This window comes from Thermobia domestica, chromosome 10 (assembly GCF_964235325.1).
Source record: "Thermobia domestica chromosome 10, izTheDome1.hap1.1, whole genome shotgun sequence".
In the NCBI taxonomy this organism is placed as follows: Eukaryota; Metazoa; Arthropoda; class Insecta; order Zygentoma; family Lepismatidae; genus Thermobia; species Thermobia domestica.
Genome location: NC_137463.1, coordinates 168,956,277 through 169,231,579, shown reverse-complemented (window position 1 = coordinate 169,231,579; position 275,303 = coordinate 168,956,277). Strand labels below are relative to the sequence as shown.

Genomic DNA, 275,303 nt, shown 5'->3' with positions numbered 1-275,303 from the left:
AACTAACAAAGGATTTGTACGTTATGGACACTTGAATGGTCAATTATCTCAAGACACTGGTAATTAAAAATTAAAGTGATATGATAAAAACCATCTAGGGTCCAAATCCTAATAACCCCCCAAAAATGAAAGAAATTGGTTCAGCCGTATTAGCGTGATGAGGGAACAAAGGATTTGTACGTTCTCTTTTATATATAAGATAGAATAGGGCCTAAGATGGAACCTTGAAGCACTTGGAAGCGCATCAACAAACGGTTCCGGTTCCAGTTCCGACTCAAGTTCCAGTACCATAACCGGTTCCCCCGGAGCAGACTACCAAACGAATAGGCTGTTACGACCCCTTTTTTTAACCATTATAAAAGACTATGGCCTACTTTTTATTCACACATACACACACTTGGTTACGCATGCGCAGTTCCATTTTAGTAGAAAATACAATTCCAACTCCCACACTCGGTTCCGTTTGAACACAGCAGCAGGAACAACATACTACAAAGCCTACAACATATTCCAACTCCTTACGAACACATATTCCAGCTCCTATTGAGCATAGTAGAGCAGTGGTTTGCTCACCGCTTGCGTGTGGTTTCCTTTCCAGCTCACACACACACACACACACCTGGTTTACTGAGCATTTTGTGGCGCATGAGCAAACTGTTCCGACTCAAGTTGGAGTACAAGTTTCGGTTACGAATACACAACAGAGGGGAAGCTGTATCCGACTACGAACATAACAGACTTTTTTAGGTTTCGCAAGAAAGGCTACGGCACAGCAGGAACAGACTACGCAACTCCCAGTGTAGAAAGGTTATAACCACATGCAGAAATGCAGAAGCGGCACCTAAATAACATACAAAGTCCATCAGTTTTATTCGTTTACTCTTGTACGACGAAAACAGTGAAGCAGAGATTAAAACACACACACAACCACATGGTTTACGGAGCGCTTTATAGCGCAAGCCCAATAAAATTACAGTTCCAAATTAGTAGAAATAACAGGCATGCGTAGAAACATTACTGTTCCGATTCCGACTACTGTTCCAGGTTCGGTTTCGATAACACACAGGAGCAGCACCAGTATGACATTGGCGTCGGTGTTTTCGCAGCCTTTTATGACTATGACGTATAGTTGCAGATATTACCTTATAGTTTATGTGGGGTATGCCCTTTTATAATAATATTAACCGATTTAGATAAACTCGGCATATAGGGGTTTTCGAACATGCTGATTACGAATATCATATTTATTTTACCTAGGTCTTATAGTTTATTTGAGATACGCCCTTTTTATGACAGTTTTAACCGATTTGGATGAAACTCGGCATATAGAGGTTTTCGTACAATCTGATTACGAATGGCATATTTATTTTTACCTAGGTCTAATAGTTTATGTGGGATACGCCCTTCTTATGACAATTTTAGCCGATTTGGATGAAACTCGGTATATAGGGGTTTTCGAACATGCTGATTACGAATATCATATTTAATTTCACCTAGGTCATGTAGTTTATGTGGGATACGTCCTTTTTATTACAATTTTAATCGATTTCGATAAAACTCGGCATATAGGGATTTTCGAACATGCTGATTACGAATACCATATTTATTTTTACCTAGGTCTTATAGTTTATGTGGGATACGCTTTTTTTGACGATTTTAACCAATTTGGATAAATTTCGGTATATCGGGATTTTCGTACATGCTAATTATGAATAACATATTTGTTTTTACCTAGGTCTGACAGTTTATGTGGAATACGCCCTTCTTATGACAATTTTAACCGATTTGGATGAAACTCGGCGTATAGCGGTTTTCGGACATGCTGATTACGAATAACATATTTATTTTTACCTAGGTCTTATAGCTCCTGTGGGGCACGCCCCTTTTGTGACAATTTTAACCGATTTGGATGCATCTCGGTATATGGGGTGTTCTGACTTGCTGATTACGAATACCATATTTATTTTTACCTACGTCTTATAGTTTATGTGGGATACGTCCTTTTTATGACAATTTTAGTTTTTATAGACTTTTACGGCCACTTTTTTATTCCCTAAATTACATACAATGGCTACCCGTATTACTCGTTTTTGGTGTGGAAAAAGACTATGGCAACATAATAGAGCAGAGATTTAAAAAATAACCGCTGCGGTTTCTCAGTGGTTCGCTCTCACTTCGAGTGTCGTCTTATTTAGCTTATCCGGCATATTCGTGGGACGTAAAAATTGCATTTCGGTTTACTCACACACACACACTGGCACACTGTTTACAGAGCAGTTCTGGTGGATGGCCAGTTCCAATTTAGTAGAAATTGTACGCTTGCGCAGAAAAAATTGTAGTTCCAATTCCCATTTCCGATTCCAGTTGAACATAGTAGCAGCAGCCGCTATGACAACATGCAGAAACCTATGGCATATTTTCCAACCCTAGAAGAGGGATACAATGAACACATATTCCAACTCACAGTCTAGAAAGGCTGTGACAGCATACAGAAATGCAGAATCGGCGCCTAAATAACATACAAAGTCCATCCGTTTTACTCGTTCACTCTTTTACGACGAAAATAATGAAGCAGAGATTAACACACACACACACAAACACGTACAGACACACACACACACAGTTTACGGAACACTTGATGGCGCAAGCGCAGTAAAAATGTTCCAATTTAGTAGAGAAAGTACAGTTCCAATTTCGACTCATGTTCCAGTTCCGGTTCCGATAACACAGGAGCAGCAGCAGACTACGAACATAGAAGAACGAGTAAGCCATCAGCGGCCGAGTTTTTTAGTTTTTATAAAATACTATGACCCCAAATAATATACAATGTCGTTTACTCTTTCACAATAACTTGTTTTTGCGTTCCAAAAGAGACTATGGCACCCTTATTTAACATAAGGAAGCAGAAATTAAATAATAAAAACGGCGAAGTCTGGCTCAGTGGTTCACTCCCAATTCCGGTTCCGGTACCAATTCCGACTCCAGTTCCAGTGCCAGATCTGGTTTCAACTACACCTCAACTCGCTGTAGGTGTGCGTGGGTTTCATTTCTACTTTTTCATTATTACCGCTTTATTTATCCTATTCGGCATATTTGTGGGACGTAAAACTTAGAACTTGCACACACACACACACACACATATATATATATATATATATATATATATATATTGTTTATGGAGCACTTGGAGGCGTATGTGCAGTTTACAATTTCAGTTCCAGTGACAGTTTCGGTTCCAATTACACATGAACAGACTGCGAACATATATTACTAAAAGCTAAAAGCACACTTTTTTAACCCGTTGTAACATTGCAGAACTAATGAAAGAGAATGACTTAATTTTACACCTTTGAACCCCTATGTAACATAGCAAAAATTTCAACCTTTTACCCTCTTACATGTAGAGATTTTTAAAAGATAATGGCATATTTTTGCAATTCCTATTTAACATAACAGAAATTACATACCCGTGGCCGCAAGCTTTTTTTTTTCAGCTAGAGGCATTTTTTCTGCTACAACAGGAGAACTGCAATTTGTATTCTGCACGTAAAGACCAAAGACATTCATAATTTCGATTTAATCAATTTCGTAGAGCTAAAAAAATTGTGACTCTTATGCGTAGTTTTAGAGGTGTAGCGCGGAACATACCTTCATTCTGCAATTTAAGACTACCTCCTTTTGTTGCTAAACCGACGAATAGCTTCATGACTCGCAATATTTATTTAAGATATAATTCTAGTAATGCTAGGAATGCCGTCATCGGTATACTGAAGAATATGGATATTATGAAGTAGTGACGGCAGTCAGTGACAGAGCAGATATAAAAGCGGGGACAAGACAGAGCCTCGAAGGACACCATTATGAAGAAATATAGAACAAGAGACATTGGAATTTTATGTAGACAAGCCAAACAGTTTGTAACGAAATTACAGATGAACCGGATGTGTGTGTGATAGGGAGAAAGAAAGAAAGAATTTTGAATAGAAATGCCATGTACCATACTTTATCAAATGTCTTTTCAAAATTCAATAAAACTAAGATTTTGAAAAATTATAATGATTGGTGATCATGTTGGTAAGACGAAACAACTATTTTATAGTCCATATTTGTATTGGGTAAGATTTCATTACGCAGTAATTAAGAGAATTAACTAAAATCTGTACTGACTTCCGGATGGTGATCCACCTTAATTACCTTTTAATTTATTCCATTAGAACTGCTAAAAGCTAGGGTCTGTTTCATTCTGCTGTAGCCATCTTCTAATTTGTAATTTCACGCTTTATGAGCCTAAGTCTTCAATTAATTATAACATGTTTCAAAGTTTGTTATTAACTATTTCTTAAAATCTCTTGTAAATTTTATAAATATATGAGAAGGATGAGTCACAATATTACTATTACGTTGGTGAAACATATTTTCTATACCTTACAAAAACACACAGGGCGAACTTCATTTACTAAAAAAATCGAGTTCTACAAGTAAAGACAAGAGGTGTTTCCTCACGATTAACAGCTCTCCTTGGTCCCTAATCGTCTCGAAACAGTAGAGTTCGTTTTATGTGGGATAATTTATTGTATCATTTGGATGCCTACATGTTTGTTCAACACTCTTGAGCCATATTGAGTAAATGAGAGCTGGAGCAAATGCTTACTCAAATGTGAACGCGAAGCTCAATAAATAAGAAATCACATTGATTATTATTCCCGATAAAAGTGTGTTTTAAAATGTTTTGAGAAATATTTCCAATTCAGACCTTTCTCATCAAATAAAATAGATGGTTTTAAAATGTTTTAAGAAATATTTTTTTTTCCGGTTCAGAGCTTTCTCTCATCAAATATGGTCATTTACATGAGTAAATGTTAAAAAAGATTCATAAATGTAAATCTACTCCAGTATATGGATTCAATCTTTTCACTCCCATACTTTAAGTACATTAGGCCTTAAACTAGAAATAAGCAAGTACAAAGTAACTCATACTTTTCATGTAATGCGTAGTGAATTACTACCATCCAATGTAGACGGAATAATAGGCAGAGATTTTCTTCTCTAACACAATTGTGTAATTTCTTACGACGGACAAGCCGAATTGATATTAGATGTAGGCACCGACTTGAACTTTAGTTCCTCGAGTTGAAGTTTAGTTGAACTTTAGTAGAATACACGTCCCTGCACGTAGTTGAACTAAAGAATGAGAATAATGGAATAGGTTTTTTGCCCAAACGTACTTTGGCAGATTATGTTCCTGCCTGATTCAATAGTAAAAACATCTAATAATAAATGTGTTGCTATCATTCCGAATTTGATCGAGAATGAAGTAAATGTACAAATTCCTCCAGTTTCATTAGATTTTGTAACAATAACTGATATGATTTCTCGTGCTGTTTATGTACTAAATAAGTCTAATTAAAGGACTAAAATCAAATTAAAAGACTAAAATTGCGTTTAGCATTGCTTAGGAAAACTTCAAACTAGATCATTTGAATCGTGAAGAGAAAGCTTAAATATTAGCAGATTGTGAAGAATATTATGGTATATTTTATTTGGAGGGTGATAAGCTCGCGTACACTGATGTGATCGAACATAGCATCACTATTCATCCAAATAAAATAGGTAGCATTGTAACTAAGAAACCGTTGGTATAATTTCCTCAAGAATCCTTGGAATTTTTCCATACTGATAGTGACGACAAAGATGGATGCATCCGAGAAACCGAAGATTCATATACGTTTAGGTTTTCGTAGGCTAAACATGATTACAATTGGAGATAGTTTTATTTTGACAAAAATTTCCAAGATTCTAGATCAATTGGGACAATCTAGGTACTTCACAACCCTAGACTCAGCCAGTTCGTACCAACAAATAAGAATCAAACCAAGACTGTCTGTAGTACACCATATAGTCATTATGAGCATAATCGATGAGTTTTGAATTATGCGGTACCCCTGCAACTTTTCAGAAAATGATGAATATTGTTCTATCCGGGTAACAAGGATTGAAATGCTTTAATTACTTAGATGATTGTTGTATTTATAGTAGAGATTTAAAGGAACGCATGTCACGAATGAAAGTCGTGTTTCATGGTTTCGAGCTTACAATCTTAAACTTCAGCCCGACAAATGTGAATTCCTCAGAAAGGAAGTCACACCATCAGATTACAGGTAAAGTTCTTAAACCATACCTCCGTAATTCGGAAAGCGTTGTATTTTCCTCAGCCCAAAAATGTGAAGCAATTACATGGAAATTAATGATTAAGTTCTTACTATCATAGATTTCTTAAAGGCTACAGCAATATAGCCAACTACCCACTTCTTTCCTTAAGAAAGACGTTTCATTCAATTGGGGAAACAAGCAAGAATTACCTTTTCAAAATTTCAAGGAAAATTGACATTTGTTGTCCTTCAATATCCTGACATGAATCGTCCATTCATCACTTATGACGCCTCAAAGCGATTGTTGCTATCTTATCTCAGGGCCAAATTTGTTAGAACAAGCCAGTCGGCTACGCTAGCCGTACTCTCAATAGTGCTGAACGAAATTATTCTACAACCGAGCGACAATTACTTGCGATAGTTTGGGCAGCCAAACTATTCCGTCCATATATCCTGGGAAAAGAAATTACCTTTGTGATCACAACCTTTACTTTGAGAATTTAGTGTCAAAGACCTAGTAATCGACTTTTAAGATGGAGAATCAAATTAGAGGAATATAATTATAATATTGTTTACAAAGCTGGCGTCCGTAACACCAATGCTGATACATTACGTCGTATTCTTTATCTAGATCCAGAAGGACAATCTTCTCCCCTTTGACGAAGAAACGAGTCAATTTTACAGACTTCCTACTGGTGGATACCAGGGTGTCCATCGAACTATAGCCAAAATTAAAGTTTTTAAATTGTACAATATCCACCCCAAACCATGGAAAAGAATAAACGCCTACATTGAAGAATACATCAAGAAATGTGAGTCTTATCAAAAGAATAAATTTACCTAGCATAATGCCAAACTTCCCATGGTTATCAACCACTTCTGACGTAGTTTCTGAGAAACGAGCTTTATATATCGTAGGGGCGTCTCCAGAGTTCTCTTGGAAACAAATATATCTTAACATGTCAAGATGAACCATCCAAATATCTAGTGGCCATTCCCCTACAAAAACAAGATGCGAAACAGCATCCGGTATTTGTTACAAAATTCGTTTGAATATTCGGTGTACCCAAACCATTTAAGCGATCAAGGTACTAATTTCATGAGCGATACCTTTAAGAAAATGTGCCGCATTTTCCAAATTAAGAAACTACATTCTACTGCATTCCACCCTCAAACCAACTTTGTGGAAGTAGTTCATATATATATCTTGGTAAGTGTGTGAGCCATTATGTGTCCGAAAACCAACTGGACTGGGATGTCTCGTTACCATACGTAGCTGTTGTTTACAATACAACACCGCATTCAGTAACTAATTATACATCACACGAGTTAATGTTTGGCCGGATGGCTAACATCCCTGGTATATTACAGAAACAAGCAACCGACATGAATTACGCATATGATGATTATCTCAAAACACTCAGGTAGAACTTCAGAACAGTTGCGAGTTAATTAAAACAACATTCAAACAAGCTAAGGTTAAGAACAAAGAACAAAATGGTAAGACTGCTTCTCATAGTGAAGAGTTGTTTAGTATTGCTTAAAGATGAGTGCTAGAAAAGGACAATCCAAGAAATTAGAATCACAGTGGATCGGTCGATACAAAGTTAAAGTTGTTAATTGTATTATTGTACGTAAAAGAAAATTATTTGTCTTTCATGCTAATAGGTTAAAATTATTTTATTAGTAGGTAGTTCTCATTTTTGTTCACAGCCAACATAAGGCATCCTCTCTCTGCTTGCTTGCTAGGTGATATTTCTATCGATTGTTCAAACAAATGTCACTGGCTCTCAAATTCAGCCATTAACTAACACTGTTGGCATATATTGACTTCTTAGGAGAACCAATGTTATATAATAGACAATGGAAGATTGTGATCTTTTATAATCTGCTCGAATAGGAAAGTACCCTTCACCGTATTTCAAACTACGTAGGGACAACAAATGAACTATATAAGGGGAAAGTTACATGAGCTGATCGTTTTCGTAGAAACCTTGATTACACGTAATCAAACGAAAACTCCAAAAGATTGAGCACAGTCAATAATCAACCAAATTATAAAAACTAAGGTGAGAATTTTGTTGGTGAGACTTCAAAAATTTTATTTGTTACTTTAGATTCTCAATATGCTAATCATTATACAGAGCAAATTAGTAAATTGGAAAATGATCAGTGTTTTTTAAAATTAACTAAGGAATCAATTACTCCTGTTAAAGCAACCTTGAAAACTATTAATAATATTGTTATCTATTGAACATAATTAACATATTTTAGAAAAAAGTTTGGAAATAAGAGAGAAATAAATGCTCGCAGTCAAACATTATGAAGTCGATAAATGAACTTGAAGTGAAGGTCAAATGGGATAACTATTTACATTCCGTTTCGCTCATGTTAGGCGAATTGGATATTGCGTTTGAAATTTTGTGACAATTCATTTTAAATGCTCAGACAGATATTTTATCATCTCATATCATTACTCCCAAAGATTTTAGAACATTTTACACTCAATGCCTCTGAATCCACAAGGCATGACATTACCTTGCTACATACCTGGCTCTTCAATAGGTTACATTGTTAAAAATCATTGATCTTCATGTTTTTATTAACCATAAATTCTTGATTACGTAATTAGTTTACCATTATCTGATGAATTTAGATTTAATATGTATAGACTAATTCCATTTCCTACAGTGTTTAAAGATAGTAAGTATTTCTTCATACAGCTTCAAAACCCGTATTTTATTCTTGAAGTGTTTAAGCAGTACTGCGGAAAAATTGGTGATAATATGTTTAATGCTTCTAAAGAATTAACTAGTTTTTCAAATGTTTGTAAACAGACTTTTCCATTAAAGCCTACAGATAGTAACGAAGACTGTGAAGCTAACAGATTTTGTCGAATCAATTCCTACAGACTGCAACAGAGGTATTGTAAAATTAAGAAGTTTTTATGGATTTCTTTAGATAATAATGAATGGCTATTTGCTTTGCCATTCCCTGGAAAAATAATTTATGGAAATGATGTGTCAGAAACTGTTTTGATTCATAAGATTGGTAAATTGAAATTAGATAAAAATTGTAAAGCTTATAGCCCAAATTTTTTATCAGTTTCCAAGAAATATATGAAATTAATAATACAAGTAAAGATTTGCTGCCGCTACTAAATGCTACTCGAGATTGTATATTTTCAAATCCACATCAAAGATATGGAATTCACTTTTCCATTAAATCATATCATACATAAAATCATAAATTTGCAATATGACAGCCATCGAGTACAGGATGTTGAAAGATTGTTAGTCAATGAGCAGAAATAGAAGATAAAGCAAACTATTCATGTATTTTCAAATTCAATGTTTGTGTCGTTTAAATATAAAACACATATATAATTAGTTCTCTATAATATATATAGTTGATAATATATTACATATATACTTTCAAGTGAAAATTTCGCTCCTTCCCGGTCTCATCCAGGGAAAAAAGAATTTAAAAAATCCCAACGGTTTCCTTGAATAGAGCTACACGATTAACAGGAAAAATATAGAGACTATTCAATAACTTGTGAATAAATTTTTGTATTTGCGAAACTTAAACAAAAAAAAAATAATTATCTTGGTTTTAATTCTTTAATGAGTTCCCTTAAATTCTTTACAATTTTTGTACAATTTTTATACAATATTAATATTCTTGATCGTATCAAATTATATTCTTCGACCTACTATCTTTTAGGCCGTCAGTTCATTCAGCCGAGCGGCCAATATCCATTCCGGAAGAGGACTCATTCGATTCCCGACCGAAGCAAACCTAGTATTATCTTTGTCGCCAGCTTACTCGACTAGACGACTGTTTAAAAATGAAACCTAAAAAGACTCACTCGATCTTCTACAGGTTAAAAACGAAATTACTCTTCCAGCTTTAATTCAGCTGTTCCTACTTAAAATTTCTTAAATAATAGAAAAAATCCGCAGCTATTCATCACTAAGATAGCTGGGTTTAAAAAAATCAATCAGAAATGCCCCCTCATTCAAGAGACAATCAAAAATGTTTATCTAAATGCCCCCTCATTCAAGAGACAATTAAAAAAATAAAACTCGAAATGCCTCCTCATTCCAAAGGCAATAACAACACAGTGAATGCCCCCTCATTCAAGAGACAACCACAATATTTAAAAAAAAAATCTCCGCAGCCGACATCATTCAGGCGACTGGGTACTAAAAACAAAAAAGAACAGCTCCTCCTCATTCCGAAAGCGGTTCGAAAAAAAAAAACTGTATCTGGTTCGTCGTATAACGACCGCCATCACCTATTAAAAATATAGTTAAAGTTTATCTCTATCAAACCCCCTTCCAGGCTCACTTATCCCGAAAGAAGAGTTATCATTATTAAATTAAAATAAACAGTCTCTATCATTCAAGAGAGCTGCCCAAATAAAATTTAGCAAAATATTTTAATAATACTACTTCAAAAATAAAAGATAGACTCCCTTATAATAGGAATCTAACAAAAAATCCTTAATCCATCCTGTCTAAAAATATCCTAATTTCCTAAGATTTAAAATGAAATGATAGGGTATATCTCAGAGCCGACTACTCATTGTGTAAGTCCGGTTGAGTGGTAGAAAACTTCATCCCTGCGTCCCTTCACTATTGGAGGCGCAGAGGGGTAAGGATCTCTGGGAGAAGTGAAGAAGTTAGTGGTTGAAAAGAGAGTGCCTCCGCACACAACATGGACCGTATTTATACGATCAGCCTCCCAGCTCACCAAGCATCTATATGTTTAAAAAAAATCTTTTCCCACGGCTACTTCTTCTAAGGAGAACAGTAACTAAAGCGCAAAATACTGTATGTGAAAAATCTTTAAAAACAATTAAAAAATTCACAACAATTAATAAAATCAATATACTATAATTATTTATGTAAATTATACAAAAATTAATGTGTAGATTTTTAAATCAACACATAATAACCTTTCCTAAAAGAAAAAAGAAAAAACTTTTAAAAAAAGAAAAAAAGACTGTTTTACCCTCTGAATTTTTGAAAAAAGTCCTTTAAGCAAAAGTTTTCATTTGGTGCTGTGCAGTTAAAAAAGTCACAGTTTATATATATTCTTATACCACTATATACACTCTGTCATTCACAAAACACTTCACTTTGAAAAGTTCACTTACTCTCCACTGAGTTTGGATTCTATTAGTTCTTCCCAGTCAATATCTCTTCCTGGGGTTGGGAGTGTCCCGATGCTCTCCGTGTAGATGAATATATAGTCATCCTCTTCTTCTATATATTCTTTGCTCTGTCCACCTGGAACAAGAGCTCGACATTCAGACTCGGAAAGGCTTTCGGTCTGGCCGATACATATACGTTTCGGTGATTCACTGGTAGTTTAAAAGACATGTTGACAAACTAAGCGAACCAACAACAACAAAAAGAAAAAACTGCGGTCTTCTCAACTCCAGAATTAGTACTGAATGAGGAATTTTAGAATTCTTGTTCTTATAACCACATGGATCTGCCTAGTTCCCATAGAAAGATATTCAATAAATCCATCTTAATACGTTTCTAAACTGTTTCCACTAAAAATATACGAGATAAGCCTGTGAGTAGTCTCCAATTTCATTTTCACAGTTCACTTGTCGAAGGGTAAGAAACCACCTCTTCGTCTCTTATTTCCATGACCTCTGGTTCTGTCTTCAGAGAAGGTTTCCCTCTAAAATTTATTAGGATTAAAAGTTATTTTTCTCTGGTCAGAAGTCTCACATTTGTTCCCTCAATTCTTCGGCTATTTCTCTGTTTCCATAATTCAGATTAACTCTCTTCTACTCAGAAAATAGGGGTCACAGAGGATTTGGGAAGGAAAGAAAAAAAAGTAAGAAAGTCTGTATCAAAAAAAAATATATATATATCTTAAAGTACACTAACTTGTACATTTATACTCTTACTTGTATCGAAAATTGTACGACATTCTAGGAAAACGTTTAGGAGTAGCAATTTCTTTTTCTGTTTCCTTATTTACAAAGTCTGGTTTGTCATAATACTTTTTAAGCTGATCACAGTTAACCTTTAACACTGTTTTTCGAACTAAGTCTTCAATTTCATAACTATTATGAGCGATCTTGTTCTTAATAACATAAGGCCCCGTCTACTTTGCTAATAAACCTGCTGTCTCCCTCTTTGCGGCGCACGACACTCTTACAGCTTTTAACCAAACTTTATCCCCGACATTATACGGATTCTCTTTCCTTTTAACATTATATTTTCTTTCTTGTTCTTTGTGAGTCCTTTCTTGTACTTTTAACGCTAATTCTCTGGCTTCAGCTATTCGTTTAGCCGTGTCTCTCACATAATTCAGTACATTATTTTCGTTCTCCTTTACTCGCATCTCATTAGATACTAATTCAAAAGGATCCCTCATTTCTCTACCAAAATGTAAAAAACTCGGCGAGAATGAGGTGCTAGAACAAATCTGATTGTTTATAGCGAATTCAATTTCTTTAATATTATTAGGCCACTGCGGATGTGATTTACAGTACATAGCTAAAAGCTGTTTAACTTTCTTGCAATATACTTCGCTTTTATTACCACAGGGTCTATATCTAACAGTGTGCACCTCTTTAGCTTTCAATAGCTTCAGGGTATCAGACCAAAGCTTATTTTTAAATATAGAATGATTATCAGAAACCAGAACTTCATAAAATTCGCTTTGACAAAATACTGTCATTATGCAGCACTGGCGGATCCACGTGGAGGCGGAGGGGGCGACCGCCCCCCCCAAAGGTCTTCTACATCCAGCATATATCGTTCGGAAATACAAATATTGTCTTTTCCCGGCCGATCCAATCTGTGTAGCAAGCCTAGTAGAGTCTAATCAAAATGTGTGGTACTTAATGGTACTTAATACAATACAAACATATTTGAATTGTGAATACTTCTGTCCCTAGTTCCTTGGGACGGTTACCATAAGCCGCAAACGAGAGAGAATGATTCATACGTTGAACGAACAGCTGTAGGAATAAGGAAAGACGGCTCACTCTATGAACTAAAAATTATATTTTAAAATTATGTCCTAGAAAAAAAAATGTGGGGATGGAATTCAAAACCTGAAACTTCAATTACCTTTACCTTGAATAAAGAGAAATATAGAATATTCAGCGCTCATTAATGTAAAGCTCTCTAAATCTGAGATGGGACTTTTAGGTTGGTTGATTGACTGATATGTATTTACGTCGTTCGTCAAAAGTGAAGCTTCACAGAACGAGAACCAGAGTTTAAAGTTGGATCTGAACCACTGTAGTGCGTTCGATGTTCACTCACCGGGTATCAAACCACAGAACCTCATGCATGAGAGATCAAAGGTACTCTCGCTAGATACTACATCAACAAAGAACTGTGACTTTTGAGGTTCAACACGGAAACATTCATTGTGACTTTTAATGGCATTTCATCTTTTCTTGGGAAATAATACAAGCTACAAGCTGTTGTGGTTCTGATCTTCGCATAGGCCCAACCACTTAAGCTAGAAACTTGAAATTCGGATAGTAGATAGGATTTGTGATCTAGGATACCACTAAGGAAGGATTTTTGGGAAATTCAAAGAAAGGAATGGGGAAAGGTGTGGAAATTATTTTAATAAGATGGTCATCTCTCCAAATCCCTTAAGGTTAGAGACTTGAAATTTGAATTTGGATTTCTCATTTAAAGTAATTTGACACGTGTTTCATCATTTTTTGATACTTTAGTAAAATGGGGAAGAGAGGTGGAAAGAAAAAGGGGGCGGTGCTTGCAATTATTATAATAAGATATCTAAGAATCTTTGAAGGTTAGAAACATGGAATTTGGTATATGGACTTCTCACTTAAAACAATTCAATACATATTTCAGCGTTTTTGTCTTCTTCTTCTTCTTCTTCTTCTTATAATAATAATAATAATAATAATAATAATAATAATAATTATTATTATTATTATTATTATTATTATTATTATTATTATTATTATTATTATTATTATTATTATTATTATTATTATTATTATTATTATTATAAGATGCCTATATCTCGGGATCACTTACGGCTAGATATACGAAAGTTGCTAGTTTGATTATTCATTTAAAATAATGAAACATGGATTTGAGCATTTTTTGCCACTTAACGTAGAAGGGCAAAAACAGAGGTGAGGGTTCACTAAAATGTTTGTGAGGTGTTTGAATTTCGTGACAGCGTTTTAGCTCAATCCAATTCTATATGAAAGACACAGAAGGGAGAACGCGAAATATTGTGTCACAGTACCACGTAGAAGCATTTGCTATATTGTGCGAAGCCGTATTCCGAATAAATTGCGGGTCTGGGAGCGAAATCTCACCTAAGCGAAGGCTACTATAATATACTTTTATTGTTGTTGTAAGCATGACTATAATTATACATGTTTCTAAATGCTGCTTTTAAGAAATTACCTAATAAAGCCAATTTCCAACCTCCTGTCCCTAATCTGGTCTAATGCGTTTTTTTTTCTTTACATACTCAATTATACCACTGCAAAAGCGAAGCATTCGGACAAAATACCCTATACGGTGCTCATGGTCCCGGGTTCGATTCCCGGTAAGGGTACATTTTAACGAAAAATGTGGTTCGAATTTCACTATAATCAGTAAGTGCACGTCTTCTTTAGCCGTCATGTAATTACCGTGGAACGTTAAACTCAAGCAACAAATCAAAATACCCTATATACAGAGGTCTGTACTTTTGTAATAATGTCCTATATTTGTCTTCTTGCTCTCTCCTGTTTAAGTGGAAAATTCCTGGATGTACCAGAAATTGAATTCCTTACACATTCATCTTTAAATACATAAATTGAGTACATTTGGGAGCTTTTCTTGAGAAATGAACAATTCCATGGGTGTCAAAGTTTATCAGTCAGTGACACTCCAACTCCTCGCGAATCCTGGGTTCTATACCAATCATAGAAATGTTTTCTTCACCTTTGATACATCAGAAGATTTTTGTACGATTTATATAGCCGCAATATTAAAACGCGCACTTAAGAAAATGTCAACAATGTTGACAAATTGAAATCATGGTGAAAAACGAAACTTAACGGAAATTCAACACCTTGCCCTCAGGAAATGTTATTTGCATAGCGCCAGAGATCAAAGATGATGTCTCTCTCAGAGAGACACTGAAAAAAAAGTCATGGATACGGATCGACGACCGGAACATACCCTCTCATTCTATTGGATAATGAAATTGATAGATTTATGTCAAGCTTCATGTTTCCTTGCGATCACTTTAGTGAAACAAAGGGAAGCTATATTTATATACACAGAGGAGAAATGGGACAGGCTTCGTGGCAGGTAACAGATGACAGGATAAATACCATCGTCAATATAGCACTTTCTGTTGTGTAAGTACTGTCTAATACAGCGCATCTGATAAATCGCGATGACTAAATGTGAAGTGAATCATGATACCGCCACGCCTCCGAAACGGAAGTGCGTATTTAATTTAAATCTAGAGAAAGAATATAATTTCATTTTTAAAAACTTACAAATTCGGGTCATAAAATATAATCTGGGAATCAAGTTTACATACCCCCCTCCAGCCCCGGATTCATGTGTGTCCCATTTTTCCAAATTGAAATTCTGGTCACTTTGAAGCTATGCTCATCTTCCAGGAAGCGAACCGCCCCCTCCAAATGATTCTTCTGGATCCGCTAGTGTTATGCAGTTGCACACAGCTCTGGCGGAAATCTTTCTCAATGGAAATATTCTAGTAAACCTAGAGAACGCATCCGTTGCTATAAAAGAATACATAAAACCTCCTGTCCCCTTGACTATTTGACCCAGTATATCTACATATAGCGTATGTCCAGGTTTGGTTACTAGAGTACTGCTCATAAACCCCGTATTCTTACTTGTAGACGATTTAAATTTCGCACATGTCTCACAAGCTAAACAATAGCGTGTTATGTCTTGACTCATTCCTATCCAACTAAACTTCGTCTGAGTTTTCAAAATGGTTCCTTTTATTCCAGGGTGTCCGGAATAAACAGAACTATGCAAAGCTTTCAATACAAGATCCCTTAATTTACTAGGAACCCATATAACAAATCTAGCATCATTGGTTACCTTATCCGTAACTATTCTCTTTAGTAGGCCATCGACATCAATAATTGATATTTCAGCTAATCGTTTAATCCGGCTATACTGCTTTCCCTCTGAAACTACTTCTTTCCCACCAAAAAGCTTTATTATTTTTCCCAGTTCGTCATCTTCTCTCTGAGCTTTCTTAAATTCTTCAACGTTAACAATTTTGTCCACGGTTTTTTCTTCTCCGTGTGAATCTTCATCTTTTTCAAGGAAAGGTAATTCTTCAAATCCTCTTTTTATTTCCTCCAAACCAAAGTTATGTAAAATACATCTCGGTATACTACTAATACCTTTCTTCTTTTTTCTTTCTTCTTTCAAACTGCCGCTATTATAAAAAGCAGTTATATTGACTTCTTCTCTAGGTAACTCCTGAAAATCAATCAATTTTCCATCACTCATTTCGAGTTTCAAGAACTCGTTGTCTCCGACGTCCTCTAAGGGATAATATTCATTCATTAAGAGCCCTCACTACTTCTCGAGCATGTCAGATTTCAGTGTTCTGGGAGCGGGGAGAAGGGTAGTGTAGGTGTGGCCATTCGTCTGTCAGTCGAACTCGTCCTGTAGTGTTTCCACTTAGCATTAAATATCGTTATCGGTACTTAAACATTTTCCTCTTGTTTTGTCATTTGTTAGGAAAATTCTACCACATTCTCATAGGTGACGTATTCACACAAAAGATACTACAAATTCCTTACTGTTCTTCTTGCAGATTTCGTACAGAACGTTAACTTTCTTGTCGAATTATTTTTTTCCTTTAGACAATTCTTTCATATCAGATATGGTAACCTTGAAATTAGTTCTCATCAATAAAACGTGTAAATTTCGGTTATAAGTTTTCTTTAAAACTTTTCACTGCTTGAAAACAATCATAGTGAACCTTCCTGACATCCCTACAGACACTGATCTCAGCATAAACGATGAATCCTATACTTCTGGGACAGTTTACTGCAATACTTCCGCGATGCTTGAATGTCAATGAAGTTGCATTGTAGTCGACTTCGAAACTACCCTGTACTCTGCAACAGCGCTAGAGATATGAATAAGCGACATACCACACACACACAAATACACACACACACACACACTCACAACGTGTGAACACAGGTTCTTCTTAGAAACGCGCGCGCAGACTTTTGATACCTGCCGGACAGATAGTAAAATTATTCCCGCACTCCACAGTCCATTGACACGGTTTCCAGCTGTGGAGGAGACCTTTCAGTTTGTCAAAAAGATGAAGGGACTTCATAATGAGAACTGCTATGTTGCGTTTCCTGAAGATTTGTTTTTTAGTCTCCCATTGTAAGAAAGCATATGCCCTATGCAATTTCAGAAACGTATATCACAATACTTCACACGCAAAAAATGCTAATACAGTGGCGTCACTAAAATATTTTGTTTGGGGGGCTGAAGATCTTTTGGGAGGCATACTCTCCAACAACCCAAAAACTCTGTTTAGTATTTTAGAATCATCTTCAATCAAGGACACAATGAAATTCGCTTTTGGGCGAGGGAAGGGGGGGGGAGAATATTGTTGCTGCTCTACACTTTCATATTTTTGTTATCATAGTCATGTTTATTTGTTTCACTTTTATCGTTGCGGAAATGCAAATTCTTGTGCTTCATCGATTCATTCAGATACGAGGGTCACTACGAAAGTTTTGAGATACACATTGTTGTGGCACAGTATTTGAATTCCAACAATTGCGTTCGGTAGTGGTATCCAGAGCGAAGAAGCGAAGCAAGTTTCAACTCGCCTCGCTTATCGGCATGGCCGTATCGCCTTCACTTGTTTGTTGATGTGAGCAGTATTCGGCTGTCTAGAATGAAGCTCGAAAGGGATCATTTTCGGGCAATGATCCTTTACGATTTTAAAAGTGGTTTGAACGAAACACAAAGCCTTGCCCGTTTGCAGGGGGAATTTGGGTACCTTGCTCCTTCCCGTGCTACAATTTTTCGGTGGTTTGGTGAATTCAGAAGAGGCCAGACATTGTTTAAAGATAAGGAGAGAGCTGGACGTCCGGCAGCAGCTGTGTCAGATGAAAACATTGCCGCTGTGGAACAAATGTTTCGAGAAAATCCTCGAACAACTTTCAAGAACATCGAATCTACAGTGAACACTGGATCGCCAGCAGTAACAAAAATTCTTCATGATCATCTTCGGCTCAGGAAGGTTTCATCTCGTTGGGTGCCTCACACTTTGACTGAACACCAGAAGCGCATGCGTGTGGAATGGTGTGAAGAAATGCTTGCAAGATTTGATGGAGGCAATTCTCGACGCGTCTCTGACATTGTTACTGGTGATGAGACTTGGATCTATCAATTGACCCTGAAAATAAACGCCAGTCTACAGTTTGGATCTTTCCAGACAAAAATTCACCCACGAAAGTGAAGCGACCGCGAAGTGTGGGAAAGAAGATGGTCGCAACTTTCTTTTCCAAATCTGGCCATGTTGCAACTGTTCCACTTGAAGATCAAATGACTGTTAATGCTCAGTGGTACACCACTGTTTGCTTAACAAAAGTGTTCCAGAAGCTTCGGGAACGGCATCCAAGAACTGGATTTCGTGGGATCCTGCTTCATCATGACAACGCGTCCGCACACACGGCCAACATCACAATTCAGTTTTTAGAATCTACGGAGGTCAAACTTATGACTCATCCGGGGCCGCGGTGGCTCAGTGGTAGAGCGTTCACCTCTGGTGCTTGGGGTCCCGGGTTCGATCCCAGCTCCCGCCAAGTGAACTTTGTGGTGGACAAACACCGTGTGCGTGGGTTTTCTCGGGGTTCTCCCGTTTCCTCCCACTTTCTTCATTCCACCATTTCATACATTACTCATCATCACCGTCTCCTTTAGCCTAACCGGCATAACCGTGGGACGTAAAACTCAAAGATTTATGACTCATCCACCGTATAGCCCTGACCTGACCCCGTGTGATTTTTTTTCTATTCCCCAGGATCAAAGATCGCATGCGTGGGAAGAGATTTTGCAGCCCTGAAGAAGCTGTAGTGGCTTACGGGAATGAACTTTCAACATTTGAAGAAAAAGACTGGCAACACTGCTTCCAAAAGTGGTTTTCGAGAATGCAAAAGTAGCTGCAAGCACGTGTAATGCTAGATGCGTGGTATTCGCAAAAAAAAAAAAAAAAAAGTTTTTAGTATTTGTTGCCAGGGTAACTCTATTATCACTGGCATGGTACTATAACTTATCATTTAATATTAGCAATGTCCGTTGACAAATACTAGCCCGGTTTCTGAAATGATGTTCGGGAAGAGAAACCGAAGTCAAATAGCAGTAATAGGTGAAACAATACCAAGAATGTATCTGCAGCACACCAACAAAATGTACTCAAAATTATAGCCTATTTGTGAGGTCCTAGAAAGGATAATGACTCCAGCTTTCTGAATTTCTCGTAACCTTCTTTAGACCACCTGATTTTCTAGTCAGTAAAGTGTTTTTCCTTTGATTTTCCCTCAGTGATTTCGGTTGCTACTTTGCCACAGAACCGAGAATATTCAGGGCCGGCGAGAGGGGAGGGCAGGAGGGGCCCGAGGCCCCAAAGGGGGCCCGGCGGCCGAGGATAAAGAATTACTAAATGTTGTATATTTTTACTCAGTTCGCTTCCAATCAGTGCGCTCTTTGTGTAACAATTTTTGTGTACTGTGGTCTTGCAAAGAAATGACAGATGACAGAGCCAAGAACAAGCAGCTTCACTAGTCCAACGATACCCAAAAGATTTAGGAGATGATCTTTCTGATGAACTGCATAGCCTGAAATTGATATATTCGGCCAATTTTGGTGAGAAAACGCTTTCACCATGGGATCTCCTAAATAACATCAAAACTTTGAATCTAGAAACTTTATTTCCAAATCTGACAGTGGCCCTTCGTAAATTCGCCACAATCCCTGCTACCATTGCTAGTGCAGAGCGCTCTTTCTCTCCGTTAAATAGAGTAAAAAATGTTTTACTCCCTACAATGTGTCAAGACAGATTATCAAGCTAAGGCTTGTTGGCAGTGGAGACAGAACTTATCAAGTGTACCAAACTGGATGCTCTCATTGATGAATTCGCCCTGAAAAAGGCCAAAAAGGGAATTTTGTTGTAACTATACGTAGAAAAGGATAAATTGTAACTGTAACAGTTGTCTAGTAGTAATACATATAATAAATTTCTCCTACAGACAATTACTATTAATATCATATTATTAATCACACTATAATTAACTTGAGCAATATTTCATTGAAGTAACTAAATTAGGCCTAATGCCTCATGTCTCTAGTTAAGGAAGACTAACTGCATAGCTTACTTCTATATAATTATTTATAGCAACAATTTGTGCAAAGATTTCATAGTACAGGGTAGGTTGGATGGTTGAGAACATTTACTTTCTCAGCTTTTATTAACTATTTAATATGTTCTTTTTGTATTTCCTTCACAAATTAGTGTGTTTGAGCATTAGGGGAGAACTTTTGCTATTACAAATAGATAAGTTACTTTTTTCTATATTTTGATACCATTATATTTAAATATATAATTTTTTTATTCATTTTAGTTTTGAAGCCCTCAAAAATCTTAGAACCAACAAGTATAGGGTCTAACCAAAATCATAAATAGTGAATTAATTAGGTTTTTTTTTTTTTTTTTTTTTTTTTTTTTTAAAGCGAACAGTGAACATAGGCTAGGTTCAGAGTTCTTATTATTCACTTATTTGGAGATATAGCAATACTGTTTAACATGTAAATTAAACGCATTAATGGCCTAATAAAGAGTTCAAAATAAGTCTTAATGTTCATTTTAGTTTACCTCCGTCCAAAGTGGTAAGTACGTAAAAAGTCATTTAAGGGGCCCGGGATTGCTCAACCTCTGGGCCCGCGACCGCTCTCGCCGGCCCTCAGAATATTTATAAAACAAGAATGCCCTAGTAGTAGGCCCCCCGTTATGGCCGAATGACTCATCCTCACTCTTGTGACGTCATAGGTCAAAGGTCAATGACCTTGGCCCGGGGTCAATGACCTAGGGGTACCTAGGACCACCCCCTCTAAATTTTGGCAGGGGTACCTTGGCCCACCCCCTAAATTTTGGCAGGGGTACATAGGACCACCCCCCTTAAATTTTGGAAATTGCCAAATCTAAAAATTTGGTATGGTAGCCTAGGACCATAGTATGTACCTCTATCAGTATTGGGTGTCTATGTCGTTCCCTTTCATGGGTAAAAAATTGCCAAAAATTCAAATTTCGGAGGTTTTTGACCTAATTTATCCCCTTGGATGAGGTATTATTACCTTATATAGTTATATGGGCGTATACAGGGGTCCATTACCTTTCATAAGACATGGGTACATTAATGCACCCCTTGAAATTTTTGGGAGGGGTACCTTGGCCCACCCCTTAAATTTTGGAAATTGCCCAATTTAAACATTGGGTATTATAGTACAGGACCCTAATATGTATTATGATAAATTTGGGTGGTCCACCTCGTTTCCTTCTAGGGGTACACAATTGCCAAAATATAAACGTAAGCAATACGTTATACCACGTGTTTGGTTTTTGGTCGATTTTATCCCCTTTGATGAGGTGTTATTACCCTATATGGTTATATGGGCGTATACAGGAGTCCATTACCTTTCATAAGACATGGGAATATTAATGCACCCCTTTAAAAATTTGGGAGGGGTACCTTGGCCCACCCCTTCAATTTTGGAAATTGCCCAATTTCAACATTGGGTATTATAGTATAGGACGCTAATATGGATCACTATAAATTTGGGTGGTCCACCTCGTTCCCTTTTAGGGGTACAAAATTGCCAAAATATAAACGTAAGCAATACGTTATACCACGTGTTTTGTTTCGACCTAAGTTATCCTTTTGATGAGGTGTTATTACCCTATATGGTTATATGGGAGTATACAGGGGTCCATTACCTTTCATAAGACATGGGTATATTAATGCACCCCGGGAGGGGTACCTTGGCCCACCCCTTCATTTTTAAAAATTGCCCAATTTAAACATTTGGTATTATAGTATAGGACGCTAATATGGATCACTATAAATTTGGGTGGTCCACCTCGTTCCCTTTCATGGGTACGAAATTGCCAAATTTAGGTACAACCACGTGTTTGGTTTTTGATTTAATTTATTCCCTTGGATGAGGTCCTATTACCTTATATGGTTATATGGTCATGTATAGGGGATCCATTATCTATTATAAGACATGGGTACATTGGTGCACCCCGGGAGGGGGTACCTTGGCCCACCCCTTAAATTTTGGAAATTGCCCAATTTCAACATTTGGTATTATAGTACAGGACCTGATAAATTTGGATGGTCCACATCGTTCCCTTTTAGGGGTACAAAAATTGCCAAAATATAAACGTTGTACCACGTGTTTGTTTTTTTGGTCCATTTTATCCCCTTTGATGAGATTCTATGATTACAGGGGTTCATTTCTTATCATAAGACATGGGCACCCTTCTTAAATTTTGGCAATGGGGGGTCCACTGAAATTGTCCAATTGAAGCATAGTACAGGACCTCAATATGTTTCGGTGGTCCTATTACCAAATTTGTTTAGTACAACCACGTGTTCGGTTACTGACTCAATTAAGGTTATAAGGTATGGATGGGTATCCCCTTTCAATTTGGTAGGACCCTTCGGGTGTAGTACAGTCACGTGATCGATGATTTGGTTTTAATGCGCGACGAGGTCCCTGGTCAATGTTCTCTAGGAAAGATTCTTGGCATTTAAAACTATTTTTTTTCAACTTTTCAAACTAAAAAAATGAAAACAAAAATTGAAACGAAAAAATTTCGAAACAAAAATGTTCAAACAAAAAATTTTAAACAAAAAATTCGAACATTTTTTAAACTTAAATTTCAAACAAAAAGTTTTTTAGTTTGAAACAAAAAAATTTTAAACAAAAAAAATTGGAAACGAAAAATTTCAAAACAAAAATTTCGAACAAAAAAATTTAAACAAAAAATTTTGCAACAAAAAAAATTAAAAATTTTCAAACGAAAAAAATTTCAAACAAAATTTTGAAAACAAAAATTTCAAAACAAAAATTTTCAACAAAAAAAAATTTCAAACGAAAAAATTTTTAAACAAAATTTGAAACAAAAATTTTGAAACAAAAAAATTTAAACAAAATTTTTGAAACAAAAATTTCAAAACAAATTTCAAACGAAAAATTTTCAAATAGAATTTAAATCAAACAGTGATCAGCTTTCACGGTTAACCGTTAAACTTTATCCGGTTTTTAACTATTCGATTAACAAATAAACGGTTTTCAACTATTCGATTAACAAATAAACGGTTTTCAACTACTCGATAAACAGATGAACGGTTTTAACCTTTTCACACCAGTGAGTGCAAGAATTGTTGTACTCGCTTTAAATACGCATCATTTTTGAAACAAGGTGTTAGTGTTCATCATGGATACACAGTGGAAACATCCATTTACCTGTATTCTCGCAGGGCCTAGTGGGTGTGGAAAAACGTATTTTGTGAAGCGATTACTGTCACATCTCCCAACCATGATCAATGCAAAATTTCGTAAGATATACTGGTATTATGCAGAATGGCAAGACGTGTATGCAACAATGCCAGTTCCAGTAGAATTTCACGAAGGACTTCCACGAATGAAAGATTTTCAGCCTCAAGATGGACCACATTTGATTATTATTGATGACCATATGCGAGAAGTGAATAGTGATATTGTTGATATGTTCACAAAAGGATCACATCATCGAAATATTAGTGTGATTTTTATAACACAAAATGTATTTCATCAAAGTAAAGCAAATAGAAATATGAGTTTAAATTGTTCGTATTTGGTGTTGTTTAAAAATCCACGTGACAAGTCACAAATCAAGCATATGAGTTATCAAATCATGCCTGAGCATCCACTGTTTCTACAAGAAAGTTATGCAGACGCAACAAGAAATCCACATGGTTATTTACTGATGGATCTTAAACAAGATACACCCGAAGAAATGCGATTTCGTACAAATATTTTTCCCGACGATTTGCATCATTATGTTTACGTACCAACAAAACATGTTTAAATTATTGTGCATGTGAAAAGAATGACTTAGTCTGTCACGATGTCTCCTACAGTGAAACACGCTGATCTGCTACGTGCTCTGCACAAAGCTAAACCAAGATTGCGTAAAGCTATTATTGCCAATGCAGACGCTTCATTAATTCATAGTATTTGTGAATGTTGTTATAATGTCTTAAAAGGCAATGTTCCACTGACAAGTGCGCAGAAGTCAAGATTAAAGCGTTACAAGAACACGCTCCGGTATCTTGTAGACAATACAAAATCATTGGATAAAAAGAAGAAACATTTAGCCGTACAACAAGGAGGATTCTTACCTGCATTACTTGCACCTATTGTAGGAAGTGTGTTATCCAGTATTTTGTTTAAACAATAAACATCATGGAACATAGCAAGAAGATGGTTTTAGTGCCACCAGAAATGCTTCAACGAATGCATGCATCATCATCCCGTGTGAGTGAAAATCGAGAATCTAATCTCGATCGTGAAATGCAATCTATATTGAATACATCGTATCCAAGTGATGAAGAAAAATGGAATCAGTACAATAGAATATTACAGAAATATCTTTATGTGATACGTAAACAAGAAGAACCAATACCACTTACAATTACATCAATGAAACCTGATGGTGACGTCCCGAATGTTGACGATAGCACGAAACAAGAAATTTTAGCCGCAATACCACAAATGTATCGTAAGAAAGCCGAACTACTATTCCGTCGTTTAAAACAAGATGACGCAATTACGTGGGATCATAAAGGAACAGTGTACATCAACGATAATAAACTACAAGGATCCAATATTGTAGATTTAATGTGCGATGTGACTCGACCGAGGAAACATTCTAATCCTCAAGGCTGGGAATTGTTTTGCAACTACCTTGCATCGTCAAACACACCTCAAGAATTGATTGGTAATCCACGGAGATTAAACTATATTGTCAAGCATAATAGTACAACAGCATCTGAAGGATCTGCACCACCAAAACCGGCACCTGAATTATTTTCTTCCGGAGAAGAAGAAGAAGAAGATGATGATGATGATGTTTTAGAAGTCCGACCAAAAAGAAAACGTATCATTCCACAATGGTCAACGTACAAACCATGAACAAAAAGTTGAAATCCATTTATTACAATCCAGCACATCCTGCATCATTTTCTACTGCAAAGAAATTATGGCAAGCCACAGGAAAATCTATACCTCTAGCCAAAATAAAACTTTGGTTAAACAAACAACCTACCTACACGTTACATCGTCCTGTACGTCGTCGTTTCCGTAGAGATTTTTATCTTGTCAACAATATTGATGATCAATGGGAATGTGATTTAAATGATTTACAATCACTTCAAAACTATAATGACAATTACCGCTATATTCTTACAGTGATTGATGTGTTTAGTCGGTACGGATGGGCTGTACCACTAAAATCAAAAAGTGCCGAGGATATAGTGAATGCATTTGAAATGATTTTCCAGGACAGGAAACCAATTGTGCTACGTAGTGATCAAGGAACTGAATTTACCAACAAGACAGTACAAAAGTTTTTCAGGAAACACAACGTGCAACATGTTACAACAAAGGATCCAGATATTAAAGCCAGCATCGCAGAAAGATTTAATCAGACATTGAAACATCGTATGTGGAAATACTTTACCAAATATCAAACATACAATTACATCAAAGTGTTGCCTTTACTTGTAAAAGCATACAATGAAAGTCGGCATTCCAGTATTAAAATGGCACCTGCAAACGTTTCTCAGGACAATTTACTGGAGGTGTGGCACAACTTATACGACAAAAAGCTACAACGTTCAAAACAAGATACGGATTTATCTGTTGGTGATACTGTTCGTATAAGTAAAACAAAACGTATCTTTGACAAGGGTTACCTCGAGAACTGGACTTGGGAAATATTCAGAGTAAAAGCCATTGTACCAAGAAACCCACCAGTGTATCGACTAGAGGATTTAAATCATCAACTTATCGATGGTGTTTTCTACAGAGAAGAATTACAACCAGTACCGCTCCCTTCGACGTTCCTCATCGATAAAATATTACGTACAAGAACAAAAGGTCGCAGAAAGGAGTATCTCGTCCAGTGGAAAGGATATCCTTCCTCATTCAATTCGTGGATCCCTGCAACTTCATTGAAGAAGAAGAAGAAGAATGGAACCTGATCAAGATTTTTACGTTACACTTCCCAGTAATAGTTCCATGGATTATTTTCCAGAAAATACATTGACTTCATATATTACGAAATTACAACGACGTGTAGAGTTTCGCCAGAAATGGGATGTGGCAATTGTAGAGATTCATTATCCACATTCTTTGCTGAACATTAACAGTAAAAACAATAAAATATATTACAAATCATCAAGTAGTAATGATCAGGAACCGTGGAAGGTTGTAACGATCCCTGTACGCTATTATAACAATATACGGGATCTTATTCATGCAATTAATATACATCATAAAGAAACCAATTTATTTATATCTCATGACGCAACTAATAATATATGCCTCATAAGACATCCCAAAAAGGAAATCCATACTTCTGTACAATTGTCACCAAGTGTTAGTTTAATGCTTGGATTTGACCCGAAAAGTGATTTAAAAGATATGGAAAAGGGACAATATACACCGGATGTACGATTAGGCTTACCATCACAAATGTACGTCTATTGTGACATTATTGAATCTGTCATTGTTGGAGATACAATGGTACCCTTGCTACGAATTGTCAACATGGATCCTGTGAATCATACTTTTGGAAGTCATGCAGTACAAATCTTTAATCCTGCACATTATGTTCCGGTGGAAAAAATGAATTTTGAGCAAATACAAATCGATATAAGGGATAGCACAGGTCATCCTATGCCATTCACCTTTGGAACGGTGTCTACAAAACTACATTTCCGTCGTCGTCGTCATGACTGATCCGTATTTGCAATACTACCAAAAACAAGCGTTGTCTGGTATCGGTAACGTCTATGTGGGAAGTCCCTATCAAGCAGGACATGGCATTGGAAGTTTCCTTGGTGGCTTATTTCGTTCAGTGTTACCACTTGTGAAGCAAGGCGCTAAAACTGTGGGAAAAGAATTATTAAAATCAGGTGCCAATATGATTAATGATGTTGTGATCTCGAATCAACCGCTGGAAGAATCGTTTCATCAACGTATGCAAGAGGCAAAATCAAATTTACAAGAAAAAGCTAAAAACAAGTTGAAAACTATGCTGGGAAGTGGATATCATAAACGAAAATGGGATGACTGCTGTCAGTTTGAGGTTGACCTTCCAACGATCAACAACACCATCAATCCTACAAAGAGACGTAAATTATCACATAAGAAGAAGAAGAAATCATTGGCATCGTCACCAGATATTTTTGATTAATTCAACGATGGCTTTCTTACATCATCAATCCTGTGAATGTGTAAAAAGTGAATTGGACATTTTTTCAACGTTGCCCACGCAAACCAGTGTTCTGGACAATCGTATTATTGGCTACAAACCAATTAGTTCAATAGCTGAAAATTCACCAATAGAATTTGTAGTGAGTGGTAGCAGTGATGAATATATTGATTTGCCACAAACCTTATTATACATCCAAGCACAAATTGTGAAACCAGATGGTTCCTCCTTCATCAATACGGATAAAGCAATTGCACCTGTCAATGATTTTCTAAATGCTATGTTTAGTGAAGTACAAATCTACTTGAACAATAAACTAATTTCATTTCCGTCACATAATCATCCATATCGTTCGTACCTGGAAAAACTACTCAATTATAGTGATGGAGCTAAAAATACACATTTACAAACAGCAATGTGGTTTCAAGATACGGCTGGTCATATGAACGCAACCACAAGTGAGAACAAAGGATTTCAACAACGCTATGAACTGACAAAACAAAGTATGAAATTCGATATGATTGGACATCTTCATTGTGACATTTTTAATCAAGATAAATTTTTAATTCATGGAGTGGAATTACGTGTGAAACTTATTCCTGCAAAGCCAAACTTTTGTCTCATGGCCGGTGAAAGTGGTGTCAATGCAAAAATCAATATTCTAGATGCATCGTTGCAGGTGAAAAAAGTCAACATTAGCCCTAGTGTCAAATTGGCACACAATAAAATTTTACAATCTACACCGGCAAAGTATCCTCTGACAAGGGTTCAAATGAAATCATTTACCATCCCGAAGGATATACAATCCAAAACTATTGATAACCTGTTTATGGGAACATTGCCAAATCGTATTATTGTAGGATTTACATCGAATGAAGCATCCAGTGGAACTATTACCACCAATCCATTTGAATTTCAACATCTAAACATTAATTTCTTTACACTGTACGTTGATGGAAAAGCTGTACCTTCAAAACCGTTGCAACCCAACTTTGAAGAAAATCTCTACATTTCATCGTACCACACATTGTTCTCAGGCTCTGGCATACATTTTACCAATACTGGAAATACAATTTCAAGAGCCGACTACAAGAATGGATATACACTGTTTGTATTTGACCTAACTCCCGATTCTTCTGCTGGAGATTGTCACTATTGGAATTTACAACGACATGGAGCCATCCGATTGGAAGTTCATTTCCAAGAGAAATTAGCAGCACCTGCAAACTGTATTGTGTATGGAGAGTTTTCCTCACTCCTAGAGATAGACCACCAGCGCAACATTATCCTGGACTTTTAAATTACAAGGTACGTATACGTTATGTATCATTTCCATTCACGATGTTGAATACATTACAATTAGCTAGTGCTTTAAACGGTAGTCCATTATTCAGAAATCATTTTACCGGGGTATTTGCAAGCGATGAGTTGCCCTCACGGATTTCTCTTCCTCTGGCAATGATTGTAAATACAGATCCATCCACAAAACTAGGAAGTCATTGGATTGCAATTTATATTGATCATCGCGGTGTTGGAGAATATTTTGACAGCTATGGCCTTCCTCCTTATGTACCACAACATGTTGCATTCTTAAAACTTCATTGTATATACTATAAATATAATAATAGCCAAATGCAAAGTCTTGGTTCATCCGTATGTGGCTATTATGCTTATTTTTATTTGTGCTGTAAAGCCCAAGGAAAATCTCTGCGTGAAATTCAATATTTGTTCACAACAGTACCCACGGTTAATGATCGTAGACTGTTGCAATATACCTTCCAGGTAATTTTATCATATTTATCATTGTAAGTGTATTTGTTTAATCATCATCTATTTCTATACTAATCATCTTTTTCCTCGTTCTTTTTTACAGAATTCACAATACGAAGCTTTGCAAACGGGTGCTATGCTGCAAAACATGGAAACAAATCATTACAATCAAGAAGAGGAGGCAGTCTAATGAAGAAACCCAGCTCAATATACAAACATTGTCAATAAGAAAGAAAAAGAAGAAACCAGAAATATGAATAAAATACAATTTATACTTATTTATGTGTTTTTATTGTCCATTCCACATACAACGTTATCAGATTCTCCTAAAGAACTGTGCGATATAAGACGAGAACCCTGTGCAAAGTTTCCACCTAATTCCTAGAGAACATTGACCAGGGACCTCGTCGCGCATTAAAACCAAATCATCGATCACGTGACTGTACTACACCCGAAGGGTCCTACCAAATTGAAAGGGGATACCCATCCATACCTTATAACCTTAATTGAGTCAGTAACCGAACACGTGGTTGTACTAAACAAATTTGGTAATAGGACCACCGAAACATATTGAGGTCCTGTACTATGCTTCAATTGGACAATTTCAGTGGACCCCCCATTGCCAAAATTTAAGAAGGGTGCCCATGTCTTATGATAAGAAATGAACCCCTGTAATCATAGAATCTCATCAAAGGGGATAAAATGGACCAAAAAAACAAACACGTGGTACAACGTTTATATTTTGGCAATTTTTGTACCCCTAAAAGGGAACGATGTGGACCATCCAAATTTATCAGGTCCTGTACTATAATACCAAATGTTGAAATTGGGCAATTTCCAAAATTTAAGGGGTGGGCCAAGGTACCCCCTCCCGGGGTGCACCAATGTACCCATGTCTTATAATAGATAATGGATCCCCTATACATGACCATATAACCATATAAGGTAATAGGACCTCATCCAAGGGAATAAATTAAATCAAAAACCAAACACGTGGTTGTACCTAAATTTGGCAATTTCGTACCCATGAAAGGGAACGAGGTGGACCACCCAAATTTATAGTGATCCATATTAGCGTCCTATACTATAATACCAAATGTTTAAATTGGGCAATTTTTAAAAATGAAGGGGTGGGCCAAGGTACCCCTCCCGGGGTGCATTAATATACCCATGTCTTATGAAAGGTAATGGACCCCTGTATACGCCCATATAACCATATAGGGTAATAACACCTCATCAAAGGGGATAAAATCGACCAAAAACCAAACACGTGGTACTACGTATTGCTTACGTTTATATTTTGGCAATTGTGTACCCCTAGAAGGAAACGAGGTGGACCACCCAAATTTATCATAATACATATTAGGGTCCTGTACTATAATACCCAATGTTTAAATTGGGCAATTTCCAAAATTTAAGGGGTGGGCCAAGGTACCCCTCCCAAAAATTTCAAGGGGTGCATTAATGTACCCATGTCTTATGAAAGGTAATGGACCCCTGTATACGCCCATATAACTATATAAGGTAATAATACCTCATCCAAGGGGATAAATTAGGTCAAAAACCTCCGAAATTTGAATTTTTGGCAATTTTTTACCCATGAAAGGGAACGACATAGACACCCAATACTGATAGAGGTACATACTATGGTCCTAGGCTACCATACCAAATTTTTAGATTTGGCAATTTCCAAAATTTAAGGGGGGTGGTCCTATGTACCCCTGCCAAAATTTAGGGGGTGGGCCAAGGTACCCCTGCCAAAATTTAGAGGGGGTGGTCCTAGGTACCCCTCGGTCATTGACCCCGGGCCAAGGTCATTGACCTTTGACCTATGACGTCACAAGAGTGAGGATGAGTCATTCGGCCATAACGGGGGGCCTACTACTGCCCTTCTGATAAGGATTGTGAACAGGGACGTACTCAGGGGGTGGGTCCTGGGGGTCCGGATCCCCCTGAAATTTCGACTTTTGTATAAATTTAGCCTAAGTTTAGGGGCAATTTTAGGAATTTTGATATAAAATACTCTCATTTTGAGTTTGGACCCCCCCCCCCGAAATAAATTCCTACGTACGGTACGCTACTGATTGTGAATTATGCCACCACCCCCGCCTACTTTACAATTTGCTTTCAAGCTCTTTACTTCTTTCGCATAGGCAAAGTATCAAAATACTTATAGTCTTTACTGATGAGTGATAAACATAACAGTGATATACTTGATAAAAGAAAGACAGAATTTTTATGCTGAAGACGTCCAGTTGATAGAAAAGCCATCAACATTTAGGGTATTCAGTGCACTAAATTACAAATTAAAATCTTAAACTAACAACTTATCTAAAAATTTAATTAAAAATCTACCCAAGTAATGAATGAAAAATTAAGAAGAAAATTTTGTCAATAGTTTCAAAATTTACAAATGACATTTAACTTTGTTCGTTCCCTCCAGGCAGCTAAATTTTCGCCTCGATTTTTCTTCCTTCTTGCAGAAAGATAACGGCCGCTCTTCTTCCTTTTCTGAGATGGCATTTTCCTAACGATTACTTTCTTCAAAGCTGCACAAACACAGTGCGGAAGCAAAACAAAAACACACTATGCGTTCGCCCTGGAATTCGGAGATTACAAACCTACCAACAGAGGAAAGGATTCCCGAACGTGACATAAGCAAGCAGCCGATTTCGAACGAACTGAACTCGTATTTCGCGCCTCCAAGAAGTTGAGTGAGGCAGACTGCAAGGAATAGTATCACTCCGCGCTGACGTCAGAAAGTGGGTGGGTCTATGCTTGCAGCAAACGCCGCCTATGCTGGCTAGATTTTTTTTAACGTACCATTTTCTTTTTTACGTAATAGTTTTGCTAATATGCATTCAAAATAGATTTTGATTTCAGGAACGTTTAGCAAAAGGTACAATCTACAAATCCCTGTTTTTACTTTTTCTTTTACGCAACAATTTGTTTCTCTGTTGAAGAGTAATTGATAGACAAGCTGTCAATTCGATATTTTATTAATACTTTTATTAATTAAAGTTATTTTACCATGCTTATTGGAGGAAAGAACTACAGACAACTGTTACATACAATTTAATCTATCTAACAAAAAAAATAGCACAACGATATCTCACATGATAAGAGAATTAGAGCGAAAATAGATTACCATGGATTTAAATGGCAATAGCGAACTTGGACAGAATGCAATAACTCCTCTCCTCCGGGATTGTGTATCATCCTGTATGCGACTCAAATAGTCTACATAGAGGGTCTTTCCCTTTAAATGCCTCAAAACAACAGGATATTTACTAATTCTATTTATCCATCTAGAAACAACAGCAGGTACTTTGCTAGCTTTCAAAAGAGGTAATAAAGAAATGTGATCAGTATATATAAAGACTGTGGGTGCGTTCAGCAAATATTTCTCAAATCTCTCTATAGAGATTAATATTCCAAGAAGTTCCTTCATTGTAGTATTGTATTTCCGCTGAGAATCTGTCAGTTTCTTAGATCCATACGCGATTACTCTTAACTTCTTTCCATCTATCTTTTGAGAAATCACAAACCCCGTCGCTATATCCGATGTATCCACGAATAGGTAAAATTCCTTATTTAAATCTGGCAAAAGCAACTTCGGATCGCTTTCAAGGATTTGTTGCAGTTTCTGAATAGCATCTTCACATTCAATTGTCCATTTGAACTTCTCATTTCTACGCAAAAGTTGGGAAAGAGGAGCAGTAATTTTCGCCATGTTCGGTATAGTTGATCTGAAATAATTATAAAATCCCAGGACTCTTTGTAGATCTTTGATACCCCTAGGTCTATTTATCTGTCTGGCCATCCTAATCTTTTCTCGATCACACGATAAACTCCCGTTTTCTGTATGAAAACCAAGAAAATCGAAAGATTTCACAAATAACTGTACTTTGTTAAAATTGAGCGCTATATTCGCTTTTCTCAATTTCTCAAATACTATTTGCAAATCTTCTAAGTGCTGTTCTTCACTCTCACTTGCGACCACTACATCATCATAGTACACAATTGCGGTCTTAAAATAACATTCTGCAAGTACTATTTGCATCATTCTATTCAACGTATAGGGTAATGTACATAACCCATAGCACCCTCGGGCGTATTGATATATCCCTTGACATGTAAGCATGCCTGTGTATTTTTGAGAATCTTCTGCTATAGGTATATGTCCATAAGCATTACAAATGTCAAAAATTGAGTATATCTTCTTTCCCCCAAGGTGAGCTATAGCTTCCTGTATGTCAGGTAATTGATTCTTTTCAGTTTTCGTAACCCTATTAATATTTCTCGCATCCAATATAATTTTGATCCCGATTTCTTTTTGTGTAATAATGGGCTACTGAGATATTTAGTAGGCTTTTTAACTATGATTCCTTGAGACTCCATCTCATCTAGTAACTGGCACATAATTCTTCTTTTTTCTTCTGACAAGGGTCTTAATTTAGTTGTAATTGGCTTATCTTCCTTTAGCTCTATATAATGTTCTATAACATTAGTTACCTTAGGTTCTTCTGAGAAAACTTCTCTATTTTCTATGAGCATTTCAATAACTCGCTGTCTAAATTCTCCACCTATGTCTAATTTATCTATTATCGGTTGTAAATTACCCTCTATTTTTCTATCAAAATCTAAAATTAAATTCTCTGGGAAATCGCTATCAAATAAACAAATCGGCTGTTCTATGTCCTCGCAATACCATCCTCCTCTAGAAAGATTTATTACAATCCCCACCTTCGAAATGAAATCTCTTCCTGCCAGAATTTCTCGCAAAAGTTTTTCGAGAATGATGAATTTGTGTTTAACAGTGAAATCATAAAATTTTACTGTCGCTGTAATTTCTCCACACGCAACAGTGGTTCCATCGGCTACTCTTAGGGTCAAGGAATTTTCTTTTACTTATCCCCCATTTTGTACCCATTTATCTGCGAGTTCTTTAGAACAAACCGAAACAGAAGCCCCAGTATCCAGCAACATTTTTGACTTCACGCCAAAGACAGTACAGTTGATAACAGGTGCTCTAGTCTTGCTAAAGACACTATTTTTCTTCTTCCCCCGGCTATCCTCGCCGGCATCGAAAATCCGTTTTTTGGGATCACGGAATTAATGTTTCCTATTTCTCTATGTTGGGATAAGTGTCTTACTCTGTATCCCTTAAAATGTTTTCTCTCTCTCAAATTTTCTGTCATTTTTTCCACTTGGAAATTTCTATCCGCTACGCTATTTCTATCTTCTTTTCTCTGTACTCGATCCACACTTTTTCTATCAACCGGTCGTATCATTCCGGTGAACTTCAGTGGCTCTGTTGATTTCTCAAAAGGAAATTTTCGCTTTTCGTCTTTCAAATGTCCACGAATTCTGCGAAATTAATAAAATCAATTTCATTTCACTTATTAAATCTCTACCGCCGGTCAAGTCATGAGCGAGGTCTCTTAAAACATGCAATTTTACACGGGCTTTCCTTCCTTTCATGTAAATGTTAACATACGGTTTCTGTTTCTCCCTCAGCCAACTGTAATTTTATTTTTTCTTTCTTCATCTTTGCCCCTTTCGTTACAAGTTTCTCCGCTAGTGATAAATTCATTAATGAAATTTCACTTCCACTGTCAGCATATAATTCAATACTTTCGCCCCAAATCTTACAGAGAATAAGCGGTTCTTTTACTAGATTATTCTCTTTCTGGGCTTTATTTTTAGAAGGATGTGTTTTCGTATGAACCACAGAGCTCTCCTTCTTATTTTCTTTTTTCTTTCTACAAAACTTACTAACATGCCCCCGTTTGTAACAAAAATCACAAGAAAAAGTCTTGTTTTCACAGCGAGAATTCGACACGATTTCCTTGCGGTCATTCTGTCCACGCTTAAAATAAGCAGGATCAAGGGCCGAGGGTAATAAATTACTTCCCCGCCTCATTTCTGCTCTTTCTAGCGCTGCAATAGGATTGCATGCCTTGGGTGCCTCTCGTTCGGGTAGATATAATAATTCACTCAAAAGAAGATACTGGATCTTCAAACTTTCGCTTTCTAGCTGTTTCAGAGTTACAATTTCCTTGTTATATAACAGCTGTCTGAATCTTGGGTGAGAACGCTCCATAATGAAATCAACCTGAGATTTCTCATCCGGGGGATCTTCTAATCTGCTGAACATAAGCGCAACATGTCTCGTGTACGAAGCTAAAGATTCGTCAGCCTTTTGAAAACTAGTTTGCAATTGCTGCTTAATCTCTTTTTCGTAATTGAAACTAAAACATTCTTTCAAGAAAGAATTTTTGAATTCCTTGTAACTTGAAAAGGGTTGTTTAAAAGCAAACCAAACTTTCCCGCTTTTTTTCAATGTCCGAGGGACAACTAATTCCAATAGCTGTTCATCGTTTAGCTTCTTCGCTTGCTTAAATTCTTCTAATTCGTCTAGATACGCAAATGGATCCTCCCTAGGAATGTCTCCTGTAAATTCAGGTAGGTTTAGCCTAATTTCTTCCACCCATTTACTTTGACTAATATTTGACTCCATTTCTTCATCATCTCCAGCAGAATTACTTCCTTCTTCGCGCCTGTTCTCTTCCCTTCTTAATTCCTGCATCTTAGAAATTATTTCTTCTTAGCTAACTCCCTCTCTATATTCTAGTCCAAGTGCTTCGCAAATAGTTCTTTTATCTAGTCCCGTTGCCATGTTTAAAAACTTTCCCGAACGTAATTTCATAAATTGATGCTTCCCTTAAAAATTAGAAACTTCCTCTCACTTAGTCTCTATACAAAAATAATTTTCACTGTCTCTGGTTTCGGGCGCCAATAATGTGTGTCGTTTAAATATAAAACACATATAATTAGTTCTCTATAATATATATAGTTGATAATATATTACATATATACTTTCAAGTGAAAATTTCGCTCCTTCCCGGTCTCATCCAGGGAAAAAAGAATTAAAAAAAATCCTAACGGTTTCCTTGAATAGAGCTACACGAGTAACAGGAAAAATATAGAGACTATTCAATAACTTGTGAATAAATTTTTGTATTTGCGAAACTTAAACAAAAAAAAATAATTATCTTGGTTTTAATTCTTTAATGAGTTCCCTTAAATTCTTTACAATTTTTGTACAATTTTTATACAATATTAATATTCTTGATCTATCAAATTATATTCTTCGACCTACTATCTTTTAGGCCGTCAGTTCATTCAGCCGAGCGGCCAATATCCATTCCGGAAGAGGACTCATTCGATTCCCGACCGAAGCAAACCTAGTATTATCTTTGTCGCCAGCTTACTCGACTAGACGACTGTTTTAAAATGAAACCTAAAAAGAAGACTCACTCGATCTTCTACAGGTTAAAAACGAAATTACTCTTCCAGCTTTAATTCAGCTGTTCCTACTTAAAATTTCTTAAATAATAGAAAAAATCCGCAGCTATTCATCACTCAGATAGCTGGGTTTAAAAAAAATCAATCAGAAATGCCCCTTCATTCAAGAGACAATCAAAAATGTTTATCTAAATGCTCCCTCATTCAAGAGACAATTAAAAAATTAAAACTCGAAATGCCTCCTCATTCCAAAGGCAATAACAACACAGTGAATGCCCCCTCATTCAAGAAACAACCACAATATTTAAAAAAAAAAATCTCCGCAGCCGACATCATTCAGGCGACTGGGTACTAAAAACAAAAAAGAACAGCTCCTCCTCATTCCGAAAGCGGTTCGAAAAAAAAAAACTTTATCTGGTTCATCGTATAACGACCGCCATCACCTATTAAAAATATAGTTAAAGTTTATCTCTATCAAACCCCCTTCCAGGCTCACTTATCACGAAAGAAGAGTTATCATTATTAAATTAAAATAAACAGTCTCTATCATTCAAGAGAGCTGCCCAAATAAAATTTAGCAAAATATTTTAATAATACTACTTCAAAAATAAAAGATAGACTCCCTTATAATAGGAATCTAACAAAAAATCCTTAATCCATCCTATCTAAAAATATCCTAATTTCCTAAGATTTAAAATGAAATGATAGGGTATATCTCAGAGCCGACTACTCATTGTGTAAGTCCGGTTGAGTGGTAGAAAACTTCATCCCTGCGTCCCTTCACTATTGGAGGCGCAGAGGGGTAAGGATCTCTGGGAGATGTGAAGAAGTTAGTGGTTGAAAAGAGAGTGCCTCCCCCACACAACATGGACCGTATTTATACGATCAGCCTCCCAGCTCACCAAGCATCCATATGTTTAAAAAAAAAAAAATCTTTTCCCACGGCTACTTCTTCTAAGGAGAACAGTAACTAAAGCGCAAAATACTGTATGTGAAAAATCTTTAAAAACAATTAAAAAATTCACGACAATTAATAAAATCAATATACTATAATTATTTATGTAAATTATACAAAAATTAATGTGTAGATTTTTAAATCAACACATGTTATAGAATTATTATTTTGGAATTTCTTTGTGTATATTTTGGTTTGATTTTTCATTTACTTGCTGTAAACGTGGAAACAAATGGTGTATTTCCGATTGCATTAGAACTATATGTCAACCGACAATAATTACAGGTATACAATCAAATAACCCAGCTCTCAGAGTTGACATATAGTTCTAATGTAGGCACCCGAGTACTACTTATAGAGCTGCTATTAATTATATAACATTCAATGATATGACACAGGAAGATAACCCATCAACTAATCATAATCAAAGAGTTACTAGATCTATGAAGTCCCGTTAAAATTATTTGTAGATAGATCAATATGAAAAATGTTCCTTTACAGTTTCATATTATTCTTTACCTATGAGGAAGGACTGTAGCGACCCCAAATCCATCTTAGTTTTTCTTTTTTCCTTTTTTGTAATCTTTTCTGCAAGCGAATTAGTATTTTTATTTATTCATTTTAAATAGAAATTCTTGTTGAATATTTTTGTCTTCTGTTTAGAGTGAATGTGTTGTCTAGACTTTCCTTCCTTCTTCAATCTATTTATCTCCCTTCGTTGACCAGGAGTTCAAATCCTGATAAAGATCCCCCTGTTGATAAAGATCCCCCTCCTTTCAATTAACAAATAGAATGTCTGTATTCCTAACAAACAAATATATATAACAGTGTTATTATTATTATTATTATTAGTGGTAGAATCTTAAGAAGAAGCCTGTGTAATTATTATATTTTAAAATAAGGGTGAGCACAAAAACAGTCCCAGGTTTCAAATTAGTGTAAATTTAATATGCGAAGGAATATTTTGCTGAAATTTTGAACAGTGATACATAAACTCAAAAAGTTTTTGTAGCAATAATTGAAATCACAAACAATCGATGTGCGTGCCACCTGTAACGCGGGAAATATCGAGGCGGTAATCTAGCTCCAACCACACGTTGTGAAGCATATCCGGTGTGATGGAGTTGACAGAATCACTGATGCGTTCTTGGAGATCGTTCAGAGTTGCGGGTAGTGAAGGTACATACACTTTGTCCTTCACAAATCCCCACAGAAAAAAGTCACAAACAGTGAGGTCAGGTGATCTTGGAAGCCACTTGCCAAGAACTTGATCATTGACTCCAGAGCGCCCTATCAATCGGTTTGGGAGGTTCTCGTTTAGAAAACTGCGTACAGCACGATGCCAGTGTGGCGGCGCTCCATCTTGTTGTAGAACGAAGTCGTCTATCTCTGCATTACTAAGTTGCGGAATCAACCAGTTACGTAGCAATGCTAAGTAACTTTCACCTGTAATTGTTTGTTCCTGAAAGAAGAACGGACCGTGCACCCGACGCTCTGATACTGCACAAAAAAACATTGATTTTCGGTGAGTCACGTTCCACATTTACAGTTGCATGAGGATTCTGGGTTCCCCATATCCTTACATTGTGTCTATTCACCTTTCCACTTAAGTGAAATGTCGCCTCATCGCTGAAAATGATCTTCGTCAGAAAGTTTTCCTCGTCCTCCATGAAATTTTGCATAGTCTCTCAGAACTCACGGCGCTTTACCTTGTCTTGTGGGTATAACTTCTGAACCAACTGCAGTCGGTACGGGTAACACCGCAAACGCTTGCGTAAGATCTTGCTTACTGTTGTTTATGGCATCTGCGACTCTCTGCTAGCTTTACGTGTAGACTTCTGTGGGCTTTGTACGAAGGCTGCTTTTACGCGCTCCACAGTTTCCTCGGAGATTGGACGTCGCCCTGAATGTCCTTTTCTTTGATCACAAATGCACCCCGTCTCAATAAACGTTCTAAGCCACTTCACAATGGATTTGTGTGTGGGTGGATCAGCATTAAATTGTCGTTTGAAATCGCGCTGCACTCTCACAAAACTGCTTGTTTTTGCAAATTGTAAAACGCACCAGCTTCGTTGCTGTGGGGTGAACGCCATTTTCGGTGTTACTGCCCTGGTCAGAACTAGGACTCTGAAAAGATAGATGGGAAAATACTTTGAGTTTACTGAGCTCTGTACAAAACTTCATTTAAATATTCAATTAAATGTTAATTATATGGCACTTTAAAATCAGGTACTGATTCTGTGCTCTTCAAGCTAGGTAAAGAAGTATATTATAAATTCCTCTCTTTCTTCTATAGGGTAGAGCAAAATACGGTACACGGGAGATTGGACTTTCCCATCACCTTTTATTATAAAAAAGTCTCTCCTAGAATAAAATACGTTACAATTATGAGGTTAAATGACAGGAACCCAATCACCAGGCGTCTTAGGATGTGTTGGTTATGTTATTCTCAATGGCCTCTGTCTTAGAGAGGGAATGAGATTTCGGTGATTAGGTACACCTTGTCTCAAAAAGGTTGAGCGCATTCTTTACTGGTGTTTTGAGGCAATAATTTTCTAAGTCCAGCTTCGGGTATCTTCGGGAAAAAGTAAGCCAGGTTCGAACCTCCAAGCCAGCCTTTGCAATCGGGAAAAAAGTTTCCAGATGTGTTTTTCTTCTTTTAAATATAATAAGACTTGTTACCAAGTGTATAAAACAGCAACATTGATTGAAATACTTAATGATACAATATTTCGAAACCTTTTTTTTTTTTAATGTCAGCACATGCTTGTTTGTCATTTAGCTCTCCATACGTAATGGAACATTTAAATACGTTAAAGAATCTTTCCATATGTAAAAGAATGCTCAAAGTTCAGAAATAGAACATAATTATCGCCTGAGCACTAAAATAAAAGTCAAAGTAGAACAGAAACAGCGTTTGTAATGGATATGAATGTCATAATTATCTTGAGATCCGTTATACATCGCTAGAAGCATAGTTCTAGAAGTCCTTGTGTTAGCTCACTGGTAAGCTGTCGGATTTCAAATCATAAGGTTGAGAGTTCGAATCCCGTTTAAGTTAATCCTTTTTTTTTAAATTATATTTTCCGCAATGCATGAAAAATTATATAAAATAATTACATTAGAATACATAAGTTCTGTATATATAACATAATCATTGCAGAACATAGTAATTACTATGTTTAAAATATAACATCTGAGATAATTTTCACAGTAGGTCGGTATTATATATGAGGATGTAAATACAAGTTAAGAAACTCGTTCAATAGCAATAAATAAGTTATGTAGTGTATTTATTTGCAGCTATTTGTCATATAGAGGGTAATTCTCAACATTCATAATACAGAATGTCATTTATGTTCTTGAAAAGTTATTCGATGCATAAACAGAAGGTATAAACAGAGAATCCAAAGTCGGAACGCTCGCAAAAAAATTCATGAACCCCAAAGGTCACGTGAGCAGACTGGAATTGTCCTTATGAAGCATGCCACAGCAGAAAGTCTTTACATAGATTTTCAATTCAATTCCTGATATATGCTTTTGCAATGTGGAAGTGGTGGTGCCTTGAGTCGCCCTCTCTCGCTCGCTCGCTCGCTCACTCTCTATTTATACAGAATATAAAAGTGGATTTATGTGTGTATTTCAACATAATTCTGATATATCTAGAGCAATTTTAACTATATTTCTTACAGTCTGGAAAAAGAGTACTGTCGGGATACATATCAAAAATGCTAGAAACAGGTCGATATTAGTATCGAATCCATAGTTTCGTCGTCGCTTAGGTAAATAGTTCTACTTTCAATTCAAGTCCAATTAAGCTCCCATTAGCACCCAGGGTGGTTACGTAGCGACATAAAGATACCGAAATCATTCGATATTAGAATCGGATCGTAAGTTTTCAGCGCCGCTAACAGTGCAGCATTTCCCATTAGTCCACATTAGTCCACATTTCACATTAGTCCCATTGCCTAGAGGGCAACATATTTGCAGAGTGCAAAGTTTAAAACTTGAATAATATTTTAATTTTTTCCGTATGAAAAAGTTATAAATCAAGAGCAAATATACTATTTCACGAACAATCCTCTTTTACTATTCTAATATGTTTAATAATAGCGTAAGAAATCTAATAGTAATTCAGAACATGTTTCACAGTTGTTATTTTTTGTTACATAGTTGTAGCTGTAGCATGTAGTGAGTGGAATTTAACTGTAATAAATTCACTAATTTACCATATTCGAATTAAGTTTTATTTTTAAGTTCGGGATGAAGGGGCGGAGAAATATATAGTTATTGGGGGCACCGAGCTTTTCTACATTTTACTTTCAAGCTCTCCATTTTTCTTTTGTCATTTGTTCCTAATAAAAAAAGTTCAGTAACTTTTGGATTGTCATAGGATAATAGGAGTTGGATTTTGGGATGCAGCCTGTGAGATTCTAGAGGAGCTAACTGCTTGAAAAAATATTTTTGAATCATCTGTAACATATGAAATAAGGATATGTATCATAAAAAATTGAAAGTAACTATGTCTGCGTAATCATCACGGTCAAATTGAAAAGTCAAATGAATTGACGTTTGGTATATAATCAGGCTCCAATCCCAACTGGGAAGTTATCATACGCGTGTCACTTTCATTATAATACATATCCTTAGGGGGAGTAGAAGTCCGAATTTTTGCGAAAAATTTAGTATTTCACAAGCCGTTCAACTGAGAGCTGAAATTCAGCATATAACTCTTTATTAAAAATAAAGAGAATATGTCCTGGCATTTTTTTAAATTATCTTTTATGAGCGGGGGGACGGGGGTGCATTTTCTATATATTGGAAATTGGTAGAGGGTTGATTTGTAAAAATAATCGAAAACGATTGATATTAGTAGAGAAACAAATTGAGTAATGCAAACTAAAGTTCTTTTTGAATTTTATACCCACTGCTTTCTATTTATAATTGCTGAAGCTGGTGTTTAATATATGGAGCTTTCCGAGCATAAGGCAATCAAGCCATAAAGTTAGAGAAAAATGGCCATAAAATTTGTATTCTAAACTTAATTACATGGGCATTTTCAATTAGTACGGCAATTAGTTTCTCTCTCTCTCTCTCTCTCTCTCTCTCTCTTTTTTTTTTTTTTTTTTTTTTTTTTACGTTGGTCTACTTTTCCTTGATTTGAAACTTTCAAATTTCACCCTATTTTCTACTGAAATGTGTCTATAAGGCAACAAAGAAATAATTATATATGATAAATTTAAATTCATTTTAATTTGGAAGATGAGAAACACTTTGCCATTATATATCGTAAAGGTCAGACCCACCAGTATTGTAACAGAGAGGTGCTTGAGCCATTAACGGTAGAAATTCAAACTCCGGTAAGTGATAATTTCACAGTCTTGTTTTATGACAAGTGTAACCTCTTTAGCCAATAGAGAGGAGGACGTGGGCCATCGGTCAGAGTTGATGTCGATGGGTTTTGGTGGGTCGGAGTTGGTCATAATGGCTCAGAGTGGTTCATAGTTGGTGGTGAGTCAGAGTGGATCACGATGGTTGATGGGTCAGAGTGGGCCAATGGAGCATTTGGGTGGTGGGTGATAGTGGGTCATGGTGAGTCGTGGATCAAATTTTCATTGACCCACACCATCTCTGGTTAAAATTGTACTAATGATAAGAGGCACCGAAGATGCATGTCGGCTATTATGCTCAAATTTTGCTCATGGATAGTACTCCACCAGGAAGCAATAAATCTGAAACGGTTCACGGTATCACCTTCTAGAACTCGAGATGTAGGGGTTTGTCTGATTGGCTAAATTAAGACGTCAATGATTTATCCTTCAACAACCAAGCTTTTTATGATCGTTTCCGTGGGGAAGTCAGAAGAACACGTGCCTAGTAATCGTAATATTGATAGTTTGCGTCCACCCCGGGTATTTGTTTTGTGTTTCTTTGATTCACCTAAATATAAACAAATCACACATATAGGCATTTTGACATATTTTTGGAGAGTAGTTTTGTGGTTCGTTGGCGTTTCATCGCGTCTCTGCTGCTGGTAGTAAAGTTTTCAAAATGGAACTTGGGCCACCACGGATCGTCGCTGCGGGGCCACCAATTTCTGGCGAGAGGTCAATAGTTGACCATCTGTAGTTCACCGACGCTTACAGCTTAGAGTAATGAACGATGTCTTTGTCTTGTAGAGTTCATGACTACCGACGTCGGCAGTCAACTAGCTTTTAGTATTCCTTTACTAACCATCTATTGTTCATGTTTCTACACGGTGTTGTCATAATAATAATAATAATAATAATAATAATAATAATAATAATAATAATAATAATAATAATAATTATTATTATTATTATTATTATTATTATTATTATTATTATTATTTGTAGTAATAGTAGTATAATTGATGATAGAATAATTATTGTCTATGTATTGTCTAGGTAGGACTACACACAGGATTTTGCTCGTTTTGGTTCGACTTGACTCTAATCCGAGTCGAGTTGGAAGATATTTTTCGCGCCGAGTCCAAGAGTAGACCTCAAAGATGTCTGTTTCGAGTCGAGTCGAGTTTCAAAGAAAAGTCGTTCGTGCCCATCCCTACTAATGAGAGCTTAATCGGAGTTAAGCGAAATTGAAAGTCTCACTATTTATCTAAGCGACCCCGAAAACTATGAATCTAATATCGATCATTTTCTAGCAATCTTTTATATGTATCCCCCTCCCATTCACCATAGGTAACCCGACAGCACTCTTTTCGAAACTATAAGAAATGTGGTTAAAATTACTCTAGGCCAGTGGTTCTCAATCTAATTCCTATCACGATCCCCTTTTATCACACGCTCTTGCCAGCGACCCTTTTCTAATTTGTTTTATAATAAGCTTGTGTGGGATTTTTAACATACCTATTTCTATAATAGTAGAATCCATTTTTTTGTTTATAGTGAACAGTGCCATGGAAAATCAGCGCCCGGGGCGAGAGTATAGTACGATGTCACCGTATATATGAGTGACGTCGACAGACTAGCTACGAAGCGCCACCATGGTTGGCACGAAGCTCAATAACATTTTCAAAATAAACCCTACCTTTCCTTAATTTTGAGCTTATTTTATTATGTTTTTCCTTCTATTTTACACATGTGCACATGCACTTTCCTAACATGAGTAACACACTTCCTCCGAAATGTGTGGCCCCTTTTTTCGGCTCCCGGCACTGACAGTGGATACAGTAACTGTAATATCTATATTCCCAACGACGAAGGTGCTGGTTCAAGATGGATGTTAAACTCCTTCATTGAAGAGGCCACTAACGTATCCGATCTAAGCCCACAACTTCTTGACCAAATAATAGAATGATTATGCGACAAGTCTTTGCAACTGGATTTTTGTAACGAAGACTTGGACAAGTTCTGCCTGATGAGGAGAGAAGAATATCCTGGTCTGGGGATTGCTGCTTTAAAAGTAATAATTCCATTTGCTATATCGTACTTGTGCGAAAGTGTGTTTTTTTATGGTAAACATTAAAACAAAGATAAGAAATCGCTTATCAGTTGAAAATGGTTTGATAATGTTCGTCATGAAGACTGAACCGGACATTGCTGAACTAGTGAAATTACACCATGCTTAGGTGTCTCATTAGGTTTTAATTTTAATTGTATTTCAATGTGCAGGTTTTGTTGCATGTGTATTTTTCTAGTATTTCTATATACAGTTCTCATTAGTTTTATATCATACCTCTTTGATTTAAATTCATTTTTAAACAACTCTACTAACTAACTAACTCTATGGCCTATGGAACCCGGAGGTTCAATGCCGCGTTCACAAAAGCTCTACACTGACTTCTATACTTAGCCAATTGGATCCAGTTTCTACTTTGTATATTCGTATCTCAGCGAGATCCATCTTAATATTGTCCTCCCATCTGCGCATAGGCCTTCCTAATGGTCGTTTTCCGATTGGTCTTCCAGTCAAGATTTTGAAAGCGTTTCTACTTTCTTCCATTCTAGCTACATGACCTGCCCACCTAAGCCTTCTAGACTTGACGACCCTAAGAATGTTGGGTAAACCGTATAAATTATGTAGTTCCTCGTTATGAAGTTTCCGCCATTCCCCATTCCCGTTCCTCTTGGGTCCGAATATTCGTCTAAGGATCTTGTTCTCAAATACTTTCAGTCTATGTTCTTTCCTCAAAGTAAGCGACCATGTTTCGCAACCATACAGAACAACAGGCATGATTATCGTTTTGTATATTTTAAGCTTCAAATTTCTCGACAGAATTCGCGACGACAAGAGACTTTGAACCGAATAGTAACACGAATTCTACACCCTTTGAAAATGTTCAGTAGACTCATTTTTTATTGTTCTTTACAGTGTGTATAAAAAATAAAAGTATGCCTATCAGAACAAAATTAAACATAATATTTAAAAATAATTTCTGGTATTAGATTCTAACTATATTTATCTCTTCCGCCTATCTTCACGATTCCCTAGGGGCCGCGACTCCCAGGTTGAGAAACCCTGCTCTAGGCATACATGAGTTATGTTGGAACATACATACATACACTTTTATGTCTATAAATGCAGATAAGAGAGAGTTGAGAGAGAGCGATTAAGGAATTACCGCTCTCAATCTCTTCACTTTACTTTTGCGATTCGCGAATTTCTTACGTGACAGTTTGGGGCTAGCTAGTTTTTTGTCTTGGACCACGATCCGATTTTCGATATGCTCTACCTAAATGCTGTAATGCGAATATTGAGAAGTTATCTGCGATGAAAGTAGCTGCAAATAAATACATTACATAACTTATTTATTGCTATTACACGATTTTTTAAATTTGTATTCAATATTCACACATAACACACCGACGTTCTGTGAATACCTCAGATGTTATATTTTAAAGATAAGAATTACTTATGTCGTGAAATGATATGAATATATATATTCAACTGATATATACAACTGATGATATGAATATATATATTCAACTGATATATACAACTGATGATATGAATATATATATTCAACTGATATATACAACTGATGATATGAATATATATATTCAACTGATATATACAACTGATGAATTGTAATGTAACTATTTTACATAATTTTCATGCATTGAGGAAAGTAGAATATCATAAAAGAATTTCACCTGAACGGGTATCGAACTCACGATTTAAACGCTTGGTGGTGTACCACTGAGCTAACATGACCGCTTTTCGGAAGCTGCTTCTGAAATATAACTGAGCTCATATGTAAATGCTCTTTTCCGTATGGAAATCACAATGACGAAACGAGAGTGTGAATACATAGTCTCGAAATATTGTATCATTAAGTATTTCAATGTTACTTTTTTCTACACTTAATACCATTTCAACATGTCTTATTATATTTAACAGAAGGAAAAACATATCTGTACATCGTTTCCCGATTACTAAGGTTGGCTTTGGTGGTTCGAACCAGCAGCTTTAGTTTACTGTTTTCCGAAGATACCCGAAGTTGGACTTCGAAAGAGTTTGTCTCAAAACAGCTATCATCATATCGCTCAATCTGTTTGGTATATGGTATGTTTTTATACGTGTAAAGTCAGTATAACAATTCATTCTTTAAACAGCTTTTCGTATGTATTAATATTCCTTTATAAAAACTGTTTTTGATATTATTATTACGGCGCATCATTTTCAGATTTCTTTCGCGAGTCGTTGACCAAGTCGTTCCCCACCAGCGTTGCCAGACTCACAGCTCGGAATTATTCCAAAACCTGATCGAACTTATGCTAGATTCGCTCAAATTATGCTAGATCCTCATAATTACTAATTCAGGAGTTTAAAAAAACGAAGTTGAGATACGATAACGTAACTTAAAATACACAGAGAGCAAGCATGCATGGATAGAACTCAATACTTCATGCACCAAAATTTTAACTCAACTAAATTAATGCAGTCGTTGCCAGACTCAATGGCGTATATATCGTATAAATGAATGCAAAGTTTTTGTTTACATATTTTGAAAGAAAATTACTTCGCAGCATAAGGGGAGTTGGGAATCTTCTGCTGGGGGGGGGGCGGCAGATTTTTGGTCGGTCTCGGAGCTGTCATTTCAGGAATAAATATGATCATGAAGTCAGAAATAAAGATGGTGAAGTTGTCAAAAAGTTGGGGGGAGAATGGCCCCCATAGCTCCGCCCATGCCTCGGAGTTAAAGGATTAGAAAACCCTGGGTGGAGCCAGAAAAAAGCCCAAAGACGTTTCGAACTTACTTCGGAAAATAAGACTGCCTGTATGGTTTACCGACTGTATGAATCAATGGAAGAGGATACATTTCTGCCGTTCTTTTTCTTCCCACGACCAACTTCTTTCTCATCTCCAGGTTTTATGGCTTTTTGATAAACTTGCTGAAATTGTGCTAGATTTGGGCAGGATGCTAAAAGCAAGATGCTAGATGCTAGAGACATGCAAATTATGCTAGATCTAGCATCATTATGCTAGATCTGGCAACGCTGTTTCCCACAATAGGCGTGTCGTGCAAGTAACCAATCACACGTCAGGTACTAGCTTTTACCTATTGCTTCCTTCTCACAGCACAGAATATTGGTAACTATGGATAGACGTACAGCAGTAATTACTTTATGGGAGTTGGAAGGTTATTCTGCAACTGCAGCTAGCAGGCGAGTAGATGTCCCAGCCTCTACAGGAAGGCGATGGATTCGGAAATATGGTGCTACAGGTCAGACTGATAATTTACGATCTCCTGGTCGTCCGCATGTGTCAACCGAAGCCCAAGATGCGAGATTAGTAAACGAAGCACGGTTAGACCCACTAAGGACGTCTAGACAGCTAAGGGAAGTTTCTCTCTTTCCTGGTAGAAAGCATACAGCTCTGCGAAGGCTTCGTCATGCTGGGTTACGTGGCCGTGTTGCTGCCGTGAAGGAAAAACTCTCAGACGACCACAAAATTTACCGTCTCGCGTTTGCACAGGCGAATGTGGGTCTCAATTGGGAAAACGTAGTTTTCTCAGATGAATCCATATTCACAACATCAAAGGAGGGACGCCGTTTTGTGTATCGTCCGAGAGGCACCCGATATGACCATGGATATGTGGCTGCTTGCAATCGCAGTGGCTATGTGTCTATTTTATGTTGGGGTTGGATTTCCAGTCGCGGAGCAGGACAGCTTCATAGAATTGAAGGACATCTGGACAATGCTCAGTACTTAGACATTATCAGTAATATCATGGTGCTATCTGTACGAGTATTTCAGCCTGATGGTGTAATTCAGTTCCAGCAATACCAGTCGCCAATACATACTTCCCGTGTGATTCAGGAATGGTTCGCAGGGCACCCTGAGATTGATTTAATCGACTGGCCGCTCGTGGAGCAGACCTCAATCTCATGGAAAATATGTGGGCAGAAGTGAAGTGTACTCTAAGGGAAAGTTGGCCTGAGGCAGATCCACCAAGAACTCAGGATGACCTGTGGCATCTTGTTTCCGAAGCATGGCTGGAGGTAGGGGAAGGAGATAGATTTGTCACCCATGTAATAGATTCCACGCCCAGAAGAATGGAGCGTGTAAAAAATTCAGAAGGGTCTTGGACACAATATTAATGTCCCCGCCTCAACTCCCGAAAACAGCCCTTTTCAGGGCTACCTAAACGCTTCTGAAAATATTTCTAGAAGTAAACCACTCCTTGTATCCGATTTCTGTGCAATCCTACTAACAAAAGAATGATAATTAGCTGTAGGCTTTGAACTCAAGACCTCTTTATTGGCAAGTCCGTACTCTACCAGTGAGCTAACATGAACACGCAAACCCAACCTGAAGAAACACGACTTTCAATTTCTGGTATTCGATGACAATGATGCTCATATACTTGGCAAATGTTGTATTCAACTTGGGATATTCCGCAACACACACACATAAACAAAGCGAAAGAGAGAGAGAGAGAGATGAATAGGGTGAATGTGCCAGTACTCAGCCTCCTAACTCAAATTTTAAGTTCGAATGTCATTTTTGATTTTAATTTTGAACAGAATGAGACTTCTTCATGATATATGTATTCATTATTTAGTCTAGTTTACAATGAAAGGAGTGTTTTTAATGTCATTATTAGGATTTTAACAATATTTATAAATTTCCTAAAAATGCCGAAAAATACCAGTACTCAGCCACTACATTCTAGAGCTCAGCCATTAACGAACCTAAAGTCAGCCAACAAAATTTGAAACTAATGATAAAAACAGATGTAATACGAGGGCTATCCAGAAAGTAGATTACGTTTTCGTCTGTGTCCGCTAGGGGCGGGGCTAGCGCGGCCATCTTGGGGTCAGAGCGTTGCGCAGCTCAGTCGGCATCTAGCCGTGCTAGTGAGAGGTTCGTGCTGTGCTCCGTTAAGATACTGTGACGGTTTGAAATGTCTGCGTTAATTGAAAATCCCGCGAGCTGCGAGGTGCGTGCAGTAATAAGGTTTCTGACAGCAAAAAACTGTAAACCGATAGAAATCTATCGGCAGCTGTGTGAAGTGTATGGGGACAACATTATCACTGAAGGTGGAGTGCGACAGTGGGTCATAAGATTTAAAAATGGCCGAACCAATGTTCACGACGAAGATCGAAGTGGGAGACCCAGCAAAGTGACTGCCGAACTTGTCGAAAAAGTCGATGTTAAAGTCCGTGAAAATCGAAAGTTCACAATAACGGAACTTTCTTTGAGTTTTCCACAAATTTCGCGAAGTTTGTTGCACGAAATCATCAGCGAAAAGCTTGGTTACCACAAGTTTTGTGCAAGATGGATTCCAAAACTCTTGACAGAGGACCACAAAAATCAGCGAATGGCTGCAGCGTTGCACTTTTTGGACGCCTACAATAAGGATGGTGACTCTTTACTCGATCGCATCGTTACTGGTGACGAAACATGGGTGAAACACGTGAACTGTGAAACGAAATTGCAATCAATGCAGTGGGGGCACACAGGTTCTCCCCAAAAACCCAAGAAATGCATGCAAACAATGTCGGCAAGGAAGATGATGGCGACTGTTTTTTGGGACAGAAAAGGTGTGATTTTGGTGGACTTCCTGGAAAGAGGCACTACAATAAACGCTCAAAGGTATTGCCAAACTCTGCAAAACCTCAGAAGAGCAATTCAAAACAAGCGCAGAGGAATGTTGAGCTCTAAGATCTTGTTGATTCACGACAACGCCCGGCCCCACACGGCAAATGTCACGCGTGAAGTTCTTGAATCTTTTCAGTGGGAGTTGTTTCCTCATCCGCCGTACAGTCCCGACCTGGCACCGAGCGACTTCCACCTATTCCCAGCAATGAAGAAGTGGCTGGCTATGCAGCGTTTTGATGACGACGAACAGCTGCAAGAAGAGGTAACGAAGTGGTTGAAGTCGCAGGCGGCCGAATTTTTCGACGAAGGAATTTCCAAGCTCGTACATCGCTACGATAAATGCCTTAATTTGAATGGTGACTATGTCGAAAAGTAGTATTTGTGTGTGGCTTTCATCTGTATATAATAAAATTTGTTTCCTATACTTTGTTGATTTTTTATTCCAAAACGTAATCTACTTTCTGGATAGCCCTCGTATCATGGAGCGTTTATTATTTTGCTACATGACACTACAAATATAACAGATTACATTATAATTGTCTAACAAAAAAACACATAATTTATTTCTCGGAAAAACAGGAACAAAATTGTATTGAGCGGACTCTTCGTAAAAATATAAGCAACCATGAAGCTAAAACATTTCAAATAGAACTAAAGTTGTTAGATCATAGCTAAATTTCATGACCAGTATATCGCAATATCATTTGATTACTCCAGTTAAAAGTTAGAAAACGCCAAAAGAAAAAAAAACTCACAAAAATATGAAATAAAATCGAATTATGTCTTCATAAAAATTCTACGAAGTTAGGAATATTTCTCATAGAACTAGAGTAGAAATATGTCACAGCCATCAGTTTATCACCATGTTTGAACACCTTTATTAAGTTAGAAAACGCAAATAAAGCATTTACTTCTTACAAATAATAATAATAATAATAATAATAATAATAATAATAATAATAATAATAATAATAATAATAATAATAATAATAATAATAATAATAAAATTGTAGTAGTTGTCTTTTCACAAAAATTCCAGGAAGTTGGAATTTTCTTTTTTGCTCTTTTTCTTTCCTTTTCTTTCTTTTCTTTTTTGTTTGGCTTTAATTGCTTTCTTCCGTTCTAAGATCTTGGCTATCATTATATTTCTCCATTCATCTGACGATATGGCACTTGATAATTTATTTTGCTTCGTTGCCTCTTTGAAGTCTTCCAATTGGTTCTGGCCAAAATAAATTATTTTCAAAATTTGGTGAGACTTGTCTACTGTTATTTGAACTTTTTTCGGGAGCTTTATCTATGACTGTGTATGACTTCTCAATATTATCGTTGGCGCTTTAAACTTGAAGTAATGTACCATCTTTCAAAACACCGTACCATCTTCCATTACATTATGGACCAATATTTCAGTACGATCTGCTTGACAAGGAAATAGAGAAGGGATATGCGAGGAAATCAGTCAGCCGATACACTTCAATCTTTTTCCAAACGTCTTTTCACTAAGCTATTTTTAATGTGCATTGAAAGGACACAAGCCACATTTCCTGAAACCATTTCTAATTGAATGGGAGAGAAAAGAACGGTTTACTACTGTTGACAAAAGTGAAGAGAAATGAGATTTTGCTACAGACTTATGTTTTTGGGTTGGCTTTGCCAGTCATGAACTGTCTTCTTCCATTCTATCTTGAGGGGTTTGAAGGCACTAACATCTGCTGGCTGAAGAATGTGTATTGTATTAGGTGGTAAGGCATGTAGAATTATTCAGTTTTCGATGCAAAACACATTAAATTCCATAGTTGGATGTGTGCGATGCCCTTCAGCAAATAAAATTATTGGTCTTTTAACGTTATTTCTTCCAGCCATTTGTTTATACCATTTACAATATACTCATAAAAAGTATCAATCCTCATCCAGGCCTGTTTCTGATTTTCCCCAAAACCAGACCTTTGGGATACTTTCTATGATGTCAGGCGATGGTTTAACATACGGGAAAATAACCATTGGAAATACAGTTTCGCCGTTTGCCAGAGGAAACTAGAAGAACAGTGATTGTTTGTCAATTGCACGTCGGACTTCATAAACATTTTTCAAACATTTCGATACGATAACTTCACCTGTTTCGAGACAAAGGCTAAAACTAGTTTCATCACCATTAAAGATTCGGGTGGGATCTTGCAGAATATCGGATGCGTTAATGCTTTGGAGGTACCTCGAGTTCTTTAAACCACTTCCGAATAAATTCTTCGGTGACTGTTGCTCTTGCCTTCGGGAACTCTGCAAACTAATTCTGGGTTTCCTCGTAAGAACAATTTATACCATTTCTCTCCTAGATGGCTCTCTTTGAAAAGTTTCTTTCTATTGTCACTTTTTACAATATTGTATACTCTATTAAATATATCCATTTTATTTTGCCCAAATCAAACTTTGGCTATTTTAGTGTGTTGCGAGAAACATTGAATGTTCTGCTAGCTTCACGTATAGTCATTCCATTTTCTACAGCCCTCAGTGCATTGTAGAGAGACTCTTCTAAGTACTGGTGAATTGACCACCGTTTTAATTTCTTAACTTCCATTTTTATTCCTTTTTCATTCATTTATATTTACTTCCATGAAATGAGTAAGTGGGAACCTGGCTTTTTGCAAATTTGGATATTGATATTTAAAATTGCAGTAAAATTACCAACAGGGCTGACTTTTGGCTTTCGAGGCACCAGTACTCGGCCTTTGCATTTTTACCGGGGCTGACTACTGGAAAAACAAAGATTTGTGAGTCATGCTGTATGTTATTAACAGAAGGGAAGTGAATACTTGGTCTGGGCATGTGATGGACGAAATTGCACACATATGCTATAATTCCAGTACTCAGCCCCGGGGGCTGACTATTAGAAAATCACTCATTTTTCAATTCCAGTACTCGGCCCCCCCTATACAAACGAAATGTTCAAAATCTACCAAAATTTTTTTTCTGTTTTCATTTCCTTAATATATACAAATTAAAAAATAAAAAGAATATTTATTATTTTTACATTAGATAACAAATACACACTTGTAACAAAAAGTCTCGTCTGTTATTTTTTACGTAGTAGATTCACGCATTACAACATAGTGTCTTCTTTGTCCACCTATTGCTGCGACACTAGGTGACATTTCGGTGTGACATGTGATCGGCTGTGTAGAGGATGAATGTCTAAAAGCTAAACTTCATATTGATAAGGGTCAAAACGTAACGTTTTCTTATTTTTGTTTCGAAAATGCGTAAATGGCTGACTACTGGTGAGGGGCTGACTAGTGGCACATTCACCCTATACAAAAGCATATTCAACGTATTCGAATGAGACTCTAAGTAACGACATTCCGTTCTAAAGAGAGTTTGTGTTTCTTCCCGTGACGTTAAGGGGATCGGGAAAAGTTATGTGTCTTGAAGCAGGATACGACTTTGGATACTCTGTTTATACACTTTCTATATCCGTAGGAATATATTGTATTTCACGAATGTAAATGACATACTGTAATGAGAATATTGAGAAGTTACATCTGTATGACAAATAGATGCAAATAAATACACTACATAACTTATTTATTGCTATTAAATGATTTTCCTAACTTGTATTTACATCCTCATATATACCGACCTACTGTGAAAATTATCTCAGATGTTATATTTTAAACATAATAATTACTATGTTCTGCAATGATTATGTTATATATACAGAACTTATGTATTCTAATGTAATTATTTTATATAATTTTTCATGCATTGCGGAAAATATAATTTTAAAAAAAGGATTAACCTAGACGGGATTCGAACTCTCAACCTTATGATTTGAAATCCGACAGCTTACCAATGAGCTAACACAAGGACTTCTAGAACTATGCTTCTAGCGATGTATAACGGATCTCAAGATAATTATGACATTCATATCCATTACAAACGCTGTTTCTGTTCTACTTTGACTTTTATTTTAGTGCTCAGGCGATAATTATGTTCTATTTCTGAACTTTGAGCATTCTTTTACATATGGAAAGATTCTTTAACGTATTTAAATGTTCCATTACGTATGGAGAGCTAAATGACAAACAAGCATGTGCTGACATTTAAAAAAAAAAAAAAACAAGGTTTCGAAATATTGTATCATTAAGTATTTCAATCAATGTTGCTTTTTTAAACACTTGGTAACAAGTCTTATTATATTTAAAAGAAGAAAAACAAATCTGCAAACTTTTTCCCGATTGCAAAGGCTGGCTTGGAGGTTCGAACCTGGCTTACTTTTTCCCGAAGATACCCGAAGCTGGACTTAGAAAATTATTGCCTCAAAACACCAATAAAGAATGCGCTCAACCTTTTTGAGACAAGGTGTACCTCTCAATGACCGGGCGTCTGAGAGGGATAGGAGCTCAATGACCAGGCGCTTTGAGCATGTAGGAAACGTGCCTCTCAATGACCAGGAGTTTTAAGAGAGGGGTAGGATGCTCTCAATGATCAGGCGTATTAGAGAGTTGGTAGTTTGATCAATCGGGCGAGATTGATACTTCCTAAGGTGTGTTCTGCTTTTTTATATCAAAATGTTGCTGACAGCTTGCCTCTGCGTCACTTGGCGAATGTTCGCGATGATAGCCAAGGTCTTCGTTGCTGTCGAATGTTTGTTTACTTCAAGCACGTGGTGTAGAAACACATGGTTACATCCAGCATGGCGTGAAGACACGTGGAACCTTACAATATTTTTCTTTTTTCAATATATATATGTTATGTATGTTTTAGCACTGTTCTTTATATGAAGAGGAATCAATATTACAAATATGTAAAACCTTATTGTATTCAACAACTATACTAGTACTATGTATCATTATTGTATTTTTCAATGTAATACTATCTAGAGCTTTGGGTAACTCACAAGGACACTTTGGCCTTTAACCACAGACACGGATGCGCACATTAGAACCCTTCTCTACTCAGCTCCGCCCAGCCTACCATGGCTGGGCTTATTTTTTGTGACGTACGAATCAATATAGGTTCGTCCTTCTTATATGTCGTGTTCCAATCAACGTCTTTTAATTGCACGCATAGGAACTTTTATCAACTCGACTTTGGCCCTTGTGCCCTGCACACACCAATCGACTTTCTTTTCAGGATGGTAACAACTATTTCGTTCCTCCCCAGGGAACATTTTGATTACTACGCATGACCAACCTTTAACCTTAGTGCAACTTCTGCGCCGGTTACATTTTCCCGCATTGATTTCGAGCCCTTTATAAACTGATGTATTGGGCTTAATCGGAACTTTGCGCTCAAGGGGTCACTCTTGGAGGTCGTGTCCTAGGTGGGAATAGGCAATCACCTTGATACGACTGACCTCATTCGACTTACTCCCAGCTCTTGAGTCAATTAAGGTAATACTATCTAGACGGAGTCCGCAATGTCTCAGATATGACCTAACCCAGAGCTCCGAGCCTGATTCCTTGTAAATCCTTGCCGTCTCACTCCGTTCGACTTCCTAGCGCAGTCATCCTACTCTATCCTCTTGACTAACTTGATACATTTCTGAAAGTTTGGCTTTAGCCCGGGTTCGCCCCAGAACTGCTGGAGTACTTAGGAAATTGGTCAAAGTCTGCTTCCCTTCGAACTTGGTACTCTGCTTCTGAAAGCTTGACTTCAGCTCGGGTTCGCCCCACAAACTGCTGGTCTTCTTAGGCTCTCATATTTTGTATGAGTTCGAATAGACTCTACAATCCTATGAATAGTGCCTAGTTACCTTGTAACACCTGTAGACCAAATAGACACACCTATCAACCTGAATCTGTACTAGGACTGATTCGAGCCCTCCCAATCTAGTGAAAGTTTATCTTTGTGTTGATTGGAGCTCGTTCACGTAAGTCATTATTTTCATAGACATTTTTAAGCACTACTCCCATCTCGTGGACTTCGCATTATTAGTGGAACTAATAAACGCACCCACTCTGCAAGGAATTAGATTCTTTGATTGTGTAATTCAGATATCCATTAAGGTTTTTGACTATCAAGTCTTAATTAAGAAACGTCTGTGAAACTAAGATCTTCCAGATTAGTTAGTAGCTGAGTTCCTGTTCCAGATTGTACCTTTGTCGCTTGAGTTATAATTTGTAGTTCGCAGAAATTTTGCTGATCAGTAGTAAGAATTATTTTGGTTCATTACTAAACTCTTTTGTGTGGGTGACGGTCTACGCAAACGCATAACGCCGGACCGCCACAAAACTCTTAATTAAAGTAAAGAAATAGGTTTGAGAGTGATATATATAACTCGTAAGGAGTTATTTCTATGACAAATTTTCCCTTTCTCTTCATATTAGAACTGTCAAATGTATGTGATTGAGATGTGAAATTTGGTAAATAAACTCTCAATTAAAAATTAGGAAATACGTATTTCAGTGTTTTCAGAAATTCCGTCCCTAAGGGTGGAAAGGAAATAATATTTATAATATTCAAATTTCCTTTTTTTAAAAAAAAAATTCAGAAAATGTCCAATCTAAAGATGCTCCAGTTGAAGGTCTAAAATTCGGTATATAGACTCCTTAAGTAATAGAATATATGTTTTAGTTTTCGAAAACTGAGTTCCTAAAAGAAAATTTTCTGAACTATTTAAATTTTTCTTTTTTATTCAGAAAGTGTCAAATATTAGTATTTGCTTAAGTTGGAGGTTAACTCTTCGGTACACAATATGTTCACTAAAATTACGTGATTCAGCATTTTCGAAAATTCCAATAAGCCTATCCAGTTTGCCAGAAGGACCAGACTGTCACGTGATCAGGTCAAAAATTACGCTGCGTGCTAAATCGAGTCTGGAGATTCCAAATCCAGATGTGAGATATTTCAAGCATGTAACCTCCGCGTGGGGCGCCCTAGGTAATTCGTAGACGCATATTGTTTATCATCATTGTTGATTTTACTCAAATAACTGGACTTTTGACCATGTTCTATCCATATTTACCTTACGTGCTATACATCATTTCTAAGCGCTTCATTATGTCTTTGCGATAAGCTTTCAATTAGCCATCTCCCTGTATTATAGTGTTTGAGATAAGTGGACGATTTCATTTTGCTCATTGATTTTCCATTGACTTTAATGTTCATGTTTTGTGATGTTTTACTACGTTCCATCCATTTTAGAACAATTTGCTTTTCGAATATAGAATCTACATAGTATCTTCTACATTTACGCTGAATTTCAGCCATCTCCCTTTTTTGGTTTCTGAGATGAGTAGAGGAATAATTTGTTTTTCTTTGATTCTCCATTAACATTAATGTTAATGTTTCGTGCTTTTGACTACGTTCTATTCATTTTAGGGCAATTAGCTTTTTGACTATAAAATCTACTTAGTATCTTCCACATTTGAGCTGAATTTCAACTATCTGGACCGAAAGTCTGTTCACATCATTGCAACTGGATAGACCCTTTGAACAGGAAAAGAAGGCAATTTCTACAATATGCAAATTACCAGTCTTATATTTATTACATCTTACTTTTCCCGTACGCAGGACGGACACTTCTGTTATTATTGATAAAATTTAGCGGCCACTTATTTTCTTACACAATGTTTTCTCTCTTCTGTAGTAGCGTCATTTCAAGTTTTGTTTGAGAGGGAGGGGGAGCAAAACAGTGTGTGTGTGTGTGTTGTACATACTGGTATAATATGATACCGATAATGTATTCATATAATACCGACGCAAGCAAGTGTTGTACCGTAATTACATTAGGAGAAAAAAGAACCAGCAAATGCACATGAATATACCTTAAATTCCAGCAGTAAGTTCAATTTTTCTTTATTTTCCCGTAACATTATTAGTTTTCCCATGTTTATTAATCTTTTTTTTTTCTTTCTTCATTCTTTAAAATCAATGTAGTGTAGGTTTTTTCGTTTTCGCCAGGTACATCTTACATCCGGGGAATTTCTTCTTTTTCTTTCTTTCAAAAATTGGGGTTGCGTAAATACGGTATATCTGAGGAATGGTGAATAAAATTAATGATATTGTTGAAAGATCATCGAGTAAAGCTGCGTGACAGCCTAGGTAGTAATTATTTTAGTCAAATTTATTTAATTTATTTTAATATTCATAATTAACGTTTAGATACGAGAAAGCTATCACCCGCGACGGGTACTGCAATTGCTCACTGTTGACAAAGAACGGAATCCCAATAATATTTTGAAACACTGTTTGAACATGTACAAGCGCAACTTAAGTAAATTTCTAAAGCGTTATGTCACTGTGGATGAAATTTAAATACATTACTGCCAACCAGAAAGCACAGTCAAAGCAATGAATTTCTGAAGGAAAACGTTTATAAAAAAAGTTCCATCGGGTGGCAGAATTATGGTAACAATTCTTTGGAATTCCTATGGTATCGTTTGACTAGACTTCCTGTAAAAAGGTAAAACTAATACAGGTATTATGCCTCCTTATTAGATCATTTTCACAAAGAACTGCTGAAAAAGCAGTCGTATTTACCGAAGAAAAATCTTCCACCAGGACAATGCTCTGGTTTACACTTCTGCAACAGCCATGGCCAAAACTGTCGAATTACTAATTCCAATACGAACTGTTGCATCATCCATCATGTTTTCCAGATTTCGATCTTCTGGCTTTTTCCTTTGTGAAAACCTGAAGACTTTGCTCGGTGGAAGATTATTTGCATCTGATGAGGAGATCATGCTTGACAGAAACGCCTATTTTGCACCATTTGATAAGTCCTACTTATTTTCCGGAAGGCATAAAAATCTTCGTCGAAATGTATCTAGTAACAAACAGATTGTATCGAAAAATAGTATGAAACACAAGTTTTCCATTTGTCATTGACTTACCGAATGCTCTTCATATATCTTATGCAAGTAATTCACATTTTTAAAAAAGTGGTTTGGATTATAGGAATAAAGGAGATGAATAGCAAATAACGACAATTTGTATGTAGACTTAAGTTTTATTAAGACTGATTTAGATGGATTAGCACTCCTTCACATTCTTGAAAACTTGCCTATAAATAATCTTTCATTATTTACAAAGGATAAATTTAAGTCTTTTAATATATTTTACAAAACTGGACATATTTTTCTCAATGTCATTGAAAACCCTTAAGAAAATTCTTCCACTACATCCATAAGTACTAACTCTTTCACATACAAAGTGAAACTTTCGAAATTTTCAGGTGATCTCTTATTTCAACAGTAAACCCGAAGTTACATCCAAAGACAAAAAAGTGTATAATGTACAAGAAGAAAGTGAGCAGTAGTGAATTTTTGGTAAAGGCACGTGTGAAGGGTGACAAAGTGCGACGTATTACTACAGCACGTTAGTATGACAGAGAAACATACTAGTACGTATATACATACAGAAAGAAACACTAACTATGGGTCAAATACAACTCACAGACTAACAATACTGATGACAAATAAGTTTACTAAGGAAACTACATCAACTGTATCATGAAAATAAATAAGGAACATCTACATAATGAGCATGACACCATGCGATGAAAGAAATTATAAAGCCATGAGTACCTAAAAGGCATGTAATTATGACTAAAAAAATAAATTACCAACTGTAATTGCACATACAGTAGTTGATATTACATTTTTTTTTTCATTTCTTTAGGTTTTCTTACAAGATGCCGACAGGTATTTAAAGCTTTTTAGGTTCTATTTTACAAAGTGACAAAAAAACATATTCCATTATTACAATGTACACTTAAGACTGCTTTGAAAACAAATCAATATGTACAGAAAACTCAAATATACAAACATTTTAAGCATTGCCGATTTCACAAGTGCGAATTTTAATTTACATAAAAGAAAAAGCGCACATATATATATATTTGAAGATTTATTTGGTATATTATGCTGTACACTTTCTACATTAACTTGTCTTAGGTCTAGTATTTAAATAATTCCGTATTTATATTTTAACAAACGAATTTTAAAAGAAGAGCATTTGTGTTAGCTGCATTCTATCTTTAGTATGCAAATGTATCATTTACAAGTTGGTCTAACTCTCGCATGTGCATTACTTTGCTACCAGTTGCTGTGGATGCAGAAACAGGTCTTCCGGCGTAACTGAAAAGAACAAAACAAAAATTCTTGAAAACTATTACTTAGAACTGCATATCAATCAATTTATTTATTTATTTATTGTTTGTTACATATTACATACACCTACAGTGGGAGGGCACGTGCACAACTGCACAGACTGTTTTATACTAGAGAGACTGACTAGTCAAACCTTATTTTACAACTATGCACATTGATTAATAGACAAATATGCAAATGTAAAATACACCAAATGCCGTTAGAAGCGCAACTGGAAACCCACAGTCTGAAAGATTGTATGTTTCAGGACATAAAGAATGTTATGTTCCAAGAAAGATACAAGTTATTTTTTCTAAAGCTCGATTTTACATTGATGGGATAGAAATTCATAATTTTTATATATATATATGATGCTATGATATGATGTTATCTTGAGGGAATTGTGCGAACAACTTACGAACTCATTTTCGCGACTTCATAATTCTTCTGGAAGCTGAGAACAAAATCATTTATTCACTGTTAAAATGGTCCGAATGTTAAATTTTAGAACACATTCTATTTAAAGGCGGTACTAATATATTGTACTTTGAAGCTAAATACATCAGCATGTAAGGTAGTTGTAAGTTGTAATACATATACATTTAACAGAAGTCAAGTGAGACTGAAGGAGTAAGTGCTTGATCCGTCAAATTCTGTTACTGTTGAGGTTATTACATGCATAAAGTTTGTCCAATCTTTGTCCAATACGGCAGTAGAATCATATACATACATTTTCTTAATTCATTAGTAAAACCTTATTTTTGTACTTTAATTGAAAACAAGTATTCATTCGGTAGCTTTGTCAGTGTTAGACGCATCTGATAATTGCGCTATTCAATCTTGAAACACTGTTCAAATGTGGCTGAACTAAAATATTTTGACTTTTTTAGAAGTTATAGATAAGATCATGTCTAGGGTGCGTACAGAATGCGTTTTTGCTGGTGGCTGACTGTACATACTCTATCGCCTCGTTTCATAATCAATTTAAAAACTAAAATGCTTAATATTACTAACGAAAGGAAGAATCAATCGATTTATTTTTACACACCAGATTCTCTATAGGTGTGAATTCTATAGCACACAAAGAGTGAAAAAGTGACTGATTGGACCGGCACTGGGACCCGGGACCTCCGGCATACCATGCCGATGCGTTAACCATTACACTACCCAGTTCACACCCCAGAACATCCACAGAATCTCACTCTCGATGTTGGTGCGATGTGGGTGGCGTAGTTGTTAACGCAGGTCCCGGCTTCGAGTCTCTGTCCAGTCAGTCACTTTTTTACTCTTTGTGTGTTATAAAATACGGAACTTTTAAAACAATATAATTACTGACGAACAACACACATGAACACTCTGGAACGGAATTACAACACACACATATAAATCATGAAGTAATAGGCAACTTCTATAAGAAAATCAGCATGAAATAAAGACAAAATGCAAATTAAAAATTGTTACACTACTATCCTTAAATTTGGACCATTGATATAAGAGTTGGTCGCAATGGATTTAGCCACGAATCTGCAATGACAGAAATGCTGTTACATGAGTAACAACTCATATTTTAAATTCCTCTAAGAACAATGATGATGACGTTTCCTGAATTTTAATTTGTAAACACACTTTCATCATTTTAGGCTGTAATCGGAAGTATCAATTCTTCTAATTGCAGATCCAGGAAATAGTCCTGACCTTAATTAATAGCCAATTTAAAGTGTGCTATATTCGCACAATTCCTTAAATAAATTGAAGTTGAAATTGACTCAGATAATCCCCATCACTTAAATGCCCCTTATTACAATGGACCATTACAGGACCATTGTATATATGCGAATTGTAAGTGATTTACACAGACTTAAAAAAATAGTAACCACTATTAATTTCCATATTAAAACACTAAACAAAACATGAACACTCGTAGTAAGTGCGTTTTAATTAATATTAATACAAAGATTTCGATGATGGAAGCCTAGAAAATGGAGCGACTAAAGAGCCATACCAGAAAATAGTATTTCTTTTTCTTCCATGAGATTGCATTATTTATTATAAGACTTACAGAATGTTTCATCAATATTTATCATTAATGTCTTTCAACTTTTTAAACTTCCATACTATGCTATACTAAGTGTCGGATGTCTTATAGAACGGCTTTGTCTGTCTGTCTGTTGACATGTATAAGAGCAAAAACGTTAAGCCATACGGTACCGAGATGCGGTTCTTTGCAATCGATTCAGCGTGCAAAGAATGGGTTCCATCTCCTTCGTTAGCCCTCTATTCAAACCGGAAATGGTTCAAATTAGCCATTTACGGTTTCAGCGTTTATCGCCACAGAACAAAATCGCTAACAGATAGCGAGAAGCTGTTTCATACAAACGATTCAGAGTCTTAAGCAACATACCATGACTGTGCATTTCTACCAAAACCGAAAGTGCTTGAAGTTAACTCTACTTCCGGTTTCAATATTGATTTCCGTAGAGGAAAAACGGTAAGAGACATAGTTTTTTTTTTTTTTTTTTTGTGTGTGTGTGTGTGTGTGTAATCGACCTACCGTCCCAAGAATTGGTTCCATCTCCTTCATTAGCTCTCTATTCACATCAGAAATGGTCCGAATTTACTATTTCCGGTTTTAACATTTATCCCCATAGAGCAGAAACAGTAATAGACAGCATCAAACTGTTTTCTGCATCCGATATAGTTCTCAAAATTATATATCATTGTAACCCGCAACATTACCAAAATCGGATGTAATTGAAATTTAGTAGTACTTCCAGTTTCAAATCTGATTTCCAAACTGTAAGATATCGAGAAGTTTTACATTTATATATATATATATATATATATATATATATATATATATATATATATATATAAATCTCGTATCGGTTCAGCGTCCCAAGAATAGGTTCTATTTCCTCCCTTAATCCTCTATTCAAACCGAACGTGACTCAAATTAACGATTTCCAGTTTCAACATTTATCGCAACAGAACAACAACAGTTAGGGATAACAAATAGGCCTAATGTTTTTTTTTTTTTTTTTTTTTGATATGAAGTCAGCGTCCGAGGAACAAGTTCTATCTTTGATCTTATTACTGTACTGTAACCAGTAGTTACATTTTGGAACTCTTTCGTTGTTACATATTGTGAAATTGCTCACTTGTATTATTATTGTTATTGTTATTATTATTATTATTATTATTATTATTATTATTATTATTGCTTGTTGGTCTTTGACCCATGGCTGCTCTACTTCTATAGGATTTTTCCTTATCTTCTGGCAAACTGTCCTCTCCTAGAATGCCAGTTCTTCTTCATTATTGCATCTTTCTGTACTTTGGCTGGTTGCGGTCGGTAACACTGAGGACAGTTATTCAGCTGTTTATAGTATTTATGTTGTTCGGTCGTATTTTCATCTTTTCCTTACATATTACCATATATAAATCACGAAGGGTCGTGAGGTCTTTTTGTTTCTTACTTTTAAGACCTCTGACAGGTTGGGCCCCCTACCTTGAAATTTTAATTGATTCCACTCTTGCTACGGATTTTTTTTTTTTGGGGGGGGGGGGGTATTATGTACTACAAAAATGACTATTTGATAAATGTCCAATATGTAATTCATTGATATATGGAAGATAAAAGACAGTAAGATGTACCTTATGTTCGAGAAAGGATCATTTAACTTCTTTTAAGCAACTTTACAATGATGAAAATTTTGTCTCAATATGATTTTGGATATATTTGTGTCCGGAAACTAAAAACTGTGAATATTATTTTCTTGAACAAGATAGTGGCTTTACCTTGGGCAAATCAACTGATAATCAAAGCAAATTACGAAAGAAAAAGAAATTGTGTTCTGGTTGTAAAGGATCATTTACAGGTTTTGAATCTATATCTATTAAATAAATAAGATTAGGCGAGAACTATTAAATGGACTAGTGTTGTGAAGAAAAACTTGCTGCTTTGCATAAAGCGAAGTATGAATTAAAACTGCTGTAGGCGTGTCAGCAATCAAAGAACCCTTACTTCTAATATCTCTGCAGAACTAGATGCTAGTCTTGTTCCGAATATAAATTATAGAAGTCAGCACTCAAGTTTAGTTGAATATAATGTAATTAATAAAAATAAACGTTTCTCTCAATCTTCTTAAAATTGTCCTCAGGTGCCAAGAAATGGCAAACAAATTCTAAATCGTTCAACTAAAATAGTGCAAGAGAGATCTAATCTTAGGAAGAAATTAAGGAAGCCTGCCATTGGTTGTGGTTCAAGTAACTCCAATTTTGTTTCTAAATAAATAAATAAATAAATAAATAAATAAATAAATAAAAGTATTATTTGTTACTAGGTTCAGCCCGTCAGTTGAGGTTGAAGAAGTGAAGAATATTGTAAAGCATTAAATGTGACTGAAGAGACGAATTAAACTAAACTGAACGAAAACTATTTTCGATGATCTAGAGAGTGTCAGCGTGTGTGTCTGGATCGAACTTAAGTGTAAATATAATAATAATAATAATAATAATAATAATAATAATAACTTCTAATCTAGTGTATATATTTTCACCCAGGAGTTTCCTCTGAAGACCTTGGAAATGATCTTAATAGTATTTCTAGCAAACTTAATCTTTTGAAAAATAATGTTCTAATTATTGGAGACTTTAATAGATCTAAAATAGACTGGTTAAATAAAAAACCTTTACCTGGAATACAATATTAATCTAAGATTAAGTTTCAGTTATTGTTGACTTCTTTGGGTAATGTGAGTTTCAGAGTGGAACTAATAGTTTCGAACTTGGAGCTAGTTATAACTAATGTATTTCCTGTGTCCAATAAACATGATGAATATATGGCGGGGAATCAAAAAGTTTCAGGAATGATGTTACAGTTTTGGTATTTGAGATGTAATCACAATGAATCTTGTACAGTACAAACCTTAGATTGCCTAAAAAATGACAAGTGCGAACAGGTCATAACAGACAGCAGTGTACGAGAGAGTAGCTGAACAGAAGAGAGAGTGATGGTCAGTTGTGCAGTGTTCGAGCAACGTGCAAAGATAAAGTTCATGTGCGATTAGGGACATCTGCTTCCTTATAAAAAACCTCAGAAGTACGCGTGTCGCCACTGTAGAAAAGGTCAAATTCAACGTGCCAGCTGAACTTCGGAAGATGCCAACAGAAAATTTTCGTCGCTGTTTTTAGTAACGGCAGAAGTGGTGGAGCAAGTGTATGTGCGCGCGCGTCGAAGGTGCCTACTTTGAAGGCAATTAAATAAATGTATACAAGGTAATCAAAACGTTCTTGCCATTTTTGACGTCCCATTAATCATGCACTCACAGAAAGGAAACGAAATGATATACATCCCTGCCAAGCGATCGGGAGTTAGTTTGAGCATCGATCTTCAGTAATACAGGCACGTTGCGCACATACAGCAGTCATAGCTCGTCCAGTGTAGAAGACAAACGGCTGTATCGAAGCAGATTGTTCGCGTATGTTTTTTGTAGAACTTTAAAGTGGACTCAGCTGCTGCATCTAGTCACCGCATATGTCAGGCATTTGAGAAGAATGCTATGAACGAACGCACCACCAGACACTGGCTCCAGAAATTCCGTTCGAGAGACGTGAGGACTTCTAGACAACCACATATGGATGGTGAGGCCCTGAAAGCAGTCATCGAGGAGGACAGTGGTCTAACGTGTCATGAACTTGCAGAAAGGTTCCATCTTTCCGCTGATATCGTCAGACTGCACCTGCATGGGATAGAAAAGTCATACAAGTTAAGCAAGAGGGTACCCCATACAATGTCGGCACTAACAAGCAACAACGAGCGACAGCATGTCTATCCTTGCTCACTCGGCACCTGAACACACCCATTTTTGATCGCTTGCTCACTGGTAGCGAAAAGTGGGACCTCTATGACATTCCGGCAGGAGTCGGCACTCGTCAACCGCACGAGATGTGCTGTTCCTGCACGACAATACCAAGCCACATGTGGCAAAGAGGACCGGGGAGACCCTTCAGCAACGTGGCTGGGAGACTGTGCCATGTAGCATATTCACTGGCATCTTGTTCCAACAGATTACCACTTGTTTCTTTCCCTCGACAATCACTACCGTGGGAGATCCATCGCAAATATGACACACCTGTAGAAAGCACTCACTGACTTCTCTGCATCCACAGGATTGCTGTCACAGATATGTGGAAGTGGATAATTGAAATAGGAAAAGGAATTTACTGACTAATGGTTTGTGCAGAAAGTGTGTGAAGTGATTGTGAGCAGTGTCATTGTGTTTCATAACACATTTGATACAAATATTGTGAAAGGGAGGGAAATATATCCCTCCCTTTCATAATATTTTTTGTAATAGCAATTCTGAAACAAAGGAATGAAAATAACATATATCAATGTAGCCAACATAAATTTAGAAACATCCATATTAACAAGAATAATGACCTGTATTAAGTACTGTTTGGAAACGTAATACCTCTCTAAATAACTCAAAAGGTGGATAATTGTGTAAATTCAAATGAATACATTAAGAAACAAATTAAATTGAATATAAATTCCTTTGATGCTGCAGGTAAATAGCTCCAGGCAAATGGTTATCGATCTGAACCCATATATTCACATGGTCAATATCGTGCAATGCTTGGTTATGTTGAATTTGAATCGGATCCCATTGAGTGTCCAAAATGCAACTTTGTGGTGTTTTAGTACACATATGAGACTACAATCTGGACAATTTGTAACAAATTCAGAGGGACATTTCTATGCGAAATTCAAAATTCAAATCTTAATTTGAATTTTTGAAGTATTATTGTTTATTTTACAGTTTTTTTTTCAATATAGTACAACTTTTAGAGCAATCTTTAAGCTTTCCAGTGGTGTTTGTTCCACGTATCTAGTGCACATATTAACCATTTTATGACAATTTTTAATAATCACTAACTGAAAAAATGCAATTTTTTTTTTTTTTTTTTGGCATTTTTGAACACCCTGTATGGGGACACTTTCAAGAGGAGAGAGGTAATATTTGGGATTTTTTCATCTTCCACTGTAATAAATCTGTGCACCAATTTTTACAAAAATCTAAGATCGTCAGGTCAGATTTTGCCATTTCATTGGTTGATTTCACATGGAATGTCCCAGATGTTTGTAAACTTAAAAAAGTTATTGTACTTGCGATGGAAAACAATATACCGAAATCTAGGTCTAGGAAGTCTATACAGGGTTTTCATAAAGTCTGGACGGATTTAATTTGCTTATAATTTTCATAAAAATGCTCATAATGAAATCAAATAAAGTGCAAAGGGTAGCGGAAGGATTAAATTTTTACCTGTAATCTGCACCAGCTCAGTTCATTCACCGCCACACCTTCAACTGGGCGCCATTTACGTCCACACATTCGCGTAGGCGGCCGAATGTCACCCGACCTTACCCCCTGCGACTTCTGGCTTTGGGGTCATGTGAAAACGGAAGTTTATGCAAAGAAGCCAAGTGGTTTGGAGAACTTAAAGGACAAAATCAGGGCGTCTGTGGCTGGCATTTCGGATCAAACACGGCGGAACGCTGTGAGTGGATTCCAGCGCCGCCTACGCGAATGTGTGGACGTACATGGCGCCCAGTTGGAGGTGTGGCGGTGAATGAACTGAGCTGGTGCAGATTACAGGTAAAAATTTAATCCTTCCGCTACCGTTTGCACTTTATTTGATTTCAATATGAGCATTTTTATAAAAATTATAAGCAAATTAAATCCGTCCGTACTTTATGAAAACCCTGTATATCCTTTGTGGTATTTAAAAAAAAAGATTATCTCTTTGCTAAGAATTAAAAATTAAGCTCATAAAAAAATATAGTTTCTCAAAATTTTAACGATAATATAGTTTTTCAATTGTAGAAGAAACTTTAAAAAAACAACTGAATGAAGATAGACAACGGTACTACAGAAGAATAGAAAGCGATTTAACTTGTGCTCCGGAAAAATTTTGGAGATAAGTTAACGGCGTAAAAGTTAACGCTGTACAGTGTCTTAACTGTAAAGGATGGGCACACAAAGCTTGTAGCAATGTGGACGAATATGATGAAACTTTTATTTGTGATTTTTGTTTTTAGATTTAACAAAATCGTGACCTAAAGTTATTTTTTCTATGTTATTGGTCTAATATAGTCTAGCCCTCTATATTTTCCGCCCTTTTAAAGCTTACATATTTTTTCAGTTGTATTGATCTTACTGTACTGGTTCTTGGAGTAATTACATATTTTTCTTGTAAAAAAAAAACGTTTTTTATATATATATATATAATTTTGTATGTACCCGGCCTTTAAAAATTGTTTTTGCTCTCGAAATTTACCAGCTTTTACTACTGAAATAAACATTTTTGTGTCAATAACAAATCTATTTAACATTTGAAAACTAATTCAAGCTATACTATCCACATAGATGCTGAGGAACAAGTAAATACATTTTGGGTCCCGGTTTTGTCCGACTTTCTCCTACAGGATATCCCACAAATAGATATACACCCCTGCATTGATCAAGTATAACATTTTAGTTTATAAATTTATTTGTTCAGCTCTTTTGAACAAATTAAGATCTAAGTAAAAACCACGTTAAAAAATAATAAAAAAAACTAAGTTTACCTGATGGATAACAATAAGAAATAATATAAAATGCAATGAGCTGATCAGTACAGTACTGTATACCTACTTTTGGCCCACCCTGTATTTGTTCTTTTCTAAAGCTGATTTTTCTTCCTTTTCATATTTTGTGACTGCTTCAATAATATTGTAAATTATGAATATTTGTATGTTTTCTATAGTATATTTATTCTATATGCATGTGCATTATGCTTTTAGTTTATTATTATTTTTTAAGCTTCAACCAGATATTGCATGTTCGTTTCTATAATCTTTTTTTTTTTCTTTTAAACTATTTTTTAGTAGTCTATTTCATCTATATCTTGTATTATTACTTGTATTTTGTACTTTAGCATGTTGCTTATATTCTATTTCTATAAACCTTATGCTTGTAAATACTTTTTTCTTCTTCTTTCCTCTTTAGCGCACTTTTGGCTGTAATGCTGTTGGTTGCCACTAAACATATTTCAACAATTTTATTATTATTATTACTATAGATATACAATGCCACAATCTTCGTGGTTACATTAGATGACGTACCAAATATATTAAAAGAAAAGAAAAATCTCAAAAACTTATTCTGTAAGGTTTTCTTGCAGAAATTTAATCTATTCTTGCTGCTTGCAACTGGCTACGTAGTATTCTTTCTTTCACTCGTAAGCAAGAAAATATGAATTATGAAACAACATTTATTACACGGCTACACTCATATTGTTATGTTACTGTGAGGGAAACTTATTTCATGTTTTACCTGCGTTTATGGTAATTTGAGGCTGACACTAGACTAGCTTGCACAGCTACTTCAAAAACTAACATTTTTCTTCATGAATGTCTCTACTTTCCATTTTCATCTTCTATAAATGTTCTCTTAAATTAAAGCACTGGTAACTTCATGTATTTAGGCCACGGAACCAACCAATTTTCTAGTCTTGTTTTTCGTAAGTTAGAAACTTTTAATTTTGTATAGTAACACGATTATCAAAAGTAATAATTTATTTAACACCAACTTCTATTGCCTTACACTGTTTTGTAGCTCTTTCTGCACAGAAATAAACTCTTTTCGAAACCTTTACAAAAAGAAGTTATTCAACATTGGAGCAACAGAAAAAAAAAAAAGTCATTGGATTGGTAGGAAATCTGGTCTTCTGTTTAGTGGAAAGATCCTTTATCAACTAGTTGAGCTGAGCGAAGCGAAGCTCTTATACTCGGGTTAGCCGTTTGGTTGTCCGCGAACTCCTCCTAGACCGTTTGGCCGATCTCAACCAAACTTAGCACGCTGATAGTGCTGAGTGACAACATAGGTCGAAATCAAAAATCCGATGTACCATCGAGGAATAATCACCGAAAAACGCTTCCTGATTACGTAGTTTAAGCTCGCTCAGCTCATTTCATTGCAATCGGGTATATCCATTGCATTCCTAGTTATCAGTGGCTTATTAGTTTCCTGTTTTCGATACTTTATTTCTCGATCAGAACTTTTGATTTCCTTCAATCTAGTGATCAGATTTTTTATTTCAATATATGCTTGCAAGTATATAAAAGCATATAAATAAATAAATATATGCAGTTAATATATATTTTAAATTTTGTTAGAAGTTAATGCTCATGTTCACTACAATAATTAATGAATATGACTTATTTTCAAATAATATTAGTCTTTTTTTATGAACTACAACTTTTTTATGTAATTGTCGTTAAAACGTGTACTATGTATAAAAAAGAAGCCAAAAATGCTATATTTAGTTCTAAAGCAATTGCTGTTTAAATTGTATATGTGTGTAGTTATATTAAGCCTAAGTAAGTAATGAATATTCAGAGTTTTAATTTTGTAACATAACAACAACTGAAAATTAAAAGCTATAACAAATTCAACTTTCACAATTTACAGTTTCAACGGCAAATTCTGCGTTCTCAGATTTAAGAGGTATTTAGCAACATACAAAAATGGCATAGATATCTATAAGTTTTCATCTTTAATGTGTGATTCGTGCACTGTAAGCATGAACAAATATGAATATGTTGGGAAAACAGAAAATTTAATACGTCAAGTAATTTTCTTGTGCTTTTCTCAACTTTGTCTACATAAAATACTAATATACGAAAACAAACATATATTCGGAAGTAACAAGCAGAACATATAATCCTTAGAAAACAGCAGCATGCAAAACAATGTTTTATGTGGAACTAATTCTACCAGTCATCGGAAACAGGTGATTACGACTGCCAGTATCAACATGGTGAGTGAGGTTGAAGTGATAAAAACCACAGAACTAGTGTAAATGGATGCAACCAATGCTAAGCTTTTTGGATCAAAATGAGGAATGAACTACAAGCAAAATAAACATTGATTTTTATAAAAACGGGAAGCAAGAAGCAAATATGAAAAAACACGCTTTACAATGACCCCTCACCTAATGGTTCTGGCTGGGGGTTGTGAAGCTTGTGTTGGTGGTGGCTGCTCCTCTTCTCCAGAGGATGAGAAGAATTTAGACAAAAGCCCCTTTCGCTTTTGAGATTTTCCTTGATGACTGCAACGATTTTTAAAGGATACGAATTATTAGATTATTTTCCAGAAGTGTTATTTTTGTAAATAGATAACAGAAGAAACAGAGTATGGGAGTACCAAGCAAATTGAAACTGAAAGAAGATTTATTTTTAAACGACCTAACTCCAATTCCTATTTTCTGAGGAATACAAATGAACTGTCAATCTCTAATTGTGAGAAGCGTGAATAAGAAAGTGAGAAGTTGGTAAGTATTAAAAGGAAGTCAGTTACAATCACGGAATAATACAATTCCGATTTCGTAACTCAGAAGATATTTCTCTTATCTAGCATCCCATATTCCAAGAAAAAAGTAAAGTAAATATGATGACAAATCAGTCTGATATACACTCAATATTGCTAAATGCTAAAATGACCGCTATGAAGGAATGCCTACGCGCTAAATAAATAATACAATTTTGGAGCAATACTACCGTGACCATTGCTACTAAACTGTATTATTTATGAAATGAAATATTTTGGAAAATACTAAAAAATCGTTTGTAAACTTTCACTTTGTTGCAAACGCCTGAAATTAGATCTCTCAACATCCCTAAACGGACACCTCTTAATAGGGGATACGTAAATAATACGGGGAAACATTTTTGTATCGGCAAAAATATAATATTACGGAAAAGAACCCTCTCTTTTACAAACATTCTCAGATACGGACGCGGACAGTCTGCTTTTACCCCCTAACGTTTTAGTAACCTCTTCATAACGAAGAAGAATTATTCTCAGCTCATACTAATTTTTCTGCAATCTAAAAACAAATTTTCAACTGATGCCTTTAACTATCCAAATTCAGATCAGAAACTAGCGTCTGCAGAATTATACGGCAGATACTTATTGTAGATTTTTCTCAAGAAATTCACAAACCGTCATAATTGATTAGTTCTGTCTATATTTTCACTATTTAATAACAATATTGTATGTTCTTACTGGGTTACAGTCAGCAAGCAAATTAAGAACTTCATCGAGTTATCTTTTGTACTTCAGAAAATTATCACACAAGAATTTTACAGTACACTCATAAGCTTCCCCCCTCTCTCCAGGATACTTTATTTATTTATTTAGAGGGAGATCCCCTCACTATCCCAGCAATTCGAACACTTCATTCCAATATTTCGATATTGTCTATATTTCCATTTAGGTTTATAACTATTGTACTGAATATTGCATAGAATTACGACATGAGCTGTGAGTAATCTAAATTTGTATAACCTTTCTGAACGGACACTTCTCATTTACAGACAAATATTCATGTCAAATTGGTTTCCGTTATAGTTTCACTGTATTACTTTCTAATATAACGAAATACTTTCGTTATGTTTAGAAGTGTGAATACACACACCTTAATAAACTAACAATTCTAATCTGTCTATCTGTTTTACATTGGCTAAATCTCTAAGAACCTCTTCATTTACCTAGTATGTGCTAACTTCAAAAATACTTTCTACCACCACCACCACCACACACACATATATATATATTATATATCTATTCCCATTAAAATTAATTTTGTTTCACATTTTGAAATTACGGTAGACTTCCAAATGATGTTATTTCCTTTTAGTTCAACGTTCCAGGATTATTCAGTTTTCGGGTGCAATAGAGGAAGAAAGCCAGAGACTGAATCTTTTCTTCAAACGCCGACTCTACCCCCCCCTCCCCCACACAAAAAAGTTCCTCGTTATTTCTTACAAAAATAAAATTAAAAGAAATCTCTAAATTAATGTTCCACAATTATGCTCCAAGGGTAAGGGAGGCAATGATGATAATGAAAAGGAAACGACAGAACCCTGAGAAAACCCATACAAACAGTGTCTGTCCACCACAAAGTTCACTTGACACGAAACTGGATCGAACCAGGGACCCCGCGCACCTGAGCTCAGCACTGAGCCACCGCGGTCTTCTATCTCTTGGAACTATTAATATATGGAACCACTACTCAAACCGGATATTGTACTAGTTTTACTACCTGTTATAGTAGAAAAATAATAGTTGAGACGAAATCAATTCTTGGAATCCTGATTCCATACATGTAAAAAAGAAGGTTGTCGCCAACTATTACCGATCCAGCTCTGTACGAATCAATATTGAAACCGGAAGTGGTGGGTAATTTCTATAATTTTCGATAAGAATAGAGGAAAAAATTTGGAACCTATCCGTATAGAACAAAATTCATAGCAAAAAGTGCATCTCACTATCACATTTTTTTTTAAATTTTTATCTTTTTTTAATTATTTTTTATTTTATTTTATTTTATTTTCTACTATGGCGATCAGTGTTGAAACAGGAAATCGTACACTTCAACCATTTCAATTTTAGCCCTTCTATTCAAGTGGAAGTGAAAGTTATGTTTGAGACATTAAATCCATATAAAATGTGTATTTCTCGCTCAGCTACAGATTTGACCCTATGGTCAACTGAAATCTAGAATTATATTAATTTCTATCACTTCAGATTGTGATAGAGGAATAAAGTCTGATATGGAAATTAGCCATAACTACATACTACTACTTTAGTTCTATAGCGATTGGTGTTGAAATCGGAAGTCATTGATTTTTAACATTCCTGGTTCGAGTCGAAGGACAAAGGTCAAGAGGTAACATGTTCTTGGAACCCTGAACCATTATATAACTCGAATGGGTTTTAGAGTACAGAATCGAGACAGGCGCTTGTATTGCGAGACAAGACCGATACAAACCAAGCTAGCAGTCTCGAAAGTCTTGGTCTCGTCTAGAGATATTGAAACGAAGTACTGACTTCATTTTTACTCAAAATTCATTGTATTGTTAAATTATATATAAGATAATGGAATGGCTATCGCCAGATGACCGCAGTCATCTGTGTATGCACATGTTGAAATATTTCCTGCTGTTTTGGTGCAACAGCTCGTATAAACAGAAACTGACGGCAAAATCTTTTGATTGAAAAAAAAGTAGGGCCTGGAATTCTATAACAGGGTACGGCAAGATAAGGAAAAGATGAAGAGCATCAGATTAAAACAGAGAATTTGCTACAGCTATCAAGACATTAACAGCGTGTAACGAACTGTATATTGATACTTCTAGACATCTCTTTTCAATAAGCAATAAAAGTGCTTAATTCAACAACATAAATTCAGATATAATCATGGAGAAAATGTAAGTCATGGAGAATAAAGAAAAGAATATCAAATTTCTTATCTGTATTTACTATGAGTAACCTAAGCATTTATACTCTGATTTTGCTCTTCTTTCGCTAATAATTAGCATAGAATTGTTATATGCGTAAAGCAGATATTTCATTTTCTTTGCTATGCGAAAAATTAGTCCAACTTTTGCGATGTACTATTTCAGTTCATTTTAAAATGTGTTAAAATAAAGATTGCCTTGTAATTCTGAGATGACTCAACATACCAAATTAGCCATTTCAAGGGAAAAAAAAATCCAAGTTAGAATGTCTGCTTAACTATGATGCCGGTAATAAACTTAGAACTAAAGTAAAACCTACCTTAAAAAAACTGATTTGCTATATTGGGTCAATTCAGAGTTACAAGACGATCTTTATTCCAAAAGATTTTAAAATGAACTGAAATACAACGTAAGTTTTAACAGAGTTTTTTGCAGATTAAAAAATAAATAACTTCACGCCGAAAGCAAGGCCAAGAACATTTATATCGAACGAAAAGCACGGTAAGAGTATGGATGCTAACGTCAATCACAGTAGCGTCATTTTAGATTTTGCCAGGAGGAGGGGAAGAGACTTGGCCTACGGACTTAAGACTGATCTTTAACGGTTTCTGAATCTATAGGATGAAATCTGATTACACAATAGAATTTGTGCAAACAGAAAGGCTTTTTGGTAGAACTCACAATATAAAGTTAGTCATGTCTACCAGAAAGAAATATATCTACCTCGTTCATTCACTTCTACAGTAAAATTAGCAATTGTGGTCATCCCAAAGATTGAGAAATCGTTAAAGGTCAATTTCGAAGAAAGAAGAAAAAAAAATAAAAAAATAAGTTCCTTAATTTGAAACTATTCATATTGTTAGACGAAAGAAGATAATTAGGATATATATGTACGTATAAAGTATTTGAACCTTATAAACTAGTATAGAAAAACGAAATATATACACCGTGCACAGCAAAGACGAGTGCCGTAGAAATTAGATTATACAGAAATAAGCTGATAATGAAGTTGCGGGAAGCCTATGTTAAAAAGTGTCAATTAAACTTTTAAAGTAAAACAGTAATGAAGCACTTCATCCATTCGAAATAAACATTTTGTAATAATGATTTACCAATATTTGTTAAGATATTAAACATAATACTTTGTGTTGAAGACGACAGTCAATGAAGAACACAATGAATAATAAATCAAAAATCGTAAAATTTGCGTTACGATTCGATCCAGTTTTTAGTTCCACGCAATTTATTTCGATATTATTGAGACCGAGATCCAGACAAGCATTTGCTGATCGAGACGAGATCGCTATTTGTCGACCGAGACTGTATACTGTCTCTATCTCGTCCTGGCTTGATATCATCTCTATTACCACTTCCAGTTGCAACAGCAATAATGTCGGAGGCGGAATCTATCTACTAAATCCATATTAAAAATTTCTCGCTTTGTATTACTGTTCTCCTGCTATGACGATTAATATTGAAACCGGAAATCGTAAAATTCCCCATTTTTAGTTAGTGTTTACCTGAATTATTCACTAGGTTTACATGTTCTTTTCTGTCCACCAGGTCTAACGGATCAATCGGTTCTAACGGTCAACTAGTTTCATATGGGTAAAAGTGCGATATCGATCCAACGGGCGGGAAGGCGAGCGGTTCAGAAATTTTCCGAGCACTAGTTGACATCACAGGCAAAGGAAGCTGTCTTGGACAAGAATTCCTATGTGATCAACATGTCAGCTTCAAAACCGATTTTGTAAATATGTGGTATAAAATTGACCACAGCTTGATTAGTTCCATTATTTTTCAGAATCAATTGACCATATACTGGTACACGGTTTCTTAATAAATACCCTGCTATTTATACTGGAGGGCATTGCCTTTTACCTCCAATGAAGGATGGCTTACTAATTAAACGGTTTCCCTGCTTACATAACACATTACGTGATTAGATACCTTCATGTTTATTACCCTGACACGTACAAAGGATTGTTCAAATTGGTGAGGTAATCCGTTCGGTTATCAGACCTAACACCTCCTAACTATGATCACTGGGATGAAAGAAAAACCTGATTTACCTGGTGACCATGGATAGCTTAACAACCAGTGAACAAACTGCCGTTGTTATCTGAGGGTGGTACGGCTGCGCTGTGCCAATAAAAATAGACTAGAGCATGTTCAACAGAACCGTCAACGTGAATGCTTCAGATCTGTCTTCCTGTGGATTCTCAGGTGTATGCTTGACTCGAAATATGTAAGTACACCGTCAGCCTGTTAAGTACTACATCTGATGGTTCAGTCCTTTTTTTCTTTCTTTTTTTTTTTTTTTTTTTTTTTTCTCGGAGGTCAAGCGTTTCAGTCTTTTTCTCATGTATAAGTCACATGCATTCCATTACTCGTAATATTTACTTTTTACTTTGATACTTCTGAGTGAACAAATAAAGGGTTGGAATATTGAATTTTGTCACTATATACATATCCTACTAAATAATTGAAATGTTAATAAGCTTGCTTTTGATAATGCGTGAATCAACTTGATTCTCCGTAGTTTTATGTTGACACAGCAGTCAAGCAACTGGGGACGACTTGAAATAAAAAGATAAAAGACTTCAGATTTAGGGAACTATAAATCCGAAGTAGATGGGACGGGAAGTCATACATGTCTCCTTACTACCTAACAAGCCAAAGTACTTTGTGGCTTACAGTGCCATGGAGTATATTAATAATATAATATTGTATTCCTAAAAACGACGAAAAATTTACAGATTGATAAACGTAAGACTTAAAACTTACCAGAAATCTTTCAATCAAAATTATTTCACACTATGTTCTTCAATGCTATTTATTTTTATCTTATTTATTTATAATTTTTAATTTTTTTTGTATAGTTTCCTGCACCAACATATCCTCTGAATATTAATGAAAAATGTAACTACTTACGCAATAGGTCTACTATTGTTGTTTGCGGTCTCGAATCGGGGCTGGACGTAATTCCAGGCGCCTTGATTTTTATGTTCCTCTTGTGTCCAACACAAAATTGCATTAGGATATTTCAAGCATTCTTTCTTAACCAAGTCAAAGGGGAATGGTGATATCTGTGGGAAAAGAAATAAGAAATATAAGTACACTGCTTTACGTTTGCACATGGACAACATGAAACATATATTATATATATATGTGTGTGTGTGATCTTGTTTGGTATCGCATTGCAGGAAAATGGCACAATCATTTGAAATTAATTTTTGAATATAGTTATCACGCACCACGTACCATCATGTCACTTTAATATTCATATCCTAAAGGTGGGCGGGGGTCAAGATTTATGCCAAAAATTATCTTACAATCATGTCAAGTAATGAAAATGAACTTAATATATAAACTCATTAAAAATACACGGCCCAGTGTCCAGCATTGTTGAAAATTCCTGTTTCTGGGAAAAAGGGGCATTTTCTATAATTTCTTTCTTTACATTGAAAGCGACGTTGCTATTTGTTTGTGTTCGCGTCATGAGGAAACCGTTGAACAGTTTGAAATGAATAATGGAACACAGTTAGGGCCTACCCCAAGCTGGGTTTTTATCATATTACGTTGATTCAAGGGTGTATCCTAAGAGGAGTAGAGAGGGTTCAAAACTTACGCCAAAATATAACATTTCACGACCCCGTCAAGTTAGGAAGATGAAACTCGGTGTATATAAACTTTTGATTAAATACAAGGGAACATGTGTCCCAGCGTTTCTGGCAATTTTCATTTTAAGGGAGCATGGAATAGGGAGCGTCTATTTTATTTCGCCACATTGAAATTTACGTTGTCTTTTGTGATTGCATTGCAGGAAAATGGCTGAACCGTTTGAAATGAATTTTTAAACACAATACGTACCTTAAGCTGGGTTTTTATCATGTGCCTTTGATTAAAGAGCGCATCCTAAGGGAATAGAGGGGTTCGAAATTTAACTTAACAAAGTATTCTATGGGTCTTATCATTAAATTTTCATTGAAATGTGTATACAAAGAGGGAAGGGATTCAAATATTTTCCATGACATATTTTCCCTGTACGAAGAATGGACTTTCAGACAGTAAAAAATAAAATAACCAAAAACTGAATTATCTGGACGTAAAAAATCTTTCCTGTCCGCTAAATGATCAAGTTCATATTAAAACATTTTTTGTTCGAAATATTTAATATTCTGGAGCCGTAAATTCAAACTTCACTTCTTAATAAGAAAACCGTATAAAAATTACAAACTAAAAGGATTCTCCTAACTATCTGCACAGATGCTTTGGTTAGATTGCGTTAGTTCAGCATCCCTTTCAGCACCGAGGATATAGGAGAGATTGATCTACAGTTTAAGATGGAATCTGAAGCAATGTAAAGAGTTCACATTTCAAGATTCCCACTGGGTACCTAACTTGCTATCCTGTGCACCAAAGTCGTGTGCACTGGCCACTAGACCAGCGGGGCTGCAAAGATGCCGTTCCATTGTTTACCTACGACTGAGAAAAAGGGAAACTTAACTAAGGTTGGCAGTGAGAACTGAGTCTTAGACTTTCCAACTTTCATTGTGTTAATAACAAACAGTATTGTATCTAATATAAAGAAAGATAGATGAATGTAAATAATCGTGGTGTGTAAACCCAAACCAAGTTGAATGGTTTGAATGAGGCTGATTTCAAACATATGAAAAATTTGTTGAGCCGCCTTTAAGAATTTTTCTTTCCTTTTTAAATTATGACTTATTAATGTTTAACTTTTCTTCTTTGCATACGGTAACAGGGGGCAGCGGTGGCTCAGAGGTAGAGCGTTCATCTTTGGTTCGATTCCAGCTTGCGCCAAGTTAACTTGGTGGAGGACAAACACGGTGTGTGTTTTCTCGGGGTTCCCCATTTTCTCCCACTTTCGTCCTTCATTCTATCATGGTTTCCTTTAGCGTACACGTCATAACTGTAGGACTTAAAACTGAAAGATTTTATCATCATCTTCCTTTTTTAATATGGGTTACAACTTACTCCCTGTAGTATTTTGAATACTGAGGAGCACGGGCTAAAAATAATTACTTTTGAGATTAAAACTTTAAGCTCATGAGTCGGGAATTCGGCCAGTACAGACTCCTAGTGTATTATATATATATATATATACAGGGTTTGTACGGAAAGTAATAGGACTGAGTCGATTTTAAAAAAATTATTGAGCCAATCGTTACAATTCTTTAAAAACTTTCAAAATAGGCTCCTTCTGCGTCGGTGCAGCGCTGCCAGCGCGATTTCCAAGCATTGAAGGCGTCACGAAAGTCATTCTCCGGAATAGCCTTGAGAGCCGCGGTGCAAGCTGCTTGGATCCCCTCTGTCGTCTCAAAATGCTTGCCTTTCATCGGGCGTTTCAGGCGAGGAAACAAAAAGAAGTCCGGGGGGCCACATCTGGGCTGTAGGGCGGCTGCGGAAGCGTTGGGATGCCGGCCTTGGTCAAGAAGCTGTTCACAAGAAAGGCTGTGAGCCGGGGCGTTGTCGTGGTGCAGCTTCCAGTCGGCTCCGATGTCTGGTCGGACCCGATTGACCCTTCGTTTGAGTCTCTTGAGCACTTCCACGTAAAACTTGGCGTTGACGGTTTGTCCAGGAGGAACAAATTCATGGTGGACGATGCCTTTGAAGTCAAAAAAGACAATAAACATCGTTTTCACTTTGGATTTGCTCATTCTTCCCTTTTTTGGGCGAGGAGACGCCGGCGTGTGCCACTCGAAAGATTGCCTCTTTGTCTCGAGATCATACTCAAAGATCCATGATTCGTCACCTGTGATTACGTTATTCAAAAATTGGGGGTCACTTTCACACATGTTCAAATTTTCTTGGCACAATTCCACTCGCCGCAATTTCTGTTCGTCAGTGAGCACTTTTGGGACAATCTTCGCGCACACCTTGCGCATGTTCAAATGCTCCGTCACAATTTCATGAACCACAGTTTTTGGTAAATTTAACAACTGGGCAATTAAACGAATACTTAGTCGACGGTCTGAGTTCAAAACTTCGCGCACACGAGTCACATTGTCGGTGTTTGTCGAAGTCGAAGGTCTTCCAGCACGGTCTTCATCGGCGACCTCTTCCCGGCCCTCCGAAAAGGACTTGTGCCACTGAAACACACCACTTCTTGCTAAAGCATCATCTGGGTAAGCCTGCTTGATCATATCAAACGTCTCTGTCGCAGATTTACCGAGTTTAACACAGAATTTAATCGTGTACCTCTGCTCTGACGAACGCTGCATTTTCGGCTTGCACCACTCACAGAAACACGTCGCGCGAAAAAGCCTGTCCTAACTCTCCGTGTGCTCGGAAAGAACTGACCAGCCGCTCGTTCGTTAACTAGGAACGCCCTCTACCGGATCCAGTCGGTGCGCGCACGCTCCGAAGTACAGTCATGGTGGAATAAAATCAGTCCTATTACTTCCCGGGCAAACCCTGTATGTATGTATGTATGTGTATATATATATATATATATATATATATAAAAAAGACAGTTGAATATTTGTGTTTACTATGTTCAAGAAGGTTGATGAATAGTTTGGCATAGTAGACCACATGAATACAATATATTCATCCTACTTCTCAATAAAACGTTGCCTATTTTAAAGTGTTGATAAAACGATCAATAAAATGAACATGAGTATATACAGAGTCTGTCCGAAAAAAAGTAACGGGACTACACGCACGAAAAACAATTTATTGCAGACATATGTATGGGTTAAAATTCTTCAAAATAAAATCCTTTTATGTCAATACACCGTTACCAGCGAATCTGTCGTTCTTAATACGCTTCTTTGAAGCCTGCAACTGAAATCTCCTTCAGACACTGTTCAAGGTGTTTGCACTCTTTTAATGTCCTATAATGGTGGTGTTTCAGACTCAGTTTCATCCGAGGAAAGAGTTGGACGGGACCAGGTCTAGATTTTGAGGAGTGAGGCAGCGTTGCCATGTTGAGCTTGCCCAGAAATTCCCTTAAGTGTAGTGACGTGTGACTTGGTGCATTATCGTAGTGGTGAAAGCAAGTATAGAGAATCTGTCTTCGGACGTGACGGGTCCTGAATCTTTCAGTTTTACACAAAACGGATAGTATGTCGCTGTTCAAATGTGCGCTGTAGCTTGCTTTCTGACGACATTACAAAACGACTGCACACTCTCCAAAGGTTAGCCGGGTTGCATCCAATACCTGACATCCTCCATCAATGACCATGCCCATGGAGACCATCTTCCACTCTTTCCTATTCGCTAGAAAGTTTCTATACTTTTTGGACAGACCTAGTATATGTATATATCTGCACTACTCACTTGTTTCGTACGTAAGTTTCCTACGTGTCTTGTAAGTCCTCTACTATATGCAATAACTGTATTTACCTGTTCCACACGACTGATTGCTACGTCCTTTTCTAACCCTTTCTCCTTTCTCGCCTTGGTGAGTTCATAATATACCTTTCCAGTGCAAAATACGAGTTTTTTCACGTTATTAGCATTTCCGCTAGCTTCACCTGCTTCCGGAATCAGTCTGCAAAGAAACACAAAGTATTATGTATCTCTTAAGTGGAATCACATCAAACTGTATACACTAAGTTTTAAAAGAACTAGACAGGTATTAAAAGAAACAAACCTACAACAGGTAGTCACAGATTTATGAAATTAATAATTAAAAGAAATTATCAAATGACATGACCATAATTTTTGTAAATTAGTAAGTTCCAATGAGTTCTGCTCTAACTTTTTAACAATTTCCAAAAATTACAAAATCAAAGAAAATGTTGTAATTTTATTCCTGTTGTCTCATACTTAAAACAATTGTACGAACGCGTATGATATATATAAATGTTTAAAAATAAATTAGCAGCTAAAGTATTATGCTCTCTGTTAAAAAGTTCACCTATCAGTGCTCCGATGTTGCAGATTTAGCTAATAAATTTATCCGTACATATATTTTTTTTTAAATCTAGAAATCTATTAAATTTGCAATCTTAATGACACATTAACTTCTTAATAGACAATTAAGCTGGTAACTACTGATTATTTTGCTTAACATATCTTACATTATTAGGAGCCTACAGAGCAAGATTTTAATCATATGCAATGAAAGGGTATTCTGAAAACGTGTGAAAAAAAACTAGCATAGATGTTCTGGACATCCTTATAGCCATATCAAGATCCATTCTGCTCCCAGATTATTCTTCTCCAAATGAACAGTACTCCAGATTACAGAGTATTACAAACTACAAAATTACACTTGTTACAATCATGTTTAACCTCCTCATTTGTAATTTTTATTTATATTCTTTTTCACAAGTCACTGAAACGAACATAGCTTACCATACTTTATTTTACACATAAACACTACCAAAAAGTAGACCATAAGAGGTTTTGCTAAACACTTCCAACAGATAAGGATGAGAAGGAGCGAAAGAAAAAGAAAGTAGCTGTTTATCATTCCGGTGGGCACATATTGAAATGCAGAGTCACATAATAGTGTTGTCAAGATGCAAGTAGTTTAGTGCACGGAAATATACAACTAATGTAACAGGTTAAGGTCGAAGCGCATGAAAGCGACGGAGTAGTAAAAGTTATATATGAATAGTATAAAGGAAAAAATTGTATAACAAAAATTAAGAAATTAACAAAATAATAATAATATACAGAAAGTAATATAAAATATATAAATTACGATGAATAATTCTGCAATTTTATTAGCGTTTAATACACAAAATATCGAACGATGAGGCATATACCAATCAATAGATTATTGAGTTAAAACTACGTAAATAAATAAATATAAATTTTAAAAATAGGTGAATAAAATCCTCATGCGTATTTTCTCGAGAAAAAAAATTCTGTAAACCTAGAACTTGATGGTGTAGGATAACCACATTTCCTATTAAGGTAAAACTAATACTGAAGAATATCCTTCTCATGCTTTTCATTACAACACTTCATTTAACTACTCAGATATAGCTCAAAATTAACATTTACTCTTATACAATATATTTTTATTTTTATTTATTTTTTTTTTTTAACAATAATAATCCGAACCTAAGATATATCAATCGATTTATCACATTAAGTTAATCAGAGATCTTGAGGGTAAACTCTCATGCGCAGTTTCTGAGAAAAACTAACTTTTATGTAGCCAAACTAGTATGTCGTTTGTTGCCAATAATAATTGATAAGTTTTTATTTTAGTGGAACAGGCTGTTTATTTGTATACTGTATATGTATGTCGTTAAGTAGTGTACTTGTCCTCTATTAACGGTGACACACATACTCCTAACAGAGATGTTCATACTACTTGTAAAAAAGACAATGAAAATAATCGGCGATTATGTAGAATGAAAAACAGTAGAAGAAAGTAAGAAATAAGAAAGAAATTGGCAAACATACAACGGAGTATGTATGATATATAGGAAATGAAGTAAGTATACTCCTCATCATAATAGATATTCTGCCATTATTGGCAGCTCACTTGCTGCAACTGAGAAGTTTCCACGTCCCATGGTCTTCTGCTAACCTCTTCGTCCTCACGTATGATTTCTCTGTTTTGATATCATCCATTAATTGTAATCTCCTTCGCCCCCTCCACCTCTTTCCTGTTACCATACCCTCTAGCATGTCCCTCATGATACAGTTCCTTCTTATCCAATGTCTCAACCAGTTTCTCTTCCTCCTCTTAATATTATCTAAAACTGTTCTTTTCTCCCCTACTATTTATAACACCCTTTCATTCATTTTCCGCTCGACCCAGCTAATTCTCTCCATTCTTCTCTACACCCACACTTCGAAAGCTTCCAGTCGTTTCTCGTCATTTTTGCGTAATGTCTGTTTCTGACCCATACAGTACAATACTCCACACGAAGCGTTTTATGAGGTTTTTTCTTAACTCTTTATTCAAGGTTCCACAAAATAGTACTTTCTTTCTCATAAAGGCTTCTTTCGCCATCCATATCCTTGCTTTTATTTCACGTTCACATTTCATATCATTACTAATAATACTACCCAGGTATCGAAAACTAGTCACCTGTTCAATTTGCTCCCCTCCTATTTCTTTATTTGACACCGACCCCTTCGTTTCAATCACTATGGCATTTGTCTGTCTTTATTTTCATCCCATATTCTCCACTTATTAATAAACCAGTAAGTATACTAGTGCATAGTATTCAGGGTCCACACTGAAATTCTGGTATTCATTTCATGAATTTCCATGACTAAGTAATTTTTCCCTGATCCGCAACACCGCCAACGTTATCATTTATGGGTTATGTTCTGAACAAAAATCCTTTTTTAATCGGCCCCCACAATCCCTACAGCGGTCCAACGCTCTCCTTATTTTTTTAAATCCAGCATAAACTTACATTCTTGTAAATACTTATCACGTTTAAGTACTTATTATAAGTGAAACTTTCTGTATTTTGAAACAATAAAACATTAGAACAATGCTAAAGTAACAACTATAATAATTATACACTAACTTTAGTTTTAATGTCCCACCATTCTGAATACTCAAACAAGTGCGCACCCCCCTCCCCTCCACACACACACACATTATATATATATATATATATATATATATATATATATATATATGAACAAATTCCATGGCTCTGGATAAGTAGAGTAACAAATAAAACAGTTCTGACCAGAGCAGAATGAAATATATTAAAAACTATAGTGTTTGTGTCTGATGAAGAGGACGTTAGGTCCTTGAAACTGTAACACATTGTAAGTATAGTTTTTAATATATATATATATATATATATATACGAGGGTGGTTCAATTATTGTCCCTGACTTATAAGGAGTATTATTTTTCCAAGAAGTCTCCTTTCATAGTAATGCACTTCTTCAACTTATGCTGTAAAGCCACTATGCCAGCTTTAAAGAAAGTCTCTGGCTGAGCAGTGAGCCATTTCTTCACAGTTTCAATAACAGCTGCATTTGAGTAAACTTCTTCCCCTTGAAGTGCTCCTTCAACTTTGGGGACAAATGAAAGTCACTAGAGGCGAGGTCGGGTGAGTAGGGAGGATGTTCCAACACAAAACCAGCAGCATGGATTGCGGCACCAGAAAGAGCTTTTGTGAGCCGGAGCATTATCTTGGTGGAACAGCACTGTTTGCTACATCCCGCGTCGCTTTTCCTTGATTGCTTCGCGTAACTTAAGGATTAGGGCTGCATAATAGGCCCCCGTGATGGTGTGTTCAACCTCCAGGAGGTCAATAAGAAGCACACCCTTCGTATCCCAAAAAATTGACCATATCCTTGCGTGCTGATGCTTGCACCTTGAACTTGCATGGGGGAGGCGAACTGCTGCGCCGCCACTCCATGCTCTGCCGTTTTGACTCGGGATCATAGTGGTGGGACGTCTCATCCATTGTCACAAATCTATCACAGAACTGTTTGAGGTCTGTCCCTATAACCTCCAAACCAGCCCCTGAATATCGAACTCTGTCTTTCTGATGTTCACGAGATAACACTTTGGTATCCATCGCGCTGAAACCTTTCTGAATCCCAAGTGTTCATGCACAATGGTTTCCACTGAGCCTACAGAGATGTGCATGATGTTTGCTAACTGTTGCATTGTATATCTATTTTGTGAATTTCTTCTATTTTTATACCTTAGTTTTGGGCAACGGTGCATAAAAGTACACAATCTGTCGTGTAGAAGAAGAAAAGAATTTTTATCTTGTTGATTCTAAATAGAAAGAATCAAGATTTAATCTTAGTAGCTGAAGATATATGTTGATTTTATGTGTATAATCGATGCTCTTAGTTACCGCACAGCAGATAGTCGTTTATTTAAATGTTGCTATGGCAACCACCGAAAAAGAAAAGTATTATTAATGAAGTTTTGAGGATAATAAAAGGTAATAGTGATAGAAGGTGGTGCGTCTTATTTAATGCAATTTGACCGTGTTGATATAGCTAAAAATTACGCGAATTGTGGGCTGGAATGTAGCATAAATATAACGTTACATTATAGATGGTGGTTCCGCCCGGGATCGAACCTGGGACCCTGAGATTAGTTTGAAGTTCAGTAAAGCAGTCTCATCATAGCTTTCAACACGGAGTATACTTTACTCTGAAGTAAGAAAAGAATTTATAGAAACATCAAAATGAATGTTTCTGGAAGTGAAAATATACATGAAGAAGGTGGTGATACAGAGCTATCTGGTATGAACTCATCACCGAACGTGGCTGATCTTATAAGACAGCTTGATCAGCAAATGTCGCAGCAACCGCAAAAAATGGACACCAAGTTGGAACAACTAACCCAACAGATAACTGTTAAGTTTGAGCAAATAACTAATCAAATGGACACTAAAATGGATACCAAGCTGGAGCAACTAACACAATCCATAAATGTTAAGTTTGAACAAATAACTAATCAAATGGACACTAAAATGGATAGTAAATTGGAACAAATAAACCAACAAATACACTTCAAATTAGAACAAGCAGATTACAAGATGGAGCAGATTTTACATCGATTTACTGACGTACAAACTTCGGTAGAAGTTGCGGAAACCTTAGTTAATGAGCATACTAGTCAGATCCGGGAATTGCAAGAAGTAAATGCGATCAAAGAGAAATTTAGTACTCAAATGATGATAGATCCCCACTATCAACTGAGCCATATCATATGGATCCAGAGTAGTAGTGGAGGATAGTAATTCATCCGAAGGATACTCAGACAAGGATGATAGGAAAGCTAGTATAGAGAGAAATGGGAGAAGGAATCATTCATCTCACCGCCGGAAGAACATTCCCGTGAATTCCAAACATTGTAAGCATAATAGTAAAAATAATCATTTTGGATTTAGTGAAATTAGATCCCTAACAGAATTTAGTGGAAGATCAGATGACATCCCGGCTAGCACATTTCTAGAAAAGTTCGAGGAAGAGTGATTCATTGGGAATAGATAAATCCAAATTGTTGAAAATTCTGCCTCATATTTTATTACCACCGTGTTCCGTATGGTTCAAAGCAATCCGAAGTAATTTGCGTAATTATCTAGATTTTAAAAATGCTTTACTTTCTAATTTTGAAAATGATTTCATGTTGGCCAATAGAGATGCCTTAGTTCGAAATAGACATTATAACCCAAAATTGGATAAGAGCGTCACTGATTTTGTAATATCCGTATATAATGAGTTGAAATTAATTAATCCATATCAACAGGAATCAAGAGTAATAGCATCAATCCGAATCTCGTTACCTTTTAAATTACAACAAATGTTGATTTCTGCACAATGCGTTAATTTTAATCACCTTATTATGATAGTGCAAAATTTTGAAAGTCAATCTATGTTGCAAGCGAATAGTAATCGTAATCAAGCCAATACTAATCCTAATCAAGTTAGTTATGTACCTTCGCAACATTAATGTCAGGGAAGAAGGTTATCTTAACGCTAGAAATAATAATAGATTCCATTGTAACGAGAATAGAACTAAACCTAATTTTACCGGTAATAAAACTGAATCTAATTTTAGGAGAAACAGAAACAATAATCGTAATACATTTAGGAATCAAGCGAACAGTAAGTTTAACTTTCCACAAAATGGATTTCATAATAGATTCATAGGTGGCAGAAATTATCAAAATAGAAATCGGAATACCGTTGAAGTACATAATAGGCAGGACGGTACACAAGATTGTAGAGTACAATGCAACTTAACCGAACCCTTTGGCAATGTAACTTAAGCTTAATGTTGTGGCGTCCGACAAAACATATTTAATTGATTTTTGTTTTATTTCATTTAATGTATTATAATTCCTTTGTAATTCATATTTCTTCTGAATTCTATGCTATTTACATCTATGCAGCGACACAAATGTTGTTGATCATTGCCCAAATGGAAGAAATAAGTTATATAGTATGTCAACATATACTGAGCTGATTCGTTTATGAGCTCCGACGATACTGAACTAAAGAATATGCCTTAGGACCTGAATAATTAAATAAATTAATTGCGTTTTGAATAAGTCCTCTTTGTTGATACGTTTATAAAAATAAAATGGAATTAATTGTTAAATGAATATAAGAATAAGATAAAATGAAATTAATACATACATGTATTGTAATATATAGGAGAGCTATTCGGAAAGTAATGTAACCATACATATAAAAATAAGTAACGGTCCAGGATTCTTTGTTAAATTGTAACCAATTCAAGAAGTCATCGTCGGGAGCCATATATACAACGATATTGTATATCTATTTTATGAATTTCTTCTATTTTTATATCTTAGTTTTGGGCAACGGTGCATAAAAGTACACAATCTGTCGTGTAGAAGAAAAGAATTTTTATCTTGTTGATTCTAAAGAGAAAGAAATAAGATTTAATCTTAGTAGCTGAAGATATATGTTGATTTTATGTGTATATTCGATGCTCTTAGTTACCGCATAGCAGATAGTCGTTTATTTAAATGTTGCTATGACAACCACCGAAAAAGAAAAGTATTATTAATGAAGTTTTGAGGATAATAAAAGTTAGTGATACAAGGTGGTGCGTCTTATTTAATGCAATTTCACCGTGTTGATATAGCTAAAAATTACGCGAACTGTGGGCAGGAATGTACCATAAATATAACGTTACAATAAGGAATCATTTTTAATAGTAAAGAAATAGGCGGCTGAATTAAAACGTGGCTGTACTTCTCTTGAATATTATTCACGTAACGAATGTCCAAAAACTGCAATCACAAATGAAAACACCGATAAAGTGTACAATATGTTATTACACGATCGTCAATTAACAGCGTGCGACATAGCTGACTCCATAGACATATCAGAAGAAAGAGTATGGTACACTTTACATGAAGCATTAAATATTAGAAAGCTTTGTCCACTGATTAATTACCAAGAACAAATGCGAAAACTTATTTCTTTGCAATGTTTGGATTGTTTTAAAAAGAATCCAACCGATTTTGTGTGCCGATTTGTTACTGTAGCAGAGTCCCCCACTACACGCCAGAAACGAAACAGCAATAAAAGCAGTGGATGGAAGCCAGTGGCCCTGCACCAAAAATAGTGGAGTATATTCATGTCATAAAAGTTATGGCCAGTGTTTTAAGGGATGTAACAGTGTAAAACAAATGTCAAAAAGTCCTAGAATGGAAAAAAAAGTTAACTAGGACATTCTACCCGCCCACAAAGGAGCTTTGACAATAAGTGACTATTTTATTAGTAAAGTATTATCAAAATCTTAAGTATTATCCTCTCTTACCCATTGAATTCTAATAGTTAAGTACAATAAAAGAAGCAGAAAGATTCTGCACTTCAAAATTATACTTTCTCTTCGGGTTCAGCACTTACTTCACAATGTATTTACGGACTGCCCTTAATGGACCACAAAATTAATCTTACTAGATATAGATCCTACAGCACCCAAAACTCATTATTACAGCGGATTTACCTCTGAAATTCTGTTCCTTCAACCATTTCGTCAAAGCTGGATCTAGCCTCTGGATGTCGTAGGAGTGCCTTTGGTGTCATTATAATAAGAGGTTTGCGGAAGGGAAGAGCAATTTGTCGTCGAAGAATGTGGAAATAATTTGCTGGGGTAGAACAATTGGCCACCTGTAAACGAAAAAAACATTATCAAAATGATCACGAGTAAGTCTTTTCTATCTTTACTTTTAAGGCTAACAATTTCTGATGTTATATACTATCCATTATGCTTAATTTCAAAACGTCCACAAGGAGGCAAAATCTAATTTCGTCCAATAAGAACCACAGAAAAAATTAGGACACGTTCAACTAAAGAACATTTCTTCAGAAATGTATTTTACTATATACGAGGGTAAATCATAAAGCTGAAAGCAATTAAGTGTTTTCGCAGGAATAAATGAACTGGGTGTGTCTGATGTCACCACGTGTATACTTGGAGTAACGTGGAAGTAGGACTACGCATCACTACAGCCGTCAGCAAAGAACAAGCCACAGGGTCACATAGAAAAACTGTAAAAGTTATTGTGCAGTCTTGTAGGACAAACTGAAACCTAAAATCCGTCAAAAGTAAGGAGAACTGCTGTCTAATGGGGTGTTCGTACTCCATACATCAGCTTGGCTTTGAGTTGGTTCCCCGTTTACCGTAAAGCCCTGATTTGATGGCATCGGATCATCACATCTTCTGCCTTTTGAAGGAGGAGCTGCGTGGTGGTCCAGTAGGTCAATGAGGTCCAGCACGTGGGGCAGACGTGGGTCGTGAGAAACCAAAGCCTTTGTGGAGGGATGTAAAGAAAATATTACAGGTACATTGTCCTCAGGTGATATGCATGTCGAAAAAGTATTAAACTTCTGTTGGAAATTTTGCACGGAAACAAGCGTTATACAGAGCCTGTACATTAAAATGAGAACATGCAATGTACACATAGTCACTTACATGCAAATAAATGGAGGGAATATGTGCATGTAAAGTAGTACCTTAAATGGATTGTTGACAACATTCGCAATAGAGTAAGAATGAAAAGTATAAGGAAGGTGCCTGTTTATCAACATGTAATATACATGTGTGACATTCGCATTACATGCAAATACCATGTATTAGCGTATAGCACAGAAAACGCATGATGTAGCACATGTCATTTTACATTTATCATTTTCGTGTACCTGCGAAGTGTGTAACTCCCCTACGTACAGTGTACAGGCAATGTACAGGTAAACGGGAACATGAAATGATCATGATTGTCAATAACTGGATTAAACAGATACATGTGGTAAACAAGGTGGATTGGAGCTAAACATTCACGTTATAGGCATAGGAAACATGCAATATTCAGGCACAAGTCTCTAATTCGACATTCACTATACAAGATCCTGACACAGTCTAATACATGGGATTACAACTGAACACATTGCCTGTATTATCTCCATGTACATGCGAAGTGTGAACCCACTTATATGCAATGTACAGGTAATGTGCAGGTAAACGGGAAATGCAATGATCATGATTGCCAATAAATGGGTTAAACAGGCGCATGCAATGAACAAGGTTGATTGGAGTGAATCTTTAATGTTAGACAGGTGTAGGAAACATGTAATATTCAGGCACAAAGTCTCCAGTTTGTCATGCATATATGCAAGGTCCTGAGACATGTGTAGTACTTAATGCGATGTACTTTACATATATATTCCGCTAACACGCCCACTAATTCGCTAACACCTGTATTTCACATGTATTTAACATGTCAATTACATTTTTATCAAATGAAAAGCAGCTGTCGTCAGATCCTCATGAGGTAACGTATATGTCAACTACATGGAATATGCCGGTTACGTACATGTTTTTCCACTATCTACATGTTGTTTACACGCATTTTTCACGTTGCAAGGTTGCAACCCTATCAACATGAAAACTACCTGTTTCCGTGAAATGAACATGCAATGATAGTGAAAAATTCGATACCTGTCTTATGCGTTTAAAAGTGTTCCATTTTCAGGCGCATGCACAAGCGCCTGTAAACCACATGCATTTTCTGTCTGGGGACTGAAAACAGGGATTTCATGATATTATTCAGTCCAATATCTTTGGTCTTCGTGAATTCTGTCGAAGAATTTAAAGCTTAAAATATATAAAACGATAATTATGCCTGTTGTACTGTACGGTTGCGAAACATGGGCGCTTACTTTCAGGGAAGAACGCAGACTGAAAATATTTGAGAATACAATCCTAAGGGAATATTCGGCCCAAGAGGGACAGGAACGGGGAATAGCGAAACTTCGTAACGAGGAACTGCATAATTTATAATGTTTACCTAACAGTAAAGCCAATCGGAAAAAGACCATTAGGAAGACCTAGGTGCAGATGAACGAACAATATTAGGATGGGTCTCACAGAAATATAAAGTAGAAACTGGGTTCAGTTGGCTAAAGCAGAAGTCAATTGAGAGTTCTGGGAATGCGGCATTGAATCTCTGGATTATATACGCCATAAAGTCAATTATAAAAATTATAATATTACTGATTTTACGTTGAAAACAGTGGCATAATATCAAGTATATATTAAGGTTTCACACTGCCTGCTTTACTCAGTTCAATCGTTGACCGCTGGAAGCAGTACGCGCAATATAAACAAACATGGCATACACCTTATCTGTTTATGAGTGAGCATAAATCGCTGCGTGTTACGAAGTGTAAAAATCGATCATGTTAATGCAGAGACGGTGGCGTACAATGGATAGGGTGAATGCTACAATTCACCTGAGACAATTAAGAACTCCCACACAAAATTAGTGAACACAGGCTCTGTAAAAGACGTAAAGAAGTGGTACCTGCCCATCCATCACGATCGGATGAAAATGTGGTAAGAGCTACAGAAATGTTTACCCAGAGCCCGAAAAAAATCAACGTACCAGCCAGCTCATGAAGGTGGATTGTTAAGGCATGCAATACTTGTGCTGCTGTATGAAGAACTCAATTTTCATCCATGGAAACCCATTATGTACAAGAGTTGAAATTCAAGGACTGTCATCGAAGGATGAAATTCACATAATTAATGCTGGCCTGGGACGAAGATATGCCACAACTGTTTAAAAGCATCCTGTGGCGTGAGGAGACCCTATTTCATGTTGGGGCTTTTGTCAACCGCCGAAACATTACTGGGCATCACGAGATAATGATCCCCAAATGACTTAAGGGAATGCAAACTCGTCCCACAGTGACCGTGTAGGGAATGACGGCGACGCAACTCGTTGGTTCGTAGCTTCTGCGTGATACCATGAATGCCGACATCGCTACCTTCAGATGCTTCAAAATTACGTGAGAACTACAATTCGAAATGGGAAAACATTAATGAACATTTTCATGCAAGATAGTGCACCACCCTACTTTGTTGTTAATTGTTCGCGAGTGGTTGGATCAGAAGTTGGACGTTGGCTTGGATGGCGTGGAACGTACAGGTACAGGAAAATGTCCAGATCTCATTTCATACGATTTTTTTCTTGTGGGGCTACACATGTCCAAACCTCACACAGTGAAGAAATTGAAGACACGGATTCAAGAGGTTATTACCAAACATTCCAACTGACTTCCTTCAGGGAAGTATCAATTGTATGTATTTCTGGCCGTTCGAGAAGCTGATTAACAACACAGGTGCCTATGCTGAGTTTTAACATATTATTTTTTTCTTACTTAAACGAAGAACATGCACATGTATTTCTAATAAATAAATATTAAAAATTTATAACAGTTTTTTAATACTTAGTTATTTTTAACTAACCCTATACTTTTGACTTACACCAGACTACATTTACTAATATTGTATCTTGTTTAAATATGTTGTTTTTATTTTAAAACAGTGAATCATTTGTTTCTATTTAGTGCATTCATATTGCTAATTTATATAAACACAAGCTTCATTCATAGCCAAGAAAGTACAAAAAATTTGGCCACAGTATGGTATATTCTAGCAATATACGCTTTCCGCAAAATAGTCATTATAATGAAGATATTTTACTTCTAAAATTATGCACGTACAGCCATTCATGTGTTAATAAATAATAAATAATAAATAATAATAATAATAATAATAATAATAATGATAATAATAAAGTAACACTTTAAAGTTTTACACTGCAATTTTCCCTGCGTTTTTTCGTTATTATCGCTAAATGGGTTTCACTTACATTTTAGGAATAAAGTGAAACTACAAACATGAAAATTACTTACTTTGAATTAACAATACTTACAATCCAGTTAATATCATGTAGCTGTCGCACAGCAAATTCTTCACTCTCGGGAGGAAAGTACTCAGGATCGTCTGAGGACAACTGCAAGAATCGCTCAAGCCTGGCACTCGAATGTTCTGGGCCCTGTAATATAGAAAGATGATTTATTTAAGAAAAAAAAAACAATACTTGTTGCATAATATGCAGTCAAAACATAAATAAACTTAAAATGGAAATTGTTATTTCATACACAAAACAGAGATCGTGGATTTATATAATGTGAAAATTTATATTGAAATTATCCATTGTAAGAAATGTTAATTTTATTTTTAACTATAATGGGAAAAGGGGCCTCGTAATATTTTTGTCGTCGTTCAATTCTTTGTAAATCCTTTCAGAATGGAAAGAAAATTACAAAATAATACAGTAAAAATGTTCGAACGGAAATTAATAGGCTACACTCAAGACATGAAATGTGTATGTAAATCATATCTGCTATAAGTAATTTAGAAATTTATGGCAGTTCTCCCAGAAACGTCCAGTAACTCAAAACTCGCATTCTGTTACCATATGTTCTTTCCAAACACTTGAAATTTAAATTATACAAAAGCATGGATCGTCAACCTGTTACAAATCTTATAAATACAGGGAACGAGAAGTAGTCCCAAAATGTGTGCTTACAAATTTAATTTCAATGATTTCACTTCAAAGAAAATGTCCAGAAGGTTTAGACCTATGTTTTAGGAAGTATTCACCACATTCGATATTTCAATTGACACGCTTACAAGTGAGGCTTTCCTATTAAAGCAGCAGTCTGCATCTGAACACTTGAAAGTTGTAGTAATTCTATCGGTAGTAATATGCATACTATATTATATTTGAGGAAGTACACTTACCATTCCTTCCATGCCATGTGGCAAAAGCATTACAATTCCAGACTGACGAACCCACTTAGCTTGTCCCGATGCAATGAACTGGTCAATTATGCACTGAGCGGTATTAGCAAAATCTCCAAACTGAGCTTCCCAACATACTAGAGCGTTTGGATTTGTCATTGAGTAACCAACTTCAAACCCTAGAATTACAAATATACATGTACTGTATACTAAATACGGTCAAGTATACCTGAGCAAACTAGTTGTTAAATGTGTTACATGCGCTTAGAAAATGTTAGTACAACTATATTACATGTTTATTAATTACACATTTGATATAATCCTCGTCTGAAAGCAATTTGAAATAGTCGAAGAAAGTTAGAAAGATTGCACAACATTAAATGAAGGACTGTAAAACCTGCAAATTTAGAAAGGCCAAGGGCGGTCATGCATTATTTCAGTGATACCTAGAATGGTTACCAACATTTTGAGAGGAAAGTTATGGAAAATTATTTTGCATACAATACTTATAAAATGTATAATTAATATAAGAACAAGTTAAGGCCGTACTAGGGAATGATCTTAAAGTTCAGAGCCATTGAGAAATTACTTTATTTGGGCCAAAGCAGAAATATGGCACGAAAATTTCGGGTACGAATCGTAAACAAGAAAGGCCAGAACCTGCTGCTATAGAATCCGTTGAAGCCTATGTCAGAACGTACACAAATTTATGTTTTAGTACACAGATTTTCAGAGTATGCATCATAGCCGCAATGTTTAAACGCACAAGTTAAACTCATAATGTATAGAAAGAACAAATATGAGCATTTTAATATATATACTCATTATTATTATTATTATTATTTTTTTATTTTTTTTTTTATTTTTATTTTATTTTATTTTTTTTTTTAAAGTTTCCTATATACGAATCCTCAATATCTTATCTCTGATCAACGCCTATCTACATTTCTTCTTATGGTTTTGCGGAGTTTAGGTTAAGTGGCAGTCTTTCTTGCTAGAGTAGTAAGAATGGTTTCTCTTGCAACTTGTTCAATAATGTAATTTGTACCCAGGTTTTGATTAAAGAAATCGTTAATTTTTTAAGCTATCAAATGTAAGTAAGTTATAAACAAAAATTCAAATAAGATAGTTTATTTTATTAACAACTTCAAAAATATTTTATAAAAAAATATTTATTATTAAAAACTCACCTCTCAATTTTTTAAATATAGACTTTTGGGTTGTTTTTCAGATCTTCAATAAAATTTTTCTACATAAAAAAATTAGACATAGAATAGAGAGAACCCGGTAGTAACCTACCGTATGTGGCCCCTGATTATGTCTACCTTACGTATCTCTATTCGCAAAGGATGTAAGTACAAGTATCTCTAGACCTGAACGTACTATCTGATATGACAAAAGAAAACATTATTATGGCCAAGAAACAGAACAGAACTTCCCAAATAAGAGGTGAGTATACCAGAGCCTACAGTATTAACTTTATTTGATTAATTGGTATGAATTAATCATGTGTTCCTTAATAGAGTAAAGAAAGAACTACTTACCTAACACACCGAACTCGGATAAAGAACTATTGCAAACTGTGTAGGGTGCTTGGTCAGGATACAAGTAACACAAGGGGCGGTACGTGGACTTGTCTACCTTCTGGTGATGTAGAACATGATGACGATGACTGAAAAGAAAAGTAAGCTGAGTTATCAAATAAAAGTTATGTCGAAAGTATTGCCCTGTATGCAGGGAATAGCAATACTGTAAGAGTGTACCACAACTTAACGTTTTAATTGAGTGCGTCGCGAAACTAATGCCTTGAGATAGTGCAATAAGTTGTGTATAGACGCGTTCCGTCACAGTACCTGTCAGTATTTTGTGAACCATTCGCAAGTAACTGAGTGAAAATTCACCAATAGCAATGGCTCGTAATTGCGTTAATAGTCCTAACAACTTTTGTTACATTTGTGTTGAAGTGACTTTTGCTGCACAGGAAAAGACCATTAGTGCAATTGTTAATACAATGTATCATTCGTATTTTGGTTGTAATATAGGCGACCACGATAAAGGCTGGGCCTCACACATATACTACCGTACTTGGGCAGTAAATCTTTCACAGTGGGTTAGTGGTAAACGAAAGGCAAGGCGCCCATGATTTGGGGGGAGCCTACGAATTACTTATTTTTGTACGGTGCTACCAATTTTTGTAGGGAACACAACGAGAAAGTGGGGGTGCGACAAATTTCTGAGCAACACCAAGAAAAAGAAGTGAACAGTGCAATATCCAAACATACCACCTGCTTTACGATCTGTCTTGCATGACTAAGGTCTTTTCCATTTAAGAGCCTTCAACAGAGCTCTCTATCAGTTCAGACGAGGAGGGTGGCCATGTGTATGCGAATCCCTTCAATCGTCAATGTTCAGCGTGTCGTGACAGTAAAGATGGTGACTTTTCGTGCTTTTATGGTGCATCTAAGCCACATAAATAAACATGGATGTACTGAACGATCTTGTTCGCGATTTGGATCTGTCCAAAAGCAAAGTATAGATACTGACCTTACGACTTAAGACAGTGAAATTTTCTCGAAGAAAATGTTTGAGTGACATTACTTTGCAAGGATTCAACAATTCGAATTTTTCTTCAGGAAAGAAAGCCTTGTGTTCTGCTGTCATATTGCTGACCTATAAGCACCCGGCATTGGACGTGAACCTTATGAATTGGCGCTTGTTTATAAACGCTTCAAAACTGAGTACCAAGGAGGTTTTGCTGAATATAACGGAAGCCAACTTCATTTGTACCTATCGAATATCCTGTATACATGAAGGAGACTTACATAATCTAAAGCAGCTATTAGAGAGGTTTAACTACAGCAAGTATATAAAAAGTACTGCTGTTTTCTTTGTCTATGGAACAGCAGAACAAGCGATTTTCACTACAAAAAGACTGGCCCCCATGAGTATGTTTCAAGATCGGAGAAACGAATGTACAGTACCCATTATTGACAGAATTCCATAAAATAATTATTTCTTTACACATCAAACTCAGCCTTGTCAAAAACTTAGTAAAAGCCACGGATAAGAATGACATAGCATTTAAGTACTTGTATGAAAAATTCCTTCGACTCAGTGAAGCAAAAATTGAAGAGGGCGTTTTCATGGGGCCTCAAACAAATTTTCTGAGTTCCCAAGTTTAAAACAATTGCTAGCTGCTAACGTTGACAAGCAGCAGCTACCTTCCTAGAAAATAACAAGACCGACAACTACAAGAATCTCTTTGAAGATATGTTCGCTTTGTATCGTGAACTAGTCTGCAAAATATCCTTAAAAATACACTTTCTTGACTCGGTTAGAGATTCTTTGAATATAAATATATACACACACACACTTGTTTATATGAGTAGCTCGGGGGAACATACTGGTATATCACATCTTCTAACTCGAGTAAACCGAAAAACAAGATTCAACGTTCTCATGCAATTTAATGCAATGACACATACCAAACAAACTTATCCTATCATCTGCAAGTATATTTACTAATTAAACTACCTACACGCTCTTCTGTGGTTCGATCCCAACATATTTCACCTAATAACTCAATTTCACGGAAAGTGTACTTACAACCTTACATTATCTGACAATGACAGAAGTCTTCCAGTACAGCTAGTATGCTTTACCAATATCAAGAACGAACTTTTGTTCATAGATGTAGAAAGATTTTTCTTCACTAATAGTAAGGTTAGTTTTCTTTTTTCTTCCATATATTACACATATTTTTATAATAAATGTATTGTTTCGCTCAGCGAGTGGTGCAAATCAAATTTAAGTCTACGAACATGTACTAATAATAATAGTACAGCCATCGAGCATGTGTTGTACGCCTGTAAACGTGAGTTTTCAATGTCTGTACAGGATTTTCACAGGCAATGTACGTGCGTTTTTTACGGGTTCCATTTCCAGGAGTATGTATGATATTGGCTGGGCAGCTGCCTGTTTCTTTCGTATGAGTATACTAATCATAGAACCGGCTGTTACATAATTTCAATGTCACCACTGATTACAAATAAAATTATAATAATACATATATACGTCGAAGAGTTCAAAATAATGGTTAAGTATTTAGCAGTTAGTGAGAATCAATAACATAATAAAATAGTATCATTCAATATAGGGTGCACCGCCTGTCCACAATGATAATTCAGAGAACTTAAATCGGTTCTACATGGCACACATTTAATCGCACTCAATAAAATCAATTAACTCAGACAAAAAACGAATACATACCTGAATGTGCCTCTTTCAACATCTTGACCACTTAGACGAACATGAATTCCTTCTTTTAGTAAAGAACCAAATGCCATAGCTTCACCCATAGCCCAATCAACAGTGCGGCTCTCAACCATTTCCATACGTGCTTTCAGGATACGTTCGATACCTGAAATGTATATGGTACACAAATAAACAAACAAATAAATAAATAAATAAATAAATAATGTCCACTAAAAAAGTCAGAGACAATCTCTTGGGTATGAAGTCGTGAGATTAATCGCAAATCGTGTAAGATTTATGGCGAACAAACATAGTCTTGTTTTCTTGATTTTTCTTTCTGTTTTTTCAAAGTACTATCATCTCCTCCACTTTTTCAATCTCCGAATAATTTTCATATTATTCAGTTGAATTTATCAATTTCAGGCATTTTGAAGTGAAGTTTGAGTATAATGACACACTATAGCACATGTTATTAAAAAGTATAAATAAGAAAGAAAAATCTTTTAAAAAGAATGAAGGATTCAAGAACAAATCAAATTTCAGATGCAGCTCCTTAAATTACTATTACTGATCCGTTTTCGAATTACAATGAATGAATTTCGTTACTTAAAAATATATATTAGGAACTATTACGAATTTGCAGTTACTAGGAACCTCATACTCGTACTTTGAATGAGATTAATTATGAAGAAATGGTATTTAAAAAAGAAAATACAAAACTGGTAAGATAAGAAAATTTGCACCAATATATATACAAGACAGACGACTTGAAAATGGTATAATGTAATTTTGATGTATAAAGGGGAAAGTTATGTTGAACAGTAATATCCGAAGTGTTAAGTATTCATGAGTATAGAACGCTATTTTCGAAGAAAGAAAAAAAAATGCACGTTACCAAGTACTTTCCGCGCATTTCTGTCTGGATCTGAACCCTAACACGACGATCTTTTGGAATGTAATAGACGATGATGCTCAAACTGTAATACTCGTGGAAATATATACTTTGTTAGATATTTTTTAAAATTAGATAATAAATTAGAAACTATTTTGATTTATGATTTATTGAACAATTAATTTATGCAAAACATGAATTTTTAAAAATATTTTTAAAAACTTGATCAAAACTAGGAAAAATTTAGAACTAATTCTACAAGTTATAGACTGCATCAGGAAAGGGATGGAACAGATATTGCAATTTATATCCATTCTGTCACGTGAGACATGGGCTTAAAAGCTGCAGTGCGAACTAAGAGTTCTATTTAAAAAGCCCTGTATCTTTTTATCTTTTATACTTAATGGATTTATTATTTTTAGTTTATTTCATTTAAATATTTTGATTTCTTCATTTGAATATATTGCTAATCTGAAGTACAGAAATACTACTACTTCAATTATCAGGTGCCTAACAATACACAAATTGCTTTTGTCTAATCATGCTCGTACTTCTATTTATCAATTTCAGATCTGAACCACGGAGGTCTTTGACTTCATCTCCGGTATTACATGAAATAAGGATCAGTAATGTCTCCTACACAACTTAAAATTAACTGAAATATCTAGTTTTACGTCTCACAACCAACACAATTGGTTTAGTTACAAATTTTAGAACATCAATCGATCTAATTTCTTACTACGACTGCTGATTTTAACGAAGTTTATAATTAAATAAAATAATTGTACCTTTATGAATAACGAACTCAGCTGCGTTCGGAGGTGGTGAGGAAACTTTCTTGCCAATATGCACCAATGTATCTTCCTTCACGCCCGTCGGAGACACTTTTAAAGGATCTTTACCTTCAAAAAATCCTGACCAGGGAGAATCTAACCAGTCTTTGTACTTAATATGGGTCTCTTTCTTTGCGTTTTCGTAAGCTTCTTCGCAGATTTTGTCGTACTTTGCTTTCACATCCTAGAATTTTTAGAGCAGAAGTAGGCTCAGATAAAATCAAAATATATCTGTTATATTTACATATTATAGAGTACCTGTGATTAAAACAAACTTCAACGTAAATAACAAAATGGTGAAATGTCTCCTTTTCCGCCAAGTTATGATTTTGTGCTACCCAAATATATATAACTCAGACTTACAATACACACAGTATCGTTACAGAAGTAGTTAGATCATTACGAAATGTTTTCTTTCAGTAGCAGTACAGTTGAATAAAATATTGGGTCAATGCATAAGTTTGTACGGTTTTCTTTTGGGTTGGCAACAATGCGGCGTGAAGCGATTGTTTATCGTTATTCCGTTGTTTTAGCGTAGTTCGCAGTTTGTGTGTTGTGAAACACAGGTTTTCTTGATTGTGAACGTATTACTGTGTATATATATATATATATATATATATATATATATATATATATATATATATATATATATATATATATATATATATATATATATATATATATATATATATATATATACAGCGTGGGCCATTTTAATTAATCCACGGAAATATCTGAAAAATGATAAAACATAGAAGAAATGTTTGAAGTACACGTTATATATTGCTAAGGGGGAAAACCATTTCCGCCAAAAGTACCCCTCTCCACCCCCCGGAAATGGGGGTAACTTTGGAATGTCAAATGGGAACATGGGTAGAGTAATACCTCGTTCGAAAGGTCTTGGAAAACTAAGTAACGCTGTACCAAAATTTGTTTCATATGGAGCACCAGTTTCAAAATGGCCGCCATGATATAGTTCGGAAACTCCAGTAGCCGTAGTATGAAAACCATGGGAGGTAAATGAATGGAACAAAATTGAAATATGTAAATATCATAGGGCATATCGAATGATGTGACCCCTGCAATCCCTGCGACTTCCCTGAAGGGATCTTGTGAGCTAACTTCAAAATTTCAATGTCCGACCGGACAACGATTCGGGCGTGCGCTTGACCTACCCAATGCTGTTTGGAAGGCAGACTTCAGGGATAGAGAATTAGTGTACTCAGTTAATGCGGATGGCCACAGTCAAGGGCGCCCATAAGAGGGGCAAGTGGGCTCTCGCCCCCTAGAGGAAATTGTGCTTCGGAATATCGAAAACTCAATAGAATTTTTAGAATAGCTACAGCAAAATTTGAAACTATGTTTGAAATGTCGCTTTTTCTTGCCTCCCTTGGTCACAGTTACATTTTGATTAACTATTAGCACTCATGTCATATTGTGAGCTTGAGGGACAAAACAGTGTGTACGTATATCCCCGAAATGCTTTCCGAATAACCAGCACGCACTGCAGAGAAGTTTCTGTGGCGACGGAGATTAGCAAATTCACACGTTTGTAAGTTCCAGCAACTGCATTATTCGACAACTTCTTTCGTATAACGTTCCTTATGTTTTCGCATCAAATCATACTTAGCCATACAGATATGCGTTACCATTCAAATAAAATTTCACCTTTTTTTAGTCACTACAGCGTCATCCTTACAAACAAATGTTTCAACCATACCATACCTATTTGTAAGGTAGCCTTAATTTGCGAATTAAAGTAGAGTTCTCATTTGAACTTTCACTGTTACTTTCCACCCCACTCACATACAGAGCACAGGAAAAGATTATTTTGCAGGACTTGGATATCTCTCTATACATTATGGCAATTTTACTCTAACATTTTTATCTCTGTTGTATCATTCTCGAGCCTTGGAACGCCTCCGTGGTTTTCCTATTTAATTTTCGTTATTTTCATTTATCTCTACCCGTATTCATACTACGGGCACTAGACGTTTTCTTAGACACATTCACCATGTCTTGGCGATCATTTTGAAAACGGTGTCTCATGTCGAAAATATTCTCACAGAAGCTGTTTGATATTCATTTGTCTATGTAACATGATGTTACTCGCTTCAAGTTGCTATTTGAAATTTTCAAGTTGGCCCCGGATACCTTTCAGTGGAGTCACCCCGACAACACCTCTCGATGTGCCTTACGTCAGTTAGCTACTCCAGTTTTTCTTCTGTTGATTTATCTCCAATCGCTTTCATTCTACGGATACTAAACCTTTTCTCTGACACTGATACTATGTTTCGGCGTCCTTTTGAGAACACTGCCATTTCCCCTCAATCGTTTTCTCCTGCAAGATGTTTGATTTTGCAAGATTAATCGAACGAGGTACCACTCGACTCATGTTACTATTTGAAATCTTGAAGTTAGCCCCCAAGACCCCTTCAGGGAGGCCACTGGGATTACAGGGACCACACCATTCGATATGCCCTCTGATATTTATGTATTTCAATTTTGTTCCATTCATTTACCTCCCATGGTTTTCATACTACGGCTACTGGAGTTTCCGAACTATATCATGGCGGCCATTTTGAAACTGGTGCTCCATATGAAACAAATTTTGGTACAGCGTTACTTAGTTTTCCAAGACCTTTCGAACGAGGTATTACTAGACCCATGTTCCCATTTGACATTCCAAAGTTACCCCCCGTTACCCCCATTTCCGGGGGGTGGAGAGGGGTACTTTTGGCGGAAATGGTTTTCCCCCTTAGCAATATATAACGTGTACTTCAAACATTTCTTCTATGTTTTATCATTTTTCAGATATTTCCGTGGATTAATTAAAATGGCCCACTATATATATATATATATATATATATATATATATATTTCAGACAAACTAATATGGAATGTTAAGTTGAGAAAAGTGATCATTTCCGTCACATTTTACTCTTCGAGTTTAACCGAGAATCCAGTGCCGCAGAAGCTGCGAGAACAATTTGTGCAGTGTACGGGAATGAAGCAATTGCTGAAAGAACAGCACAGAAAAGCTTCTCTTGACCAATGGCTAACAGATTTCTGCCAGTCAAAACCAAAACAGTTCTACAGGCGAGGCATTGAACTGCTACCTGAACGTTGGCAGTAGGTCATAAATAATGGACGTGAATACATCACTGAGTGACTGAGAGTTAATGTGAGTGACAGTAAAATGTATGGAATATATTGTTACTCGTAGAATATGTTAATGTTATGTATATGATTTATTTGTATTTGAATTAACAGAATAGCAGAATAAAAATAAAATATAAGAACCGCACGAACTAATGCATTGGCCCAATATCAAAAATAAGGAAGGAAATTATAGATTTGACTTTTACTCGTAAACAATCATCACGTAACTGATTTATACTATTTAGAAAAATAAATTGCCAAAAATAAATAAAATCCTACTTCATTATGATCTTATATATGAATTTTGATTTCATATTTTCTGTTCAGTTTTTCCATAGAATAAATTAAAAAAAATATATACTGCTGGCGATTATATACATGTATATTGCGAAACATTCCAGAAACATCCATGAACTTTTGTCCAGTTGTCAATAATTTTTCCTTACCTTATGGTGTTTCATATCTGCAACCATCTCGAGTCCCTAACACTAAGCAGTACTTCAACACTTAAACGTGTGTACATCTCTTCATTGATTTTACTTTCCTATTCACATACTATATGTATCATTTGCAAGTGATTTATTTACATCATGTTTACAACAAACATATTTTTACGCTTACGAAGTAAACTATATAGTCTTCTAAGCAACAGAATTCAGCTGTATTAAGATTCAAAAGTCGATGATAACTTCTTCAATATACGCTATTTCCTATACATCGCAGTCTAACTTAAGAGCAGATACCATAATATATGTACTGTTTGATATAAGTATTTACTGGATATACAATTAATTATTCAAATCACTTTATATGCATCAAGTGCCAGTAGGCACAGAAAAATTATAAACTCAACTAAAAATATAACAGCTTCTAAATACCAAAGAGTACGAAAATTCTATCGAAAGATCAGACTCAAAACTTATTCAGCAAAGACTGAATTCTGCTATAAAATCATCTTACAGAACCACTCCAAAATATAGTGCACCTCCTCAATTGTATCAACTTCCAAAAATTCATAAACAAGAAATTTCACTCTGACCAATTGATAGTGCTATAAGCTCGCCTACATATACACTTGCAAAATATCTGACTACGGTAGTAATTTCATTGGTAGGCAACACAACACATCATGATGAAAATTCTGTAGAATTTGTTACGATATTCGGTTTCTGAGAAATTAATGACAAAGATCTTTAAGACAGTTTTGATGTGTGTTTGTTATTTACGAAAGAACCTCTTCAAGACACACTGTCCCTGCTCAGTAGAAGCTTTAAAGAAGATTATATAACCCTGTCTCACTTACTATTAATGTTCATATATTTTAAATGTAAAAGAAAATTTTATGAACAGGTAGATGGTGTAGCTATGGGAACACCTTTATCGCTAGGCATATCCAATTTTTATATGCAGTTTTGGAAGGAAAAGGTCCTGGAAACAGCTAAACTGAAACCAAAATATTGATTTCGATACGTAGATTATATAAATCATAGTTTACACACGTGTAAGGGATGGATGGATTGAATTTCAAAATCTCATAACAGCAAACATTCCAACATGACAGTAACAATGGAAATTGAAACAGAAGGGAAGATACAGTTTGTGGATATATTAATTTTGAGGAAGAACTTGGGGCAATTAGGTCACAGTGTATATAGAAAACCTATTCATATTGATTTCTACTTAAGAGCTGATTCCTATTATCACTTATCCCAGAAGAATGCATTATTACTCAAATACATTACTACACTGAGCAAAGAAGAAATCAGATAAAGATTACCCACAAGAAGAGGTCATCTTAAACTTTTTTCTACAAAACGGTTATTATAATAATAAAAAAATTATCAATAAGTCACTAATAAAATGCCTAAAACTCTGTCCGAACAAAAAGTTCAGACAGAGTTTCGCAAGAAACACATAAGTTTGCATTCATACCGTTTAGTTACAATCCCTCAAAACAGAAAAGGAATGACTACAACTACTGTGCAATATTAAAACGAGTAATTTCTATCTTAAGGCGACGAGGTTATCTAAGCACCATAGTGTATCGAAATTCCTTAAATTGTGACAAGTAGTGATTTATTTATTATAATCAAAAATGGTTAGCTAAAGTTATTGAACGAGTCATTTATCATTTAGCTTAAACTTAGAAAACAGGAGTATATATAAAAATGAAAAATTCTCACTGCAAGTATGTATATATATTAACAGTTATGAACAGAAGAAAATTAAACTTACTTGAACTTCTTCTGTTGTTACAACGCCTCCAGAAATGAGATGTTCAGCGTATTTCTCTAGGGCAGGTTTAGTATTCCTTATTTTCTGATACATTAGTGGCTGAGTGAACATCGGTTCATCTACTTCATTGTGGCCATTTCGCCTGTAGCAAACCTGAGATACAAGCAACAGAGAATACCATTAAAGAATGCACATTTTACGGAGGTGCATATCCGCTGTTCACAACAAAGAAAGGTAGTTCGGTATATACACCGCCGAATTAAGAATGCCACTACCATCTGGGGGATGAAATGGTGTTGAAACGACGCATCTGCTGTTATGAGCAGTAGCGTATTTGATGAGTTGTACGTGTGTATCATGCGTGAGTGTTGCCAAAAGGCATCTATATTAAACCATTACTGGGAAGGGTATGTCATCGAATTTCCTACATACACATAGTGAAATTGTCGAAAGAATGGGTTCACACTTGGGATGACTACTGAGAAAGTAACTGTGCGCCGTTATACAAATCAGGAGCCCGTGGCGAAACAATAACCCACGAATATCGAGAGATATTGTGGCTGCAGGGAATCCGCCGACCTAATGTATAATGGGCCAGCGATTCAATTTGGCACTTTTAACTGTGAACACAGCCATTTGAAAGCAGCTCCGATTGAGGTGCGTCCGTAAGTCCTGCGTACGTCACTTGCACCCGCACTACATTGCAGACCGAAAAGCTAACTACAGGGAAACTAAGAAATGTATCTGGCGGGACCAAGTGGCAGACAATTGTCATAATAGATGAAATATATATCCAATTTACTGATAGTGGTCACATTCGACGCTACCGTGACAGCGACGACCAGACAGCAGCAACTTTCTTTTTGACACTGCCAAGAAACTTTCCCGCGTGAGTTTATGCTTGTTACGCGGGAAGTTGCTGAAATTCAAGATTGATAAAAACATGACAGTAAAGCAAGATACTTTTGAGACTTCATTATGGCACTTATCTTCGGATCAACATCCTACAATTGTACGGATGTGGACGCCAATCAGATCTATATGGACAACGCTTTAGTCATATCTCCAGAACATCTGGATGTTATCAGAAAATGGAACAGGAAGAGTAACTCGTGTCATTCTTTTCCAAAACATTTCTGTGAGGAGCACTGATGCCAGTCCAATGAATTTTTGCGACTATGCTCTGTTGAGAAGACGTCTCCAACATCGGCGTCTGCGCACCATCGCAAATCTCTAGAATGCTTGCCTGTGCTTTTCCAGGGTTTGCTCCAACGGAATCTTCGATATCTGGCGATAGTCCATGGTGCTGGGGTCCAAGCAGAAAACCATCGGTAGTGGCGAACAGGTATCTCATAAGGTGAGTATCCTTCAAAATCGTTGCAATATAAACCGAACAACTTTCTACATAAGCAGAAAGGAATCAACGAATACGATTTAAAAAAAAAAAAGTAACAAAACTTTATGGCACGAAAAATAAAGTATTATATAAATATATTGATGAAACAGCTTAATTTGCTCAAAAACTTGGAAACTGTTTCGAGTGACACATGAAAGAACTTCTGTCTGCTTAACGACAATATCTTAGGTTTTTAAAAGACGCAACAACTTGTTTGCAGATTTTTACTAGAACAATTCTTATATTATACTTTCTTCGTCGCAGCCTTTATCACACATATTTTCATTAATTTTGTATCTCATTTTGTGACTTAAGTAGTAGAAAGCACTGCTTTGAGCACATGTTCATGAGTTTCATCTTGTATTACAATTTTGGTGCTAGAGCAAAATCAAGCACTATTATTTTTCTGAGGCACACATGATAGTATTATTGTGCAAGATCACTTAAATCAACGATTTCTAGACTACTAGATTGATAAAAAGTCCTTATTGACCATTAAACCAAAAATACATAGCTCTAGTAAGCTGATACACTACTTTATTCCATGACAAGGACCAATACACTGTCATATTAAAATATGTTTTAAAATAATTTAGGAATATCACTTACGATATCAACAACCACGTCTTTATGGAATGTGGCTCTCCACTCAGCGGCAACGTTACACACATGGATCACTGCTTCAGGATCATCAGAGTTTACATGGAATATAGGGGCGTTCACCACACGAGCTACATCTATAAATAATATTGCTCAATTAGTGGATTGATAATAGCATTTCTTCACACACAACTATATGCCAGCAATTATATCGCCCGCTGTTCATTATTACAGTTTAGTATATTCAACACAGAATGACTAAGCCGATTACCATAATCAAACCGCAGTGTAACATTATCTAAGTTGAGTTGAGTTTTCATACCCTGCATCAGGATTGAGTTAATATTTTATATATATATATATATATATATATATATATATATATATATATATATATATAAATTATCAATCTATCAAGATTATTCCCGAATTTCAAATTAAATTTCTAGAGTACAGTGGAATAAGAGTCTCACTAATTGAAACTATCATCATCAATAATTTACCTACGCATTTTAATAAGTGTAACAACAAATCCCTTACTTTAAATGCACATTTTAAGGGCATAGATTTACAGATGGCAGAATGTAGCTTTCAAGTGTTATCCAAATTTTGGTTGCAGATTCAATTAGCTGCTGAAACCAAATCAGATCACGTGATTTCTGAACATCTTTTATGACACTCAAAAACAATAAATTACAATATATAGTATTTGAGACCATTTTGTTGGGTCACAATGGTCAACCAATACATGGAAATGCTCATTTACGAAGTTTATAATATGATGTGTTCCCCATTCTATTGCCATTTGAACTACATCTTGGCCAAATGCGAGGTTTTTAACTTCTGAAAGTTGATCTCCGGAGAGTATATTAGAAATAACTCCCAAGCAGCCAGGAGTGGAAGTCTGATGAAGACACAGTTATTGTATTGAAACTGTATATTATCACATAGCCTTGATCAGTATGTCATTGTGTTTTAGTGAAATACGGTCTAAACAAGATATCGTTCGACGACTCCTCTACTTCAAGTGCCACCTTCAAACTGCTACACCAGGAGTATAAGTCTTCTGTGATCAGTTGGGTCTATTTAAACAACCGTTCAACCAACCAGCTTTATTGTTCAAAAACTGTTTTCCGATAAAGATTAAAAGCTTCATGACGCAAAAGAAACTATTCAGAGAATCACACGATAGTTCTTATGTTCATACAGTGCTTACAAAGTTGTGGTTGTTATAGTCTCAGTTTCAGAACATATAATGCTTCTTAAAGTGTAATGATTAATTCGAGTTTTTTTTTTTTTTTTTTTTTTGGGGGGGGGGGGGGATTTAGATGTGCTAATGACAACTCTGAACATAGAGATGTGCATTTTTTTCTAACATTTTGTGGAAGCTCTGTAAAAGATGTTGGTTGCTTATATTGCTCCTTTAAAGTTTGTATTATTTGATATGTCGGTGGTTAAAACCTCACGAATTTTCTGTTCAGAGATATCGCCAAGTTTGTTTTGTTGTGTTTTCACCACACTAACATAAAAATTACTGAAGAAATAATAAACACTTCTGACCAGAGTATATACACTTGTTTATTAAAAACTAAATTCCAGTGTAACAGTTTCAACAACGTAACGTTGTCTTCATCAGACACTAACTCAGAGTTAGTGTCTGATGAAGACAACGTTACGTTGTTGAAACTGTTACACTGGAATTTAGTTTTTAATAAACAAGTGTATATACTCTGGTCAGAAGTGTTTATTATTTCTTTAGTGAGTTCCAGAGTCGTGATGGATAGAGTTTCATAAAAATTACATCTTGGCCAAAAATTACATTACATTGCTCTGAACTTAATCACTTTTAGAGAAGAATTGAAAGGAACACATGTACTAGCATATTATCTACAATGACATTCCGTCTCTCCAACACAAATAATGCTAAATAATAATAATAATAATAATAATAATAATAATAATAATAATAATAATAATAATAATAATAATAATAATAATAATAATAACTAACTCTATGGCCTACGGAACCCGGAGGTTCAATGCTCCATTCACAAAAGCTCTCCACCGACTTCTATCCTTAGCTAACTGGATATAGTTTCTACTCTGTATTCCTATTTCTGCGAGATCCATCTAAAAGTTGTCCTCCCATCTGCGCCCTGGTCTTCTTAATGGTCGTTTTCCAATTGGTCTTCCAGTCAAGACTTTGAAAGCGTTTCTACTTTCTTCCATCCTAGCTACATGACCTGCCCACCTAAGCCCGTAACAATGTTTGGTAGACCGTGTAAATTATGTAGTTCCTCGTTATGAAGTTTCCGCCATTACCCATTCCCGTTCCTCTTGGGTCCGAATATTCGTCTCAGGATCTTGTTCTCTAATACTTTCAGTTTATGTTCTTCCCTCAGAGTAAGCGACCATGTTTCGCAACCACACAGAACAACAGGCATGATTATCGTTTTATATATTTGAAGCTTCAAATTCCTCGACAGAATTAGTGACAAGAGATTTTGAACTGAATAATAACACGAATTCCCTGCTTTTAGTCGACATTTAATTTCTTCGTGAATACGATTTTCGTCTGCTAATATTGATCCTAGATATTTGAAAGTATCCACTTTATCAAAAGTATTATTTAATCATCATTATATTGCGAGCGGTGATAATGATTAGAAATAATGTAAGTAAAAGACCAATAGTCACCGCAAGAAACAAACCTTACCTCTATTTATTTTGTTTAAGTATTTACTATTTTAACGCATCATTGGCCGTATTACGGTCCAGACGCACTTCCAAATATTTAGTTTTCTCTGCATTTACTTCTAAAACCCATGTCCCTGCAAGCCTTTAATAAGACCTCTGCATTTCTTTCTATTGTTCTCTTATCATCCCCTATTAAATTTACATCATCAGTTTACGCCGTAATCAGACGAGTGTCATTCAGCTCTAGGCCCTGGTTGCTATCTTTGATTTTTCTTATAGCGTATTCCAGAACAAAGTTGAATAATAATGGGGACAACGCATCTCCTTGTTTCGGGCCATTCTCGACGTGAAAGCTCGTGGACAAAAATTTTCCTACCCAGACTTTACTTTGGGATTCATTTAAATATACCTTAATTAATCTAATTAGCTTTTTCGGTATTCCAAATTCTGTAAGAACGTTGTACAATGTTTCTTTCCCAACCGACTCATACGCCTTTCTAAAATCAACCGTATTTTACCGGGGTATTGTATTCCCACTTTTTTCGAGTATTTGGCGAATGGTAAATATTTGGTCGATAGTTGATCGATTTCATCTAAATCCGGACTGATAATCTCCAATAATTTTATCCGCGTATGGAGTCCATCTTGCTAATACAATGTTTGAAAGTATTGTATAGATGTTGACAGAAGAGAGATGCCTCGATAATTATTACAGTCAGTTTTGTCGCCTTTCTTGTGAATTGGAACAATGATTGATTCTTTCCACTCTTGTGGCAATTCTTCCTTGTTCCAGATAAGGAGGATGAGAGTGTATCTTGTTCCATAATTTTTCGCCTCCAGCTAAAATTAACTCAGCCGGAATTTCATCTACACCCGGAGTTTTGGGTTTCCTTAATTTCTTTATAGTGATTTCTACTTCTATTCGGTTGGATTCTGGAATATACGGTTCTGCGATGTGTATCTCCCTATCTCCACGCACATTAGCTTTTGGCTATGTGTTAAGCAAATCGTCAAAGAAATCTTTCCATCTATTTAAAATGCTATCTGTATCAGTGGGAACTGTTCCGTCAGCTTTCTTTAATATATAAGCACGAGGTTGATAGCCTTTCTTAAATTCGCTGATCTCTTTATACATGTTCCGAATGTTCTTATTTTTACTATTATCTTCAAGTTCCTTAATTTTAGCTTTCAAAAAATCGCGTTTCTTTGTTCTAAAAGTTTTGGGAGTTTCCTGCCTGATGTTACGAAATTTTGTGTAGTTATTTCATTCGGATTTTGTAGCCAATGTAATTTAGCCTGTTTTCTCTTCTTTGCTCGTTTAACGCATTCCAGGTCGAACCATGGTTTGTTCCTACGTATTTCCGTGTGTCCCAATTTTTCTTTTGCTGAAATTTTAATGCTATCTTCAATTTCAATCCAACTATCCTCAACAAGTTGGACTATACATTACTTTTTTTTTTTTTTTTTTTTTTTTTTTTTTTTTTTTTTTTTAATCGATCATCCAAACTAATGTTCCTGTAAAGGTAAGGGTAACAATTACTTTAAAGAAGTAGCTGTAGAGAAAAGCAGGAAGAAATCTATATTTTAGACGAGGACTTATACAATACTTCCACACTAGAAGTAATACAACAGCAGATGTAAAAAAGTAATGACAGAACGTATTTCTAGGTATGATTAACACTAGTATCACATGAAACAAATAAAATCCCGAGGGGGGACACAAAAACTATCACACTAAAAATGTAGTATCTTCGCTAAATGTTTCAAGAAAGTAGGAAGAAAAGAACAGAAAAGTAGCTGCGGAGCAACCAGATGGGCGCCATACTACAATAGAGTCCCATTATAATACGTGCAAAACTTAGTTCATGTACACAAATGTAAATATATTATTATTAACACTATATTATATTATTATTATTATTATTCGGGTTACCTACCTTGTTTTTCACCCGTTGATAAAAAACCCTTACCTGTACAATATGGAGAAGATCGAGAGAAACGTGGATCTGTAGTAAAGCCAATCTGATTGTTAACAACAACATGAATAGTTCCATGTGTTGTGTAGTCTGGTAAGTCTGACAAGTGGAAAGTTTCGTATACAATGCCTTGACCGCAAAATGCTGCATCACCATGTAACAAGATCGACATGACCTTCGAAAGAAATAGATTTTCAGACATTTAGTCTAACTTGTATACTACTTTTTAAATACATGCATTTGACATTCACAGCCATCTGAAAGTCATTGTTGGCTGGCTTTTATGAAGAAAGAAAAAAAACTTACTTTCTATTTTAGTAATTAAATATCCAAAATAGTTCTGCAGAATTTCTACGTGTACACGTTTCCAACACCTATTGTTTCAAGACGAAAAGAGGAGGAAGTTAACGTGTTAGTGAGTGTTTCCTGATATACGAGGTCTGGCTAAAAAAATAACGGGACTGGTGATAAAAGTACGATTTACTGTCACAAACTTGCAAGTTAAAGGTGATTCCAATATACTTCCCTTCCCTCTCTATACACATTTACATATGAAATTTCCATTGTTGGAAGAAGTAGTGAAAATCTTCAGGTGTCACCATCTTGAGTACCGCTGCCGTTTTCTACTTAATCTCTTCCAGTCTCAAAATGAGTTCGGATTTCACTTTCTGAAAAAGAAAAAATAGCATGGTGCCAAGTCTGGTGAATACGGTGGTCGTTCCGACACTAGTGTTCTTAGTTCCAGAAATTGCTTAACAGTCAAAGCAGGATGCGAAGAAGCATTGTCGTGATGTATAATCATTCATTGTTCTTAAACAAGAGCGGCCTTTTCTTTCTTACGCGTTCCCGCAGCTTTATCAAAACCTGCTGATAATACTGCTCATTCACTGTGTGATTCGATAGTACCCATTCAATCAGGAGCAGGCCATTGATATGAAAGAACACAATGAGAATTAACTTCACTTTCGATTTGCTCCTGCGCGCCTTTTTCATTCGCGGTGATGAGGGAGCGTTTCAGGACAATACTGAAAGACCCACATCTAGTCACCAGTGACGATTTTCGTTAACAAGTCCGGTTCTGCTTCCAGGCGTTCCATTGTGTCACTGCACACGTACTTCCGGAAATTTCTGGTATGATTTTAGCGCAAACTTTGCGCATGTTCAAATGGTCGTGCGGAATTGCGCGGACAGACTCTTTATCAATATTCACCATGTCTGCTATCATTCGAATGCTGAGCCTGCCACCTTTCTGAACAATGTCAGTCACTTCTGCCACAATTTCCTCTGTTGTTGCTGTGACACGACCACCAGGTCTTTCATCATCATCAACGTTTTCGAGACCCTCGCTGAAGCGTGTGTGTCATTCAAACACCCACGTACGTGACATCGTATGATCACCATACAGATCCTACAACAGCTTCACACACTCACTCGGCGATTTCTTTAATTTCACAAGGAATTTCAAGTTAATATGCTGCTCAATTTTCCCATTTGCCGTTCTTCCTGCAACACGACTGCACACCGCTGTATTCAGTCGCTGCTCACAGACTAAGTGGCAAGTCAGTATATCATTCTCTTCTCGAAGGTTCAAGGTTGCTTTGCGTGTATGCGCTCCCTACTGCTCCACGTATACTACTGACAAGGATGCTAGTTTCGTTATTTTTTTTCCCCCAAACCTCTTAAACTGCTGGTTGTGGTTGATGAAGGTAAATGGGGACGTTAAATGAGAGAAAATGAAAGAAAAATATACCAAGCAACGGTAGGGATGTTGTGAATGGGCGGACAGTACAACAATGGTTAACAAATGCAAATGCGGCAATGAATTCCTCCAGGGTGCACCGCATACAAAACGTCCGCAAACCATAGAGAACGAGGCCCTTAAGGTAGCTACTGAAGCACATAATGGCTAAACGTGTGAGGCACTGACAAACCTTAAACTGTAGTGCAGTAATCATTCGGAAATACCTTTCTACCATATTGGAGATATGCTTCAAGTGATACAATACGTTGGCTCCGGGCCACAAAGCGAAACTGCAATGTGTCTATTTCTTTATTGCTTTTCTCAGTGGAAAGATTGCTTCTGGAGAGAGACCTGACGTATAATGAGACACTACAAGGGTTGTGATCGTGGATTAATAACTGTATCCATTCTGACAGAACTCAACATAAACTGCTCGCGATGTCATGCGTCGCAAACTACTCCGAATTGACATGATGATCAATGCAGCAGTATACTCACAGACTGTGACTGAAAATTAAAAACCGTGAAGCCAGTAACTGTGAATCTCAGAGGAATTATTCGGCTTCCAGGGCTCATAGTGGTCTGGTCTCTTCTAAATAGTTGAAAAGTGGCCAAAAGCACATGAAAAAGTGACCAAAATCTCATCAAAAAGTAACTTTAAACCTTGATGCCAAAGTTCGGCATAAATTTATTTTAACTAACATAGGGTCGGCTGGATCATAGCTGAAATACGTAATGTTTTAACATGTTAAGATTAAAAATTATTTTACTTAAATTTGTCCGCTAGTAAAAATTTGGATTACTTATGTTTAGAGGTTCATTATTAATTACATATTTGCACGGTTCTTGAAGATAGAATAGACACAGAAGGGCTCTCAAACCTACCTTGAGAGCTTAAGCACCCACCAACTACCAACTGTGCTTTAGAAAGAATAAACGGCTGAAGTGAGAATAAATCTTACTTGGTTCACACGTAGCAACACAGCTGCACATTGCAGCAAGTACTAAAGTTTTCAGAAGAATAATAAGTAACAAGTTTTTGCCTTTTTGCATTTATTTTTATAACATTTTTCTTAGAAAAACTTTGAGTTTTACGTCCCAAGGTTATGCCCGTTAGGCTAAAGGAGACTGTGATGATGAGTAATGAATGAAATGGTGGAATGAAGAAAGTAGGAGGAAACAGGAGAACCCCGAGAAAACCCACGCACACGGTGTTTGTCCACCACAAAGTTCACTTGGCGGGGGCTGGGATCGAACCCGGGACCCCAAGCACCAGAGGTAAACGCTCTACCACTGAACCACTGCGGCCCCCTACATTTTTCTTAGAGTTGATTTTGGGTTTTAACGTCCCGTTCAGCAGGGAGGCTATGAGACGTGGACCTACTGATTAAAGTGGAATCCGAACCACATGAGCTCCCGCCGGGAATCGAACCCGGGTCTCCCACGCCAAAGGTGCGTACGCTAACCGCTTAGCCACGGAGGAGCTCACATTTTTCTTAGAAAACTGCCAATGGAAAACATCACACGAAAAAATGACCAAAAAAAGTTACTCTAAAAAAAAGTAACTTTTAGTGTCAAACTTGAAAAAAGTAACTTTTAATTATTAAAAAAAATGACTTACTATGAGCCCTGGACTTACAAACAACGTAAAGCCACAAGGTGCTATGATCACCCATGACACGATGATTCGACTTGGAAGATGCTAATGAATCGTCAATATTTTCCAGATATTCCACCATCGGATTATAGTATGGAGATTTCTAATTTTCTGCGCACGTCTTACTTCAAGTTAGTGCTTTTTTTTTTTTCTTCTTTGTAAGGTTGAAATTCAGCAAGATATTTTTTGTTATCTAACATTTAAATTTAACACTGTATTTTCTTTTAAAGCTCAAGGGAGAAGAATAAACCGATTTTAAACTTACAAGCTACCATGCCACGAAATATAACACACTATTATATTTAACTCTAACCAGTAAACAACCTGATCTCTTAATTGATAACAGAAGTTAATGCATCCTATCGAAGTCCTCGACAAAGATGTCAGCGACACAAACTATTTGATTGAAGTATAACTACTTCGTGATACAAAGTAAGACTGTTCATATTTCATTTACCTGACTCCTTACTTATCTTTACGCATGAACAATTTATAAATATGAATTCTATTTAGTATTTAAGTGATTTGTTCAGTAGAGAAAATATTAATCTTATTCTTTCAATAAAAAGAAATATTTTTTATATATATATGTGTTTATACTTAGCCAATTATTTGTAATAATAAAGGAGATTTGCTGTCCATATTATACACGTAATCCCTCGTTTCTTATTAACAATTAAGAGAATACCTTTTTGCCTTCCCCATCACCTCTGTAGAATTGTTCAGCTCTTGTTTTGCCTTGCACTATTGGGTCTACAGCCTCTAAATGTGAAGGATTTGCCACTACAGCCAAACGAATATTCTTATTGGTAACTCTATTTAAGCGTTCGATGTATGTACCCAGATGGTACTTGACATCACCTGAGCCCTGAAATAAAAACATATTTTAAACTAATAACAAACATTGTTGTTAAGATAAAACAACACTTGGAAGCTGACGTGAAATCCGCATTCGAAGTTCAGTAATATTTTCCATTGAAGAAGCTTTGCTGTTTATAAACTTAAATCTGATTCAAACTACTCGCTGAGCAAAACTACGTTTATTGTAAAAATTATTAACGTGTAACAGTTTTATCAACTATTCCCTTGGCTTCGTCAGACACTCTGAGGAAATCTGATGAAGCCAAGAGTGTCTGATGACACCAAGTGGATAGTTTGCGAAACTGTTACACATTAATAATTTTTATAATGAAGATATTATTTCGCTCAGCTAGTAGTTTAAATCGAAACTTAAACATACCAAACTAGCTTTTTTTTTTTTTTTAACCATGCCATAAAAGTCTACTGTAACGTATATTTAACCACATTTTCACATGTGTACACTGTCTCTTTTTGATATTTCATTTCTTTATTTAATGATCTGTTATAATTGTGTCTTCTTACAAATGTATATGATTTTAAGAGACATTTTGTTGTACAGATTACATAGAGTACGAAAACAAAAGTCTATCACATAATTTCTTCTCCATCCCCTTCAAGGTATTTAAGCTTACTTTAAAATTAAATTTACCAGTTTTCAATTAAGATTGTAGTATACGAAACCATCGCTGATTTTTAGTTTATTGATGTCTATAGTGCTGGGAAAGATTAGATTCATTAGGCCGAATGTGTTTTAATATAGTGCACATACCGAGAAAAATTATCAAAAAGAGAATTTGACAGAGTTTGTTTTGTTCTGATTTGTATGCTGTTAGTAGTTAGTGTGTGAAGGAAGTTTCCACGTGGTAACCGGTTATATTATTGATTCTGATGGAAGCAAATAAATAGCTGGAAGATAACTGAATTGTCCACAGATAAATGTAAGTATTATGGACAGTTGATCACATGTTCATTTAGCCAGAAACATTCTATGGATATTTTGTAGCACGAATGGATGAATAATCTTTTATTTATTAATACCTTTGATTATAATTACACGAAAGGTGATAGTCTAACGGATGCGAAAAGCATTTTAGGTACGATAATTAAGTATTTTGTGTAATGATTTATCTCCATACGGATGAACGTCTGGTAGCTTTGTTATGACACATTTTAATGTAATTTTACTCCTTTTTACATACATGATTCGTTAATAGTATTTGTTTCATAAAGAAGGACTATTTGATTTAAATTTGATAGCATGCATTAAGTAAGTTCTATGAATATTAAAATTATATATACGAACTTTATCCATTTTCCGAAGGCACGAGAAAAATTACAATTAAAAGATGCGATATCATACGCTATTAAAAAATCTACTTTAACAACTACTGTTACGTAAATACTTAGTGAGTTTTTGTATGCACGACCAAGCAGAATGGAAGCTATTTCATGTAAATCTGTACAATAATTTTATTTAATGAATACACAATCAAATAAAATCAATATATCATTGCCATAGAAATTACTACAATCATTGTGTCTCATTTATCGATGTGGGACAGCCGATTTTCTCGCGATTTCAACATCTTCTCATCACAACGGTGAGAGAATGTTTTACAAAAGATTGTTATGTGACTGTTGGCAGAGGAGTTTGGTGTAGGCGGGAAACGATCCATCACATCTTAGTGCACAATTTAGGTAAGAGGAAGGTCGCAACTTTATTTGTGTCTCATTCGTTGTCTGACCAACAAAAAGATGACCATGTTCACTATGTAAAGAACATCCTTGAAACTGCTCAAAGAAATAGAAATTTTGTAAATTCCATTGATGCGGAGGGTGAAACATGCTCTTTTCGCCATGATCAACAACAAAACGCCAGAGTGCTCAATGGAAGCAACATCAACAGGAAAAGGAAGAAAAAAAAAAGTTATTTGCAAAAGTCGAAAGTGAAGGCAATGCTGTTGCTGTTTTGTGTTTACAACAGCAAAAGGAATTATTCAGTGAGAATTCTTTCAGAGGAGCAAAGCGCCACTGCGAATTATTATGTGAGTGTTTTGGAACGTTTATGGAAAAGGATTCGACATGTGCAGCCTGAGTGCTCAACACCAGACAGTTAGTTCCCGCTTCATGAAATACCCCCCCCCCCCCCTTTCACTGGGTAGTAGGTGTACGGAACTGTTTAATCCGAAAGCAATGGTCTGTGCTCAATCACCCTTCTATTCGACTGATCTATTCTTTTGAGCCTATTTTTTGTTTCTCAAACTGAAGTTACCATTGAAAGGGCGACTCTAACGATGTTCAAGACATTCAAAAGGACCGTGACATCAACGCTTCGGAACATACTGCAAACCGATATACAGAGATCATTTCAGACGTTGCTCGATCGTGCCGCCAGTGTATCGATTCAGGAGGAATGTATTTTGAAAAGCAAACAATATTAAATTGTGTCTTCGAACTGTGTAAGAATATCAGATTTTTACCTGTGTTCTTTCTTTTTATTATTTCTATTATATCTTTCATAGCTTTATGGTAAGCTTCGAGCTTTTCGCATGAGACCGCGTTCGACTCCCGGTACGGAGTTCATGTGGTTCAGATTCCGTGCTAAGTTGTACGTCCACGTATCATATAATCTCGGTGGTAAAAGGAGCGTTAAATTTAAATTAACTAATAATATAAAGGTACTAACAGTAGTTGCGAGCGTTGTTTTAGAGAAAGGTCTCAAAATGCTGAAAATTTCAAAGTTTCAGCTTAATCCGTGGTTGAAAGTGAGAGGAAAGTGTAAAAAATGTGCATACAAGTTCAGAAGGTCAAGACCTCGTCCTATTGACAATAAAGATAGAATTAAAGTTTAACTTCACTGTGGCTGTACTCTTTAGAATAAGTGAGAACTCTTGAGCCAATTTCCCTTATATTTATTACATTTTGAACAATTCTTCTTGATTAGTATAAGAACAATATAGATTAGACTTATATATAGTTCGTTTCGCATTATCAAACTAGAAGGATAACTTTTATTCAGTTTATTATTATTAACTTTGGGGAGTGTTTTGTACCTTTTCTCGCTTTTCCTAGTCAAAACTAATTACTGTACTTTTAAGGCTTGTAGCGTCCCAGAATATGCATTTAAAAATAATCGAACATTTATATACAGAATGAAGTGATAAAAACATCTATAAAAAATAAATGTATATGCAGAATTACGAAAGTTTTAAAGATCGGTATTTTCGATTGGTTTTCCTGTTGTCTTGAATTTTTGACGGGAAATGGTTGTGACAAAACTCAAACGTTAGTGATCACTTCGCTGACAGGAATAAATACATACAATTGATAAAAGAGAAGTACAATGATACATACGATTCATAAAAGAATTTTTTCTCTCGGAAATGTGTACAATGTTTGCAAATGTGCAATATACATAACAAAATTCACGTCTCTACACCTGAACAGTCAAGACATTTGTAGCATCTGCAGTAGAAATGTGATCCAATATAAAATGTGATCATTTTAAAGTAGTTCAGGAAAATAAGTTTTTCTGACTACTTCAGAACTTTATTCTGGTAATGATTTTCAACATAAGTATAAGTGATGGACACAAAATTGGTAGGTGCCATATCCCCAAGATACAAGACAAAAATAGAAGTGATACCACAATGGAAGATAGATAGGGCTGACTCTACCAATCGTTAACAATGACAGAAGACAGACTCGACAATACTAATTTTCCATTTCTCATATACAGGATGTTCTGTTTTTGTATTTTTCGTACACAGAATATTACTAAACTGTAGGAATGCTCTGTTTCAAGCAACATACAAAACGTAACATGAATAGCCTAGGGGCAATTCCTTCAGCAACGTGACTTTCGAGGCGTGTCTTTTAAAGTAAGTACAGTTTTGAAATTCGACTGCTGCAGCGTTGTGGTCGGCATCCTGTGCATGCGCGCTGTGTACCTACACCTATTGGTAAGCCACAGACCCCACTACGGAAACAATCGACCGTAGTTACATTGCATTCCCCGATTGAGACCGCAGCCTGTGAAATGCGCGTTGTTATTAGTTTCCTTAGTGCTAAAGGCATGAAATCGACTGAAATTCGTGTATGGAGAAAAACATTATGAGCGATGGAGTGGTACGGAAGTGGGTTAGAGCTTTCAAAGATGGTCGCACAAATGTTCATGATGAGGAATGAAGTGGGTGACCTTTATCTCCGAAGACTTGGTGCAGAGGGAAATTGACAAAAACGTGAAGGAGAAACGCTTTACGATTTTGTCGTTATCTGATAAATTTCCTCAAGTTTCAAGAAGTGTTCTCTATGAATTGTGCCAACTTAAATTATCGAAAGTTGTGCTCACGTACCAATATTTTATTTTTTAACGGTACTTACTTAAAAACATGCCTCGTATTGCTTCTAGCTTATCACAGCTGTTTTCACGATATACAAGCAGTATATAAAATAGTTATCAGGTATTTGTGCTAACAATCACTATGTGGTGAACTTAAATTGTTTTATTAAGCTGTATAAATGAGCAACAATCCTGAATCTTCAGATAATTTTGAAAGGCTTACAGAATTGATATTAATCTTAAGTGTGTTTTAGGCCTCGCAGAACGTAGTTTCGTTTGCCATTACATCAATACTGATTTTGCTTTTAACGTGACTGTTGCTGGCAGACTGAAAGGACGCGGAAGAGAATAGAATTTTAGGCCTGAAGCCGTATCAATAGTATGCACCAGCACATCTAGCTCTAAATTTGCACTCATTCCCAGCAATTAAGCACTGACCCATTTGTGTGTGGGGGTGGGTGAGGTGGGGGTTGGTTGTTTGTTACTTCACACTGAAGACAATTTTATTCACAGATCAGACCCAAAAATATTTTTTTATTACTATTACGACGCAAGTTCGTAGTGTTTGTTAGTTTTGAGTTCGCTAATGTAATCATAGACTATACTAGAAAATTCAGCTAAATCTTCAAGTTTTACATACATTAAAATAAAGTACTGAAAGTAGTTCCCTATATAAGAAATCATCCATCTAATAAATAAATCAGCAAGAAAAGAATGAGAATTTTGTAATTCAGCTAATTATCTTCACTTACATCATCTTCTGCTTCCAATGCGTGGAACTGTGTAAAAATCTGCTCCAACGGCTTTCGGCAAACATTTGCCAGTACATTGAGACGTCCTCGATGAGGCATACCTAGTACAATAGACTCAACTCCAAGATCTGTAGATTTGTCAACAATTTGTTTCAACGCTGGAATTAAAATTTCACAGCCTTCTAGCCCAAATCGCTTCTCAGACGGCCACCTTCGAGCCAAGAATGCTTCAAACCTGGAATTAATAGATTATTTTGTACGTTATAATACATAAAATTGATAGATATTTTATATACACATTCATAATTATATAATGAAGCAAATTTTTCTTCAAATTATTTTAAACACAAACTAAACACTTTCTTACAAGGCTGTCTAAAAACTTTATTATAAATAAACAGAGTTAGAGTAATAGTCTGAAGAAGGAAGTGATATACTTCCGAAACTGTAACATTTCTAGTTAATTTATAATAAAGATTTTAGACAGCCTTGTAAGAAAGTGTGTTTAGTTTGTGTTTAAATGGACACAAGGCCTTTTTATCATAATATCAAATTATTTATATAATATACATGACAATATAAGAAACTAGTGCTCAAGAACGGATCACTCGTATTTCATTTAATTTGGACTAATAAATGAATTTCTAGAAGCCCTGAAAATGCACTATGAAAATATACTTGTCGTCTCAGATCTATTTTTATTCTGTTGCATTATAAAACACTAAATGTCCGATTCTCAGGCATTAAATAAGAAGACTGTATCATTGTAGCATACTGAGTGCAGTAACATACTTTTTCCAACAAGTAGGTTGCAGGGGAGTCCTTCGATCTGAAATATGTCCTCTTTTACAGAGCTTTTGTTAAACCGTTTATCACACAAATAGGTCGCCAACATTAGGAAAAAGTAACAATCCCTTGGGCTTAGATCTGGGCTGGTGTAGTCTTTTGGTTGGATTAGCATTACTATTTTAACATAATGCACGCGGTCGAGTATTTTAGTGAAATATACTACTGATCTGTTTCAGTTCACTTATGATGGTTGATGTTCGGCAAATTTCTGATGCATAGCTTCGTACATGCTCAGTAGTTTACTGCATATGAAGACTTCTGTGATGGCAAAACCAGGTGGTAAGAAGAGGTTTCTGTTTCACTAAGTTCATGTGGCAATTACTAGCCTACTTTCTCTCTTTTTTTCTTTCTTCAATAGCCTACAGACAGTTACAAACTATTCCGGAGCAAATGGTCAACCTGGGAACTACATCTCTCACTATTATTTAAGCACGGACTTTATTGATTAACTTCTCAACTGGTCATCGTTCACATGTAACAGTGGCCCTCCACTTTCTTCAACTTTGAAATTACCCGAGTGGACCTATCGGGAACATTGCTCCACTGTCAATTGTTCAATTACTTACTGTACTTTCATCGAACGCTTGTTACTACTACGCGTTATCCTTGCTCTACTGACAAGGGACATCACCCAATTGCCCGGCTCCGATTTCAATGAAATTTTTGTAGCTGATAGAGGATATATATGTATTATTTGTGATGACAGAAATTTTTGCCATGGTGCATGTTTTCTATTTTTTTATAATTTTTAAGAGTTGTGATGTGGTTATTAGAGATTACTGCAGAAGTCCTCCACTAACCTTTGTAACCGGAACGTTAATGAAAGAACAACCACGTAGATACATATAAGGCTTAGGGGGAAATTTGTATGGTAGGTATGACCTTGACGGCAGCCATCTTGAAATCCGCCATTTTGAATTAAGGTCAAGTTTTTTAAATGGGAATAGGGTAATATGATACATAATTTCGGGCTAGAATTTAATCAGGTAGACAATGGTGAAGCTAGTTTTGAGATACACCCATTTGGGGAAAAGTTATAGGCATTTAATTGTTCAGTTACTACTGCGAAATTCCCTTACCTCCGCTTCTAACCCGCGTATTAATGATAATAAGTGGATAAAAGCTTCAGTAATACATATTATGCCTAGAGGGAAGTGATAGGGTAAGGGCATCCTTGACGGCAGCCATCTTGAAATCCGCCATTTTGAATTAAAGTGAATTTTGAAAAATGAAAACGATAGCATGTGACACCTCATTTTAATAGCAAATTTTCCCAAAAAGCCAATGGAATGCTTATTTCCCTTCTATGGTTAACCAGTATGAATTTAGGACTGCTTCTAATGTGCACTAAACGTCCATTATTCGATCTTTCAAATTGGCAACACTCCTAATTTTCACCGCATGTTTTCATATTCCAACTGGCATTTTGCAATTGTTGCCATGGCTCATGTTTTCTAAATTTATTACATTTTTTAAGAGTTGCGATTTGTCAGTTCGTGAATAGTGTTGGGATAAGCATCCACCAATCTTTCTGAAATTTGAAGACTTGCGATGTAATTATTTATTTTAAACGAGAATACATGAAGAACCTATGGACCTATGTGACGTAAAGAAATACAAATGAAATTATAACAAATTTGTGTTATACGAACACAAAATTATCAGGAAATGTAGCATACAGATTGTGGCATAAATATGTAGCTACATAATTTTAATAAATATAACTTTAAAGGAACAGTAGCAATGATAGAAAATATCAAAGAGGCATAATATGACTGTTCCCAACACGCTGTTTGGACCATGATCATAATATGAAAACAGATATGTTCATAAAGAGGTGTAACTTAATTGACTTCCCTATCAAAACTGATTATAAATCTTACAAATATGAACCTTCGACAACAATCGCTAGAAAACGAATGACATTTTTGTCTGACTAGCTAAAAAAAATGCCCTAGAAAATAAATAAATAAACGATAAGGAAATAAATATAAAACAAAACAAAAGACCATTGATTTACACAACAATTATATTTCGTTTTACTTTTTGAAGTGAATTTTCATTTGATTTTTCGTCTCATCTACTATACGTCTTCGGCATTACCTGAATGCAACTTTGGAGATATTTCGTTGTGCGATGATTCATGTCAGTAAACGAGTTTTTGAAGTGCAGGTATAGGAAATAAATAATTACATGGCAAATCATCAAAATTCAGAAAGATTGGTGGATGCTTATCCCAACACTATTCATGAACTTACAAATCACAACTCTTAAAAAATGTAATAAAGTTAGAAAACATGAGCCATGGCAACAATTGCAAAGTGCCAGTTGGAATCTTAAAACATGCGGTGAAAATCAGGAGTGTTGCCATTTTGAAAGATCGAATAATGAACGTTTGCTGCACATTAGAAGCAGTTCTAAATTCATACTGGTTACTATAGAACAGAAATAAGCATGCCATTGGCTTTTTGGGAAAAATTGCTATTAAAATGAAGTGACAAAGCTATCGTTTTAATTTTTTAAAATTCACTTTAATTCAAAATGGCGGATTTCAAGATGGCTGCCGTCAAGGATACCCTTACCCTATCACTTCCCTCTAGGCATAATATGTATTACTGAAGCTTTTATCCACTTATTATCATTAATACGCGGGTTAGAAGCGGAGGTAAGGGAATTTCGCACGTAGTAACTGAACAATTAAATGCCTGTAACTTTTTCCCAAATGGGTGTATCTCAAAACTAGCTTCACCATTACCTTCCTGATTAAATTCTAGCCCGAAATTATGTATCATATTCCCCTATTCCCATTTAAAAAACTTGACCTTAATTCAAAATGGCGGATTTCAAGATGGCTGCCGTCAAGGTCATACCTACCATACAACTTTCCCCTAGGTCTTACATGTATCTACATTGTTGTTTTTTTATTAACGCTTCGTTTACAAAGGTTAGTGGAGGACTTCTGCAGTAATCTCTAATAACCACATCACAACTCTTAAAAATTATAAAAAATAGAAAACATGCACCACGGCAAAAATTTCTGTCATCAAAAATAATACATTTATGTCCTCTATCAGCTAGAAAAAATTCATTGAAATCGGAGCCGGACAATTGGGTGATGTCCCTTGTGAGTACCAGTTTCTACTAATAAAGACAAGGAATACGCAAATCGCCTTTCTGTAACGTCTGACTTTGACGGTGACCAGAAAGATCCAATACCTGCATAAGTATTATTTGTTTCGCTCATACAACCGGCCACACTACCAAGTCTGTTCACATTTTTATCAGTGCATACGTTCTTAGAACATTGCTTCAGATGTTCCAAGTTCGAGTTACAAAAACTGAACAAGTTATGTTACAAAACCCAATATTACACACATCTCGAAGATCTCTACAATAATAAAACTTCATACTTCGGAATCTCTAATAATAAACAAAAGCAGACAAACCTAGCATGATTTGTGCGAGTTTTCTTGTGTTTGCCTTTACGCTTTTCAATACAAAAGCACAGGGAAATAGAAGCCCAATCCTTCAGAATCTCTCTTTCACCGAACAGCTGTTAGTTCTAAAATTATATAAGCTAATAAGCATTTATAGCTTGTATTTTGTCATACAAAAGAGTTGCTGGACACAACATGGAGGAAGGCTTCAAATTGCTTTGTTTGAACTTTATTCCTATTTACAGAATGAAACTGGCAGTGAGTACTAAGATACACTGTTAGTCTAAAATCCAATTGCTTCAGTCGATGGCATTTGTTATGCTTAGTGGTTTACTAAATATGCTCAAATTTTGTTGAACGAACCGTTAACAAATCTTGGCAGTAAGTTATCCGGACTGAAGAACTAGAATAAGTCACGAGACCATGAGACGATTTGTCAGTTTCATGTTAGAAGCTTCATAATATGCAATGTGGATAAAGAGAAGTACGATTCTTAAAGCTATTTATGTGGCTCCTTGTCTTGAAATACCATATGACTGACCTATTTATATATTTTCTCCAATGAAAACTCATGTACTAAAACATTTTAGAATGTATTTTTTCAGAGCTCTCAATAATTATTTTCCCCATGCCACAAGATAGCCGAAGTTCACTTCAAAATAATTATGATAATTTTAAGGTATATGATTGAAACAATTGGTAAAATTTATACAACTTAAAAACAATGGAATCTTTAATACCATCAAAATAAGGAATACAACCTTCTTTGAAAATTTACAAGTAGTTGTTGGTTGAATATATTACTAATATTTATTGGAGTCGCCCTATATAAAAGAGAAGTGATGGATACATGGACTGATACAAGTATAAACTTATATTCAATACATATCCAATGACTGAAGTTGCAAATTAAATTTTGCTATTATCAGATTAAGTCAACAAGAACAAAATGTACGATTACTTACCCGGTGGCTCTCGTCAGTCTTGCCAAGATCAGTCTCTTCTGATCATTGTCCATTTCCAATACTCCTGGAGTTTCAAATCTTTGCCGAATCCAATTACATTGCTCTAATGAATTAATAAACATGAATTCGATTCCAATATGTCTGCAATACGCATTTTCAAGGCGATGCAGAATTTCCTTAAGAGGTAAAGCTTTTTCCTTCCCTCCGATGTATGTTGTGGAGGGTAACTTGAACACGCGGTCCATATCATGATCCTCTGGAAAATTATTTAACATGGACACACAATTAAGACGTACTGAAAGAAAAACAATTACAGAAAAAAAAAAAAACATAACGGTTACTTAGAAACCAGTACCCAGTATATATTTTAACTGAGGTTCTACGGAAAATCTTGGACATATCATGATTCTTTTTAGTACGATGGAATCTCCACTTATAATTTCATATGAATCTTTTCTTTCCCAAATATTTCTTTTCAGTAATCTTATAGGCATTCTTCTCTCGCTCCATGATATGGCCAATCTTTTATTAGATAATATACAAATAGTTTTCTACATTACGTATTAGTTTCTGATTAACGAAACCCTTGTTTCTTTAGGCCTCTGTTCTCTTTCTTATATTCCGTAATTAAATTCAATTGTGATCTGAAAAAGGATAATCACCAGACGCACTTTATGTATTAGGAAGAAAGTTTTGCATTACTTTCGGCTGCTATATGGTGCATTCAGCCTTTCAATTTTCTATTGAATTGTGTACCATAAACATCTTCCTTGCACATTTTGATAATGTACTGTACAAGTTCCACATTCTCTCAACTTTTATTTATGTAAGTGTAGCATTCTTTTTCTTTTCTCGTGATTCATGTTATAGGCATTTCTGCATCCTAGTCACATAGTCGTAACTTATTTCAATTCTCTCTCTTTTCAAAGGAGATAAAAAAAATGTATTTACATCTTTCAGCTTCAATATTATGTAAATTATTAGTCTTCTTTGCTCTTTTTCTTGTCTACTTACATCTTTCTCGTTACTTATTACTTCCTTTTACGGTTTACACGAACATGTTATCCACATTTTCCTTACTCATACCGTTATCTTTACAAATATACTATCAAGCTATTTCCATTTATGGTATTTCTAGCTTCAGTTGTATACTGTATTAGCATATCTTGTTAAATCAAAGTGTAAATTTATGCATAATGTGGAAAAGAAACTTCTGCACTTAACTGAAAAAAATCTTCATTGATCTTAGCCACAATCGACTCAGGTCTCTCGATTGCACGTAAATTGTACTTACGGTAACGTTTCTATTAATGACAAGTCTCTCTCCTGAAAAGCTGATATCAAATTCGTTTGTAAAAACTGTAGTGTTTCGTTTCTAACTGCATTAATATATATCATTTTAAATGATTATTCGTAAATGAGTTCATGAATGATTCACGTGTTCGTAATTCATGAATAAACTACCTATAAATATGCGTCACTTGTAGTATTGCTTTTGGATATTATTATCACTGTACATCGAATCCTCTTGCATGAACTGAATTATTCTTTCCATCTTGAAATTCTCAGCATTTGGTAAATCCATTATGTCCTGTGTGAGTGCTGTAGTACATTGAAGCAAACAATCGAACATTGCTCAACGCTTCCAATTGATCATGTTTTTCTGTCGGATTAAGTCTGCAGTTGGAACAACAGATATTTATTTGCTGGTGAAACAATTACCTTCAACGTAATATTATGGCAACCCGATCAACAACACACTGGGTTTAGGATTTCGAAGTACCGTTATGTGCAAGCTACTCTGCATTTCTTTTAACATTATACTGTGTTTTGAAAGAATGCATATACCATAGAATCATTTACTATATGCACATACTATTACATGCAGAAGTACTTTTTAATATTGGCTCAATTAAACTATTAACACTAGGTAAAGCTGAATTAATATTTTAGTTTTTGAAAAGTTATAATGGAAATCATGTTAGTACAATCGTCAAGCACAAGACTTAAGTTCATACCGGATTCAATGTTACGCTGACATACACCAAATCCAAAATTAACTCAATAATTCTAAAATGAAAAATAGGTACTATGGAAATATTGGTATTCTATCAATGTTTAGGTTACTTTTCTCTCTAATACACTTCTCAAATACTGAAGTACACTCATGTCCAAAATTATTGTCGCATGTCTATAAATATGTTGTTCTACGAATATAATTTGATACGAATTCGCCTGGTATTTCTTATAATGTTAGTATGTGTATAGTCTCCAAAGACATGCATGTAGCAAATTTCATGTCAAAAGAGCAGTAAATAAGAATAAAACGAAAATAAAACTTTGTTGTCCATTTAACAACATTTTGTTTTACTCATTCTAATTTTCGTATTTATAATTCTTTTCCTATGAAATTTACCACAAATATACATTTCCCAATTATACACATAGTATCAGTATTAAAAGTACTCTGTAAAATAATTATTTTATTTTCTTACAAGAAGACAGTTATAGATATGCGACAATCATTTTGGACATGAGTGTACCTATGAATACTTACTTAAAAGACAGACATCGACGCATTTCACAGCAAATTATTAAGAAGATAAGTGACACTGACATAGTTGATTATGTCTGTAAAGATCTTCCCTGAGCGGTTTCGACCACTTATGCTTTAGCCTTAAGTTACTCACATTAAGATCTAATCACTTTATAAATACATTTTACTCTTTCAGTAGAAGGGTTCAAAGTTGGAACGAGTTCAAAGTTAACTCGTTTACGTCATAAAAAAAAATAAATAAAAAATGAAAATAATACGATTTTTTAATGAATGAATTGGCGACTTAACAATTCTTTTATATTTACTAACAATGTGAGAGTCTTAGAGACATTAACAGTACGAGAGTCTCTCTTAGGCTGTTTCTTCTTTTCTTCATGTAACGTATGCACTTCACTTTAAAATTTTGTAAAAAAAAAAAAGACTTAATAATATTTCGTGATATAATAAACAGAGTGTGTAACCGTCAGAAGGCAGTAGAACTTAAATACTTTAACACTTAACGATTATCGTTTCTGTCTTATTGGCTACCAGATGAGTTGCAGACAGAAAACAAGATTTTTGGGGAATCATTAGATCTTGAAAACACACACCACATATATACAGTCATTGACAAAAGTCTGAGCACAGTACTGATGTTCAGATTTTTCCAAACAAAAGACACTGTATCTATATAGAACAGTTTTTGTTGGACTTGTTTTAAAAATAAACATCACTTTTCATTACAGGAAACGAAAATATATGGTTCTAATTCTACTGAAACAAATTTATTGAGGAAGTTTGCGTTCATCGACATAGCGATCATTAACCATGATGAGAGGTTTACAAATTCCAGACATTTGTTTGATCAATTTATCCAATGCTATGCGACTCTGGCAGCTTTGAAGAATCTTGCAAAGATGTTTAGTGTTCGTTGGGATATGTTTGCAGACTACTGATACAAAAGATCGATGGGTGATAATCTTGAGACTGTGGCGGTCATTCCACTTTTATGATAATGTGAGCGTTTCCTTTGATTTACAGATAATAACACCATATCTTGAAAGATTTGGATCGTTATTCTGTTGTAGTAAAAAGTTAATGCCGAAAACTGTGTCCCTGATGGAATTGCATCTTACTTAAATGTTATGATACATCTTTTTATTGATTATTCCATTCACTGGAACTAAAATAGTTGATTCGAACTAAATCCCCAACTTACTTGCCTGTAAACATCTCCATACCAAGACAGTCTCCTTAATGTTTTAATGTAGGTAGTACAGTCAAAATAAAGCGCTCTTCGGGACGATGACGCATGAACATCTAGCTTTGGGAAACCGGAAAGACGAAATTTAGACTTGTTGGTTCAGAGTACCCTCCTTCATTGTTCATCAGGTCAGTTTTTATGTCTTTTTGCCCGCGAATACCTTTTTCGCAGTGTTTTCTGCTTTAATGAGTAATCCTACTGACAAGACCATAAATTTGAAACAGACGGGCCACTGTTCCATCTGTTAGCAATTGGGAACTACTTTTCCGTAGTTCTGTTGCTACTTCCTAAACGGTTAATCGTCCATTCCGTTTGCCTGTAGTTGAAATGTACTTATTGTTTTACTATTTTTGGACGACTAGTTAGTTTCCGCGTAATATTTATACCAGTTTGTGACTGTCTTTCAAAAATATGGCGCACTGACTGACTGATCAACCAATAAACGATTTTTCGCAGAAAGCAGCTCTCTTCTTTCAAAACAACCATTTAAGAGCGTGTTTCGAAGCTTAGTTTAAAGTTTTCTTCCGCATGTTATGGCAGATGCACATTCTTCACACTATTCAACTGGTTCATACGAATGAAAATAGCACGATTGCATGTCATAGATTTGAATTCAATTTTACCCATATACGACGTGACTGAACAGCACAAACAACTGTTTGTGGTAGTAAAGATACAAGTACTCATAAGGGTTCGCACCACCATCAAAAAGTGCTGCTGAAACGATGCATCACCAGACAAAGCGTGAGGTTACTTATCTATTACTGCCAAGCACTTCCCTCAATACATATGTCTCAATGTAAACAGCACCATGCATTTTCGTATCTTTGTCGGAAAAAGGTCATTTATTTTACAAAAATCCAATAAACAGGTATTTGTATGGTCACAGTGTCTTTTATTTGAAAAATTCTCAAAAATCAGTAGTGAGCTCACACTTTTGGCAATTACTATATTTTGAGCTGTGACATGTATATAGAGATGCAAAGCTTGTTAAATCGTCAGATCTTTCATAAAGAAATCATCATAAACATTTTCGTCTACTAACACTCAGTTTAATAAGAGGCCTCATTCCAATTTTGAACTTTTGAACTAAAAGTGCAAAATGTGTTTATAAAGTAGGTTTTAATGTAACTTAATCTGGTGAACAAGGCCACAATATAAAGGGTCGAAACCACCCAGGAGAAACTTACAGATGCAATAAATTGAGTTGGTGTTTTCACTTTCTTTTTAATAATTTGATAGTACGTACGAAGCTTATATATTCTTTTTACTGGCGCGACATTTTAATCAATACTATGATGGTAACCGAAGGAAATTTACAATGACATATTTTGCTTTGGCTCTGAAAAATTTTGCGTACCAAGTTTGAGGGATTGAATTCCACAACAGAAACAAGGATGGAATATGAGAGACTTCTATTCTTTCTGATTTTCTGTATCGAATAATAATAATAAATAATAATAATAATAATAATAATAATAATAATAATAATAATAATAATAATAATAATAATAATAATAATAATAATAACTTAAGCCAACAAGCCGACTTAAATCCTCTTTTTAAAATAGGGTCGAAATTCAATTTTCCAGTTACGAGACACAGACTGTTCTTCGACATTTTCCTCGGTAAACTAAATAAAATCAGAAAGATTCTATATTTCCAATAAATTTGTCCAAAGAGAACTTTTTTACATGGTGTATACATTTTTCTTGATTTAGTAGGCGTTAACGGCTACAGTGTCTCGTGTAGTGATAGACATTCCGCACGAAGCAGAAACCCGACTCGAGGTGAATTTGAGATCAATAAGTTCACAGAACATCCTGGGTTGATCTCAGGCTTTACTTCGGTGAGTCGCCTTGAGATGAAGACAGTACAACCCGAATTTGAAGTGAGAATAAATCGATCCTTCGATTCACCTGTCAATTTTTAAGAGAGTTTCTCTCGTGAAACAGAAAAGCATGCCTGAAGATAAGACTTTCCCATTACCACAATGACATGGGATGGACTGCTCACTGGGCATGTATAGTTATCACTGGTTTTTAATCTATACATATTTTCCATATAGTTATTTCCTCCAAACGTAAAGAGTTGATGATGTTAAAGTTTTTCCTAAGTCCTAATTGTTAGGGAATATGAAAGAACATAAAATTCAACCAAAGGTTATTTAATCCGGTGAAAAGCACTGGTAATATTTTATACTTTTGTAGGAACTGGTAAAGCCATGCAAAAAAAACATCTCCCTTTATAAAAAATTACCAATATACATAGCCAGCAGACAATTTCATTCCGTTGAATTCCACATTGCAAATCAATGTATCAGAGTTTTTGAGAAAAGAGGGTTGGTTTGAACATGACTGTACTTTTAAGGAGATTAACATCAGTAATAATAATAATAATAATAAAATTAAAAAAGGTTAGAAGTCCAATTCTTATTCTTAGCACTTAGCGTACGCGCCTTTGGCGTGGGAGACCCGGGTTCGATTCCCGGCGGGAGCTCATGTGGTTCGGATTCCACGTTAATCAGTAGGTCCACATCTCATATAGCCTCGCTGCTAAAAGGGACGCTAAACTAAAATCAACTCAACAACTCATTATTCTTAGCACTGGAATGTTAAATAAGAAGCATACTATTCCCTGAAGATATCTGGCAATAAGAAGCAACATTCATCTCAGTATGTGTGTAACCATTACCACTTGTTTCCTATATTTCAACCCTGTACTCAGGGTATCTTTGAAACAGTCACGATTTACGGAATCCTATTAGATTTTAGGATTTGGATTTGGATTTCTGGGCTTTCGGCATCTAAGGCCATGTAGCCCTTCACGATTTGAGGGATGACGTCCCTCGGCGAGCACACAATCCGGGGAAAGGAAAGGAAGAAAGGATTGGGAAAGGAAGGAAGCGGCCTGGGACCTATAAGTTAGGTACCACCCCGGCATTTGCCTGGTGTGAATGAGGAAAACCCAGGAAAACCTCATTCAGGGTGGCTGGCCTGAAAAAGCTGTTACACTTTTTCGACCGAGTGACCCCACCGGGAATCGAACCCGGGACCGCTCGCACCGAAGGCGAGAGCGTTAGCGGGAATCCTATTAGAAAAAAGGCAACTAAATTACGAATTTTTAATTATAATACCGTTCACAATTGAAACGCTAGTATCTTCTTGAGGATACGGAAACGGTTGCTAAGTGGCAGAGAGCAATTATCCCGCCACAAAAGATTGTAGGTTCGATTTCACGTCATGTGAGCTTCGTGATTAGTCGAGTCAAGTTTGTTAAGGCGTTTAATATTGTATTTAAGATATTTACAAAGCTATAATGACAAACTTAAATGTATAGTTTTTCCAATAGTTTCGCAGCGTATTAAAAAAAGAAGAAAGAAAGAAAAAGAAAAAATCTACTTCTACCTATTTTTTCATTTTTAATCTACGAACAATTACTGGAATGCAAGCAATTGAAAAACAGCATTTGCAATCGCATTTATTCTACTCAAAGTATGCTGTCATAATAGCACTTAGGTATACGACGAAGTTAATTAAAAATTTTAAAGCTAGATGATTTTTCAAAGAGCAAAATTCAGAAGCTGAAAAGATGCCCACCAATTCAATGTCATTGCTCACATGCCATTAAATTTCAAGTTGCATATTAGTTTGTAAAGATATCCCATCAGTTTTTTTTTGTTTGTTTGTTTGTTTTTTTGTTTTGTTTGAATGTATAAGAGGGTTCCTATAATGCTGAATTCTAGTACGTACCATTTAAAGTGTTCCTTTAGCAATTCCCACGAACGATCTTTTACTTGCAAAAACTAACTTTGAAGGCAACGACAATTTTTTTTCGAATCTTTGAGCATGCTTCAAACTTGAATGAAAAGATTAGTTGTTTTCCGAAGCAAAAGCATCAAAAGACATGACTGAAGAAAGCGGCAGAAAATAAAATTATTACTATTTCCTTACTCCATTGGGATCTAAGCAATGAGAAAAATCTCTTCACTGATGAATTACTTTCTTAAGAATTAAGAACAAAGAATGCACTTCAATCATAATGTACTATACCCAACTGCAAAATGAATTCTGTCTTTAATATCTTATAAGTACGAATGAACTTTTTTAACAACCAAATTACAATCACGTTGTAAATACAATCTGGTTTTTGAAGTAAATCTTTCACTTACATCTAAAGTATATGAATGATCTTTAATTTAGTTCTATTCTACTTTATGTATTTATTTGGTTATTTATAAGCACTATTCGAATATTTTTATATCAATTTTACAATCTATTAAGATGTAATTTTAAAATAGTTAATTAAATTAGTTGAAATATATTTACATTAAATTTTATATCTATTTTATAACTCATTATTACTTAACACAGATGTAATACCTATACTGGCATTTATCAACTATGATGTTAAATTTACCAAACTTATTGGTACTATTTATTGTAACAACTCAAATGTTGCATGCTTTCAAATATATTGGGAACAGCCCTTTGTTATGATGATGATAAAACTGGGCTGGAGTTTTCTTTCTCTCCCACAGGCCATGCAGTGCAAGTTTCAACGTGCTGCTACCAAAGAAATCCTTAACATGCTTTTTATAACTGATAATAGTAATAATAGTACAGTACGTGCAACTACTCACTCATACACACGCACACAATTTACTTTAGATGAAAATAAAAAGGTCAGTAAAAACACACTGATGCTGCTGCTTTGTTACCTACGTTGAACAAGGCTGTCCACTTTCTGCTGCAGTCCAGAGTAAGTTGTGCTTACCACCTTACCTAAAGACAGGACAACAATAAAGTCTACTCTACGAAGCAATACATCAGTTGTTTATCTCAGAAGTTGACAGGATACACTATTAAATTAATAATAATAAAAATAATAAATATACTGTTCTTTAATCTTCTGTGAAAAATATCACATTGGAATATGGTTAAGTCATTAATAACTTAATATCAACTTAAGTTTGATCACGAAACAGTAACTATTGTATGCTTTAAACGGACAAGCTGGAAATGTATAACTTACTTCAACTCATAAAATCATCACGAAAGTCCTTTTATTGGGCAACAGAAACAAAACCGGTAAAAATACACAAAATTATATGAGAAATGAACTTCATTCAGCGTTTAACAGATATAAATTACTTATAATGAAGGTATAACCATTTACTGTTTCTAAGCTCGAATCAGACTAAATCAATTCCAGTTTTTATATTAACCAATGTGTTATTTTTCTTTTGCTGAACTTAGATGTAGCGAAGGTTTTATTAATTTTTATTTTCTATTTTACCAGCTAAAATAGACGGACCAATTCTTAAGTTTACTCGTCATAGGAAAAAAAAAAAAAACTTGGCATAAAATTTACCTTAAGTTATCTGCACAGTGTTGGAAATTTTTCGATGCAAAAATTCTTTAGAATTTACTGATGTACCATACTAATACCCAAAACTCGGTGGAACGAAGACTAAAGTATCAACCTACATTTTCAAGCGCAAGCGATAAAAATTTATAATCTAGTTCTGTTTTGAGAGCACTACATATTTTTGCATTCGCTTAAAACATGAAAACTCTCTGACTTTATTCCACTCAATCTCTACACTAAGACTTTAAAATGAGTTTAAAAGAATAAATTAATTTCTCCTTTAAAAGTACATCAGTAACCACAACAGTGCTTAAAAGTAGAATAACACGTCAAAAAAATGTTACTTCGTTACGTATTTTTTACAATAAAATATATTACATTTTATTATACTTCTTTTGAAATTTTCTAAATTACCAAAAAGATTTAAATAGTGATGTCTAGAGATGTGACACGAACTCACATGTCGCTAATAAATAATGAATATAAATGAAAATAATGTCATCTACATTTACCACTTATTTGATTGTACACTCTGCGACGAAAGAAAATAGCATGCTTTTGTGTACTGTACAATTTGTACATAAAATATGCTATTTTCTTTCGTCGATGACTGTACCGTCAACTGTATCCCAAACTAAAATTCTATTAACTTTCAATTTATACGGAAGTTCTAACCTCTAACTGCACATATCACAGAAGAAATACTGTATTCACCTTTGTACCGCTGCATTTTTTCTTACTTAGACAACACAGTGCTACAAAGATGGATACAGTATATCTTCTTTCAACTAATTTACTGCACTAAAAATTATACTAAAAATTTAACGAAGTTTCATGAATTTTTCTATTGACTTCCAACTTATGTTGAAACCATAATTTAGAGTTTGCTTTCGACAGTACAAAAAAATACTAAGTATTGTCATTTTATGAAATAATTTATCCAATATCTTTAGTACCCTTCAGAGAACTTTTTAAACACTACTTATGTTGAAAAGTGAATATAGAACGGACAGCAAAATTACCAGCAATGTGTAAACAATTTTCAGAAATATGTATACACAGAAACCTATTTCAAGAAAACAGTGAAAAACTGCTCAGCAACTTCAAATATTTGGATTGTTCAGATGGCAAATACAAGACGGAAGAAGAGTTCTTGAAGAAAACAATGATACAAACGGGAAAAAAATGACGGGGGAGGGGGTAATGGGGATCTGAGGACAATTGGACCTTACAAAATAGTATGCCACAAGAATGATGCTTCGAATACTGAACCGGAAGCTCTACAGAATAAAGTTACGGACGGTCATTATAATTATATGGGCGCATAAGAGGATGATTTAAATTAACAAAAAATTGGCTACTTACCAATGAATCCTCCCTTGGAAAGCTTAAGCACTTTTTAGACGTTTCGGAACTCTCAGCTGGTTCCTTCCTTAATCCCTTTCACCTTGTCACTGAGGAATGAACCAGCTGAGAGTTCCAAAACGTCTAAAAAGTGCTTAGGCTTTCCAAGAGAGGATTCATTGGTAAGCAGTCAATTTTTTTGTTAATTACGGACGGTCAGTTTAGCGTAAGAGGGATAAAGGCACAAAAAGACAATGGCTTATTACAAGTAATCAGTGAAAGGTTATTTCTTTAAAAAAAATAAAAAGGCAGTGAGAGCTCCAGACAGCATTTAATGATCACTATAAAAGACACTCGACCGAGTAAATTTGGAATGTTGATGGAAGCAATGAAGAAAATAGGGTTGGAATGGAGGAATCTGAGACTAATCAGAAACCTATATATGAACTAACAAGAGTAGGGAAATAAATTACAGAGAAGAGTGCAATGAAAGCAGAGATCGACAGGGATATATTTAGACAGGAAAAGTTAATCTAGATATATATTTAGAAGAAACTATAATCTTTGACTAAGAAAATGCTATTTTGACTGGAAGAAAAGGATTAAACATGGTATACTGTTTTGAAAATAACTTGTTGCGAAATATATACAGAAAATTTTAGCAAAATGTTATAAAACAATCAAAAAATAAAAATAAAATAAAAAATAAATTCTGAAAAATACGTTACGAAGAACATTAAAACGACTTGGCAATTGTGAGTGAAATGAAGCGGTTATCAACTATGCAAATAGACGGGAAGAAAACAGAAAATGTTGCCAGTTTCGGAATTTAGTTAGTATTCTAAAAGAAGGCACGAAAACAAACTTGAGAAAGCTACAAAGAAATGGTGAAAAGAACCGTTCAGAAGATGATTGGGGTTCAACGTAACAGAAAATTCAATTTGTTCAAGATCACCCGAAAATGTCTATAAGGTATCTTACATATCTTTCGGAAGAAAGAAAAAAATCCTTGAGTGTATTCAAAATCCTTTCTTCGGAGAAAAATGCAATTATGCAGTTATGAATCAATTTATATCCGTTATGAAGTTTCTTTTGTAAAAGCGCCTTAAAATTCAAGGGAAGGTATCTCTATATATTTGAAACTGCAAACAACGTTACACTGTGTCTGTCATTAATACAATAATTTAACTATTAATTTCTTAACATCATGATTCATGATAAAAATTGTACCCTTAAATACTTCTAAAGTGTTCCGAACTCTGTTTAACATGGTTATGTAGATAGCATACGCGTCTTTGGCGCAGGAGATTCTGGTTCGATTCTGGGCGGAAGCTCATGTGGTTCTGATCCCACGTTAAACTGTAGGTTCACCTCTCATATAGACTTGCTACTGAACGGGACGCCAAACTCCATCATCTCAACTCAGCTTAAAACACTGTTTAACACACACAAAAATGTATCTTATAAGGAAGCAAAGTATTATGTAGCCAGAAACAAGGCAGAATTTCTGTTAACCACTCTGCAAATATAGTGATTTTACTTAATCATTATATTTACAGAACACAGACCACATAAATTAAAAATTATTGTGTAGGAAACTCTTAACAAAGTGAAGAAAACTGCTAAGTATGTCAACTTCTGAGATAAAGTAATTTTAAATTAATTTCAATAAAAAATACAACTTCATTTATAGTTGAAAAATAAATAAAATAACAATGTACACTTTCACAAGCAAGAAAAATGATAGAATTATAAACACAGTATGAAAATATACCATATTTCATCAAAAGATTAAAAAAAAAAAAAAATCGAGCATTCCATTCCAGATCAAGTGTTAGCACATTAGTATGAAGCATTGACAAGTAATGTAAAAGCTATCATGCTTTTCTTTGCAATCTAACACTGAAGTTGAAAAAGCTACAGCAAATGAAAGAACAACCAAGAATGCAACACTTCACATAAAAATCTATTTCTCCCAACTCTAGCAGAAAAAATGAAAAATATATATAGATATATATATTTTGTCTTACCGAACGAATAATGACTATATAGCAATTCAGGTGGATGTTTGTCATCCAAATCTGCACTTGATATTCCCAACGGGTCCAATGCTGCAATATGATGACCTCGAATCTGAAGAAAGACGAATGCAGGGCATCCAAACCCAATATAGGAACTATCTACATGATTACAACACACACGCACACACACATACACTCACACTATTGTATAATATAAACACTAATTGCTTCTATATTCACCAATTTACAGCAAACATAAAAGAACCAATCACCTTTTATTTTCAATTAGCTTGATGCAGTTACAGAGTAATTACACACAAATGAAAGCATGGTGCAGTACGTTTAGTCTCTTTCTTATGTTAACAGCACACAAATTATGTTGCCACTCACACAGCATGGTTTGAAAACTAATTTTCATTGTTATTCTAAAGCTAAGGTTTATATATGATCTAAACGAAGTTCACATCTATAACTTAATTGTTAAAGCATTTTACGGTTATTAACTAACGATACGAGCGAGAAAAAAAGCCACATAATTAAGTACCATATTTTAAAGTCACAAACTGAATATTCGAATCAGTTCTGTCACAATGTTGATGACGCTGAAAAAATTGGGCACTAAGTCACTGAAACAATTAAGAATAACTATCTGACCAGAAACCTATTTTAACTGTGTAATGTAGCAGCTCTGTTTATGATTATACAAGATTATGATTTAAACAGCATAATGGGCTCTACCACTTGTCTCTTGCAAATAATTATCATAATAAATGTGTCTAACTATAAATTTTTGTCAAGTGAAAATTACGTCTCCCAAATTTATTTTTACGAATATTTCTGCTGATTCGACATATCTGAATATATTTATGTGTATGTATATGTATATACATGTGCATGTGTGTATGCATGTTATTTATACCTTGACCAGTATTGAAAACACATGGTGTGACAGAAAGCCATTATCATTTGTACCTAAATATTTTTTTACTAGATAATAGAAAATGAAATGAAATTTTTGAGTTTTACGTCCCACGGTTATGCCGATTAGGCTAAAGGAGACGGTGATGATGAGTAATGAATGAAATGGTGGAATGAAGAAAGTGGGAGGAAACGGGAGAACCCCGAGAAAACCCACGCACACGGTGTTTGTCCACCACAAAGTTTACTTGGCGGGGACTGGGATCGAACCCGGGACCCCTAGCACCAGAGGTGAACGCTCTACCACTGAGCCACCGCGGCCCCTACTAGATAATAGAATAATATGCCCAGTTATCTAACTGACAGTGGAGCACGAGGCCAGGGATGAAGGCATCGAACTAAACTAGCAGATTTGGCTTCTGGGAGGAAGCCTGAAAGTTTATTCTTCTCGCCTGTAAACGTCAGAAGCATAACTGATTTGTTGTCTGTATGCAAACGGAGACATTTCTAAATTACTATTTTACATACCAGAAGAGCCGTGATTATGCAAGTATCTTGAATGTAAGTCACTATAAAACAATATGTTTGGTCAACTAAAGTTAGTTAACTTTATTGTTGGCCCCGTCGAACTCGTGTCTAATGACAGTCCATGGAACAGTATAAGTTTTAGTAATCTGAATTATTCAGTTACCATGTATGACGAACATCAGTAATCTGATCCATATGAATGCATTAGCAACCTTAGACTTTTGTTTTGAAAAAGTTGCCCACGTTTTGAATCAGCCGAAAAATGCTAATTATAAGTAAAAGAAGATTTGTTTTAAGACTGATTGATTGATTGACAAGCCGTCTCCTTCGAGGCAACCATGAGCAGAAAATTCAAATGATAACAGTGCGTATGTAAAGATTCTTCAATACTTGCCTGCTTATGATCTTGCTTTGGCTAATCATTTCAAAATACCCTTTTTAACGGCATGTTTCCTACAGTAAAAAATTACTTTACTGTTCCACTTGCTAATGGTATCAGTAAACATTTCATTCTATAACGCACAGAATGAAAAAGGGACTGATTGGACCGGGACCTCCGGCATACCATGCCGATGCGTTTATCACTACGCCGCCCAGTCCGTTTCCCAGAACAGCCACTCACTCTCTCATTCATTTTAAAAGAAATGCTCTTTTGGCATTCGACACGCTCTTTCTGTAAAAAATCATGTTGGCTGAAACAACAGGTCTTCAACTACAGTAATCGAAACAATGGACTTCTATATCAAGGAATAAACAGAATATACATGTTTATTTTGGTGTATTTATAACTCATGTCTTCTCCAAATTGAATTATGAATGTTTGGGTAGGGCTTCCTACTGTGCAGCGTAGATAGAAATGAATCAGAACAGATCCTAAGATTCTATTGCAAGAGATACTGCAAATACACGGTTGTATAATTACAATGCAACTACTGTCTCATCTATGAGGGAGAACTTTGTAAATTACTTACAAATTCAGTAAGTATGCCTGCTTCAGAAAATTATCGGGCTTTGCATCTAGCGCAAAGTATACGCAACTGTATTTGAGCTTAGCAAGGTACCTCTATTATGTTTAGATTGAAAATAGATTTAGTTGTATTTCACAGTGATCTGCCTGGATAGCATGAGCGATAAGATCTTCAATCCATAAGGAAACTCGACAGGAGCTATTAATTTTTTCTGATATTTCTTCCTATAACATTGCTCAGGTGCTTTACCATCATAGGACAGTTGAGAGTCTAGGTTGTGCGGGTCAAGTAATAGCTTGGAGTGGCTGTAATTTCAGAAAGTGTATACATGGGCTTCACATTTTCATGACTGGCATTTTCTCCCATTTAACTAAAGAACAGAGGCCCCTAAAGACTATGGACAAGAAGGTCCCAAACACTTCTTCGCCTGCTGATCAGGTTTGGCGAATATTCTTGTAATGTGCAGGCAATAAATTATTCTCATTTTCTCTCTCTCTCATGAATTGCTTCTCCATTTTTCTGTTAGTAAAGCCGAACAGAAAGGAATCGAGGTTAACGTATCCTTTTGTATTTAACTTTTCTGACGAGTTTCTGGTAGTCTTTTTTTATGTTCTGTACATTTTCTACAAGAAAAGTATGTATCTGATATACTAAAATAATCAATGGATAATCAAGTGAATGGATTTTCTGAAACATTACAGAAAAAGATTTTGGCAGCTGTACAAACTCTTATTGCAATCACAGAAGCAAAACCTATAAGACAAAATATGAACGAAAGGAAACTAAGACAAGCAATTACATAAATGAACTTGAGACAAACTCAGAAAGATTCAAAATGAATTTCTCCATATACTGGAAAATTTTTAGAGATTTAATACAGTTTCTCCGAGAGCTTCACGGAATTACGTGTGCACTTTTTTCAAGCTATTTGAGAAATAAAGTTGTGTGTTTACAAGAAGAGTACCGAAGTAAATCAATGATATCTGTGTATATTTAGTGCATCATGAGTTCATACCTTAAAATAATCATTTTTATATTTCTATCAAAGACTAAGTTCGTTTAATCAGTCTTGGAATTCTTCTATAATGAAGAATGTCTTGTGAAGCCCAAAGAGATTTCTACGGAGAAATCATACAATTGTATAAAAATAAAACCTAAGAAATTCATTAAAAAAGAAATAAAAAGAAAGAAGAGAGAGAGAGAGAATGGACATAAAATATGGAAACACCTGGTATAAAAGAGGTAACAATTTCAAACACGATTTTCTTCTGAATTGTTGATGTTGCTGTGGTCACTGGCACATCCTATGAGGTATACAACCTGGCCACCGAACAGATGAGCCAGTTACAATTCAGCGACCGGCCCCTGCAGGTTATCGTGAATCATGTCTGAGCTGACAGTTTCAAAGAGGGCAAATTGTGGATGCAAGTATCAGTGTTTCCACTCTTTTTTTTCTCTCCCAAAAATTTCCAGAACATTTCCATTACGTTTCAAGGACAAATCACCAATTTTCCAGAACTTCCACACAGGAAGGTATAACAGGATAGCAACTGTAGGTTCAAAACTCACAACAATGAAATGGAAAGTACAGTAGCTTATGTGGTGAATATTAATGCAAGTACAGTATTAATACACAATAATTAAAATATACATACCGGAGCGTAACGTGCTTTCTTTTCTGGCCCCCCAACTCCCCTTATAGCTACTCGATCCAGCCACATCCAGCAAATGTATTTTCATTCTTTCTACATGACATTTTAATTGTGCACCAAACAAATTTACAAACAAAAAAAAATCTATTTTTCATCTTCATTATGTGATAGTGAGATATAATTAGGGGAAAAAAGGAATTATATTACAAGCTTTTCAACTGAATATAGAGTTGTGTGATTTCCTCATCTATAGACAATCTCATATGAAATTTTACTGAAGAGTGTGTACTGTTGCGAAAATAGACTGATTATGGAGGATTAATACTGGTAAAGAGCACAGTTTCTGGAGGATAGTGCTAGTGAAGACAGCATCCAAACATGGGTTGACAGACTAATGGAGGAAAGAAGAGAGAAGTTCTCCCAGCTAACCACTGTTGGGAGAAGAAAGTCCACCAACCACTCACACATGCAGGATCATGACAAATTATTATTCAGCACAAAAACAGGAATAGCAAACAAAAATAGCAATCAATTAAAATCTTCATTATGAAAAATCTGACATTTTTCTGTAAATTTCAAAGACAGAACTGCATTTTCAAGGACATTTCCAGGATAAAATCAGTTCAAGGACATTTCCAGGACAAGTGGGAACCCTGAAGTATGGTTGGAGCTTCCGTGACGAAAGTAGTGGAAAAGTTTGGTGTATTAAGAGGCACAGTCTCGAAGATCATAATTGCCTACGAGTGTTCCGGAAAAACCGCATCAGTGAAGCACTAGCATGGACGCAAGTGTGTGCTGCGTGACAGAGAAGCTCATTGGGTAAGATTGTGACCAAGCAGAAGATCACCATGGTGCCAAAAGTCACAGCTGAGCTGAATGGAGCAATTACAAACCTTGTTAGCGTCTAAACAGTCAGAACAGAACTCCACAAGCAGGGTATTTATGGCAGATCTGCAATTCCCAAACTACTCGTGACTGTTGACCATGCTGCTATAGACAGTTGTGCAATGCCCATAAGAACTGGACAATGTAGTAGTGGAAGACCGGCATTTGGTCAGATGAATCTTTCTTTACATTGTTTCCAACTGCTAACCGAGTTTACGTGTGGAGAACGCCAGCACAAGCGTACGATACAGACTGTCTCTTACCAAGAGTGAAGCCTTGCGGTGGGCTGCCAAGTCCTCGTATTCTGCCGGACCCATCATCACCCTACATGAGCATGTCACCGCCAAGGACTACGTAACCATTTTGAGTAACCAGCTACATCCCATGGTGAAAACCTTGTTCCCAGATGGTAATGCTGTGTTTCAAGATGACAGAGCCCCTGTTCATAGGACTCACATAGTCTAGGACTGGTTGGATGAGCACGGAAATGAAGTGTCACAGCTGCCATGGCCTCACAATCGCCAAACCTCAATATCATTGAGTCCTTGTGATCAGTTTGGAGGTAAAGGTGCAAGCCCGCTACCCACCACCATCGTCTCTACAACAACTTACAACGGATTTGGCGGAAAATGGTACATCCCTTTGACAACCATATGCAACCTGTATTTCTCCATTCCTCGTCGACTGCAGGCCGTTCTGTGTGCTAGAGATGGTCCTACTTGCTATTAATAAAGGTAATGTGAAATTTTTCAAGTGTTTCCATATTTTTGTGCATCCACTGTATATTAATGGACAGCGAAAAAGTGTTATCTAAGGGCGAAAAGAGGTCGATTTGGATAAAAGGAAGTAATGCTGCTAATAAAGAAAGTTGACTGAGGCGAAGCGCTTGTATTGTGAACAACTTTCTGACATTCGGAATACTGTATAGGACGATAAATTCACTCGAAGAGTAGGAAACTTAACTCCGCGATAGGAAAGGAAAGTTCTGAAGCTAAAAGGTGGTTAAACGTAACTTGCACAGTTGTTATACAACTTTCGAAACCATATGCGTAAATCTACACTGTCAAGAGATATGATACTGTAACAGACTTCGTTATACGAAGTGCAAACGTCAGCCATGATCTCGGCTCGACACACGGAGGGACGCATGGCCTAGGACAAGATGTGTGTGATCTGGAAGGAGGAATGGCAATAAGTGATCTTCAGTAACGAAAATATATGATGGTTGATATATTACTGCCACAACAACATGGAAGACGAAAGAACTTTCTCTACGCGACAAGGGAAAACAATCTCTACTGGTATGAAAAGACTGGGGTTATTACGGCATAATGAATCTCGCCTTTCTTGTGTTTCGTATGACTGAAGCAATATAACGAACGGTATTAACATATCTTACAATTTACCATGTAAAAAGCTACTACAGATTAGATGTTTCAACAGGGTAAAATCACTAAGACAAGTAGAGACTGGTTTCTCGAGGAGGTGTACATATCCTGCAATATAAATCGGAGTTTTAAAGAACCTTTCGCGCATTTATGTCGTTTGATGTACGCCAACGGCAATGTCATGAATTTGAAGGGTGCAAATGGCATATTGGTAGAGGATTTCAGGTGAAGTTATGCCATGATTCCTTCCTTGATTATTACAAATCGCCGCCTTATTTTGCAACAGTACACGTTGCATTTTTATCACGTTCCATTTCTCGTATTTAGCTTCCCTTGGAAATGACAAACATATGCTATTTACACGTGTCTCTTTTGTGCATTTATGCATATTATTCGTTAGGGTTTGAATGTCTAATAAAAGGTAGTATTTGCAGAGTACTATTTTGCAACGCTGCCAGCCACTTTTCCCAAATGGGCATTATTTGCCTGCACAAATTTTAGAGGAATATTTAATATTTGAAAGTATAAGAGCCGCTTACTAAAATCAGAAACTATTTATACCTTTTAAGATACACTTTTTTCTGACTTATTCAGTACATTTTTGAAAATTACTCACTTAATAATAAAATCCAGACTCAAATTTTGATGACTGGTTTAAAAAAAAAAATAATAATTTTATAATCAGATAGCTTCTTCGCTCGTTTTAACCAATGTAAGTTTAAAAAGAAATGCAAATTCAGAATGATTATTATTATCCACATTCTGAATTTTCCCCGATCTTCAGGCTTAAATACCTCAGATTACAAGGAAACAAACTGCATTTGGCTTAAATGACGCCTTCCAAATACCTAACAGTGAAAGTCAATTATGATACTCAAATTAGCTTGATCAGTAGAAAGTGAAGAATTCGGCTTAAAAGAGACCAATTCTTATTAGTGGCGATGATGGAAGAATGCTTTGTTTTTCGTACAAAGAGTAAACCAACATGAAGCTAGGGCGTTAACTGAAATATGAACAATATGACTTCCCGCAACTGAAAGCACTTTTGTATTATTTATTGGTATTGATGTTGTAAACACACAGAAGGCTTTAAACCAGTATTATTTTCTTCTAAAATGGTCATGCTACCGTTTTCAAAAAATTTTTATTGGATGATTCGATGTGGAATGATCTTTCTATGTTTACTTAGTGCGGTGGAAATTTAATTCTTGGATGTTAATTTAAAAAGCCTTGATAAGAGTAACCCAACCACTTTGTTCACAAAGACAAACACAAATTATAATCAATCATTTTGTATGTGTGAATGGGGTGCTAAACAGATAAACAGGTTTTACTAATAAACACGCATATTGAAAATTAGCAATACTTAATATAAGTGACGAACAACACTACCCAAAGGTTTGACACTAGTGTGAACTACCCCTCAAGTACGATCTAAATTATTTAACCCATCTTGATGTTGAGTAAACATAGTCACAATACTATGACAGAAGGAAAGAACTTAATGATTAAGTAACTCTACATAATCTGTATCATTAAAATATAATGTGAAATTAAACGCGCTTTGGATTTTAATTCCAGTATTGTATACAAAGTCAGAATCTACTATCAAAACAATCATTAGGAAAAAAATTCCTTTATGCTATATGGTATGCATCATCCTTTGTATACCGAACATAAAAAGAATCTGTATATTTAAAGAAATCTTGGATTCAAAATGAATATGTATAATGATATGAGAATTTCAATAGGAAACCGATCTTAGAATTATTTTTTCTTTCTTCAATTCGAATATAAACCCAATAAGATTCTTCAGTTGTCAAATATATACAGACTGTCAGGTAAACCAATTCTGGATAGCGCCACACGAACAATGATACACTTTTGTTTCATTCAAGTTATGTTACACAAACCTTTCTCACGCCGAGATGAATCTTTCTATAACATTCATCAAAGCGGTTTAGTTCTTTTGAAATTATGTAATACGCAAAGTTATACATTAATTTACTCATATAGATCAGATAACGCATAAATGCAAACTTTTAGTATATACTAACTTATGCTATTTTGAATTAAACATTTAACTTCTACTGTTAATATATTTGATGAGTACTCTTCTTGTATTTGCTCAATAGCGACAAAATATCTCTGTTATACTGCTCAGAAGTGGCTGTGATTGTATCGTTATGTTCGTTCTCAAAATAATAGAACTCTTATCACAGAGGCATGACTCTCTGCATACCACACAGTAACCTTGAAACTGTGCAATGGCGTTTCATGCAACAGTTGCGGATTTTATCTAACCCAGAATCGACAGTTTTGTTTATTGACATAACGACTGAGATGGAAATAAGAGTCATTGGACGTGATAAGATGTTGCACAAAATCATTGCCTTTGCTGAATAGTCAATCATAGAATGTGGTTCGTTGAGCCTTATCTTGGTCAAACAATTTATCTCGGCTTCGGCTTACATGGCTACAGCTGTAAGTTCTTTTTAAAGATTCGCCGTACACTAATATGTAGAATATGCACTTGTTGACGACACAATTGCTAGGTTGACTTCTAGATACACATTCCATGTTTATTACACTATGAGACACTCGAAGTCCAAAGGGGACCGTTTTTTGTTTGAGTTTGTAGTCTCACGAAAGTTGTGAACACAGCACGCTGTACAATCTTTCGGGATGGCCCTATCTGTTTCTTAAAGTGTTATCTGAAACGCCGTTGTGCTGTAATGATGAATATTCCACTACTCAAGAACGCCCCCACAAAGTATGAAATTTAAACAGCGGTCCACATCACGATGATTTACTGCAACAATGAAAGAAGCGTGTATCAGTAACTACCATCTTTACACTTCCTACTTCCTGTTAAGCTATATGAAAACATGCCCGCAGTAGTCAAAATATAAATATGTCACGTCAATATGCCTTACCCTGTATAACTTTAGAATAGCCTACATACGAAACTTACCACAGACCTCATTAGTGAAGGAAAACTATCTTTAGATCGTTCTTGTTCATTGGGAAGCATTATGTAACCAGTGTCGAACATTAAAGCTCAATAACAACATCTATGACAAAACAATTCAGAAGTACAAAATGCATACAATGAAATCAAAACTTTTTACTTTTTTTCCACTACAACCAAAGCATTTAACCCATCCTAAACCCCAGCAATGTAATTAAATGCAGGAATTCAAGGTTTCGATTTTAATGAATCTCCACACAGACTTCTGTCCGTACTATACATCTGAAATCTCCTACCAGCAATGAAACTCGCAATATTAGGCAATTTTCCATGAAAAACTAATTAAATGAACACGAAAGAGATTAGGGTTCGAGTCCCTTTTAATCCAGCGTTATTTATTTTATAATGTTATTTCTACAATACATAGGTTACCTCACAGAGAACAGTAATATCCTTGCAGTTATAGTTTATTCTGAGTAAATAAACATATGATAAATTCTCAGTACGTTTGAATGTGCTCAGCAAAATATATTATTCTTTCCTACTCAGAATAATCGATGTCACAACCTGATATTTTATGATTTATTTAAAACTACTGTATCTTATGCATTTTCAATATACTCAATACCTCCTTCTGTATGTCTGATAATTCCAATTATGATCGTAAAAATAATCATCATCATCAAGTATTCCTTCAGTTTATACTTTTTCGAATACAATTTTGTAATTAAAAGTCTACTTTAAAGTTTCCTTTAATCTTTATTTTAACGTTTCCCGGGTTACGTGTAAAAATGTAAAAGTGTAAAAATCTTACTAGAATGTTTCATGGGTCGTATGACATCAGCCATAGAGCGAATGATATTAACATCTGCTGCAGTTTGCCGTGTGAAATGCTGCTACACTTCGGTTGGATATTTCTACAGATTGGATATTTCAACAGGACAATGAAACTATCTACGTTACTGGAACAACTTGAGACTGGTTTCTGGAGAAGTATGTACACTCATGTCCAAAATGATTGTCGCATATCTATAATTGTCTTCTTGTAAGAATATAATTCGATAATGATTTTGCAGGGTACTTTTTAATACTGATACTATGTGTATAATCGGGAAATGTATATTTGTGGTAAATTTCATAGGAAAAGAAATATAAAGACGAAAATTTGAGTAAAACAAAATGTTAAATGGACAAGAAAGTTTTATTTTAGTTTTAGTTTTATTGTTCTTATTTACTACTCTTTTGACATGAAATTTGCCACATACATGTCTTTGCCGATTATACACATACTAACATTATAAGAAATACCGGGCGAATTCGTTATCGAATTTTATTCCTACAACATATAGACATGCGACCAGTAACGTAGCGTGAAATTTTAAAATGGGTAGGCTGAAATTAGATTCGTAGCTAGAGGGTGGCTAGAAGGGGCCCAGTCCCCTCAAACTTGCAATTGTTTGTTGTATGTATAAATAAATGTAAAGTGAATTCAAGTTACCTCTTCTCCCCTCCCACACACAAAAACGATTCCGCTCTGATTAAAACGATCACGTCTTATTGTTCTAACTATGGACCTGGCTATAATGCTTGATAGAAAAATGGTAATTCATGCAATATGTTCATCATATAATGCAAGAAATAGTATAAGAGTGGTTCTGCTTCATACTCTCCTTACATACACGGTTCCAATTTATTAGACAGTCAATAGATTACTAAAAAATTCCAATCAATTATTTAAAGAATGTAACAAATGAAGTAATAAGAATTTCATATACTGTTTCAAAGAAACAAAGAAAACCGGATATACGGCTATATTGTAAATTCCCGAAATCATACACACAAACCTAACCACTTCACCCACAACAACACACATCAGCATACTACCGGAAAACAGTGGAGCAGCAGCTCACAGTTAATTGATGATTTTTACAGAAAAATATACTTTTAGATTGAAAGTATGATTAAAAAAAAAAAAGAAAAAAAGAAACTATACCTCATGTGAGTATAGTATCGATCAGTATCGATCTTCGTAAAACTTACGGATAGCAACGCAACGTAAAAAAAAAAAAAAAAAAAAAAAAATGCAAGCAATTATAACTGCTATTATTACTAACTAAAATGCAAATTTATTTTACGCTGTGATAACGCAAACCAGTACGCAATAAGGTCCCTGATATATTAATACTATTCATAATAACATAACATTTTTACTTTTTTTTTTTTTTGTTTTGTTGTTTTGTTTTGTTTTGTTAAAACTTCTTACTGACACCCGAAAGGCTAGCCTTTCGTCACCATTCGTCTACGTTCGTCGCATCGTGTTGATTTGTGAATAGCTTAAATAGTTTTCGTCTGATGAGGGTGGCGGGAAAGTGATTGTCACCGCCCCATTTTTCTAATTCCATGAGAAAAGCGGAAGGCTAGCGGCCAATAGCCTTCAATGTGTTCTTGCAGAAGCTTCGCTTCAACTCGCTTGATGTTAAAGCAGTGTTTTATAAAATAAATCCATTTTAATAAAATTAATTGTATCACTCGCTTGATGTTTAAGCAGCGTTTTATAAAATAAATCCATTTTAATAAAATTAATTGTATCAATGTCCAAAAGCAACATTTCAAGCTGATGTATAAATAAGTGGATAGGCTAAGCCTTATAGCCTTAATGGACACTACGTCCCTGCATGCGACAATAATTTTGGACATGAGTGTACATGTCCTGCGTATCCCAACGCCCTGGATATAAATCCGATTTAAAAACAGAGGTATTTTATGTTGTTTAGTGTACGCCAATGGCAATAAGAGTTTGACAATCGTGTACGCCATTCCTCAAGTATGATCATATTTTGACGTTAAGTAATCATAAATACAGTGGCAGAAGGGAATAATTTATAATAGTACTTAAATACCTCTTTAAAAAATTTATATCATTAAAATATAATGTAGATTTTTTTAAAAAAAAAGTTTTAGCGTCCCTTTCAGTATAATGTGGAATTAAATGTGTTTTGGATTTTAATTCCAGAATGGTATACAAAGTCAGAATCTACTATCAAAAGCATCATTAGGAAAATACTCCTTTATGTTATTCTGTATGCATCATTCTTTGTATACCAAACATAAAAAGAATCTATGTATTTAAAGAAATCTTAGTTTCAAAATAAATGCGTATATTAGTAGAGAATTTCAATAGCAGACTGATTCTACAACTTTCTTTAAGATTCTTCAGTTGTCAAATATATACAGACTGCCAGATGAACTAATTCTGGATAGTGCCAAGTACAATGATACACTTTTGTTTAATTAAAGTGATGTCACACAAACCTTTGTACGCCGAGATATATCTTTCTTTAAAATTCATTAAAGGTAGTTTAGTTGTTTTGAAAGTATGTAACACAAAGTTACACCTAAATTTACTCATATAAACTGTGGCGGATTAACGCATAGGCACAGTAGCCACGTGCCTAGGGCGTCAGCGCTGAAGGGGCGCCCAAGAAAAAAAATATTTTTTAAAAATCACTTATCGAGAAATCGGTCTTTGCTTACAAAAATAACTTGATAGGCTTATTTTATAATTTTAGAATAAAGCACTAATCTTTATTTTTTAAAAGCGCTGTGCAGTTCTCGTGGCAACAGGCAGGGTCGGATTAAGGGAGCTATACGCCCGGGCCTCCACTCTGACCAAAATCTCAACTGGCTACTTTAAAAAATCATGAATATACAATCATCATAAAATAAGATATGACCAAAAATATGAAACATATCTTTCCTTAACTTTCCTACTGTACTTTCACAGAAATCTATTAGGTGAAGTCAGCAGGGGCCATATATTTTCTCTCGTCCCGGGCCTCCAGATGGTTTAATTCAGCCCTGTCAATAACGCTCCGATTTCATTTGCTGAAGCGCCCACCTGTGTACGCACATCGTATTCGCTACCTTTCTGTTCTCTAGTAGATTAAAGACCTAAACAGAGGGCGTTGTCAACTTGGATCTTTTAAAAAATTGTGGAAGAGTTGAAAGAAGGCAAGTATTACTCCATCATTGTTAATTCCACATCTGATATTGCACATATAGATGAGCTCAGTTTCGTGATTCGCTTTGTTCTTCGAAATGGTGAAACAGCAGAAAAGTTTATTAGGTTTATTGTGCACCTTTAATTCTAAATCTTGGACTTGATATAAAACACTGTAAGGTACAAAACTACGATAATGCTAACATGTCAGGATTACAGTCAAGAATAAAGATGTTAGTCCTTTGGCAGAATACATGCCCTGTTTTGCGCATTCCCTAAATCTTGTAGGAACTTGTGCCGCTGAGTCTTCTCGTGACGCTATTTCGTTTTTCGGTTTACTGCAGAACCTATATAACTTCAGACAGAAGCGGGACAATTCTACTAAAACTTTTGAAGCCAGGATCAACTGTTCTGAAAAGCTTATCACCAACTCGTTGGTCAGCAAGGGCAGATGCGTGTAGAGCACTTTCCACAAGCTACAGTGAAATTTGTGTAGCTCTGGAGCAAATTGCAAGTGACAACAATGAAACACCACAAACTCGTAGTGATGCTGATGATTACTGGCGAACAACAGTTATAGTCAGTATTGATGTGTACTATCTGGTTAAAGATTATAGAGCGATTCGATGCAGCCAATAAAAAATTACAAGCAACAGATATTGATATGAGAGAAGCAACAGAAGTAATTGCAGGATTGGAAGCATATTTGCAAATTATTCTTATTGCGAATTCGATGCATGCGAAGAAGCAGCAGTTAACGTAAGTGGGTCTCACGAATATCTGCATGACAAAAGACGGAAAAAAGTAGGAAAACTGCTTCCAATGAAAAAAAGGGGGGAGGGAGAACTCGTGTTTACATGAAGAGAACGATATTGTATGGAGACATTTAACGCAATTGTGGATTCCCTCATCTCTGAACTGTGTAGATGGAAAAAGGCATACAACAGGAATGATAAACGAAAACTAATTTACCCGCAAAACTGGATGCTGTAAAACCGTCCGAGTAACAGCGAATGTATTGGTTCTCTATTACAAAGATGACTTAAATGAATGTATTCATTTCAAAGCTCAGTTGAAAGCGTGTGGTGTAGCCATCAACACTGCATCCGAAATGTTGAAGTACATTCGGGAGAAAAAAAATCGAAACCATCTTTCCCAATGTAGATAGCTATTTGCCTATGAATGTTCGTATATGTGCCAACTTTGAACTGTTCAGGGGAAAAATCTTTTTCCGTATTAAAACGCGTTAAGAATCATTTTCGGTCCAGAATGTACAACAAAAAACTTTCAGCTCTTAGTAAAATGTGTATTGAAAGCAAACTGTTAAGAAAGAAAGATTCTGAACCCGTTATTAGTTTATTTGCAGACGCTAAAGCCAGAAAGAAGAGATTTACTCTAACAAATATCGTACTATTTCCAGTAACTGTTGATGTTTAAAGATAAAAAAGGTAGTATTACCGTCCAAATTATGACATGTAAAGATGCAGCCTATAACCAGACGTAAGATTCAAAGCGTCATAAATGTTTTATATAATGAGATGAACGGAGTTTTTGTATACTGGTATGTACATATTTTAAACATCAGTTGTGCTGATGTTTTATGAGAAGTGCGTAGGGGAGGAGGCGCCTTATATCAGAGTGCCTAGGGGCGCCAGAAACCTTAATCCGCTCCTGCATATAGATCAGATAACTCATAAGATGCAAACCTTTAGTACATACTAGCATATGCTACTTTGAATTAAACATTAAATTTCCACTATTAATATATTTGAATTAGTATTCTTGCATTTATTTGATAGCGATAAAATTTCTTAGACGCAAAACAAGATTCTTACGGGATATCATTAACGGAAAATTCCAATTTTATAGTTCACATCCAATAAGATTTTTTCACTTAATATTATCACAATCTTCAATCTTTTTCCCTGAATCTTACCATGAAAGGTTAAATAATACATACCTTTTGCTTAAGAGAAACGAAATCTCGACTTTCTTTTTAAAGCTTGCAGGAATGCCATACAAAGCACGAAACATATGCTAACTAATATGATTAGAACCTACTATGAATTTTGATATTTATAATCATCAAATCTAATTTTTATTGATGGTACTATTAGTTTATAGTTTGCACTAATATTATATATGTATGTATATATAGATATACAATTATCAAATGCCTAAAAATTTTTTAATAACTAGTGTGCTAAAAAAAAATATCCATATAAAACAACGTTTGTTGGACTTGTCCTGTGAAGTAAACACAATTGCTCATATAAAGAAATTAAATCATATATTCCTGTTTGCAGTAAGAAATTTATTGAGTACGTTTGGTTCAATGAAATGCCGACCCTTAGCCTTGATAAATTCAGTTTAACGTCCCACGTTATAAATTCCAGGCATTTGTTTAATTAATTTATCCAACTTTTGCGAAGCTATGCGACTCCAGTAGCTCTGAATCGCCGTCGAAAGACCTTCACTTTCGTTGGCATGTATTTGCAGACTGTCCTGCCAAGTTCATCTTACAAGAAATCGATGGGTGACGTTGGTGATTTAAGCATCTTCTTCGCATTGCAGATAATTACTGCATGGCTTGGAAGAATGTCCGGGATGATGATCCATTCGTAATACAAATTTGCTGTCCCAAATCTGTGTTCCTGATGGAATTCCATGCCTCACTTAAACGTTGTGAAACACGCTTTTGTCCATTGTTTCATTAATTCGAACTAAACTTAGTTGTCATAAAGCATCCCTAAACAGTGACTACTTTTTACGGACTTTTCGTAAGTATTACACGGTCGTGCGGAAAGTGCTCTTCGGGACGACGACGCATGAACTTCTAGCATTGGAAGGCGAAAAAGTTGGAATTTAGATTCGCTGGTTCACTCTTCCATTGTTCACCGTTTTAGTCTTTATTTTATATATTTTATTTTATTGTTTGGTCCAGAAATATATTTTTTGAAACGTTTACTGTTTGAAGAAATGTTTTCTTTACCGCAATCATCTCCCTAGCCCATAGATCCGAAGGCGCTGGGCCACCGTCCATTTTGATACACAATGGAAATGGTCCTTCCACAGTTGTATTGGTTCTTTCGGAGCGATCAACAACAAAGGCAGCATGATTATAATCATATACACTTTGATTTTCCCGACCTTCAAGCTTATAATATCTCAAATAAATTACCAGGAAACAACTGTATTTGGCTTAAATGAAACCTTCATAGTGAAAGTTTCAATTATGATAATTAGCTTGATTAGTAGGAAGTCAAAAATTTGTCTTAAAAAAAGACCAATTCTTATTAGTGGCGATGAAGGAAGAATGTTTTGTTTTTCGCACAGGGTATACAACACATGAAGCTAGAGCGTAACGGAAGAATGCTTTGTTTTTCGCACAAAGAGTAAACAGCACATGAAGCTAGAGCGTAACGTGAAATATGAATAATATAGCTTCCCACAAGTTAAAATATTCTTGTATTATTTTGTTTTGGTGTAAACATACAAAAGCCTTTAAACCAGTATTTTCTTCTAAAATGGTCACGCAACTTATTTATTTATTTATTGGATGATGTAGAATGATCTTTCTGTTTACTTAGTGCGATGGAAATGTTAATTCTTGGATGTTGTTAACTTAAAAAGCCTTGATCTAACGACTTTGTTAACAAAGACAAACATAAATTATAAAAATCGTTTTGTGTGTTGAATGGGGAAATAAACAGGTTTTACTAATAAACAATAATAAACAGGCATATTGAAAATTATATTGAAGTATTGGCAAGTGACGAAGAACACTACCCAAAGGTTTGATATGCGGACCACCCCTCACGTACGATCATCTAAATTATCTAATCCATCTTGATGTTGAGTAAAAATAAACAAATACTATAACAGAAGGAATAACTTGTAACGATTAAACAACTCTTTACATAATCTGTATCATTAAAATATACTGTGGAATTAAACGCGTTTTGAATTGTAATTTGAGAATGGTATACAAAGTCAGAATCTACTATCAAAACAATCATTAGGAAAAAATTCCTTTATGTTATACTGTATGCATCATCCTTTGTATACCGAACATAAAAAGAATGTGTGTATTTAAAGAAATCTTGAATTCAAAATGAATGTGTATAATGATATGAGAATATTGCAATACCAAACTGATCTTAGAATTATTTTTCCGTTTTCTTTCTTCAATTCGAATGTTAACCTAAGAAGATTCTTTAGTTGTCAAATATATACAGACTGTCAGGTGAACCAATTCTGGATAGTACCACGTACAATGATACACTTTTGTTTAATTAAAGTGATGTTACACAAACCTTTCTCACGCCGAGAATTTTTTTTAATAAAATTCATTAAACGCGGTTTAGTTGTTTTGAAAATATGTAACAAAATTAAGCCTAAATTTACTCATATAGATCAGAGAAGACGTGAGATGCAAGACTTCAGCATATAATAACATATGCTACTTTGAATTAAACAGTTAACTTCTACTATTAATATATTTGATCAGTACTCTTCTTATATTTGTTCAATAGCGACAAGATTTCTCAAACACAAAAGGACAAGATTCTTAGGGAATATTACTACAAGTTTTAATTACTGGAAAAGTGTAGTTTAATATTTCACACACAATGATTTTTTCTTTAATATTATTTTAATCTTAAATCATCTTTGATTTTCCATAAAAAGTTAAGTAACCTACATCTTTTAAATAAGAGAAATTATTTTTTTTTTCTTTTAACGCTTGCATGATATCAGAGTACGAAATGCGTATGTTTATGTCTAAGAATGCAACCCGAAAAGATACAATTTCACTTTTTCTTTTAGAATGTTAATACAGTATAGAAATTTAATGGGAGTGACAAAATTGTGATGAAAGCTGTAAGATCCCCTTAAATTCATATTAATCCATCGACTTTCAAAGATCAGTTTGTCTCAAATATGCGAAGTCCTCTCTTGATTATCATAAAACTGGCGGAATAAAAATGGAGGGAAAACTTCGGTATCTACTAAATGCATTCGACATTCCCTAGACAGAACATTATCTAAGTTCAGAATGGCCTATATAAGAAACACACCACAGACCTCACTAGAGACGGAAGACTTTAGCTATTAGATCGCTCTAGTCGATTAGGGAGTATTGTGCAATCCACGTTGGACATTAGAACTCCATAATAACATTTGTAGCAACACACAACCCACTAGTATATATACAAAATATATACAATGCTTTCAAACATTTACATTCTTCCACCACTCATACCAAAACCAAGTTATCTAACTCATCCTAAACCTTAGCTGCGTAACTGAGTGCAAGAACTCAAGCAATCAATTTTAATGACAACTTCCACTTGGCCTGCTGTCCGTAATAAATAGTGGGTGGACAGTGAATTAGGAATTTTTAAGTTTGAATCCTTTTTAAGTTTCAGGAGTTTGTACCAACTGTATACTTACGTAGGTTATTTGTCTGAGTAAAATGAATGTGAGGCTCTTCTGGTGACTTGCCGGGGGTAATACTTCAGTGTTCCACCGCTTGAGATCGTTGAGGTCCTAGTGTGTACGTGCTGTCATTGAGAGTTTGTGTATAGGTTTGTGTCGTTCAGTTTATTCACAAGAGTGAGAAAGGAAGTTACTTTGTGGAACCGAATTAGGTGAATGAGCAGAGTTTTTTCAAGTGAATATAGTGTTAATTTGGAGTGTCCTGTGTGATTAATAAGACTAATGGGTAAAAGAAGAGACTTGAGTCCGTGTAAGAAAACTGAAATAGCGGTATGATGAAATATTCTAACTTAAAAGCGTGTGAAACAGCCAGGAAATGTAATGTTTCCCCATAAAGTGTTGGAAGAATTAAAAGACAGTTATATTTAGCTGCACCAGTTACAACAGCAAAGCGACAGAACTCTAGGGGATTGAGAAAAACTACAAGGCAGGACTTAATGCTTAAGAATATTGCTTTGCGTAACCGAAAGGCTACTGTTCAGGATATTCGTGCTCACTTGAGTGATGCAGGTTGCCATGTAAGAAAATGACAGTTCGTAAGAAACTTCACGAGTCTAGTTTACGATCCTGCCGAAAAAAAAAAAAAATCACCAGTCATGATGAAAAAGTGCTTATCTTGGGCTTTAACGAATAAAAATTGGACTGCTAATGATTGGTCAAAGGTAAGTTTCTTTGTTCTATTGTTTTATGAATGAATTCAGTGCATTGACCACACACTGTCGCAGGCATGGTTAACATTTTATCACAATTAACAATAATTGCAGTTACTGCTTTTTTAAAATAAAGTTTACAACATGCGTTTCCTTGTTGCAGGTGTGTTTCTCCGACGAGTCGACGGTGGAAATTATGCAAGATCGGCAGCAATGTATGGAGACGTCCTAGAGAGCAGTTGCTTTCTGAATGCGTTAAGGAAACTGTGAAGCACACTGGTAAACTTATGGTCTGGAGTGTAATATCTGTGCATGGCATTGTTCCATTGTATTTTGTTGAGGGCACTATGAGAAAGAAACAGTACAAACATGTCCTGGATACTTGTCTAATTCCTCAAATAACTAAGTGGTACCCAGAAAATGATGGAATCTTCATGCAGGATGGGGCACCCTGCCATACTTCAAAACTCATCATAAATCATCTGCAGCAACTCGGCATCAAAGTGTTGGACTGGCTGGGGAACAGCCTAGATCTCAATCCAATCGAAGGGATATGGAATATTATGAAGGTCAGCAGTCCAGTGTGCACTAGCATTCCTGAACTAAAACAGCGCCTTCAAAGATTATGACAACATGAAGCGGTTATTACTGAAATGGTGGTACGCAGTATCTAAAGCAGCCAAAACGCATTATGGCTACTATTAGAACAAAAGGTGGACCCACCAAGTACTAACTGTCGACGGTGATATGCAAATATAGTCTAAAAAGTTAAATAGTTATAAAATATATATTTTTTTAGTAATTCCTAATTCGTTGTCCACCCACTGTACATTGTCTGAAATCGCCCATAGCAATGAAACCAGCAATATTAGGTAATTTTGCATGAGTAACTAAGCTAAATGCACATGCAAGGGATTGAGATTTGAATCCCCTTTAATTCAGATATATTTAATTTTTTCTTATTTCAACAATACATAAGTTACTTAAAAAAAAAAGTACTATTTTGGCAGTTATAGTTGTTTACTCTGAGTAAAAATATATATAAACATGTGTGAAATTCTCAGTACATGCGTAAGTATAGGAAGTTCAAATGTGACCAGCAAAAGTTATTTTTTTCCTACTCAGAATAATCGATACCACGACCTGACATTTTACTATTCCGCCGGGAACACACTGTATTGATTTTGTTTTTAAACTCTTATTATGCATTTCCACTATACTCCAAATTTCATTCTATATGTTTGATAATTCCAATCCTGATCGTAAAATAATTATTATTTTGTATTCCTCGAGATTATATTTCTTCGAACACAATTTTGTCATCACATGCATACTCCAAGGTATTGTGTATTTTCAGATATTCAACTTGACGTATACACACGATTCTGTGCGCGTATATATGTAACAGATTTTCTTACATGCAGTCGCTCCTTGACAGTAACAAATTCAGTTCAGTTTCCATCTTCATTTAATGTTTTGTAAACTTTATTCTTTCCAAATGCACTTTTCATTTCGCTATTTTCTTTGCATTTCTCTCGTTTATTTTGGTATAACTTACTATTTGTAAGCATATATGTTAGAAAATACAAAGGAGCCGTATAATTTCGTGACTCAATACCGGGGTTCGATTCTCGGCGGGAGCTCGTGTGTTTCGGACGCCACGTTAAGCTGTAGGTCCATGTCTCATATAGCCTCACTGCTGAATGGGATGCTAAACTCAAATCCAATCAAGCAAGGTATACCATATTAGTACGGATGAAATACAAATAAGAGCAATAAACTATACATCTTATATGATTCTTCTACTAACGCTTAAACAGTATCACAGTTTTTCAATTCAGATTTTTTGCTAACTAAATTGTTAATAGTTATGAAAATCTATGAGGTACTAAAAATATACACAAGGAAGAATAAAATAAATCTCATTTATATGAATAAAGCAGTAAACACTGTTTTGAATTTACCGTGTATATTTTGAGACGATCTCTCTTCCATTAGCGGAAATATTTATTTATTTATTTATTTTTGATGTTAGCAGAAACCATTTAACGTACATACAGTTTATGATAATTTGGGTTGATTTTCAGTGTTCAATATTAAGCGGAAATGAGAACAATTCTTATATCTCAATTCGAAATCCAGGACGTCATTGTAATTTTCTGAGAATTCTGTTATATGGAGGCTTGCTAACAAAATCGTTAGAAATGCCTTTGAGACAATTGATTTTGATACTCACCCTAAAATAAACTATCCATATTTTTGGGTGTGGGAGGAACATTCGAAATATTCAATTGAAGTATCTCACTAACTGTAAAATTTAATACTGATACCTAAACTGTATGGTCTTTAGGCCTGTGTAAAAGTGACGGATGATCGGATCAACAAACATCAAAAAATCGGTTACCAACATAGACACATTAAATGAATAAATTCGTTCAAACCAAGCAGCAATGAACATTTCGCATTGTTGTCAAATTTAATTGATCAGGGACAAATACATAACAAAATGAAATATTTGTAAAACAACAATCAATTTCTTGATATTGGTCATTGAAGTCTTTATTCAAAATTAGTGAAAGATTTATTCTATATTGCAATATACTATGTGTAATAGTGCTGAAAATATTCGCAATAAAGTTTTGAGTCCAATATTCATGACCAATGGTTTCACAGCGGTCCCAAAATTAGAGATCCCTTTACGTGAATTTCCTCCATTCTTCTGTCATTTATCCCCTATCGGTGTGTGGACCTCTTTCCACACTTGGAATGGGTAACACTGCTTGTTTGAAGTTGGAAACTGCTATTTAACACAATAAAATCGACGGAATCTTCAACTGTTTAATTATTATGAGTCAGAAGTTGGCTCAACATCTCGCAAACTATGTTACATTTTCTAAAGAATAAGTACATTCCGCCAACTACGAGGGTTGGAGCAAAAGTCATGTCAACTATTTTTTTCTTGAAGATACTAATCCAGTTGGAAATTGTGACATATACAGACGAAAGGACAAGGTGTTAACTACATGTGTGGACAATGAATACCACTGAAATATCGTAACACACTAATTTATTACGGTAGTATACAGGGCAATATGGCCTTCACGATGCAAAAGAATGACAACACAGTACGCATACAGTTGACATGACAAACCTGGGCCTCAAGACCCTCAAAGTAGTACCCTGCCACAGGCTGCCAATGATGTGGGAGGCGCTGAATACCATCCGCCTCAGCATTTGACGCACCATGTGTGAATCGGATCACCTGTTCGCGCACAGCATTAGCAATGTCCTCGCGTGTTGCAAACCGCCTACCACGTAGTGATTCCTTAATCTTTCGAATGAGATCAAAGTCACAGGGCGAAATGTCAGAAAAGTACGGTGGATGCTCCAATTCTTCCCATCCCCAACGTCGCAGTAGCTGCCCTACACACTCTGCTTTATGTGGTTTTGCATTGTCGTGCAGGATTATTGCACTGTCCACAAGATCCGGACGTTTCTCCCGAACGCCACGTCGTAAATGTCGCACCAGGAAGTCCCTGTAGTACTGTGCGGTCACTGTTCTGCCATGTGGAACAAAGTGGCAAACAATGACACCCTTGACGTCATACGCGACGATCACCATCAATTTGACTGGGGAAGGATTTTGACGGAACTTCTGCCTCCTTGGTGATCTAGCATGTCGCCACTCCGCGGACTGACATTTCAGTTCTGGTTCGTATGCCCTGGCCCAAAATTAATCGATGCCGATTATTTGTGACAAGAATTGATCGCCGTCCTGTTGCCAGCGTGCAAGGTGCTCGGAGCATATTGCATAGCGCATCCACCTTTGAACTTCCGTCAGTGCATGCGGTACCCACCGCGATGCGATTTTGCGTAGTTGCAGCTCATTACGCAATATCCTGTGGACGGTGCGTTTCTCGATGCCACTTGCTTCCGCCAACTCCAGTAGCGTCATCGTCTGTCTTCATCCACGAGCTGCTCGATGACAGCACGTGCCACGTCGGTTCGCACACTGACAGGTCGTCCCGAACGTTGCTCACCACTGGTTGACACACATCCTTGCTGAAACTTTCCTGTTCACCGTGCTACTGTCCGGTATGGTAGGGCATTATTCCCAAGGGCTTCCACTAATTCACTGTGACATCCCATCGCATTTCTCCCTCGGAGAACGGCTATTTTGATGTAAGCGCGCTGCTCAACACGGGTTACTTCCATTTCGCACGACACTCACCAACTGACTGATTTCACAGCTCTCGCTGTGCTACTACCAGCTATCACAGAGCCATCTGTTGTTCTGCATACAACACTATGCCTGCAGAACTTCCACACGACACATAGAAGTTTGTGATCCGCTCACATATATGCAAGAAAAAACTAGCTGCCATGATTTTTGCCCCAACCCTCGTATTTAACATGTTTTCAATATCTTAAGGTAGCCTTTCTGAAGGGATCCCTTTATTACACATTCAGATATATCTTCGGAAGCCTTTTATTTATTTATTTATTTATTTAATAGATTTATTATAAAAGGATATTATATCAAACTGTTTAACAAATAATGAGTAGATTGAAGAAAAAAATAAGAACAAATTTGTATGGAAATTTGAGATGCATATAGTTGAATTTAAAAAAAAAAAATCTTTTTTTTTCAGAAGTTCCACACTCGAATCCATAAGTAGTATTATTAGTATTATAATTATGTAACACACGAAAACAACTTCTTTTCCTAAGTCTGTATCAACACCTTTTATACGCTTATCAACGAAAAAGCAAATCTACCGTGTTTCGAGATGTAGCGAGTCACACTTCTGTTATGATGAAATAGAATGCTAATTGAATCCATTCTTATATGACTGATATCGTAAGAACAATTGAGTCCGAAGTTATATCATTTATTCTCCTGTCCAAGAGTTGTGTGGCAAACGAGGCGAACAACAATAAGGGATTTTGTTCTTCCAGAAGAGACATATGTATAGTTTCGGAAAACATAGGAAGTCTTGAGATTTAATACGTGATTAGCTTTTATTTATGAATTTACTGGGCGGCTATTCGAAGCGATTTTAAGCATTTTTATTGCTCATGCATACGCTTAGAATACGCTCACCACGTATTTAAATGTGAATGGCTAATCACAATGCGCTGCAAACGCAAAAACAATCAAAACGAGCTGGAAACATCGGCTCGGGTGTATTTTGTGCGTTTCGGAACAACAGACCGCCTGTTGTTTAAAAGACGTCTAAAGGAAAGGAAAAAAAGGAAAAGGAAAGACGTGTTGCAAGGCAAGGGGATTTTTAGCAAGAACCAATTATTTGGAAGTTGCTTTGTGCAGAGTATTGGAACTCTGCTATTACAGACCCTGGCAAAAAAAAAACCTGGAAACTCTAACTAGCTCACAGTATAACTCTGGCGAAAGTAAAATTACCGAGTAGCCACCTAGGTCGCGTTCGCTGCGGGGGGGGGGGGGTAACGCATCAAAAACGCATTCTCGAATAGCCTAACCCTTATTTTTTTAAACATTGCAATGTTTAACTCAGTTCCACTTCATACACTTCATTAAACAGATCGTCCCGAAGACTACTATTCGCAAATTCTAATCACTCACATAGCATAAACAACTACAGCAAAGCAAAACGAATCAATAAATAAAATACAAAACTATCAAACAAATCAGATAATTCTACTATACCTACAAAAAAAGCACATCAAAACAGAAACTGCGAAATCCACACGCTAAAATACTTACCTGAATTTGCTACAACTACGCAATTATTTTTACCTAACGGGAAGCAGTTTCTAAAGTTAAAATTGATTAGACAGCGTCAAAACACAAACTCGAATAGTTTCTCGTCGAGTATACAACCAACTAGCAGAGTCACATGAAGAAACTCTTACCAAGAGAGTAAGTCCTCGTAAGAAATTCAGGAGGAAGGTCGGCATGTTTGGTGTACTCTCTACTAAGATCGGCAGTTGTTATTTCCAATGGGTCAACAGCTGCCAAATGATGACCTCGATTCTAGGATACAAAGGACGAACGAAGAAGCAGTGATATCAAATTCACGGAAAGAGAATGAAATGTAAAATCAAAACCAAAATAAACTTATATAAACTTATTCATGCACAAGAAACTACACCAATTGACGCAATACAAAACAAAAATATATACTTAAAAAAAGAACATGGACAACTACAAATCACAAACGTACTAGGACTTAAATAATAAACTAACTTCCCATGGCATGCAGACAAGACACTTGCTTTATAACCCGAAAAGAGCAATCGGTCTAATAAATACAGCCTTATAAATAATTTAAGCCAGAAAAGAAATCAAACCAAGTTCAAGCTACTACAGCCTTGCATGAGTTCACCCAGCGAACCTTACTTGTATTACATACCTCGCTTATCTGCAATGGAAGGTGCGTACATATCCCTTACGAACACAAGGAAACATTTAGTAGCTTTTATGGCAATGGTTAATAGGCTACCAGGGTTTAACAGTTGAAAAATTATGCAAACAAGTTACAATCTACACTAAAGTATATTATTTCATTAAAATCTCGTAAGTTGCAATATTACATTGCAGTATTTGCATGTTAAAATAAATAAATAAATAAATCGCACTGCGTACGAAAAACCTGTTTGAAAATATTCATATTTACAAATTCTTCATTGTGTACATTCTGTTAATGTGCTTAACTGAAAATCTGAATTCAATCTTCTAGGAATGACCAGGTGTTCAATTATGTGGTGCTATACAACTGTTGTTCAGTACAAGCACTGTTAAATCACTCGTGTCATAAATTAACACTAGATTAAAGAAATGTCCTTGTCTTTCACTTTTTTCTCTCTCACGAATGAGTATAAATCATCACGGATAGTATAAAAATTCATACGGCTTTTAAATTAATTGTCTTAAGGAAGAATAAAGTAATAATTAGTTCCATAATATGCAATAGTAATTTTGCCTCCATCCTCTATGTCTATGAAGTTAAAATAATTTAGTACTTATTAGACATTTCAAATTTAAATCAAAAGAAATTTACATTTCTAGAATACATATCTGCTATTTTCTACTACAACAAATTTTTACTTCCTTCATAGCAATACTTTCATCTCCTACCATTTTAGTTGACTTCAAATCTCAGTTAATTCCCTTTCAATGTGGAACCATTTCAATTCGCTTCATTTACGCGATAATGTATAAAGAGAAAATAGGCTTCCCTACATTATAAACAGAATTACATTTAAAAAAAATCAATAATGGTCAGATCTGAGCTCAAATACAATAGGCACTTCACTAATGTTGCGTAAAGAATAATGTACGCTATCTTTCAAGAAGCAGATAACATGCTTAAAAATCAGTAACGAAATTTAAATATCACTCTGGGTTCTGGAAAGAAAGGATTTCATTTCTGTGTTTACTTACAATGTGCATTAGCAAAATCCAGTTTCGATGTTTAGATGAAAATAGAACGCAATTTTCCAACAGCGTCACTTCACGGTTAATAATAAAAATACACAAAGCATGGCTGCCACTTTTGAAAAAGATATCAGAAATTGTTACTTATCCTAAGGCTTGAACATTATAGAACAAAGATTTGATGTAGTTGCAATTCTAAAGAAATGGTCCGCATAATGTTTTTATTTTGTATTACAGAGAATTAATAAAGTGTCACAACAACTGCCACTCAGAAAAGTGGTAACAAAGCATGAATTGTATCTGTATTCCACACTTAAAGTTTAAAATTTTGAAAGTTTTCTATTTTTCTCTACTTGGCTAGCGGGCCAAAAACTATTTTGTGAAGAATGAACAATATTTAGTACAAGATAATACAATTAGTATTACATTAAGTTGAATTAAACTGACTAATTACTATCAACCTTTTTTAAAAAAATTATTATACATAAGGTCCTTGATATAAATGAACTTACACCCACTGCGTGTCTTCTTTCATTCAAAAATTTGAATCATAGAATTTGTTGATTTTCTTTGTTGTATTATCGATAGCAACTTTAGGGAACTGTAGGGATGTTTGCTCTTGATTGCGTGGACCTTGAGGACAATCCGCCCAACTATGTTTGTAATTAAATTTATGAATACATGTAAGCTGACACACAATATTTGTTTTATTTTTCACCCTAGATTACACTTATAAGCTAATAAGCACTGGGTTTCTACAGAATATTGGACAGGGAGCCATTTGCATTAAGTGAAAGTTGATAAATTGTTATTTATGAGCACACTCGTGAGTTTCTTGGTGGATAATGCTCAGGATTCGGAGTGTTGTTGACTTCGTCAATGTAATTTTTTTTAAAAAACATTTATTCCGATTCTATTGATCATGTAATCATTTACTTACAGGTAGAACAGTTCTCTTTAGCCTGAAGAATATAAACTAGACATTGATCATTATCATTTAATATTCAAACTTTCCATATAGTTTTGTAAAAACGATCAAAATTAGAGTAAATAATCATGATAGATATAGAACAGTTTACCGACCATATATTTGATTTTAATAATATCACCGTTGTAAAGCTTTTACTATTATTTATTTGTTTTTAAAAATAAATACTTGATCGCTTCGTGAGAACCATGATGATAAATATGCTACTCACTTTTCACATTAATACAGAAGGTTGTTCGGACATATACAAATAAGCTTGAAAGGTTCTCACCTCAAGTAATGCAACGTCGTTAACAGCATTGTGAATAATAGCTCATCATCATGATTTTCATTGAAGGCGGCTACGCTGAAAAATGGCATGAGTTTTTCTTCCACTCCTTTTTACAAGCATTTTCAAGATAACGAACAGTCCGGAAAAATTAATGTCTGGGATGTGTTTTAGGAGTCCAAAGGCATGAAAGTCCATCAAAACTGACATCACAGTTTTTCATTTTATCTTCGTAAATAAAATAATAATGATGCCGTTTCCAGCTCTATTTGTAAAAGTTCAAGTAGTGTAGTTTGATAATTGACGTATGTGAACCCGCACGTGTAGGGTGTCATGTATGTACAAAAGTGAGATTTGAATAGAAAATGGCGGGAGTGTGTGTAGTATTGACTAGAAGTATGAGTCATACGTTCAATTTTGGTCGACCTTACTGACTACCAACTTCATAACATACCCAAATCTCGTAAGAGCCATGAACCAACTCCTTTGGAAAAGCATGCTCCAGCAGCGAATGACGTTACTATGTCCCTTTTCATTGTTAGGATAGTAAATTAATACCCAGTATTTGACTAGTATGGAATAGGTAATCGTATGCCTTATCTATTGCTACTAAATATTCCCACTTACCACCAACTAACTATTTATACATTTTCTGATAATTGATATTTCGTTTTGAGCTGTGTCGAAGTTGAAGGTGGGGCCGACGGAAGCAATATAGCCTTAAACGTTGATGAATTGATGATTTGTTTGACGTTCGATGGAGAAATATGGAACTTCTAGCTCGTTTCAATTTGTGTGGATTTATAGGCAAGCCATCCGACGTATGTGACGCAGCACTTCATTTACTTTCACTGGAGTCTTCTTGCAGTGCCTTTTGTAGATGAATGATTACCCATGTGTCTTGATTAGGTGTAAAGGGTCGCTCTGGCATGAATACTGACACTTTTTCGACTGACAATTTATTGTCTCATCATTGTTTCATAATCTTGTCATACGTGAACTTTGCCTGGAAAAAGAGCCACGATACTGATCTCATTCAGATCAGAGCATTGCATTGGTGAACGTAGTTCACTCTGCATCTTGGTAGAGCAACCTATATACCAATAATATCATCTGGCTCCTTACGAGAAGTCATGCCTGCAAAGGACAGGCGCATCGAACCAGAACATGTATCCAGAACAACCTTCAATACCACAGGTCGAATACTGGGGGAAGTTGCTGAAATTCTTTATTACCATTTGAGTGATCGTTCATGAAACCTAATCTGTATCTTCTAAACTATTATAACTGTTCCAGCATTGCAAATTCAATTTTGAAGCTCTAATTATGATTCTGGAACGCTATCATTATGTGGGGGCTACTATAGATACTTTTCATCTAAGATTATTCCGCTACGTAACCATTTCGCACAGTACATTTGTCATTAATATAATAAAAAAGCAATAAAACGAAATAGCTGTTCCCAGTGGTTATATCTTCAACTACTAGGAAATCTTTAAAATGACAACTTGCTGTAGAAATCTGGAATTGCAACCTATTTACTTATCAAATCTATTAAGGACTGTACTCCCCTACTTATTCTCGGTACTTAATAGTGGTAATATAGTACCACAACTGTATACGAACTTCAAATTAAATTACAATCTGTTTTATATGCTTTATAACGGAACATGCTTAAAAAGAAAATAACTATCTCACTTGAATCATAACAATTTGTATCAAATAAAGTTAGTAGAACGCCTATAACGATCATCCATGGGAAGAAAATTCAAATATTTACATCGATTTTATGTATTTACATACTGTTGATGAGGTTGAACACTGATTTTTTTTTTTCAAATGTTCAAAATAAATTCTCACTTTAATTCTATAGCCCATTTACATATTAAATACACTGTTTTACATCTAAGACTGCACCATGCAAGCAGCACATGTACACTCATGTCCAAAATTACTGAAGCATGTCTATAAATATGTTGTTGTAGGAATATAATTTGATAACGATTTCGCCAGGTATTTCTTATATTGTTAGTATGTGTATAATCGGTAAAGACATGTATGTGGCAAATTTCATGTCAAAAGAGCAGTAAATTACAATAAAACTTTGTCTATTTAGCAACATTTTGTTTTACTCTTTCTAATTTTCGTATTTATAATTTTTTTTCTTATGATATTTACCACTAATATACATTTCCTGATTATACACATTGTATCAGTATTAAAGGTACCCTGCAAAATAATTATCAAATTATATTCTTACAAGAAGACAGTTATAAATATGCGACAATCATTTTGCACATGAGTGTACTTCTTACCTTAAATAATTTACAGACACAGTGTTTTTCATACAATCGTTACTTTCTTGATGTGTATTTTCAAAGTAATTTATTTACGTTAATACTGTTTCAAAACTAAGAATATTACCTCCGAAAAACTTCAAAATGTTATTCGGATTGCAGAATTTATATTTGGTAATACTTAAGTAAGCTCTTAAGTTTGCCTCTCTCTCTCTCGCACACACACACACACACACACACACATTATATATATTTGGTCTAGGAATTAATTCGTGCGGGTGGACAAGAGATGGCGCAACGAACGGAGCGTCCCACAGTTCCGTGTATCCACACATGTGTTGCAAACCCCTGTCATCGCGTATCGTTCGTAGTATAGGGCAGTGGATTAAAGCGTCAACAACACCAGTTTGTAGTTAAGTGAACATGGCGCAATTTGTGCCTGATAAACTGTTTTTGCGGGGTGTCCTGCTGCATTACTTTAACATGCAGAAAAGTGCGACTGAAAGTCATCGTATTTTGGTGGAAGTGTATGATGACCATGCTCTAGCTGAGCGAACGTGTCAGAAGTGGTTTGCACGGTTTAGAAGTGGTGATTTCGGCTTGGCAGACCAAGAGCGAGCTGGACAGCCAAAAAAATTTCAAGACGAAGAATTGACAGCATTGCTCGAGCAGGATTCGTGTCAAACGCAGGAACAACTTGCAGCAGCATTAGGCGTTGATCAAACAACAGTCTCCAAACGCTTGAAAGCCATGGGAATGATTCAAAAGATGTCACATTGGGTTCCACATGAATTGAAAGACAGAGACGTTGAAAGACGAAAAACCATTTGCGAATTGCTGCTTCAACGACAGAGCAGGAAGGGGTTTCTGCATCGAATTATTACGGGTGATGAGAAGTGGATCCATTACGAGAACCCTAAACGAAAAAAGGCCTGGGTGAAACCAGGTGAACCAGGTCCATCACAACCAAAACGAGATATTCACTGTGCAAAGGTTATGCTGTGCATATGGTGGGATATGAAAGGTGTGGTGTACTATGAGCTGCTGCAACCGGGTGAAACTATGAATGGAGAACGTTATCGACGACAATTAATGCGTTTGAAGCAAGCTCTGGCCAGAACACGACCAGAATGGGAGAACAGACATGATAAACTTATTGTTCAACATGATAACGCTCGCCCACATGTCGCAAAACCGGTCAAAACCTATTTAGAAAATGTCGGATGGGAAGTTTTACACCACCCGCCGTATTCACCAGACGTTGCTCCTTCGGACTACTACTTGTTCGATTGCATGAACAACGATTTGATTGGACAGCGGTTTACTTCTTCAGAAGATATCGAAACATGGGTCTCTGACTGGATCGCTTCCAAGGATGAGGACTTCTTTCGCCACGGAATCCGTACATTGCCTGACAGATGGGCGAAAGTGGTGGCTAGCGATGGACAATATTTTTCTTAAGGTATTTATGTATTTTGTGTTTGTACTACAGCTTCAATGTGTGCGTACCAACCGCACGAATTAATTCCTAGACCAAATATATATATGAATAAATTTATTTTTCCGTACTGCTACACAAAGTTGATTTCGTGAGTGTCTTAAATTATGTTAATCTTCAGCAATTACTGATTCATCGTTTTCTTTATTCATTACTCTATGTTAATTATTCTTCGCAGTGTACTTACGAACAGCAAATGAATAAGTTTAATCAGCAAATGGTTAAAACTTTTCGATACTTTTGACTTCAATAGGCTATCTGCAATATTTCGTTTTGATAAAATAAGCATTATTCACTAGTATCATTCATTTACTTCCATCGTGTTCTTATATCTGCTATTGAGTTTGTTTCTGATCCTACATTATCAAAAGCAATTACTATTCCCTATAAACTTGAAAACTACAAAGTGGTGGATAAGTGGAGTAAGCATTCACCTTTGGCGGGGGGATTCATGGTTCGACCTCAGTTTCCGCCAAGACGGCTTTGTGGCAGACAAATATAGTGTGCGCGGATTTCTTCCGTTTCTTGCCACTTTGATAATTGCACCATTATCATCCATCCCATCATCAGGGTTTCCTTTAACCTCGGTACATACCGTAGAACGTTAAAGCAAACTTAAAAAAACCCTACAGTGCGAAATATTTATTTTTGTCTTACTCACCAGATCTAGCTCAGTTAGTTTTTGCTTGTTCCGACAATGAAGGATACTCTTCGTGAGCGTTCGTTTTACAGTGGGTAACCCCTTCCTCAAGAAGCGTTCCTGGCACCCATGGAAACACGGCGTTGACATTGTGAAAAATGTGAACGTCCGAAGGAAGATTACGTTGGGAAGCAATACAAGTTCCAACTTCCTGAGGTCAATAATTGTTAAATTCAATGACAAGACTTAATTTCCAAACTACAAATTGCAATATCTACAGATGAATGGTCCTCAAGAAAATGGAGGAAGTGGTATTTATATTTTTAAAATTGATAAAGTAGATTTTACCGACGAATGTAACAGTCTGTACCTGGAAATCACTATAACATTAAAATCTCGAATCCGAAAATGCTATTTTTCGATAAAACTTACTTGGAAGTCTTGGCTATACCTATCTTCAAGTTTCAAAATTATTGGCTATACGTATCTTCAAGTTTCAAAGGTAATGTTTATTAACACTGTGATTATACACAACACATACTTTGTTTTTATAACACCAAGAAAGTAACACTTCCATAAACACTGTGTCATCCGAAAGAAATTATTTACCCATGTGTTTTAAACCAGTGGTGCCCACCCCCCCTCAACTCCATGACGCATCCCCCCTCAATTGTCTATCCGTAGGTGTTCTTCCATGAAAAAAAAAATCTTTTCGATTAATTTTTACACCCCCTCAAACATATTTATATAGATTTTTAACCCCCCCCAAATATTTCAATGACGCAGTTTGCGTCATAGCCCCCCCTTGTGGGCACCCCTGTTTTAAACGATTGCATGAACTCTTCAGTAAATATTTATATTCGGTTTGAAATTACCTCAACAATACGTTAATTCGTACTATGCATTCATACAGCTTTCTTCCTTATATAACTTACCACCACCATATTATCCCCTTGTAATATACAATTCTCATACCTGATAAGATCGTATGATAGCCTGAACAGCCAAATGGTCGTCGATAACCTTTTCGTCCACAACGCCTCCTAATGAGGAGCCTTGTCCTAGGTAAGGAACAACGGATGTGATAGGAACTTGATTTTTCCCAGGTGGAGCAAGGGATGGTGGAGCGTGGTATGCTTGCCCAGGAGCTGCTCCTCCTGACGTGCTTCGGAAAAATGCATCCCATGACTTAAAGAAAGAAAAAATCAAAATGTAAATGTAAATCACCTGAAGAAACATGAAAAATTACCAATGTGAACATCAACATTAAAGTACAAGTAACTACATGACACTTCTTTCATGAAATTCCAGAATGTATATGTATGATTCTCATAAATTTTGGGAGGCTATCAAGCAGAAATATTTTTCAACTTCAAAAGCACAATAATTAACCGCATTGGAGATTGGATGTCGGTAGTATACCTTGATGCAACTTTTGCCCGCCACTAAGTATAATGAGAAGGTGAGGCGTGTGTACACAGACCTTACACAACTTCATTAACTTTTTTCTGCGCTAGTTTGTTGCATTAAATATTTTCAATGCTAGATATCAAAATATTGAAACATTAAATTGATTGTCGACAATCTAAAGAAAGAAAGAAAGAAAGAAAAAAAAGATGTATCTAATGGAAAAATGACTGTTCATAACAGTTGAGTGTCGCAATAGTAGCACCATTAATATCCATCGTCGGTATTTACATGGTACAACTCAAAAATGTTCGAACAGCCAGCTTTGCGAACCGGCAACGTTGAGGTTTTCTGCCTACTTGTATTGAGCATCAGCGTTGCCAACCAACTATAAATATACCACATTGACTTGACACCTAGTCTTCCGTTTCAGGCGCTGCTATCGGCTGAAGGAATTCCACTCTCTTTCGCTAAAGCTCCCTCGCCTAGCAGTTGCTGAACCCTTATTGGCTCAACGCGTGGGTGTGCCGGGGTGTGAGCTTTAGTTCGCATTTTTGCCACGACTCAAGACTATTTGGCAGCATAATAATAGTAGTGTGTGTGTATAGTCGCTTCGAGTTTCAGTGCAACTGGCCGAGTTCAGCATGTGATTCTCTCATCCCATCTGCCTATGTTTGGGCCATTCTGTTCTCTGCCAATTAATTATTATTAATTTTTCTAACAGCCTTATATTCAATTTTTGACAGTGTCATGCTGTATGTAGTGTCAATTTTTGTGTACAGATGGCTCTTGGGGTGACTTTTTCTCTACCCCGAAGTTTCGCATACTGGTTCCTTTCCTCCCATTGTTCAAAATTTACAGTTAGGCCGCGTCCAAGCATCTTTTGTCAGTGTGTGGGAGTGAGAGCTTTATGAGTGTAACGCGCTACCGCGATCGTGCTTGGAGGACCAAATTACATTGCTTTTCAATTGGAAAAACTATCAATCTGTGTACTAAATACAGTCCATTAATTGTGTAATTCTTATTATGTGTTAGTATTCAATAATTATCAATACACGTTTTTACAGTGTTTTTATATATGTTAAAACAACAAATCGTTGTTTGGACAAACATATTACATGGTCCTCTTTTCGGGCCGGATTCGTAACCGTTGTGAGCAGGTTTAAACGAACAGTGTGAACATTTTATTTTGGTTTTAAAGTGTTTCGTGTGCTAAAATGGAAACATTTGCTGTGAAGAAACGGACCCTAAAGTCCAAAATCACAAGAGCTGAAAAAGCCGTTGAGCTTTTGACGACAAGTGAAGTGAACGCCATTCTTGTTCACAAAGAAAAAGTAATGAATCTTGAACGAGAATGCTCAGCGTTGTTGGAAGATTGTGCTTCGGTGGCAACAGATGAAGAATACACAAGGGAAGAAGTGGACATTGCGGAGATGGACAACAGGATAGTGAAACTGCGGGTGTCATTAATTGGATTACAAGTGTCACAACCCCCTCCCCCAAACCCTGTGTCTGAAGTACAACAAGTGAGTGACATTAGGTTACCCAAACTCCAGCTTCCAGTGTTCTCTGGAAATCTATTCGAGTGGCTTTCGTTCCATGACTTATTCGTGGCCTCTGTGCATAATAACGAGAAACTAACAGGTGCTCAAAAAATGCAGTATTTAAAAACATCGTTGCAAGGGGAACCGGCACAGCTTTTACAAGCTATGCAGATAACGGACAGTAATTATAAGGAAGCATGGGTCATGTTAAACGCGCGCTATCATAATAAGCGAGAAATAGTAAACTCGATTTTGAAACGGTTAGTTACACAACCTTCCATTAAACAGGAATCAGCAGCCGCGTTAAGAAAATTGATAGACACCACCATGGAGTGTACGCGTTCTCTTAAGGTGTTGGAACAACCAATCGAACATTGGGATGCGCTCTTAGTGTACCATACAGCGGACAAATTAGACAACGAGACACGTAGACAATGGGAGCTTTCCTTGAACTCAAGTGAGCAGCCATCTTTTGAGCAACTCGCGGCATTTTTGAACAACAGAGCCCGCGCTCTTGCTGTTGCGGCCAATGACAAGCCGAGACAACCACCCGCCACTAGTGACCCAATGAAAGGCCGCGAAAAGAAATCAGCGTCGTCTTATGTCACTACCGCTCAACGAACTCAAACTCAATGTGAAATGTGTAGTTCTGACCACCCTCTTTACAAATGTGCCGAATTTACCAAACGAACAGTAGAAGATCGTGTCGCGTTCGTCAAGGAGAAAAAACTATGCTTTAATTGCATGCGCAAAGCATGTTGGAAGGACAAATGCTCATCCAGCAAATGTCGAAAGTGTGATAAGAAACATCATACATTATTACATTTTAATAGAAGTGAGTCGACGTCGAACCCAGTACAATCTCAGGAAACAAGTGTTGCCTCTCATGTGACTTCCGAAGTCAGTGTTCCTCATGTCCTATTGTGTACTGCTATCGTGAAAATATTAGGGAAGGATGGTGTGCCATATCCATTCCGGTGTATGCTCGATTGCGCATCAGAGTGCAGTTTTGTCACTGAAAATTCCGTGCAGAAACTTGGTCTTCGAAAAATCAGATCCAGTGTGATGATTTCCGGTATAACTGGAGCAGGGGTAGGGACTGCCAGTGCTATGGTGAATTTGAAGTTTCAACCTCTAGGCGGAAGTTACGAAACATTCGAAACTAAGGCTGTTGTGGTGCCCAAGGTGACCTCAAATCTACCAAAACAGCCATGTCCCGAAGCAACGTTCTGGCCACATTTGACAGGTTTAAGGTTGGCGGACCCCACTTTTAATGAGGTAGGGCCCATTGACATTCTTCTCGGTGCTGACGTGTTTCCGTCTCTCATGCTCGGGGGAAAGCGGGTCGGGCCCCCAGGCTCACCTATTGCTCTTGAAACGACACTGGGATGGGTGTTATCCGGAAGTGTAGGTTCTAAAGCCAGCAACGTGACAGTGACATCATGCCGTGTATCATGTGAAATAGATTCCGCCCTTCAAAGGTTCTGGGAACTAGAAGAGCTGCCTCAGCAAACGCACTTATCCAAAGAAGAAAAGGATTGTGAGGAACATTTTCTGAAAACCCACCACCGTGACTCACAGGGACGTTATGTGGGAAGACTACCTTTCAGGGGTAACGCGCCAGAACTAGGAGAATCACGCGAGATCGCGATTAAGAGATTATTGAACATGGAACGTAAATTAGCGAAACAACCTGTGTTACAGCGGCAGTATCGTGAGTTCATGGACGAATATCTTGAATTGGGACATATGGAGCTTATCCCCGCAAGTGAGAAAAATGTGCCCCCCGAAAAAGGCTGCTACCTGCCGCATCACGCGGTCTTAAAACCTACCAGCTCTACCACGAAAGTACGAGTGGTTTTCGATGGAAGGGCGGAAACAACTTCTGGGGTGTCCTTAAATCAAAGGCTCATGGTGGGCCCGAAATTACAGGAAGACATTTTTCCTATTCTAGTTCGCTTTCGCGAACATCGTGTGCCATTATGTGCTGATATTAAACAGATGTACCGTGCCATACGAGTGCATAAGGACGATGTGGACTATCAAAGGATTGTTTGGAGAAACTCGCCAAGTGAAACTATACAGGACTATCGCCTACTCACCGTCACTTATGGTACCGCTCCTGCTAGCTTCCTTGCCACGAGATGCCTACTCCAGGCGGTCGAAGATGAAGGGGAGAGATACCCGCTAGCAGCCGAAGCCGTGAAACGGGATTTTTTCATGGACGACTACCTCGGAGGTGCGAGCAGTGTGAGGGACGCAATTGAGTTGCAGCAGCAGCTAATTCAACTGTTACGGGAATGCGGTTTTGAGCTTCGAAAATGGTTATCTAGTGAACCAGAAGTGCTTGAGGCCGTTCCCCCCCACTTGCGCGAAATGGATGTGCCCTTCAATTTCAGTGAAGAAAGCAACTTTAAGACTCTCGGTGTGCAGTGGTCACCTGTAAGCGACGAATTTGGTTTCAGTGTATCCATCCCTCCTCCCCCCGCTGTGTGGACAAAACGGAAGGTACTATCGGAAGTGGCCAAAATCTTCGATCCTCTTGGTCTTCTTTCCCCAGTGACTATAAAGGCTAAGATACTATTGCAATCCTTATGGAAGGAAAACTTAGGCTGGGATGAACCCCTTTCTCTTGAAACCAGTGGAGTGTGGCAAGCCTACTGTGACTCATTATTTGTGTTACGTGAGGTGAAGGTAGCGCGATGTATCAGGCCATTTGACGCTGTCAGCTGTCAGCTGATAGGTCATTGTGATACTAGCGAACGAGCTTATTGTGCAGTGGCCTACCTACGATCAGAATGTGCAGACGGGAGTGTGGTCGTAAGCCTCATTGCGGCTAAGACTAAGGTTGCGCCCATCAAAGCTGTGTCCCTCCCCCGCTTGGAGTTGTGTGCGGCATTACTGTTGGCTAAGCTACTAAAAACAATTGCTAGTGCAATTAATCTCGATGTGAAAGAAGCTAGAGCCTTTACGGATTCTATGGTCGTGTTATCGTGGTTAGCTCAGTCACCGGACAAATGGCGAACCTTCGTTGCTAACAGAGTAGCGAAAATACAAAATATTCTGCCTGCCCCCCAATGGGGACATGTCGAGAGTAATGACAATCCAGCGGACTGTGCTACGCAGGGGGTCATGCCCCAGGAGCTCTTAGGTCACCCTCTGTGGTGGGAGGGTCCTTCGTGGATGCGCGAAGCAGTGTTGCCAGCGTCATTTTCTACTCCGGCTACCTCAAGTGGAGTTGAGGAAGAAAGAAGAAACTGTGTCACGGTCATGTGTGTAAACACCGAAAATGACCTTGCGAACCGCTACTCCTCCCTGTCAAAGTTGAAAAGAGTGGTGAGCTGGTGTCGGAGGTTTATTCACAATTGCAGAAACCCCAACCAGAAGCTTCGTGGTTCATTGACCGCGACAGAATTAGAAGAAAGTCTTTTGTGCCTGGTCAAGGTAGTGCAACAAAGTGCTTTTTCTACAGAGCTGAAGTGTCTGCAGAATGAACAGCCCCTCCCCCGCAAAAGCAGTTTGTTATGTTTAACTCCCTTTATTGACAGTGATGGAATTTTACGTGTTGGTGGAAGGTTGCAGAATGCCGAGATGTCCGTGGATAGGAAACACCCTATTTTGATGCCCAAAAAGCATAAACTTACTCGTCTGTTGGTGGAATGTGAGCATGCAAACACTTTGCATGGTGGGCCTCAATTAGTGCTGGCTACCCTGCGAACAAAGTTTTGGGTGCTGGGGGCCAGAAGTTTAGTGCGTGATGTCATTCACAAATGTGTACGGTGTCAGCGTTTCAAAACAAAAACTCAGACTCAAATTATGGGTTCACTGCCAGCATCCCGGGTAAATCCCGGCAAGTGCTTTTCCAAGACTGGTGTAGACTACGCTGGGCCATATGTTTTGAAAAACAGCCCAGGGTGAACTGAAACGTCCTATTGTGAAACTGTGTTTAATCCCGTTCAATTCCGAAAATAAATAGGTCATGGCAGTGGTGTTGTGACAAGTGCATTAGCTGCTGTCCTATAATTTGTAAATAGTGTTCTCATGTTTCAGCTTATTAATATTCATTAGTTTTATGCAGTGTATGTGATTTGTGCGATTCAAGGCTTGTGAAGTTACTATTTTCTTTGAAACTTGAGCGTTTCAAGGTGGGGGCTATGTTTGGGCCATTCTGTTCTCTGCCAATTAATTATTATTAATTTTTCTAACAGCCTTATATTCAATTTTTGACAGTGTCATGCTGTATGTAGTGTCAATTTTTGTGTACAGATGGCTCTTGGGGTGACTTTTTCTCTACCCCGAAGTTTCGCATACTGGTTCCTTTCCTCCCATTGTTCAAAATTTACAGTTAGGCCGCGTCCAAGCATCTTTTGTCAGTGTGTGGGAGTGAGAGCTTTATGAGTGTAACGCGCTACCGCGATCGTGCTTGGAGGACCAAATTACATTGCTTTTCAATTGGAAAAACTATCAATCTGTGTACTAAATACAGCCCATTAATTGTGTAATTCTTATTATGTGTTAGTATTCAATAATTATCAATACACGTTTTTACAGTGTTTTTATATATGTTAAAACAACAAATCGTTGTTTGGACAAACATATTACAGCCTATCTTTGTGTAAGACAAACAACCAAGACGCAGTACCTATTCAATGTATTAACGTCTGTGTTTAACGGTTGATCAAGATGAATCCAGGAAAAAGAGAAATTTGTAAACTCAAGAAGTCATACCTCCAAAGATAAATACTTTGCAGCAGTGTGTGTGATGATGCATCGCGTCTGTTGAGTATTGCATCCATCAAAATACCGATGGATGGGGTAAGGCCAAATTTCTATATTTTCATTATGTCCAAAACTACAAAATTAAAGAAATGTAATTAATACATAACATCTAGATTACCATTAACAGGTAATAAAATTTTGTTTTGTATAATTGATTTGTTACAAATTTTGTCTTGGTACCACATGATTGGTAAACATAGATATGGCTTCTACCAATATTCTACTAATATATATGTCATTCTCCTTTAACACAATACGATCAAATCAATGTGGATTATATTTGCCTTTTTCCATTTACTTTTATAATATTTTTCTTAGAAAACTGTCAATGCAAAACACAAATCACACAAAAAATTTATTTTACCCCCCCCCCTTCCCCCCCCCAAAAAAAATTAACTTTTAGTGACCAACTTGAAAAAAGCAACTTTTAGTTTAAAAAAGTGACTCGCTATGAGCCCTGCGATATGAATATGAATATATAAGGAATAAGTTCACTATATTATAGCGCTATACATAAAATCAATTTCGGTAAAAATCTAGTATTAGGGTTCCCAGGAATATATATTTCTTACGTCTTCAAGTTGTGGCAAACATCCTCTCCTCAATGTAATTTGTAAAGCATGGAATGGATTCATCATTTCCAAAACAACTCAAAATAATACGTATATGGTGCTTCTCCTGCCCCATGATCTGAACAAAATAAATCTCCTAAGATGAAGTATAAATGTAATCTGAGCTCAGTAACTGGAGTCCCAGAAAGGATAAAAATGTTTATTAATGTTTTAAATTTTATGGGTCCCAAATTACGTATTTTTTCAGGACGGCAAGTTCTTAATACTATTAATGAAGTCAGGGCGCTGTATATGAGAGGTTCCGGGAAGTAAGAGCGAACTCAATATTGGGTCATTTTCTTTACTATTGAGCAAAGATAAAAAATAAATAAATAAAATTTCAAACTTTTACCGTTTTTATAAAATTTCACAAGGGAGGATTTTTGAACTTTCTTCAAAAAATAGGGCCAGATTACTGAAGAGAAAATAAAAAAATAAAAAAAATGCTATTTTCTTAAACTCGGCTCTAACGATTTCATACAGCAATACTTCATTGACAACAATTTCTCTTGGAAAAATACACGAGTGGTTTACCTATAGGGGCGAATTCTATCTTGACGATCTGCTCAGAAACAAGTCGCTCGATTTTGTTCATACTCCATAAATCAAGGTTTTATTAATAGCAGGAGATATGGTTTAAAACTCATTCGTCTGACAAAAATTCAAAGGGTAGTTTACGTCTGGGAATGAGCTACTTTTTGGACAGTTTCTCACAATATCTATTATAAATAATTTCATATCTTCAAGTTTCTTATGTTCAAAGGAAACTGTGATGTTAGAAACAGTCGCACTTCTCCACAGTGTACCTGCACTTGCACTATCAACTTTAACATTATAATCACAACACAAATCTAAAGATATAAACAAGCTAACGATAATGATAATGGAAAGGGACAGAGGGTAAAAACAAAAGAACGATGTATAACTTCTTGAGTGAACATCTTCGTAACTATCACAAAAAGTATGATAAATATAAAACAATATAGTTTTGTGAATAATTTATAGACATTCTTTTTGACTATGCAGTAATGTTTCTACATATTGAAAGTAATCTCTAATCTACTAACACCTTCACGTGACTTATTTTTAAATCAATTCTAACTTTGCACTAACAATTAAAGAATGTTACCTAGCATGTTAAAGCTTTCCTATATTCAGCAAGTAAAAATATAATTGTTTCGTCAATAATCATAACTCTTCATTGCTTGAACAGTTGAAAGTAGTACTAGCAGACTAGGATTGCAACGCTGAATTAAAAACAAAAATACAAGTAAGAGGGCGTAGTTGTCATTTTCCAGGAATGTGTAATGGTCAAAATGAGAGCTCGAACACAGAAACCGAGCCGATTCCTGCTTTAGGCAGTGCTGTAGTCCTAAAATTTTCACAGGGTATACACTGTTTCGTGATCATCTATGATTGTTATAAAAGACACAGAAGGTATTTTTAATGATCACTGTAAAACGCATGTATTAATTCAGTTAAAATATAAAAGCTACATTACAGTTTTATAGTCTAAAAGCATTTCATGCCATCTTCTTGATGACACTTCCTACTTAAATCACCACTTCCAAAGACTCCCACCAACTATTCCATGCGCTTTACTCCTCCGTCCCATGACTCGGTCCGTACGTCTTAAAACCACAAATCCATTTATCATAAACAGACCATAGCAAAGTTGATATCCAAAAAGAGCAGTCCATATCAGAGGCTTATCTTTCTACTATGCTCGATCCCGGGTTTTAAATGCCGGATGATCGGCCCGACACAACCCCCAACCTGGAGGACCAGGTTGACTGCAGTTCCGTAGAACTGGGCGATGGAGACTCCACATCTCGACGCCGGGTTATCATTGGAGTCATAGCCCATTTAAATAAATAAATATAAACGAAACAAAAGTAGAAAGTACTGTACCAGGGTGTCTACTAAAATTCCAAAATGAAATTTCGTGACCTTTTCTTCACAAAATCATAAAATTTCCTAACATTTTCAAGAGCGAATTTGGGTGCAAATTAGGCCGAATTTTCATCCATGCGATAGAAACGTACTTCGCTTGCGATTTGGTAGCGTCTAAAGCCGACCATAGACATTTTTGGCGGTGATTTTTGACGTTCTATAGAACGAAAATTTCCAATCTGTACTTACATTTGTACAGTTAAAAAAAAATCGTGACCCAAAAGCTAAATTTCGTGACTTTTTCGAGACATTTGTGACTTTCGTGACCGATAGACACCCTGTATACGCTTTGAAGCAGAAGGTACAATCTAACGACTAAGATTAAGCAGAGGGTATACGGCGTGTACCGCCGTGTACCATCGACTACAGCCCTGGCTTTAGGTATACGGCACATCGAAGATCGAGGACGTAACATACAAAGCGCATGTCGAAAAAAAGGGCAGTTTTTTTTTCAGACTGGTAACGCTAGTGGAGTTGACAAGTGTGCAGAAACATGTTCTAAGTATAAAGTACTTGTAACAGCAGTTGCGTATGTGCAAGTAACGCCGTAGTACAAAATCCCACTGAATGTGAAGTGAGATTGTCATACGATTTCTGAATGCCAAATGGCAGAATGCAGGTGCATTTCGCCAGCCCCCCCACCTTGGAGTTTCGAAAAAAAACCTATGCCAATCGTTTGTGCTACGTTTCTGCCGGAATGTACCGCAAAAATTTTCGTTTGTACCACTTCCGGTACGAAGTTATAAGGCTTTAAAAGTGGGGGGCTGGGGAAACGGCAGCCCCCCCACCTAAAAATTCAAAACAAAACCTATGCCAATCGCTTGTGCTACGTTTGTGCCGGAATGTACCGCAAAAATTTTCGTTTGTACCACTTCCGGTACGAAGTTATAATAGTTTTAAAGTGGGGGGCTGGGGAAACGGCAGCCCCCCCACCTAGGAATTTCAGAACAAAACCTATGCCAATCGCTTGTGCTACGCTTGTGCCGGAATGTACCGTAAACATTTTCGTTTGTACCACTTCCGGTACGAAGTTATAAGGGTTTTAAAGTGGGGGGCTGGAGAAACGGCAGCCTCCAAACTTGGAATTTCGAAACAAAACCTATGGCAATCGCTTGTGCTACGTTTGTGCCGGAATGTACCGCAAAAATTTTCGTTTGTACCACTTCCGGTACGAAGTTATAAGGGTTTCAAAGTGGGGGGCTGGAGAAACGGCAGCCTCCAACCTTGGAATTTCGAAACAAAAGGTATGCCAATCGTTTGTGCTACGTTTGTGCCGGAATGTACCGCAAAAATTTTCGTTTGTACCACTTCCGGTACGAAGTTAAAAGGGTTTTAAAGTGGGGGGCTGGAGAAACGGCAGCCTCCAAACTTGGAATTTCGAAACAAAATCTATGTCAATCGTTTGTGCTACGTTTGTGCCGGAATGTACCGTAAACATTTTCGTTTGTACCACTTCCGGTACGAATTTATAAGGGTTTTAAAGTGGGGGGGCTGGAGAAACGGCAGCCTCCAAACTTGGAATTTCAAAAAAAAAAAACCTATGGCAATCGTTTGTGCTACGTTTGTGCCGGAATGTACCGCAAAATTTTCGTTTGTACCACTTCCGGTACGAAGTTATAAGGGTTTTGAAGTGGAGGGGCTGCAGAAACGAAAGCCTGCAACCTTGGAATTTCGAAACAAAAACTATGCTAATCGTTTGTGCTACGTTTGTGCCGGAATGTACCGCAAAAATTTTAGGTTGTACCACTTCCGGTACGAAATTGTAAGGGTTTTGAAGTGGCGGGCTGGGGAAACGGCAGCCTCCCCACCTAGGAATTTCAAAGCAAAATTTATGTCAATCGTTTGTGCTAGGTTTGTGGCTGAATGTACCGCAAAAATTTTCGTTTGTACCACTTTCGGTATGAAGTTATAAGGTTTTAAAGTGGGGGGGCTGGAGAAACGACAGCCTCCAAACTTGGAATTTCGAAACAAAATGTATGCCAATCGTTTGTGCTACGTTTGTGCCGGAATGTACCGTAAACATTTTCGTTTGTATCACTTCCGGTACTAAGTTATAAGGGTTTTAAAGTTTGGGGCTGGAGAAACGGCAGCCTCCAAACTTGGAATTTCGAAACAAAACCTATGGCAATCGTTTGTGCTACGTTTGAGCCGGAATGTACCGCAAAAATTTTCGTTTGTACCACTTCCGGTACGAAGTTAAAAGGGTTTTAAAGTGGGGGGCTGGAGAAACGGCAGCCTCCAAACTTGGAATTTCGAAACAAAACCTATGTCAATCGTTTGTGCTACGTTTGTGCCGGAATGTACCGCAAAAATTTTCGTTTGTACCACTTCCGGTACGAAGTTAAAAGGGTTTTAAAGTGGGGAGCTGGAGAAACGGCAGCCTCCAAACTTGGAATTTCGAAACAAAACCTATGTCAATCGTTTGTGCTATGTTTGTGCCGGAATGTACCGTAAACGTTTTCGTTTGTACCACTTCCGGTACGAATTTATAAGGGTTTTAAAGTGGAGGGGCTGCAGAAACGGAAGCCTGCAACCTTGGAATTTCGAAACAAAAACTATGCTAATCGTTTGTGCTACGTTTGTGCCGGAATGTACCGCAAAAATTTTCGGTTGTACCACTTCCGGTACGAAATTGTAAGGGTTTTGAAGTGGCGGGCTGGGGAAACGGCAGCCTCCCCACCTAGGAATTTCAAAGCAAAATTTATGTCAATCGTTTGTGCTAGGTTTGTGCCTGAAAGTACCGCAAAAATTGTCGTTTGTACCACTTCCGGTATGAAGTTATAAGGTCTTAAAGTGGGGGGCTGGAGAAACGGCAGCCTCCAAACTTGGAATTTCGAAACAAAAACTATACCAATCGTTTGTGCTACGTTTGTGCCGGACAAAAATTTTCGTTTGTACCACTTCCGGTACGAAGTTATAAGGGTCTTAAAGTGGGGGGGCTGGAGAAACGGCAGCCTCCAACCTTGGAATTTCGAAACAAAACCTATGCCAATCGTTTGTGCTACGTTTGTGCCGGAATGTACCGCAAAAATTTTCGTTGGTTCCACTTCCGGTACGAAGTTATATGAGTTTTAAAGTGGGGGGGCTGGAGAAGCGGCAGCCTCCAACCTTGGAATTTCGAAACAAAACCTATGGCAATCGTTTGTGCTACGTTTGAGCCGGAATGTACCGCAAAAATTTTCGTTTGTACCACTTCCGGTACGAAGTTATAAGGGTTTTGAAGTGGGGGGCTAGGGAAACGGCAGCCTCCAACCTAGGAATTTCAAAACAAAACCTATGCCAATCGTTTGTGCTACGTTTGTGCCGGAATGTGCCGCAAAAAATTTTCGTTTGTACCACTTCCGGTACGAAGTTATAAGGGTTTTGAAGTGGAGGGGCTGCAGAAACGGAAGCCTGCAATCTTGGAATTTCGAAACAAAAACTATGCTAATCGTTTGTGCTACGTTTGTGCCGGAATGTACCGCAAAAATTTTCGGTTGTACCACTTCCGGTACGAAATTGTAAGGGTTTTGAAGTGGCGGGCTGGGGAAACGGCAGCCTCCCCACCTAGGAATTTCAAAGCAAAATTTATGTCAATCGTTTGTGCTAGGTTTGTGGCTGAATGTACCGCAAAAAATTTCGTTTGTACCACTTCCGGTATGAAGTTATAAGGTTTTAAAGTGAGGGGGCTGGAGAAACGGCAGCCTCCAAACTTGGAATTTCGAAACAAAAACTATGCCAATCGTTTGTGCTACGTTTGTGCCGCACAAAAATTTTCGTTTGTACCACTTCCGGTACGAAGTTATAAGGGTTTTAAAGTGGGGGGGCTGGAGAAACGGCAGCCCCCCACCTTGAAATTTCGAAACGAAACCTATGCCAATCGTTTGTGCTACGTTTGTGCCGGAATGTACCGCAAAAATTTTCGTGATAAGGGTTTCAAAGTGGGGGGCTGGAGAAACGGAAACTCCTACCTTGGAATTTCGAAACAAAACCTATGCCAATTGTTTGTGCTACGTTTTTGCCGGAATGTACCGCAAAAATTTTCGTTTGTACCACTTCCGGTACGCAGTTATAAGGGTTTCAAAGTAGGGGGGCTGGAGAAACGGCAGCCTCCAACCTTGGAATTTCGAAACAAAACCTATGCCAATCGTGTGTGCTACGTTTGTGCCGGAATGTACCGCAAACATTTTCGTTTGTACCACTTCCGGTACGTAGTTATAAGGGTTTTAAATTGGGGGGGGCTGGAGAAACAGCAGCCTCCAACCTTGGAATTTCGAAACAAAACCTATGCCAATCGTGTGTGCTACGTTTGTGCCGGAATGTACCGCAAACATTTTCGTTTGTTCCACTTCCGGTACGAAGTTATATGAGTTTTCAAGAGGGGCTGTGGTAACGGCAGCCCCGCACCCAGTAATTTCGAAATGAAACCTATGCCCACTCTTTGCACTACTTTTGAACAGGAACGTTTCGCTAAACTCTTTTCTGTATCACTTCCAGTACAAAAGTATGACAGTTTAACTAGGGGGCTGCCGTTTCCAGAACCCCCCATCTTGGAATTTCGAGATAAGACTATGTCAATCGTTTGTGGTACGTTTTTACCGGAATGTACCCAAAAAAAAATTACGTGCCTGAGGTTGGCCCCCCACCTCTCCCAAATCACACCAAACGTTGCACATCGTTAATGCATCGTTAGTGCACGTTAGTGCATTTAGAACTAACGTTAGTGCTATCAGCGTTTACGAGATATTGAAGATTTTGGTTTGGGACCTACTTCATATGAAGTTAGCACCCCACCCATCTTTATGCAGACAGATTTTCACTAAACTTAGCGCATCGTTAGTGCATCGTTAGTGCACTTAAACACACTTAGCACTACCGTAAGTGCTACCATATTTTGGGATTATTCAAGATTTTCGGTGGGGGGGCCAACTTCAGAAATATCAAAAATTCTATACAAATAGAGGTAGAAACATGGGGTTGACGGTAATCGTTAGTGCATTGTTAGTGCACTTAAACGCAATAAGCACTAACATTAGTGCTACCATATTTTGGGATTTATTCAAGATCTTTGGTGGGGGGCCAACTTCAAAAATATCAAATTTTATACAAATAGAGGTAGAAACATGGAGTTAACGGCAATCGTTAGAGCGTGATTAGTGCACTTAAATGCACTAAGCACTAACGTTAGTGTTACCACATTTTGAAATTTATTCAAAATTTTTGGTGGGGGGCAACTTCAGAAATATCAAATTCCATACAAAGTGTCAGTATTTTCAGGAATCATTAACGAATGCACTAATTACTTTGTTAGTGCTTGAAGAGGGCGCAAATTCACGCTGACCACCAAAGATATTTTACTTGTAGCACCTACACTAATTAAGTACTAACGTTAGGGGTTGGTGCACGAAGAAGCACTAACGATGCACTAAGGATTGTACTGGAAATGATCATTAGTGCTTTTTAATTTGGCAGAAATTTGACACAGTGAAAAACCCCCCTTATATTTCTTATGTGAGTTTCCTGAGATGTAATTGGCCATAACTACACTAATAGTGAAGCACTAACGAAAACAGCTCTAATTTTTTCGTTATTGGTTGAAGTGGGGCGCCAAGTTCATGAAAGCTTCCAAAGGTTTTTTTACTTGTAGGACCTACATTAATGAAGAACTAACGTTAGGTGTTAATGCACTAAGAAACACTAACGATTTCAGTAGAAGAGGTCATTAGTGCTTTTGATTTTGGCGGAAATTTGACGCAATGAAAAATTCCACATGAATCTCTTATGGGATTTTTGTGGCATATAATTGGCCATATCTACATCAATAGTTAAGCATTAACGGAACTATGAGTGTTTTGCAGAAGCGCTAACGATACATTAACGAATGGACTTATTTTTCGTTACTGCTTGAAGTGGGAACCAAGTTCACGCTGGCCCGCAAAGGTTTCTTACTTGTAGCACCTACACTAATGAAGCACGAAACTTAGGTGTTGGTGCACTAGGAAGCACTAATATTACAAGGAAAGAAAACTTTCGAATTTATCGTGAACTTAGCCTCCACTACAAGCACTAACGAAAAAATTAGTTTTATACGTTAGTGCATTGTTAGTACTTCTAGAAGATACTAGTTTCGTTAGTGTTTCACCATTAGTGTAGAAATGGCCAATTATAAGTCTCAAAACTCCTATAAGAAACACATGGGGAATTATTCATTGTATCAAATTCCCATCTCATTCAAAAGCACTAATTACCTCTGTTAGTGCAATTGTTAGTGCATCGTAATTGCTTCTTAGAGCACAAACACCTAACGTTAGTGCTTCATTAGTGTAGGTGTTACAAGTAAAAAAAACTATGGAGAAGTCAGCGTGAATTTCGCACCGACACTTTAAGCACTAACGGAAAAAATAGTCCAATTCGTTAGTGCTTCTATAAAGCGCTAACAATTTCGTTAGTGCTTCACTATTAGTGTAGTTATGGCCAATTACATATCACGAGACTCACAAGATATTTAGGCAAATTTTTCATTGAATCAAATTTCCGCCAAATTCAAAATCACTAATGATCTCTTCTAGAGCGATCGTTAGTGCATTGTTAGTGCTTCTTAGCGCATCTACACCTAAGGTTAGTGCTTCATTAGTAAATGTGCTACAATTAAAATACCTTTTGAGGCCAGAGTGAACTTAGCGCCCCCACTTCAAGCACTAACTAAAACTTAGTGCCATTCGTTAGTGCATTGGTAGTGCTTCTGGAAAACACTAACAATTTAGTTAGAATTTCAATATTAGTTTACTTATGGCCAATTACATGTAACGAAACACATAATAAATTTATGGGAAATTTTTCATTGCGTCAAATTTCCGTCAAATTCAAGAGTACTAATGATCTATTCTAGTGCAATCGTTAGTGCATCGTTAGTGCTTCTAGAAAACACTAACAGTTTCGTTTGTCCTTCAATATTAGTGTAGTTATGGACAATTACATGTCACTAAACTCCTATAAGACATTTATTGGGAATTTTTAATTGCATCAAATTTCCGCCATATTCAAAAGCACTAATGATGTCTTCTAGTGCAATTGTTAGTGGTTCTTAGTGCACCAACCCCTAACGTTAGTACTTCATTAGTGTAGGTGCTACAGGTACAATATCTTTGGAGGGCACGGTGAACTTGCGTCAACTTCAAGCACTAACAAAAAATTAATGCCATTCATTAGTGTATCGTTAGTGCTTCTAGAAAGCACTAAATGTTTGTATGAAATTTGATATTTCTTAAGTTGGTCCCACCAGAAATCTTGAATAAATCCCAAAATATGGTAATGCTAACCTTAATGCTTAGTGCATTTAAGTGCACTAACGATGCAATAACGATTGTCTTTAACTGCATGTTTCTACCTCTATTTGTATAGAATTTGATATTTCTGAAGTTGGCCCCCATCTAAAATCTTGAATAAATCCCAAAATATTGTAGCACTAACGTCAGTGTTTAGTATTTTAAGTGCACTAACGATGCACTAACGATTGCCGTTAACTCTATGTTCCTATATCTATTTGTATAGAATTTGAAACTACTGAAGCTGCCCATCCCACCGAAAATCTTGAATGAATTCCAAAATATGGTAGCACCAACGATAGTGCTTAGTACGTTTAAGTGCACTAATGATGCACTAACGTTTGCCATTAACCCCATGTTTCTATCCCTATTTGTATAGAATTTGATATTTCTGAAGTTGACCACCCCACCAAATTTTTTGAATAAATCCCAAAATATGATAGCACTAACGTTAGTGCTTAGTGCTTATAAGTGCACTAACGATTCCCGTTAACTCAATGTTTCTATCTCTATTTATATTGAATTTGATGTTTCTGAAGTTTGCCCCCCACTTTAAAACTATTATAACTTCGTACCGGAAGTGGTACAAACGAAAATTTTTGCGGTACATTCCGGCACAAACTTAGCACAAACGATTGGCATAGGTTTTGTTTCGAAATTCCAAGGTTGGAGGCTGCCGTCTCTCCAGCCCCCCCCCCCCCCCCACTTTAAATGACTTATAACTTCGTACCAGAAGTGGTACAAACGAACATTTTTGCGGTATATTCCGGCACAAACGTAGCACAAACGATTGGCATAGGTTTTGTTTCGAAATTCCAAGGTAGGGGGTTGCCGTTTCTCCAGTCCCCCACTTTAAAACCCTTATAACTTCGTACCGGAAGTGGTACAAACGAAAATTTTTGCGGTACATTCCAGCACAAACGATTGCCATAGGATTTGTTTTGAAATTCCGAGGTAGGAGTTTCCGTTTCTCCAGCCACCCACTTTAAAACCCTTATAACTTCGTACCGAAAGTGGTACAAACGAAAATGTTTACGGTACATTCCGGCACAAACGTAGCACAAACGATTGGCATAGGTTTCGTTTCGAAATTCCAAGGTGGGGGGGCTGCCGTTTCCCCAGCCCCCCACTTTAAAACTATTATAACTTCGTACCGTAAGTGGTAGAAACGAAAATGTTTACGGTACATTCCGGCACAAACGTAGCACAAACGATTGGCATAGGTTTTGTTTCGAAATTCCAAGTTTGGAGGCTGCCGTTTCTCCAGCCCCCCACTTTAAAACCCTTTTAACTTCGTAAAGAAAGTGGTACAAACGAAAATTTTTGCGGTACATTCCGGCACAAACGTAGCACAAACGATTGCCAAAGGTTTTGTCTTGAAATTTTTAGGTGGGGGCTGCCGTTTCCCCAGCCCCCACTTTTAAACCCTTATAACTTCGTACCGGAAGTGGTACAAACGAAAATTTTTGCGGTACATTCCGGCACAAACGTAGCACAAACAATTGGCATAGCTTTTGTTTCGAAATTCCAAGGTTGGAGGCTTCCGTTTCTCCAGCCCCCCACTTTGAAACCCTTATAACATCGTACCGGAAGTGGTATAAACGAAATATTTAGCGGTACATTCCGGCACAAACGTAGCACAAACGATTGCCATAGGTTTTGTTTCGAAATTCCAAGTTTGGAGGCTGCCGTTTCTCCAGCCCCCCACTTTAAAACCCTTTTTACTTCGTACCGGAAGTGGTACAAACGAAAATTTTTGCGGTACATTCCCGCATAAACGTAGCACAAACGATTGGCATAGGTTTTGTTTTGAAATTCCTAGGTGGGGGGGCTGCCGTTTCCCCAGCCCCCCCACTTTAAAACCCTTATAACTTCGTACCGGAAGTGGTACAAACGAAAATTTTTGCGGCACATTCCGGCACAAACGTAGCACAAACGATTGCCATAGGTTTCGTTTCGAAATTCCAAGGTGGGGGGCTGCCGTTTCCCCAGCCCCCCCACTTTAAAACTATTATAACTTCGTACCGGAAGTGGTACAAACGAAAATTTTTGCGGTACATTCCGGCACAAACGTAGCACAAACGATTGGCATAGGTTTTGTTTCGAAACTCCAAGGTGGGGGGGCTGGCGAAATGCACCTGCAGAATGCTGCCGATACCTATCGGGAATTTGTTACTTACGGACCGACAGAAAAGAGTGAAGGGAAGGTCAAGGAATGATGTTCAAATGTTCATAATGATGAGCATTGCAGAAAGCCTAGTGTTCAGACGGACGATCTGATGGAACGCGTTAACGAGAAAGTACGATCCAATCGCCGGTTTACAATAAATAAACTCAAAGAATTTCCAAGAGAGTATACGAAAACAGTGCATCGAACTGTGACGTAAAGCTGGATTATCAAACTGTTAGCGAGATAAGTGCCAAAAATACTGACAGACGCTCACAAAGAGCAAAAAATGTAAATTTTTTTTTTTTTTTTTTTTTTTTTTTTTTTTTGCCCGCTTAGGAGGGAAGGATAGGGATGACCTCTCTTCTCACATACTGACGAGAGATGAAACTTGGGTATTGTACGCTACTGGGAAGTCAAAGAAACAGTCAATGCAATCGCGGTACTCTAAGTCTCTTAAAGCGAAGAAATTCAAACGAACACCATCAGTTCACACAATCATGGCCATTATGTTTTGGAACCAAAAAGGTGAAATTCTTGCAACCATGATGAACAATTACAGCAGATCTGAATTGTGAGACACTAAATCTGAGACGTGGTATCCAAAATGCGGAGGAAATACTACGCTCTGGAATTCTTCTGACCAATGACAATACTCGCTCACACACACACACACACATACACACAAATGCTCGTACTGATGAGAATTCAAAGATTTGAGTGGGATCTATTCAACCATCCCTCTTACAGTTCCGACCTTGTGTCTACCGATTTCTTTCTTCTTCACCTGAAAAAGTGACTCGTATCAAGAAATTTCAATGACAATGAAGTGCTCAAGGCATCAGTTCTGGACTGGCTACACCCAGATTTTTTACACAGAGGGTATACGGAAGCTTGCGCCACTGTATTAGAAATGTCTGGAGGTTCATGACGACTACGTAAAAAAGTAGCCAAGGTATGTACTTGTATATCAATCACAATAAATTTATTCTATCGTGTTTTTTTCTTTCCATGAGCCTCGAATTCACAACTGTCATTTTGTAAATTATTTCTTTACATAAATTGTAATTTTATGCTGTTATTTTTAATGTAAAAAGTGTTTACATAAATTATAAGATAGCTGAGCTATTTTCGTTTCCACCAATATTCTGAAATGTTGCACAGATTTAATTGTAGTCATTATTAGTATTTTTCTGTTCCTTTCCTGTTGAGAAAGTAAGTAAAAGGCCAGAAAATTGCGCAAACAACGTGCCATGATGTTCAAGAAAGATGTGATGCAGCAGAAGTTGTTTCAAATGGATGTCGACTTGCCGTGCTGCACAGAAGTTGAAGCTCAGGCAGTTCATAAAGCAGAAAAAGTAGGGAATTAAGACATACGTAAAGAAAACTGCACCCAACTACATCAACGACCAGGAGGAGCGTGCGAAGTCAGGGTTCTGTTACGTTTGCCAAAAATCCCTGTGCAAAGTCCTCGTAGTGGATGACGAAACCTATGCGCCTTGGGAGCCAGATAAAATTCCAAGACGGAGATATTTCCATGCCTCGGATCCAGCTGCGCTACGATACGACGGAAAAACGAAGAGACGGAGCAAGTACAAGAAAATATTGGTGTGACAAGCAATAGACAGCGAGGGGACAGTTTCGGAGCCCTTTATATCTGAAGGCACCATGAACGCCAATGTGTACCTCGGAATGTTTGAAGAGATTTCTTTCTTATCCAGACGCCGAAGAGACAAGGTTTTGTTTTTGCCAGACCTTGATTGCTACGTCGCACTACGCCAAGGCTGTTGTCGAGTTTCTTCATAGTGAAGACATCCCCTTCGTTGAGAAAGCAAAGAATCCGCCTAATGTACTCAGAGTGCGTGCCATACAGTCATTTTGGGCCTTACGTAAACAGGCGTATGTGAACATCCATATAGAGCCGAAAATGGTGACTTTATGCAAATTGGAAATATCTCAGTCAAGAAGTTGCGCGAACTACAGGACTCGACCTGATGCGGAAGGAAATATATAACATGCGGGAAATTGGATGCAAAGACATCCAGAACGCCAACCATATTTAAATTGTTTTGTATAGTCATCATTCTTTCTACCCCAGTTTCGAAATAAATTTCGAAAATACATTTCAATCCTTATAGTTCTTTCAGTATACCAATTTCCTGTTCACCATAAATTTTACATTTTAGTGGTACTTTGTAGTTTTGAAAAAGTTTGCAATAGATAACTACTTACTGTATAAGGCTTATATTGTAGGGAATAGGTTATTAAATACTTTAAATGACTATGTTGTAGAAAGCTCAGTCGAAACAGAAAGGAGCTTTTCATGTAAATAGATAAAGGAAAAAGCACTGAATGGTCGACATGATATTAAGTTATGAGTGTGTCATTGAGAGCTGGCACATTGTATGTCCTAGCTCATTATACATGGATTATACTGGTTGCTGAGCAAATAAAACTAAGTAAAATTCACTGCTGGTGTTGATTGATTTAACATAGTCAGCGTTGCAGTTTAACATGCATTCTCTTTGGTCAATATTGCTGAACGCATTTGAAATTGAAAAATTAACACTTCAATGTTTAGTTTGAGTTTGTTCAATACGAAGTTTAGGTAATCGTGGTAAAATAATAATAATACGAAGAATGACAGCTCTGCAATTTAAAAGTAGTGTCACAGTTCATTATAGTTCACCAGCCTGTACCCTTCTGATATTATTCTACACACCCAGGAGCTCAGTTTGGGAACCACTAACCTACTGGGTCTTAAAAAAATAAATAAATGGAATAACGAGTAGTTTTGATTTATCATATAGGTACCGAAGCGTGAGTATTCATTTAAAAAATTAAAAGTCGGCGCCTATAGTGTAGAAGATACGTTGCATCAAATACGGCTACAAATTATGTACCTAATTTAACTTATCATTATGTACATACTTATCACTGTATAGCATACTGCAATATCCAACACAACCTACAATACAGAATGCTGCTTATCTAATCGAACGCGAAAATGAAAATTACTTTCTCTAGATTAATTCCATATAGTATGTGTTGGAAGTGAATTATCTCCCTCAGAGTTCTAGCTTTAAAAACATCCGAATGTTACGACTAACTGATAATGCGGCATCTTTATGACACCTGCCGCGACTATTCGCATGTCTTACGTAAAATATTACTTTCACACACACACACACACACACACACACACACATAAATCTGAAGGTCATGGTTAAAACTTCTCAATGCCAAACACCATAAGTATGTTGGCATAGTATATAATGACCACACGAATTAGAATACGTTAAACTTAACTGTATTGATATTACTCTTACCTCGGGTTACTAGAACAAAGGAAACAAAAAAGCATTTACAATAGAACTGTCAACCTGTGAAAAATCTAAAACCTACAGTATATACGAGGAGCATTCAATTATTCTCCCTTATATTACGAGGAGTTGAACAAAATATTGCTTGTAATACGTTGCACTCTAAAGCCTTAGAAATGTGTGCGCCAAAGTACGGGCAAATGTCACTGATAATAGTTTTGTTCTCTTTTGCAGGTAGCAAGTGTGTCCGAAGTGTAAAAATTGAAAAACTCAAGTGCGTGCCGTAATCAAATACGTCTAGCTGAAAGCCTTAACACCGACGGAGGTGCACGCTGACTGGCTAGTGTGTTGCGTAACATGTCCCTTGTACCAAGTGATAAAAATAATCTGGTCACGTGAATTCCGCTGTGGCTGGCAAAGCTGTGAACATGCAAATGATGATAATCCAATAACAGCGTGTGTGCAAGAAAATAATGTTGTGCATAGTCTAGTAATGTACGACAGAAGAATAACAGTGCACAAAGTGAGACGACGGGTATATCTACCAATTCAACAGAAAAAAAAATCTTGCATGAAAAAACGATCATAACATTGCATCTTGCATAACATTGAAAAAACTGTCAGATGAATCCCAAAAATGACCACAAATGTCACCACACAGTGGCAGCCATTGAGGTTCCAGGCTTTCAACTGCTTTTACATCTTCTCTACTTCCTAGATCTCACCCCCAGTGATTTCAATCATTTGTTCCCCAAGTTTAAACAACATATTCATAGGAGGAAGTTTCAAAATCATTCAGCTGTTACACATGCTTTAAAACAATGGCTTGCTGACCAACTTCTCCCTTTTCAAGGTTACAAGGTGAAACAGCTCCAGAACATACATGGACGAAGTGCATTTATGTTACGGGCACTGGACAAATAAATTTCCTTCTATATTAGGAACAAGGGTTGATGAACATCACTATTATATATTTTTATTATACAGATTGCTCATTCTTCGCACGGAAAGGATAAGTTTCATTTTTGCCATAAAAGGCAATGGAGGCTGAATTTGAATTTAAACGGCATCGGAAGTGTCACTGTTCGTCTCAGCGACCCCCAAAACTATGGATTCGACACTAATATCAGTCATTTTCAAATATCTTCCCCTCCGTAAGTTGCACAGTCACAGTGAAATAATAATAACCATCCCAGGCGCGAGCTGCATCTAAATTAGTTAAGTTACATAGTCACTTTCATTTTTATATATCTCACCCCTCCCCTACGTTGCACGGTCAAAGTGAACTGAAAACCATCCCAGGCCCGAACCTCATCTATGTGGAAAATTTCATCGAGATCGGTCGGGTGGTGTGAAAGTCACAAGCAGTCATTTTTAATTTTATATCAGGGCAGGGGTGCTCACAAGGGGGGGGGGGCTATGACGTAAACTGCGTCATTGAAATATTTGGGGGGTTAAAATCTATATAAATGTTTAAGGGGATGTAAAAATTAATCGAAAAGTTTTTTTTTTTTTTATGGAAGAACACCTATGGATAGACAATTGCGGGGGGGTGCGTCATGGACATAAGGGGGGCACCACTGATTAGGGTATATAATTTATAGGGGCGGTATTGTGTATTTGCATGAGATCTGCAGCCTCAATGGAAGACTCATGAAAAACTTCTTAAACTTGTGAAAACTTGAAGTGATGACAAACCACTATGATGGTAACATTTTTGTCTTTACAGAAATAGTTAATGGACCAATATTTCACTAATGATTTTTAATATTTTTAAGGGGTTAGAGGGTGAAGGTGTCACGTTACATTTTCGAAGAAAATTAGTTCCGGAAGTAGATGAAAGTGTTGCGTCATTTTTTGCTACACAACACCTTTAAGTGATTCCATGTCTGGATGAAAAGAAATTTGTAATACGTATATTGATCCACTAATAAATGTTTTTCACTAAATTTTCTTGAAATGTACTATTTGTTCATAACATTTCATCCTTTATTCTCTTCAATTTCATAATCAAGAAATTTACTGCATTAAGTCTAAATGAAGTTTCATTAAAATACGACTAACGGTTTTGAATTGACATTTTATCTTCGAAATTCCATGAATACAGTACATGCGAACTTTTACATATTACTCGATTACATAATTACTGCACATCTCATATAAAACTCACATTAAAATTGTATCATCAAATGTGCTTGATTATCACAAGTAATTTAACTTCGATTGTTTGAAACCAAATCAGTAGTCATTTATTTTAAAATAACAATTAGTCCATAAATGACTGGAAAATTTAAGATAATTTCTTATGTTATTTACGAATCTTGTCATGTTAGAAATGAAAACAATACTCCGGTACATCAATTATTCATTTAGTCTAGGCTCTGTCCATAAGAGCTGTAGTAAAATTGGGGATGACAGCAGATCTCTTCAGAACTTGTTAGATGGTGATTAAATAAAAAAAAAAATATATATATATCGAAGGTAACACTTCCGCAACCGGGGCCTTCATTGCGAAATTCAATATTAAAGATGGCGCCCGCGCGCCAAGTGCTAAATTATATTTAAACTGGGATATCTTCTCACAGAAACAAGCTAGAAACTTCGTTCTTGTATCAAATTAAAGAAACCTGGGTATATTGTTTACATGTTGCCGCAATATTTAAAAATAGCGGTCATTTGGGCCAAAAATCAGTTTTCCCCGCTTCTTTCTCTTCATTTCATTACAAAGAGCTATGAAGCTATTACAAACATGAAAACGCAACTTAAAATAATTAAAGGAGCATAATCTTAGATTTCTATCGTTACTAATATCTTTAGTACATCTTAAAAAATGACGGAGCTAATTAAGTTTAAGTGGCGCAGGGTGTAGCGTTTTTGAACTGCTTAACAAATTACGGGAAAAACACTCACTCCCAGCTAGAAATATCTCCGGCATGAGTGGGTGTAACTTGATCAGCAAAGACCTGCTTTTTACTAAAAATTTCCTTGATCAGTGGACGATATACAATATTAATAATTTAAAAAATGAATTAAATCAGAAGAGATCGGTCCGGAGTGCGAAAGGGAGATTATTTTTTTAATCCACTCTGAGCTTATAGTCCTAATATTTACCTTACACAAACAAATGGATCTGAACAACTGTAGTAGTACAATGCAATACATCTATTAATTCACAGCCTTGTGACAAAACCATCTCATGACGTTCTTCCAAGTAGTACGTCATTTACACAACGAACAGCAGCCACAGAAAACAGCTAGAAAACTTCCTTTACCAAGGGCAGAAAAAGTAGAGCATGTGCTAATATTAGTCGAAGGAACACCAAGATCAGAAACCCGCATCTAAAGCAAAGGTACATTGTCGTTTTTTCATAATGAAGCGTAAACATTCACACTGGATTTTCAATTATGCAATTTAAGTACTGCTCTGAGTTTCTATTGTCAACATTCCAATATTAGATTGAGCTCCTTCGTGGCTAAGCGGTTAGCGTACGCGCTTATGGGGTGGGAGACCCGGGTTCGATTCCCGGCGGGAGCTCACGTGGTTCGGATTCCACGTTAATCAGTAGGTCCACGTCTCATATAGCCTCGCTGCTGAACGAGACGTTAAACCCAAGATCAACTCAACTCCAATATCAGATTGTAAACATGTACACTCAATACTAAGCAAAAAGAAGACCTAGTATAATACGAAACTATAATAAATATTTTAAGAGTTACTGTAACAACGCATTTTAAAATATGCAAACTCCGTACTTTACGAGGGAAGATTAAAACGTGTTCGGCCTAACGTGGAAATATAGAGCTTAAAATAAGCTCACGTTTGTTTTATTCATATTTATTCAAACGAAGCTTCAGCTTTTCAAAATCTTAAAAACACTTCAAACCTACTCACAGCAAAAATTACGTTTATATCTTTGTTGTAATGAACAAGTAACAAAAAGAATAAGAACCAGTATGATCTCTCATCCACTGATTTAACTAGTTTTACCTTCGAACTACGAAAGACAAAGTATGGTGATTGTAAATTAAAGTCCAATTCGGAATTTCGACGAATTTTTTTTTTCAGTGAAGTTTTCCAAAATCCCCTTATAATTTTGTTCATATATGTATATTTCATTATTAACCGAGGAGGCACAACATGATTTAGTTTAAGGAACCGGAGCGAGAAAGTTTAGTATGGTGGAATGTACCTATTATTGTGATCTTGTATATAAAGCAAGATAATGTTATTTGCAGCACACAATAAAACTAGTTTTACTGAAGACACGATGGATATGTCTGATATGTTGGTTCTAGTCTTATATAAAACCAAAACCAGAAGAAAAAAAAAACTGTTTCTCACTTCAGTGAATTCAATTTACTTAATTCTCACGAAGATTTTTTACGAGTTTTTACATATTTCGAATTCGTCCTATATATTTTCTTCTGTTGTCTAGGAAAAGCGAAACGAAATGCAAGGTCAATGAATTAAAAAAAAAGAAAAGCTAACCTTGTTGCATGCCTCCTTATTAAGTTATGTAATTACAAGTGTATTTACCACTTTCTTCTGTGCCAATTTATATTTTGTTTATTAAAAAAAAAAAAATGCGTGAAATAAGACTGCTGAATAATATCACCAGTACATTTATTTTATCCCTAGATTTTGTACGTACTACACTTGTGTTTAGAAAAATACAAATTAATATTTAAAAAAAAAAAAAAAGAAACAGACAATGATACACCCAATTACAACTGACACAGGATTCAATTAAATGACAAGCCAAAATCCAATTTAATGAGGGTAACCTTACAAAGAAAATAATTTTCTAAACAAGATTGTATTCTGTGATGTGTGAGAACTATATATTTGGTCTAGGAATTAATTCGTGCGGGTGGACAAGAGATGGCGCAACGAACGGAGCGTCCCACAGTTCCGTGTATCCACACATGTGTTGCAAACCCCTGTCATCGCGTATCGTTCGTAGTATAGGGCAGTGGATTAAAGCGTCAACAACACCAGTTTGTAGGTAAGTGAACATGGCGCAATTTATGATTGATAAAGTATTTTTGCGGGGTGTCCTGCTGCATTACTTTAACATGCAGAAAAGTGCGACTGAAAGTCATCGTATTTTGGTGGAAGTGTATGGTGACCATGCTCTAGCTGAGCGAACGTGTCAGAAGTGGTTTGCACGGTTTAGAAGTGGTGATTTCGGCTTGGCAGACCAAGAGCGAGCTGGACAGCCAAAAAAATTTCAAGACGAAGAATTGACAGCATTGCTCGAGCAGGATTCGTGTCAAACGCAGGAACAACTTGCAGCAGCATTAGGCGTTGATCAAACAACAGTCTCCAAACGCTTGAAAGCCATGGGAATGATTCAAAAGATGTCACATTGGGTTCCACATGAATTGAAAGACAGAGACGTTGAAAGACGAAAAACCATTTGCGAATTGCTGCTTCAACGACAGAGCAGAAAGGGGTTTCTGCATCGAATTATTACGGGTGATGAGAAGTGGATCCATTACGAGAACAATAAACGAAAAAAGGCCTGAGTGAAACCAGGTTAACCAGGTCCATCACAACCAAAAGGAGATATTCACTGTGCAATGGTTATGCTGTGCATATGGTGGGATATGAAAGGTGTGGTGTACTATGAGCTGCTGCAACCGGGTGAAACTATGAATGGAGAACGTTATCGACGACAATTAATGCGTTTGAAGCAAGCTCTGGCCAGAACACGACCAGAATGGGAGAACAGACATGATAAACTTATTGTTCAACATGATAACGCTCGCCCACATGTCGCAAAACCGGTCAAAACCTTTTTAGAAAATGTCGGATGGGAAGTTTTACCCCACCCGCCGTATTCACCAGACGTTGCTCCTTCGGACTACTACTTGTTCGATTGCATGAACAACGATTTGATTGGACAGCGGTTTACTTCTTCAGAAGATATCGAAACATGGGTCTCTGACTGGATCGCTTCCAAGGATGAGGACTTCTTTCGCCACGGAATCCGTACATTGCCTGACAGATGGGCGAAAGTGGTGGCTAGCGATGGACAATATTTTTCTTAAGGTATTTATGTATTTTGTGTTTGTACTACAGCTTCAATGTGTGCGTACCAACCACACGAATTAATTCCTAGACCAAATATGAGTGATATTGCAAGGTACTCAACATCGTCTATCGTCACCACTACCAATGGCATTCTATTGGACTATCAGTGCTGTTGACAATCGCCCTCAACGATTCTATTGGAGTGAACTCCACCAAAACACAGGAAAGGGAATTCGATCCTACTCTCCTCCCTATAAGCTTGGGCGAACGTTGATGTTGGGAGTTTTTTCAATAGTACATCGTTACAGAAATCTCATAACTATAAGCCCATGCGGGACACTTTCCCAACAAATTTGCAGCGGCCACTAGAATTGCTGTCACGGTGTGTCAGCGCCCGAATGTGACCACCAGCAATAAGATGGATGGATGCTTCTTTACCCACTGTGATAACTGTCTACCATGGGGACCCCATCCCACAAAGTGCTTTTCATACATTTCTTGCAGTTAATTATTATTCGATTGCAATTCGATCTGCTGATGGTTTACGCAGGCCTTACGAATGTACTTCAAGCAAACCCACTTACGAATATCTGTATTCACAGCTCAAGTTGACAAATTGATTCGCTAGTCCTTGTGTGAAGATATGTGTATTTGGACATATGGAAAAGTTTCTTATTTTGAACAATGGGACATTTTATTTTAAAAGAACATCTCAGTCAAAAGCATCATCATTCGTTTCAAATTAAATCACCTATCGACTTGTTTTTCTAAGTTCATTTGCCTTTGCTGTCTGTCATTCATTTCTTACGTTGTAAATTTTTCAGTTAATAAAATAACAGATTGCTTCCCCGTCCGCATTCCTATCATCACCTTACCTTGGTTAATCTACGAGCATGCACTTTTTTCATCGAGACACAAATCAAAGTGAATAACCCAGGACATGAACCCGGAAGGAACGCCAGACAAAATGGATTGAAAGACTATTGGAAGGGACAGTCGACATGGAGCGAGGGACGAGATAGAAGGTAGACCGCTAGCTACATTTGAAATTGACGATTGATAGCCTTGCTCTATCTTAGAGAGCACCTTTGATTCAACGACGATGTATTGCTTTTTAAGAAGAAGTTATAAGTTTGTCTAAAGTTGCGGTCTTCGCGAAGTTGGTTACTCAGTCCGGGTTTCCCCGACTCTTAACTTTGGTTACTTGAACGACCAGCCAGCCAAACAGAGGGATGGACGGACGTCGGCCCGTTGGAGGAATCGTGGAGAGGACAACGATCAGACCTGCAAGTAAGTGCGAGTAGATTAACCTATCCCGAAAGTTACTCCCTTCTTGCCCCTTTTCACCCCCTTTAACATCACAGTCTGTTTCTTTTGTACGTGTTGGATTTCATTTAAATGCAACCCAGGTTGGATCCCGTACCTCATATTTTGTTAAGTTCTATATTTACGAAATCCTGGGCGCAACTTGTCGGATCTGACATCCCCAAACACGTCAATTACTCACACATCATCTGAGCTCTCAGACCGACAAGGGGCGACTGCACATGGCGGAGATGTGGTTTTAACTTGTGTGGATGCACACATATCTGCGACCCTCGATTTATTTTGCATTAGTTTGTTTGCCGCCCACCGTTAGAATTTGATGAAATTCTATTTGTTTTGCCACCCTCCCTCCACCCTCTCAATTTGTTGTGTTATTTTGTTTTGTGTGCTTTTAGTTATATTATTTAGAGATATTTAGAGAAAATGGTGAATACTAGCATTATGGCACAAACTCTACTTACGTCTCTAGATTCTATTGTGCGCCCCACATTTTTTCACGGCAAGTATGGGGAAGACGTCATTCGTTTTTTTGAGTATTTCGAATCTTACTGCGTCATTTATGAGTTCAATGCAGTAAAGAAGCGTCATTTGCTTCCATATCTATTAAGGGACGGAGCCTTAGCGTGGTTTCTAGCTTTAACTAGGACAGACGAATTTGTGAACTTGTCGTATGTAGACATAAAGAGACGAATGATCACATTATTTGGTGGTTTTGTAGTTAAGAAGGTGACGGAACACACCATTCGTTCTAGAGATCAAAAAGAGGGGGAACCTATTATGACATATATTTATGAGAAGCTAGATCTCATACTTAGTTTTGATAAAGCCATGCCTATTCAACAACAAATTAATTTCCTTATTGAAGGGTTATTGCCTCAGTATTTTAAGCTTACATGCAACAAATTGTTTCCATCTGTTGATGCGTTATGTGAGTTTTTATTACAAGAACAGTCAGCTGAGTTAATAGTAAATTACAAGACGCTCATTAAATCTAATTCGAAAGAACAAGTCTTGCAGTTTAGTACACCGGAATTTATCGCTAAGATAGCTGATGTTTCATTGCGCGATAATTCTCATGTTTCATTTCCTCTCGAAGAACAACGGGAAAAAAAAGAAATGCTTGCACGTTTGCATTATGATATCTTATCCGCTGAGAAAGAATGCAGTGATCAACAGTCTGTAGATTCTATTCCGTCTCATCAACAGAAATGTAACTCTTTTTTTTCTTTTTGTTCCTCTGAATGTAAGAGTGCCAAGAATAGTAATAATATGCATGATAGAATGGGCTCTGCGACGAATACCTCTGTTATGGTTAAGAACGAACAGAACAAGTGCAAACAGAATCATAGTACGTCTCCCGCGAATAATAAAATACACTGTCCGGCCAAAGCATTAGAGTGCAACATGGCGCAAGTCAGGAGAAGTAATAATTGTAATGTTTTACATAGCGGAAATAGTTCAGGGAATGGTGAAAGACGTGTTTTTAAGACCCACACGATTACTACGCCTATTGTTAGGGATAGGATTCTGCCTTGCATCAAAATTACTATTGGAAATAAAGATTATAAAGCGTTGTTGGACTCTGGGAGTCAAATTTCAATTTGTACTAGAGAGCTCCTTCCTCCGAACACTAGACTCGTTAAAAGACGTACTATCATCCGTGGCATCTCGGGTAAAGGACTTGAAACTAACACGTTAGCTGTGCTGAAGTTCAAAATCGACGGCTATTCATTTACGCATACTTTTAGAGTTGTTGACAAATTTGCATCTTCTGTTTTGTTGGGGAATGATTGGTTACTTCCTCAACATGTCACTATTAACCAGGATATTCACGTAGTTCACATAGTTAGGTTTGGGAAGCCTACTGATCACGCGCTACCTGAAAGTCATGCTATAGGCACAGTTTCTGAACAAACAGCGAACCTTATGCAAGCGTATTTCATAACGGCGAAATCTGTTACTTTGCCACCAAATTCCAGTGTTTCAGTACCTGTTAGAAAAATTAATGATTTAGTGGGAATTAAAAATGTTTTGCAACCCAATGAAAAAATCTGTTCTAAAGCCGAAATTTTTGTTAATGAATCTAGAGTGGATCCTGTTAATCCTGTCATTAGAGTAGTCAACCCAACCAACAAAAAGTTGTGTTTAGAGAAAAATCTTCATTTAGGTGAAGCTATTGACATTAGGCCGGGTGCTCATTATCCAAATGATACAGATAGTGTTCAAAATCATGGTTTAGCCAGTAAACAAGACAACAATAACTTTCCTGCTGGTTTTGATGTCAAGCGTGTGGACATTAACCCTCAACTTTCGGACGATCAGAAGCAAATGTTTTATTCTGTTATAGAGGAGTATAAGGATTGTTTTTCTTGGTCAGAGGATGATTTTGGAGTGGCCAAGGGCTACGTACATGAAATTAAAATGCTAGATAACGTCCCAGTTCACACCAATCAGTTTCCTATCCCCTTCCATTTAAGAGAAGAAGTTAAAAAACAGATTGATACTTTGCTTAAACAAAAGGTTATTAGGAGGTGCATCTCGAGTTATAACTCGCCTATTCTTCTCGTGAAAAAGAAGTCTGGATCTTATAGATTTTGTTTGGATTGTAGAGCGATCAATTTACACATTGCACCAGACAGTTTTCCTGTACCGTCGATAGAAGACATTCTTTCGCGTCTTAGTAAGTGTCGCTACCTGTACTCCTCGAGTAATATTTTGAGACACAAGTATTTGATTGTCGTAGTCGATGCAGCTACTCGGTATACTATCTGTGGTTCATTAGCAGATATAACAGCGTCTTCTGTAAGTAGTTTTCTTTATGAAAATGTAATTTTGAAATACGGTATTTTCAAAGAATTAGTCACAGACAAAGGTCCATGTTTTACAAGTAACCTATTCAAGGAGTTGTGTGCAATGATTGGAGCTAAGATTCGATTTGTAAATGTTCAAGCTCATTACGCTAACGGGACTGCTGAGATAGCTATCCGAAACATTGAACAGAAACTGAAATCTGCGTTGTGTAATAAAGATCAAGGAAAATGGGTCGAACTGCTGCCATCTATTATGTTAGCCCACAATTTAACTGTTAACTTATCATCTGGATACAGCCCTTTTGAACTTTTGCATGGATTCAGATGTAGAATGCTACACGAAGCAATTTTGGACACCCCTTGTCAATTTCAGGACAATGCTGAACGTTTACAGCAACTTGGAGAAATACGAGACAAAGCCCATGATAAATGGTTCCAGAGACATAAGACGGCAACGAAATTTTATGACAAACGTCATTCGAAACCCAATTTCAAAGTCGGAGACAAGGTATGGATTTTGGACAGCACCATGAAGAAAGGATCCACCAGAGCTTTCAGTGGACGTTATTTTGGTCCAGGAATAATTCAGGATATTGACCACCCAAATTCCTATTTTGTTAAGTTCAAGACTGCACGAGGAAGATTCAAGGTTGATTCGATTGCAGTACAAAGATTGAAGAAGTACTACGAGAGACAGGAGAAGGAAAACGAGGGAGAGGAAGAAGAAGATAATGTTGACTTGGATATACAAGACATTGTCGAGGATGCTACTGCGAATGCCTGCTGTGCCGAAGAACAGGAAGGAAGAAATAAGAGAGAGAAAGAAAAAGAAGAACACTATGAAATTATTTTTAATCCTTCGGTAAACATGATAGAAAAAGAAGAAGATATTCCATCTGTGAATCTTCGTGAGGTTGTGATTGCCAACCAATTACCTACTTGGGCTGAAACAGGGAAGAATTGTTCCAGTTTGAAACCGAAGTTTGGTGCCAATTCTGCAATCAACAAGAAAATCAGTGTTTTTCGAGGAGATATCGCTATGATTAAAGCTGACGCCGTTGTCAATCCCACGAATGAATTACTTATTCCATTAGGAGGAGCAGATAGAAGTATCCAAGAAGCTGCAGGAGAAGAATTTCGTAAAGATTGTGAGAAAATACGTTCTTTAAAACCAGGACAAGTGAAGATTGCTCCAGGCTATAATCTCCCCGCTGATCATGTATTATTGACGTGTGGTCCCAGAGATGCGAACAAGAAGACTTTGGAGAATTGTTATAACAATTGTTTTGATTTTGTGTTGAAAAATCAGTTTTCAACTGTGGCTTTTCCTTGCATCGCTGCTGGTGCATTTCATTTCCCTAAGGAACCTGCTGCTAGAATTGCATTGTTGAGTACACGAAAATTTTTAGAGGATCATGTGGACAACGTAGACCGTATTGTATTGTGTATTTTCGACAAGGAGAATTGGGATCTCTATCAGCGTCTTTTACCTGTGTATTTTCCCTTGGAAGAAGGAAAAGAAGTGGAAGCTGTTTCTCTGCAATGAAGTTTTTTTTAAAAAAAAAGAGGAAAAAAGAAGACGGTTCTCAAAGGAAGATTTGATGGATTAGGAACATCTGTGAAGTTAGTGACGAATTTTGTTTTGACACTGGCCATGTCATTATGGAATTTGTTTTGGTTTGTTTGTATTTCTAAGTCTTGCCGGCAATAACAATTACAACGAAGATAAGGAGAAAAAGGAGTACTCATATAGACATCATTTTTTTCAGTCACTTAGAACTGTTGGTTAACTTTGTAGAACACGTTCTTTTTCTTGGTCATCTAATCAACATCTTATTGATACATTATGTCTAGCAGAAGAAAACTAGGGAGATAGACGCAACTATGAATTTATATTTGTTTGCTATCTATGTTATGATAGTGATGAAGAAGGAATTCTTACGTTTTTTGCATTTTTCAAGATGCATTTTATGATATTAATGTGGATGTAAAGAAGAATGCAGTTTTTTTTCTTTCCCTGGATTTTTGATTTGATCCTACGATTTGTTATTAGTTATTGGGAATATACCCAGTCAATGTATTCTTTTCAAAGGAATATACACTGTTATAACCTCTTGTGTGATTTTAGTGATCTTTTGGAATGATCAATTTTTCATCGTCTGCAGTGTATATAGTAAACTTGCGTATTTCATCATGAAGATGACTTGGGATTTATTCATGACGAAGATTTGTACTTATTTGATATATACTTTTGTATATTTGTAGATTTGACTTGATTCCACATTTTCCTGTGGGTATACGTACTTTTACTTTCATATAAGAAGAAAGAAGTTTCTTTTCTTTTAGCGCATAATTAGTTAGGGATTTAGGAATATGTTTGGTGATAGTCTGTCATGTTGATTTCTTTTGAGGTTTTTAATAGCCAGTGCAGAGGGCTATAACTCTGCCAATACGTCGGTCATTGTGGAACTAAATTCTCCACAATTCGTTTTTCTAAAACCTGAAATCAACATTCTTTTGTGTTGTTTTATCTGTTCTTTCTATGGGTAGCTAGATTAATTTTTCTTCTACCGCGTAATGATTATTTTGATTATAGAGTTACAATTTTATTGGAATTGGAGTTTTTATTTACTATATATAGATATATACGTATGAATTATGGTTTAGTTATTAATTTTGCTTTTTTTCCCCTGATTTTTCGTCAATTTTATTCATTCCATTATTTTATCCAATTATTGTCCCTATTCTCATATCTTACGTGTTTTGGGCAGTCATTGATTGTATTCCCTAAATCTTGTGATGTTACTGCTACATACCTGTCTACCCTACTCCTATAATCTACTTGTACTGTATGAACTTTCCAGTTATGTGATGTGTAAGGACATTGTACCTGTGATTTCCAGATCTACATTTTATGCTTAGTGATGCTGTGTTTACAACATCGACCTTGCTGTGCTTACGTCATTTGGCATGGACTGTTCTGCTCTCAACTGTGTTAGTGTGTGAACATTTTTGCTGTACTCATCATTTCTTATCATATGATTCTTTCCAGACTATATTTGCTGCTGTGTTTTTATCATGAACATTGAATGAAACTACAAAGATGCTTATTTTTTTTTAAACAGAAATTCTAAAAAGTGATTTTTTTTTTGTTTGTCTCCGAAATGTTTTCATTCGGGACTTTGATTTCAGGGGGGGGATGTGAAGATATGTGTATTTGGACATATGGAAAAGTTTCTTATTTTGAACAATGGGACATTTTATTTTAAAAGAACATCTCAGTCAAAAGCATCATCATTCGTTTCAAATTAAATCACCTATCGACTTGTTTTTCTAAGTTCATTTGCCTTTGCTGTCTGTCATTCATTTCTTACGTTGTAAATTTTTCAGTTAATAAAATAACAGATTGCTTCCCCGTCCGCATTCCTATCATCACCTTACCTTGGTTAATCTACGAGCATGCACTTTTTTCATCGAGACACAAATCAAAGTGAATAACCCAGGACATGAACCCGGAAGGAACGCCAGACAAAATGGATTGAAAGACTATTGGAAGGGACAGTCGACATGGAGCGAGGGACGAGATAGAAGGTAGACCGCTAGCTACATTTGAAATTGACGATTGATAGCCTTGCTCTATCTTAGAGAGCACCTTTGATTCAACGACGATGTATTGCTTTTTAAGAAGAAGTTATAAGTTTGTCTAAAGTTGCGGTCTTCGCGAAGTTGGTTACTCAGTCCGGGTTTCCCCGACTCTTAACTTTGGTTACTTGAACGACCAGCCAGCCAAACAGAGGGATGGACGGACGTCGGCCCGTTGGAGGAATCGTGGAGAGGACAACGATCAGACCTGCAAGTAAGTGCGAGTAGATTAACCTATCCCGAAAGTTACTCCCTTCTTGCCCCTTTTCACCCCCTTTAACATCACAGTCTGTTTCTTTTGTACGTGTTGGATTTCATTTAAATGCAACCCAGGTTGGATCCCGTACCTCATATTTTGTTAAGTTCTATATTTACGAAATCCTGGGCGCAACTTGTCGGATCTGACATCCCCAAACACGTCAATTACTCACACATCATCTGAGCTCTCAGACCGACAAGGGGCGACTGCACACTTGGGACATTAAATCTATATATATATATATTTTTCCATACCAATTAGAAATCAGAGATATGCCCGTCACTTTCTCCTTTACCAATTTATTTTTTAAAAAGTACATGAAATAAGACTGCTGAATAGAATCAACAGTATATTTAGCACTGAGGTATCTCTTTCCATTTGGTGTTTTTCATGGGCGACTGTTTCGCCATAAGCTCCTAGTCTGCGCATGGGGCTATACAATATTTTCCATAATATTAGCATGAATGGGAACTCATTCTCCCGATACTGATTCATACGGACACGAGTTTTTCGTACTAAGAATTTGAAATTTTCGCGTTTCGTTTTTCATTTTTCGCGTTTTGTCGCATTTTGTAGCTCTTGTGGAAAAGAATTCCCTGACATTTTTACAACTGTTCATTTTATTCATAGATCACTATAAAAATAAACCATTAACTACCTAAAAACAAAATACATTGAATATTTCACTTGACAATGTCAATTTCATATAAGAAAATTATATTTTTTCAAATCAAACTGTGGAAAATCAGTAACTATGAGTACGGAAGTTTTGCTGTCTTCTGGAAACACACAAGCGCAAGTTACATTTAAGCACTAAACATAAGCAGGTTACGTTTCCACATTTTCTCCTTCATTGTTGTAAGTTTGTCACGTATCATCAGTCCATACAAAGAAAGAAAAAAAAATCTCTCATAATTGGTATTGCTTGTTGGAAGCCACACATATGTATTTGCATTTACAACAAACTTCAATCATCACTTCGAAACTCCCCATCCAGCTGCAATGGTAATAGCTAAAGGGCAACATGTTTCCTATAATCATGTCCTAATCTCCCAAAATGCATAGTTCTTGCCACATTCTACCGTTCCGTCAGCGGAAAACTAGCGTTTTTAAAGTATGCAAACGTATTTCTAAAATTTCGGGTTATATCGCGTATTGTTAGAAATTTCGCGCAAAACTGCCAAATTCGCGTTTTATCGCGCATAGGAAACCAATGAAAATACGCATAGAATTCATAAAACGTCAAGAAACTGAAAATTACTTAATTCTGACACATTTCGTTTTGTCGCGCATTGCGAAAAACTCGTGACTCCACTGATTCACTATGCATATGTAGAAAAAAGCCATAATATATCATTTCCAGTAACGATTTAATTTAGATGCTATTTGACAACACGTACACACGATAGTCACGACGGCGAACTTGTCATTTCCCAGACGGCTGTAGTGTTCCTAATTCGGTTCGATATAAAAAGAACAACCTCCTGTACTATTGTAGCAATGTGGAAGCACTATAAAACAATAAAGCAGGGTTAAGAAGTAAAGCCATTCCTCTACAGACCATTCTTATCTGAGCATTCTTTCCGATGCAGAACTATCTGGATAAAAAGGATAGGCGCCGACTTGAAGAAAATATTGGAGGGGCCCAAACAATAAATAAATATATCATCACATTCAGTTGTTTTCTATCAACTGCTTGATGAAGGCCCCATATCTTGGTCCGCTACTCTGCTGCAAAATTCACGACGTAAGCCGAATTCTCGTAAAGGCATTAAAACAAGTTCAAAATTTGGGAACTTCACTGCAACTTTGCGCACCACATTGATCTTTACTTTTCATATCAGTGCTGCCAGTGTTGGTTGAAGCTTCAATGCTATATTAAAAACACAGTTTTGAAAACGGCGCTTTCTATCGAATAAGAAGGCTGTTCCTAATATTGAATTAAGGATAGTGTAAAGGGACAAGTTTTGCCGATAGATGTTACTGTAGTCTTCGTATCTCTTACATATATTTTTTATCCTTCACGAAAATTTACAATTTCTTTTATAAATTTTAATCTAGAGATTTCAAATTTTTAGAGAAGGAACTTCATATCCTATTAAAGGGAACAATCGACTGGATTGTATTAGGGGTCGAGGACACTTTCTTTAAATATTGGGGGGCTATGTTTCCTGCTCCTCCCCAAGTCGGCGCCTATGGTAACACGCTATTAGTCAGTACAATAGTGTCAAAACGACCAGCTTTCCTTTGTATAATTCACAATGGTATAAAGAAAACTGGAAATTGAGGAGCTGGAGAGAATCGGTAAGATTGAGAATTACGACTAGGAATACGATATTCACAAGAGCTGATTATTTCACTTGTATCAATCACTGTCTTTACAATATATGTACGGCATTCTGATTTCTTACATAGTCACGGCATCAAATCCTTGAGGAGACGTTTATAGTTTACTGGAACACAAAGCTACGAGCACAAGGACAGTGTGAACCCGCGTTAAGAATGGTATATAAATAAGAATTTAATAATTATGAACTTAAAAAGCTTTTAAAACATGTAATATTTCTTGCTCTTTCCCTTTTTTATGTCTTCTACCCGTTTCCCTCATTTTTGTTGCTCACTTCAGGCTTCCAATGACAGTCTTTTACTTAAAACCGATCTTTCAGTTAATTACAATGTAGGGGTTTATTTGATGCGATTAAAATTTGAATTGTGCGATTACAATGGCACCAAAGAATGTGTGTATGAAGCTCCCCGTATATCGGTAGGCGTAGCGACAACAAGGAGTACATTGGTCTGGGCGTATTGCTAACACTTTCAAGGTCATCGAACATTAGTGTAGTTTTGTACACGAATTTCTTGTGTGTGGATGACTGTGTCTAATGCCAGGATGGCGTCAGTCGACGCGTATACATTTAAGCGACCTACTAGTCGGGCTACGAGAAGCCGGATAGCCGATCCGCAGAATTGACGATCGTATGGATCGTATGTGTCAATGGTTCACCGATCGTGTACACGATAGAAGCAGATGATTCCCACAGAAGACATAACCCCACAGTACCCCGCATCACATCGGGAAGCGCCCAAATACACGGGTCGTTCAGGTCCCTGTAACTCTCACGACAGTGACCGCCAGTGCAATCACAGCCACGCTGGCGAATGAATACAGAGCAATCAATCGTTGGAGGTGATTATGTTCCACGTTCGCATATTACTCCTAATACCTGTTATCATCAAAAACCTCTTTGGTATCGTCGCCAAAGACTGCAGTGGTGAAACAAATTGAGGTCTGTGATAGAGTGCGGATGAGCGGGAAAATCCAAAGTGATTTCGCACTCGCCAAATGGGACCCACAATTATTATTCTATTAGGGAGTCAATGTGCTACACATCCCTCTCGTCTCTAGTCTTATTCAGAAGAATGTCCGTTCTGTCCTCTAAACTTCACTGAAACGTCTTTAAGGACTCCATCTTCCAACAGGATAACACATATCCCTGTATCAGGGAAACCAGCGTGCTGTACTTGGTAATATGCTTTCTACACTGACCTGCTATGTCTCCGGGTCTAAGCCCTATCTAGCATGAGTGGGCAGAGCATGTTTTCCAATTAAGGTTCTTTTACAATATAGTTAGAGCGAATTATTATTCAGATGTAGCACCCAAAAAGTTTTATCCACATAGTAGAAAACCAAACAGGACTTAATGGAAAAGGAATTGTACTCCCACATCAAATATGGCAAAACATTTCTGAACAACCATAAGTTGGAGAAAATTAGGTGAAGTTTTATTAATAAAACAGTGATAACGAATTTCAATTTATCTTCATAGCAGCCCTTTTTCGCCGACATCTAGTTTACCTACGACTGGTCTTAATTTTTCTGAACATTCTATGTAAATATTACATTTCTTATTATACGGAAAAGTTAAAATTTCGTTATGAAGACAAATTTAAAAGAAAAACCTATAAAAATGTAGTATGTCGCTAGTTTTCAATAAGGACAACTGAGACAAAACAGCTGGGTGAAGAGCTAATCGTATTTTGCTGATTTCCACATAGACTCGTCTGTCTGCTGCTTGCAGCCGAAGTTCCGCTTCAAAATAATCGATGCTAGCGAGGTAGGTCAACTCTCGCAAGCCGCCTATTCGCTAGGTCATGAAAAGTGAATACTTGGGAAATACTAACAGGCTACTTTTAACTTGAACTTCACTCAGTTTGCCATATCAAAAAACATTAATTAAAAGAAAAATAATCCAACAAGGTCAACTGCTTCCCGCACAAGGAGGATGTATTGTGTAGTTCAGATTAACTCTCAAGATAAGGAGAATCAGTTACAAAATAAACAAATGCTTCTGGCACAAAGGCAAGCTCCTTCTCCCTTTTGAAAGAAAAGCATCCTATTCAAAAGTTACTGGCTAACAAGAAAATTTTATGGAATACTGCCAAATAAAGAGCAGTATAGCATTCACTTTGAATGATTTGGTTGGTTGATTGGAGTTTAGCTCCCTTTTCAGCACCGAGGATATATGAAGCGTAGACCTACAGTCTAAGGTTTAATACAAATCATTGTGATGTGTTTAAATTTCAAGTCTCTCACAACAGAATCGAACGCCGAACCCCGTTATTTTGAACAAAGATAAGCATTGCTCCCTCAATATTAATCTTCTAGTTAGTCCAAGATACTCTGGATAAATTATACTTGGTGCTTTTAATGTCTTGTTCGCAATCAAGGGACAAGTGTCTTCACGGAGTTACTCTAATATTGATCGCTACAAATATTACATAATAATTGTATTCTTACAATATTACACCATTCCTTTTATACTAAAAATCAGATCTAGATTAAGAACGAGGAGAATAAGTTATAAGTGCAGCACGCTAAAAGGTAACCATAACTTAAGTTTAACACTGCAAAAACTTCCTGCACATATTCAATCCGAATCAACGTGCAATCAAGGCGAGCACTTTAACAGACAATATGGAAAATCAAAAGCAGTCACAGCAAACAAAAAGCATACTTGCATTCTCTGTTAGATACTAATTCCTGATTCGCAGTTCATTCGTATCAATCCCGGATCAAACTTTCACCTCGTATTTTTTCTCAGTAAACAGTTTCCTCTTCGCAAGTAGTGTCCCTTTCTCAATTAGTAGCTAACCAGTAGATCTTGAACAAATCGATTTATGAAACTAACGCATACAAATAACTAGTCAGAAGATAAGACATATATACTATTAAGTTTTTTTCTGTCTGGATTTGTCAGTAAAGAAAAAAATAGCCATGTCACGTGTACACCATGTAAAAGAGTTTGGCTTGTATGGCGTGGTATTTTCTCAATACCGAAACCATGACTTATAGTAGACTTCTATCACTTCCGGTTTGAGTAGAGAAAATGGAGATGGAATATATTCTTGGGACATTTAATTGACTGCAGAATAGCAATTCTTGCTACCTATTATCGTTTTACTACAGCTTTTACTCTACAATGTGCAATCAAACCCGAAAGTGGTTGATTTCTCATACTTATTGGTGTAAATAGAGGGTTAGGAGAGGACATACTTCCTATTCTTAGAATACTAAATCGATTCGAAAAAAAAAAAGCTTCTCGCCATCTTTTTTTTTTCTTGTAGATAATATTAAAACCGGAAGTTGTAGTCGATTACTATCATTTCCAATTTTAGTAAAGAGCAAAGGATGAAGATGAAATGTATTTTTGGGACGCTTAATCGACTGCAGGAAACCGCCTCTCGTTATCTGTTATCGTTCTTTCTCTTTAGTGATCTGAGAGGATAAGTCAAACTCCTTAATTGTTCACTTTAATGGATTTGAAATCGGTCAGGAATAACGTATGAATTTACTCCATCTACAGACAGTGCTTTTTACAACAAAATTCGTAAAAATTCTAATTTTCATGAAAGTTTACATTTTGATCCTTTAGAATTGCTCATGTTTAGGATTGGAAGCAGCCAGGGGCAAAGGAAATGAATTTACATCATACTTTTAAAAAATGTCTAACGAAAATAAAACAAACACAGTTCGACTCTTTCGAGAATTTCCAAGACACGTTAGTGTTTGGAATTTATATCGGTGAAAGGTAGTTCCCCAAACTTGAACTTAAAACGGGGGGGGGGGGGGGGAGGAGAGAGAAAAATTTTACCCTGTTCGTGCACGTCATCACTACGATCCATTCTACGTAAACTGATAGGCAATCAAGGAAAACTCCTCTACTCTTAACCACTTTGCCACTGCAAAACAATTCGCTGATCATGTCACGGAGAGAAACGTATGAAGATATAATATCGTGTCAAATTTAAATGCCTACCCCTTCATTCCTCCTCTTTTTGGCCACTATCAATAACCGCAACAATCATTATATTTAACTTTTTATCTTTAAAAATATTATTATTTGTACGTTAAAGATTTTATTTTAGTCGTTTTCAATTTGAATTATTAGAAATAAGAACTCAACCGTTCCAAAGTTAATTTCAATAGTTCTTTCATTTAAAAGTTGGGAAAGGTTGAGAAGCAAACAGTGGCGGCTCCTGAGAGAAGTCACATTGATACAAGTTACTTTTCACCGCCATAAGGAAAGAGAACTTATTCAATGTCCTAATTACTGAATACAACTACTTCTTCCCTTAACTTGTAGCTTTTTTTAAAACCGCTGTGACTTCGCTCAAGAGCTACCACTCGAGGCAAACTAATAATGTCGCGGTTCTACCATTGTTTTAAATTTAAAAGAAAATTGTCTTTTATACGATTGGATAATCGAATATGCAGTAATTGAATGTATAGAATATTGACAAGTGGAAAATATAGAATGAATTTTGCGTGTATAAAAATTAGCTACACTATCGTGTGTAATTTGTACGAAAATATTTGTAACAAATTGTACTGTATATTCACATTTAACATACATTTTTGTCCTTAGTGGAGCGAAAATTCATGGATGTCTTGTAGTTAAAAAAGGAAAAAAAAATAATGTGAAAATGTGCAATACTCTGACTGACAGACAAGTTTTTTAAAATAAAATGAAATGAAATCTTTGAATTTTACGTCCCACGGTTATGTCGGAAAGGCTAAAGGAGACGGTGATTATGAGAAATGAATGAAATGAAGAAAGTCGGTGGAAACGGAAGAACCCCGAGGAAACCCACGCACACGGTGTTTGCCCGCCACAAAGCTCACTTGGCGGGAGCTGGGATCGAACCCGGACCCCAAGCACCAAAGGTGAACGCTCTATCACTGAGCCACCGCCAAGTTTTTTTTTATTTTTTTTTTTAAAGTTCTCTAAAAAATCATTGGAGGTTGAGGTGTTATCAAGCTGATGTTTTGACACTACCTATACAGACTTTATTTAATTTGGATTGCATATAACATGAATGCAGAAATAAGCATTTCAATTGCTGTCATTGTTTTCCATCCCACCACTATTTCACCACCCTCACCTACCAAATGAGTAACATATGTTCAATTAAAAATAAAATTATATTAAGAGATTATTATTTATTTCACTAATACAGATTAATGTAACAAAGCATATTAAAATATGTAGTGTTTTATTAAAGTTTTAATTAATTATTTAGACATATTTAGATACATTCTGTACCTCACATGCGGAGACTGATGGTGGAAAAACTTCCTATCAGTTTATCTAAAATGAACTATAATTACATGCAAATGTAGTGTGAAAAGTATTTGTCGTGCCCCGGACGTATGTTCATATTCAAAAATCTTCACGTGATCCTGCAAGCTGTGGATAAACTAACTTTCGTGCATGAACTGAAGCAAATAGCTAGATGAATCCATGAATATAGTCAATAGTTTTTAAATTTTATTAGTCGAGGAGTATGAGTAAAACGACACATTAATAAGTTTGAAAAAAAAAAGTTATGCTTGTTATAGCCAATGCGGAATTATATCATAATATTTAGGTCCCTCATTTGCTGTGATCGATGTTTCAAGATCTAACAAACGTAATGCGTAGGAAATTCGTGACATGAATGAAATGAAAAAAATGAAATCTTTAAGTTTTACGTCCCACGCTTATGCCGGTTAGGCTAAAGGAGACGGTGATGATGAGAAATGAGTGAAATGGTGGAATGAAGAAAGTGGGAGGAAACGGGAGAGCCCCGAGAAAACCCACGAGCATGGTGTTTGTCCACCACAAAGTTCACTTGGCGGGGGCTGGGATCGAACCCGGGACCCCAAACACCAGAGGTGTACGCTCTACCACTGAGCCACCGCGCCCCCCACATGACATGAATATACAGTAAAACCTCTATGGACGATTATCTTTCTTCACGACTGGTTATATTGGAACGGAGTTTAATTTCCATAAGTTCAATGTATTTGTAATCTCTTTTACGGCGAAAGTCCTCTTCTCGATGACGATTACCAAAAAGAAAGTAGAAGAAAACGGAAGAACTGAGAAAACCCAGGCACACGGTGTTTGTCCACCATAAATGTCACTTGGTGTAACTGGGAATCAAACTGGGATTCCACGCACCTGAGATGAACCCCGCGGCCCTATTTCTACTTAAAAATAAGACAATATACTATATAGACCATATTTTCTATAGGATAACGCTTTCTCTCTCTCTCTCATATATATATATATATATATATATATATATATATATATATATATATATATATATATATATATATATATATCGACAGGAGACATTATTTGACACTGCAATATGACCGGATTAACAATGTTGTCAAACCAGCATGAAGTTGTTCTTATTCAAATGGCATTACGTTCGGCTATTACAGGTTTCAAATCTACAAGTTAAAAAAAAAAAAAATATTGTACAATATTGCCAAATACCGACAATACAGCATCCTAAACACCGGGAAACTACCAAATTTTGTAGTGTTCTACAACAGTAATAACGCAAATGACACGGACGGGGTAATGCCCATCTGAAGTATCTTAATGTTGAATATTACGGTCATCACATGACGTATTTCTAAACATACAAACAAAGTTACAAGAAATTAAAAATTTGGCTTTTTTCAACGCACTGTTTTGAAATATTGTAAACTATAACATGTAATAAAAAAACACCTTGACCAAACTTCGATCAAAAAACACGGAAATGAAAATATTTTCCTCTTCTTTATATATATATATATATATATATATATATATATATATATATATATATATATATATATATATATATATATATATATATATATATATATATATATATATATATATATATATATATGTATGTATGTATGTATGTATGTATGTATATATATTACAATTTAAAAACAAATATCTATGGTAAAGAAGTAGTGTAAGCAACAGACTGTAGTGTTAACTTCTTGAAACATTCATGTAAACGCGCATTAAAAAATATAATTTAGATTCTGATACAAGATACAACGGTCTCCCTATTGTTAGTTCTAGTGTTACAATTATTCGAGTATTCTCCTGTTCTTATTCGAATTTCTTAGCAATATTCGAATTACTATTAGTTATTCGAAAATTTGAACGAAGATGATTCGAAGAATTCATTATTCGAATAACGAATTATCCGAACTTTAAAGGATTAGTTAGTTCGAAGCATTCAATGTTATTTTATATCGACTTTTAATTTTCCTGACCGAGTGTTCTAAAACTAATAATAATAATATGCATTCATGAACGCTCTTGTTTTTCTAGCGTGAAACTCATCCAATGCCATTCCACGATTCTTTTCTCTTATCAAAACAGCTTTAATAATTTTAAACATCTTTAATGCTTTATCATGCAGTAGTGTTTACGTCACACTGCATTAGACTTTGGCAAATTACAAATAAAACGTCACGAACATTGTATCTAATAGGCTTACGTAGAGTTGTGTGTCACAAGCACTTGCAATCATGTACTACTGAGTTCCAGTTTAATCTGTATCCACACAATTCACTTTAAAATATTTATTCATCTGAACGTCAATGCAAAATTTAGTTCTAAATGCAAGCTTGTAAAAAAATTTTATCCTTCAATGTCACCATTCTCTTCAGTTACGTAATGAAGGTAACCTTTTTCTCTTTTATAAACCGACGGAAAGTTGCTATGGAAACGTGACGTCACTATTGGGAAATGGCCTGGGTTTGAGAATGCGATGGAACCTGTACGGAAGTTGGAGTGGTCTAGAAAACTAATCATATGACCGACCGGCCAGATAGTTAAATTTAGCCTGAGAAACTTTTCCTTTCGGATTGGTGCCACCGAAGTGGTTAACAATGCGTCGAAACAAGTAGACATGCCGCGTTTACGTAACAGAAATCGTCCTCGCCGGATAATTCTAATAGCTTGGTTATGTCCTATTAGAATTTGACAAAGATAAATACCAATCTCACAAATCAGAAGAGTTCCTTTTTGTTTTTGTATTCTTAGGGTGTAGAAAAATAAACAATACAGGCACTGCCAGATCTAGAAACCTCCCCTTTTTTCTTTTTCTTTTCTTTTTTCTTTTTAAACTGAAATCAAGTACTCAATGATGAGAGAATTTATAATGCATGTATCCGTGAAGGGGAAGGATCGTCTAAGGGCCGAACCTTCCAAATGAACTTCGTGTCTATCAATCCCTAAATGTCTTCGCAGACCAAACTCACGTTTGATACCATTACCACTGACCAGATTTCGTTAATACTTGTAACCATAGGCTATGCTCTTAAGTCAACTACGGAATCAAATGAACGCAGAAACAAATTACGAAATTGATCGAAAACACACACACATATTTAATAGGATCCCTCTAAAGCAAACTTATGAGAACTATCAAGTTGGTAATACAGTATTCATCAATTAAGGTCCAATCAAATTGCTTAAAAAAAAAAAAAAAAAAAAAAAATCTTATTACTTGTAAGACATGAGCAAAACTCAATGGAGGTAAAGTATGCTTCAGAAACAACAATAATATACATCAAATACACTAAAATAATGTCACATTCAATTTCTTATTTTAAGAAATATAAATCACAGTATTGTTCTGGCAGCTATTTGCTCCAGAAAGGTAGTCATACCAATACATTAAGTTAATAATAATATTTAAAATAATAGCGATGAAAATTTTCACGAGTAGACTACCTGCTAAGAAACTAACATTTGCGCACCCAATAACAATGAAGAATATCAACTATAGAGAAAGTCAGGTAATATTTAGAAAAATGAAATACACTAGTAACTGTTTCCACATTTTTCGTTATGAGAAATTTGGCTTTATGACGCCAAATGTATCCATTATACCAAAGATCATTATCACATTTACCAGTTTATTATTGTTAATAAGTATTTTGCCTTTCGGCATGTCCTGGGACTAATGAGTTATTATTATTTTAGATTTGGGTCTGAAAATGTTCCACGTTTCTCGATCTTCAGCTTCCTCTTTTAATACCCAATATTTTCTTCTGTTTCTCAAATAATCGATCAGTTGTGTTGTTCTTCCTATTTCTCGCTTTCCTTCCATCTTTACTTCTATAGCGGTATGAATAAGACAATTTCTTCGCAAGATGTGTCCAATCCAATTGGCCTTCCTATGAAGGATGTCCTCTTCTCTCCTATTCGTTTTAAAACATCTTCATTTGTTGCTCCCTCTGTCCATTTTACCTTCTCAATTTTTCACCAACACCACATTTCGAAGCTGTATAAATACATCTACTCTAGCTTCCGTACTGTCCAAGCACCTCAACCATACAGTCCAATGTTCCATATGAGGCGTATAGTTTCTAAATCCGCCATCTCCATTTTTTTAAAAAAATTAGATAAGTAGATTTACTGGTATTCCTTTCCATGCCCGACACGATGAGAGAGATTTTTGTCATTTGGTAGTTATAATGAATGTCCAGAAAGCAGGAAAGTATTTCTAAAAAGAAAATTTTATCTCACATAATCTCTGAGTTATCAGTTTTTCCTGTTTTTCTCGAAATCTTTTATGAAGGAGATGGCGGATTTAGAAACTATACGCCTCATATATAGCACTTTACCGACTTCTTTCTTAGTGTAATATTGAGCCTGCTAGTTACGACTGATACACGTTGGCCGCCATGTGCATAATTCTGATGCACAAATAGTGGGGTACAAAATACCCCGAAATATGGCTTGGCGGCTAACGTGTTAATGCTTCTTTGGCTATGGCTATTCTTGACCTAATCTCTTTAGTACAGTAAGCGGCTCTAATCAAAATACTTCCCAGATACTTTAAAATGTCAACATCTTCAAGTTCTCTTTGTTCTACTTTGACTTGTAAGGGCGTATTTTCACGGGATGACTTTCGACTGTTCGATGTCGATTTTCATTACATTTTATGTAATAGTATTTTGCAGATATCTGGTTCACTTTCTGAATTTTTGGTAGTCTTCATTGTCTCTAAGTTATTCACAAAATTTTAAAAAGTGAGGGTGAGCTTTACGAAGAGTCGTACGCCAATACACTCTAGTTAAGTTAAGTTAGTTGCTCCTTTATATATATATATATATATATATATATATATATATATATATATATATATATATAATTGTGTGTGTGTGTGTGTGTGTGTGTGTGTGTGTGTGTGTGTGTGTGTGTGTGTGTGTGTGTGTGTGTGTGTGTGTGTGTGTGTGTCTGTCTGTATGTAAATGTATGTATGTTAGGGTGGAGCGTTTTGCACTATTGTTGGAAATTCGATGATGGCTAGTGCGGAAAAGGTGCCATTAATGGCACCGACCTTACTAATTTTTTTGGACAACCCTTTACCCTGCCCCAACGGACTTAAAGTTTTTAAAGTGTTTTTGTAGGCAGTAAATAGTAAGCAATGCCAGTAAATAATTTTAAAATGTTCGAGTCAAGTACAGCCATATTAGCTCGTTTGTTGGAATTAATGTCCAGATTTTGTTTGGAATGATTACAGGCACCTCTTGATATAACACGATTTGTTTTTGGCAACTCTTCACTTGTACACCGACAGCAAATGTCATCTAGCGGCAGGCTACACAACTTCGTGGTTGCTTACTTTTGCCACGCTCTTCGAGAGTCGTCGCAACGTCCGGCTCTGTCCAGAAGATTCGCGCATCTCCTGCTCCCCTTGTTGGCTCCAGAACCTACGCCCACGTTTCTAGAATATTCTCGGTCCAAGTTCGGCGGCGGTATAAATATTGCGTACTTCGGCCAACCAATTCAACAGGCCAGTTTATTGCAGCTTAAGCTTTAACAGTTTTAGTTCACTACTGTTTCTGTTAAGAGAGAGAGTTTGTGCATTGTACCTAAAGTTAGTCTTCTTAGTGTGATACGATTCAGAGGCATTTTGTATACTTTGGTTTCCAAGTTCGGAAACAATGGAAAGCAAGATGAAGAAAAAGCCTCATAGCAGACCAACGCGGGAAAGTGTGAAACGAGGCTTCTTTGGCACTCCATCCTAGCCACGTAGGGCTTAGCGCTGTCCTGTAACACGACTTCTTTGCGATTCAGAAGTACTGGCTCCAGAGTTTTGAGTTTTTCTTGAACACGGTTCAAATGCTGACAGTACACAGCTACATTGATGCTCTGACCAGCTGGTAGCAATTCCCGATGAACGATGCCGCGAGCAGTACCCCAAATATACAGAAGGACACAGTGCTGGTTTCGGCTGTTTTATAACCGGTTCGTGGGATGCTAACCACTGATGACAGCGCCGTGGAGCTTCGTAGATGATCCCACTTCTCATTACGTTATCTTGTCCAGAAATTGCTCCTTCCTCAGAGGAGACACAGAGAAACACAGGTGGCTGCTCGCGTTGCCTTCTGGCCCAGAGTCAAATCACGTGGGACCCACTGACTCAACTTGTAGTGCTTCTCAAGTTTATGGAGGTGCTGCCGAATGGTTTCTCCACTCACATTGAATTGTAGTCCCAGTTCCTCACATGTCTGGCCACTGTTCGCCTCAATTGCTGCCTGAAGATCTTCATTTTGTACATGTGTTGCTTTTCCGGCACGTGGTGCGTCTTCGAGTGGTTCGTCTCCGTGCTTAAACTTGTTAAACAACCGTTTCATTGTACGCGTAGTCACGACACCCTCACCAAAGGCCGTGCATATCTTCCGCCCCGCTGTAGCGGCCTTTGACCCATTTGAACTCGTACAGCATACACGCCCTTATGAAGCTCTGTGGAGATCCCATGTTCATTCTGTCCTTACCGAAGTTCACGGTGTAACCGAACTGTCACAACCAGGTAGTATGTTGGATATACCCACACCAACAACTGATCTTCGCCTTATCTCCTTTCGCATTCAACTCACGGTGCGAGAGCCAATTGAACAATGCCTCTACAAAAAGTGACAGAACGTTCTTGATTACCTTTATAAAGCAAAGTAATAAACTTACATGGAATTTGATTTAATATCATTCAAAGTACTGTCCTTGGTTAGCAATGCACTTTTATCTCAACGCTGAATACATGACTGGTTGTACTTCTAGAAGGCTTCTTTTGGAAGGGCGTTCATCTGCTCTGTCGTGGCCCTCTCAATTTCAGGAATAGTGTCAAAACGTTTTCCTTTAAGCATAGTTTTAATATTTGGGAAGAGCCAAAAGTCGCATTTTGCTATATCTGAAGAGCACTGTGAATGTAGACAGACAGGAATATTTTTTCGGCCAAAAACTATCGAATCAAAAGTGTGGAACGGCGCGTTTTAGTGGTGAAGAAGGAAGCCATTTGCGGTTAAAATGCGGTAGAACCATACGAGATGTTTAGTTCTTCGGAAAACTCTCAAATAAACATTCACCTCTTTGAGCAAATCATTTGTGTCATTTTAGCATATTTTCGTTGTTTTTTTTTTCTTTCTTTTTTTGACATCAAAGGACGTCTCGATAGTTGCTCGTTTTCAACCGTCTCCTTGCGTTTTGAATTGCTCATACCACTTATAAACAGTTTTCAATGACACCGCTTCATCACCATCACTGATTTTGACATTTCGTGAGCTTCTTTGGCTTTTTTTTTTTAGCTTAGAACAAAACTCAATGTTGCCGTGTGACAGATACTCTTAACACGTCCTCACTCTTCTGGCTCTGGAAGCCAACTATCATGTCATAACTCGTTCAAAGTCGACACTGACTGTATCAAAGGTTTAGGCCATAGGTGTTCATTTTACTCCGATCTTACTCGCCCTCACCCTCGCAGTGCCAGTTGGCCCTCATGCTTCGGATTTTTCCTCGCCCTCGCGTCATTGTAGGCGAGGATGAACACCAAACAAGAAGAAACTATATGTATTTTAAGACATTAGCTTAGTCAATCCTGCACAATTCAAAAGTTATCCGCGGCCGAAGCGAACGCCGGTAAAAGTAGCGAGGGCCGTTATAGATGCGGTCACTACTGGCACATGGGTGCTAATAGACTATAAGGGTGTCCACATGAAACCTCCCTGATTACAAATATTAATTGCATGGAAACTATTAGTGCCAGAGAATAACAGTTTGCGGAACCTTGAAAGAGCAACTCAAGTAAGATTTTTGTTGTTGATTGTTAATTGTTGTTATTTGTTGCAGGTGTTCATGAACGTAGATGAAAGCAGTACAAGAGAGCGCAGTGTGTGGTGTGGTTGGCTACGACTAAAGCACCAAATTACTGTGCAAAGGAACTTGAGACGAAAGTGCCAACGGGACCAACCAGACGTCAAGATCATTAAAACATGGTTTGAGAAGTTTTTAGCCACGAGAAGTGTCAACCGACAGCCTGGCTCGGGCAAAGCACAATGTCTGAGGAAACTGGATGACGTCAGGGAGGATTTCACTAGAAGCCTATCAAAATCAGTTCACAGAGCGTCACGCGAGCTGAACATCCCACGTTCAACGGTCCATAAGGAGCGCCATAAAAGACTGTTTGTATGCATATAAGGTGCACATCGTTCAGGCGCTACAGCCCGATGACCTACCAAAACGAACCAGGTTTGCAATGGAGATTCTGGAACGGATCGAGCATGATCCCAATAACTTGGGGAGGGTGATTTTCAGTGATGAGGCAAAATTCCACATTAGGCAAGGTGAATCATCATAATTTGCGCACTTAGTGTTCCGAACTTCCATATGCTGTTCATGAATATGTGAGAGATAGCGAGAAAGTGAATGTGTGGTATGCTTTGGGACGCGACAGAATTATCGAACCAGTTTTCTTCATGGAGCACACAATAACTAGTCCCGTTTTTCTGGACATGCCTGAACACTTTGCTTTTCAATTACACCCTTTGCAACCAAACGTAATATTCCAACAGAATGGTGCCCCACCACACTGGTGTTTAGGTGTTCGTAGGGCTTTAGACCGAACGTTTCCACAGCGATAGATTGGATACGATGGACCCACTCCTTGGCCACCGCGATCTCCCGACATAATTCCTATGGATTTCTTCCTATGGGGCTATGTCAGAGTCTACGCCAAACCTGTACGTGATATTCCTGGTCTTTGTCACAAAATTGAAGAAACCAAGAAGCCATCAATGCTACAAAACACATGGCGAGAGATTGAATATCGACTGGATATTTTGAGAGCTACTAACGGGGCCCATGTAGAAGTGCATATACAGACAAAACAAAGTTGCTCTTCAAGATGACGTAAACCGTTATTCTCTGGCACTAATAATTTCCATACAGTTAATATTTGTAATCGGAGAGGTTTTACGTGAACACTATATATATATAGTGGCGGATCCATGGGGGGCTATAGGGGCTATAGCTTCCCCCTTGACGGTCAGATATACACTGGATAAAATGGGCTTTTACACTGGATAAAACGGCAAAAAAATATTTTAGCCCCTCCCTTGATGATATCCTGTATCCGCCCCTGTATATATATATATATATATATATATATATATATATATATATATATATATATATATATATATATGGGTGATTCCACGAAAAAGGGAAATTTTCACTTGGAAAATTTTTGTTCCGTTGATGGTCGCCTATTTCGATAAAAATATCACATGCACTTACTACTACTAAGTACATGTTAATTAGGTGTTCAGCAGAGCTGAATCGTTATTGGTGTAGTAAATAAAAAATAATAAACTTTTCAGCACCCACGGAGTTGAGACCATAGGACACGGAGTTGAGATTAGTTAACACGGAGTTGAAAATTGCTGTGGAGTTGAGAAACTTGATACATCTGGGTGATAACTTTTGGTTTATAAGTGATTAAGCTTATAATTTACATAAAAATTGAAATAATTTTCCAATAATTTTTGTAAGTTAGAATTATTTTCCTTATGTTGTGTAAAATTCTAACAAACTAGATGACACGTAATTTGTTATACAAAAATACTCCAGAAAATACTGCAAACATATGAAAATATATACAATGAAGGTTCCAAAATTGAGTATATATATATATATATATATATATATATATATATATATATATATATATATATATATATATATATATATATATATATATATATATATATATATATATATATAAAGAAATACACATACACTTATCGAATATTGAAAAATTATTGCGCTTTCAATATGTTGACTATCATATGGAGAGGACAAACTTTTCACATAAGCTTACGAAACAGACGAAGTAGTCACTAAACCTGTCTATTGTCTACTTCATTTGTTTTCTGAGCTTATGTAAACCGTCCGTCTTCTCTGTGTGATCAAGTCAACACGTCAAAAGTGCAATACTTTTTCAACATTTGGTAAGTGTATTTGTATATTTGGTATATATACAAGGTGTTTCAAAACAATACACACATCGTTTTGGAGCTGATTCCTGGCACCAAGATAAGACGAAAAGTATAGACAACTGGGTGCACAAATACTTCCTTTCGGAGTTATAGGCTGCCGAAAACATGAAAAAAATGAACTTTAAAGGTCCATAACTCCAAAACTATGAGACCTGCCGTAGTCGGGTCACGACTTCACTTAGGAACTAATATGTGCACTATCAAAAAATATGTTTCAGAATCCTGAGGTACTCACGAAGCACTTTTTTTAGAGGGAGTTTGGCTACGGGCGTATAATCTGAAGTACTCACCAACTACTTCTATAAAAGTTGTTGTGGAAGTACCGCAAGATTCTGAAACATGGATATTTGGATAGCGCACATACTAATTCCTAAGTGAAGTCTGACCCGACTACGGTAGGTCCCATAGTTTTATGCTATGGACCTTTAAAGTTCATTTTTTTTTTTTTTTTTTTTTTTTATGTTTTCGGCAGCCTATAACTGCGAAAGGAAGCATTTGTGCAGCCAGATTGGTCTATACTTTTTATCTTATCTTGGTGTTAGAAATCACCTCCCAAACGTTGTCGGTATTGTTTTGAAACGCCTTGTATAATGCACACTAAATGACAGTGTAAGGCACTCATCATTTCTGTTTTCTTTGGATAATTCGATGTTCTTTGTTAAGTAGCCCTCATTTTCCACTCCAATGAAGGAAATGTCTTGAGGAAACAGGGAAGGGCTGTTCTAGTCTACACAGAATAACAACTTCCAACGCTTTTTAAACGTCAGGTTTAGTAGGCCAGGAGAAATTCCTCCCGATCCGCGTCATAAAATTGACTGTCCGTACATTGCCCTCAGATTCTTCGACAATCCCTGAAAAGAAAACAATTAGCTGATCATAAGATTGAGACGTCAATAGGTTAAAAACAGATACCATAAATCTTCACTTGACTGAAGTTTTACCTCCGGCTACCTAACAGCCCCAAATCTGAACTTCTGCGAAACACTCCTTAAATGGGCTAGAACCCACCACCGGCCTTTGAGTGTGAATGACACGTGATCAGCGTGTCGGCTCCTACGACCGTTGCGATGGTCTGTGCGATCAGGTTTCAGTACATTTCTACTCAAATGAGTTTTTCAATTGCCTCACTGTGCGAAGTAAACACCATTAATTTTTGAGCTTCCACCGGGAACCAAACCCAGAACCACGCACGAAAGGCGAGCATACTAGTCACTAGACCATAAACGAGCTTTATTTCTATCAATATATTGAAAGAACAAATATTTGGAAGAGCATGAGCATAACAAACACTATAGGATTATCAACTCCGTGAACTTGTCTCAACACCGTGGATTCCTTAGTTTTCAGATGGACATGGAGTTGAGAACCATGGAGTTGAGAAAATCGAATATAATTTATCTTTACCGGCCCACTTTTCAACCAGTACATGTGAGTAATTGTGTATGAATTTTCTACGTTAAGGCGTAGGTTCCTCAAGGGAAAGAAGGTATATACCATACAAATACATTCAGTAATAAATACCATGGTGTTGAGTATCAATTAATATACGCACCTGCTTTCCACACACAAAAATATTTTTTCTATAGCTTTTAACACATGCACACAACTTTTTCTGTTCTTCAGTCAAACATGTCTGCCTTGTCTTCTTGTGGGTGTTGCCAATGTGGACGACCATGCTATCTGTTGAGAGCAATATTTTTTTCTATTGCCATGGAGTTGAGACGAAATAGAGGTGACAGAAACGAAGCATAGTCAAGCTTCCGAAAATAATCGTTATAAAGGTTTACTTTCCACAAAACCGAAACATTGAAATGTTCTCTTCCATTTAATTACCATTAAATGATGTTTGATTTGCGACTTCAGTTGTAATTTATTGATTAAAATCAGTCAACTGTAGTCTGTGACAGCCCACGGTGTTGAGAAATTGGGTAATAATTAATTTTTTACGTATGTTTCTTGTTATATTTGCAAACTGTTATACATGGCATACCTACTTTGTGACGGTTACTATCAAACAAAATAAAAATGAGGTGATTCTTTCTAGTAGTAGTTTGAAGAAATGTCAGTGACAGAAAATTTCCCTTTTTCGTGGAATCACCCATATATATATATATATATATATATATATATATATATATATATATATATATAGGACCGGATCCAGAATTTTCTGATGGGGTGCACCAACAACTATCAGTACATTTGAATCAAATTTAATATTTTTTAAATGCCTTTAGGCATCTGTGATGTGTATGAGGAATTGACAAACTATTGTGTTTAGCAAAACCACTTTCTTTTAAGCCCGAAACGGAAACATAACATGAAATTTTAAGAAAGTATTGCTATTTCCACTGCCAGTTTCTCAGTTTAGATAGTGTATATTCAGAACGGAGGGGATATATATATATATATATATATATATATATATATATATATATATATATATATATATATATATAAGAGAGAGAGAGAGAGAGAGAGAGTGTGTGTGGTTGTAAATTCAATACCTTTTTGAATTTAGATTATCCTAGAAACTAGCATTAGCTCTAGCTGGTGTGTAATACTGTTTACTAATGTGAGGTTTACCATGATTTCAGAAGTAGATCCAGTGAAAACAGCAAAATGGCTGGTATGTATAGCGTAGAAGACAGAGCTAAGATTGCCGCCAGGTATGGAGTTTGGAGGTCGTAGGTGCAAGTGCAGAGATGGTGGAGGCAAGTGTGAGGTAGGAATGCAACGCTTAACCCTAAGACAATTAAAAAAAAAAAAAAAAAAAAAAAAGCTGTCATTAGAAATTAACAAATGGTAGTGTGTTAGATGCAAGTCGATCTAGACGGTCCTCAACATCAAAATCGGAAGATAATGGTGTATGTTCTTCAGGACATGTATGAACGTAGCTCTTCAAAGTCCACAAAAGACAAGGTGCTAGGGAAACAGGATTGTTACGTTACACGATAATGACCATTATAAAAAATGACTTACATTTTCGACCTCGGAAGCCACATTACGTTTATGAACTTTTTGATGAGGATGGTACAGCGAATGGAATTTTGTGAGATTATGCTTGGTTGGAGGAGATGATTATCCACATTAGTACCACAATATCCTGTGTAGTGTTGTAAAATTTCCGGAAACTTTCGATCTGTTGGTAAAAAAAGATTTTTCCGGTTTCTTTCCGGAAAATTGACGAAAAAAATCTTTGTATTAGGTTAATTTTACTAGTAATGGAACCTTTTTTTTTTTTTTTCGAAAGCGTGAAAAAGTATTTCCGTTACGTGCTTTTCAGTCGTTTATTCGTGAGTGTGCATTAATTACAGAATTTTTACAGTTACATATAACAAGCCTACCATCATGAAGAGTTTCTGTTGCAACAAATAGGTCTCTTAAATGAAACTGAGTTCTTAATATGCTCTTTGATCTGGTGAAGTTCTGTTACTTTTAACCAAATTACGTCTTAAAAGAAAGAGCATTAGGCAAATTTCACTAGTACTCATGCACTAAAACATATAATTACTATTTAATATTCTAATATGGACTTCTGTAAGCAAATACTTGTTTTCTAGTGCGACAAATTATCTATATGTACCAAAATGAAAGTGACTATGTAACTTAATAACTCCTGAACCACCGACAGGCTTCGATAAAATTTAACATAGATCAGGTTCAGGATGATTTTTATCATTTCACTTTGAAGGTGCAACTTGAGGGAAGGAGAGGGGGATATATCGAAAATAACCAATATTAGTGTCGAATCCATAATTTTCAGGGTCGCTGCGATGAACAGCGACACTTCCGATGCCGTTTCAATCCAAATTCAGTCAACATCGGGAAGATATACAAAAATGATCGAAAAATGGCCATTATTAATGTCGAATCAATAGTTTTCGGTCACTGAGATGAACAGCCGATGCTGTTTAAATCCAAATTCAACCCAAATCAAGTTGTACTAATGGGGGGTGGTGACATGTAAAGATAACAAAATGGCCGATATTAGTGTCAAATTCATACTTTTGGGGGTTCTTAAGCTGATTCGTAAGGGTTTTGGTCCCCTTTATGTCCAAAATAAAACGCATTCTCCCCGTGCGAAGAACGGGTATTCTGCTGGTCTGTAATACTAACGAATGGAAGTTTCACGTATTCAACCATTAATTATTTTCTCGCTGCTAAAATTTACTCACTTGTGCGGTATATGTGTGTAAGTGTAAATAAGATCCTCTCTCTTTGAGTTGTTCGAAAAATACACAAATTACAAAGAGGGATTTTATCAGAAATCAGAAAACTGAAAAGTAAAATTAAAACATGTTGATTTAAGTATTTTTCCTGATAGCGAAATACATTGTATATATGCTGCAGACTTATTACAGCAAGTAAGATTAGAGCCTTTCTATTTAAAGAGTGCCCTTAGAAAAAATGTGAAATATTCTTCGGCCTCACACCCGCAGACCTTCCCTTTGCTTTGGGGAAAGAACCCTGTCCGCATCCAACTATTGAAAGATCTCTGCCACAGCAACTTGTCCATCCTCATTCAAGGGAGATATGGGAAAAAACACATCGATAGCAGCACCAGCAGGGGCACAGTTGAAATTGAAAGGCTCTAGTATCAGGTGAACAAATAGTTTTAAATTATAGTTTCCGGTTTTTGTCAATATTTCCGAACAAATTATTTTTTTTCTAATGGCTTCAAAGTTTCCGGAAATTTTACATAGCACAAGGAAGATATATGTTTAACACTGGTAGGTTTGATTTAAAATGATTCTGACAGTTATTTTAACACTTCCCTACCATTAAGCGGAAACTTCGTAAGATTACTTAAGATAATTTTAATGCGTCAAAATTAATTAAACTAACTAGGATTATATTTTACTTTCTTTTCTAGCCATAACTCCAGTCTATCACGGTGCTAACTTTCAAGAGTTTGAATGAGTGGTGCACATATATTTGTTGCCACAAAATTTCCCTATTCTAATACAAGAAATATAAGTACTCAATAACCTTAACTCTAAACTAGTAAATATACAATAGTTTTAATTTTAAAAGCATATAGTAAAATATTCGAAAATTTCAATTTTTCCCCACTTTCCTTTTTTTTTTTTTTTTTTTTCAAGCTCGGGAAAACCGTAAAAAATGTTTTTAACCCAAAATATCCTCTTTTTTTTCAGGCCCTCACAACACTAATCCTGTGGTCTGACGAACCGGTGTTTCACGTCGGAGGTTTTGTTAACAGTCACAATTATCATTATTGGTCACATTTCGATCCAAATGCAATGGTGGAGAAAAACGCAAACAACACCAAAGGTAACCGTCTGGTGTGGAATGACGTCTACCAGATTCATTAGTCTATACATGCTACGCAATACCACGAATGGTGAATGATACTTTGAGATACTTCGAACATACGTATGGCTTGTGATTGAAGAATGGAAAAATGGAAGGGATTGCTGTTGGCTCCGTCCCACTACGCAATTCCAGTCAGAACATGGCTTGATGACAATTTGCCTGGCAGATGGATTGGCCGCCGGACGAACTGAATTGCCTGCACGCAGCCCCGATCTAACTCCATGCGACTTCTTCCTTTGTGGGCTAAGGAACAAGTGCACAAGTTAAAACCACGGGATATTAACAATTTTGAACAAAATATCCATGAACTAACTAACTCACTCACTCTATGGCCTATGGAACCCGGAGGTTCAGTGCCGCGTTCACAAAAGCTCTCCACTGACTTCTATCCTTAGCTAATTGCATCCAGTTTCTACTTTGTATTCCTATCTCTGCGAGATCCATCTTGTCCTGCCATCTGCGCCTAGGTCTTCCTAATGGTCGTTTTCCTATGGGTCTACCAGTCAAGACTTTGAAAGCGTTTCTACTTTCTTCCATTCTAGCTACATGACCTGCCCACCTAAGCCTCCTAGACTTGACGACCCTAACAATGTTGGGTAAACCGTATAAACTATGTAGTTCCTCGTTATGAAGCTTCCGCCATTCCCCATTCTCGTTCCTCTTGGGTCCGAATATTCTTCTCAGGATCCTGTTCTCAAATACTTTCAGTCCATGAAGTGTTTGCAAATGTTCTAGTTAAGATATTAAGAAGAACCGTGGATGATTTTATTCCTAAAAGATTCCGGAAGTGTATGGAATAATGTATTCAATGGAAATAAAACTGTCATAGCGACTTTTTGAAATATTGTTAGAAATAGGTACTGACTTTACAACCACCCTGTATATTGTATCGTCGCATGAGAACTACAGGAACGTAACTCCAAAAGTGCGGTTTTGTTTTCTTTATGTTTGGACATAATTTTGAAAGGTCCACTTGGTGTAAATGGAACGGAACACCATCTATTCTTCTTGTAGATCACCTGTTGTAATGTAGCTCAATTACCATCTTATTAAAAATGCATCTTTCTAAGAAAATAATATTTTTGTCCCCTCGCCTGTAAACCTATGAAAATGAAGTTACATTCCTCTGGTTCTCATACGACGATATATGTTATTATCAACGGCGGCGATTGATGTACATACTGTGGGGGAAGGGGGAGGGGGCAAAATTTGCCATTACTAAATTACGAGTCAGAAGCTATGATTAGGTAATCGTGTAGTGGCAAAATGTGTACTAAAAAATCTGTAATAGTATTTATTTTACAATATGATTCATACAACAACGGTAAATTTCGTTGAAGACAAATTCCGATAACACGTAAATTGTATTCGTTAAATATAGATTTCGAATACAAGTTTTCATATATATATATATATATATACAAGGTCTGTATGATAAGTAATGAGACTCGCCGCGCCGCGGCGCGCGTGTCGCTGGAGCGGGTTTGTCGGTGATGGAGGATGTAGGGGGGGTCCGAGCAAAGCAACGCACCGCGCGTCAGTTGGCTCCGAGCCTTAGTGGAGCGCGGACAAGCCTTGGACAAAGCCCTTGTGAACATTCTTGTCACGGCGGAAAATCAACAAACATGGAGGGTTCCATCGAACAGCGTTATGCGATCAAATTTTGCGTTCGCCTGGGGAAAACGGCTACTCAGACGCTTTCTCTCATCACGGAGGCCTACAAAGAGGAAGCCCTATCCAAAGCCCAGGTGTTTCGTTGGCACAGTGCGTTCCGGAACGGCCGGGAAAGCGTTGAGGATCTGGAGAGGGCTGGACGCCCGACAACAGTGACTACGGACGAAACTGTGGCAAAAGTGAGGGATCTCCTGAACTCAGACCGTCGATTATCGTTGAGATTGATTGCTGATGAACTCGATATGAACCACACAACAGTGCACAAGATTGTGACGGAACAATTGGGAATGAGAAAAATCTGTGCGAAACTGGTGCCGCGAGTGTTGACTGACGAACAAAAGCAACGACGTGTTGATTGTTGTCAGGAACTGTTGAACCTCATGAACAGTGACCCTAACTTTGAAGATGACGTCATAACAGGTGACGAGTCGTGGGTGTTCCAGTACGACCCTGAAACGAAACGTCAAAGCGCGGAGTGGCACACTCCTGCGTCCCCGCGCCCCAAGAAGGCCAGAATGTCGAAGTCAAAGGTGAAAACAATGTTGATTGTTTTTTTTGACAATGTGGGGGTGGTCCACAAGGAGTTTGTACCCCAAGGACAAGCCGTCAACGCCGCCTTCTACAAACAAGTCCTTGAGAGACTGCACAGGAGCGTCAAGCGGAAAAGACCGGCGATCGCTAGCCGGTGGAAGTTGCATCACGACAATGCCCCTGCCCACACCGCCTTCTTAGGGACCTCCTTTTTGACCCGGATTGGGGTGGAAGTCCTTCCACAACCACCCTACAGCCCAGATGTGAGCCCGGCCGACTTCTTCCTCTTCCCGAAGCTGAAGCCACGCTTGAAAGGAACCCGTTTTGCAGACGTCACAGCCATCCAAGCAGCCGTGACCACATTTCTAAAGGACATGCCGGCTGCTGACTTCCAGGGGGCGTTTGCAGCGTGGAAACATCGATTGCAGAAGTGCATCGACGCAAGAGGAGAGTACTTCGAAAGCTTTTAAGTCCCTGTACAGATCAGATCAATAAAACAATGTTTCCAGACCTGGTCTCATTACTTATCATACAAACCCTGTATATCAAAACCATCCGGTTTAAAATATGAAGAAGTATGTTCAAGGTGAATAAAGAAACAATGAAAAGTACTGTAACAGGAGAAAAATTTCTTTTAAGCGTTTGCCAGTAGGGATTATTCCAAAAATGGTAGAAACATTCCCATGATCTGCCATACTAATACGTTGTATTAGAAGGAAAAAGCTCATATATCGTCTGATTTCTATGATATTCGTTGACCTATTTCTTTGATGAAATACAGGCCTTCTTTCCTCCATTATCCATTAGTTTTGATTGCGACAGGTACAAACAAAAAGTTATCTAATAAACTAGAACTACTAATTTGTTGATTCTTTCTTTTTTTTTCAATTCTCTTCGTAACGCTGCATTAACAGTTAAAAGTGATAAGTACTGTAGTAGGTATAGTTCCATACCACTGCTTTTTATCTCTCTTCCACTGAACCAGTCATTCCATCAAGTCTTTTCCCATCTGGTCTTCTGCATTCTGTTGGTTCTCTCACTGATTGTGTGCAGATATCAGCACTCCTAAGACATGTCATTTGCTGTTGAATGACGTGAGTGATTGTCTGTCTAGTAGCATTCTTTAAAATGGCAGTGTAGACCTTTTCATTTTTATCTATAAAGTCTCCAGCACAGACAGGAAAACAATGATGCACATCCGCTTCTAAACGTAGCGTTATTTCTATACGGAAACTTTCATGGGAGACATGTAAATATTATTTTTATTTGCATTATTGTTTTTAAGAATTAGCCTATGTAGAAGTACACAAGAGAAATTGTTTACTGCAATTTAATAAAAGAAAAAATATGACCAATCTATAATGTTGCTATGACGCCAGCATTTCATCTAGGGGACATGGCAGATGTTATTTTAAATGTAACCTCCATCTAAAAATAGTACAACAGTAAAATTACAGAATAGTTGTTAAGGAAGCTTGTCTTCTCGTTCTCCTGAAGGACGTTGTCGCTCGCCCTTGCGATTTTTGGAATTTGTAAATGAAATGAAATGAAATCTTTGAGTTTTACGTCCCACGGTTATGCCGGTTAGGCTAAAGGAGACGGTGATGATGAGTAATGAATGAAATGGTGGAATGAAGAAAGTGGGAGGAAACGGGAGAACCCCGAGAAAACTCACGCACACGGTGGGAATTTGTAAATATCTTTAAGATAATGAAACAATTAAGTTTGAATAAATAAATACTATTATCAGTTTATAGCCCTAATCAATAGTGGTTGATGCTTTTTTACACTGTCACATGCAGCCTCATTTAGTATCGGAATGGCTATCTTTTTTTTTTTTTTTCGACTGACACACTTTACAGAACGCCAACGACATAGAGACACACTTGTTTGTTTTCTCATTAATAACGTAATAACATAAATAAGGCCTATAATGTTGTAAAACCGTAAGTTTCTATAAAGTAGTAACTAAGTAGTACTAAGCATTGTTGCTACCACTAGAGGCGATTGGTACAATCTGTCTCAAAACTGATTTTAATTATTATTAAATGCTTCCTAATTTTTAAATTCTAAAATTTCGCGGAACACTTTATAGGACTGCGCGACATACAAGTGTGTCGCGACCCACCGGTTGGGAACCACTGCTGTAGCGGTTTGGGTCAATGCAATTTGCCTTTTAGTTTGTGTAGTCAGTACAGCATTTAAAATTACTTGTATTATTAGCGTTGTGTTGCGATTTGCAAATTGTGTTGACCGTTGCTGTAGGAGGCCCTAGCACAACAAAAAGCCTGTACATCAAACAGCTATAGAAATGACCCTGGCTTTATTCCAAAACATGTAAGTTTGTGATCATCATTTAGCCTGTTGGTATCTTCGGTTCTTCCGTCTCCTCCCTTCATCCCTAACATTTTTCCCCAAACTATTTATTTATAACCTTGCAACTGTGTGTCCTATAGCCTACAGGGATAACCTGGGATGTTAGTTGAACTTAAATTTCACTTAGTCTTGAAAGCAATTTTGTACTTTTACTAAAATACATTAAATTTAATGTAAAATAGATACTAAAAATTTTAACTACGAAATCGGAAACAAAGTATATATATTGCTCAAAAAAATTGGAAATCAGATGAAATAGCACGTAAGACGTTTGGATAAGATTGTACTTTTCTCAGATATAACGTACTGGAGGAAATGCTGTAAGATACAGTAGAAAAATCTGGCACACACTAATGTTGGGAGCTTGAAAATCATGGTTCACATGACTCAGGTAGGAAACAGGAGGACAATATGTGTAACTCTCAAACTGCTCACAAACAGGCAAGGCAGTAACAGTAATTGCTTCCTACTATGGTGTATAGTCACTTCGAACAGCTAATTACTGCCTCGCTCCTATATTGCATACACTCGATTAGATTCTTGAGTTCTTGGGGGATATTGTTTCACCGATTGAAAACAGCGACCTCCAGCTGTGGAATGGTTGTTGGGGGGACTGGCCGAGCTGCAATCAGTCTGTCAAGCATATCCCAGACATGCCCAATGAGATTGAGATCTGACGAGCATGCTGACTACACCATCCGAGCTATACCCTCAGCTTTCAGCATCTCATCCACTAACTATGAGCACAAGCATTATTATCTATAAAAATGGAGTTCAGTATACTCCCAGTGATGATTCGTATCCACACCGTAAGTCCACCACCACGATACTGGGATCTTTCTCACACAAACATTAGATTGTTTTGTGTTTTTCTCTCCCTGGAGATCAAAACATATTCATTATCAGACTGCATACTAAATTGCAACTCGTCAGAGAACAAAATATGGCTCCACTCATTGCGTCCCCATCCACGATGCACCTACACACCCACAATCTGGTCAACACGATCGTGCTATTAACGGGACACACATCATGAGCGTACGTGCATAGAGGTCCTCTTCTACAAAGCGATTTCTGACCGTTTGACAAGATATTGTGCGTCCTTTTGCTGTTTGGAAGACCCTTTGCAGCAGAGTTGCATTCTGCCGCCAATTCCGACGGGCTGTTAAGAAGAGATGACGAACATCTCTCGCTGTAGTTACTCGTGAGTGGCCCTATCCTTGTCTTTGAACTCTTCCAATCGTTTGAAATCGGGTTCACAATCGGGGAATCACGCATTTGCCACAACAATGACATCTGACACCTCCCGCTATGACTGAACAGTTCCAACCTTCTGACAGCTCGTGATGCCAGTGATCGTAGCAAATCTCGCTGTTGAGCCATTTCACAACTTCGATTTGTCCCGCACTAAACACAGATGATGCATTGAGCTTGAAAGCGTTGGCAGCGCCACACTACAAAACGCCCTCTACCAGCACTCCGTCATCCGTCATGTGGATGGTCCTTTTCTACGTTGTGCATTTACATTACTCGATTGTACCAGGGTTGCCAACCATACGATAATTTATCGTGATATACGATAATTCAAGCCTTAATACGATATACGATAATGCCCTTGCGATAATAGGTGAATATACGATAATTTTTGAATGTGCAAATAAACTGTAGCCGAACATAATATTTCTATGAATATGCCAGATCACGTAATAGATGTAATTAAAAGTGCGTTCTCTGATTCCAAAATTGCTAACAAGATTCAATTATGTAGAACTAAGATAACGGGTGTGATAAAAATGTCATTAGTAAATGTCATTTGAAGGAATTGCATGACGTTACAGAAACAAAAATTCAGCTTAATGGTCGATGAGTCTACAGATATTTCGACTACAAAAAATATGCGTGTTTGTGCGAGATATTTCAATGAAAATAATACGAAAATACAAACAAAATAGTTTGCAGTGTTACAAATTTATTGTGATAAAAATGTGGAAACTGCACATGAAGGTACCACTGGTTTATGAGCTCCTATATAATACTTTAACAAATAGTAATATTCCACTTGGAAAAATAATAGGCTTCACATCCGATGGGTGCAACACAATGATGGGAAAATATAATTCTGTTGCAAGTAGGCTACAGATGGACTTTCCTGGCATTTTGTACAAAAACGTAAATGTTATTTATTGCATCTGTGTGCAACCGAGGCTAGTAAACACCGATTTGCAGTTCGAAACTGAAGGGTACTAGGTAAGCTTATTATATTTTAGTGCTATTATCAATAGTATTATACATGTTTCTAAAATTATCACGTTCGTAACGAATGTACGATAATTTTTTGCAGTATACGATAATTTTAAAGACGAAAATCGATAATTTTGTTTTTCGAGGTTGGCAACAGTGGATTGTACGGCGAACTAGATCAGATACAGTATTACACCATTTCGTAGGACGTTTCACATGATTTATCTGATTCCCTACTTGTTTTGAGCAGTATATAAATTATTCAGATGTTAATACCCTGTTGCAATATGTACTCGAACGATCCTTTCCATTTGATGCGTATGGTTATGGGTTTGATCCCCCCTATAATCACAATTTTAAATACTGAATCAGCAAAAATACTATTTGTAAAAATTTCATTGCAAATATTCATAGTAACGTTTTACAGGAACTTAGTGTAATAAACAGTTTCCCGTCACTTCACAACTTACGATTTAGAACTTGCTGATAGCTATAGCTGAAATCGTTTGAGCTTATTAGACGTTATATAATTAACAGTGGCGTATCCTGAAAATTTGAATGTTTACCGCAACGTATATAGGATAAAATGTTTACAATACAACAGCATTTCTTGACAGCCTACAAATTATATTTTGATATTTAATAACGTATTCATAAATACTGCTTTTACAAGTACCATGTATATCTCTATTATAAATTGTAAATTAAGTATTTTACTGAAGATATAATAGGCGAATAGAAGGCATCATGCCCAAAACTTCGGAACTCCATTTCTGGGGCCTCATGACCGGGACTCTATTTCTGACATCACCACTGTGCCTAGGGAACTTGAACCTTTCCAACGTCACCACCCGCGTCCACCAACTCCATGTCTAACACGGTTTCCCTACTGTAGAGAATCGGCTCCATACTCTCTCATTTCAATTAGTTTCTGCAAAATTATTCGGGGTGTAGGAAAAGGCATGGTTGTGTAAAGAGATTTTCTGCTTCCTTGAGGGAAACTATGTACTATGTATCTGGCATCACTGGTTTTCCCAGATACTTAGCGGTAAACTTGCCTGCTATTTGGGACATGTTGGTACTCAACGCTTTCCTACGACTAGTGCATTGATACGTATATGATAGTTTCTCGCACTGTTGTAGCGATATACTTTATATCTATAATCCGCTAACGGTGTTGATGCTGCCTTGGACTGAAGCACAGAGGATAACGTAAAAGCAAGAGGAACAATTTAAAGTTGTATTCTAGGGAATTTCCATAATAAATTATGCTTTAATTTTGTGTTATCCAGCGGTAAATTCGGCAACATAGAGAAATCGCTACTGAGAAAAGTAAAACGGTAGTAGCCCTGCAGTTTTCTGCATTCCATCGTTGTTGCCTGGCACTTGTCCTGTTCTTTCACCCACAGGCCATAACGGGACATCAAATCCAATTATAGATCAACCTTCAGTTACTATTAAATATATTTCCGTGTATCAAATATATTAGTTGATTGAGCAGTATTTGAGGGCTGGTTTATGAAATGAAACCTTTCAGTTTTACATACCACTGTTATGCCGTGACGATAAAGGGTGAATGAGTGGATTGGTGGTGGTAGAATGGTGGGTTGGATTAGAATTTTGGGTCGTCTTCAGCAGCGAGCCCATATGAAACGTAGATCTACAGTTTAACATGTGACCCGGACATGGGCTCCTGATGGGAATTGAGCCTGGGTTTCGTGCACCAAAAGTGCAAAATATTGGAATAAATGAAATAGGAGGAAACTGGAAAACAGACGCACACACGGTGTCCATCCATCACAAAGCACACTTGGTGCGAGATGAATCGAACTAAGTACCCCATGCACCAGAGATGAACACTCCACCACTGAGATAGGCGTCTGATTTAATTCCCTGTGTGGCCTTATATGAAGAGATTTAAGTTCAGCTATAGGTCCACGCCTCATATAGCCTTGGTGCTGAACACTCATCCACATTCAACTATTAGCGTTTGATATAACTTCTGAACCGCGACTATACAGGACGAGAAATAGTGGGATACGAACCACAACTAGGGGTTTTATCCGAGACACACTTCTCAGAGATCGAATTAGACCACCTGCATTCATAAAGCATGCGTGTTTGCCACTGCACTATGAAGTGGCTCTAGTAGCGTTTCTATTACGGTGTTCTGACGCCACGATGTCAATGTATTAAAAATGTAATATTCCTGGTTGTCTTTGGAAAGCTTCACATGAATGATTGAAATGAACTTTTTCCATACAGAGAATGGGGATGCGGCAATGAATCGCAAACGTCAAATATGCCCTTCTCGTTAGACTAATGGCTCGTGCGTATGCTTCTAATACACAAGGTTCGGGGTTCAATTCCTGGTGAGTGAGAATCGAACACACTAGAGTGGTTCAGATTCGACTTTAAACTATAGGTCTCCTCTTACACAACATCGTTGCTGACAAAGGGGCTAAATAAGATTCAATCAAATATTGAAAGATTGTAATTTGTGCTCCCACTGATAATTTTGGCTGAGAGATTTGTTCTCATTTAATAAGGTCCTAACTCACACTTTCTACAAATGGATGAAGTGCATTGTAACAGAAAATGAATACATCTATCAAATACTTTTAATCTATCAATGCGTATCATCACTTTTACTGCTATTTATTCTTGCTGTACTCAATGCAGAATAGAGCTAATTGGTTAACTGAAAAAAAATCTCAATAATGAAACCAATCCAATAAAGATTGTACTCTTTTCCTTATATACTATGCACTGCTACATTCTCCTTATCATACGCACTATATATGATAACTACACTGTTAGCTTCCTTATTACGTAACTTGATTCGATCAACCGTATACTTTCTCTCTCTCTCTCTCTAAATTTTTTCTTCATGATTTTTCTTTTTCAAAATCTTTAGTTTGGAAGTTAGCGTGAAGCAGCAGTAAGCACTTCCCGGCCCTGATCTATTCTTTAATGCCCACTCGTGGCTAAGTGGCAGATGTATGTGTTTCTTCTGCATTTAGTCCATAACCCGTTCCGTACCAAACCAAATCAATCAATCTATTCTTAATTTCCACTCTAACTTCATTCTTATTTATTATAGCTACACCCAGTATTTACAACTACTCGCTTTCAATGGTATTCAATGGTATTAAGATAGTTTGCTTTCACGGTAATCTTCTCGTTTATTTACTTATCTATACTATTTTCAATTATTCCAAATATTAGGTTGGTGCGACTGAAATGGCTCATTTGACGTCTGGTGTGTGACAAAAGCAATGCAACACAGGGTGGACTAATGTCAAGCATCTAACATCACTAATTTAGTGCACGTCGAGTAAATATGCTGAGGTATCCAGTTACGAGACACTGCGTTGTTGAACAGAGTCGTATGAAAGTACACCATGGAGAACACACACTTGCGAGTGAGGTTTCTTTAAAGATTTACACTGAGCCATTCTGCAGAGCAAGCTGCAAAGAACATTTGGGTCGCTTTCCGGCTAGGAATGGCAAATTAATACAAAATTCGTCGTTGGTTTTTCGAATTTCATTCCTGTTATACAGCATTGTACAAAATGAGCTCTGTGGGTATCGACCAATATATTCGGATGATTTCAAGAACACTGTGAAAGCAAATCCTCGGAAAAGTGTTCGTGTCATTGCAGATGAGATACAGTTACACCATACCACTATCGTTCAGTGCCTCTGTGCAATCGGTAAGGTGAAAATTTTGGACTCATGATTGCCACATGACTTGACACTGGCCAACAACAATCGCAGTCAGGAGGTATGCAGTTCTCTGAGCTTAACGAATAACCGGAAAAGCTTGCGCATCGGATTGTCACTTCAGAAAAAAATTACCGTATTTACTCGCGTAATTTTCGCACTTTTTTAGACGAAAAAAAAAGTTGTTTTGAAACAAAGGTGCGTAAATTATGCGGGAAAAAAAAATTAGCCACATCAGTGAACATCATCTATTTTTTTCCCCGGTCAAAATAACACAAAAATACCGGTACACGTTTTCTTTCTAGCAAGAATTGACAACAAACAACTAATTCTAAATTTGTAGAAAAATAACATTAAAAAATTGATTAAGAAGTCGTGTGGTTTCTTATCTTACAACAATGGCTTTCCTGCGTTGCCAATTGTTCATTAGCTACCGTAATTGATTCCTGGAAAAATGCTGTTTCACAAAAAGTTTCCGCGTGCGCAAATTACGCGAGGAAAATAAAATATACAGAAAATGCCCTTTAAAATTGGGATGCAAAAATTATGCGAGGGCGAAAAATTACGCGCGTATTTTCGGTAATCTGCTACGGCAATTGCAGTCAGGTCAGGAGTGGTCAATGTTCCAAATTTCCTAAATAACCTCTCCGCCCACAATTTGTTGCTAGTATGACGATCTATGGTAGAGGTGAAAATCCATCATCCCTTCATCACGCGAGGTGAAATTATCAATGTAGATTGTTAGTGTTGAAATTCATGAAATGTAGTCCAAACATTGTCCGGAACCATCTAGCAATTGAAAGACATATCCTCATATTGCACAATGCTGACGCGTGTAGGACGGTGCAGGCTATCTATGAACCCATTTATAGGTATGAACTCTTTCATCTTCTACCATATTCCCTCAAAATCTCTCCCACTAACTATGATTTCTTCCGGCATTTCGATCACTTTTTCACTAACAAGATTTTCCTTGATAATCAAGCGGTACAACGTGCGTTTGAGAACTTTGCATCACTATCTTCGGATTTCTCTTGGAATGAAGTGCTGGCTTGTGTATTGCAGACTGATTATTTTCATTAAGCAGGTATTTTAGTTTTCTTCGTCTTTAGAAATAACGCGCCTAGCTTGGACATTTCATTCGCACCAACAAAATGTTTTGTGCCTAGTCTAGTTATTTCATTGTAACAAAAAATTATTAGACAGTTTAGAAACATGTCTCTTAAAATCCACAATCGACAAACTTTTCTTACATCATTTTCCTTACATAAATAAAAAAAATTCTTTATCTGAAATTTTATTTAAAAAAAGTACAAGAGGTTAGGAAAGTGTTAAGTGGATGAGACTTATTATTATCGAAAACACAACCATTTTATTTTCATTCTCCTTCCCCGAACTGCCGGAAGATTTTCCTTGTTTACTATTTTAATAAAAGGTTTAGAAGTAAATACATTTTTAAAAAATCACAACAAACCGTTTCAAATTCACGAACAAAATATACATTCAATAACTAGAAATATTATTCGCCCATTCACACTCGATTAAGTTAATATAAAAGCCTAGAAATACATTCAAATTTGAACACTTTAATTACCTTGTAAGTGGAAAAATGAAAACAAGGCTAGTTGATTTCCCTATCAACATCTACACATGATACGAAGACTGAAATACGCTCATGTCTTATACAATCACATGCGATAATTGGTTTCAAGTTTCGAAAATGCATTAAGAGGTTATACAATATTTATCTAAATCTATGATCAATATTAGTATGAACTCCCACATAATCAGGGTTTGAAAAAACCCGGGCTTTTTTTAAAAAGCCCAACCCACCTGCGCCCATATGAGTTTTTTCGGTTATTTTCGGGTTTATTCGAAATATTTCAACGTCTTTGGAGTAAAAGTGTTAAAATGTGATTTATATTTCAAGATTGTCATTGTCACAACTTGCAACAATTTTCTACTAACTGCTGTTTTAAAAAAATGGCCGTCATTTTGAAATTTTATATTCGATCGCCGAGAAAATCTATACAGCAAATTTAGCATATCTCGTACTTCCACCGTCAAAATTTCAACTTAAAAGACTGAAAATTGCGCTTCGTAGCGTGGATATTCGCTGGTTCGAAAAAATGGCCGCCATTTTGATATTTTACGTTGGTATGCCGCCAAAATCTATACAGGAAATTTACAGTGTCTCGTGCCTGTACTCTGAAAATTTTAACTTAAAAGGCCGAAAGTTGTGCCCCGTAGTGTGTGTGGTAGAGGCGGACAAACGAGTTGAGTTGATTTTGTGTATAACGTCCCTTTCAGCAGCGAGGATATATGAAACGGGACCTACTGATTAACGTGGAATCCGAACCACATGAGCTCCCCCCGGGAAGCAAACCTGGGTCCCACGCCGAAGACGCGTACACTAACCGCATAGCCACGAAGGAGCTCGGTAGACAAACGAACAAATGTAGATAAAGTCATCCAGAAGCCTGACTGACGTTCGCCAATAGAATATCAAAAGGGATCTATTAATTTAAAACAAAGATACAATTCATGTTGTATGAAACAAATAAATGTTTTAAAATGTCTTATATGAAATTAACATCTTCCAGCCTAAATAAAACTGCCATATTTTCTCCATGAGAATACGGGACACCTCAGATTCCCCTCCCCCTCGACTTTCCAACACAATGCAATGAACTGTTGTCTGGTTATGAACAAAAGTATAATAGGCCGCGGTGACTCTTCTTTCACGGCGTGTACATCAAAACTTCCACTAGTACGGAAATTTGAACTCAGCACTTGAAATAGTAAGCGTTACATAGTCTTCGGAACCCCGAGCATTAAGCTTCGTAAATTTGACAAGAATATTTACGCCATTGCTGGTGTTGATTCTACAGAATGCTTATTTGAAGAGTAGCAACAAATGACTGAACTAAACTGTTATTGTTGGAAAACCAAATTTTAGGTGAAGAAACTTATGTTTTACATCAAAGGTAAGAAATAATACTAATAGTTTTACTAATGGATTTACATATGTACTATTAGTACCGGCACCTATGACCTTAAACCCGTCAGACGTATGAGTAACGATGTTCCTCGGTGTCGCCAAGTCGACGAGCACACTATTCACGGAAAATATTTTCTAAAGTACAAAATTGCTTATTTTACTTCAAATAGGCTATAAGCATAATCCATACATTAATTTGTACTATTACTATCTCAAGCTGTTTTTTTTTTATTTATTTATTTATTTTTTTTTAAATTCATTTAGTGCATCCAGAACTTTATAAAGGTCTCATGTTGAGTGTTGTTATACCTTAACGTGAAAGCCTCTAATTCGCCCAAGGAAAGTCTAAAATCTGATAATCACTTACAATGAGATCACTTTAGTTGTACTAATAATATACTAACAAATAGGTTACAAACCCAGGTGGGTTTTTTCAGGTGGGGCCAACCCGAAAAAAAACCACCGGATTTTTTTCGGGCTGGGCCCATTTCGGCAAACCCTGCACATAATAGGGTTGTTATTATTATTATTATTATTATTATTATTAATATTATTACTATTATTAATATTATTACTATTATTATCCTTTGAGCTTCTGAACTTAGTAGTTCAAAGACCGTCTTACGAAATGTGTGGGGTACTTGCTTAACTTGTATGAGTTTCCCATCCCATGCAGATGAAGTATGACTTTTAGCGGAAACATGGAACCTTTCTGCAATTCCATCACACGTTAGACCCCTATCCTCCTTGATGGCTGCTTTCAGGGCATCTTCATCCAATACACGTGATCATCACCAGCGAGGTTCAACCGAAAGGCTCACATTTCCCGAACGGAATTTCTGGAACCAATGCCTGACGTTACGTTCGTTCATGGAATTCTCCCCAAATGCCTGGCATATGCGGCAGCTAAGAGTCATGCAACATAAGAGTCAAAAGTCATGTAACAAACACGCGAACAAGCTGTTTCGATACCTCCATTTCTCTTCGACACTGGACGAGCTGTGATTGCTGTGTGTGCGCAGTGTGCCTGTATTACTGAAGGTCGATGGCCAGACTAACTCCCGATCGCTTGGCAAGTATGTGTGTAATTTCGTTTGATCTCTATGAGCGCAAGATTCATGTGATGTCAAATACGACACGAACTTTTTTGGTTACCTAGTACTATCTTCATGTTATGCTGAAGAAAATCTTATTATTCTTACTCCTTACTCCTCTTCTCTAGAACCATATTTATTTCTTATATTCAAGGATTATAATTACTGAATCATACATTTTCCAAAAATCATTTAACTTAATTACTCACCAAAAGCACGAATAAATAGATTCTTATTCACTACATTGATTTTAGTCTCGATATAGTCAAAGAACTACGAGAGTAAGACGTTTCACTGTTGTATTAGGCATCTTGGAATGTGAAAACATGGGGCACTTATGCAAACATTGAATTCATTACATTGTAACGACTTTTTCCCCCCAAAGTTCTTTAGGTACAGTCCGCAGCAAAAAACCTGCAACATGAGTATGTAAGTTTATTGTGAAACTACGCCTAACAGCGCAGGGAATCAACACAACGTCTAAGCGGCACGAATCACGCCAGAAGAAACCTCGGCGTCCTCCCCGAGCAAAAGACTTCGTCGTTTCACAATAAACTTACATGCTCATGTTGCAGTTTTTTTGCTGCGGACTATACAAACATTTCATGCAAATGACATACTCATACAGTCAATTTTGAATAACGCTTCCTCGTGGCCGAATAGCTACCGTGCCTGCTTTCTGTTAATAGTTTTGCGTTCGATTTCCAGTAAGGACACCTTCCACCGCCTTACAAACCTGGTTACTGGGTCCTATCTCAATTTGTACAGTAGGTTCCGTTTCATATATCCTTGGTGCTAATTGCTGAAGTCAATTCAATCTAATTTGGAATAAAAGTCACGAAAGACTGAAGAAACACATTACCCTTTTCAGAAATATATCATGTTGGTTGGCTGGATTAGAGTTTAGCGTTCCTTTCAGCTGCGTGACTATATGATCTGAACCATACGTGCTCCCGCAGAAAATAGAAACCACGTCTCCCGCGCTGGAAGAATATTATGTACTAATAGTAACTTTAAATCATCTTTTATTTTCTAACGCGACTCTGGAAAAGTATTTTAATTGCTTTGAAAGATCGTATTACTGGTAGAAAATTTTTAAAAAGAAAGCATTTTCATGAGAAATAAAATGTTTTTTACATCTTTAATTTGTAGCTTATACTTCTACGTCGGTATACTGAACAATATGGAATGGAAGTACCTTAGGATTAAACAACCTAATTTATTGCACGCTCTGTGATGAGAAACCAGCAAACCCGAATAATTACATCGAAGATTAGATCGCAAAAAACAGAATTTCAGTCAAAAAAAATCCATTGACTGATATAAGACCCTTGAAATAAAGGGAATAAAAACTAGTTAAAATGTAATTGTTTATACAGAGAAAGTTCTTAATTCCATCATAGTTTCACAAACACCCTCAAACAATCTGCAAGTGGAAAAAAAAAAGCACCAACACAGACAAGCATTACGTAACTGAATTTCCATTTTACAAATATCCGCTATTAAGCTTCTAAAAGAAACTAAACAAAGAACAAAAATCTTTCTACCATAATAACATCCATCAAACACAAACTACCGGTAATTTTGCAATCTACTTAACTTACAAAAACAACACACTGACCTACGATACACTTCCACAGTTAAATCCTAATCTAAAGAAGGTACTTACCGCATGAACACTCTTTGGGTCCTGCAGCCACGCATTGTACATTTCTTCAACATACGATGAGGAACTTCCATTGAGGAAGGGTTCGGCTTGCACTGGAGCATTGTAGTGTCTTACAGGAACACAACACGTAGCTGTAATTTGTGAACTTTTAGTCCTCACTAGCCACGAAGCGAACGATTCTGGTGCAATTTGTGGCACCAAGGGTAACAGAGACCCCAAATTATTGATCACTGTCCGAGCACGATGCATTGTTGCACGTCTTTAAGATTTTATTAGAAGTATTGTAGCCACGCTGATGGGAAGATGAAGGCCCAGTAGTTGTTTTTGGGCCGCTTCTGATATCCAAATGGTTCAACACTGCACTGAACACTTCACACGCTGGCTTGCTCCCAAAACTATATTCAGCGAATAGATAGTCTGCCAAGTACTGCCTACACTAGATTTCTCTGGACACAAATTTTGCTATTTTTTTTCTGAAACAACAAAAAAACAATGCGATGTACCAATAGAGCAAGTGATCAAAATAATGACATATATATAACTACACTACACTTACAAAAGTGATGTTGGAATTGGACTAATATATTGAATTATGGAAGCATTTACTGAAGAAAGAATATGACAAAAACCATTAAATTTAACTCTGCGCATACAAACAAATGCTATCTATAGTTTTTGTTCAGGTATTAACAAAAGTTAGTTTAAAAGGCAACGCATGTGAGAAAGTGAAAGTATAAAATCACAAACCCGAACGATATTAGTCACGTATTTGAAACAATTAAGTAACAATATTTCGATGGAGCAGAGTAATTCATTTCACTGGAAGTGTACAATCCGGAACAATTCACGGATCGCCAATTGACATCCAACGAAAGTAATAAACATCTCAGAAATCCTTCTTTCATACTTAGAACGAAAAGACAAATCATGTTCATATAATAAACACGAATTTCTTGAAATTATCTGCAAACAAGGAAGTCGTACATTCCTATAAAGTTTCTATTTCTACGCGCATCTGAAGCATTGATTTCTTGCCTTATATCCTTGCCTCCTATTTGCATTAAAAATACATTGACACATATTCCAGTTTCTATAATCAAACTAAATAAATTAAAGAAACAAAAACTTTTGGTGTATACTCCAACAAAAGGAAACAAGTGGTATTATTCGAACATTGAACATCGCACAGCACATCTCGAAGATTCTATTATTCAAATGTCTTATGAGACATTACGAAATATAAGACTTAAATGCGTCAAAAGCTATTAAAAAGGTTAAAACCAATTTCACACCGGACTATATTATTATAGATTGAGTTTTACTGGTAGCATATGCCTAAATGACGTGCGAATGGTCCCTGCTTCCATTCCATGGCATGAGAGTTTCTGATGAATAACATAGTATCCGTGCGTTTTCTTGTGGTTGTTCCATTTTTCCTCACATTCTCATTCCACCAATTCTTTCTCAATTTCTCTCTTTCATTAATTATCTCTCTCTTTATCAAACCAGGTATAGTTCTGGGACATAATTAAAAATAAAGAAGTCTCTTTCTTTTTTTTTTCCTCTCTGAATTTTCGATAAAAACAAACTAAAGAAACGGATGAAAAGGGGTGTAAGAGGGGTGAGAGTCAAAAAAGAAAAGGAAAGAAAAAGAAGAGATTTCACCTCTCCCCCTCTCTCTCTCTCCCAAAAAAATAAAAGAAAAAATAAAAAAAATATAAACAATTGCACGGTTAGCCAAAAAGTTCTTGTCGGTTTAGGATAGTGATAAACAAAGAGCAATACAGTAGATAGTATGTGCCGTTGGGTTTCGAACAGCTTTCTCTATATGTTCCCACAGTTGCACAATACCCTGGTGATAAAACTCGGCGGTCGTGCATGCAAAGAGTTCCGTGAAGGCGTTCTGCAGATCTCCCACGGAGGCGGTTGTCGGGAGAATGAAAAAGGTAGTAATCTGTTGGCACAAGGTCCGCTGTATACGTACAGTGCATTGCACAGTGTCTCCCAGCCAAGTTGCTAAAGGGTCTCCCGGGTCCTCTTTGCCACATGTGATTTGCCATTGTCGTTCAGAACAGCACACCGCTGCGATTCACCAATGCCTGCTTTGCAACTGCTGAAAGCAGAGGTCAGCACTGATGGTCTTACCAGGTGGAAGGAGCTCGTAATACACAACATGCCGACAATTCCACCAAATATAGAGCATAACCTTTTGCGGATGCAAAGGTGGACTTGAGATGTAAGTAGGGTTACGTGGCGATAACCAATGTCTGGTACGCTTGGGAATGTGATAGACGATACACTTTTCGTCACCAGTGAGCAAGAGATCAAAGATGAGTATGTTCAGGTGCCGAGTGAACAAAGACAAATAGAATGTCATTCGTTGTTCCTTGTTGGCTGCCGACAATATGTGGAGTACCTACTAGCTTAACTTGTATGACTTATCCCATGCAGGTGCAGTCTGGCTGTTTAAGCGAAAACACGGAAACTATTTGCAAGTTCATCATACGTTAGAGCAATGTCATCGCTGGTTGCTTTCAGGGCCTCGTCATCTAACACATGTGGTAGTCCACTACGAGGTTCATCCGAAAGGCTCACATCTCAAGAACGAGATTTTTGGAACCAATGCCTGGCGGTGCGTTTGTTCACGGCACTCTCTCCAAATGACTGGCATAAGCGGCAACTTCATACGGCAGCTAACAGGCAAACTTTAAAGTCATACAACAAACACACGCGAACACATGCTAGTTTAATACTTCTATTTCTCTCAGACTATGTGCGCAGCGTGCCTGTATTACTGAAGGTCAATAGTTAGCCTAACTCCCGATGTCTTGGCAGGCACGTGTGTCACTTCGTTTCCTCTCTGTGAGTGGAAGTCAAAAAAGGCAAGAACTTTTTTGTGCTTAGCTTGTACAAAGAAGTCCAAGAAAAAAGAAAAGATTTAATTTTCATCGCTGCTGAAGCATAATGATTACAGCGAAGTGAGTGTGTCATTCGATTGTGTGGAAAAAGCTAGTCATGATAGGTGGAAGCAAAGATGTAACAAAATGACAAAACCAAGCCATAATATTTGGGTTCATAGTCTGAAGTTGTCTGAGTTTAAAACTGAAATGAAATCCTTCAGCTTTACGTTTCAAGGAGCCCTGTAGGCTAAAAGAGACAGAAGATTAATGAAAAAATTGGTAGCATGAAAATGTTGGGAGAAAACAGGAGAGCCCAGAGAAAACCCACGGACACTATGCTCTCCACCACGAACTCTGTCACTGGATCGAATCAGCAGCAACTTGCACAAAACGTGAGGGCTTCACTACTAAGTTGGCGAATTTGTTGATATATTAAAGCAAACTGCTCAACGTGTCTACAGGGAGTGGTTTAACACGCGTGTGAACGCAAACTGGCGTCGTCAGGACTGTGCTCGCAGAAAGATTCTAACAAAAGGGACAACGGACAAGTTTAACATTTGATCATGGAAAATAGTTAATTGTCAAATTAGCAGAGGTGAGTGCGCTATCACTGAGCCACTAAAGCGCACTTAGAAATTTGGATCTAGTGCTTCTATCTGTTATTCTGTTTAAATCATCACTGACATTGTCTCTCTTGAGCTTCCTTGTTATGTAGTTAGCATATATGGTACCTTAAGCGCAGAAGACCCGGTTTAATTCTCGATACGAGCTGATATAGTTCGAGTACCACATTAAGTGTCTTCTATACGTTAGTATTGAAAAGAGATGTTAAACTCCAAACCAACCAATATAGTCTTTCTTGCTTCCAACTTAAAGATAATTTAAGAAACTCAAATGATAAAGTTATACTAGTTTCAGTATTGCTAAGGTAGTGAATAACAAACAGCCCAAATAAGGAAGGTGATAAATTGGATTGTCTCCGAACTTGAACCTCTTTACAAGTCTACTACCATTTCGAAATGTAAAAAATTCAGCCTGGATCTAACCTGGGATTCACAAATACTATGTGCTGTAAAAGCCTGTGCTAATTGACCAACTTATTGCAAGAAGGCAAAATGGGTAACTAAAAAATTACAACCTTCCAAAATTTCCATTCCTTCATCTAACCACCTGGTGTGCTGCATCTTGAGGGGTTCAGTAGGTAATACAATTTTGTTGACGACTAACACACAAAATTTAATACTAGATACATTAATTACTAGTTTTACATTCTAGTAACTTGCTAACTACTTCCAGATTTATTCATGTTTCTAATTAACAATTTATGTATTATAGAAGCATGCGCAAAAGTTAAGCACTGTAAATAACGAACGTACATCCAAGATTGACTTTTTTTCCCCCTAGTAACTTGAGCATACCCCCAAAAAAACCTTGAAAGATTTCACTTGAAAAGCACTGTTAGCATTGTGTTGGCTGCAATATGAGAAATAGGTAGTGATTCCTTTATCAAATCCTTGCAGTAATGACTTTTAGCGAAACATAAAACAGCTCATCTCAAATAGTAATAAACTAATTGTCATACATGAACAAATGAATTATAATCAAGGAAATCCATTATCGAACATTCAGTAAGTACATTCCAACATACTTGTATTCATGATTGATCTGAATAGGGGAGCTCCTAGTTGCTTGAGACTTCGTAGGACAAGAAAATTGGTACATCGACAGATTTTGACATCCTATACAGGAAGAAACTATTTTATTGTATTTAAAGGTATAATTGTGTGAGTTATACTATTCCTAACGATAGCCATCGTTAGGAGAAAAGTGTACACCATAGCAACAATTTAATTTAACAAAGGATTGAGTTTTTTGATTGATAACAAAGGATTGATTACTAAGAAACCATATTGAACAAACTTCTGTTACAAGAGAGAACAAATGGCGCTGGTATCAATCTAGAAACAAGCTCCGCTGTCAAAAACAACTTTTACTTGGAACCATTGTAAATTTTGGATTAATTTATTTTTGAAGTGATATTATTTTATGTGATTTTACATCATGATATCCACTGTCAGAATATGAATGCTATAACAAGAATTTAATTGCCAGATATCTTAACATGAAAAAAGACGGTTTCGCCTTCGGGCGCACCATTTTGTGTCGCAGCAAACTTGCGTACAATTGTGTGTAATTCAACTGTGTACAATTTAACAATTCTTATATAAAATAATTCTAGTAATATGCTCGATAAAGCCATAATGCGTCGACTGTAATTACTATTGACCCATTACATTTTCGAGAATAGAAACTGATTTTCGAACGAAGCTGTACAAAAATTAAAATATCCAGAGAAACTAAATTAAATTTTATTTTCATTAATGGGAACACAACGTAATGAAAAAATTAGAGGATCCAGGACGACATGGATTAAGCCTGCGCCTGATAGTCACCACCGAAAGAGACGAAGAACAGAAGAGCTACAAAGTGACATATGTACCGAAGCCTGGAAAAAGAACCAAGTATTTACGACCCAACACCGTGAATAAAAGGTGACTAAATTAAGCAGAAACGATATGGTGTTCAACTACACTAGTCTCATTGTCTTACTTAGTAACAAGTTGTAAATAACCAGTGAAGCCATTTTACCCAACATTAAAGGTTTTAAGAAAAATATGACTACAGCCTACATTTAGGAAAACCAATTCTTTCATGTGCACCTGTATACAAAATAGTATCGAGTGCTAGGTACTTCAGTGTAATATATCAACAACCATCATCGATTCTGCTGGTAAATTCTAGTATAGATTCAGGTATTGCCCAGTATATCGATTTCTACTGCAATAGATTCAGAAGAAGGGCAGAAATAAAAACAACTTATCAGGACACTTCCCACTTTAAAAAAACAACCGAGGAAGAATACAGATTCCCAATCAGCCTGGATGTACTATTTACCAAAAACAATAAAACTGGAAGTCAAAAGCAGATACTAAATCCAGTCTGACTAGCATTCAGTTTGGATGTACAGTTTAAAAGGAATAATAAAACTGTCAGTCAAAAGCAGAGTTGTTGGAATTTTCCCCAGCCCAAAAATACCCAGTAATTTAGGGGAGGGGGTAAAACACAAAAATACAATAAAACCCAAAACACCTCTAAAAATATACTTCAAAACTTGGACTGAATCGATAATCTTAATGTGATCATAATTGATTTCTTCTATTATGCTTCTCAGTACGTGTCTAGTTTTGGAATTGTCTTAAATATGTATTTATCAAGAAATCTCTGGAACAGAATACCACTGGGAAAAAGTATGAAAATCATACATAATAAATTTTATTCGCGCTCGATTAAATTCTCTGTAATGGGTGTTCAACTATAATCTGGCACAGAAAGTAATACGACTGCATTTCCTTTGTTTTTGGAGTATCAGCTTATCTGTTTTATCGATGACGGTTGCAACGACTCCATCTGACGAGCAAAAAGTGAAGGGGACTGCACGTGCCATAGCTGTGTCATATAAGGAACTTCATCAAGCAATAGTGTTAACAGAACAGTCTACACCACATTTTCAAATTGTGGCTTGTGTTTAATCATGGTAGTGTCGGAGGAACACATACATGTCACGCTATACGAATTTCACCAGGGACACTCAAACAGCGCAGCGGCATGAGACACTAATTTTGTGTATGATCAGAATGCTGTGAATGTACAGAAGTGCCAGAGGTTTCAATTTAGGTTTCAGGACACCAGCCTCACCGTTAAGCTACAAGGGAGACCTGTGCAGCTGGACAACGATGCCCAGGAGGAAGCGGAAAACCCAATGCAAAGTACTGAAGAATTGGCCAGGAAACATCATTCAACCTTTCATTGACATCTGCAGGACTTTGGGTGTGTGTTGAAACTTGATCAATGGATACTCCATGAGTTAACGTATGAACAAATAGTTACTTTGGTTCATGGCAGGGTTGTCTTTCACGGGTATAAACGCGCGCCCACCCACGGCAAGAAGGATTTGTATGAGATAAAATTTTCACCTGTCGTCGACACCAGACTTTGCGACAACAGACTATCGTCTTGATGGCAACCTGCAAAATTAACTTTTCAGGAAAACACTGCAACGAACATGAGAATAATGTGCAACGAACAGTGACCCCATCTTGGTCCCCGAAACTGGTAACTTTTTCGATAGATTAAACAACTGGTTGATAGGTTGTGGAGTCCGATTAACTCTATTTTCCTAACTAACGGTAGTGTTTCAGGTAATTTCTCGTTCTTTTCTTCACGGTGCAAAAATACGACATTACTCACGAGATGACTTGGTATACACTAACGTAGTAATACAAACAAATAATAAAATCTCTTTATCAATGTGTCAGTTATAAATTGAAAAAGTTTCACTTAAAAAAAGGAAAATTCTTTGTTATAATTCTACTTTCTCGACATTACACTTGGATAATTACATACATTCAACCGAAAAAATGTTGCATTAAAAAGGAAACAAAATCTTCTCTTATGGTATTTAAAAATCCACAAATCAACTTTATTCTTTTTGTTAATTTATTGATTGATTGGGGTTAATGGGAACTTCAGCAACAAGGATATTTGTCCGTCACGATTTTTTTGGAAGACTATAACGAATCCAGACACCACAACGGCTTTTATTTTTTTTAAAGATTTCCAACATTTCAAAAAACTCGATGGTCTAGCAGCAAGTGTTTGTGCCTTTTATGTGCGTGCTTCCGGAATCGATTCCATGTGGGAGATCACGAACATTTAATTTCACAATTATTCACATTATTAATCGATCCATCTCCTTTAGCGTAATGGGCCCAAAATTTAGGCTGCAAAATTTCAACTAAAAAAAAAAAAAAAAAAAAAAACTATTTCATTTTTCCCAAAAAGCTTTCTTTCTAATTAAAAATTATTATCCATTTCACAGCCATTTTTTTAAATCTCTGTCTCCTAAAATTGAGCTACTATCCCAGTATTTGCCTGGCATATTTTGAGGAATGCTAAAGGAATCTCCAGTTAGGGCGGCCGGCAAGGGATTTGAATCCTGAGCGAGTCCTATTCTATATTATACAGAATCACCCACCTCTTTGTTACTCTACAAAATTTGTATATTTCTTTCTTTCTAGGAATTGAAATATAGTCTAAGCAAGTGCCAATGGTGCAAAGTGTGCTACATGAAACGCGGATGGGGCTTCACGGATTCTTTTTGTGTTACAAGAAATTCCATAGTTTCATGTGTACAACGCACCATGAGCGATTAAATGGTAGGAATGTGGCTTTAAATGTATGTACAAAATTTAATAAAACCTAATTTTGCCCAATAAAACATAATGAGCTGTTTTTAGTTGTTTTTTTTATTATTATTTATTTTTTTAAACCGTGTTTTTACAGCCCTGATCCCAAGCGGCAGCTACATATAGTCTATCTGAATAATTCCAGCAGGAAAACGTGTTGCAGTAGAATTACAGTTCAGAAAAGGAAAAACAAGTGTGGTATGAAAGAGAAGGAAATACAACAAAAATTCATAGCTGCATAAATTTCAGTCTGGTTATTACAAGAACGAATATAAATTCGAAACTCACACAAAGATATATATATATATATATATATATATATATATATATATATATACTAGCAGCGTTCACCCCGCTTCGCTGCGGTCACCCCGGAACGCAATAAACTTTGTTACTTAGATAATTTTTACTTTTTCGCTTTCAAATTGCAGTAAATGTTAAAATTATAGCGCCTGTCATTTATGTTAACCCGCCGAGTCACATGGTCATGCGGGTTGCATATAAATACGTTTATTTTTACCTATGATGAACTAATAACAAAGGATTTGTACGTATGGACACTTGAATGGTCAATTATCTCAAGACACTGGTAATTAAAAATTAAAGTGATATGATAAAAACCATCTAGGGTCCAAATCATAATAACCCCCCAAAAATGAAAGAAATTGGTTCAGCCGTATTAGCGTGATGAGTTCACAAAGGATTTGTGCGTTCTCTTTTATATATATAGATATATATATATCGTGGGTGGGAATTAACTCCCTATTGGAAATGGTTTATAACTCTTTAATCTTAACTAAGTTGCATGAAACAAAAAGCCTTTTGTTCCTTACAATGGTAGAATTTATTATATAATATCTCATATGTCATTGCAGGTATCAGTGGCGGACCATGGCGCAACGTCTAACCTTGCGAAAGCGGGCTCAGCAGGCATCCCGGTACGAAGCACGGCAGTCCATTGTACAAGTACAGAGATGGTGGCGAAGTATCCAAGGACCTCGTGCCTCGGTAGAAGCATACAACATAAGGAATTACCATTTGAAACTAATGGACACAGGTTCTGTAGCAGATGAGAGACGAGGTCACCCCTCAACATCCAAGGCGGAGGAATATGTGAAAGTAGCTCAGGACAAGTTTACTTTAAGTCCTCAGAAATCAAGAAGACAGGCATTTCGCGAAAGTGATATAACCTGACACACAATCCAAACTGGTCTGAATAAGATCTAAATTTTCGTCCATGGAAACCACATTACTGCCAGAAATTATCGTCGAAACACTATGATCATCGGTTGGAGTACATAGAGATGATGCTTGCTTGGTGAGACTGGTCTGATCTTTTCGGTAATATCCTGGGGGTCAGATGAAGTCGTGTTTCATGTTGGAGGGAGGATAACTGGCACTGGTTAATTGGGCAGAGATTTTATTTTATTTTATTTTTAATAGGTAACTTCGCATAACTTCCACGAAAGTTGTGGGTACATACGTTATTCGGAACACAATGAATACAGAACGGTACCTTGCTATGCTTGAAGATTGCTCACTGTATTGTAACCACATGAGACAATTACGATGGGGCCCAGTTTCATTTCGCACATTCTGTTCGTGCGTGGCTCGATACCCATTTTTCAGGACGCTAGTTGGGACGTCGTGACCTCTTGAATGGCTACCAAGAAGTTCTGACGTAACGTCCTGCGACTTCTTCCTCTGGGGGTGGGCGAAAGAGGAAGTGTATCGCACAAAACCAAAAATTCTTGAATTAGGGGAGCGAATCCACCAAGTTCTTACAAACGTACCGCCGGAGTATCTGCAGAAATCTCTCGCAAACTTCTCCAACCGTTTCGTAACACACCGTCTGGTAACAGTGGTGTTTGTGTGTTCATGTGGAATTTTAGCAACACAATAACAATTTTACTATTGTAAGGAACAAAGTGCCTTTAGTTTCACGATAATTGATTAAGTACTTAAAAAGTTATAAATAATTTTCAATAGAACCCTAATTCCCGGCCACCCTGTTTATATACAGATTGTAGAGTATGAGTTTTCTTTATCTTTTTAACTTGTCGCCGCAAAATGTCTGGAGAAATAAACATCGGACGAAAAAATGTCCTTAGTAAGACATTTTGATAGAAGAAATTCACCTGAGATAAAATGAGCCTGCTCCCACCAATCTGAGGGAGGAGGAGGAGGAAACTTTGAAAACTTAAATGAGGACCCTCACTTTTTATTATAGATTCGGATTCTACGGGAAAAAAGTAAGTACATTTCATTCGAAACTTTTTTTGATTCGTGGTAGATGGGTTAATCAGTGAAAACTAGTTTCACTTCTTGTCTTGTCTTCAATTAGGAGCTCCCACGTTTCATTCCTGAATAAATAGGCGATAAATAGTATCAATCTTTTGTTTTAAACATTTTCTCGACTCATGGAAGATGACGTGAAAGACGGCTCTGCATTTGGCGTGAATAAAGATAATTAAAATGTGGCAGTGCAATTATGTGCAGTCTGCGGTGGTAATCGTAGCAGGCTACCAGGTATTTTACCGGCTGCATCGTTCCCAGTCATGAAACTAGGCAAAACAACAAATGAACGCAATTCAAAACAAATACAGCAACTAAACGAATGTAGTTAAAAAATATCCAACTTAATGTGCTGTCAGTAGTATTCAAAACGTGATATAAAATATAATTCAAAATAACAGAATGAAGTGATTAATAAACTAACTTCTTGATTAACAATTAGATTAATATCTTTCTCACTTAAAGAAGGGAGTATCAAATATAAAGAATATTGGAAAGCCTCTAAGGTATCGTAGACGTGGTCCATGGAGAGATGCAGCATAAAATGCTTGGAAGCAAACTAAATGTCACTCCACCTATTAATGATCAGTCACTCTCTTTAAGTATCTCCGCTTAGCTGTTAGGAGACAAGCATGGAGCGGAAACTAGAAAATCCGTTGTATTTCAATACACTACTATAGATCTTCATGGAGATGTGATAATCCAATCCAATCTAATCTCGCCACATAATCCCAACCTAGTCAAATGTACTACACCCGAACATGTAAAAAGCTAACGGAAAATACGACTTTTTGAACGAGAATGCTGAATTGAGTTAATGGTCACAAGAATATAACCTAATAATCTGGGCTTGAAAAATCCACTTGTAAGAGGTTTTTTTTTTATTATTATTATTATTTAGCGGGTAAAGTCCGATCAATCAAAAACGAATTCAAGAATAAATAGCAGATGTTACTCTATTTTAAGAGACATACCAATAAACAAAATAAAAAATGTACTGACATGTTTACTGTGTCGCAATGTTATTTTTGTTTATTTGTATAAACACAGTGACTCCAAAATGGTCTGGCTAGTACTTGCAAGCAAGATTTTTCAAGCCCTGCAATAATTAATCCTACAGTAAGTATTCATCTTCGGAGCACACTGGATTATATTACTCTAACAAAAAAAATTAAAGAATATACTTCACCATACTCTGGTCAAAATGAAAGTATAGATTAAGAATTTGATAGCGCTAATTGGAAATGTTACATATAGATTTAATTGCTTTTGAATAAAAGATGAACATAGGAGAAATAAATATAAACTTACGAAAGGGAGCACGGATGCTCAGTGTCAGAGCACTCACCTCACGCGAAAGGTCCCTATGTCAACTTGAGTTCATGTGATTTTGCAGTGGACATAATCATATCCGTGAGTTTTCTCGGTGTTTTCTCCGTTTCCTCCCACATCTTCAGTCCACTAAAATTTTCATAACCATTCACTGTCATTAATCTTCCGTCTCCTTTAGCCTAAAGGACATATTTGATTTCATAGTTAAAATTCATGCAAGATCAACTAGTTACACTAAGCTGACTCATGATAATGCAAAATGGCACCTATAAAGGAGCTAAACTTTTTATAGATCATATGGTGAAAAATAAAAACAAATGGTCAATTCTGAAAAAAAAATTACAGGTAAAATCACAACGAAGGAATAATCTAAGTTATTCATGTAGGCGCCAACAACTGGGTTAAAATGTATGGTTCATTACTGCTCAAGTGTAATGCAAACAGGGTTGGCAAAAACCATGGTTTTTATTGAAAAAACAAAAAAAAACAAGTTTTTTTTGTTTAAACCCTTTTTTTTTTTTTTTTTTTTTTTTTTTTTTGTTTAAACCAGGTTTTTTTGGTTTAAATAATATACTCTATGTATTTATATTAGATATGGACAGAAATTAGTTTGTTTCGCCTTGATGTTATTATGCAACAACAAGGTTATGCTGGAAGGGGTCACATAAGCTTAAAGCGGAATCCAAACCGCTTCTGGGCTTCATCCAAGAAAAATTGTCCATTTTGACACGAAACCGGGACTAATTGGTCACAAATGCGATTGCCGATTCACTCACGAAGGACTCCTGATAAAAATACGTTGTACTGATCTTTACATAGGCCTACTTGTTAATATAATTGTCAAGAGGCATTTCAGAAGGACAAAAAGATAAACAGTTACACAAGTAAAAACATTATTCAATTATATATAAATCGGGAAACTCCCGCCTTAGCCATTGGGAAAATCCTGTTATTACTTTAAATGTATTTGTATATAAAATTTTAAGCTCAACGTATCATGATCACTACGCTAAAATTGAGTATTAAATTACAAACTTGGTATGTAGATATCATTCAATAAAATTAAAACAAAGTAAATCCAAGCTGATGTTGGAAGCTGCGTAGGCAGTTGATAAATTTTGCCAATTTCTATCAATATATTTAAGCAACCTTGGCTTCTTTATAAAACAACAGGTATTCAGGCAAGTAGAAATATATAACTTGGTTTCGTTTCGTATGTTTAGGCTTAACACCCTTATGAAATACCAAGGTTATCACGGAGAAGACTTTCGCTTAAAGGGATACCCTGAATCGCTACTTGGTTTACACTTGAACGATGGGTTGTGGTTCGACCGAGAATTGAACACGGGACCCCTTGATTAAAAGGTGAAAAGTACATAAACGTAATGCAGATGGTTTCATATGGAGACGTAACCATGAAGTTCACACGATTTAAAGCATTTTTCGTTCTTTTTTTTGTTTGGTTTAAACCAGTTGTTTTTTTTTTTAAAAAAAACAGCTGGTTTAAACCACCTTGGTTTAAACCAGCCAACCCTGAATGCTTGTTTATAGTGGCTATCTACCATATGGTATGTTTTTTCCACATCTAATATGCGCCCACCCATCGAAACTAACTGTAAGGTAATATGTAAGGTAATTTTGAAAGAACATTACAACTATTACAAGTAATCAAAACATGTGGGAATCTTACCTGTGACATATCCAATAACATGTAGAAATATACCCCCAAAAAAAGTCCAAAATTTTATACACCGGTATGCATTCATGTATACGAAAGACATTACGAAAAAGTGAAGTGTGGTCAAGGCAGTCTAACTCACGATGCGTAACGAAAAGGCTCTTTTTTTTTTTTCTCAGAGTGAAAAAGGAGTGGTGAATGTGCAAATATAAAAGTAAAGAATTCTTTGTTATATGCGACCATAGGTTCTAAAAATTTAGGAAAGAAATACGTGATGTTACTTCTGCAGCAACTTATTTTACGTGCATACCCACCGTCGCGATGTATTTACACCCATAATGATAAACCCTTCCTAAAGTGAACCAAATTAGAAATGCACCTTCCACACAATAAACAATCTTTAAAGACATTAAGAGTGCATTTCCCGAAGAAATGAGGGGTTAACTACACAATGCCCGCTCCAGTTGGTATACTCACTCAGAAGCTAGGAATTACACTATTTAAATTTTATGAAAATGAATTTAAACATCCCTTAACCTTAAGCTCACCCGTTCCAACCCATACCCTACTTATCTCTATCTTACTCTACTCTACCCTACCCTACTCTACTATGTCCTGTTAAAGCGGTCCTACTTATCGATGCGCAGCTGGAGCGTATATTGTGAAGTTTACCCGAATTGAGTTGCACCATACTATATGTCACAAAAGCATATACGTTTGCAGACTTATTATATATCTGTACGCAGTTTCAGCATTCTCCAAGAAAATGTTACTGAAAGGCAATAAGATACTATTTTCACGAACAATTGTGCTGCTGACAGGGTTTGAAAAAACCCGGGCTTTTTTGAAAAAGTCCAACCCACCTGGGCCCATATGGGTTTTTTCGGGTTTAATCGGGTATTTTCGAAATATTTCAATGTCTTTGGGGTAAAAGTGTTAAAATGTGATTTATATTTCAAGATTGTCATTGTCACAACTTGCAACAATTTTCTACTCACTGCTGTTTTGAAAAAAATGGCCGCCATTTTGAAATTTTACATTAGATCGCCGAGAAAATCTATACTGCAAATTTAGCATATCTCGTGCTTCCACCGTCAAAATTTCAACTGAAAAGACTGAAAATTGCGCTTCGTAGCGTGGATATTCGCTGTTTTGAAAAAATGGCCGCCATTTTGATATTTTACGTTGATATGCCGCCGAAATCTATACAGGAAATTTAGTGTGTCTCGTGCTTGTACTCTGAAAATTTTAACTTAAAAAGGCCGAAGTTTTACCCTGTAGTGTGTATGGTAGAGGCAGACAAACGAGTTGAGTTGATTTTGTGTTCAACGTCCCTTCCAGCAGCGAGGCTTTATGAGACGGGACCTACTGATTAAAGTAGAATCCGAACCACATGAGCTTCCTCCGGGAAGCAAACCCGGGTCCCACGCCGAAGACGCGTACACTAACCGCATAGCCATAAAGGAGCTCGGCAGACAAACGAACAAATGTAGATAAAGTCATCCAGAAGCCTGACTGACGTTCGCCAAATATGAATACCAAAAGGGGTCTATTAATTTTAAACAAAGATACAATTCATGTTGTATGAAATAAATAAAGGTTTTAAAATGTCTTATGTGAAATTAACATCTTCCAGCGTAAGTAAACCTGCCATATTTTCTACATGAGAATACGGGACACCTCAGATCCCCCCCCCCCCTCCTCCTCAACTTTCCAACACAATGCAATGAACTGTAGTGTGAATATGAACAAAAGTATAATAGGCCGCGGTGGCTCAGTGGTAGAGCGTTCACCTCCGGTGCATGAGGTCCGTAGTTCGATCCCAGCTCGCGCCAAGCGAGCTTTGTGGTGGACAAACACCTTGTGCGTGGGTTTTCTCGGAATTCTTACGTTTCCTCCCACTTTCTTCATTCCGTCATTTCAGTCATTTCTCATCATCACCGTCACCTTGAGCATAGCAGGCATAACCGTGAGACTAAAACTAAAAGATTTCATTTTATTTATTTTTTTTTTCTTTTTATTATTTTTTTTAAGAATAGGTGAAAGTTCACTAAGCAGCAGCTGCTTTTCTCTGTTCGAACGCTGCAATTTATTGTACGGACTGAAGATGCCTAAAAACTTAAGATTTGCTATAAAAATGCTTTACAGGAAAACAATATGCAAATTATTTAAATCAGTGGTACAATCTACCTTCAATATTCTTCGCGCGTTTAGCAATATTTATTTACATGGCTACATTTGCCAAAATTACGTACGTCACTTTAATGTGATGAAAAGCTGACTTTTCTCCTTGTGTCGTATGCAATTGTCAGGACCAGATTTACATTTTTCTAAGACCTGGACCAAAGCACAATTCTGTCCCCCTAGACTCTAAAAAAGATTATAATTCTTGTTAATTTATCTAATGTGTCAGTCATCTGCCCTGTGTTTGTAAATGTAGAAACACTCAGTCTTTTTTTTTTTTTTTTTTTTTTTTTTTTTTTTTTTTTTTTTTTTTAATGTTCCGGAGAGTATCCGAGTTTCCAACAAGTGAAATGGATAAAGTAGCATTGCAAATTTTGCTCGCTATCAAGTCGAACAGGGTGGTGTAATAACTTCCTCGAAACTGCTACACGCAACAGCGTACTGTTCATTTACTAATTACAGGATTCCCAGCCAATGTCAGAATTTTTTGTTTTTCACTTTTCGAATAAGTTGATATTGATAGCAGAAATGGAACGGAGTTAAAATACGGGGCATTTCATTGTCCCGACTAAATTTACGGGGACGCAGGACACTCGGGCCCAAAAACGGGACTGTCACGTTTTTTACGGGATGTATGGCAGGCTTAAGTGTAAAATAAACAGTTTTATTGTTGAAGTATTCATTTCCGATCCTTCTGTGTTTAATTCGGGTATTTCCCGAGCACTTCTTTCACGGCGTGTACATCAAAACTAGTATGGAAATTTGAAATCAGACGTGTTACTGCATTTCACCATTGCATCGTATAAGTTATCAAAATATATCGAGACCTTACTTCTCACATAATAAAATTGGATAACAGTTTAGAGATGGGGGTCAAAACTAGTAAAAAATCAGGATGATTTACAGAAGTGAGTTGATACTGGTAACTAGCAATTGATATTTGACTCAAGTGTGATAAAAAAAAATATATATATATATATATATATCAAGTAATTTGGTCCTAGATTTCTAGTGTTAATAAATGAAAGTGAGAGCACTTTGGGAAGTAGTTGTAGCTGATACAAAACTTAACCTAATCTAACATACTGAACCATAAAACGACCGAATGTGAATACAAACTCGCAAAAAAATAAGTGAAAATGCTGTTCCTTTATTGCTGAACAAAGGTATAATGAAGCGAAGCGCTATGTGAAGGCAGTGTACAAAGTGATCATAGAAATTATCAAAACATGTTTAACGCAGGACACTTGTTTTTATGCTACCATGAAAACACACCGTCATTGATGCGCCTGATTCCTACTGACGCACTCCTGCACAAATTACGCGCGCTGCCCTGTTGCTCTCCTCTCTTGAATCGGTTAGATAGTATTCGTGCTTTCTAGTAGCCACCTACCACAAATACGTCCTTCTTTCATGCCGTATGTCCACGTGCTGTATTTAACTTGACCCTCCATAAGGTCCCCTGCAACCATTAATGCAACTCCTCCCTCCTGAAACGCTTCCTAAGGCAGTAAAAACGCTCTTCCTGCTAAAAGAAGACGCAAAAACGCATTTTCTGCTGAGAGAAGTCATTGTATGAAAGTAAAATATCCCTCTAAAATAGAAAAGTACGAAAAAAATAAATAAAACCTCCAGAATTGACTTTTCCCCCCAAATCAGGGTACTGCATTACATTATACAAAACCTATGCGCATGAATGGTATCTGTCTCTTGAACGATTTGTGTACACTTGTTACTAGCTTTTTTAAAAAAATGAATACCGTATGATGAATAACAACTATACTCTCTATCTCCCCAAAAAAAATCTTGTTTTCAGTAAAGTACAGATACATAGATTGCATATTAACATATTGCACTTCAAATATTCCATACGTTACGTTACCTTAAGATGCTGCTACATTTGAGTAATTCGCGTCGAGCGTTTATTAAATCGTTAACTAAATTAACTCACTAATCTTTTTCGTTTATTATTATTATTATTTCACAGTAGTTCCCGGGTCTTGCACTTCCACTGCAGGGTCCCACGAAGAAGACAAGTGAAATATTCTGTGCGGTTTCGTTCTGTCGTAGCGCATAAGGCGCCATCCACCAGTAAATTTGTCGTCGTTTTTAGAAGAAAATTATGTTTTATAAGTACTCAATAATATTTCCTTGCTTTCTATAATTTACTTCTTACACTATTTTGCATTTATGTGTTAGGATATTCTGCAATAATGTATGAAATATTTTAAGAACAAAATACAAATGACACCTCTCATGAATACGATGGAAAAAAATATATATCCTGCACATTTCCTATTGGTTAAAAAGGTAGGTGTTGCCTCATCCTTATATTTTGTTGGGCAAAATGGAAAGTCCGCAAAAGTAGAGCAAATAGTGCAAGTGGAATTGAGTTTTCTATTTCAACAGAAGAGAAGATTCTTGATTCGTGTAACCTCCATAGGTATATCACTTTAAAAAAAATCGGTAATAGTAAACTGTGAAGATTATATTACCCGATCCGACGCAAAAATACTTTTCCGTAGTCAGTGGTGCCCACCCCCCCTCATGTCCATGACGCACCCCCCTCAATTGTCTATCCGTAGGTGTTCTTCCATGAAAAAAACCTTTTCGATTAATTTTTACCCCCCCTCAAACATATTTATATATATTTTAACCCCCCACCAAATATTTCAATGACGCAGTTTGCGCCATAGCCTCCCCTTGTGGGCACCCCTGCCGTAGTAGAAATAGTAGCTTATGCACTGTACTTGATATGTACGTGTGTCCTATACACATTATCCGATTATATACTGTACCACTTCATCCTTGTGCAATAATAATATACAGTACCTTTATTTTACATATTGTGTAGTGACAACCTTGGGAATAAGGAGAAATAATTTGAATTTATAACACAGGTGTTTCTGGCGGGAGGCATATTTGCGGATCCCAAACGTTTCAGGTATCCTCTCATTTTATTGGCCGATACAGATAGGACATGAACTACTCATTACACTATATTACTCTATGAAATCATGAGTCATGGCATACATATAGCAGAAAGCAAACGACAGCTATTGACATCCCTCGTGGCCGCGTCGCGTGCGTAGCTAGCAGGCGAGTAATGAAAGTTTCTTTTGGCGTAGGTTCAAACCCAGCTCAAGGATTTTTTTTTTTTAATATTTTTTATCTTTTTAAATTTTCATAACTTCTTTCATTAAAATGTGGTTGAAAATAATACTCAAAAAAGTGATTTACCGATTTTTTAAACTTTTCATCACACTTTTTTCATTAAAATAAGCGTGCAGTTTTACTATATGGCTCCATAGTATTAGTAGTAGCAGTTATATAAGTAGTAATAGTAGTAGTAGTAAAAGTAGTAGTAGTAGTACAAGTAAAAGTAGGAGGAGGAGGAGGAACGGGTTAGAAGTCCCGCAGGAGCTGGTTGGACTCTGCTCTCGACATCAAATGGGCAAATTAATGATAAACTAAACAACAGCTGGGTCGGGTAGCGCGCGAAAAAATACAGGGTAGCGCGCAAATACTGAAACGTTTGGGGTCGACAAAAATGCTGACGGGAGATTGTAACCATATGGTCCAGCTCATCGAATATTAACGAAGAAAATTTTAACTTTTTTAAGTAAACCTCGTATAAAAGCCCTCTTAAGAATTTTTCTCTCAACAAACAAACGGATATGCATATGTATGTGTGCGTCGCGTCTGCGACGGAAGTCTTGGTCACTGTTGCCAACTTGCCAGTGTGAAATGTCGCTAGTTTAGTACTCTAAAGTCGCTAGAAGTCGCTAAACGCCTCCTGCCAAGTCGCTAGAAAAGTCGCTGTACAATTTTACAAAGGAATTAAAATAATTTAAATATTTTTCATATACAATGGAAAAGTCGAGTATTTTTTCTTTCAAAAAAATGGCCCTCTTGACAAAAATATGCGCTATGCGCTTTGAAGAATACAAAATTAATAAATATAGCATTGAAAGTTTGCAAATACTTAAAATTTTGGATCACTTTTCCCCATTCCCTCTTATTGACTACGATCATCTTTTTTGGGGGGGGGTGGAGAATTCATGTTGCTTTCGTATTGGAACACTTCACCGAACTCACCCCACGAAATTCCTTTATAATTTATATTAAGAACAACCGCAGTTCAATTAATATATAAATCTCACGCACTACACTGAACCAGAAAGGCACAATGTTCTCCAGCGTCACTGTCACTGTTCGCACTGTGGAATGCAAGAGGTTACCAGCTATTACACAACTAGTTAGATACGGGAAATTCCCGGATTTCCGAACCGCAGTGAAGAAGTGCATAATCCTCATAGCAGCGATGAATCCAACGAAGTAGGTCGCTCATAGCAGTAGTGCAACCGAGTGGGTAAAAGTAATTATTAGTATCACGAACTGCAAAATGTTGGATACTTTAATATAAATATAGAACAAAATGTTTGAATTCCTAAATGCCGCTAGATTTGTCGCTAGGCGCTAAATAAAAATTTTTGTCGTTAGACACTTCCAAAAGTCGTTAGTTCTAGCGACAAAGTCGCTAAATTGGCAACACTGGTCTTGGTAGACCCTCTCGTTTCTCCAAATACGGTGCTAAAATTCAACACAGGGAGCAAACTTCGTCTCCAAAAATTCCTGCCTATAGGTTGTCATAGTTATTTTTAGCTCTGACATCAACAGGTTGCATTGCGAGCCTCTCTGCTAAGCACGGAGAGGCGGGGAGAAAAGTCGAGTCCGTCTGACAATTGTTTCTTCTGCGATAAGAGCATGTAAGCACGCAGTGTCTAAAAAATTATGGGAATTTACAAAAAGCGCAATCAAAAGTAAAATAAAATGCTGTTTACGTACGTTTGCACAACACAGTGTATCGTAAAATATCGTGAGTGCAACATATTATATTAAATAAAAGAAAATATAAAGCAACACGGGCAAAAGCCTTCCGACAACTCTCAAAAGTTAAATCTAAAGGATCTAACTGCGCAATGGAGAAACATCAAGACCACCTGAAAGAAGATAAAGTGGAAAGTAAGGGAATTCATCTCCCCAACCTTAAAGACAAGGGCGCCGATCCTGAAGATCGAAGGGCCCGGGCTCCCGAAAGCTCATGTTGGCCCTCCTATTGTATTTGTGAATATACAATATTTGGCATAATTTGAGTACAATTTGTCTTAAAATCTTCATATATATATATATATATATATATATATATATATATATATATATATATATATATATATATATATATATATATACCTTCTGCATCTGAATGCCCCCCTAATTTACAGAGAAATTGGCGCCCTTGCTTAAGGACATCCCCTGAGACCGCCAAAGATTATTTTTCTTCAGCATCAAAGTGAGTGACAAGTGAAAGTGCGAAATAATATAAAAGGTACGATGTGGTGAAGTTCAATCTTTGGCTCGCAACTACCGCGTTTTCCGCGAATGTAATAAGAATAATTGGGCCAAGTATAAAATTGCATTCATATTTAATTAATCAAAGTGCCAAAATGTAATGTAATATGTGTTTGTGCAGTTTCAGTGTTGTTAATTAAAGTGAAAAGTGAAATTAAGCATATCCTTTATCAAATAATCATCATGATATAAATTTATATTTTCTAGATTAAGAGATCTGAATCTGCTTTTTCTTTCCAGCATAAATAACTAATGCCTATAAAACATAATAATTTTCGCATTATTAAATTGTATCGGCATTGAGAATACGATTAGAATCAGCTTTTATGTCAGTTTCCCAGAATGTTCTGACCCGAACTCTGAACCGTACTGTCCAGTGGTTATATGATCGGCTTTGGTAAAACCTCTGAACGGCTATTAAAGCCTAAAGCAGACGTCCAAAACATAAAGGATCGAATCCCGGACTGTCATGAATGCCTAAGCTCTCATAGGGAACTGCAGGACACCAACCCAATACAGTTATAAGATAGGGTGACGATGCCAGCTTTGATTTCTTGGGTGGGGCGTACTTGGCTTGTCTTAAAATATATGTCTTAGACTCCCTCCCGTTGCCCCCTTTAGTGTCGTGACCCGGTTGGTCCAACACCATACCTAGACCACTTGTGTTGGTTGTTTCCCCAGATATTTTAGGACGAGAGTAAATGGATCGACGAGGAAAGTAGCATTACAGTAGAGCGTCGATTATCCGAACGTTGGTCAACCGAACGACCGCTTAACCGAACTGTGTACTCGCTCGCACCTGTTACTCTCCCACCCTACCGTCCATCATCCCCCTCACTCCCAAACCAAGTTTCCCACAGTAGTCGCCGCACTGAGCCACCTCGGCGGAACATTGCTTCTAATGGGGCTTTCATAAGGCGCTGCTGACCGGCCAAGCCGCCAGTCGCTGTGTTTCAACAATCAGCACACTTATGTCGGTTTGGCACTGGCTGTAGAAGTAGCGGCAGTATCAAAGCTGTTCACAGCAACAGCTCCGCGCATGGCAAATAAACATGTACAGTTCGATTATCCGAACAAACCAGTTTTCCGAACACCCATGTCCCCCAATTACTTCGGATAATCGACGCTCTACTGTATTTATATCAAAGAAATAAAGTTGTCCAATCTCACTCACCACAAGTTGTCCAATCTCACTCACCACAAGTTGTCCAATCTCACTCACCACAAGGGCACGTCGACTGCATGGGGTGGTCTACCAGATGGCCATTATGTTTTAATCCGTTTACATCTGTACATAGGGATGAGCACGAGTTGAGTCAAAGGTAATTTTCTCGAGTCGAGTTCCGAGCCGAGTCTGTTTTTGAGGTCGAGCTCGAGTTTCGAGTTGAGTTGAGTTTGATAAATTGCTCGTTCGTTCAGCTCGTTTTAACTCGTTTTGAAATCATGGCCTGATTAGACTGGAAAGCGAAAGCCATGAGAAAGGTAAGCAGGAATATGGAATACTTTTAGTGTTGCTCACGGACACTACTCGCATCTCGTCTCGTCTCGATAATGAGACGACAATAGATTTTTCTAACGAGACAGCCTCAAATGTCGTGAGGAGCAATATAAGTATATACTGTTGTTCTTACCATCAAGGCTGAGACGTGTACGGTCGAATTTTTTAGCCTAAGCAAAAACCCAACCCGGGTAGTGATGCTAACCGCCTCAGCTCGGTTCAACTGAACGAACAGCTCGGGTGGGATGAGCCATCGGCTCGGCTTAATTGAGCCGATGCACAATGGTACATTTTCCCAATTCCCTGGGCAAAATCTCTAATTGCATATAATTTCATATTTTTGCTACTCAGTACATAAATAGAAAAGTCTAAAATCGTTGTAATGACGTGGTTCAGTAGTAGAATAAGTCTTATGATCTTAATTTTGCCAGGTAAGTGAAACCATGCAATGGATTAAAATTATAACATTTAGTAATCATGTTTTATGCGTGTTTTATTTATTTAATTTGTAAGTTTCTGAGCATAATTTCAGATATAGCCAGCAATAATGATGTACTGTATCAATATGAAATAAAAATGGTCATAATGTACTCTCAAAAATACGAAGTAATTATGCATTAAACACACATAATTATATACCAGTAAAATTAGTTTGAAATATTATATACATGTTGGAAAATAAATCAAACAAAAAAATCAAAGAATGTTTTAAAATTAAAAAATAATAATGTTATTTTAAAAAACAATTAGAAGTTTACGCGTAACAGTAATTCAGTCACCTCATCTATTTGTTTTTCTATCCCATTCCTGCAACAATAATATCAGACTTTCAGGTGTATAATGAAGTTTTATCGGTTCGCCGAATCGGGGAGATGATGGGTGAGGGTTTTTCCAAATCATGTTCGGCTTTTAGTTCTCATCTGAAGTTGTCAAAAGTTGTCAAACATACTTGCATCAGACGTATTTTTATTTTCGAACTTTTGATGATATTCTTTATGACAGGAACTCCCATTATATCCCCATCTGGAAATGAGTTCAATATTTTCTTTTTTCCCGAGTTCAAAGTGTGAATAAACAGCATCTTGGGCTTTGATTACTCTCTTAGCTGTGTGGTTTAAAATCCCTTGCAACGTTGTTTCTGGAGCTTTATCAGAAACACTAATCTCTGTCTCCTCATGGTAGCACTTCCTTTTAACTTCCAGAACAGTTCTGTACTCGGGCAAAATATTACTATTGGCATTATTTGCAGCTGATCACGTGACATTATATTTCGATTTGGTTAGCTTGGCTTCAACAATAACTGACAATGCCCTTTCCTCTGTTACTGGGACTATCGAATACGACGATGTCGTATATGCCTTTCGCACTTGGAAGTTCTGGTCGGAGTTGTAAAAATAATGGCCTTTGACTAATTTTGCAGCCTCGGTTTCTCCTGTTCCCCACACCACTCGACGTCCATCGCGAGCAACACGAGGACAAATCTTTTTCTGCAGATTGTTTTTCTTTCTTTTTTTCACTTCTTTTTGTCAACTTTTTGCGATTGTTTTGTCCAATAAACAAATGGAATATTCTTGTTGAATGTAATAAACAAGAGGCTAATATAGCGAAGGCTACCTGAGTTAGTAATAACTAGACTTCGGATCGATATGCACTAAAAAACGGCAAAATATGCATGCAAGTATGCGCTAAAAATCACGAAAATATGCACTGAAAGTATGCAAATATGCACTAAAAATTATAATATGCACAATCAGAAGCTAAAGTTAAATGAGAAATTTTATTACTTCAGAGAAGAAAGTTGTATTACTTGAACTACATATACTTGGTATATAAATATGATGCATTCATGCTACAATACATAACTGTGTAATTTTTGCCGTTTTCTGGCAAAATCCTGCATTTATCAGTCAAAACATTACTGTACATCGAAAATATTCCTTCTGTGTCACGGGTCGAGACAGTATTTCAAAGAAGCAATGTTACTTGTCGATAAATCTGAAGTTCGTGTCTCGTTGTTCCCAGGAACACTTTATTTACACTAGATAAGAATTTTATGCCAGGATTTTTGGCGTCTATTCACCGTGTGTTTCGAAGAAATGCTTGTCCGATTGGTCTTGGTGGCGTCTGTTTCGTTATTGAATCAAACAGCTCAAATGCACTACAAAGTCCTAATCATCGCTTTTCTAATCTCGTTATGATCTTTGAAATTGAACTGAAATTGATAAATGCAAGGTCGCTTTTAATGTTTTTAGCTCCACAAGCGTCCAAGGCTTCTTGAATACATTTGGTTTCTTTGAGTTCAAACAGCTCACAGTCAGTATGTGAAAATCAAAATACATCCCATATATATAAATTTACAAATTAAAAAGGAATACGTCAAGCATCTGTGAATAAAGAATAAATATACTCAGAGAAACAAATAAACATTTCTGGTATAAGCACATAATAAAACCTGCCTAGCGAAATTGAACAGGAGTCGCAAAAATTTTCGTTAAAGGTTTTAAAGTTAAGGATGATAGATCTATGAGAAAAATAAATAAGGT

General features: G+C 36.5%; 2 protein-coding genes across 13 annotated transcripts; one reads left to right on the top strand and one right to left on the bottom strand.

The window, feature by feature from the left end:
• Positions 1-59,813: 59,813 nt before the first annotated feature.
• Positions 59,814-267,925, bottom strand: Ogdh (oxoglutarate dehydrogenase Nc73EF). 12 transcript variants are annotated; one of them, XM_081728728.1, is made up of 22 exons: positions 267,733-267,925; positions 262,005-262,167; positions 250,156-250,628; positions 174,625-174,837; positions 166,434-166,554; positions 137,072-137,131; positions 128,548-128,803; positions 123,297-123,531; positions 118,030-118,209; positions 113,938-114,118; positions 109,280-109,407; positions 107,275-107,427; positions 101,833-102,061; positions 100,168-100,318; positions 97,443-97,570; positions 95,899-96,077; positions 95,024-95,146; positions 90,751-90,914; positions 82,699-82,846; positions 78,259-78,413; positions 72,015-72,131; positions 59,814-60,962 (listed from the first exon to the last, which is right to left on the bottom strand). In XM_081728728.1, exons 3-22 carry the CDS (start codon positions 250,402-250,404, stop codon positions 60,863-60,865), a joined length of 3,270 nt encoding a protein of 1,089 aa, XP_081584854.1. In that variant the 5' UTR covers positions 250,405-250,628; positions 262,005-262,167; positions 267,733-267,925; the 3' UTR covers positions 59,814-60,862. The 12 variants fall into 12 exon arrangements, with proteins under 12 accessions (XP_081584854.1, XP_081584853.1, XP_081584856.1 ...); XM_081728727.1 differs by lacking the exon at positions 262,005-262,167; XM_081728730.1 differs by lacking the exons at positions 166,434-166,554; positions 262,005-262,167 and adding an exon at positions 141,092-141,194.
• On the top strand, positions 176,666-234,555 carry LOC145662828 (uncharacterized). Its single transcript, XM_081728726.1, has 3 exons — positions 176,666-181,415; positions 231,104-231,231; positions 233,666-234,555. The coding sequence occupies exon 1, from the start codon at positions 176,712-176,714 to the stop codon at positions 180,516-180,518; it is 3,807 nt and encodes a 1,268-aa protein (XP_081584852.1). The 5' UTR covers positions 176,666-176,711; the 3' UTR covers positions 180,519-181,415; positions 231,104-231,231; positions 233,666-234,555.
• Positions 267,926-275,303: the final 7,378 nt, after the last annotated feature.

Bases quoted from the DNA above. Each gene is read 5' to 3' on its own strand.
- Ogdh (XM_081728728.1), bottom strand. From the start codon at position 250,404: ATGCATCGTGCTCGGACAGTGATCAATAATTTGGGGTCTCTGTTACCC. The intron at 114,119-118,029 runs GTATTCTCTTAA...TTTCTTTCGAAG, and splicing joins GTGATGGGGAAGGCAAAAAG to GTCATGTCGATCTTGTTACA. The intron at 82,847-90,750 runs GTAAATCCGCTG...GTTTCTTTGCAG, and splicing joins GAAGGAACAGAATTTCAGAG to ACTGATTCCGGAAGCAGGTG.
- LOC145662828 (XM_081728726.1), top strand. From the start codon at position 176,712: ATGCAGTATTTAAAAACATCGTTGCAAGGGGAACCGGCACAGCTTTTA.